General features: G+C 43.5%; 1 protein-coding gene and 4 long non-coding RNA genes across 5 annotated transcripts in view; 4 read left to right on the forward strand and 1 right to left on the reverse strand.

Moving 5' to 3' along the window:
• Positions 1-18,675: 18,675 nt before the first annotated feature.
• On the reverse strand, positions 18,676-23,690 carry LOC140695005 (uncharacterized). The gene is made up of 4 exons (XR_012070683.1): positions 23,661-23,690; positions 22,020-22,270; positions 21,665-21,872; positions 18,676-18,898 (listed from the first exon to the last, which is right to left on the reverse strand). It is a non-coding gene; the product is annotated as an uncharacterized lncRNA (long non-coding RNA).
• Positions 23,691-26,193: 2,503 nt separating this feature from the next.
• On the forward strand, positions 26,194-29,080 carry LOC140695014 (uncharacterized). The gene is made up of 4 exons (XR_012070691.1): positions 26,194-26,314; positions 26,580-26,778; positions 28,371-28,487; positions 28,906-29,080. It is a non-coding gene; the product is annotated as an uncharacterized lncRNA (long non-coding RNA).
• A 5,108-nt stretch (positions 29,081-34,188) lies between these two features.
• Positions 34,189-41,053, forward strand: LOC140695013 (uncharacterized). Its single transcript, XR_012070690.1, has 7 exons — positions 34,189-34,277; positions 36,008-36,136; positions 36,480-36,612; positions 36,994-37,047; positions 37,324-37,518; positions 39,284-39,393; positions 40,789-41,053. It is a non-coding gene; the product is annotated as an uncharacterized lncRNA (long non-coding RNA).
• Positions 41,054-51,013: 9,960 nt separating this feature from the next.
• On the forward strand, positions 51,014-204,487 carry LOC140695006 (uncharacterized). Its single transcript, XM_072957981.1, has 28 exons — positions 51,014-51,364; positions 51,839-52,119; positions 52,646-52,724; positions 75,503-75,561; positions 75,794-75,911; positions 76,448-76,571; positions 81,144-81,203; positions 81,302-81,459; positions 81,738-81,858; positions 86,956-87,065; positions 88,406-88,529; positions 113,398-113,537; positions 117,976-118,194; positions 139,985-140,170; positions 140,723-140,779; positions 141,501-141,622; positions 142,059-142,119; positions 142,278-142,375; positions 142,653-142,877; positions 148,926-149,125; positions 149,429-149,555; positions 161,527-161,653; positions 178,488-178,617; positions 178,850-179,059; positions 201,722-201,907; positions 202,459-202,601; positions 203,795-203,855; positions 204,384-204,487. The coding sequence occupies exons 1-5, from the start codon at positions 51,172-51,174 to the stop codon at positions 75,797-75,799; spliced, it is 618 nt and encodes a 205-aa protein (XP_072814082.1). The 5' UTR covers positions 51,014-51,171; the 3' UTR covers positions 75,800-75,911; positions 76,448-76,571; positions 81,144-81,203; positions 81,302-81,459; positions 81,738-81,858; positions 86,956-87,065; positions 88,406-88,529; positions 113,398-113,537; positions 117,976-118,194; positions 139,985-140,170; positions 140,723-140,779; positions 141,501-141,622; positions 142,059-142,119; positions 142,278-142,375; positions 142,653-142,877; positions 148,926-149,125; positions 149,429-149,555; positions 161,527-161,653; positions 178,488-178,617; positions 178,850-179,059; positions 201,722-201,907; positions 202,459-202,601; positions 203,795-203,855; positions 204,384-204,487.
• A 29,166-nt stretch (positions 204,488-233,653) lies between these two features.
• Positions 233,654-242,206, forward strand: part of LOC140695012 (uncharacterized) — a 12,367-nt gene continuing 3,814 nt past the window's right edge. The window contains exon 1 of the long non-coding RNA XR_012070688.1: positions 233,654-233,696. This is a non-coding gene — a long non-coding RNA (uncharacterized lncRNA). The remainder of the gene's footprint in view (positions 233,697-242,206) is intronic.

A 242,206-nucleotide genomic window follows, 5' to 3' on the forward strand; every position in this document is an offset into this window, starting at 1 on the left:
CAAAACAAAAGTAGTTTTCTATTCTACAACCTGTTGTCTTTATATAAGTGCAAAAGTGTTAATATCCTTAAAAAATCAAAGCCTTGAAAGTAGGCTCTTCTGTATATTTAAGGCTAAAGGCAACATTGTTTTACAAAAGGTGCAGAGCTAGTAAAACTAAGCCTAGAAAAGAGGGCAAAGGGTTAAAGCCAAAAGGACAGATCTTCTATGGAGTCACATTTTTTCTTTTCTATTATACTATATTCTATTTTTGTTTTAAGTATATAAGAATAAAGTTTAGCCTTTTCCCATTTTAAATTGTGCAATTTTAAGGAGCATTAATTGCATTCACAGTGCTGTGAGACCAGCACCACTTGTTTCAGACTATTTCCTTCCTCAAAGTAAAAGCTTGTATACAAAGAGCACCCCACGTCCTACCTCCCCTAGCCCATGACAAGCCCTAATCCCCTTTCTCTCTCTATGTCTTTACGTATCCTGGAGGTTCCCTATCAGTGAAATCGTATAAAAGGTGGCTTTTTTTTGGTTTGTCTGCCCACATATCTTAAGTAGGGACGGGTGAATTATTTTTTTGTTTTGTTTTCACGTGAATTAGCATTTTTGTATTTTGAGAGGAAAGTCCAGATGGATTAAAGATGAGACGTACCAAATGAAGCCCTTTTAGTAACTCTGTGTATAATCTCGGGGTAGGCACTGCTGTTCTAACTGTGAAACCAGAGCCAGAAGGGAGATGCTTAGCTCTTCTTGTGGCAAAATAAATCCAAACAAAAGCAGAAAACAAAGGCCAAGAAAGACAGCTGGAAAGACAAACCACAGCCTGGAAAAACCTTTCCTCATGACCCAAGATCGGAAAAAAGCTTCACATCCCTGTGGTCCAAAAAGCTCTTGAAGCCCAGTGTTCTGAAAAGAAACAAAACACACAGAGTCAGTTCCAACGAGAGGCAGTGCAGGTGGCCAGTTTGTACTGGAGATGCTTGACCTCTCAGGTGAGGACACAGGCAGACAGACAGACTGCAGAGACAGCATTGGCCACCATCACCCTGGCAGGTCTTTAGCCCGGTGACAACCAGCCCTGGTGACAACGTGAGCAGGCAGAGGCCCCAGGAGGTACCCTGGAAGGAAGAGCAAATGGACGCTCCTCTCCGGCAGAACAAGGTGTAGGATGCATCAAAGTGCCACAGGTGCATCCCTTCCCTAGCAGTGCTGAGCCTTAGAGAAGATCCCACCAAAGTGCTTGCACAATTTTCAAAGATAATGTTTCTTCAGTAACATGAATTCAAAATAATCAATATGTCGTCAAGGGATTTTCAGAAGTGACCTGCCCTGGACCCGTACAATACACACACATAAATACACACATATACACATAAATATATACACACATACATACAGGAAAAGAGACAGACAGACTGAAACACAGAGAAGCAGGGGGAGACAGAGAAACAGAGAGACAACTCAGAGAGGCACTGAGAGACAGAGACAGAGAGAAGGAACACTGGAGCTGGTAATGAGTGGAACTCACATACATTTTCACAAGTCAGTCTATGTGTCAGAACCTGGTCCCAAAGTCGATCCACCCTCCAGGGGAGGGTGTGGGGATCCCACAAGGGTGTGGGGATCCCACAAGGGTGTGGGAACAGAAGGCAAAAAATAGGAAGCCATTGTGGGGCAGCCCACCACAGAGGCCGAGATGGGACACTGGGCCTGTATGTCAACATGACAGAATGACCTAGGAGGTTGTATGCCAGAGCGGATGATGTCAGAGTTGTACTTAATTACAGTCTCACGACTGTGAGCGGGGAAGCAAGCAGCAAGGAAAGTGACTTTCTCCAGACCCCAGGGCAGACCCCGGCCTGTGTGGGGTGTGCTTTGCACTCCACCAGCCCTCTGTGGGTTCCTTCCTTTGCTGAGTCTGTGCACGATCGCCCTGTGATGCCAGCCCGTGGGGGTGACAGATGCAATAGGTGTTTCTAGGTCTAGAGACAGGATGGCTTCTCTAGGAAGCAGGGGCCAGAATGATCCCCACTGTGCTGATGGGGGATTGGGGAGACCCTGAGAGGCACGTGGCTTGTCCAGGATGATAACACTGCTGAGTAGGGGGAGCCAGGTCTGAACCCAGCTGTGTCTTCAGAGCTGCGGCACTGGTTGCATCCAGGACTCCCCAGGGCTATGGGGGGGCTGAGTTGGTGTCACTGTGTGTGGACATGGCATGGAGTGAGAAATGAGAGATTGGAAGCCCAGAAAGGCCCTTGAGGAGCTTTGTGTAAGGAGGAAGCTTGGAGAAGTGGACCCCAGGAAGTGACCTCACTTCCCTGGCAATAGAGCCCAACAGAACTTGGAACCGAAGTCACCAGGCACCCGCTCTGTAGAGAAGTCCCTACTCAGCTCACCTGGTTGGAGACAGAGGCATGTTCTGCTGCATCCCATTATCCTGAGGCCACAGGCCCCAGAAAGCCCTCAGCGAGGGTCTCTACCAACGCTGCCGGCACTGGGTCAGGTCTCACCCAAGGCGCCTCTGGCCTTTTGGCCAGAGAGACCCAAGGTAACACAGGGAGGCCCAGGGCAGGCCCCCCGAGGCTGGGCCACCACTCAGATCCCATCCAGGTAGCCACACGGCCCCATCCTGCCTGGTGGAGGTGGAGCAGTCATGTTGGGGATGGGTATCTGCCTCAAGAAAGAGCAGGACAGAGGCCTGGGGGCCCGGTCACGTAGACAGCCCAGGACAAAGCTGGCTGGCTGGGATGTGGAGAGCCGGGGAAGGGTCCTGCCGCCCGAGGTGGAGCCCATGCTCTCTGGGTATGCATTTTCCCTCCCGGATGTCTGAGCTGAACAAGGTTCTGGTCTGATCTAGCAGCAGAGGGTAGAGTCTACAGAATCAGGAGTGTTCCTGGCCGGGAAGGACTCTGAGACTTCCATGCTGGGTCAGCTGCTGGTCACTATCATTGCAGAGCCAGATACCACATGTTGAAAAGAAGCTGATGAATAAGAACACCAACGCCCCCTCCCCAAGTGAAGGACTGGTGTGTCACTCTTCTGAGGGCCAGCGCAGACTCCTGGTGGGTCTGGATATGGAGGGGTCCCCACCACCATGGCCCACAAATCAGTGGGGCAGGCCTCCGACCCAGACATCACCCAGGGCTCTCCCAGGGACCTACCCGGGGCTGACGGGTAGCTCAGCACACCCTGGTCTGACCTGGAGCACCGTGCCCACCTCGCTGCAAGTCAGGTGGAGGACCAGGAGCCCCCGAAGCAGAGACCAAAGGTCAAAAAAGCAGGGCTGGTGTATGTGTGTAGGTGAGGGTGGGGCGAAGGCTGGGCCACACAGGGAGGTGTCCCTAGAGGCTACTGTTGGGACCAGAAAAGAGAATGGCCTCAGAACACCTGTCTGGAAAAATTCAGTCACAGAATACATCCTGTGGGCACTTTCTGGGTGGGAGCTGTCTGGAAAGCTCTGGGAAGCTTTCTGTCCTTGTAGAGGCACATGGAAAGGGAGGCAGGTGCGTAAATTTTTCCTCTCTCACAGCATGAGATCTTCCACAAGACTTAAAACTCTCTCCACTTCCAATAGTTACAGAGGAGGCAGGGGCAGGGGAAGATGTCAGAGACCAAAAATGGGACGAACTGGATCCAGCAGGAGACCTCGAGCTCCCTCCTGCCGCTCCTGCAGCTCCTCCTGAACCTGCGTCTGCAGCTGGACTGCTGGGCAACGGAGAAACAGTTCAGGCATCACCACCACCTGGGGTAGAGCCCCCTCTGCACCCACCCACACCTTCTTCTCCAAAATGTTCTCCAAAATTCCACCGTCAGTCCCCCCACAAACTTGACGTCCCTTCCGCTGGAGATGTTTTTGTTTCATTTTCTTTAGTTTCTTTGCTTGTTTCACATCATTTATGACATCCTTTATTTTTCTTTTTAGAGTTTCATGTAATAAAATGTAGACTTTTCCCCTTTTAAATTGTGCAATTCAGGAGCATTAGGGGAATTCACAATGTTGTGCGACCATCACTACCATCTAGTTTCACACTATTTCTTTCCTCAAAGTGAAACCTTGGATCCAGAGCATGCACTCCCCTCCCTCCTCACCCAGCCCCTGACAACCCCAAGTCCTCTTTCTCTTTGCGTGTCTTTACCTCTACTGGTTGTTCCCTGCCAATGAAATTTTAAAAAAGGATTTTTTCCTTCCTGCCCACATGTTTTCACCTGGGGCTGAGGATTTTTGTTTGTTTTCACTTGAAACAGCATTTTTATTATTTTCAGGGGATATGCAGGGGGATTAAAGATGTGATGCACAAAATGAAGCCCTTTTGGTAACTCTGTGCATAATCTCAGGGTAGACACTGCTGTTCCCCCTGTGACACCACAGCCAGAAGACACAAGGGAGATGCTTAGCTCTTCCTGTGGCAAAAACAAAACCAAACGAATCAAAAAAATTAGTAAAAGCCCAGAAAAATTGCTTGAAAGGCAAACCACAACCTGGAAAATGCATTCCTCATAACCCAAGGTTGGAGAAATTTTTCCCATTCCTGTAGTCCAAAATCCTTTTGAAACTCAGTGTTCTAAACAGAAACAGAACAGACATGGGCAGTTCCAATGAGAGGCAATGCAGGTGGCCAGTGTGTGTTAGAGATGCTTGACCTCTCAGGTGAGAACAGAGGCAGACGGAAACACTGCAGAGACAGCATTGGTCACCATCACACTGGCGGTTCTTTAGTCAGGTGACAACCAGCCCTGGTGACAATGTAAGCAGGCAGAGGCTCCAGCAGATCCCCTGGAGGGAAGAGTGAAGGGACGCTCCTCTTCAGGAGAACAGGGTGCAGGACGCATCAAAGGGCGACAGATGCATCTCTTCCTCAGAAGATCTGATACTTACAGTTCATCCTGCTAAAATCCTTACACACCTATTCAAAGATGCCTTTTCAAGGGTGTTCATCACAGCACTGGTTGAAACAGTCGGAATTAAAGCAACAATAATATTGATGGAGAGGGGATGGGGTCCATTCGTTCTGGTTCATGTGGATGAATGAATGCTGTTCAGTTGGAAAAGTGGGTGCCTGGTCTCAACCCAATGTCAAGGGAGGCCTCAGGGTGGAAGTATGCAGACCCACTCTCTGCATCCAGGGTCCCATCTGCACGACCACATGTGTGTGAAATCAATATAGATGGAAATTGATCTGATTGTGAGTGTGTGAGAGACAGAGATGGAGAGAGACATACTGAGAGACACAGAGACTGAGACATAAGCACCAAATCATTCATGACAGACACCGCTGTGGGTGGGAATTACAAATCACTTCTTTTTTAGGCAATATTTCAATTTTTTGTACTGTGTCTGTATTACTCTACTAATTCTAAAAGGATTAAAATCCTATGCTAATGTGACCCATTCATTACTCATCTATGGAGTAATTAAAGTACATTAATCCTATTTTTAAAAGAATTTAAAGCCTTCTCAGGACTCAGTTCCATTTCAGCTCAGTGGAAGCAGAGGTTCTCCAGGAGGTCGTGTCTCTTCTGAATCAGCATCCAATACAGGTGAGCAAGAAGTACCCGACTTGGACACTGAAGACTACAATAGATGAGAGAGTCTGTTGAGAGAAATTAAGACCTAAATTCAAAGAGAATAATCCCATATTCATGGAGCAGAAGGCTTCATTCTACTAAGATGACAAAGGTCCATGAATAGATCTAAGGATTCAAAGAATGCCTACCCAAATCCCAGGTGGTATTTTGCAGGAATTGACAATCAATCTAAAATTCACGTGGAAAATCCAGGGGGTCAGAATACATGAGTGAATCTTGAAAAAGAAGAACAAAGTTCGAGGAATGGAAAGTCAGATGGAACCCACGGTTAATACAAAACCTCTTTAAGCTGAAAATAACTGAGATTCAAAAGATGCAGAAGAAAACCTGTCATGGAAGCCAATTCTCTCCTTTCCCTTTTCCCTATTAAGTTAGGTTGATAAAAAAGCCTTTAACTTTCACCATTTAACATGGTAGGTACTTTTCTGGTTGGCTCCTGCGTGTGTATAAATAAAACGTTTCTCTCGTTCATCTCCTCTTTACTTCTGTGGGCTCTTTGGGAGGGACTCTGGATTATGGGGACCTGCTCTTTTCTCACCTTCTTTAGTGACATCTTTTGCCCATGGTGAAGTTCTTAAAAAAAAGAAAAGTCTCATTGGTTTTGGGTCAGATTTGGAACATGTATACCTTTGGAGACCCCCTGGAGGAACAATGGGGTTCAATACTGCCTGGAGAATTCACTTGTCAAAATGCCTAACAAGACGCTATTTGCAAGGTTTTGTTTTTTTTTTAAAGATTCTTACCCTAAAACAAATCCCCTATCTAAACCTCTTGGATGATCAAATATAAAGAAAAAAGGAGAATCATGTCTGGCCTAAGAACACTTGCTTAACAAAACAGAAGGACAGAATCAGTTTCAGAGCAAAAATTAAAATGCATTTATATCATCAACCCTCCCACCCTTTTGTACACTGTCCTCATGTAATCTGCCAGATGGCCCCCTGGAGAAGGCCCTTTGCCCGGAACTCGTGCTCAATTTCAGAGCTCGGCCAAGCGGGAGGTTGGTCCCCAGGGCCTGAGAGGGGCTATGTGTGAAATCTTCTCTGCTGAGACCCAGTGGGCTGAAGGGAACTGTGTTCTCTGAGGGAGAGAGAGCACACCGAGCCTCTGTGGAGGCATCTCTGAGATCCTCCCAAAGGCACACATCTCTAACTCTGGACACGGGAATTTTTGATTGGCATCTTAGTTGGAAATCTCCTCCTGGATAGAAAGAAGCAGATTCAAGATGTTGCAATTGGATGGGCAGGTCGGCCTCTCGAATTAGTCGATGAGGAGGACACGCAATTCTCTGCAGAAGTAGGAACACCCATCCCTGCTCGGCTGACGTCATGTACAGAGAAACAGACGCGACTCTAGGGGGAATTCAAAACCCACCAACCTTTCTTACCGACGTCAACATCCCCACTTTATTCTCCTGTCAGGTCTCTGCACAAAAACTGTGGCTCATCCCCAAATATCACATACCCATCACACTGTACCACTCTGTGTCTGTGTCCAACTCGAGCATTAAGGCCTGTGACCGTTACTGTTAATTCGTGTCCCCCTTTCTGCCCGTCTCCCGCCATCATCCCAGTCCAACCTCGGTGTCTCTCTCCAGGTCAGCAGTACTCTTCCCACTGGCTTCCCATCAGCTTACCTTGCCCTGCTTCCATTGCTTATTCCCCATACGTTACCCACAACGGTCTTATTAAAGTATGAATCAGATCAAGTTGTTCCGCATTGCAAAATACTTTTGTGATTTTCCATTGTATTCAGAAGGATATCCAGAGTCCCTACCAAGGCCCTATGTGATCCGGGCCCTCACCGATCTCTGCAGCCTCAGCTCTCACCGTTCTGCTCCAGCCCATCTTCACCGCCCCGATGGTCCCCACCAGGACAGCTGCGTTTCTAACTCCAAGTCTAGTACTTACACTTCTTCCGGCCTGGGAGGCTTTTCTTGTCTGTTACATACGTGGCTTATTCTTTTGCTTTATTCAGGACTTTGTTCAAATTATTTACCCTCAGAGAGGACTTATCTGACCAGATGATTTAGAATAGCATGCACATATTTCCTATTCAAACATTTTCCCTCCTAAAATGCTTTATGTTTCTTTGTGGCAATTATTAGTACCTGGTAGTACATCATATATTTATTTGCTTACTGGTTTACTGTCTGTCTTTCTTACTAGACCTATATTCATGGAACCACAAATAACTGTTTTAACCAGTAACTTTCAAACCACCTTTAAATGAATTCTTTTATAAGATGAGAATTTCAGAGGCTTCCACGGGTTGCTTAGGGGAAAAAAGAAAAAGGATTCAGGTTGAAATAATTTATTAAGGACCTGAGAGTTGGTTATTTATTTTATACATAGTAGTGTGTACCTGTTAATCCCAAACTCCTAATCTAGCAAAAGACCTAGCTGACTACTATTTTTAAAGGAATTTTTTTTCTTTTTAAACTTGGGTTGTTTGAGATCTCTTTTCTTCTTCATTATTTTTCTTTTTTTAAAGATTTTTTCTTATTATTTTTTTACATTGAGGTTCCGCAAATTGAATCCAGCATGTACTCTACCCCTTGAACTATACCATCCCCTCCAAAGACAATTATGTTTATACTTTGACAATACCATATTGAATTAAGATTTTTGTTCCATTTTCCCTTCATAGAGTTTATAACTGAGGGAGAGAGTCAGAGGAAGCCCTGGGCCAACCCTTCCTTCTCAGCGGGTCACTACACAGCAGAGGAGCTTGGCTGTCTCCAGGCCCAGCTCACCTTTCTGCTCTGAGGGCCGACTCAGGACACTTCTCTTAAAAGCGGCGTGTTAGAAGCAGCAGAAAGCCAACTAGCGAGCAACAATGACAAAACTGACCCACCTGCAGTTGGACATCATCTGCTCTGAAACGAACCTCTTAAATTTCTTCTTATTAGTGGATGGTTTTCAAAAATATTCCCAAGGAGATGAATCTCACTCCATTTTTCTGGATTTCTTAGGCCTTCTATGACTTTAACTGCAGGCTTCATTTTCTGCACAACATCTGCAGGGAAGCCAGGCAGAAAACGTGAACAGACCCTGCAGGCCGCGGCTGAGGCCTCCCGTCAAACATCCTTGTTGTGCAGAGCCTACGTTCATGGGACCAGTTTCATTACTGCTGTAATTAGTTCTTGTCCAAGTGTCCCACCGGAAATGTTTCTAGATAGAACGTGGCCTGACGCAGATGAGCAGTGGGGATGTGGGGTGCAGATGACACACAGACTGGAAGGAGAAAAGGGAAATGTTTCTTCAGGCTTCAGTTTGGAAGATTTCTGATTTTTATATGGACATTAAACTTGGTCAGGCTGAAGCACCATTTGCTCTAAGACGGGGTGATGTACACGTATCCCTACAACTTCAAAAAATATGTTGAAGCTGGGCGTAACAGCCTAGGGGACAGACAGCTTTGAGTGACACCTCCGTTCCAGGATGCCTATGATCTAGGGCTCACAAAGAGGAAAAGAATACACATATTTTGCCTCTGTAGTTCTATGTGAAATTATTTTGACCCTTGCCGGATGGTGTAAGATCAGAGAGCATGTAGTCTTTCGTACATCGCAAAGACGACAAGTCTTCTTGATGAGTCAGCAGACTGTTTCCGATGGCCCGGGGTCTATGTCAGACATTAGCTGTCTAGACAAATACCACACAGCCCCCCATCCCTCAAGGAGGTCACAGTGTGTCGTGGAAGGGAAAAATTTAAATAGGTTTTCAAAACAATTTGGTAAGAGTCACTTTGCATCATATATACTATATGTTCAGAGGGGCTCTTGCACTGCCTGGGGCTGTGTTCTAGAAGGTAGGGAAGGTGTCAGAGAGGAAATGCTTTCTGCACTGACATCTGACGGATTCCAGCAAATCTCTAGACCAGGAGAGTGCGTGGTGGGGACGGGATTCTCAGCAGCTTGCGTGTCTTGTGCAGACCCCTGGTCATGTCTAAGAGCACTTTGCACTTAGGGAAGGAAGGTCAGTGAGGCTAGAGGCTGTGAGGAACTAACGGAAGCTGAGGCTGAAAAAAAGCAGCAACGAGGTGATGAGAAGGTGTGACGTTAAATCAGAGAGCGTGGACTTCCTCACACACGCAGCGTGGAATTCTTTGCGGTTTTAAGGAGGAGAGTGACACAGATTAGTCATTAAAAGTGAGCAAAGTGGATTGTTCACTCTAAAGTACAGCACTGGGGAGACTAGAAAGGGGTGGGAATTAATGCAGTGGGGAGCGAGGAGCAGGGACTTAGTTGGGGGACATTAAGGAATAGAATTGTAGTACTGATGGGGGTGAGGGAGTGGAAAAGTAAAGGAAAACTCCCAGATGTTTGGCACAGAAAAGAGATGGGACAGTGATGCCATTGTTTGAAAAAGTAAAACTAGTTCTGGGCGAGTGTAAATCCAGACAAACAGAGCTTGAGATTTTTATGTGCTAACCAAATGTGAATGTCTACTTGTCAATTAGAAATATATTTCTGGGACTGAACTGAGATGTCCATGCTGGAAAAGATTTGACAGTTAATCATTGGACAGAGGGCAGTTGAAGCCAAGGGAATAAATGCCACCCACTGACAGTTTACCAAAAAAAGGGAAGGAGGGCACTTCTGGTTCAGAAAATATGGCAGACCAGAATCTTGAAGACCCACTCACTTAAGACACATAAAAACGTAGGACAAAATGCTGCCAGTGTTTTCCTGTTTTTTTTTTAAGGGCACGTTTATTGTGGTATGATACCTGTACAATAAAATACACATATTTCACATGTACTACTTGGTGAATTTGATAAATGTCTACACCCAGAAAACCATAACCACGATCAAGATAGCTAACATTTCCATCACTCCCCAAGAGGGGCACTTTTCGAATCCCCATATTTATCCCTTCCCATCCCCTTCTCTCCCTGTGAACCGTAAGTTTGTTTCTCTATGTCTGTGGGTCTGTTTATCTTCTGTATTTAAGTTCATATGTTTCTTTTTTTGATTCCACATATAAGTGATATCATATGGCATTTTTCTCTTTTTCTGGTTTACTTCACTTAGAATGACTATCTCTACGTCCATCCATGTTGCTGCAAATGACATTATTTGTTTTTTCATGGCTGAGTAGTATTCCATTGTATAAATATACTACTACTTCTTTATCCAGTCACCTGTCAATGGACATTTGGGTTGTTGCCATGTCCTGGCTATTATAAATACTGCTGCTGTGAGCATTGAGGTGCATGTGACTTTTTGAATTAGAGTTTTCTTCTGACATATGCCCGGGAATGGGAAGGCTGGATCATGAGTTAAGTCCATTTTCAGTTTTTAAAGGAACCTCCACACTGACTTCTCTAGTGACAATGCAGCCCATCTTGTGAAAGCAGAGCCATGCTCAGAAAGTAATGGGTATTTCTAAGGGCCAGACATGAAGTGCAGTGAGTGTGGCCTGTTCAAGAATCAGAGGGCAGTCTGCCAGGGCTGGAGGAGAGTGACAAGGGAAGTGTGGTACAGGTAGGAGTCAGACCATGTGGGGACATGGCAGGCTGGGATAAGGAGCCTGGACTTCCAGTAATCCCTTGGTAACCATGGGGCACTGGTTCCAGGACTCACCCTGAAGTCAACATCCATGGATGCTGACGCCTCTTGTATAAAATGACATAGGACTTGCATGGGACTCATGTACATCCCCCCATCTACTTTTATATATATATACAAACTTTTTTTATTGAGTTATAGTCATTTTGCAAAGTTGTATCAAATTCCAGCATACAGCACAAGTTTTCAGTTATACATGAGTATACACATATATTTGTTGTCACTTTCTCTTTCACTGTGTCCTCCTGTGTACTTTAAGTTATCTCTAGATTACTCATGGTATCTAATACAACATGAATGTTATGTAAGTAGTTGCCAGTGTATGGCAAATTCAAGTGTTGCTTTTTGAAACTTTCTGTTTTTTCAACAATATTTTCAATCCACCGTTAGTTGAATCTGCTGGATAGGGAGGCCCTAGATATGGAGAATCCCCAAGCTCCTCCTTCCCACATCCTATATTTTCACTGCAAGCACTGAAGGGGTCCAAACATAGAAGAGACCCATCTACCTGCTGGAAACCCTGAGGAATTCCGTCAGCGTATGTAGAGCAGGAGAGAAGGTTTAGGGCCAACTAGTGGGAAAGGAGGGCCTGCCTGGAGAGGATGGAGGAAGGACAGTAGTGGAAGCCATCACGTACTCTTACTGGAACTAGCTGACAGCAGTGAGGGACGCCAAGGAACTGGGTACACGTCACGTGTGGGGCGATCCTGGCCACCAGGTGCAGGGTTCACATAACTGGGACCCAGTTTGCAAGATCAAAATAACAAGGAGGCAAAGGGGCTGCCTCAGTCCCAGGATCCTGACAACGGCCACAGCGACGTGACCCCAGCTAATGCGGTTCCCCTAGTAAGCCAGAAAAACGAAACTCTGAGCCAAGATATTGCAGATTCCACTGCAGCCACATGGATAACTAGATCTCTAACCTGACAAAATGTAACCACCAGAAACAGGAATCTTTCCTTTTCTCTTCCTTTGGAACTTTGGACAGGGAGTCACAAATCTTTGACGGGAACCACCTATAAACCAATAGAGAGCTCACTTTTTCAGGAATAAGCATGGAGAAAAAGAGTGGGGTGATGGTTTAAAGCAGAAGTCAAAGTTGAAGCCCATCTGAGAAATGGTAAAAACATGTTTCTCAATGAATTCGAGTTATGGCAAAAAGAAGGAGGAAGGTTAAGGAAATCTCTATTAATATCCATTCACCATAAAAGACTAGCCAGCCATAAAAAGACAACACCTTAAATTAATAATTTTTTTTTTGGTGATGAAAAACAATGCCTTAATTTAAAACAAGGCTTGGGCCATCAACAACACTCTGAGAATTGTTGACGAGGAGAACATAAATCTGCATATAGATATGTAAGTGTTCCAAGTCCACCACTCAAAAACAATTAGTCAATCATGTGTCCAGTTGATTGGGAAATCCCAATAAGTAAATAACTCAAAAGTGGGAAAGACATGGGATTAAATAGTGGTAGTGAGCAATGAAATCCAAGATGTATATACCTATATTTTCTTTGTTAATGTAACAAACTTAAAGCAACTGTCTAAAAAGTAGTAACTGGAGCACACAAACACACACACACACAATTTAGAACAACAGAGAGGTAAAATATGCTAAATTTATCATTATTGAGGAACAGGATCTAATAGATTATTTCATTTTTGAGACTCTTATAGGAATACTGGTCCAATTGCATAAAAATTTATGAACTTAGAGATGATTTATAAAGATTTAGAGAGAATTTTCTTTAAGAGGCAATATAGCTTCCAAATCACTGAAGAGAAAATTAACAATAAAAAAATTAATTAATCTAGGTAATATGGAGTAACACTGACCATATTTACCACCCTAAAATAAACCACAAAATGGATAAAATATATGAAGCAATGATTTTTAAGACACGTGGAAACGATCATCCACTAGGACCTTGCCTTGCCACCTCGATACCAAGGCTCCTAGGCCTCCTACTGCCATCACAAAGGATGTCCACCAGGAGGCGACATTTCCTTCCTCTGCTCCTACTGCAGAGCCAGTCCTGAGCAGTCCTTTTCCAGGTGTTGGCAGGCAGCTCCCAGAAGTGCTCTCGTGGGCCTTGGTCCCTTTTGGCCACCAGCAAAGGGATCAAGGATGAGCAGTGAGCCTCCTTCCTCATCCAAGACCTAGGAAACTATCTGACTTCTGAGCAGCCCTTCACTCTTGTCTGCTGTCTGGTACTCTCCACCCGGCTTCCCGAGTCCCCGGCACGGGCAGCCTGCACGCTGGCCACAGCCCATCAGAATCTGTTCCCCCGCCAAGAGGCCACGCATGATCATGAGCAGGGCTCCAGGCCTCTGGAGCAGTGCGGCTTGGACTGGGTCCTGGCCCTGGGCGCGCGAGCTCCATGCCCTTGGTTGAGTCAGTCAACATCTCTAAGCTACAGTTTCCTCATCAGTAAAATGAGGACATAATCAATATGGAAAAAAAACAGAATCTGAGGGGGACTAAATTTCTGGTGATTGAAGATAATTTTAATTTTGATTTATACAGCAAAGGACATCATACAATTTTTACTACATCGTATTTCTAAAGGACAGCTTCTACTATTAAAAGTAATGCATGCACGTACACACAAACACACGTGCAGACACACTGGCTCTAGTCCACATACATCCCCACGGGCACACACACATGGAGTCATGTACCACCCACACACCCATAACATACGCACAACCACACACATCCTCAGGCGCACACACACACATAACATACAGAACCACATACATCCCCAGGTGCACGTGAGCACACACAAACACACAGTCATGTACAACACACGTCCCCAGGTGCGCGCGTGCACACACACACGTCTTACACACTTTGGCGTTATTCTAAATCAATTTACAATTGAGGGTCACAGTGTCCATTGTTTTATCCACTCAGAAGGTCCTGACTTTGGAGCGTGAAGCAGGAGCTCTCCTCTCTGGAGATGGTCTTTACCAATTACAGTCTCAGTAGAGCCAACATAACTGCTCTGGACCTTTGGAAGTGCAGGCCAGAGCATACCTGGGAGCTCACATCCTGTACATGTAAACATGTTAAGTGCAGTAGGTTCTAAAGTCCTGCCTTTACAAATATACGTTCATTATAAGGGGGAAGACCAGGTTCAAATTTAGAATTCCAAGACACAGGGGAGTCCGGCAAAGAAAGTGAGCGTGTGGGGAGAGCTGATTCCCAGTCTCTGACCACTAGCCTGATCCTTTTCTTCCCAATGCTGGGTCCATCCCTTGCCACAAGTGGCCTTGGATGTTCACAGGGGGACACTCAAAACTCACATTCGGGATCTGCTCATACCCTCCATACATACAGCTGCCCTTTGGCCTCTCTGTGAGTCCTGGGAATCTGAGCTTCCGGGAGAGCCGGTGCAGGCACTAGGAATGGGTCAGGGGCTGCTGAGACAGGGCATCTGGGGTCCTGGGCTTCTAGAGCATGGGATGGAGCCAATGACCCTGCCCCCTTGGCCCTGCTGACTCCACCCCATGGAGGGCGTGGCCAGAGGAAGTGTCAGGGCCAGAGGGACCCTCTGCAGTGCAGGACCCAGGGCAGCGGGCCCCCTTGCCGGGGTCTAAGAGCAGAAGGCCTAAGGAAAGGTCTGAAGAGGCTGTAAGGTATCTTCATTCCCATTAATTAAACAAAAATAAAAGCATACCACAGGCGTGAGTGGAAAGGGATTTGTTAGAACAAGGGAAGGCACTTGCCAAGGTCTGGCCATAGAGGGCTGGTGGGTTTGTCAGGTTGATGAGGAACCAAGAGGCTGTTAGTCCCTTCTGGGTCTAAACACCTCTTGAATTCCTCCGGGTGACACTGAAATGCAGTGAGACACGGAACTCTCTTAAGTTGTTAAAATCTTCATGGTGAACCATTCAACTCTCTCCTCATTCTTGGCTGCGAAAGCACGATAAACACAGGCCAGAAACTCATCAGCCTGTTGGTTGGTTCACTATCCGTCTGGCGCCTCCTCTTGTAGGAGCCTTTATCACATCACCCAGGGCTGACCCGGCTCAGGATTATAGCTGATTTTCCGCAGGTGGCATCACTTGCTAGTGACATGAAGCAGGCACATTAGCCACCTCCCAAACACTGAGGCTCCTCCTGGGAGGAGACTTCAGACCCCCAATCCAGCCTCTGCACCACGATGTTCCTTAGTGTCACTACCGGTTTGCTGCCTTGGCCTCTAGCTTTGACCAGATCCTCGCCAGATTGTCGATAAATATCACCCATATACCACATCTAAGCTTGTGGTCCAGATGTGACCATGGTTCTTATTTTCTTCCCATCGATGGATTGTTTGATCTTTGAGTAATCATGTCGACAGCAAGGCCAGTACAGCCCTCTTGAGGCCTCCCCGAGCCGCCTCTGTGTATAACTGTCCTAGCACCCCAGGGGATCGGGTCTGAAGCCTGGCACTCAGACACGAGGATGTCAGCTGGAGAGACAGGAATTCACTCCTGCTGTGGCTTCTGCTGTGGCTCAATGTGGCCATAAAAACGGATCCCACAGGCCCTGACGTCACTTGACTCACTGCAGGGATGCTCCCACACTGCCGCGTTCCCCCAGAGACTGAGGGCTTTCTGCTTGTTCCGGAAGGCCCCACCCCCGAGGGGACACTGGGTCCAGTGGAGCGTCCAGCCTGCTTCCCCGCCAGCCCTTAGGGCCTTTGTGGGGCCTGGAACATCAACTAACCTCCCCTTAGGGACCCCTTTGTCCTTTGCAGCCAACAGACCTAGGTCATAAGCACTTTAACTCACCTGAGGGTGTTTTCCTCACTTCAGGGGCAGTGAGGACTGGGCTTCTTCACACTCCAAGTGCCCCCGGTCTGGATGCAGACAGTCTGGCTCTCCCCCAAGTCCTGCAGTTTCCGGCCACACCTCCTGCTGGTCACGGAGTCTGTGCTGTATTCTCTTCCAGGACAACAGGTGCACTCTGCCCCCCGCCCCATCCCCACCAGCAGTGGCAGAGGTGGAGGACAGGCGGGTGAGCTTGGGCCTGAGACACTGCCCTGAAATCAGTGCCCCAGAGGCCGCTGGTGACTAGAGGGACCACGGGGAAGAAGGCAGCATGGGATGGGAGGGGGAGGAAGGTTCAGGATAACGAGATGAAAAGGGGAACAGATAGCACCGTGAGGACCTCGACCATGAAAGGGAAGAAGATAGACAGTGACAGCTGGAGCGGTGTTGGCGTTAAAAGCTGCGGGCATTTTCATTTAATTTTATTAATTACCATTACATATAGTGACATATTTTTATTTGATTAAAGATTAGGTGCCATGTCATATAACAGGATATAGTATATTATTTATTAAATAATACATAATAGTAGATATACTAGCATGTTATGTTCTGTTTATTTATTATCAGATAGTATATAATACATATGTAGTTATTTATATACATAATATATAATTCATGCATCTATATAATATATAACACATAACAATGTAGGATTATGAATATTATATTTTATAACAAGATTACATAACAATAATGATGTAATATTATCCATTGTATATCTTGGCTCATGACACATTCTCACCTTAGGTGCCTGTCAGAAGTATTTATGTATTAAAATTAATATTATAAGAAACAGTTGTGAACCTGTCACCCAGCACCAGAACAGGACTATTGACAGTGACATACTGTGTCCTATCCTGCCCTAGGCCTCTTCTCACAGGAAGCAACCAGCATCCTGAATCCTGGCTTACACTTGCCTTGTGTTACTTTCACACACACAACATTTAAGATCAGTTAAAACAAATGAACTGCAGGTACATGCAACGAAGTGGATGCATCATACACCCTATGTTAAATTGAAAAAGTAAGCCCAAGAAGGTAGCCTATAGTGTGCTAAGCTTTTAACTGTGTATATATATGTCAACTAAACTCACTAAATTAAGAACAACTACAGCTAGAGTCCAGGTGGGAGAGGGACAGATAAAAGGTGAGGTGAGCAGATTTGCTGCAGGTGAGCGAGTTCCCTTCAAGTAACATGTCATTCTCTCTGAAGCAGGAGGCAAGGCCATCTGCTGGGAGTCAGGGAAGAGACAGAGGGAAGCTTAGAGGTGTGCAGAGAGCATAGAATGTTGACACCACTGTGTGGCAAGTGGGGAAATGTGCTCACTAGAGAAATCCTGGAGGATTGCCTGGCAGTGGCAACATGCTGGGCATTGATTTGTAGTCTTAGAAATCTGTGCTGGGAGAGCCTGCTGCCTGCAGGCTCAGAACAAATAGAGCTGGGTGAACCGAGATGGAAGTCATCCTGGTGAGGAAATGAAAAGATCAAGGGTCAAGGGGGTTTTGTTTGTCATAAAGAGAGTGCTGACTGTGGATGCAGAGCTGGAAGGTGGGGAAGTGGAAGTAAGAGGAACGTGGACAGGTAGGAAAGCAGAGGAGTCAGTGCATGATGCCCCAGTGAGGGTGAAGGAGGGCCAACGAGGCTGGTGGAGAAGCAGCTGGATGGCTAGAGTTGGGCACATAAAGGAGAGAGGCTGGACCTGGGGTGGAGACACGCCCGGGTATGAGCCCGGGGGTAGGGTGAATGGGAGGTGTCTGGCTCAGGCTGACGGAGAAGAAGACCCTACAATGACCATACTGGGTGGTGGAGGGAGAATCAACATTGACGTCTTGATGGTAGGCGGTGAGGCAATACAGAGTTGGTGGTCCAGCTGCTCCTGACTGAGGCAGATGAGCAGGGAGGCCAGGGTGGCAGGCACTGCTAGGAATGGACTGGGTTTTCCAGGTGTTCCCAAGAGAGGAGGAGAAATCACCTCATGGGGGAAAGTGAGCACAAGGAGGTCAACCCAGGCTCCTGATCAAACGGAGAGTGTGAGGGGGCAAATCGTCAACTCCAGAGATGGTGGCCTAGGAAGCAGGGACCATGGGTGAAGTGAGGGGACACTCAGAGAAGAGAGAGAGATGAGTCTTCTGGGTGTAGGGGGAAGAGAGGCCCCAGGACAAAGGAGCACAGGGGCACAGTGATGAGGATGGACTGGCTCTGTTGTGACACTGCAGGAATGGCTGGATCTTTGTCCTGAGGGCTTAGTTTGGGGGGGCTACTGGCCTCATGAGGGCCCCCCTCTCAGCAGCCTGGACAGATGCTCCCGCTCCTGATAGCTCTGTGGCCACCACTGTTCCCGGAAGGGCTCTGCCTCCATCTTCTATCAGACATTCCTGCCCAGTCCCCGACTGCCAGCGAGGGAGCCTGGGCCTCAAAGCCGTTTGCCGTGGAGGGACACAGGCTCCTTGGAGAAGCAGGCTGATCTTATTTTTCTCCGTAACCCACGGCCTAGCAAAGCGCCAGCCTATGGGTGGGCCATTCAGGGGCTCGGATACTTCTTAAATTAACTCAAAGCAGTAGAATAGCAGAGCTGGAGGAAGTGACCACTGAGCTCACAGAGTTCACTGCCCACACCCCCATTCTACAGATGAAGAAACAGAGGCCAAGCAGCCAAGGTCATGCTGCTCTTTAATGCTGGCCTCTGTTGGGCATACCAAGTGATGAGCTGCACTGAAGGGCCTGAGAGGGGGCTCTGGGGTCAGACAGCTTGGGTTCAAGTCCCACCCCTGCCATTTACTAGCTGTGTGATTAATGACTGTCCTTCCTGTAAAGTGCCACCTCATTTGTTTGTCATGAACACAGAGTTCCTTGAACAGCAGGACAGAATTCTTTAAAGGTTTGCTGTTGCTTTTGTTACTATTATCACCAAGTGAACCCTGAAATGAAGAACAAAGACAGCAAGATTTTTTATTTTAAAAGATTTTAAAATACGATGATGACTGTTTGATTTAATCTATTCAAGTTTGCATTTGACCATTATTAACAACTGCACAATGGATGACTTTTGAGGAAATGTTACTTCATGTCTTTAATTCTCACTAACTACACAGGCTATTCAACAGGAAGCAATTTTTTTTCCAGGAAGAGGGACAAAAAGTTAACAATATCTCTGTACCTCTCGGTTCCCAGTGAGTTGGTTGTGATCTGTCAACCCAACTTTGGGGAAATGCCCTCTCCTCCTGGGCTCGCTGCACTGCCACGTGGCCTCCAGGGGGCGATTTACCCCCACACGAATCCAGTATCTTGGTTCATATCTTTGCTTCAGATCCCTCAAGGACTGCCCATGCACCAGGGCCCCATCTGCCCCGCCAGTCTCACCTGCTGGCCTCCAGGAAACTATCCTGGGTCTCAACCATCCTCTGTTCCTATGCCCGCCCCACTACTCTTCATTTTGTCCTTCAAGTGTGGGCTCCTGTGGCTTGCCACCAAGCAGGGGTCTCCCAGTCCTCCACCTTGGGGAACTGCATCGTCCTGCACAGTGCCTAGCGAAACTGTGTGGAGGCCGGAAGAATACAGAACAACAGGTGCTCAGAGGGGCTGCCTTTCCCACTGCAGGGGCCCTGGAGAGCTTTCTCCCAGCTGGTTATTCACAGGCGCTGAAGCTGTGGAATCTCGATCTTACCAATTTAAAGGGCATCATCACTAATTACAAAAGAAATCATTTTTTCAGTAGCAAAAGGAGAAAAGACTTTGTGCCCCATGCCCCCATCTTTCTTCCTCCGCCTTCAGAGGTGATTCTCACTCTCTGGGCAAGGGTAGAAAGCAACAAACAGAATATTATTTTTCAATGATTCTTCTTTCCCACTCTGAAGATTGCATCCCAAGACTGATGAAGGCTAGGATGGTTTGGCTTCCCTGTACTGAGTATTCAGAGGCTCAGGGTGGAGGGGGTTAGGGAGATAATTCAGCATTATGGAACCAAACAGAGACATTAAAAGGTTCTACTCTAAACAGAAAGGAAGCAGGATGCTATAGAAATGGGAAAACCATCATTGGAAATGAAATAACGAGTTACAAGACAATAAACATGAAGATGTAAAAAAGAAAAAGTATATCAAAATACAAAAAGGTGGGAAAGGGAGACGGGTAGCAAGAAAAGATAGATTTTTTCTCTTTCTTTTTCCTTTTTCTCATTATTCTTAGGATGTGTTGGAGCCTACGTGATTATCAGTCTAAAGGAAATAGATATGATAATGGGTTGATATACTTGAAAAATAGGGTAACCACAAATCGAAAGCATATAATAGAGTTGAAAAAAAAAAACAAAAAAGAAACAAACTCTAAATGGCTTAAAGACTTAAACATTAGACAAGACGCTAAAAAACTCTCAGAAGAAAACATAGGCAAAACATTATTTGACATCTATCTCAGCAGTGTTTTCCTAGGGCAATCCACCCAAGCAACAGAAAATAAAAGCCAAAATAAACAAATGGGACCTAGTTACACCTATCAGCTATTTCAAAGCAATAGAAACCATAAGCAAAATGAAAAGACAACCTATGGAATGTGAGAAAATATTTGCAAAAGATGAGACTGAACATGGCTTAACTTGTAGACTATAAAAATAGTTCATACAACTTAATAAGAAAAAAAAATAAACAACCCAATCCAAAAATGGGCAGAACAACTAAACAAGCAATTCTCCAATGAAGATATACAAATGGCCAATAGGCATATGAAAAAAAGGCACAATATCGCTAATTATCTTAGAAATGCAAATCAAAACTACAATAAGTTATCATCTCACACTACTCAGAATGGCCACCATTCAAACATCCACTCACCATAGATGCTGGAGAGGCTTGGAGAAAAGGGAACCCTCCTACATTATTGCTGGGAATGTAGTTTGGTGAAGCCAATGTGGAAAACAATATGGAGATACCTCAAAAGACTAAAAAAAGACATCATTTGATCCAGCAATCCCACTCCTGGGCATATATCCAGAGGGAACCTTAATTTCAAAATATACCTGCACCCCAATGTTCACAGCAGCATTGTTTTCAATGACCAAGACATAGAAGCAACCTAAACGCCCACTGACAAATGACTGGATAAAGATGTAGTATTTAGATATAAAAGAATATTACACAGTTGTAACAAAGAAGGAAATAATGCCATTTACAGCAACATGGATGGACTTGGAGATTATCACACTAAAGTGAAATAACTCAGACAGAGAAAGACAAGTAACATATGATACCACTTATATGTGGAATTTTTAAAAAAGATACAAATAAACTTATTTACAAAACAAAAACAGACTCACAGACTTAGGAAACAAACTTAGGAGTTTGGGATTAACAATTACAAACTACTATATGTAAAAGAGACAAACAGCAAGGATTCACTGTAGAACACAGGGGAAAATGTTCAGTATCTTGCAACCTATAATGGAAAAGAACCTGAAAAAGAATAGACTATGTATATGTACAACTGAATCACTATGCTGTATACCTGAAACTAACAAAACAGCTGTATATCTGAAACTAACTAAACATTGTTAATCAACCACATTTCAATTAAAAAAAAAGATAAGCTCTAAATAGCTGTATTCAAAGAAAATCTTCAAATCTTACCTCCTACAAAAAGTAAAATGGGAAGCTTGAGCAGGACCAAATTATACTGAATGAGAGGTTACATACCTTCTCCAGCACGTGGCCCATGGTACACATACATCGTGTTTTCCTTCAGGTAAGAATGGCCCTTACTGCCCAGGGAGCGAGTCCTGCTGGGACAAGGCCTCTGTGGCAGTGGCCTCCTTGTCACCGCTCCATCTCACCAGAAGGCCAGGGTTTTCAGAGGGGAGGGAACACAGAGCTCATACACTTCAGATATATTTCCTGAGAAAAACTGTGGAAAGACCAAATTCACCTGCAGTGCAGGAAACATGAGCACGGCCCCTAAGCAGACTGACAAACCCGAAGCAAGACGGCCCGATGTTCACATCGGAACCAGAACAAAAACCGTCTGGCCCCAGTTAAACGATCACCATCTCACCTGCAATGAACTGTTCGTACTCATTGTCAGGGATGTTTCTGTTGAGACTTGAGAGATCAAAAAAGTCAGACCAGGGAATCCGGACCTGGTGGATGTCCAGGCTCTGCTAATGGTAGAGGCGGCCCCAAGGGGGTATCACCAGCACCGACTCTTCCATTTTCAGCAGGGTCTTCAGGAGGAAGGCGATGTGGATACAGACGCCCCTACGGAGGCTGAAGCCCTCCGGAGGGTTGACATAACACAGAAGGTACCTGGCAGGGAGCAAAGGAGAGCGGGTCTTCAGAGCCAGGTCTCTGCACAGGAATCCCGGCTTAGATAGAACAGATACAATGGGAATCTCTGCACAGCACATGGCCTAGACTCAAGACACGTTCAGCAGCTTCTGGTTTGTATAGTGGAGGCACTGCCCACCGATCTCTGTGTGGCCAATTATTTCGAGTCCGGGAGCACATGCAGAAGACATCTTGGCATCTGTCTATCAACGCTAAGCACCTGACTAGTACCTGAGCACCCGTTCTCCAGGGAATCTCAAACTTCTTGGCCTAAAGACCCCTGTACACTCTTAAATACTGAGGACTTCAAAAGGCTGCTGTTTATGTGGGTTAAATCTATCAATAGTTCCTGTGTTAGAAGTTAAATAAGAACTTTAAAAAATGCTTATGAGTTCACTTAAAAATAATAACAACCTACTACATGATACCATTAATACTCTTAAGCAAAAAATAAGTATATTTTTCTAAACAAAAATCATTAATGAGAGGAATAGCAGTGATTTTAATTTCTGAGAATCTCTTTTGGACTGGTGAGAGCTTAATTCTATCTGCCTCTACATTACCTGTTTTGTGATATCACAGACTAGGTTTTCCCTGGAAAACCCCACAGGAAACTCGGGAGTGCAAGAGTGTGCAAAAGGCAGGTGATTTCCCGGCGTTCCTACGAAAATAGTCTTGCATCTCAGGGGCCTCGGACTCACTTTGATAACTGCTGCCCTACCCTAGGCGAGACTCTCCTACACAAGAGCCAGGCAAGTGTCCTGGCTTCTTTAATGAGTTACCGCAGCAACACCCCTCCCTTCTCTGTGTTAATGTTTCCCACAACCTCCATTACTGCAGATGAGGATGTAATCCTCAACTGAGGCCTCTAATCCCAGAAGACTACCAACCTTGAAAGGGAGGGCCCATCTACCATCTCTACACCCCGCACAGTCTATTTTGAGTCAAGCCCTAGATAACTGCTAATTGACACTGACCCTTGTCTTATTCCTGAGTTTTAGCGAAGGAGCCAACATCTGGATGGAACTGAAATTTCCCTGCTGATATACAAGGCTGATAAACCACCCTATTCCAACATCTGATTCTGGGGCTCTTCAAAACGCGGGTAAGGCCCCGCTTCATAAAAGACGGGTCCTCCACCTGCCCTTCCCAGGGGTTCTGGGAGGCCGCGGCCACGCAGGGCTACCCGGAGTCGCGGTCCAAGCCCCAGAGCCCGAGGGGGAGGAAAGCCGGAGGCTGTGCCCCAGCCCTGTCCCCCCCGCCCCAACCCGCTCCCCGGCACCACAGCCCTCCCCGGCCGCCACACCAACCCGGATCCCACCCCGGTCCATGTCCACTGGCCCCGCCAACGGCGCTGCCGTACGTTTACCGTCTGTGAGACGCCGCCCCAGAAAGGATGTCGGCCGCCGACTGATGCGGCCAGAACTAGTGGCCCGGCCAAGCAAGCCGCCATCCCCAGCAGCAAACACCGCCATGGTCCCGGGCAGCTGCACACTTCCGGAGCCCGCTGCCTGCCCCAGAAGCGCACGCCAGCCCGCGAGGAGCGCGGCGTCTTTATCCATGGCAACGCCGCGGGGCCCTCCCCTAGCGCTTGCGTCTGCGTCCTCCCAAGGCTAGACGTGAGAGAGCAGAACTTTCGGAGCCAATGGGAGCAAGGGCGCGGCCAGGACGGGGGTGGGGGGAGGCTTATGGGGCAGCTGGGTGGGGCTGGGGCGGGCGGGGCCGCGCGGAGGTCCTCAGCTGCAGGTGGCACCGGCCGGAGGCTGGGGCAATGCTGCCAACAGTGGGCGGGGCGGCGGGGCAGCGGGGCGGGGGCACCCTCACCTGTCTGTGTGCGGGGCTCAGCCTGGGCTCCGCGGCCTCCGCTTGCACCGGAAGTGGACCCAGGCTACCGGTGGGCAAGATAGAGGACTGAGCCCAGGCAGGCACGGCTGGCCAGGTAGGGCACCTGAAGTGCAGATCCGCCAGGCCGGCTGCCGGCCTTGAATACGCGCTGCTAGGCAGTTTCCAAGAAGACGGGATCTGTCCCAAGAGGGGAGGTAGGGCAGGGTGCCAGATGCCTGGTTGGGTGCGGTCTTACAGGAGAGCCACGTTGAGAGGTTGCAGAGCAGCCCCTGTGTTGGCGGGGCTAGGAATTTGGGGTATAGGGTGGGGATGATGTGTGCCATTCCCTGTGGTCTCCCAAAGAACTCGCACCCCCAAGCAAAGGACCCTGCTCCCTCCACCCTTCACTGCATCCCCTGCCTTCCCCAGCACCACCGCCCCTGCCCCCGGAGTGTCCCATGACCTCTCCCCACACCAGGCACCGTCCCTGTTACAGGTACTTATCTCCTGGTGGTTCCAGCCCAAGGGTGGGGGCTGTATCTGACCAGTTAGGATGCCTGGAGCCTTTGTATGAAACCTCAGACTATAATGCAGGCGTGCACAGAGGCCCCTCAAACAGGATTCCCTGCATTCCCTCCCCACCACGCACCCACAGCGCAGCTGCCACACCAGGCCAAGCCTGCTGGAGGACCGCTGTTCCCTCTCCACCTGTCCCTGATCAAGAGTGCACCGCCCACACTGCTGGGTATTTAGTGGGCCTTAGAAGAGCAGCTGGTATTTTCATGGACAAATATTTGCTCTTTTGGGAAGAGTTGAGTGCAAAGGGATGTAGGGTATGCCTTTTCTGTTGTCCTGGAACTGGTGACTAGGATGCAAACTTAAGTCAAAGCAGTTTTTAGAGAGAGCCGCAATATATCTTACCCAAAGATCACTGTTCCCCTACAAAGGCAACACCACCTGGCGGGTGGGGTCCTGGTCCCTCTTTCTGGAGGTTGGGCTTTGCACCCTCCAGCTGGGACAGAGCCCGAAACAGCTCTGAACACGCTCCAACAGGCTTTCCCAGCACAAACTGCCTTTATTTTGAATCTGGCTGAAGGAAGCAGCTGAGAAATCTGGGTAAATCTTCCTGGGTGTAACCATGCCTTTTGTGCTGAATGAAAGAGCGGCTCTCCACATGCTAACAGCTTAGAACTGAATGTGTGTCGAAGCCTTCATGCATGTAGCATGTTGGGAACAGCGTTTCATGGTGAGGGGAACTCTATAACTTACATGTGTATGGGGAAGCCCTCACTCCAACAGGGTTTTCCTGCACAAACTGCCTTTATTTCGAAATTGGCTCTTGCTGAGAAATCTTGGTAAGTGTTCTTAAGTGTAGCCATGCCCATTATGCAGGATGAAAGAGCGGCTCTACACTTTTTCACATCTCAGAGATGAATGTGTGTTGAAGCCGTCATTCATGTAGCGTGTTGGGAACACAGAATTTAGTGGTGAGAACTATGTAAATTACATGTCTATGATGAAGCACTCTCTCGAGCCGGGTATTCCAGTGCATACTGCCTTTATTTCGAAACTGGCTTCTCAGAAGCCTGTGGTCTCCACTGCAGGTCTGTCTCCAAACCCAGGGCCAGCATGGTAACTCTGCTCCCCCTGTCTATTCTGGAAGTTCTAGGTGTCCTCCATGGCCCTTCCACCATTATGTTTTTGGAAAACCCTGCAGATGGAATGGGCCTGAGAACAGGAGAGCTGGATGCCAGAAGCCACTGCCCAGTGTGAGGCTCCTGGGAGGGGCATCTCCTCTCCGTGGGCTCTGATCTAACCTCCCCTCTCCCCCACCCCCACCCCTCTCCTCCTGCATTTCCTGATTGATCCCTGGATAATGGTCCATAACAGGAATGACCTGGGAGAGGTTTTATGAGTCTTTAAGTGGAAAAGAAAAAAAAAAGAAATCTTTAGACAAGTTACTGAAAGTAACTTCCAGCTTTACCGGGAAAGACCTCATTCCAATGTTTAAGGCTAGTTGACAGGGTGTCAAATTGCTTAACCACTCACATCTGAGCAAGTGCTACCTCTCTCTCCAGCTCCCCGCAGCATCCACCTGTGGCAACTTGGCCAAAAGAAGGCAAGAAAGCTCTTTCCCCTCGCCAGCACCAGCGTGGCTTTGGAGTTAGTGGAGGCTGAGAGAAAGAGCCCCGCCCTGAGGTTTGAGGGGCCTCCAGCCACAGCCAGAGGAGCGGGGGTTTTCAGAGTGGCCCAGCAGGGAAACCAGGCAAGGCCACCTGGCCCAAGTCTTCCCTGCCCAGAGAGCCCCATGAACTGCTTTGGGCCATACTCCCCGTTTGGGCCCCCTGCAAAAAGTTACCACGGGAGCCACACCTGAGAAGGCAGAAGGACAGCCCTTTAGCCTGGGGTCCCAGCAGGTGTGCCCTGTGAGACCTGTGGCCACATAAGTTCCTTGTCTCTCCAGGTCACTGAAGGGACTGTGCTGGGCATCTTGGTGGTCAGGGACATGGGAACACCTCTAAACTCTGAAGAAGGACAGAGAGACTCTTCCTGGAAGCAAGGATTCCAGGGAGACACCTTGCCCAGAACTGGGGGACTGTGTCCTGAGTAGACCCCTGGGAGGCAATGTGGGGCTGTGGGGTCCTCTTCTGAGAAGGGAGCAGGTGAGTTTTCCGGGGGTGGGGTCCTGCTTTGTCCAGACATGTCCTTGTGTAAGACTCATTTACAAACACCTCCAAGTCCACCTAGGGGTGGCCCCAGAGGTGGGGGTAGAGGAGGAGAGTGAAGGGTGCAGACTTAGGGCCCCCTGAGCCACCCAGGGAGCCAAGGGTCAGTGGGAACATCTTGGGAGTCTAGTGCAGGGGTGGAGGACGAGCACTAAGAACATGCCAAGTCATGCAATAAAGTGACCCATGACCACGAGACACAGGTGGCCGTACACCAAAAGAGGCAGATAGAAATTTAGACCCAGGATCTGAGAACCTTGTGAGGGGCTGGAGGGTCCCAGGAACCCTCAGGAACAGCTCTTCTAGGGGCACAGACATCCCAATACACACATTTCTCATGGAAGCTTTTTGGGGTGCAGAGTGAGTTACCAGGATCCTGAACTTAGTATGGAATCCCACCCCCTTGTTCATCATGGTACCAGGCAATAAATTGCTGTCATTTGTCCCTGGACATGCACAGGGGAGCTGACTGCTGTGGGGGTCACTGCAGGACTAGAATCTTCTGGTGTCTGCTCTGTGACCACAGAAACCCAGGGGGATTTCTCAACGGGAGAACCTGGAGACCATGCCTGCAAGGACCACCCTCATGGGATGGCCAAGGAGCTCGTGGTACCCAGGTCACCAAGTGACGAAGTTGTGAGGTTGCCTGGGGTATCCTGGGGGCATGTAGATTTCTGAGGTCAGCACGTGGGCCCAGCACTGCTGGATGGTCTGCACAAAGAGGGCCCTGCCCTCCTGATGATGGCTCTTAACACCTGCAGGGAAACTGCTCCCAGGGCTCCTGGAGGTCCATATTGAGAGTGTCCTGCCAGCCTTGTGGGGTCACCTTCCCCTGATGCAGAAGCAGACCTCTCTCCCTTGAGGCCCAGGGGACACCTGGCTCAGGTGCCACCTGTGTGCCCTGGACACGCAGAGCCCCAGAGCTCTGGCACAGCCTGGGGTGTGGTGGTGTCCGGGCAAGAAAGGCCCTGGGAAGGGGGTCATTCAAGGACAGAGGCCACTCTGCAGGGATGCTGGACCTGGCAGCAATGCACTGCTTCAGTACTCCCTTGGGTTGGGTCTCCAACCTGTGGGATGGAAGGGCCACTCCTTCCTGCGGTGCAGTCGGGGGAACTAGATCCATCGTCAAGGTCAGCCCTGAAAATGGAGGCTGCGCTACCTCCATTCCTGGAAAGAAAATCAGTCCCCTCCAGTCCAGGAGATTCAGAAAGTCATTCAGCAATGTTCGGGGCCTCCACTTTAGGCTTTGAATTAGAGCTGAGCGGCTTAGGAGGCCAGATCCCTGTCCGTGGCTCCAGGAGCAGGCTTTCTGCTGGGGGACAGGATCCTCACAAACACCTGTGTCTTTGTGGGACACTCCCCTCTGACAAGCTGGGAGGCAGGGTGCGGTTGTGGGAAATCGTGTTTACATGAGCAGAAGGCCACCATGTGGTGGGGGCACAGGAGACTGTGAGAATGAGTCCCACAGCCTTTCTGGAATCAAAAAACTGGCAAATGTGAAAAAGTGCATAATTTGTTTTATTGAACAGGCTGCTTATGTACGTTTGGAGGACCAGGTTCAAGGACTCAGCATCCCTCCAGGACAATAGCCTCAAGAGAAGAACAGACAGAGCAGGAGGAGTTCTGGGGTTTCTCCCAGGAATGAGGTGGAACAGGGATTTCTGCAGATTTGCAAGGAGTCCCCGACCACTGAGCATGGGGTTACAGCCCCACGAGCCCCTGTCATGTTTGGCTTGGGCTCTGGTTCTGGCCTGCTCATGTATTCTTCCAGCAGAGTTCCAGAAACTCAGAGGGTGGAATTACAGGGGCTGCGTTTGGAACCTAGTGAGGAGTTGGAGGGTCCTTTATATTGAGTCCCTTCATCCTAATCACCGTAGCTGAAGCCCAACACCCCCCAGGCCCCCATGGTTGCCGTGGAGGGAGAACAAGCCTGGCAGGCGACCTAGGGGTCCCACTACTGTGTCCTTCCCTTGTCTTTGTTCCCTTTCACCCCGGAAGGTGTGATTGTCTCGTGTCATGGTGGCTTCCACAATGTCCCTCCCAGTAATCTCTCTTCTCCATCAGGTGGGGTTCCCAACCCCGCTCAGCCTTCTCTGCATGGATGCTGAAGGACCAGGCCCACCTGAAGTTCTGAGCTCGAGCAGTAAGGTGGAAACAAAGAAACCAATGGAAAAAAGAAGCAAGTGATTGTGGCAAAGCTCCCCACCACAGAGAAGCTGCCCTGAGTGGAAGGGAGAGTGTGGGCATGCCCGTTTGTTTCCTATCTCCCAGTGCTCTTAGCTTTCTTATTGCCTACCTGCATGGTTACAACAAAATGATCTGCAAAACTGAAAATATTTACTCTCTCGCTTTTACAGAAAAGGCTGGCCAGCCCCTGGTCCGGTACCAGGCAAGAGATTGGAGTTCCTTTCCAGTTTGGAAACATCTTGGCAGGCCCAGGTTTGCAAAGGTCTTTAAGAGTAGTTACGGAGTTTTGCTTTTAAACTTTTTTACGGCTCTATATACTTGTGAGATGTGGTTGTGATGTATAATTCTGAGTCGGGATTTTCTCAAACTGTTTCTCACTTCTTATACCAGACATTCCTAAATTCCAAGTGGAACTGCATATTAAGGAAGCCATGGAATTTAGCAAAAGGATACAGATCTCATTTCCTTTTAAGCATCGATGTACCTCCATCATGGCAGTATTTGTTATGTGTTATTGATAGGGGAACTAAGTAGTAAACAGATTAATAGAAAATAGGGGATTTTAGGTACACAGGTTCATCTTTTCAACATTGTTTGTAATATTTGCAGTTTAAGATGACCATTCCTGAGAAACAGGCAGCCTCTTAGAATGAAATAGCATTTCCTCTGAACCATAATTAATTTTTATTTTGTAGACAGCAGGAAGGGTAATAACACGTCACACATTTGGGGACGTCAAAGGGAAAATGTAACTTTCTGGGAGCGCACTCCCCCGCCTCCCCCTGCCCTTTTTACTGTCCCATTCTCCCTGGAAGGCTCTTTCATATCTTCTGCTCATGGCTCCAGTAACTCTTTCTTCCTCCTTGTTCCTCAGCTGGTAAGGTTAGTTTTCTACTTTGAACAAGCAAACAAGCCAACAGAAGAGAAATTTCACAAGCAACTCCCAGCGCATCCGCTCTCCTTCTGATGTCTGTGACCTCACTCTCGGTGCCCTACCGCTTATTAAAAGTGGCATCGAAAGCCAGTTCCTCCAAAAGTCCCCGAGGCCCCATCCCTCCCATCTTCTCTGGGTTTTCACTCCCAAAACCATCCTCTCTTTCACTGCCTCATCTATTTTGTTCTCCTGCTAGTTGGCACCATCAGTATATAAACGTCCATCCTCTTAAACCAACAGCACTCCTTGACCCTTATTCACCCCCACCAATTGCCACCCTGTGTCTTTGCAGCAAATCTTTAAGGATTTGTTTAAACTCACTGTCTGCATCTTCTCTTGAGCCATCCCCTTTTACACCCATTCTGGCTTTTCGCCTGATCCCTCGCTCTATGGAAACTGCCCTGTCAAGGCCATCAGTGACCCCATGTTGCTAAATATAGTGGTCAATTTTGACTCCTCATCATGCTTGGCCCCTCGGCAGCATTTGACCCAGCTGTTCCATCCCTCCTACCCCGTGTTCCTGCTTCACTCAACCCCCAGCCCATCTCTCTGTCTGTTTCTGCTTTTGGCCTGCTGGCTGGTCCTTTGCCAATGTCTCCTGTTTTTTCCAAACATATACTGTGGGTGTTCCCCAGGGTGGGTTCCTGGGCCTCTCCTCTCTCTCTCTGCTATTCCTTTGGTGGAAGCAACCCAGCCTTGGAAATTGGCATGCCATCAATTTCTCGATTTCTCCAAAATTCCCTGATTTGCCCTTTCCATCTGAGCCTTTATCCCTGAGACTCATATCACATTCTTTTCCTTTCCTTCATCTTGCTTTCACATTCATACATATGTTCTACTATGAAATTACTTTTCCAAATTTTGAATCAGTACATATATATCATGTAAAATGCTCAAATATGTATTATTTCCACTAAGATGCTAATTCTACCTTAGAACATTTCTGCACTTCTGTATTTATGTGAATAAAGCGAATAGTATTTCTACAAGCCTCATAGTTAAACACTGTTAGTTTGGGGCTATTATGTAACATGAAATAATGGTACATCAACATAGTCGTTTTTCATTTATTTTTATGTAACACCGAGATGAGGTTTTTGCCCTGAAGACTGGTTTTATTGAAATTTTACCTACGTTACGGACAGTCAGTTTATGTGAAAGCCCTCATTTCTCCCCTTTTTGATATATGCTCCATTTGGCTATATATAACATATAACTTGGCATGAAACAAAATTCCCAAATCATTCACATAATACAATTAATATGTTTAATTATATTTTTTAAATGTTAAAAAGAAAAAGAAAACAGATTCCTCTACCTATTAGGCACTTCTGTGGCAATATGTAACACACCCCTTAACCATGACATTGAAGAACTGAGCTGATACCAGCCCCTTTCCACCTGCTCAGCCCCACCTTTTCCCATCCCCTTTCCCATCCGGAGAGGACATCCCTCCCATTGTCCAGGCCCAGATGTTGGAACCATGTCCTTTCTCTCTCTTTCTTTTACACTCACAGACAGCAAATCCAGCTTGTTAGAAAATTCTGGATATTCTGTCTTAATTAAATACCTGCTCTCTGCTTCCCGCCCTCCTAAGAGCCACCTTCAGCCTTTCCTGGATACCAATAGCCTTCTGTTTCCATCTTTGCTTTCCTACAATCTCTCATCCACACAGAGTCAGAGGGAGCCTGTAAAAACATACATTGGGGGTGGTGGGTGTTGCTCAGTGGTAGGGCGCATGCTTAGCATGCTTGAGATCCTGGGTTCAATCACCAGCACATTCATTAAAATAAATAAATTACTTCCCCCCAAAAAACACAAACACAAAAGCATAAGTTGGACTACATCACCCCTCCCCTCAAAACTCACTAAACGGGTCACCATGTCATTAGGAGCCAAAGTCGTCACAAAGGCCTCAGGACCCGGCGTGCTCTGCCTCTCTGCCCACGCTCTCCCCTTCACTCTGGGGGCCTCTGGCTCCGGCTCTTCCTTCTTCCTCCGGATCTATTCTGCTTCAAGTTCATTACTCCGTGAGATCTGCCAGGATTGCCTTATTCTCTCCTGCCTGCCTCCCACCCCACCGCCATCACCCGAGTTTGCTCATATCACTCTTTTTTAAAAATTTATCCAAACTCTTGCTACCCCAACATGCTGCCTGTTTCCTCTGCTAAAATTCTGAGCCCCCAGTGATGGGGAGTCATGTCTAATTTGTTGACTGATAAAGCCCGAGAGCCTTGGGAACGGTCTAGTTAGGAGATTCCCGTATGTAGTAGGAGCTTATACACATTTGCTGAATGAATGTAGATGCCCTGGTCCAATCCGATGGAGCACTTCTGTGACGTGCTCAAAGAATAACTCTCCTTTCCACCTGAGAGGGGGTGACAACTTCCCTGGTGATTAAAGGCAAGAATTTTTTGCTTTATGCTGTTAACCTTAGGCGGGGAGACTGGGGGATCTTCATATATATTTTTAAATTTGGTTCACTCTGCAGTTGGTCTTTGGTCTCTGTATAATTTTGAGAAACTCTTTATGAGTGATCATTCTTTGATCAGATTGAACAGGTTCCAGGGGGAAGGACCAAGCCTGTCCCATCAGCCATTCTATGTGTCTTGTCCTGGGACCCAGCGGATGCTCAGCATGTAAGTGAACCGACAGGAGTGAGTGAAGAGATGGGAGCATCTCATTATTGTGGCGGATCTCTGTCCAATGCCTTGAGATTTGGGGAAGGGTTTACGAGTGCAGAAGGGAGAGGTCAGGTCCTCTGTGCTTTTCCTGAGTGCCCTGGCCTTACCCATTCCCCCAGCCCCCTCTGGGCAGCCAAGCCAAGGAGCTGGGCCACCAGGGGTTGTGCTGATCAATAATCCACCTTCACCCCAATTCCGGGGGTAGGTACACATGGTTGTAGACACTGGAGTCAGGTCCTTGGAGGAATTCCTCACCGAACTATGTTTTGGACCTTTTATTTTTCTCTAGAACCTCCAGCTGAAGAAGATTGTTTTAGACACATGAAAGTTGAGGACACCTTCTGTCCCCTCGCAACCCAGGTGGGGCTGGGAGTCTGCTGTTTCTATAGCCGGTGGGCTCGTGTTGATTTGGACATCCCTGTGCCTGAATTCCTGCAGTACACTCGGTGGTAAGGTTGGGGGTGCCTGGCAGGGAGGGAAGCGGGTTGGGAGACTGTACAGCTGGGCTGATGTTAACCTGGGGTGAGCGGGAGCTTGCTGATGCATGGCATCTCGGGGCAGGGAACTCTCCACACTCAAGAGGGGTTCCCACTCCCGCAGGGTCCCTTTGATCAGGGTGCTGGGCTGTCAGGGGACCACAGGGGTCCCAGTGAGGATTAGGGTGCCTTCAGGCAATGGGAAGTGTGGGGTCCAGTGGCAATTGAATTAACTGTGCACCCAAACCCAGCCCCCACCTCTTTCAGCCTGTTTCCTAATCTGCAAAACTGGAATGTTATTAAACATCTCACGGGGTCATTGATGGGCTGGGACAGACTAGACAGTCAGGAGCTGGAATTCCTCTGTCCCCTGATTGTTTGCCTTCTTTCTGACTATTTGCTCTCACAAGCTCAGTCTCTCTGTCTCTCGCTCTTTCACTTCTAAGTGTCTCTCATGCTCTGGTTTCATTTGATTTCCAACCACCGCCCCTCCCCTCCGCCAAACTCCAGATGAGTGAACTTGATTTCTATGTGTCAGTTCCAAATTCCCAGGAAAGATGCTCTGTCACCCTCTGGATCTGCTGTCCAACCCATGAGTTGTGGCCAGAGGAGCGAGTCCTTCTGGGACCAGCAGAGGGTCTCTGCCGAGCCCCCAGCCACCACTGTGGGAGCACATAGCTCTCCGTGGAGGAAGTACTGGCTGTGACCTTGTGTCACTAAGTGTGAATTTATGTCTTCTCTTGAACCACCTTCATCCTCCTAAACAAAGATGAAAATTAAACACTCCCGGGATTTGTGTCATGGAACACTCAGGTTGGGGGCTAATGGGGCTGGAATTTCTGCTGTATTTAAGGGGCTACACTGAATCCCCAACGAGAGCCTACAAAGGGAACAGCACCGGCCCCACCCGGCACTTAGGGCGCTGAGTCTGCGTGACGGTGAGCCAGGCTTCTGACCACAGCTCAGGGGTCTGGTCTGACCAATTAGCCTTTGAAACCAACCAGCTTTGGATTCCTCAATCCCACCCTGAGGTTTTACCTGAACCATCAGCTTCTGTATCTCTGAAGACAGATGCTGAGGACCCTTCATGTAAGCCGTTCGCACAGTCCTGTTCAGGCCTTTGTGCTGCACGGTCTGCCCGGCGAGCTGACCGAGGTTGGTATTTTACTGATGTTAGAAGTAGTCTGGTTTCCCGATGTACTGTTTCACTGAAAAAGCAACAGAAGCCACTTCTCGCTGATAAAAGCAGAAAAGGGACATAATTAAAAGATACTGGGAGGGTGTGTGAAGTGGCCAGGACCGGAGCCAACCCAGGAGCTGTAGGAGGTGTTAGGGAGCCCCAGGCACCAGGCTGGGAGGGGTGCTACCGGGCCCCCTGCCACCCCAGAAGGGACCCCCCTCCACCCGACCCTCCACCTCACTCACTGCAGGTTCATGTCCCGGCAGGGCCAGGTCACACTGAAGCCACCAGCACACACCTCAGTTGGGGAGCTGGCCCCGTCTGAGCTGCGGGCGTGCCTGGTGTGGGGAGAGGCCCAGTTAGAGGAAGGCAGTTCCCCTACTGTTCCGAGTTAAGGTGCAAGTCAGTGCCCATCACTCAGGAGAGCCAGGCTGGACGGACCTCATTGTGGTGACTAGGCTGTCTGAGTTCACTTATTACTTTCTACGTTTGAAGGCCCTGGAGGGAGAAAAAGTGAAGGTTCTAGTACTTATTTTGTGTTTCCCACGTACCAGGTGTGGTAAGCAAGCCACTTCAGACAAGGCCCGGAGCAACCACGTAAATAGGCCACGGAGCAAGTCGTGCAGTCAGGCCTCTGTGGTCCCGAAACCCGTGTCCCCATCGGCTCCATAGTTACCAGTGGAAACTAGGGGGATTTATGGGACTGTGTGCTCCTGTGGGGGCTGGGATATGTGTGTTTAAGTCCACATCTTCAGAAACTCGGCTAGAACCACAGCCACTGATTGCACGGTGGCAGAGGAAGGGAGGATTCCAACCTCTGGTCCAGCTCGTGTGGAGCTCAGAAGTTCTTCCTCCTGTCCTGAAAATAACACCAAATCTGAGGGAGCTGCAAACCCACTGCTCTTCTTAGATCCCAGAAGACTGAGGGGGAAAGCTGCTTCCAACCCAGAGAGGTTGCAAAGGGAACAGCGGGCAGGCTTGGAGAGTCACAGCTCCCAAGGCAGAACCTGCTTTTGTAAGAACCCCGGGGGCAGGCAGATTTAACAGGTCCCTGAGGCCAGCAGGAGGCTCAGTGTGGGGAAATCAGAGTGTGACAACTCCAGGGGGCCAGTCAGAGGGGCCCCATGCTCTTTTTCATGTATTTTACATCCAGGACCGTGTCCTGTTCTCAGAATGAAGGTCAGAGGATAACTCCTCATGCTTCCTGCCTGGAGAGGAGAAAATAACTGTATTGAAATACACCCAGAACATTCTGTTTCATTGGGGGAAGTTGTTTTTTGTTTGTTTTTTTAATGAGAAATTATTTTACCAGAGCCTAACCAACCTGGGAGAAGGGAAATCCCTTCTGTGTCACCCAAATTGGGGTGGGGGGAAAGAGACACACTTGTGGAGGTCACAGCTCAGGGCACAGGCTCAATGAGAACTAATCACAGGACTGCAGATGCCCTGCTCTGTCCCGCTCCCCCAACACCTTACCTCCATGTCAGTAGGGCCCGTGTGTAATAACAGGAATAATACTAACAGAAGTAAATGTCTCAGGAGTGTCTAGGGAAAACCCAAAGACAGCGGGGAGATGAAAACAAGGACACACAGGCTGTTTTAGCCTCTCACACCAATAGCTGTAGCAAACTACACACAGCCCAGCCCCAGCAGATAAACAGACAACCTCACAGAAGAAATTATTTATTTTGGTTCTCTTACCCAGTGCATTCCATGGTGCATCCTCGCCTAGAATTGAGTGGAAGCAAGTCCATCTCAGAAGGGACATAACTGAAGAGGGATGGCTTCCCAGACTCTGAGGGGCAGAGAGAGCACCAGCCTGGGTTAGAGAAAGGTGAGGGGTGGGGTAGGGTGTGGGCTGCCTTCTTCCCCATATAAGGAACCTTCCTGAGGCCAGCACAGTAGGAGGGAGGGCCATGGGGTGGAAGCAGCCAGACTTCATCCTGAGAACTGTTGGGATGCCTCAAAGGGACCATTCAGGTGCCCAAACTGGGCCCTGATTGAGGGAGCCAGTCGGTCTGACTCAGAGCCCAGGACTGAGGTGGGCTCACAGCAGGCCGGTATTACTTGGCCGGATCCATTTCACTTCTCCGAAGCCCTGTGTAAAACATGAAGCGTGGACGGCCTGGTGAGCACAGCTCTGCCCTCAAGACCGGTTTCAACTCCTCTCTTCCCAGAGAACAGCATCTCTGAACCCGTCCTGGGTGACCTCACAGAGATCACCCTAGTGGCCCAGGCTAGTGACCGGGAACATGTACCTTCCTGCAGGCAACCCCTGACGTCCACTGATGCATCATATACTGGCAAAGAGTGAGTCACTGTGCATTGGTCTAACAGCAGAGGCTCTGCCAAAGGCCCAAGAGGTGGTGTGTGGGACATGCAGGGGTGCAGGAGTGTAAGCAGCGCAAAAGTGTAACTGGTGACAGGGGTGCAGGGGCTGTGGAGGGCGCAGGCATTTCAGGGGATGTGGGGGAGGAGGGATGCAGAATTGCAGAGAGTAGCAGGGGTGCAGAGGTGCAGGGAGTGTAGGGATGCAGGGAGGTGCTCAGGGACCTGGCCAGGATAAGAAGGCAAGTGCACATCCTTGCAGTCAGCCTGACCCCGGTAGGCTATTGCAATGCTTTTGGGCGGCGGCGGTGGCGGTTGGGAGGCTGCCCGGGCAAGCCGATCGATTTCTTCTCTTCCCTGCAGCCTGGCCTGGGGTGGGGCTTGGCCGCCGGAGATTCACCAAATGTTGCACTCCAGGTAAGCTTGCTCCTGGTAGGTGGGGCGGTTAGGTCAGAGGGCGGTGGCAGCGGCAGAGGGGCGGAGCGGGTCTACCCCTGGTGAACGGGTGGAATAGCTGCCTTGTCCCGGCTGCTGGGCCTGGGAGCGGCCTCTGCTTCCCCAGGTCGCCGGACACTCCTGTCCCACTCAGCTTGCTGAGTGCGGAGTGGGGGCGGGGCCGTTAAGGTGCGGGACCCACGGGGGGAGGGAGGCTGCCGCGGGGGAGCCGATCAATTCGCTCCGCTCTCCCCGGAGGCGGAGCCAGGGGCGGCTTCTGCTGCCCTAGAGGCGGGACGCGGGTCTCCAGATGAACTTGCTCCTGGGAGGCGGCGGCGGAGGCGGCAGGGGCAGGGGATGTGTTCCAGGGAGTTGCTCCATTTCTTCTCTCCCCCACGGCCTGGCTTGGGGGCGACGTCTGCCGCCGGAGATTTGCCTGAGGTCCGACTCCAGGTGAGCTTGCTCCTGGGAGATGGGTGCAGTGCGGTCAGGGGGCTGGTAAGGTGGTGGCTGCAGGCATAGGGAGGCTGCCCCGGAGGAGATTGTGGATTAGCTCCATGTCTGCACCGCGTGGCCTGAAGGCGGCCTCTGCTGCTCCAGGTCCCGGGACACCCCTGTCCCACTTTGCCTGCTGGGGGCGGGAGGCAGGGTAGTCAGGGTGCAGGGGTGGCGGTGGTCGGGGGCCTGCAGCGGGGGAGCGGACCATTTGCTCCCATCTTCCCCGCGTCTTGTCCTGGGGGCGGTCGCTGTTGCCCTGTGTTATGAGACGCGTGTATCCTAGTCGGCCTGACCCCGGGAGTTGGACTTGGTACTTTGGGGGTGGTGGCAGCAGTGGCAGGTTTTCCCATGGAACTTGTCCATTTGCTCCCACTTCCCCCCATGGTTTGCCCTGGGGGCGGTCCCTGTTGTCCCAAGTTCGTCGGACGTCCATCTCCAGGTCAGCCTGCTCCCTAGAGAAGGCCACTGTGAGGTCATGGGCAAGAGTGGTGGCTGCTGCGGGGGTAGGGGCTGCCTTGGGGAGCTGGTGGATTGGCTCCCGTCTCCCCGATGGCCTGGTGTGGGAGTGGCCTCTCCTGCCCCAGGTCACCAGACGCACCTGTCCCACTCAGCCTGCTGGGGGAGGGGCGCCCTGGGCGGTGCCTTTAAGGTGCGGGGGTGGCGATGGCGGGGGTAGAAGACCTGCAGCGCGGAGCCTGTCAATTTGCTCTCCTCTTCCCCGTGACCAATCCTGGGGGCGTCCTCTGCTGCCCAAGAAGCCGGATGCCCGTCTCCAGGTCAGCTTGCTCCTGGGAGACGGGCCCGATGTGGTCGAGGGGCAGAGGCAGTTGCGACGGCCGGCTGCCCCGCCTAATGGGGCCACTTCTTCTCTCCCCTGACCTGGCCTGGGGACGTCCTCTCTGGCGCAAGATTCGCCTGACACCCCACACCTGGTCTGATTGCTCCTGGAAGGTGGGCGCGGTGAGATCAGGAGGTGGAGAGGACAGGGGCTGCCCCTGGAGAGCTGGAGGATAAGCTCCCATCTCTCTGCAGGCCTGACGTGGGGGCGGCCTCTGCTGCCCCTCGTTCCCAGGTCACACTTCTTCGGGTCATATTTCCCCGGGGTTGCGGTAGGGTGCGGGGGCGTCGGGGTGTTGGCGGGGGTATGGAGCCTGCCGCTCGGGAGCTGGGGGTTTAGCTCCCATCTTTTCCGCAGATTGGCCTGAGGGCAGCCTCTGTTGCTCCAGGTCGCAAAGCAATTTCTCTGACAGCTTAGCCACCGGAGGTGGGCAGGATGGGCTGAGAGGGCTGAGGCAGCCGCCAAGGCAGCGACGGAGGGGGCTGTCCCTGGCCAGCTGGTCAATTTGTTCCCATCTCAACCTTTGCTGCCGCAGTTTCGCAGAACGCCCTTCTCCAGTTTATTCTTCTCCAGGGAGGTGGGCGCAGTGCATGCAGCCCGAGGTCTGGGCTCTCCCTTGGGAGGGGCAGAACTCTCTTGTTCTCCTTTGTCTTTATTCTTCAGCGAAGTGTTTACTGGACGCAATTCTTAATTCTGAGAAAGTGTAGCCTGTGTTATGGAAGGGCTGCTGGACAGTGAGGTTTCTGGGTGGATTTTCACATCAGCTGATGCCCCAGGCAGGCAGGAAAGCTATTACTCAGAGCTTCTTAGTCTGGGGTTGGGGATGGCCCCGCCATCCTCACCATGCTTTTTAAAAATGTGTTACTCCCCTCTTTTTCCTAGGTGACATTTTAGGTTATTGGGTCTCAGATTGCTGACACACTCATCCCTGTTCTCAGACATCTTTTAAACTTGGGTGAAGTGATAAGTAGGGGAAGATGATTTACTGAAAGGTAAGAATACTTAAATTCGCATTAAAGCTACATTCTGTCAATCTTTCTAAAATGATTTTCCTCTGATTCTAAATCCACGACCTAGTGAATGTTGTACTCCTGTGTAAATTATTGATCTTCACATCACATTTGTTGAGTGGTCAACGAGATTTGTTAATTAGATTATTCCTGAAAGGAAAAGTTCAGGCTTTTCAGAATTCCTTGTCTGATGTCACCCAGGCAGTCACAGTAGAAGACAGAGCTGATATAAAAATCCCTCAGCTGCCTGAACTGCAAAGCTTCTGGGATTACTGATCCCTGAAATGCAGGTGACTCTTGATGATAATCTGGGGGATGGTTTAAATGATCAGATTCTTCCAGTCCTATAAATGGGTTCCGTGGCCCCAGCCCCGGGAGAACTGGACATAAGGGCCATATCGTGTGTGGTGGGATGGGAAGGCAAGGTGTAAGAGCTGGAATCACTGAGATTCCACACTCGCTAAACACAGACTCCAGAGCCTAATTGTTGTCAGGTTCTGTTCTGGATTTGAGAGTGTGTTCATACATGATTCTTGCCCTTCTGGAGTCACTGCCTGGGTGGAAGTAACCTTTACATAGATCTGTGGAGGATGACATTTAAGTAGATGGGCTGTTATGGTTCTCAATGTGCACAGGCTTGCTCTTCCAGGCACTCGTGGGACTAACGCGAGTCATGTTATTCACTCATTCACTGATTTATTACCCTTGAATTGATCACTCGTCCCACAGTAAGTGAAACAAGGTAACAGGAAGCTGAGTTTTGTCCCCTCTCCTATCACTGATTGTTTTTCAGTCGGGCGCCCTGCGTATGCATTGTGAAACGGTGGTATTTCGTGCCCAATGGGGCAGCACTGTCAGTTCTGAGAATCAGGGGAGACACATGGGTAGGACAGCACCCTGACACACATGGCACCCCCCATCCCGTGAGACAGAATTGTCGATGCTCAGGTGACCCGATGTAGACTGCGGTGCTAAACCTGAGCATGTTTAGTTATCCTGGTGGCTATGAAAATACAGACTACCAGTCACTACCTCTGGAGACTCTGAGGGTGTGCACCCCAGAATTCTGCATTTTAAGAAGCACTTTAACGAATCCTGATGAAGAGATCTGAGTGTCCCACGGAGAAACACTGGTGTGCGAGGCACCAATATTGAGGATTCTCAGGGAACGATGTCTTTTTAGGATGGTCCATGGGCCCTCACTTTAGACTTTTGCCTTGGGTTTAATTGTATGTGTTCAGAAGTGATGTCTTTCAATTCCAGTGCATGTCAGCATGCTCTGTGCAGGGATTTACTCTCAGTAGATGGCAAAAACTATGATTCTTCAGGTCACCGAGCTACACTGTGAACGATATTTTATTTTGGTTTTCTTTGTAGCAATGCAGAGTCTCCCGAGAAGAGATTTAGACTCAACACCTTTGTGTCAGACTTTGGAAGACCGCTGCTGCCCAAGGTGTTCTCTGGCAGTGCAATGACGAATCTAGGTCCCTCTTTCACTGCTACATCAATGAAGTGGACCACTTGGACAAGGCCAAAGCTGGTATCGCTACCATAGCCCTTTACAGTGTTATTCGGCTCCAGGAAGCCATCAGATGCAGCAGGTGGCCAGAGGAGGAGCCGAACAGACTCATGAAATGTGACATCCCCAACTTTATCAACACGGACCAGAACTCTGCCTTTGTGGAAGATGATTTCCTGATTTTGTAACTACCGATTGTTCTAGAAAATAAGCCAGTTGCCCAGAACTCACACAAAGACTTGAATTGAGAAACGTGCTTTCTCAGGTATCTTTCTGAAGATGTGAAGTCTGTCTTTGTATGGAAGGAAGTCCCCTTTCACAAAACTGAATGTGTTTGTGTCTGAGAGAGGGAAATGGAGACAGAAAGACGAAGAAGCAGAAGAGAGCCCCCTCAGAAGAGATCTAGTTAAGGTGAGTTTTTGTGCCTTTAAAAAACATTTGGGGTTTTAGGGGGAACAAAGTATTTACACTGTCTTATTCTCCTCATTGGAAACCTTGGCCCCGTCGTCAGAGTCAGCGGCCTTGAACGGGGGTTGCACGCTGCGTTTCATCTGGCACTGCGACTTCCACGCTCTGCCTTTAGCACGTTGCTTTGCCTGTCAGGGTTGCCACCCTTTTAACTGTAAGGTGAGGAGTCTGGAGTAGATGATCCACCCCAGCTCTGCTGTTTTGCAAATTTCTGATTTCGTATTCGGATGAGTCTGGGATACACCCAGAGCAGTATAAACCAGGCCCTACCTCCTGCCTATTGCTGGGGCATCCCTCAGGTCTGTGCCTTCTACTCAACCCTTTACTGAGCCCAGCTTTTGTCAGGAGCCCAAGTGCCTACCGGGATGGCAGGGGACTTGTCTTTCGTGGTCACGGTGGCCAAGAATTCTATTGGTGTGCTGAAACAACTCTTCTGAGATCCTCCACCCACCCCTGCTCAAACCTAATGACAGCACTACGGTTCCTTTCCTAGGAGGAGAATCAATCCATGGTGCATTTTATGACAATCCTGTCCCCAGGGATGCACGGAAGTTTATCAGCTGAGTGAGGGGAGGTGCCTCTGTGTCCCTGTATCTCTGTCTGCTGACAGTTCGCTGCCACCGGCTACTGAACAAGAAAAGTGCTATTCACCATGTTGTGTGTTTTCCAAATGTGTAGGTGATGGTCTTGTGGCTCGTGCGTGGGCTTTGATTTGGGATGGTGAAGGGCTTATAAATACCTCATCAACATGTATTCGAGGTGGCCTGGTGCCACACAGATTTGATTCATGAAGGCATCAAGCCTGCACATTGGTTTGGAAACAACTTGGTTTTGATCATTCACACTGCGTGCATGACTCGCTGCTAATCTCTGGGTGGTTTTTTCATTTCAGATTTATTCACCCCATGTCTTGCTTAAGCTGAAAAATACATTTATTTCACCAGAATATTCTCTGATTCTTTGTTTACACACATCCAGTTTTTTTAATTCCTTTAAAAATGATTCTGTGTTTATAATGCCTCCTAATTTCTATCATCTCTATGTTGCCAGTGGCCTGAGACATGCACCAGATTTGATGCCGGAACAGTTCCACCAAAAGAAATCCCTTTGCCGTAATATCTTTTGAGGAAAATATTATTCTTTAAGGCTCTAACAGTAAATCGTAGAAGAAAGCATGGAACATTTCTTGTAGTTAATACATGTTCATGCGAAAAGAAATGATATTTTCATTAAACAATGTTGATTTTAATAACTTTTACAAATGTGAACATTATTATTCATAATTTAAGTAACCAGATAAAACCACAGTTATTTATTATGAAGATTGAAAACTATTTACACGGTCTCTTAATTAGAAGTAGCTTTATTAGAAGACTGAAGGGTATTTAAAAGATGGAAAAATACCCATGATGACACCATCATTTTTATTAACTAAATATCAAGAACTGTGCAGGGATAAGATTTAACCCTCTGCAAACTGCCAAGTTAGCATGAGGTAGTTTGTGGATGCTGCCAGAGGACAGGACACTCCCCCAGGATCAGAGACAAAGGACTTCCTGCCAGCACAGCAGGCAGCCTGTGGTTCAAGTTCATATTGGTTCCTGAGTTCCTTTCCTATTGCTGTTGTAACAAAGGACCACAGACTCAGTGGCTTAAAGCAATACACATTCATCTTCTCACTCTTCTAGGGTGCAGTAGTGCAAAGTCAATGTCAGTGGGCTAAAACCAACGAGTGGCCAAGGCTAAGTTCCACACCGAGGCTCTTGGGAGGGATTCGTCATCCTACCTTTCCCAGCTTGCAGAGGTGCTCACACTCCTTGGCCCAGGGCCCTGTGTCACTGTGACCTCTGCTGCCACTTTACATCTCTGTCTCTGACTATATAGATATAGAGGAAGAGTCTTCTACATCTGGTATGGACCCTTTTTCCTACATGGACATTGTATCCCTATTTATGTGCAGATGAAAACCCCTTCCCTCCAGGGTGCGGTGGCATCAGCTCACAAGATGACCACTCTGGGCTTTAAGTGTCCTCTTTGTATTGTCATCAGGGAACTTCTCTCTCCATAGTTAGCTCTGTGTTAATTTGTTGTTATATTTTACCCAGAATTACTGAAAGTTTTACTTAAAAGGGATCCTAATTAGCTCTGTTTACCTGTTTCCAGAGCTGAAAGCTTCAGTTCTAGAGTATCAGTTTGATTTTTCCTAAAAATACATTCCAGTATATTTCTCTGGTGAAAGTCTCTACCCTGTTATCTATTGTCCCATCATTTCCTTATTTTCTTGAATATATTAAAAGTATTTTATAGCCTTTATTGGTAACTCTGATGCCTACATCACCTGGGGTTTGCATCCTTTGTCTAATGCTCCTTATTCTCATGTTATCTGTCATATAGTCTGGATATGTTGCATGTCTAGAAATTCTTTATTACATGGCAGACATTGCAAATGAAAAATCCATGTTATCTTCCGTGAGAGCTTTTCTACCTTCCCGTTAGGCAGACAGTGTGAGGGACTGATCATGTCACTCCAATCAGGCGCTGAGGTGGATCAGGACTAAAGTGCCTTTTTTCTTAAAACAGCTTTGAGGTATACTTGGCAAAATAATTTTCACACGTTTAAAGTGTACAGCTTAATACGTTTTGACGTAAGTATATCCCCAAGGAACCATGACCACACTCAAGACAGTGAACATACCCATCACCCACAAAGCTTCTCTCCTGACTTTTGTTGTCCCTCCCTCCCTCCCCGTCTCTTCTCCTGGGAACCATTGATCTGCTTTCTATCACAACATATTGGTTTGCATTTTCAAGATCCTTATATGAATGGATTCATGCAGTATCTACTCTATGTTGTCTGACTTCTTTCATTCAGTGTAATTATTTTGAGAATCATCTGTGTTGCTGTATTAATAGCTTGTTTGTCTTATAGTAGAGTATTGTTTAGTGCTGAGATTTTACTGAAGAGTTTATTGTGAACAGTGTTTGTATAGACCATCATTTCTTTCTGCATTTACTTCTTGATGGATGCATGGGTTATTTACAACTTGTGCTATTATAAATAAAATAGCAGTGAATATTTGGTTACAAGTCTTTGTATGGACATATGCTTTTCCTTTCTAAAGCACCAGATGAGGAATGTCTGGATTATATGGTACACAGGTGTTTACCTTTTTAAAAGAATCTGTTAAAGACTTTTCCAAAATGGTTGTACTATTGTAAATTCCTCGTGGTGTGTATCAGTTCTGGTTGCTCTACTTCCTTGCCAGCACCTTGTAAGGTCAGTCTTTCTAACTGTATTCATTCTAGTATGTATGTGAACTAGTATCTCACTGTGGTTTTTAAAAGTATTTCTCTAATGACTAATGACACCTTTAATCAGCATCTTTTCATATGCTTATTATCCATCTGGATATCTTTACTGAAGTGTGTTTTCTGGCCTCATTCATTCAGGTGTTTGAATTATTATTGAATTTTGAGACCTCTTTATTCTGGATCAGATACAATGAGAGAACTTTATCAGATATATGATCTGCAAATAGCTTCTGTCTATGGCTTGTCTTTTCATTTGCTTAGCAGTGTTTAGAAGAGCATTGAAGAGTCTTCATGTTCATAAAGTTCACTCTATCAGTTTCTTTTTAAAATAGATGATACTTTTGGTGTCATAGCAAAGAAAAATTTGCCAAACCCAAGGCCATAAACCTTAAGCCTATGCTTGTTCTCCTAGCTGTTTTATAGTTTTAGATTTCCTATTAAGATCTATGATCCATTTTGAGGTAAATTTTGTATATTTTGTGAGGTGTGGATCAAAGTTCATTTTTTTTTTTTTTTGCGTATCACGATCTAATTGTTCCAGCACTACATGCTGAAAAGATCCTTTCTCCACAGCATCCTTTTTGAGAATCAATTGTCTGTATAAGTCTTGGTTTAGTTCTGAACATTCTATTGTGTTCCATTATTCTATTTTTCTGTTTTACACCAACACCATAATTTCTGATTACTGTAGCTTTATAAAAAAAAGTTTGAAAATCAGATAGTGCAAGTCTTCCAACTTTGTTTTTCTTGTTCAAAGTTGTTTTGGATTTTTGGGATCCTTTGAATTTTTATATGAATTATAGAATAAGTTTTTAAATTCCTTACATCCTGTTCTGCCAAAATTCCACCCATGTCTTTGGCCGTCTCCAAAGCCACATTTTCTGAAGAAGTCTCTCTAGATCCCAGGTGAAAGGAATTTCTCTTTCGTCTGTGCTCAAATCACATTTGATATTATTTGATTCCATTTAATCATATTTGCCTGTATGTACTTGTCTGACCTTTCCAGCCATTTAGTAAATCTCAAAAGATTAGGAATCTTGACTTGGTTCCCTCTGTGTGCTGAGAAACTAGTTCTATGCTTTGCAGGAGTGAGCCCTGCAGTAAGAGGTATCTGCAGCACACATCTAGCTCATTGCTTGAATATTGTCAAGGAATTCTGCAGATTTAGAATTGTTTATTGATTGTTGTCTCCAAGACGGCTCAGTCTTTTTTATTTCTATTGCTACTGCTGCAGTTTCAAAGAACAATGGGCTAGTTATTTTGCAAATATCAAATCATACTCTAATTGTGTTGTTACGCAAATTATGTGCTGCTGTGTCTTAACAACCTGCTTAGTGTTCACAGGCTCCTTCACTCATGGAAAATTTGGGAGAATGTCATATCCTTAGAGATAGCAATGCTGTCTTTGGCGACCTGAGCAGCAGTATCTGAATTCACTCCTGCTGTTTTTCCAGTGTCCCCTCTAGACCTCCTCCAGCCCTCCATGGGGGGCCCTGCAGTTCTGCCCTAGAAAAGCCTGTTGCTTCTCAGGAAGACTTCCCTATGAAACATAATCATGTCCTTCTTGTGGGGACATTCAGTCCAGAGACCTGAAAGCAGGGGAAAATGTTTAGCCTGCTTTTGGTAGAACCTAAATTCTTCCATACTTGTTAGAAGCAATTTCAATGAGGAAACTGTTTTGGCATCTAACAAATCAGCATAAATGACTGATGAGGAAGATCAGCTTCCCCATCCCACTCAGTCGTCATGTTGATGTGACACACACATTGGCAAACATTTTCTCCTGTGAGCAACGTAAAGTTCAAGACGTTATGAATGGCTTTTTGTTTTTATTTCTTAGTCTTTCCACATTCACTGTGTCTCGTGAGATTATATGAATCCTGCTTATTTTCAGCCCAGCACTAAACTTTTTAAAAGGATCACGTGTTTAAAAGGCTAGTGGACAATTTTTTAGAAGACAGAAATCCTTAGATTTTGGTCCCAGAGTTGAATCTTGGTTAGTGGTGAATGAAAATTCCCGTTAAAATTTTAAATTCAGTGATATAAAGTCTTAAAAATAGTTAAATATTAGTCAATTTCATTAAACACTATAAGAGTTATTTACCTTTAAGCCTGTTTCTGGGGCAATTTTGCAATGATTCCCTCCCTTTATCGATTCCCTCTTTATCAGAATCCTTGAGAGGCCCCTGTCATCATTGTCAGTATCATCATCATCAACATGGAACTGATTCTTCTGGAAGATTCTAGGAAAATAAAGAGATGGACGGGATTATGTGTAGGTCAGTGTGTGCATATACAATAAGAACAGCTGTCAGACATTAGATGCAAGATACCCATTTCATTTAGGGGAGAATGTGGTCATGAAATCCTGATGTGGTGAATGAAGGAAGCGGTGGGAACAGGATAGTCAATGGAAAGGAGGAGGAAGTGAGTGAATTGGAGAGCATAGATCCTTGGTTAGTTGATCAGCACATTGGTGAGAATGAGGGGAGTGTGATGGCAGAATCATGTCCCTCCCCGGCCACAGGGTAGCCACCTGTGACATGTTACTGTACATGGCAAAAGGGATGACAGATATTTTAGGATTAAAAATCTTAGAGGATTTCTGTCTCCTAAATTGTCTATTAGTTAGCCTTTAAACCCATGATACATTATTATAGATTAGTGCAGGGGCACAAATAAAAAGGATTCATATAATCTCACCAGACAAACTGAACGTAGAAAGGATAAGGAAGAAAAACAAAAAGTCACTTATAAGTGCCTTGAACCATAAATTGCTCATGAGGAAATGTTACACAAGGTGAATGTCACAGCCACATACATACTGCCTGAGTGGGATGGGACAAGGGGATCCTGAGATGAGACAATAGGGTGAGTAGTCTGGATTGTCCAGGTGGGCTGAATGTAATCACAGGGGTCCTTAAAATGGAGGATATTTCCCAGCTGAGTTTAAAATCAGAGGGAGGTGTAGCGATGGAGCAATGTTCAGAAAGGCTGCTGACCATGAAAATGGAGGAAGTTGAGGGGCACAAGCTAAGGAAGGTGGGTGACCTCTGTAAACTGGAAAAAAAAAAGGAAACATTCTCTTCTAGACCCTCTAGGAGGAAGGAACCCTGCTGGTATCTTGAATTTATCCCAATGAGAACTGTGTTGGATCTCTGACATCCACAGCCATAAGCTAATAATTCTGTGCTGGTTTAAGCTATTAAGCTTATGGGAATTTGTTACAGTGGTAATAGGAAAATAACATAGTGAGTGGTAGTGTAAGGGATTAAAGGTCTAGGATGGGGTGTGGAGAGAATTCTGACATTTACACCTAAAAACAACCAGGTGAAGTGGGAAGGTGTTTTAAGGAAGACCTACCTGGCAGGGCTGTCAAGCAGACTGGAGTGAGCGAATCCTTGGAGTTAGAGGAATCAATTAAACCTCACAAGGAAAATAAGAAATAAAATGTAGCAGGGCTTCAGTGTTAGTAGATGTAGGAATGGAAATGGGCAGAGAGATATAAACATTATTTTGAAATTAGCTACAGGTTTGATGACTGCATGTTTGGGAGAGTTAGCCGATGTGTGGACTGAATGCATCCCCTCAAAATCCATATGTCGAAACCTCATCTCCCAGGGTGATGATATAGGGATGCGGGGCCTTTGGGAGGTGATTAGTAGGATAAAATGAGGTCATGAGAGTAGAGCCCTCATGAATGGTATTAGTGTTCTTATACAGGGCCCCAAAGTGCTTGCTTCTCTCTCCTCTCTGGGCCATGAAGATAGTGGGAAGACAGCCATCTTCGAGCTGGCAATCCTCTCCCAGATACATTGACCTTGAAAGCCTCAGCCTCCAAACCATAAGGAATATGCTGGTTGTTTAAGCCACCCGACACACGGTAATTTGTTACAGAATCCCAGACTGACGAAGACAGTGGAGAATGCCACTGTGTTTTGCACTGATTGCCTGGAGAATGCTGAAACCCAGGGAAGTGGGCAGCACAGACGTTTACTCATTTAATCCTGCCAACACTGTAGGGGATAGGGTCTACATTTTCCTCGCTATTTAAAAGGTAAGGAAAAAGAGGCACAAATAATAACAATGACAACGACAACAACAACAACAACAGCAACAATAATTTGTCCAAGATTCACACAGAACTCCCTGGAGGGAGAGTGAGAATTAATACTTATGCAGGCTGGCCCCAGAGCCCCTGCTCATAACTACTAAGTCAGATCACCTTGCTTATTTAATCAGTTTTTTTCAACTGTGATATGAGTGTACTGTGTCCAGTAACTTATAATTTCAAAATACCTCACTGTAAGGGAAACATTAGTTGCAGGCATTACAACCCACAGAAAGCTAGACATACAAAAATAACTTGTTAAGGCAAGATAACCAATAATGTTTTTAAATATTATACCTGCTGACCCTTTGTAATAAAGTGTTTATTTATAATTCTGTCTGGCTACAGAATAACATCATAATCCTGCATGTGGCTGGTGGCTCCCGTGTTGGACAGCACGGGTCTAGAGAATTTAAATGACTTGCCCAGCCTTGCCCAGGAAGCTCGTGGTGGGATCAGAGCTATAGTCTGGGACTGTTCCTTCCTATCCAAGTCCCTCATGGAAGTTTAGAAGCTTCTCCTTTGGTGCCCAGCTGTCTATCCGTACTTATGACATCTTGTCAGGTGCCCCGGCCTGCTCCTGAACATCAGCCAGAACCCACTTCTGCTCTTTTTTGGCCAGGTAATACCTTCTAGCAACTTCCATTGCCTTCTTGGCATCAGTTTTTACATGGAAGGGTAGTGGCTAGAGAAGGAAATGTGTCCACATGACAGGTTTTTCATAAATAAAGTAGGAGTGGTCAAGAGAAGAAAACCTCAGGAATACGAGTGGAAGCAGGTCATTTAATATACCAAATGCGTACTTTCAATGTATGCTTGTGTTTCCGAGTCCACGCTTGTTCTACTCGTGCATTATAGGCCAACACATCAGGAGACAAAGATTTGGGGCAAGAAATAGCGGCTTTAATTTGTAAAGCCAGTGGAGAAGATGGTAGACCAATGTCCTGGAGAACCATCATCCCAAGTCAGAATTCAGGCTCTTCTTATATTAAAAAGGGGAAGCGGGAATGCTTGGTTGATGCAAACTTGGTGTATGAATTCTTTGTTTTTAGAATCCTTTGTTCTTGCAGCTCTTCACCTGGGTCAGATCCGTGTAAACCTCCAACAAGCAAATGTTATTTTCTATTCTGTATCTTGTTATCTTTATACGAATGGAAAAGTGATAATATCCTTCAAAGTCAGAGCCTTGAGAATAGGGTCTCCTGTATATTTCAGGATCTAGGCAACATTGTTTCACAAAAGGTGCAGAAACAGCAAGACTAAGCCTAGGAAACAGGGCACAGGTTTAAAGTCAAAGGAACAGATCTAATATGGAGTCAGATTTGTTCTTTCCTATTTCAGTAGTGCCATGGAGAAGGCACTGTGGGCAGCTTTCTGTAGGGTCCTGGAGGCTTTCTCTCTCAGCGTCTGTGCGCCTCTATTGAAAACCCGTCATCGCTATCTGGCCTGCTGGAAAACCAGTCCGCCTCTTTTGCCCTGAAGTTGTGTTCTGTTTATAACTCATCTCTACTCCTTGGAAAACAACTCAATAAAAACTCAGTTGGTTTCCCACCAGCCCTGAGCAGGGGTGAGGGATAGCATGTTATTATTTTATAAAAAAATATATAAAAAAGTTTTAAAACAGCACTGGGCACATAGGAGAGAGACAATCAATGCTTCCTGGCTTAAATCGAAAATGATGACTCAGTGAGTCTATGGCTGCTGTATTTGCTGAACTAGTTACTCCTTTGCTCCATTACACATTTATTTTAACTGAAAAAGAAATATATGCATATGGTTAAAAAAATTCAAACAGAGCAAAAAATACTCAAGTGAAAGAAGTTTTCCCTCATCCTCTGTTCTTACACGCCTCCCTGGAGATGCCAATGTTTACAATCCTTTGTGTGCTTTTCCAGATATGCTATGCAAGTTCCCACCAATGTATGTAAATTCCTTTAAAGTTTTACTTATTTTTAACTTTAAGGGATTTAAATCCTCAAGTGGCTTCTGCCACAGTAATAGAAAAGAAGAAATCTGACTCCATATTAGATCTGTTCCTTTGACTTTAACCCTGTGCTCTGTCTCCTAGGCTTCTTCTTGCTTGTAAAACAATGTTGCCTAGAGCCTAAAATATACAGGAGAGCCTATTCTGAAGGCTCTTACCTTTAAGGGTATTTAACACTTTTCCAATCATATAAAGATAACACGTTGCAGAATAGAAAATAACGTTTGTTTTGTTGGAGGTTTACAGGGATCTGACCCAGGGAGATAGCTGCAAGAACAAAGGATTCTAACAAGAAGGAATTCCTACACCAAGAAGTTTGCAAAAACCAAGCACATAGGAAAGCAGCCTGAATTCTGACTTGGGGAGATGGTTTTCCAGGACATTAGTTTGCCATCTAGGTCTACAGAAACTTGCTATTCCATGCCCCAACACTTGGTCTCCCAACTTACTGGCCTGTCCTGCACTGAGGAGAATGAATTTGGACTCAATAACACTTCTACCTACCTAGCAAGTTGGACACTGGGACTGAGGGCAGCTCTCCCACACACAGGGGCCTACGGTGAGCCCTTGATTATTCCCCGAGGTTGGGGTGTGGTTTACCCAGGAGGGATGGGGACTCTACACCAACACTCAGGCAGTCTGCTCCTTCTGGGGCTCTGACATTTTACCTCCCGCTCCCTGCCAGCCCAACATTTGGGACAGTGGAGCTAAGGCAGAGATCGTGCCTGCCTGTTTCCCAGCGTGTAAAAGGGGAATATGTACTCTTCCCAAGGTAGTTCTGAGAAACAACACCTGCGGGTGCTTGGTTCCCTGAGCAACAGTAAACCTAGCTCCTTGTGGGGGCAACGGGTATGATACCCGTAGGGTTTCTGCAGAGACCTTAGCTGGAGGGCTGGGCCAGGGACGTAAAATATGAGCTGTGGGCAATGACGGGTAAGAGAAGGGTGTATAGGCAGGACTGCTGCCTCCTTCGGGGTGCCACAAGAGGTAAAACGCTTTCTCCCCATCTCTGTTACTCCCCTCCCAATTCCAGATAACTGCCTTCCCTCTGCTCCTCCTGTCCATGTGTCTCCCTCCACTTTTCCCCGCCTCCCCTCCTCCTCCCCTATTCTCCCTCCCTCGGTTCCCCTTCTCTCTCAGGACCCAGAGCGGATCGCTGGCCCTCCTGCGCATGCGCAGTTGCTGCCAGCTGGACCGCGGGTTGGAAGCTCCAGCTCCGAGCCGGGGATCGGCCCCAATGGCTTCTCAGCTCTGTCGCCCTGTAGGCCTTTGGCTACTGCCTGGGGCCGGGGCCTCTGGCTGTGGAAGTGCAAGGTGAGGGGATATCGGGAAAGGGGTGAGGCGGCTGCGGGAGGGCGGTCGGCGTGTCACAGCCCCCCAGGGCGCCAGTCAGCGTGTGTTCAGCTGGATTGCTCGGGCCAGACCCCTCTGCCCGCGCCACCTGCCCCGGCGCCCCGGCCACAGCTGTCCAGGGCCAGGTGTGCCCCTGCCGCCTCTTGGCCCAGCCGGGCTCCCCTCAGTCCGCGGCTGGCGTCCGCTTCCCCTCTCCCGCCCGCGAGTCCTCCCCTCCCGGGCTTCCTCTCCTAGGCCGCCGACCCGTCCCCACCACTGGGCGGGCTGTGTCCCGGGCGGGCGGGGTCTGCACACCCGGACGGGGCGGGCGGCTTGGGCTGGGGCTGGGGCTGGCCTCCGAGCGGGGCTGCAGCCCGCGTCCCCCACCCCGCTCTCCCTGCCCCGCGACCCCGGGGCTGCCTTCCTCTCCCTTTCCCGATCCCTGAGGTCCAGATTAGCGGCGTGGGCGCTGCTCCCCAGGCTGAGAGCCCGCGGCTGTAACTCCCAGCTTCTCCTGGTGGAGTCGGGAAAAGGGAGCGGCAGTGCTGAGGGAACTTCTGTCTCCTTGATCAGGATTTCTGCCCCAGGTAAGTACCTTGAACACTTTCAGGTGTTATGATGGCGGTGCTTGTTGATGTCACATGTTTTTATACTGAGAGGGATTACAGTGGTGAAAGCAGGGCTTGGTTCAGTTAAAAATGAGCTGAAGGCATGAGGCTGTCTCATCCTCCATCATTCACTCTCCCAGGGTGAAACGTGAGACCATCGATCTTAAAAAGATACTTATAGTCCCTAACTAGTCCAGCCCAGCTATTGTGTGTTAACAGGAACAGCACAACCTGAGGCGTTGGAGACCCAGGGACATTGCACTCCTAAAGAGCTCCTGGCAAAATCTGGTTTGTTTTGTTTTTTTTGTTTGTTTGTTTTACTTAAATTGTGGGACAGACTAGTAGTATAGAGGGAAAAATAATTGGCAAGAAGGATTTTTTCATATAACAGCTTTATTGTGATATTGTTCACACACCATGAAGTCCACCCACTTGAATGTTACAATTCAGCAGCTTTTAGCATATTCACATTTGTGCAACCATTATTATTCCAGAACGTTTTCATCACATCAGAAAGACCAGTTGAAATGCATGACCTATCCACCCCTTCCCAGTGGTGGTTCTAAAGAAGTTTCTTGGCTGTTCCTGACCATAAATTAACTTGTTACATTCCCTGAAATATCTGGGAGGAATTCTAATCAGAATTGCAATGAATCTGTCTATCAAAGCAGGAAGAATTAATGTCTTTATGGCATAAACTTCTTCTACACATGAATATATCTGGGACCCTATCTTTTCATCTGTCCAGAGCCAGGCCTATGGGAAATCTTGGGTTTGTGAATGATGAGATTCAATACATCATTAGATGCAACTGTAGCCTTTCACTGAAGAGAAAAGTAACCTCGTAGAAGCCAAGTGATTCTCTGATGGTTAGAATGAGTGACCGCCAGTGCTGGAGTATTCGAGTGGACTTGGTGCTTGCAGAGTTCTCCACCACCTACAGCTAAGGGGATTACCGTGTTCTTTTACTTTTTTTTTTATGGCGTTGCTTTTATTTTTACTTATTATATAAAATTATTTTTTATTGAAGTGTTGTAAATTTACCATGTTAGCTTCAGATGTACAGCAGAGATTCAGTTATAAGCTTATGCATATGTATATAAATGTTTTTCAGATTGTTTTTAGTACAACTCATTACAAGAAATTGAAAATAGTACCCTGTGCTATATAGTAGGTCCTTGTCATTTATTTTATATTTATTAATGTGTATCTGTTAATCCTCCCTTTCCTGCCTGCTAACAACAGTTTGCTTTCTATGTCCATGAGTCTATTTCTAGCAGCACCGTTTTTGCTAGCAATATATGCTGGTTGGCTCTTTTCTGTTTCAGTAGTTCCATCTTATGTGTGGGCGTTTTTCTTCTGGTGGGCCTGTGTGTGGTTTGCACACGTGATAATAGAGATCTGTATTTGGGAGAACTCCAGGCCTCGTGTAGTCCCTCGTATGGAGTGCCCACTGAACTGATGCTTGAACTTGGAAAAAAACAGTAAATGTTGGAATTTCCACAATGGTTGAGACTTCCAGGTTTCTATAACCTCTTTAGCCCACCTAAATTTTGGCTGCACCCAATACTGGATAATTTGGTGGAACTTCATGGTATGGTGGTGTAGAGACAGGGCCTTGTATGCTTCTTCTCTTTCCTTTTTCTAACAATCATTTTCCTGGGCCTTCCAGGTACTCCCCCAGAAGGGCCCAGGGCTGGCTTGGTGTTGCACTGAGGCAATATTTGTTAATAAGTCCCTTTCCTCATCTCTTCTGAGCCTCCATTTCCTTCTCTGCACAATGAGGTCTTAGACTAGATAAGTGCTTTTCAGTTTCTTTTAAAGCCATATTTCCTTTGAGAAACAGAAAATTCAAATCTCTCCTCCCATCACAACCCTTTAGATTTTGACACGTCCTCCAAGGAGTCACATAGCTCTTTGTGGTAAATTGACGTGATTGTGATTCCACGTGGCACAGAAAAGACTCTTCAGAGATTTATTGCAGGGAGAGGGCAGGAAAGGGGCAGTATGTCACACTTTCTTGTGTGAGCACTGGAGCAAAGGCTTGGGTTTAAATACAGTGTCTGATGTGGCAACTCTCTAATCTTGCACAATGTGATAAACCTCTATCCCTAGCTTCTTAATGTGTCAAGTTGGGGTGGTAATGTTTTAAGGCTTTTGTGAAACATTATACACATAAGCCATTTGTGTCTCAGTAGATACAAGACCTGCTAGAGAGTCGGAATTTCTTTAAAAATACATATATATTGTCCACATCACTCTGTCTGTGTGTATTTTGAAGTTCCTGGAGGGTGAGGGTTGAGTGTAATGTCCATCGTGGGACAGGTGGCCCATGGGTCTGTGTGCCTCAGATTGCCCCCTCCTCCCCAGTCCTCTTCCTCTCAGTCCAGGATGAAGTTCCCTAGTAGATTTACACACAGGTCTTGTGGAAATGGCTTTTCATTTTATTGTTTCACCAAGGAGGGTTGCCATCATGATCTCTGTGGTCAGGTTTTGGTGACCTGAAGGCTATGCAATTGGGGATTTCTATTTTATAAAAGGAAAAAAAATTACAAATACAAAATTAGACCTAGGTTGGTGGCAGGGGCTTTTGAAAGTGGGGACCATTAGCTTTTTTAGCTTCAGGTGCAGTGGCCTCTGGCCACGAGGACACATCCTCATGCTCTGAATTTGGAGGGACCAGTGTGTTCAGTGGGAATATTTACTGAGTGCATCTCATGGGCTGCGCATTCTCTTATTTGTACTGTGTGTTCCTTATTTGAGACGGTGAGCTGATTTAAACTCAATAGCCTCTTTAAAATAATAGACTTTTTATTTTTAGATGTAATGTAGATTCCCATGTAGTTGTAAGAGATAATATGGAGAGGGCCTATGGACTCTTTGCCCAATTTTCTTTAATAGTTCCATCTTGCAAAGTTGGGGTACTATTCATTCGTGACTCACTAACCCTTTTAGGTTTGTGTTATTGCCCTCATTTCTATTTATGAATAAACTGGTGTTGAGAGAAGCACACAGGTCTGCCCAGGTCACCCACGTGGTTAGTGAAGATTTGGGTGGAACGTGGGCTTGGCATTTCCAAGCAGTACCATTATGATGGTCTGTGGCAGGGAGCAGCATTCACTTTGCTTGTTTATTCATTCATTCAACAAACATTTATTGAATAAACTCTGTGGGTCAGATGCTTTCATAGGGTTATCTGATTCTTCAGCAGTATGGAGAATCAGGTAATGTTTTCTTTTTCTTTTTTTTTTTAATATGAGAAAAATATCTCTGAGAGGTTATAATCTCCCCAAAGGAAAAATAGCTCATAAATGAGGGATAGTACATTTGTACAGTTCCTTCTTCTTATGCAGGTGGTACCCTAGGCATTTTACATTTGCAAACTTCCATAATCCAGATATATTCTTGTAAGGCAAGTTTTTTTTTAATTGAAGTATAGTCAAGTTTACAATGTTGTGTCAATTGCAAGGTGGGTTATTTTGAAATTTGAATGGAGAAAATATTTTTTGAGGGGGTTAATTAAGTCTATTTATTTGTTTCATTTTTCTAAAATGAGGTACTGAGGATTGAGCCTAGGTCCTTGAACATGCTAAGCACGTGCTCTACCACTGAACTGTACCCTCCTCCCCAAAGCAAGTTTTCTTACCCATTATTCTGCACCTTAGGAGTTCAAATAAATTGGCGTTGAAATCCAGATATTTTGATCCTACTATGGTTCTTTGCATTATATCCTGCTGAGGGGTGGGGAAGCAGTTCCTTTATTCATTCATTTATTCAGCAGTTTTGAGCACCGACTTTGCATCAGGGCCTGCCTAGGTGCTTGGAAACAGAAAACAAGAAATGATCCTTTTCTGCAGGGGATGGAAGCCTAGACCAAAAGCTGGGTAATGTGATCTGAGCTTCAGTAGCCATGTGCAGACGCTGAGGACAAAATTATCCCCGATTTGCTTGGACTTCCCTTGCCTTCTGGCTGGTGCACACCAGGTCGCCTCATCCCAGTGAGGCCCGCAGCCCACAGCACAGTGTGTACATCGATTTACCCTCCCTTCTCGGCAGGGCCTGCAACATGAACGCCCCTGACTACGGGCAGTGCGCTGAGGACCACCAGACTCTCCCAATTGTGGTCCAACCCGTGGGGATCATCTTAGAGAATTTCTTTTGCATCTATAATGGAATCTCCTTGGTGAGCCAGATCAGACCGTGCGGCTCCCAGTGGGCACTCTGTATCTACTATAGGTATCTCTATGTGCCCGAGAATGGATGGAGTGACTTCCAGACCCACCGCAATGTCATGGGCCTTGTCACCATTACTGACTGCCTCTTGGCCAAGACCTTCTAGAAGCTCCACGCACAGAGGAGCTGTATGGCACCACGCTCTACGACTCTCAGCTCTTTGTCTTTGTGCTGTATGGGGAGGTGGCCGAGCAGCCGCACACCGACGTGGCCTTCAATCTACGAGGACTGCAGGGTGGTGGAGAAGAGGATCGACGACTTCACTGAGTCACTCTTCATCTTGCCCAAGTCCAAGTGGCTGGATGGGGACCCCGAAAATTCTGGGGAGAAGACCCCCCTCCTCTACATCCTATTTGAGAAGGAGGACTTCGTGGGACTGGACACAGACAGCAGGCAAGTCAACCTGAAGGCCGGGCCACCCTGGCTGTGTGACAGATTGCTTCCCTACATCCAGAATGGGATCATCAAGGAGGAGGGCTTTCTTGTAGCCAAGGCGGGAAGGAGGTGTAGCCCGCCGGTTTTCAGACGTTTAAAACTAAATCCGCCTTTGTTTCAGAGAGATCCTTTTAGGGTTAGTGTGGACACTTACTCCCCCTTTTCAGCCAGGACACTTGGGGGGACCCCTGGAGTTGCTGTCCAATAGAGTAGCCACAGCTACTGTTGTTAGTAGTGCTGGGGAGGAGGCCGGTCTGAGCTGAGATGTGCTGTAGGTCAAATGCACATCAGACGCTGAAACTTGTCTAGTAAAAAGAATATAAACTATCTTGTTACTTTCTATATTGATTACACGTCAAAATGATAGTATTTTACATACAGTAGAATAAGTAAGGTCTGTTCTTAAAATCAGTTACTTGGTTTTTTTTTGTTACATTTTAAACGTGGCAACTGGGAAACGTTATTTACATGACTCTCATTTCATTCCTGTTGGACAGCCTGTCCTGGGACAGTTTCATCCCTTTGCTTATAAATGAGACTCTGAATCCCGAGACGCAGAACGAGGTGCTGGTTGAGCTCAGGGTGGAGCCGATGTCTCCTGCCTCCCAGGCCCAGCACCAGCACGGCTCAGGCCCTCTCCCCTGCCTGACAGCCACCATGCCAAGTTAGGACATCAGAAACACTGCCAGGGGCTTCCGAATTAGCTCCTTACGCAGGGAAAGGCGTGTCACGGTGTATGGGACACAGCAGGGAAAAATTCGTCCTCACTTTGTCCCTGTGATTAGGTCAAAGGCCCCACTCTGCCTTGGAAGTGCAGACGATCACTTCTGGGCTGCCTAACCCCTCACCCTCTACTATGTTTCCCTGTGTATCTTTCAAGCTGTCCCTCGGGCAGAAGAGGGTGAGAAGTCTTTGCCGAGAGGTGGTCCCCCTTTACTGGGGAGAGTGAGGTGAGCTGTGTCCCCCCGGCCTACGGCCTCGGGCCTTGAGTCTGGAGAGCGCTCATGGCGGTCCCACAGGTGACGGTCGGAGGACATGGCACGTGCTGCCGGGCCCGCTGTGCAGGAGGGGCTCTGTGATTCTCTGTGATTCTAAGGTCAGATTCTACTTTCTTGTTGTTGGTAAGATGGAGGAGAAGATGCCAGAGAATTGATAAAAAGAAAATCCACACCAGTCCTGTGAATGACAGACACAGGGGATCCGTGTCCCACCTGCGTGTGGTGCCTGGCGGGCTCTGGAATAATTTTCACTTCCTCCCCGGACATTCCTCTATGGCTTAAGGAAGGGGAGAGGCATGTCGTGGCCATGATCTGTACTTGTCCTCACAGGGCCCTGTGATCTACATGCCCACACTACACTTCTGCTCCTTGGAGATGAGGTGTCAGGTTTAGGAAACTGGGCACTGCTGAGGGCATAGCTGCCAGAAACGTGCTACACCAAGGCTGGCTCCGTTCACCTCACCTGTCACCTCCTGTTGAGTCCTAAGGCGTCATTCAAGGTAGGTGCATCGGTGCAATGAAAGCAGGGACCTCCTTCACCCCCTGGACAGACTGGTGGGTGATCAGTGGAAGCCTGGAGCCCTGCCCCAGCCCCACGCCAGTGCCTCCTATTTTGTCATAGGAGGCACTGGTGACATTTTTGCTCAGCAACTGCTTGGCTCTGATTCTGCAGAGCCAACAGAGAATGCCAGCTTGTTTTTGCCTTTTGAAGTCTGCCCTTGGGATTTGGCGGAGTAGCTGGATGTGTGCTTAGCCCATAGTGGTTGACACTGTCACCATTGTTTACCCAGAACCTCGTGTACCAGGCATGGCTGCCGGCATCAAAATACAGCAGCGCATTAAACCTCCCTCCTGGTGGGTCTGTCTGTTCTGGTACCATAAGGGCTCAGCCAGCATCTGAACGTCAGTGAGATAACGTGGCCAGTGAGCTCGGGTCAAGCACGTTCTCCTCCAGTGACTTTTACTCCATTGTTGCTTTTACTATTACACAGTCATTAATTTTTTAAACAATGCTTTGGTTCAGGAGCAGAACCTAATTCTCCCCTGTTCCTCTTGGTGGGAGTGAGTAAAGTTGTCCAGCTTGAAATGCGACCACATTTTGTAGCTCAAAAGCTGTCTACACGCATCTAGGTGAAGTTTTGGTTTGGGGCGCTGACCACGTTGGGGTCCCCCGGCACCATCGCTTCCCTCAGGCCCCTGCCTCCCCTGGATCAGGAGGTGAGGGTGGGTCTCACCGTCCCTGCGTCCCTGTCCTCATCACACTGACGTAATTTCTTGTAAATGCTGTCAAAGTCATTTTTGTTCTCGTGTGTTTCTAATTTTGGCTGTTCCTCTATTCCTTTTTCTATTTTCCTTTTTCCCTTATACCACCCCGTGAGCTTGTTGTTGGGTCTGAAAATGTGGGCTGTGCACACCCTGCATTGGAATAGCCAAATCGCCCTCTGTGCCGTCTCCATCGCTATAAAAAGCAAAAACTTAACAGTTGCCATGATTCGTATATTATCCTAGTCATCTTATTTTCTAATTTTTTGGAATTTTTGCTATGTTAGCACATCACCCACTGGAGTTTGATATCTGTTAAAGTCCTTGCTTTGAGGAACCTGTTAGTTCGTCCTTATATTTGGTAACAAATGCTCTCTTACTAATTTTGTTTATTTGTTTTGAAGAAGTGAGATGCGAATTGATTTAGGCGGCTGCTGAGGGATTTTTTCATGGAGTATTTAAACTTGGAAAGTCAAATTCTGCAGCACCTTGCTTGATTCTGGCTTTTACACAAACGTGCTCGGCACACGGTTCCTGGCTGTCGCTGTGTGACGTGCGTGACGGCGCTTCCTGGCCGGCGGTCACTGGTGAGGAAGTGGCCGGCTCGGGGGTGAGCAGCTGCAGGGGACGCTGTTGGAGGAAGCAGTCACCGGTTTTTTGTTTTTTGGTTTTTTTTTTTGCATTCACCTTCCCAGTGCCATTTACTTTACTTTGCATTCATAGAGGGGCAGGAGCGGGCCTAAAACCATGCCACTCTTTTGTTCCCTTTATGAGGCTGGTTTTTCTAAGTATCAGGAAAACATTGCCTTGTCCTAAGTAACTGGTTCACTTGGATCTGGTGGACACAGGGACCGCTAAAGGGGACCGTAGCTTCCTCTCTGCTTCAGCCAGTGGGCATTCAGAGCCGGGTCTGTGGTTTGCCTCAGCAGCCGTGCAGGCCTCCCTGCACCGGCCTTTACTTTTACCCCTTTTTGGCAGTAAATAGCTGACTCTGTGTCTGTTGCAGCTGATGTCCACCACTGACGGCCGTGTGGTTATTTTGCGGTAGTGAGTCTCCAACACCCCTGTCAGCCGTGAAGGGACCTTGCATTCTCACCCCGACCCTGGTTCATCTCACCCAGGGAAAGGGCTTGGCCACCACCGTCATGCTGGACATGAGGCCTTGTTTCTCCTTTCATGCTCTGGTCCAAATGTGGACACTTCATCCTTCACTGACTTGGTCTCGCTTGAGACAGTCCAGACTTTCTGAAAGAGTCCATCACATTCTGGGGGGGAACAGAACAGAAGTAAGAGTCGCAAGTAGGAGTCTAGGCTGTCTGGGTTGGCAAATGCAGGCTGGGATCTGTGATGGCCGGTCTGTGCCCTGGAAACTGGCCTTTCCCGTGGCTCCCGAGAGAAAAGGGGTCGGAGCGAGAACAGACTTGCCTGGGTTCCTACCATCCTCATCTGCTCACTGACAGGAGTGTCAGCTAACTAGGAGCTCCCCCAGACCTCGGGCCCTTCAAACTTCAGATCACGGGCGATCCTTGAGTCCCTTCTGGTCCTTCTTTGTGAGAATCCAGTGCCTTCTGAGGTGACTGGCAGCAGGAGATGCCTCCCCCTCCAGGGAACTCCCTTCGGAGGACTGTGACTCAGTGCACCTTGCTGTGAGCTTGTGGGTTTCCATCGTGCTCCCTGCAGAACCAGACTTGAGACTGGCTTAGCGACAGAAATAACAAGACTGATTCCAGGGCAGGGCCAGGTGGAGGGAACAGTGGAAATTGAATGTGACCTCAAACACCTAGGTGGGTGCTGGGGCTGTTACTAAAATGGGGAGCCTGGGAGGTACCTGCCAGGAATCGAAGTCTAGAGTAAATGGTGGACATAAGGCCTTTTTTTTGACATATGGCATTTTTAAGATGCCATTTGTCATCCAAGTTAGGACTTCCAAGAGGCACTCGTGTCTATGAGCCTGGGGCTCAGGTGAAGGAGCCGGACTAGAGATACACATTGGGATTCGTCATTCTTAGCTGGTGTTCACAGCCGTGCAAGTGGATCAGCTCATCTCAAGAGGTGCAGACTGTGTCTGAGTGGGGGCAGGGCTGTGCCTGGTTTGGAGGAAAGCCCGGACCATGCAGCTTTGGTGTGTCAGTCAGCGGCGTTTGTGATTTTCAGAGCAATGGCATTTATCCTTAAGGTTCTGGGGGGTGGGCAGGGCCACACAGGAAGAAATCTGAAGAGAGGGTTTTGGCCACGTGTGCGCGTCTTGGGACGATCCAGAGGCTGCAGGGTCCAGAAGGGGAAACTCCTCAGAAGCTGGAGTCGGAGTGGGGAGTTGGGAGAATGTAGTCACACTCTCCTGTGATGAAGGGAGGGAGGCCTAGGGAGTCCGCACCCTAGCGGACTCTCTTTCCCACGAACAAAAGGCAATCAGACAGAAGATTTGAGGTAAGAAGGGATGGGCTTTGGGAGAGGAGCCAACCTGGAGGACGGTGGTTGAACAATTCTTGAATAGTCTCCCTGAAACATAGAGTTAAAAAAAACCCAGACTCTTAAGAATATTGATAGTGACTGGGGAGGAGGCAGTTGTTTTTCTGACCTCCTAAGGGTAAGGTATGTATCCGGGGATATACAGAAGAATCGGGCAGTCTGTTCCTGGGGCTTCACCCTTACCAGGGGGAACAGTGCAAGTTTAAAGGGACAGAAGGGCAGCGGAGGGAAACTAGCCAGGTCCCGTGTCACGTACCAGTCGGCCGCCCTACTTGCGTGTTGCATTCACATCCATGCCTCCCAAGTGGGCGGTGGCAGCCCCGTTTCGAAGATTGGGAAGCCTCCTCAGAGGTTTAAGGAATTGGTTCATTTAGCAGCTAGTAAATGCTGTAGCAGGATTCCAGCAGGGCCTTGTCAGACTTCAAGGGCATGTTCTCTCTACTAATTCCGGTTGTACCTGAAATGGTGAAGTGAGTCAGTTTCGGAGCCTTTCAGAGAAAGTACGCTTTAAGTGCCTCAGGACTGTTGCACAAAGCTCAGTGTTCTTTCATAGTTCGGAACCACCGCAGTGCTTTTTGCCCCACAGATGTAAGGTCTTACTCCTTTGACGATGGCGTGGTTGTAAATGACATACAGGTGCAAAACCACACTTAGCAGCTTCTGAAGGGAAACTCTCCTGTTCTCCCTTGATCGGCTTTCTTCCACGGGATGTAACTGTGCTGCAGCTAAGGCCTGAGCTTTCCGTATGGAGTGAGGGTTTGATATCCAAATTTAGCATAAAACAGTCAGATGGAGAAAATCGAAGATGACAATATATTTTGGGGTTTCATTAGACAAGACATACTATCTGTTAATGGCTCATAAAGCTAATGAAATTGAGTACAGAACATTGCATTTCTTACTTTCTACTGAGAGCTGTCTTCCAACATAAGGTTCTCTGCTTTGGAACTTCAGCTCAGCCACTAGGGCGCCTGTCATTGTGTTGGTGTGATTGCATTTACACAGTGCATGTAATCTGGGCTTCCTTAGCCCCAAACACTCCAGTGCAGAATCATAGGCTGTAGCCATCACTTAGTTATACAAATACTTCTAAAACTATATGATACCAAAAAAAATAAATAAATAAAAATAAAGAGAGAGAGGGAGATTGCCTTTATCAAAGTTCCTTTGGATTTTAACTGCAAAGTGTTGTTGAGCAGCTCTGGTTTCCTTTGGATATGAATATATACATTTCTTTGCATGTAACTTGGATTTCAGGCTTGAACACCAAGCTCTTGTTTTCCATGAGCCACAAAAATCATAGCCAAATGACACACGTATGAAACAGTTTATTCTTTTTATCTGAGACAGAATCCTTGAATTTGGGACTTGAGCTGCGACTTTCCTGTTTGCTCTTCCCACCCCTCTTGTCACCTCACTCCTTTTTCCCACGTGGCCTCCAAGAGGTCATGGTCTCATAGGAGCAGGTGGACAAATACCAGTTGGTCGCCAAGCAGTGCTGCTGTAGATGGAGCCCAGCCAAGAGCTAAAGGACATCATCAGGGAGGACTTCCTGGAAGAAATTGGCTCTACATTCAGTTCTGAGGACAGAGTAAGAGTCAGCCAGGGGAAGGAATCAAGAGGGTGACTCAGGTGGCAGGAGCAGCCCGGGTAGAGGCCTGGAGGCTTGTGGGGTGGGGACTCGGGGAGACTGCCCTGTGTGGTCCAGGGTGGTGGGTGACCCTGCTTTGAAGGACACTGGAGAGGGCCTAGGGGTGGAGGGCTTTGGAGGAGCTTGGTTTTTACTAGAACTGACACAGAAGAGGCAGTGAAGGATGTCAGCAGGAAGTGACCCTTAGGAGAGCAGCTCTGCCTGTCCTTTTGAGTCCCACCCCTTCATTCTTTTATTCACAACACACGCAATTCTGAGTGTCTAGGGGAGAGGGGGTGGACCCACAGTAGTAAGCAAAATGTACTTGCTTCTTGAGAGCTTAGCAGTGTCAGAAGTTGACTTAGATTAAAATGTTTTATTAACACAGCAGGGCACCTAATCCAAAGTGCGGAGGTTGGAGGGAAGGAAGACTTCCTTGACAAACAGTTAAAATGAGCCTGGAGGCTAGTGGGAAGTAGCAGCAGGTCACGGGGCCCCTGAGGTCACTGGGGACCTGGTACTGAGGTGAGGATGGACAAGCAGGGTCGGGGGTGGGGCTAGAACTCTACCAGGGAGCCTTTGATGGGTTTGAAGTGGGGGAGATGTAATCAAATTTGTGCTTTGGGAAGGCTGCCTTGGCTGTGTGTGTGTGTGTGTGTGTGTGTGTGTGTGTGTGTGTGTAGCGGGGAAGAGGGGGAGAGTGTCACCAACTGGGAGGGTCATTAGAAGACCATTCACAGGCTCGGAGGCCACCAGTGGGAGAGGGGCGTCGGGGCTGCTTGGGGACCGCAGGGGCAGAGTGGATGCCGGGTTTCCTTGTGTGGAGGGCTTGTTAGCGGGGTCGCTCTAGCGACACCTTGTGGCTGGAAGTAAACAGATGGAGGCCGCCAGGTGGACTTACCTCTTCTCTCCTTCCCTGCCTTGTGTGATGATCTTAGCTCTGCCAACATATGGAACAGAAGAGCTAAGTTCCAGAGTAGCCCAGGACTTTGCTGGGCTCGTTCAAGTGAGAGTAGATAGGATTTAGGCTTGTGTTGAGATCTGTAAGTTAACTTAGCTAGAAACGTCCTGTCTTTTGGATTTTCATAGGGGTAGTAATTCTTGATAAAGATTGCTTTCTTGGTGAGAGGAATTTTAATACAACTGATGTCTTTCTCAAAAAATATCTTATCTTTTAAGAAATTTAATATTCAAAATAATAGGAATATTTTAAAGTGATAAACTAAGGCTTTCGTATAGTTTCTTTGGTTTCTGAGTTGATGTGTAGGTAGACCCTTTGCATTACATAATAGCACATCTTTGACAGTATTTAAAGAGCTGTTAGTGAGCGCCCCCAATTTGAAAGCATCATTAAAGCTTGCTCTGAAATAGTGAAGTCATATAGGTCTTGTTTGCAGAAGCCAGATATTTGGTTTATAATCTGCAGCATAGCTCCCTTTATAAAATAATAATAGATTCAAAATTAACAAAGTGGAAAATAATTGATTTTTTTAAAAAAATGAAACATAAACTTTCTTGTGCTATTGTTGCAACTGGAAATTTTGAAAAGAAAAATCCTATTGTAATATCATCTAAGTGAAATACATATATGTCTGTCACATTTGAATAGTAACTGCACAGTGGTTTTTGAAGTCAGGATCATTCCAGCTCAGATACTGGCAGTGATGGTTGCTGGTTTTCAATGGAAGAGCCTAAATTTGCTTTCTTAGCTTTATTCTTTTCTTTTCTTATATTTTCTTTTCTTTTCTTTTCTTCTCTTTTCTTTTCTTTTCTCTCTCTCTTTTTTTTTTTTTTTTTTGGGGTAGTGCGAGGGTTGAGTAGTGCTGTGCCAGCATGATTTGGGGGCAATTTGTGGGCAGATGTCGTGCAGCAGCAGTGAGATATTTCCATGCATTTTACTTTCCGGACATCACCAGGGAACATGTGTGGTTTGTGCCTGCAGGATGGGATGCTGCAGGACTCCCTGGTCCATCAATGTTATGTCTTGGAGCTGCTCCGGTCAGTGAATGATTTTCTGTGGCTTGGAGCTAATGTGGTCTGATGCAGATGATCAGATGTGTAACTAAAGTACTGTTACTTGAAATAAGAGAAAAGCTAGCAAAAATGTCTCTAAAATACAGGATGAGGGAGGAGAATTGGCTGAGCTGCTTGCAGTGGGGAATATTCTCAGGTGACTCCCTCACTGTGTCTCCTGTCACTATCCCCCACAGCCCTGCATGGCAGTCCTACTGAAGCAACCATGCACTTTCTCAGAAACGCGCTGAATTTCCTTGTGCCTCTGATTGTTCACTTTTTTTTTTGAAAGCACATCTTGCCCTTTGCTTAAATGCCATCCCTGCTAGCCACCACTTACACTCATTCTTCTGGACCTCATCCATATATAGCTGCTGAATGAAAGAACAAAATGTAGTATCTCCATTTAGTGGAATATTATTCAGACATAAGAGTGAATAAAAAAGAAAAAATAAATAAAGGGGAATATGAAAAAAGCCATCTGCTCTGGGTAGTCCACCCTGACTGCTCAACCCGGCCTTTTCCCTTTGAAACCCCACCCCTTATACCCCACTCTACTATTTTTGATAGTATTTACCACCTTCTAATAAAGTTTAACATTTTCAAAAAAAAAGAGACATGCTGATACCACTTCAACATGGGAAAGCCTTGATAACAGCACGTTAACTGAAAGGAACCAGACACAAACAGCCACATATTGTTGATTTCAGTGATCTTAGAAATGCCCAGAATTGGCTCATGCAGTGGCAGAGAGCAGATGATGGTTGCAAGGGGCTGGGTGGAGGGGGGTTGTGGAGTGACTGCTAGTGACAGGGGTGTTCTATTGGGGTGATGAAGTGTTCTGGAAATAGATGGTGGTGAGGGCTGCACAACCGTGAGTGTGCAGAAGACTGCTGAGCGCTGTCTCTGGGAGTGCTTGTTGTTGGGGCGGCTTTATTTTGTTCTCATCCTGTAATGTGAAGGGTCATCTTGTGCTGAGACCATTCAACTCCTGTGAGTGGTAAGGCTAAGAGACTTTGCAGAGTCATGTTTCTTTTTTCCCCCTTGCTGAGTGTAGGCAAAAATGGTTTAAGCCTGAGAAAGTGCTCCATATGCAGAAATGTCTTTCAGTTTTGGCTGGTGTAAAAATCTTGTGAGCTTTTTAATCATTTAGGACAGTCTGTAGGGGGAAACAGCCTGTGAAGCCTGGGTGAGACTTGGAAGAGCCGCGCTACCCTCCCAGACACGGGTGGGGATTTCACCCCCATTCAGGCAGTGAAGGGCCAAGACCCGTGAGAGGAGTTGACAGTCATGAATATTTATGTGTATCCGCTGCTTCATCTTGGATATTAATTTCTAGCTGAGTCATTTTGTGGCGGCAGCCTCATCCTACATCAGGAATTTATAGTATCTGCTCTTTGAGGTGAAGAGCTGACAGACTTGATTATTTAACAGTCTATCTTGTATTGATATCTCAGATTCCTTTGTCAACCGCAAAACAGCAGAAATACAGACGTCCTTTAATGCCGATGTGACCTGGAGCAGGTTTAGTTTCTGTACCTCAGTGACCTTATCTGCGTGTGGGGAAGATGATAACAGTGCTTCCCTCAGAGGGGCTGGTGAGAGGAGACTGAGAAGCACAAGTGGAAGACTTACACGAGATGCTCATGAATGACAAAATTTAGTGCTCTCAGCCTGGTGAGGCCTCAGGGGCAGAGATGTCAGAACAGAGCAGTCCTAGCCGGAGTTCGATCCGCATTGGCAGGTTTTATGATCACTATCACCACTGTGGGTTATCAGGTAGTTTTAAGACTTGGTAATATGAATTCATGAATAATGTTAAAGGCTAGACAACTCAGATCCGGTTTACATAGTTCTCAAGATTTCCTGTGAGAAATGGATATTTTTTCCCCATCTTAAATCTGAGTGGATTCTCTAAAAAAATTCTGTAGTCCTCCATCTTTTTCCTTTAATTCTCCTTTTTTTTAAATAAAAGTTTTTAAATGGAGTTACTGGGGACTGAACTGAGGGCCTCATGCGTGCTGAGCACATACTCTCTCAACTGAGGTATACTCTCACCCATAATTTTTTTAAACTTTACTTTCTTAGTATTCAGAGGTTAGAGGCCTCTAATTCTTTTTTTGGAGACTTGTCCATAAACCGGTAAATCTAAAATTAATGGACAAAATTTGGTTTATTAAAAAAATCATTAGAACTTTTATCAATCCATTCAAAAGGAAATGCTTATTGAGTTAAAATGTTTCTCCTTTATGGTGATTTCTAATTTTTGGTCTAGCTTAACTTATTAAAAGTAATCCTCATCATCATAATGACCAAGCTTGCTGTGAGTGGACACCTACCAAAGGCTAAACTGTTTTTCTCATGTTTTACTTCAAAGCAGGTGTTTGACGGTAGGTATCAATGTCTCCTTTTTGCAGCTGAGGGATTGAGAGGTGGGCAGCTTGTCCCAAATCAAACGCAGCTGGCGGTGCCTAGCTCGGTGCAGGAATCCAGGCTGCACAGGATGCATTCTCAATTTCTCCTCTGATCAGCCTCCCGTTGAGTGGTTTCCCGAACTCCTGTGAGTCCATAAATGACCGATTTTGGCGATCTCAGCCTGATGAGGCCTTCAAAGGAGAGACACCAGTGAGAATGTGAGACAGAGCGGCATAAATTAAAATTGTACATTTTCACAAATGTTGCATTCTCAGGTAATGACTTAAATAGTTTATGTTTTCTTTATATTAGTGCTATGTAAGCACTAAAAACAAAACATTAAAAATGATTATAGTGCAAAATAGGAGTGGGCTTTGAAAGTCCAATCATTGCTAATGATGTTGCTTGTTTTTCTCTAGTGGTGCTTATTGACAGAATAATTTACAATGACTGAATTTGTTTTATGTATGTAGTCTTAGTATGGAGGAAAAGTTTGTCAGTGCATATTGAAAGTAAAATCTTTACTCTTTTCTTTCCTGATGATAAATATGTACGTTGTTTCCATGGCTTAAGTATATTTCCTCATTTGTGAAATTTGAGTGATGCCGTTTACCATGTCTGACTGTGAGAGGTAGACGCCTTGTATACAAAGCATCTAAGAGCTGCTTAGTAAAAATGTGCTGTCACAATGACAGATAGTTTAGAAGGATCAACTGTGAATACTAAAGAGGGTGGCTTGTTTCTGATGCATATTCAATATGGATATATATGAATATGGCTTAAAGTAACAAGGATTCAGGGTTTTGTGTGTGTGTGTGCGTGCAGTATGAAGTTTTAATGAAATCTGTATCATTCTATTGAGACAGGGACTAGTTAAATTGACTTAAGCAGACGACCTTGAAGATTATTTACACAGAATGTGTATTGTTACAACTCAGTGTTCATGCTGCCGTGTAACTATACACTCAGACATTTAAATTCGTAGGACTCTGACCAGAAGCATTAAGTTTAGAAAAATCCACATTGATCATTTTCAGGGAATAAGCTTCTCTCTTTTGTGATTAAAGAAAATTTTGATTTATTTTTCTGCACTCTTAATAGGTTTTAAAATATCAAAACATTGATTTGACATGTCAGCTTTTTTAATAGAAAAAAGCTCATGCTGTTTTAATATGTAAATAAATGTTTTTGTATTTCAATACACTTCTATGATTTCCTGGCTCTTTGAGAAGTATTTTGCAAGATACTTAGATTACCTCCTGTTGGAAAAATACAGACATGACTTTTATGAATATAGGCCTAGTACAGGTCTGTTGGTTTTTGCTACAGTGCAAGACATGAGGACTAGGAGAGCAGTATGTGCTACATAAGCTTTTAGTTATCTGATTCTTGTTTCTGATCCACAGGCAATTTTTGTGTTGCACCTTTCCAGGCAACCAGGAAGGCCTTTTAAGCCATAGGTGGCGCTGTTACACCTTCTTACAGTCTTAACTTTCCTGTTTGTAAAGGAAGTCTTAAACAACTTTTTTTTTTTTTTGATTCCTTTGCTTAGTGCTTCAGGGTAGCACAATGTCCATTATGTCTGACTACCTGGAACTATTATTCTGCTTATGTCTTAGTTTTATTCTATCATCTCGCTGTGAACATTTCAGACTTCCTGTGCAAACAGTTGCAACATCGGACTTTTCTTGCAGTGTTAGAAACCAGTGAGCCGGGATTTTATAAAAGAGCTAGAAGCGGCCTCTGGAGCACCTTAAAGCTGAAAAGTGTACTGAGTTCCCTAAGTATTATCCCCACCGCTGTGTGTCAATGGGTGGTAGGAGATTTGGTACATATACAAAGGGGTGTGGTGTTTTGACTTGGGTTTGTGTGCACGCGCTGCCACTGAGCTACATGATCCTGAGTCAGTTCTTTCTGAGTTTTTCCCTCGTCTGTGAGATGGGGACACTCATTTCTGCTTTGTAGAATTGTGAGAATTAGAAATTATGTAAAGTGTTTAGCACAGTGTGTATGACAAGAGGGCTCATAATCTTAACTGCTGTTTGGTGTGAAGCCATCATTTGATAGTCTTTGGCAATTACTGAGAAACAGGAAAATAAGAAAAGCTGGTTTTATGATGAAAGATATTTGAGGAGGTTCCATAGTTCCTATACACATAATTTAGCATCAGCAGAGTCAGGACAGTTACACAGTCGCCCTGAACCAATGTTAAGCCACAGAATTTTTGTTACTTCATATATGTTGGGGCTTAAGGGGACCCAATACTTATACACATGTTGTGTCCAGCAGCCAACTGAGAGATGACAAAGAAGAACAGGCAGGCGATAAATGTCTCCTTTATTACTGATGAAGCCACGTTCTCCATGAAATTCAGGGCTGTGGGAGAGTGAGTGTCATGACACTATGTCCCAGAATTAGAGACTTACGCAGTCCCAGGTAACTCTGGTCCACAGCGAGCATTCCCTTGAGAGATTCTGACCCATAATGCACAGGACTGTCTTGCCATGGAACTGAGCATCCCGGCTGCTTCCTAAGGGTGGCCAACACTGGAGGGGAAGGAAAGCTTTCATATGCCCTGCTTGTCTCCCCGGACTCACACCTCAATCTGTTAGTGTGAGGAGGGCTAGCCGTGGGCCAGTGGTCAGGGGTGTGAAGGGAGAAGCAGTCTCCCATGGACCAGAGGAGTGGGGAGGAGGGAATCCCCCCTCAGATTAAACAGGTGGTGGCTTGAAACAGAAGGGTGCTCCTCAAGAGTTTATAAGAGGGGAAATAAGGATTTCCTTTGGGACTCAGAATAGTCATGAAACACAGAAGATGATTAGATGGGAGACTTGTAAATCACTTTCTTATTAAATTGAAATTTGTTGGGCACCAAAAATGTGCTACATTCTTTTCTGAGAGTTTTACAGAAATGAATCCTCCAATTTTCACAACAAGTGAGTAAGAAAGATTTGATTGTTATCCCAGGTTTACAGTGTGGAAATTGAGGCACACAGAGGGTAAGTAATTTGGCCAAGGTAACAGAGCTAGTAAGTGGCAGAGCTGGGATTTAAATCCTGGCTATCTGGTTTCCAGGCTCCCAGGGATGGGCTTTGGGTGTTTACAGGTATCTGCATCCCTGGATCTCTGTACCTCTGCATCAGTTAGACCAGAAAGGACAGGGAAAGTGGAGTTATACAGGTGCTCACAGTCGTGTCTCAGCCACTGTCCATGGAGTGTGCCCCGTGATTGGCATTAATTGTTTTCCAGGCAGTAGATCTGTTCTTATAACAGAAATTTAGTCCATTGAGTTAATCTAGAAACCCTTCCTGCTCTGCTTCTGTCCACGCTTGCCATGTGACTGCCTGCCCGAGATTGGGCCGTGGAGGAGAATCTGTACTCATGGTTGAACTCTGATATTTCAATCTGGTTTGTAGTTTCACATCTCCTGTTACATTAATAAATTAAATTTCTGGTTTTCTTGCATCAGTGTGTCATAAGTTTGCTTAATGTGAAACCAGTCCATGGGAGCCCAGGGGTGCTGACGGTATAATTTCTGAGCATGTGGCATTTCTACCCGTGCAGAAATGGCTGGAGGATGTCCACCTTCCTCACTGATTTCTCCCAGCAGCAGGGTCCTCTCCCACCCCCGGATGTGAGGATGGGATCTCTCTGAGTAGGCCATTCAGAGGCCGAGTCCACCAATCCGAAAATGATGAAGTACCTGGAAGTGGGTTTAATAGAAGACAAGGGCTTCCAGGTTGTCAGATGTGCTGTTCGAGTCCATTTGGTGAAAAGCTGTCCACTGTCTGTGGTTGAGCTGCTTCTTTGCTGTTTAAAAGTCTGTATTACATGAAGGGATTTTAAAAAGCAGAAAGGTGTGATTTCAGGTGGTACATCCGCACCGGTGAGTAGTGCTGGATGACCGCCTGTGTGAGGAATAGACAGAGTCTTACAAACTTCATAAAACAGCTTTTAAAGCTCTTCCATCTGAGTGCACTTCGTATGGGGTCCAGTTCATGACTGGTCGCGCTGAGAGGGCACGTAACTGATGATGGCAGAAAGGACACGGAGGCATCAAAAAGGTCCCAGACATTTTCTGTGTTTAGAGGATGGGGCACAGAGTAATATATTTGAGATGGTTTTTCATTGAACACTTTTGAGTATTTTCTAGGACTCCCCAATCCCCCATGGTTCCATGCAGCTGGGTGTCCCCTCAGAGCAGCTCTGTCAGCGCTTGCCCTGGGATGACGCGGTGTCACGGGGAGCAGGACGGTCAGTGTCCCCGGCTCCTCCGAGCTCCGTCTCCTCATCCGCAGAGCCGGGTTTCTCATCCGTGTCTACTTAGTAGGATTGCTGAGAATCACACGTGATGGTTGTCAGGTGTGATTTGTGGTTGTCTCTGTGATTGGCGTATAGTCAATATTTGATAGAAACACTTGTTTTTTATTATAATTGTGGCTCCTAGATTGCAGTGGTTTTTAGTCTGCATTTATTTTTTTATATAAATTTATTCTTATTTTTAAGTAAGCACTTGTATTTATTTATTTTCATGAAGGTACTGGGGATTGAAGCCAGGAACATGTGCGTGCACAACAGGTGCTCTACAATGGAGTAATACCCACCCTCCTTGTCTGCACTTAAAAATAAATATTTCAATACACAAAATATTTCTTAAACACCATCATGGGTCCTATTTTCTGCATAGACAATTGAATACATATGCCATCTCAATAAGAATAAATGTCATAGGGACATACCTTTCTAAATCTGTTTACATGTTTTAAAACGATCATAGCTAGTGAAAAACACGAGTCTTGGATCCACTACTTCTTAGGGTCTGCTTTGCCATCATGGGGATTTACATTCTACAGAGAAGGCTAATTGGATCTCATTGATATTTGGATGATTTTGCAATGTTCAAGGCTTTCAAAAGCTGACCGTTTTGTATTTTAAACTAACTACAAAGTTATCTTCTAGAAGTTGTAAGTCCTTAGCTTGTGAAGTGCCCAGTAATTCAGTTTGTATATGTCTGTGTCTCTGTGAACGTGTATGTGTGTGATTTCAGGAATATAGCAATAAGTTCCATATAGCCTTCTGAAATCTTTCTCCTCCAGTTCAAGGTGTAGGTATATATTTACACAAATAAATTGATACTCTTTTGTGATTTGGCATATTGGTGGGAATAAGAGGTTCTCATAATTGTTTCAGAAGGGTTGGGGAGCATGAGCTTAGAAAATGGGAGGAGATAGAGGCAGGGAGGTTCTTTAAACTTTGTGCAAGATGAGAAACAGTAGCTTTTCTTTTTTCTTCTAAAGCAAACTGGCACTGAATTGTAACATACTAATACTCAGAATTGCTTTTCTGATCAGAGACAAGTGCCTCAGATTTTTCAAGGCAACATGAATGATGAAATGTGTTTTAGCAGTTATCTTTAAAAGTAGTTTTATTTTTCAAGTATAAGTCTATAGACTGTTCTTTTTTTCCAGCTGTACAAGAATTTCTCATTGATCCAGGTACGTGATCAATGTGTTTAGTTTCTTTGGGTTATTTATTTTTTTTAAGTGCTTGATTCATTCTGGTGTGAATGAATGTTTAAAATTTCTGGATTTTGATCTTTAAAACTTGCTGATTTATCAGAACTGCAAAAAACCTGATGCTTGTTCCTTGTTTGGTGGGGCAACCTATTGATTTATGTTGTCTGTTATAGAGGGAAATTCTTCCTCTAGCCTGTAGATAATTAAGTGAATGGTTTGCAGTGTGCCTTAAAAATTATTTGAATGCATTGAGCATGTTTGTCCAGTGAATTTTGGATTGAGTCATAATAATGACTTTGCTTTGATTCTGTGGCTTTTGTCCTCTCCACAAGAATTTGAATTCTGTTGCATTTTGTATTCGTGTTCTTAACAGGGGAAGGAATTTTGCATTTTTTACAGAGGTGGGTTTTCCTATCCCCTCTGAATTCCTTCTGTAATTGATACAACGAAAATCTGTTATTGCAGTGCTTAATTATTTCATAAAAAATTTTTTGGCTTAATCAGAAACAATGACAAAGAATGATAATAAAAAATACGAAAACCTTCCTTCCTTTGAAGAATAGAAATGAGGTGGTCAGGCTCACGCATGCTTTGTACCTGACACACTTACTCTCATGTCATTGTGTATCATGAGTCGGAGATGGAGTAGCTTCAGGTTTATAGATTTTTGTTTTAACATTTGTGTTGAATTCATTCTCTAGGCATGATGATTCCTGTTGCCTTTGTGGAAAGTGTAGATGAAGGGAAACAAATGCTTTGTTTTGTTTTCAGGAGGCCTGAGATGCTGATGAGAAAAGAGTAGAGGGTGGGCTGAGGAAAATAGTGACAGACCCTCACCTCCAGGCTGAAATTGATGAACAAAGAAATCAATTAAGTGTATTGGTATTTGACTAATAGAAGTCAGACAGCCCAGACTGTCTAGTTATGCCCAAAGGAAAGTACTGAATTCACCTGCAGAATTAGGTGCTTTACCATGTAGAAGCAGCTTAGAGCAATCAGAAAAATCAGTCTTATGATGAGATATAAAAAGAATATAATAACTTTTATTTCTGAAACTTTTCTACATTAAGTTGTGTAGAGCTAAAATTAAGTTTCAAGCACCAGGAGTTAAGAGTTTAGGTGGTTCTGTGGGATCGTTATTCAGGGATGTGTCTAGACCCTGCTGGAGTGGCCGAAGCTGGCAGGAAAAGATCCAGAGCCAGGATTTGTCATCCTAGGATGTCCTCCATAATGGTTCCATGTGGGAGCCCATGATTGAGTTAACAAGTTGTAACACATCGCAGCCGCCTGTCAACTTTAAGAAAAAAATGTGCTTATTAACTGCTTTAAAGCAAACACCTGTGCATCCTCACTCCTGTCTCCTTGCCATAAAAAGCAGAGACAATGCCTTGCTTGCATATTTGAGGTTATAGATAGCACACTGCTTATTGCACAGCAATGACCCAGGCCCTCAGCTATAAACGCCAGGCCTGCGTGGTGTTAGATAGTCTATTATCCCCAAAACAGGGACCAGGCTGGTCTGGTGGTCTGCTTTGTAATGAACATGTCTAAAAATTGTATCTTGTTCCCCTCAGCCCATGACTTCCCTAAAGGTAAACTAAGCCTTAGTACTCATGGTGGAGTCTACAATCTCTGTCTCATCCCTTCTTTCCCCAAGTTCCTGCCTACTATCTCACAACTGTTATTGACTTTTTACTTTGATTATACACAATAAATATGGGAGCATTTGAGAGACTCGTGGATTTGGCTCCCTAATCCCTCTCGCTTTCATTCCTTTTTCCACAGTCTTGAGAAATTCATTCCGTGTCGGTAAGACTTCCGCCAGCCAGAACCCACAGTTCCAGGTGAGAAGGATGCAGGCTTTATCCCTCCTACCCGAGGGAGAGAGAGGAGATAATTGAGATATGCTCCCCTGTGGTCCCTTCCTGCCCCAGGGCCACTCCAGTTCACCTGCAGCCTTCTGGCCTCTGCTCACAGGGCCTCTGTCCCAGGATTGACAGCAGCCTTTTATTCCCTTGTCAACATTCCCTGTGCCTTTCAGAGGTTGCTCTCTTGTCTGCAATTCAACCCTGGCAGATGTGATGGTGGTCAGCGTGCTGATGGGCAGTTACTTGGGGACTCCCAGGAGCCATGCTGATTCTCCTGAGTCATTCGGGGTTACAGAACTGTCAAGCACTGCAGGAAGCCCATTCACGTGAGTTCAACACAGCATTACATCACTTTCATTTTATTTTTGAATTTTCAGTGGAGAAATTATTTGTAGCACACTGTTCCAGATTTTAGGCCGCCTGCTTTCCTCACCACCATTTCCTTGTTGGCTCTGGTGCTTGTTTTAAGAACCAGGTTTCTTCTCTGGTCATTTGTAGCAGCTGGGCTTGCCGAATCCTTGATTTGCATTTGAAGCAGAATGCTTCTTCGTGATGTCAAACTGATTTTCCTTGTCATGTCTGAATATTTCTTGTACACTCAGCAACAGTTTCAAGTGAAATGCTCTTGTCCAATTTCGGTTAACTAATATTTGCTGATCTCCTGCTTTCATGCTGAGGGCAGTTTCTTCTTCCTGTAATAAATGTTAGCAATTTGCATTTACTATGGAAGGTACTAATCCGAGGTGCTTTTGTTCTTAACAGTTTTAATACAAATCACCCATTAAAATGTACAGCGGATTTTACTCTATGCCCAGAAATGTGCATCCCAGTCAATCTTAGAATATTTTCTTCCCCCCAACAGGAAACCCAGTACGCATAAGCAGACATTATCAACTTCCCCATCCTCCCCAAGCCCCAGGGAGCCACTCTTCTGTCTCTGTGGATTTGCCTGTGCTGAACATTTCATGCAAATCGAGTCACTTCATGTAAGTGGAACCGTCTATTTTGACTGACTTCTTTCACACTGAGTAACGTTTTCAATGTTTGTCCACGTTGTGGCCTGGGTCAGTACTCTATGCTTTGCTATTGCTGAATAATATTTCACTGTATGGCTGGGCCCCTTTGTTTACCCATTCATCACGTGATAGACATTTGGGTTGTTTCTGTTTTTTGGCTCTGAAAATTAATGGCGAAAAGTAATGGTGAATATTCCTGTAGGAGTTTTTATGTTAACATTTGTTTTCAGTTCTCTTACTTGTGTGCCCAGGAAGCAGAATTGCTGGATCATTCAGAAGCCAAATGTTCAACTCTCTGAGGACGTGCCAGGATGTTTTCCAAAGTGGTCACGCTGTGTTACATCCTCACCAGCAATGGCTGCGGGCTCCGCTTCCTCTGTGTCCTCATTAGTGCTTGTTAATCTTTTTTTGATTTTAACCTATTGTAGTGAATGTGAAGCGGTTTCTCCTAGTTGTTTTGACTTGATTTCCTTTAGAGCTAATGTTATTGAACACCGTTTCATTGTGCTTATTGGCCATTTGTATATTTTCCTTGAAAAATATCTTTTCAGATTCTTTTTTCATTTTTTAATTGAGTTGCCTTTTTATTGTTGAGCTGTGGAATTTTTTTTTTGATACACAAATTCCTTATCAGATAAATGATTTGAAAAAATTTTCTCCTGAGTGTTGTTTTTTCACTTTCTGGATGGTGTTTTTTGAAGCAAAGTTTTAAAGTTTAATGAACTCCAATTTATCTCTGTTTTCATTTTTCCTTGTGCTTTTGGGGTAATATTTATTATCTGATGTATTTTATTAAAACTTGTATATATAAAATAACTTAATTCTTAGGACCGTTCTAGGAGATGGGTGCGGTTGTTGTCCCCAGTCTATGCATCGGAGACTGAGGTGCAGAGAATTTGACTGACATATTAGTGTCAAAGCTACCCAGTGCTGTGGGAATTCAGACCCTCATGTTTTTCCCTAGCATCTGAGCTCAACACCACCATGCTCCAATCTTTCCGGGAAACGTTAATGAAAAAATCTTTACTTTTTTGATTTCTTGTTAGATTTTTTTCTTATTGGGGACCTCAAATTCTCATTTTCTTTTCGGATATCAGTGTCGATTTATTTTAGGTCTCATGTAGGGAGAAGCATTGCTATCAGTTAACTTCTTTATTACTCACTCTCCAGTGATGATTGTTGCTAATTGATCTAATCAAGTCATGCTTAAGTCTTTCCTGCTCATGACACTAACAGCAGAGTCATGACTTATAGAATGCTCAAAGAAGAAAGTACTTGATTGATTTTATTTTGCCAACCAATCAAACCAATCAAATAAAACCCTGGTGTTGACACAGACTATAAGCCCTCCAAAATAGGGTCACTGTCTTCATTGTGTTTCATTTGTTGGGTCACAGTGTCTGGATAGTGCCTTGCTGTCCAGCAGTTTTGTGAGGATACGGTGCTCGTGAATCATTGTAAGGACAGAATTTTGACAACAGACTGTGTTGTTCATTTCACGACGGGAAAGGTAATATAGAATTACTGTTCAGATCTGTTTTAAAATTAAGCTTTGAATTTTGAGAATAGTTCAAGAAGCCATACAAAGCTCTTTTTCACTAATTTTAGATCTATCTTAGACACATTATGTTTACATAGCAGAGTAACTTATCAAGTAGATTTGACAAAGGAGTGTTATATTGATTATTTGTTTTAGTTGAAATATTCTACCAGGGATAAAGTCATAAGTGCCCATAAATGAACAAATATATTTGTATTTAAATGCAACATGGGAGCAGTCTACATATGTTTCTATATAATATATATGACTGTGTGTTTTAATCTTTCTGTCAGTGTTTTAATAGTTTTTCAGCAATTTTGTAACTTTAGAATTCTTCTAAAAAATTCACCCCCAATTCTAGTGCAGTTTGTACTGTGTATCCTGTCTTATGCATGGGATTCCACTGTCCCCTCAGTGAGGAATTTCCTCTCCTATTGTGTTAGGAGCAGAGTTAAAGGAACTGTGATTTCTAGGCCTTTGCTCTCCATGTGTTTGCAGTTGGCTCTCAGTCACGATTTTCCCTTTCCAGAGTTTTCATTGTTAAATTAGAATTTCTGAAAATAACTATTAATATGTTGCATTGGTCTCCCTAGAAACTTGACGTCTTTGTGCTTTTCAGTTTTCAATTTATGAAAAATGCAAATGCACTCTTGTTTTTAAGTTGTCCTTTTTCAATAGATATTTATCTCTTAATTGATAGAATAATTTTTTCCCAATGAATGAATCAGTGTGCATGTTTTAAAGGATAACTTACTTTTTATTTTTCTTATTGTAACAGTAATATTCATTGTAGAGAATTTAGTAAATAAGGATTAACACAGTAATAACTTCACAATGGCCTCTAATCTCACCTGGAGATACAGTTGTAAGGTTTGAAATTGAGAATTATAAGTCCTCTCAAATTTTTCTTTTTCAAGTACGTATTGGTTACTGAGATCCTCGAATTCCCATATGAATTGTAGCAGCAGATAGTCAGTTTCTGCAGAGGAGCCCGCTGGGATTGTGATCGAGACCACGTTGAATATACGGATCGCTCTGGGGAGCACTGCCATTCCAAGAGCACTTTCTTTTGATAGGGGAATGTGTGTGGAGTGTCTGTCCTGGTATTTAGGTCTTCTTTAACTTTTTTTTTTCAACAATGCTTTGAGTTTACAGAGTATTATTTTACTTTAATTATCTTTGCCTTTATATTGAGGACAAGTGTGCAAGGTACCGGGATCAGAAGTGTATTTGAGCCCCGCAACTTGCTGCCACCATGGACGCTGCGCTCTTGCTTCACCCGCTGTACAATCTTGCACAGAATACGACCTCAGTAACTCTCTCTTGAATGAATGATTATATGATTGTTGGATGATGCTTGAGAGTCCTTGTGATGATTTTTTTCCCCAGCCTTTCCCCAGTTCTTAACTATGCCCTTTCTCTTCCTAAACTCCAGCCTGGGTTTCAGCCTGCCTGTGGCATTGATTTTCCTTGTCTGTGGACTCTTCCTTTCACTGGTTCCCGATAATGTTACATGTGGGCTGTGGAAACTTGCTAGATGTCAAGAAAGAGCTAATCCATTGTAGGCCAGTATTTTTAGAGTTTGTTATTGTTTTACTGATTGAAATTAAATGAGGCTGCCCCCTGAGCCCTCCCGTGAGCACTTTTGACCTTCCTACAGCTGATACTGCTCTAGTTGCTGCATGTGCCCTTTCCCCAGCCTTGATTTTGTAATTGAATAAGTCACCATCACTGGAGCCCTCTCTTTAAAAGATAAAGAGAACATTTGCTCCTTTTCCCTGTTTGGGGACTTCGATGAGATGAGATCCCAGATAAAGAATGGAGCCCCACCTCTTTCTGACCCCCGCTGTTTCCGTTCCTTTCTTCAGGGGAAAAGAGTACAATTCAACAGTATAAAGATTGATTGTGAGCTAATGAGATAGACAAGACAACCGATCATTTATTAAGTAACCTTTCATGATAGAAACAAATGTATTATACACACAAACAGCACACAAAGCACTGTAGTACCATGGTTACAATCGTGGGTCCGAGTTCGTGTCCTGCTCTGGAGAGACCAGTCCTGTGAGATGGAGAACTGGTAAGTCGGCTTAGCCTCTCCAGAACTGGTTTTCTGTCCTGCAGAGACGGGGCTCGCTAGGCGTCCCCCCCGTAGAGGTGCTGTGGGGTGTAAATGATGCGCATGGGCAACCTGAGCACAGCTGCTCATTCCTCGTAAGTGCAGGGTAGCATAGCTTTTGCGGTGATGGCTTTATGACCGCCCCATGTAGACTGTCAGTGCTCTGAAGGGATGCCTTGTGGTTTGGAGATGGGATTCTCACTTCTGTAAATACCCAAGTGTAGTGTTATTGGGCCCTGCTGATTTCAGTCTATTCTTTAGAAAGTACATATTGTAGATATATTTTTCAAGCATGCGTGCTTTTTTTCTTTTACTATTTAAAGTTCTACCCTCTCATCTCTTGGTATTACTTTTCATGGAATCCAGGAAACAGTCCTAAGCTACCTGCCTCTTCACACTTTTCCGTGGTGGTTTCCTTCCCTGATTAGAAGAGGGTTTTGCATAGGAAATTTTATTTGTTCCCCTTTTCTTGGAGTCTCTCTCTCTGTCTGCCCATCTCTCACCTCTCAATCTGTCCATTTCTCAACCCACTGCTTCTTCTGACATGTTCCAAAACGCATTTCAGGTAGCTTACAGAAGAACAGATACCAAATAAACAGGTGAGAAAATGGGGCCCAGTTCAGACAGTGAGGCTAGGAGGCGAGCCTGTGTGAGGATTGCAGGCGTGAGACACATGTCTCTGCCATGTGACTTATAAGATCGACAGCAGCAGTGTGCTTCAAGCTCCCAGCAGACACAGGGAAGCAGGATTTGAGGGAGATGCTTACTGGCTGTGAAATAAATAAGTGACTTAGGAGAAGCCCAGCCTTTCCAGCTACTAAGGCTTAGGAGAATATTTTGAGTGTCTTCCAAAATCAGAGTATGGCATCTTTTCTTTTTTCAGAGTTCTATGTATAGTTGGTTACATTCTATACCTGGAAATTTCTCCAAAACTGCTTCCCACGTGAGTCCCATGGTTCGGGGATTGGGTGGTTCTGCTCATTGATGGGGGTTGGCCAGAAACAGAAAATGAGAGCCTCAAAGGGGCCTGGGATTTGTCAGTTATGTTTTGTCAGTGCTGTAGGGTTCAAGAAATGCTTTCACCGTTTCTCTCCATCTGAGGCGGCAGCATAATCTCTTACCAGCATCAGGAGCTCAGGGCCACGGGATGGTGGGGGCTGACTGCACTGCCGTCAAGACAGCTGAGCTAGTCACTGCAGGTGTGGTTCTTTTACATACTGCATTTCATGTTCTTTACTAGAATGTTTCAACAGGGAGTTAATTAACTGAGTTAATTAACATTTAATAAATATGATCTTTGTTGAAAAGACAGTTATAGGCAGAATATAAGCTGTGAAGTCTTTAAAAACGGTTTCATTACTGAAATTTCATTTGGGGAGATACACGGTTTATCTTATATATGGCTCTCTTTTAAAGTAACAAAGAAACAAGACAGAAAAGGCAGAGGATGATTTCTGTTCTTCCTCTCGGCTTGCAGGTGCCCTCACCCCCAGTAGCATCAATCAAGACACCAGCACTGACACTGGCCATGCTCAGAACTGCCTCAGCCCTGAAGACACTGCTGACAAATAGAAGGGGGCCACGCCCTGTTACAGCAGGTGCTCTCACTTTGTGGGTCCTTATGTAACTGCGTGGTGTTAATCAGGATCGCCCGTCCTACATTGTGTGATGCTGCTGCTTTGTCTCCTAGTTACTTGTTTCTCTAAGTATTCTTGTATTATTCTCCAATGCATAGTACTACACACCTAAAAATGCTTTTTTTCAGATGAAAAAGAATGTGCATTTAAAATAATAACTCTGAAAAAGGGGGCAAAAAAGGCTATCCTTGTCCCACTATTCAAAGATAATAATTAACACGTTAACGTATATTTTCATCAGTGTGGATCACCTCTGTCATAAAAAACCAGAGAGCACTCTGTGACTGTTTACTGTGTGGACACCTCCATTTTCCATTTGGCTTTTTATATGTTTTTCTACAATATTCTATCTCCTCTGGCATGATTTTTGATGACCAGTATAGCATTCTGTCTTGTGGAGGCATTGTCCATTTTACTTCGGACTTAAATAAACTTTTAAATTCCAAGTATACTTAACTGAAATACTGAAAAGAGAACTGTGGTGGTACAGGAAGGCCCTACCTCCCTTCCCCTTATTTCCGAAGAGTAAAAACTGTTGAAAATTTGATATATATGTTTCATGACCTTTATGCCTATGACATACATATATACACACATATGAGAATTCCATGTATACGTGTGTGTATATATGCTTTATTTAAAAATGAGACCATACTATATGTTTTTCTGCAGCTCGCTTTAATCACTCAGGTGTATATCATAGACGTCCTCCCACTCCAGACTCACCCGGTCCTTTCAGATAGAGTGGAGGGGTCTCCTGATTTGCGGGTGTGGTCTCTTTCCCACGCACACCTTTGGTGAGAGAATGCTGTGGACAAGGCCCTGGACCACGGCGAAACGCTGGCTCCCTCATTGCTCGCAGCTCGTCGTGATTTACCGCATCATTGTCTTGATGGTGGACAGTTAAATTTTCTCCATTTTCCACTGTCAGAAAGGATATTTGACTGGCATCCTTCTTGTACAGACATTCCTGTGATCTTTTATGAGTATTCCCTTAGTTAAGGCTTCTGGAAATTTAGTCCCTGGATGTGACATTTACATTCATCACAGACTCCATTCAAGTAACTCTAGAAATTCCTTCCATAGGGGAATGAAAAGATGCACAATTACTTATGTAACCAATTCTCTATTGCTGGATATGATTTCACTTCAGTTTTTCTTCCCACCATTGTAAACAGTGCTGTGTACATGCCCTGATGGGTACATCTTTTTGGACCTAATTTGTTTTTTCCTAAAGGAAACGATTCCTAGAAGTGGTGTTGAGTCATTGTGTACGTACGTTTTTCAGAGTTTACATATCCATTGACATGTCGTCCTCTGAAAATGTCGCTCATGGTTTCTTCTCCCACAGATGGACACTAGATAGAATATCTTTTAAAAATATTTGCCAATATGATGAGCAAAAGTGCTTTTTCATTGTTTTAGTTTGCATTTGATGACCAGTGAGGTATTGAGCATTTTTCACTCATTAGCCATTTGACTTTTTTAAAATGAATGATTCCTTTTATCCTTTGCACACATTTAAGTGGGGGAGCTTCTTGTTGGTTTGTGACAGCTCTTTGTATGTTATGAACATTAACTTCTTGTCTTCAACAACATGTATCACAGAGCTTTTTCTTGTCATTTCTTTCCTTTCATTTTGTTTAGGAGGATTTTTATTTTGGTAGTGTCTCAAAATATTCTTATGATAATAAATGTATTCCTTATGTGTTTTATCTTTGAAATTATTCTTAAAAATAATTTCTTATACTGGAATAAATCTCCTCTGTAGGTTTTTTTTAATCTCTAAGATGGAGATGATAATAGTACTTGTTAATGTAAGGGTAAGTTGAGTTAATAAGAGCAAAGTGTTGTATTTGTTGTTATTAGTACTTTTTTATATTTACATCACTGTCTGTAAATTATCTTGTGGTCCTTATGAGAGGAATAGTATTTATTCTTTCTAGGTGATTGTCTGATTGTCTCAGGACAATTACTGAAGTCATACTTTTCTCTTTGATTTGAAATCCCACCTTTACAAAATACTTGTGTACACTAGAGTCTCTTTTTGAGCTCATGGTTCCCTTCTGTCAATCTGCCTTTCTTACTCCAGCACCATAACTTACATATTGTAAAAATTTATTTAATAATTGGCAGTCTGAATTTTTTTCATTCTTTTCTTCCATCCCAAATTTTCTTGTCTAGTATTATGATTTTATTATTCCTGAAGAATTCCAAAATATTTTGTTCAAGATAAAAAAAATCAGATTGGAGTTGTCATGGGAGTTTTCAGTAAGTTTTGAATTATTCTGATGAGAACTTACATCTTTACAAAACTGCTTTCCTCCATGCAATTTGTTGATGTCTCTACATTCTCACCTCTTACTTTACCCCTCAGTACAGCCCTGAAGTTTCTCCATTTAGAACATGGGCATTATTTTTTAACTTATTCCAGATTATTGTTTATGTTTTTGTCAATTTTGTAAGTGAAAATTTTTTGCTATTATATTTTTAAACGCTTAAAACTGAAATTTAGAAAGGAAGATTCGGTTTGTAAATACTCACTTTGTATTTTGTCATATAAAATTGTAAGTATTAAGTAGTTGTTCCAGAATCCTTTCTTTTTTGTTTTTAAAAATTTGTGTCGAAGATTCTCAAAATGTTCATAGCTAAGTAGTATAGGTGGGGAGACAGATGGAGAGAGGTAGTGTGGCTCATGTACAAACTGTGAGCAGTTTCATGGCTGCCTTTAGGCTGGAGAAACCACAGAAGAGCCCAGGTTAGACAAGGAATGGCTTTGTATGCACTTGAAAGCCAGCTTTCCTGCCTGTATGGTGAAGCCTGGTGGGCGTGGCAGGTAGATGATCAAGGTCTGATCAAGGTCATTTGTTGCACAGAGCGCTGTGTCTGTGAGAAATGGTGACCATTGCCATGGCAAATGCTTGGTGCCAGGAACAATGCAGGGGAGCTGGGGAGCCTGTGTTAAGGATTTTCCAGTCCTGGGAGTGGGAAGATCAGACTCTGCATTCAGATCTGAGTTTGAATTAATCCTCTTTAGTTTACTGGACCTCTGACTTTTGTCAAGTTATGCATCCTGTTTGAACTCCTGCTTTGTTGTCTCTCAAAACAGAAGAATTACAGCCTGCTGCTAGAGTGTTTGATCAGGGTAAATGATTTGTGTCTATAAGATGCCACGTACAGTCACAAGCTCAGTGAGCAATGAGCTGTCCCCTCTTCTCCTGCAAATCAGTGCTCGATAAGTCATCAGCAGAAAGCGAGTCCCTAATTTGTATGTGGTGCAAGGAAGAACAAAACTAACGTCTTGCCTTTCCCTGGCAGTATTCTTAGTTCTTTGCTTCATGTACCTCTTTCCTCCTTCACTCTCCCCTTTCACCTCCTCCACCAAGAGCCTGAGACTCTCTCAGAACACTAGATTCAAATTATTTAAATGGTGGCTCATTCCCATGAAATGACAGTGACTTAAAAAAACTGTACACATCCCAGAATTCATTGTATTTGATTTACACACACACACACGTGCACACACACACACACACACATCAGGCTACCTCCCATTTGCTGAGGGAGAAGGGCCACTTTTTCTGAGTTTTCATTTACTCAGCGTGAGAGCAGTCTCTTAAGCAGAAATTCACCTGGCTTCGTGCATGGTTTTTTAAATTGGATTTCTGCTTTTTGTCCATAAAAATATTCTCCTATTAGAAGACAGGAAGTGGAGACATAGATATTCTGCTGAGATATTGGTGTTATCATATTTGAGTTTTAATGGACATAAGGCGGCATAGCGTCATACATTATTATGGATGAGAATCCATGATGATGTAACTTAGAAAAGAATCTGGGTCTCCTGCCATCGTGTCCACGCGGGTGAAGAGGCAACTGGGTGGGGGATGGCAGGGAACCTTCTTGCTTGAGTTCCAGGTTCTTGTTAGTTTTCATTGCTCAGCTGCCTTTAGTTTATGTCCATGAGGCCTCTCATGGGAAGGTCACTATGTCCTGAGAGACTGAGTTACTAATCAGCAGAAAGCTCTGGACCCACTCATATTTTCCAGAGTTTTTCTGCTGACCTGCTGACACTTTATATAAATGAGACCTAACAAACTACTGGATATAAAATCCTTATTGTTATCATTTGCCCTCGAGTTCCATAGGAATGGGGTGCTGTCTCAGGCTGTCTAAGGCTAGATCTGAACAAAGATAGGGTGATAGGCTCTGCTGCTGGACCCTCCCCAGTCAAATGGGATTTCCACCTTAGTTTTTAGAATCAGGCAGATGAGTTCAAATCTTGTCTTTACCAGTTATTAGCTTTGTGACCTTGGGGAAATAACTACTTTTTTGGTTCCAATTTTCTTTATCTGTAAATAAGTTCAGTATTTATTTTAGGGTTTTTGTTTTAGAATTGAATGTGCTAATTCCCTAATTTATTCCTAAAATACTGATCACATGGTTCTATGCTGGTGCCTTAGTAGTTGATTGCTAAGGGACTCAACAGTGAGAATGGGGGTGGAGCCCCCTGGATCATACAGCTTATATTCCAGGATATGCTTGTAAAAGACAAGATTGCAGTGGATTTTTAGTAAATGTCCATTCCTTTCCTAATCCCCATTGATTGTGTATATATCTTTATACTAATATATGAACAATTTTTTGCAGTTTAAATCTCTTTGTAGTATTTAAAGAATGTAGCTATAACAAAAATACGTGAAATAAAATGACTTGACTTTTATTTTCCTTTCAATAAGCAAAACAAAATAAAATAGAAAAGAAAAGAAAAAGTATTGAAGGAGTAGAAATAATTTTATTTCCGTGGAATCAACTCCCTATGTTAGGTTTTTCCATTGTGTTGTTCAACATCATATAAAATTGACAGGTTGTGACTTCAGTGTTGATAGCTAGGTGAGTATAGTTTCTTTTTGTGGTTGTCTTTGATGAATTATTTGCACTAGATCATAAATGATGTGCATGTTACATATTGGAAACGAGGAAACATTGGAGACATACTACCTCCAATGCAGTCATTTTGTTACCGAGTCCAAACTCGTTCTGCTCGCCACATGACAGGCCAATAAACCGGGAGATGAGGTGTTGGAGCAAGGAATAGTGACTTCACTTGCAATGCTGGCAGACCCAGAAGACGGCAGACTGATGTCCTGGAGAACTATCTTCCCCAAGTAAGAATTCAGTCTCCTTTTATACTAAAAAGGGGCAGGGTTGTGGTTGGTTGTTGCATACTTCTTGCTTTATGAATTGTTTGTCCTTTGAATCCGCTGTTCTTGCAGCTGTCCATGTGGATCAAATCATGGTACCCCTGTAAAACCTCCAAAAAAACAAAGGCTATTCTCTATTATGCAACTTGCCATCTCTACAGAAGTGCAGATGAGCTAACATTTTTAAAGATCAGGGCCAGGAGAATAGGCTTTCCTGCAGATTTCAGGCTAAAGGTAACTTTCTTTTTCAAATGGTGCAGAGCTACCAAGTCTGAGCCTAGGAAACAGGGCACAGGTTTAAACTCAAAGGAACAGATTTAACATAGGGTAAAAACTGTACATTTTATTACAATTCCGTTTCCAGCTTCATAGATAATATTAGTAAGAAATACGAGCAATTTTGTATTTTTGCTTCTTAATAACCGATAAGTGTACCAACTATATTTTGTGAGCAGGGATGCTGTGCAGGCATTGGGGTGACAGCAAACTCTTGTAGGGGGTGGCCGGCCCTGCAACATCTCTGATGCCCTGTGAGTGTTGGTGAGGGTCCCCGTAGCCAGGGGCTCTCTTCAGGAACCAGCATATGGGCATTGACCTCTGGAGACCTCTTTTTCGGCTGCAGGAATTTTTTTCAGATATTGAGATTGAAAAATCACTCCAGCTGGGAATAATTAGGGAAAAAAACAAAAGGAAAAGGGTTTGGAGTAGAGTAGAAGAGTAGGACATAAGATCACGGAGCCTGAGTGCTTGGCAGCGGGGCCTCGGGAGAGAGGGGAGCAGAGGTGGGGAGGGGCCTGGCTCCAGAACCAGCTCCTGTAATTGCCCCCGCACGCAAGCCACATAGCTTTAAATTGGCCTGGGCCACCTCTCTGGGCTGGATATCACCCTGGGCAGAACCGTGGTATCTGTAAAGTAAAATGACTTCACAACTATTGCACAGAGCTGCAGGTGTAAGAGAGCCTAAGCCTGTCTCAGAGTGCAGGGGACAAGCGGAAAGGAATGGCAAAATTTCCACTGACAATTGAAATTTTGTTAAATAGCCTGCTACAGTTGTTTGCATCACTTGAATGAATGCAGGCATATTTCTGTGGGCATTTATAGGTTCACTGAACCCCACCAGCCCCTCTTGCCCCCATCGGAGATGGGCTTTCTCAAGCACAGTGCCCCTCCTGCTTGGGTGGAAAACGCTGCTGGTCCTTGCCTGGGGCCGGGCTGCTGCAGGGCACTGAATCCCCGAGGCACGGCCTGTGAGACACGACAGGAACATCTCTGCTCTTGACTGGGTGCCTCCGTTTCCCCTGCAGTGTAAAAATGCCGGTGACTGAGTTAGAAGCATGCTTCCAAGCTGTCCATGTCCTTGGCATCCAGAAGCGGAGCCTGGAAGCTTTCGAATTTATCCAGAATGCGGTTTACATTCACATTCAGCAGGTGAGTGTATGTCCTTACACAAGTGGAGGAATTACTGCAGTTTTCCTGGAACTTTCTCACTACAAGTCCATTTGATTTTTCTGTGCTAGGATTCAGTATGGCCTGCTAAAAACTCTGGAGTGAGATCTTGAAACCCTGATGAAGAGCATTATTTATTTCATTTCTCTATATGATACTCTTTTACTTTTAAAATTCAGAATTTTTGGTTGTTTCAAAAATTTTTTGGGGGGGTTGGAGAATCATGTTTACTCTTACCATCTTTGCAACCTGTTGCTTTGTGCCTCTCACCTGTCTTCTGTCACTTGTGAGGCGGTTCCATTTGTGACCCTGTCCGGGTTGTTCATGTTATAAAACATAAAGCCTGTAAAAGTACAGTCCCTTTTCCTCCGAAGACATTCCACAAATACTCCTTTAACCTGGGTGTGGTTTTAAGAAGACAGAATCTTTAGAACATGTCCTTGCAGGTTGCTAGTGCAAAATCCCAAAATCAATAGTCTAGCTCAACATCTAAAATCTTTCTAATTTACCTTGGAATTGTATGGATAAGTGAAGCAGTTTGCTAAGAACTCAGACCAGGTTTAGAATACAGGCTGGTGTAGCTCAGCAGGTCCTCCCAAGCTGATGCTCTGCCAGAGGGCGGGGCCGAGGGGAGAGGGCGGGGCCGAGGGGAGAGGGCGGGTCCTGCCCTCCCTGAGGTGACAATTTCATGGCAAAGACTTTCACCTGGTGAAGAACTTGGAGTTTCTTCTAAGAAGAGTAGGTCTGAAAAGAGTCCAAAAAGCGCGGGAGTGACAAAGTCCCATTTGTCTCAAGTAGGGGAGAGTGGCTGTGGGGCCACGTAGGAGACTCATGTGTCCAGGTGGGCAGTGTTGGTGGCTTCCACTTGAGCGGTGGGACGGTCAGTGTTTAAAAGCGAACATATTGAAGGCATGTTTAGATGGTAAAAAGGAAAGGATGAAGGCTGTCTGTGAATGTAGGATGGAGTAAGGCCCAGGTTTCTGGGTGGATTAATGAGGTAAATGATGGTCCTTCTGTGCTCTGAGGAGGGAAAGCTGCAGAGGGAGTTCTGCGGAAATCTGATGAGTTCAGCTGTGGGTAAAGTGAAAGGTTGTTAGATGTGTGGTCTGGGAGCTCAGGTGAGAGCCAGTAGTGAGTAGGGGGAGGTGAGAGGGACTTTCAAATAATTTTGTATTGTGAACATACAAATAAGTATGAGTAATGACACATTTAACACCTCTATATTCTGGATTTAAAGCCCAGTAACATTTTACTATACTGACTGCAGAGGTTCTTAATATTTTTTAATAGAAATAAGTAGAAACAAAATAGTGGAGTTAGTGAGCATCTTAGAGTAGATGTGTGTCCTTGTATGTATTTTTATACCTCATCTGTTTATAACCATAATCTACAAAAAGTTATCTTGCTTAGCATAAGAGTTAAACACAGGGACGTGACACACATTGTTGGGGGTTGAAGCTGATCTTCTCGGGCAAATTATGGACCCTCTCTTTGCCTTAGTTGCATCGTCTGTGACTGCCCCAGGGCCCCTCATCACAGCTGATTTCCTAGAGTAGATGTTGGGTGGGAGGCTGCTGAAGGGATTAAGAGGTGGCAACTGCTAGGGATATTGAAGAGAGACAAAAACAGATTAAAGCCGATAAACTGAGTACAAATACCCTCTAAATAGAAGGAATCCCGCAGTGTTTTGAGCCGCTTATCATAAGGGAAAGAAAATCACGTGGATCCAAAGCTCTTGAGCATATGAATATTGTGGGTGGGAGGGTGTCATTATAAAAGTGTTGAGAAAAGGCCTCTTTGTTTTCCTTGACATTACCAGTAAGGATGGGGAGCAGAAGCGAAACCCTCTGCTTCACAGTTGAAGGTGCTGTTTTGTGTGAAACTGACCAAAGTTTGGAAACCAGTCATCAGCGATGCTGGCAAATGAAGAGGCTTCTGGATTGGGTGGGGCACTTGCTGTGACTTCCAGGTGACCTGCTGGCTGGGGACTGTGTGGCGGGCAGTAGTTTTGCAGGGTAGCCCGGGCATAATCCCTGGCTCTGATGCTGCTGGTCTGATTAACAGACCTGGGCGCACACTGTCCTAATGGGGCAGCTCGGGATGTGGCCCTGCCGTGCTGAGAGCGAGAAGAGGGCTCCCCTGAGGAGGTGTCCCTGCGGAGAGTGGAAATGTACTCCTGCAGGGGAGGAAGAGCCTCTGAGCAGCGGGCCGGATGCACAGGCAAGACCAGCATGAGCACTGATGTTTCCGGGAGCCGGAAGTCATACAGTGGCCCAAACGGCCTTGTTCCTGAGAGACTGGAGGGAATAGATGCTGAAAAGGCAGGCTAGGGTCAGACCCTGTGGTAGGTTATGAGTGACAGGAGAGGATTGTTCAGGCAGGCATGAGACAACCCTGTGGGCGTCCCAGCTGGGGCGTCACGCCGAAGGGAAGAGCAGAGTTATAGACTTTGCCACTTATTAGCTGTGTGACTTTAAGCAATATCACCCCACCTCTCTCTATATATATCTTCATCTGTAAAGTGACACAGTGACAAGGTCGTGTCATCAGAAGTATTAGCTTAGCTCTGATCCTCTTTGTCGACTCCTGTCAGTGCTTCCCTGCAAGGTTCTGCAACGGCTGCTTTTACTCTGAGACAGGAGGGCGTAGAGGGACACTGTAATACCCGAGGGCAGGAAGGGGTTGCTTTAAAAGCAGACATGTAACAGCCTGCAGCTGCAGACCTGCAGGCAGTTTGGTTGACGGTCCTTGAGAGGACTTTGGAGGCCTTAGCGTCGTCTTAAGTCTTGTTTCCCCTTGGGGACCGGATTTGCCTTTGGGGATTGATGTTGAAGATTTGAGCTTCTGCAAAGCTGTTTTCAGAGATGGGTATATACGTAAAATATCATATAAAATAAAATGATTTATTTAACGAGTGCCAATTTGTAGCTGTTAGGAACAGCTCTGTTGGCCTGGTCTCCACGGGGGACACCAAGGGTCAGCAGAGCGTGCAGGAGGGCAGGCAGCCTGCAGTGCTTCTGCGGGGTGTTCTCCCCAGCAGGGCGCTTTGCTGAGTTGAGTCTTCTACGAGTTTTGTTGCCAGAGGAGCAGACAGCAAATTAATGAGTTCTAGAGGGATTGTATAATGACAGGAAGAAATAGGAACCCGGAGATTTACCGGACTAAAACACGCTTTGGTTCCTGATTCAGTGTGTTCCATTACAGAATTGATGAGTTGTGTCTATTCTGGAACGTCATTGAAATAAACGTTCAGCCTATATGTTAAGGGCTTTGTTTTATTTGGCTGGAGGACTCGAGCCGGGATGACAGCCTCTCAGATCACTCTGAGGGACTGCTCCCAAGAGGTAGGGGAGGAGCTAGGATATATAGAAGCTTACAACAAAGACCAGGTAATTGGAACAATAAAACATTGCTTGTTATCTAAAGAAAACCAGATATCTCAAGTTCAAGTATTTACTGCTTTTCTATGTATGGAGAGAAGCAAACATTTGAGTCATTGAATTCATTCCTTTGGCAAGCCCCTGGCTATCTAGGGCCAGTATCCTGTCCTTTCTTACTCTGAGTCTGCTCAGAGGGCACCACTGTGAGTGGCTGAGAGGCCGGGCTGTAGGCATGTACTCGCTGGGGTTTGGCAGCAGCCGCTGATGACTCGGATTCAGCATTCTTTGTTTACTGTCATGGTTGCAGTATTTTCATGCACATTGTAGTATTTTCATTCACAGTGCTCCCACTTGGTCCTAAATTCGACCAATATTTTGAGAGAAATTTCATGACCAATTTTGTCCCACGGTGCTAGGATGGCTCATTCCTAGTTCAGGTGAAGAATCTTCTGAGTTGCCATTCAAGGTGTTAGTTTTTTTTGTCAGGCCCTGTTGATACTAAAGGTTCTCTGGATCACCTGTCTTACTAGTCTATTATGATACAGAAAGTGTTTACCCATCTTTGCTCATTCCCATACCTAGAATCACACTATTATATTTATTTTATTCAGGGTTATAAATTTTATCTGTTTCTTCAAGATGTTTAGCCATCATCAATCTTGTGGGCCTAGTTACACATTGGGAATTGTAACAGACAACAATTTTATAAAATAGACAGGATATAAGTAATACAGCTAGTAACGTTAATAAAGTCACGAGTAAGAATTTAATAGTCGAGAAGTTGTATTTTTGGGTTAAAATTTTGCTTGTGTTTCTGAGTTTGATCCTATGAGAAAGTTCATATTTATGGTCAGGGTCAGAGCAGGTATTAATTGGCCAGTTGAAATCTCCCACCTTGTAAGATCAACAGTGGCCTAAACAGAACTATAAATTCTTTTTAGAATAACGTTTCTGAGGGCTATCTAGTTAGAGCCTTGGAGTAGGGAAACCCACCAAGGTAACACAGAAGTACTAGACATAGGTAATTTATCATAAACTTAACAAGTGGAGTAGATCATAATCAAAGGTTGGAGAAATTATCAAAGTAATTGGTATACAGTCCTGGTCCGGTGTCTTGGGTCAGCTGTCTAGCTCAGATGTCGTCTTCTTCTCATCCTGGTCTGGTAGCTTTTTCTCCATTTGGGCATTGTTTTCAGGGGAGCAGCACTCGATAGGCCAGTGCAGTGCAGGGGATGTTTCAGATAGGAAATGAATCGGAGACTCCGTTTCCTTCAGCTTTGGTGTGTATGGTCTGGTAAAGAGTACCTGAAAAAGGGTCCTTCCATTCAGGTTGGAGACAGTTCTTTAAGTCATGCCTGTTGCAGTATGTATAACCCCTGGCTGCAGGTCATGGGGCATTGGAACTTTACCCAAGGATAGATTTCTGAGCTTCAGAAACAAACCTAGAGTATCTTTTTCATAATTAAATTAAACCGTACAGTAATGTGACATAACAGCAAGGAATGATCTGGGAAGTGTCTTAGTAAATATGGACCTCAATTAACAAAACTAGAATTTAATATCCACTAAAATATAATTTATTTTCTCTCTTAAGTTACCCTCAGTTTTCTCAAATATAGCCAAATCAAGATTAATTTTTTACAACTTAAGTCTGATTATTTGATCATATAGGCTTTTTTAAATTGGCTGTGTTGGAAGTTTTAATACGGAGTCTCAGGGTAGAATGTTAAGGTTTGCTAAGGCCAAGAAAGCCACGTCAAGGCTTTTCATGGGTTTCTGCCTTACAGATTTAGATAAATTCTTTTCTCTTTAAAATCCTTAAAATATCTTTATACTCCTATATCTGTTAGGAGATGATCTCCCTAATTTGTTTGATAGAGCCACTGGGGACCTAAGTGTTTTTAGTCTCTTGAGGGATCAGATAGAAAAGATAAGTGTTCCAAGTGTGATTACATAGGTATAATTTATCAAATTGCTGTGAACCATAACTAGCTTAAGGAGAAGAGATTCTTTACGTCTGGGAAACAGGTTAAAAGCCAGTAGTATTTCAAACAATATCAAAAATTATAACCATATTCAGCAGGTTAATCAGTCCCATGTAACTAATTCTTTTAATGAGAGTTTTCATTAGAACTTTGAAATTTCTTACCCAGTTTAGTTCAGTGCTGTAGTTTGAAATTTATTAGAAATCAGTAAATCTCCTTGAAGAGAAAGCATTTTGCAAAACCATCAGAAGAAAACAATTAACTGTCTATAAATGACAAAAGATTTAAAAGCATGGTTAAACACCGTTACACTATAATCAATAAAGAAACCTGTTCACTATACCCATAATTATCACTGGTAACATTTCAGATATGCCAGAATTTTAGGGAGTCCATGTAATTTCTACAATACCTATATTAATAATATTTCTCATTCAATATAACCTTAGAAGTTTTATGATTCATTTGACAATTCCATGTTATTTAAAATGCCAAATGAAACTTTATAGTTAAAAATCTCTCTTTGGGATGTTTCAGGGGCCTTCTGTAGCATCCCAAACTTAACTGGAGATTAAAAGAATTTTAATTAATTAAATTAATTTTTATTTAATTAATTAGAATTTTATATTTGGGGAGCTTTTTGAAAGATTTCAGAACACTTGATCAGATAAACATATAGATCACTGTAAAGTAGTACTAATTCATTAACAAGAAAATATGTCAAATGTAAAGGCAGAACAGATCAGCTAAGTGGTATAAGAAGTTTTACAATCTGTTACTGAAGGTGGATTAATATTTTAAGAAAATTTTTTCCTCTTAACAGAGAGAAAACCAAATCTAATCTTGTTCCAGCTAACTTCTAAGATTCATTTACGTTGCCCAATTTGTTTCTAAACTTAGCCAATTCTGACCATGTACAAAACTCTTCCCTCAGGGTTCCTTTTCCACAAGCCTTCCACAGCTTTCTATACTTATATTAGTGTGTCCCTTATTTTGTCTTCCATTCAGAGGTAACCAGCTTCAGGAGAAAGTCACTATTTTTCATTAACAAAGTATTATTCCATTCTTACATCTTCCTTTACGCATTTATATTACTTTCCTAGGATACTGAGATCATTCCCTTACTAATAGAGACTATTTCAGTGTGGCACCAACCATTTATTAATATTTCTATATACCTTTAGTTTCACTGTAAGAGGAAGTCAAATGTTAAGTAATTCGTATTTCAATGTTATTTTATCTGAAAATGGCATAGCTATTTAATAAAATCTTGTCATTTAACTTAATTTAGCACACCACTAGAATTTAAAGATACCAAACACTTAGAGATTATCTTAAACATACATTTTAAAAATATATTTTAAATATTTACCCAAAGCTCTCATCTCATTTGCATTTAATTTAATTAAAATTTTACCACAGCACATTACTTTTATTTTTTTTTTGACAAATCTGCAACAGATATAACAGGATCTTATTTGACTTTCATTAAACCTAGGTACAGTAAAGGTATTATACATAATATTGATGACTTTAAAGATGTCTATATTAATTAGAACATACTTAAACTAAACAATATCAAATATTATCTTAATATTGAATATTTTCCATTTCACATGACGCTGAAAGTCAATTTGTTCAGTTGTTATTTTAAAAATACTTAATGTTTAAGCTCTTATATTTTTACGTCAATTAAGCAGAGCTCTATGACTTTGAATATTTTTCTTTAGCAGTAGAAATATCTCACTTCTAGAATGTGTACACAGGCTTATAATCAGAAAAAAGCTAGAGATCTCATAGCTTCACTTTAAAACTTACTTATAAGATAGGTATAATAATAGTTGGAGTAAGCTGAATTTGCTTGCTCAAATCACTAAGGCTTACTATTTATGAAACAGACAGTTAAAATTTCTTCACAAAGGCTGAAGGACCCTTCAGAGTTCTGAGTTCTAATATGCCAAAAATTTCTTGGCCTTAAGGTTTATTTCGTTGAGCTAATTAGACTCAGTCCTAGGTCACTGTTTGTTGTATTTATATTTCTGATGTGCAAGACAAAGACACTGTCTTCCAGGTCCCCAGAGAACTGCTCTCTCACCCATGCCGTATTTTATCTCCTTAAATGGCATTTTTGTATCAGTGAGAAGAGCTGTAAACAAAGAATTCCATGTTTTAAAACATTAAGGCTTACTTAAATATGTCTTCCAAAACTTGCATAAGGCATTTAGTAAGATCTCTTTTCCTTGTGTTATAAGTTAAACCCAGGGTAAACCTGTATTTTTTTATTAGCCACTCAAATTAGTTTTTAGTTTTACATTATATTGGACGGCTTATGTAACTATATTGGTTTATTTTAATTTGTTCAATTAATATTTTCAGAGGGACAGATATGTGCCTAGCCTTATAATACCAAGAAGGGGAAGTGTTTTTCCTCTTAAACATATGTATCCCACAACATAAGCAAAAGTTTTGTATAAAGACCATTTAAATATACCAATTTCACAAACTTTTATCTCAATTTTATTAAATCTTATACCTTTAATTTTTATATTTATTAAGTTTAATCAATAATTCTTATTTCTAGAAGGAGTGCCAGAAACCTTTTTTTGTGTGTGTGTGCATTGTATATAATTTTATAGAAGTCTCTAGGATGCCCAAGTTTCAGCCAAAGAGCTTAGGCACTTCTCAGTTTTTAATTTCATTAATTGGTCTGTTATCCCAATTATTGATCAAGTATTTCAGTCTATATATACATATATTTCAAACTGTGGTAAGTAAAATGGGCTTGTTTGAACTTTAGTCTTGGGGGGGAGTAGGTGAACTCTTTGGCCCTTTTTTTTTTAACTTTACGTTGTGTAGTATCAAAACCCTGTATGTAAATCCAAAAATGTCCATTTTATGTATTTGATTCAAAATAACCATATAAAAATATTTATCCTTATGGGATAAGCCACTTAATTTTTTTTTCGACATTTTTACAATCATTTTTCCAGTTATTCAACCTAATTAGCATTAATAATTCTAAGTTTTTATTAGCATATCTAGAAACATTTATTAGAAAGGAAAAACACAAACGTAGCTTTTCAAACCAGTTTTATTTTTTTAACTAAGTTCTTAGGTTAACCATTAGATATATTTTTCTACATTTAAACTTGATTTTAATAGAAACCATAAAACAACTGTTTATAATGAGATCTCTTTAAACTTTCACCAATTAAAAAGTTTTTCCAAATTAAAAAATCCATCATATGGCCGTCAATTTATATACAAATATAATATATATATAGTGATTTTAAACCAATAAGATGAAGAGGCCCTTCCACATGAGAGTCGGGGTGTTGCCTAAATAAAATTCAAAGGTTTACTCTCCAAAAGCTAAAAGCCTTTGTGGTCCAGGCTGATGCAACAAAGTTTAAGATGGCAAAATATCTGAAAATTGGTACAATCAAAGAATTGCTTAGAATCCCAATTTATTTGCGTGGCCACCATATGTACACAATACTTGAAACTTTTGTATGGTGGAGTCCAAGGTTTCCTTTAAAAAATAAACTAAACATACATATACATACATACACACACTTAAAACACCCAGAGAAAGATAAAACATTTACATTTCAAGGACACAGGAAGAGAATTCCAAGTTACCCCTAAGGGGGATTTTGTTTTTATAAGTTCAGAATTCCAAAAAATGTTTTTATCAGGCCTGGTTAGTTATTTTCAGAGTGAGTTTTTTTTTTCTTATTCCCAAATAATGTTGTAAATTTTGTATGTACATAAACCTGGCTGGGGTAATAGTTGGAGACTGGCAATCTGTCATTTCTTTTTCTTTTCTTTTCTGTTCTTTATTTTTTTTTTGAAAGTTCTATTCCCCATTGTAAGGTCGGGTTCTCAGAATAAATTTGCTAGTAAGATTTCCCACAGGGACAACTCTGTGTCATGAAGTCTTTGTGTCTACCACTCCTGGAAGATTCTCTGTCACCCGAGAAAGCTGTTACCAGCCAGGAGGATGGTCCGAATTTTGGAGTTGAATGTTTCCTCATAAGAGTTTTAATTTTATCCTGAAAAATTCAATGTAGGTAACCAAATTGAGGAAAATATTAGACCAGACCCTTACCTAACCACTCAGTCCTGAACCCAGTGTCTTTCAACTTGGACTCACTCAGGATGTCTCCACTGGGTGAGTATTTTCCTCATATGTTTCCACCAGCCCCACTTTGGACATATCCTCAAGGTGGATATTTCCTGTTATCTTTCAACCAGGCCCCACCCAATATGTCTCCACTGGGTGGGTAATTCACCTCAGGTTCTTTCAACTGGAGGGCCACGTACCTGGATACACCGCCAGATAAACTTAGGATCATCAACCAATATGTGAGATCCGAGAACAAAGAGAGACTCACCCAAATTCATCTGGACTCCCCGAGGAGGTGGATGGGCACAAAGGTCCACTGCTGGTACCAAGGCTCCGGTTACTTGGAGAGTTCAGGTGGAGAGAAATCTGCTGTGGTGCTTCATGGTGTCCAAAACTGTTGACTGAAATACATGTGCAGCCTAAAAGTTAAGAGTTATGTTTCATTTGGCGGGAGGACTCGAGCCGGGATGACAGCCTGTCAGAACTCTCTGAGGGACTGCTCCCAAGAGGTTGAGGCAGAGCTAGGATATATAGGAGCTTTACAACAAAGACCAGGTTGTTGGAACAATAAAAGATTGCTTGTTATCTAAAGAAAGCCAGGTATCTCAAGTTCAAGAATTTAGTACTTTTGTATGTGTGAGAGGAAGCAAATATTTGGACTCACTGAATTCATTTTTTAGACAAGCACCTAGCTATCTCGGGCCAGTAGCCTGTCCTTTCTTATTCTGAGTCTGCTCAGACGACACCATTGTGAGTTGCTGTAGCAGCTGGGCTGCAGGCCTGTCCTAGCTGGGGGGTGGCGGCAGCCTTTAATGACTTGGTTTCAGTATTCTTTGTTTACTGTCATGGTTGCAGTATTCTCATTCACATTGTAGTATTTTCGTTCACAGACTGATTATGGATAATCTGCAACCTTGGAAAGCAACCGAGATGGAATTACTGCAGGTACCTTCTGCTTTAATAAGCCGTGTGCAAACATAAACAGGGAGGAAGCATACACTTGGATTTGGAGGTGTAGGAAAGGGATCCTGCACATTGCAGGAGAACGCAATGCAGAATTCCTTAAGTCCACCTTTCTTTACTGTAGTGGTTTCTGAGAACAGTTTATGGTAATTAACCAACATTGACAAACTGCACAAATTGCATTTAAGAGCTGGCCGGCTGAAACTTGTGTATTGGAGAGGTGGAATTCAAAGGCAAGTGGTCAGGTGGATTGGAGAGAGATGGAGCCAAGGCCTGGGCCCAGATTCCGGTTTAAATTGCCATTTCTTCACCATAGGGCCTTGAAATAGAATTCAAAATCTCTTAACCTGTTGGTGAATCTGTGAAATGGGCATAACATTCGTTTCACCCTGGGATTGTTGTAAGATCTAAAGAGTATTATAGCACACATGAAGCACTTAACCCACTGGCACTTAGCAGTGTTCACTGTGTGGGGCCGCCCCGCTTAGCATGTGTCAGAGCCGTAAAGGCAGCATTTGTCTGTTGAGGATGCACTTGTAGCCCCTTGGCTAGGTTATGAATTTGGTGATTTCCTATAATCCTTGTAATTCTATGTGCCATGGACAGTTATTTTCATGGACAGATGAGGAATCTCATGGTAAAAAGACTGTATAATTTGCCCAAAATCAGACCATAATTTTGGGTGCAGAGGCCTCGGTTCAGCATGGCCCCCTGGGCCTTCTGCCCTCTCTGTTCAGCACCAGAGCCAGATATGGAGTCGGCTGTTTCCCTGCCCAGAATATCCGGCAGGCCGCAAGACACATCTGGCCCTGTGCTGCTTGAGCAAAAACTCCGAAGGAGAGACAGTTACAAAAGGGATAAACATAAAAACAGACGACAGCAAATTGTGATCAGCTCTGAGAAGGAAAGGAACACGTCTCGCCGTGCAGAGCTGGGAGCTTTCCCGTCGAGGCTGCTCTGGGGGTGTTCATCTCAGCTAAACAATTTCTGCTGCTGCACCAAGGCAGGAAGGCAGGGCGCGTGTGGCCAGGTAGACAGGGCCTCGTTGATCGTACTCATTCCCCATTAAGCGGCAGCTTTCACAGGCACTTACCTAGTAAACAGATGTTGGCCATAATCATCACGCACTTTGCTTGGTAGTTTTATTGGCCCCAGCATTGAGATGAGGTCATTGAAGCTGGGGAGTTTGCTGCATGCCCGTGATTACCTTGCAAATACCCCGACTGTTCTTTCAATCTAGACTGGTGTGGCTGTCATGTCCCAGCCCTGTGAATGGCATCGTGTAGCTTCTCCCAAGTGGCCCAAATGACTGACATTGATATGCTTAATTCGTTGGAAATAGTATGTGACAATAATAGAAAAAGGTAGTAAGAAATAGTTTGGAAAACTGGAAAAAGCCTTTTCTTCCCCAGCTGGGGGAGCGTAACCTGTATCACTCACCCTACTCACTGCCTGTCACCTCCTCCCCGCCGACTCCGTGTTCATAAGCCACACTGAGCCTTGGGAGAACATTTTGCCTCATGACACTTTTGACTAGGACCTGCAACTTCTTTGTCCCTAGTTAACTCTCTCTTCAAAGCCATTCAACTTTTTGCAGGCTCCTCCACTCAGATGTAAGAATAGCCTCTTTAAACTTCTTGATGCAGCTCCTTAATGAAGATCTTGTGATGGAAACCTAGCCAAAACCTGGGAGGTATGCACATAGTGACTGCAACCTCAGCACTTTGTTAGTTCATAATCAGAGGGGTGAGTGACTCAGGAAATGCTTTTTTAAGGTAACAAGGGGAAAGTGAAAGGACGCAGGCTGTGTGAGAAAGAAACATCTCAATCACAGCCAGTAAGGCACCTGTGTTCAGGATGGGGTGTGGCGAGTGCAGAGTTCTCACAAAAAATAGTGGTGTGATGGGAGCGAGGACAGTTGGGTACTTTATTGGGGAGGAAAAAAAGTGGGCTGAACATTTCCTTGTTGAACAAGAGGATTGTGACATGATGTGCTTGTATTTTGGAGAGAAGGGTTTTGTGGGGACAAGCCTAGGAGTACGCTGTATGTCTGGGGAGTCAGCACAACAGAGAAACACAGAGAACCGGGCAGACCCCAAGACCCATGCTGGGGGAGAGACTGCCCACCAATTGGAGCCCTGGAGGCTGCTTCTGTCCCTTAGCTGTGGCCTCAGACCTCCCTTCACAGCCCAGTCCTGTTGATAGAAGAATAAAAAACGTTGGGCATGAGAAGGGCTGTGTCCCAGGCTTTCATTGAGCCCCTGGGATGTGCCCCACCAGATTTTGTTCCTTAACTTCATGCAGTAAAGAATTCAAGAGCAAGCCAGTGTTGAGTAAAGGTAGATTTATTCAGAGAGATACATTGAAATGCAAGAGAAACGTCACGAGGTGTGGGGGTTTGATGCTCATATTAGAAGTAGGTACACACTCCACAGATTGAGGGCCTTCCCCAAAGAGGGAGAGAGAGTGGTGACCGCGAGGTGGCACTGTGTTGCTTGTTTTCTTGGGCTTGGTGGTTTCATATGCTAATAAGTAGAAGGACCAGCCTTAGGGTAAGGCGCTGGGATTCCCAGGGAGTTGGCCATTTCCCACCCTTTGACCTTTTGTGGCTAGCATTGGGACTGCCATTTTGCCTGGGGCATGTTATTGACCAAGTTACTAATACAATGGATGTTTACTGAAGCTCAAGATCTGCTAGAAGTTAAATCTCTTCATCCTGAGCCTCAAGGCCTATTGGGGGTTGAATCCTTTAACATTTTGATGTTAATTGCTGTGGCCTTCCTTGAATGGCTGTGCTCTTCCCCCTTCCATCCTGTCTCACTGTGATGACACAGAGACAGCAAAGTTCTGGCCCTACCTGTGCTCTTGCATTTAACTGCGGGAGGTGTGAGGTGGGCTTATGATGACCCTGAATGGTGAGAAAAATGTTTCAGATTTTCCTACGTGAGACATGGGGACCTGACAGCAACCTCCGCAGATTTATCTCACGGGCATTATCGCTTGTGTTGTTATAGAAACAACAGGCAAGCCAAGAAACAAGTATAACTCACAAGGTTGTAGTACTGAGATTTATTACACTGGCACGCTCAGAGGGGCTTCATTTCCAAAGCTCTGAGCACCTCCAAGACGTGCACATGAGGTTTTATAGGGTTAATTACAAGTATGGGGCTATTAGCCAATAAGGCTCAAACAACAAAAGCAAGGAATCAGTACACTGAAGCTTATCAATTTGGAACAGATCCCGTTACTGACAATTGTTGTCCTTGGATTTACGTGTTAGCTTATTAGCCCATTAAACTGACACTAAACTTCAGGTTTACCAAGTAGCTCAGCAAAACTTAGATCAGTAAACCGACATTATCACACTTAGATTTGTGACTTAGCTTGTTAGCCCAGCTGGGGTTTTCCTTCACAGTGTCACTTATCTTTTTTATTTTTCTTTTTATCTGTTTTTAAGTATTTAACCCAAATTTAATATCAGGGTTTTTTGGGAAAGAAATTTCTCTTTATCTTTTCTTTGGGGTTCTTTTGGTGGGAAGGTAATTAGATGTATTTATCTGTTAGTGGAGGCCCTGGGGCTTGAACCCAGGACCCCGTGCACGCTAAGCACATGCTCTACCACCCGCCCCTTCATCATTTTCTTTTTGCTTTAGCTGCCAAGAATCTTACAGCTGAATTTGTAGTCGGCCTTTAACACTTGCCCTGACTTTATGGAATCCATTTTTATGAGTTTATCTTCCCCTGGTTTCATTTAAGTATTGAATCTCCATTTTCTCTTCACTCTCCGTTTTGCCTTTTTGTTGTTATGGTTGTTAAGCTGTGTTTAAAAAAATTGTTTAAATTCTCTTTTAGCAAGAGGCTGAATGTAAATATGCAAACAAACAGCACAATTAAATGCTTTTATATATTCTAAGCTGTTTAGTATTTACTTAAAAACCGATTTGAATATTAAAGTGATAACATTTTAAAAATATTTTTTAATTTTTTATAGAGATATAGCTGATTTAAAATATGATATTAGTTTCAGGTGTACAATAGATGCTCCATTTATAGTTACTGTAAAACATTGTCTGTATTCCCTGTGTTGTAAGATACATCCCTCTAGCGTGTTTACATTACATGTTGCAGTTTGTATAAGAAAGTTGGGTAACGCAGAGTCTGGAACGTGGCTGTGTATGACTCAGGTTCACGCTCACCCTGCATGGCAGAGCTCAGGCCTTCACTCCTTTCTGCAGGGGAGCGAGTGGAGGCAGCTCTCATCAGCGCTGGCACCACCCTCTGAGTGGCAGTGACAGCAGTGACTGTGTGTGGACGTGTAAATTGTTTTTCCAAGAGCTTTATATGCGTTTCTGCATTTAATAATCAAAGCCCTCCTGTGAGGAAGCGTTTTAAGTTTTTAATGCATAATACATTTTATTTTGATATTGATAGATTTCAAACCTCTGGAAAATTTACAGGAGTAGTACAATAAACGCTTAGATACAGTTCACCTTAAAGGGCACTATTTGGCTTTCTGTGTCTGGCTTATTTTAGCATAAAATTTCAAGGTTCATCCATATTGTAGCCTGATTCAGTACTTTATTCTTTTTGTTTGATAATATCCTTTTCCATTTTTTTTGGTTTTAGTCTATTTAAAAATATTTTCATTGAAGTCTAGTCAGTTTATAATGTTGTGTCAGTTTCTTGTCTACAGCACAAGACTTCAGTTAAAAAGGAACATACCGGCATTCATTTTCATACTGTTTTTAAACATAAGTTACTATAAGATATTAAATATATTCTCCTGTGCTATACAGTATAAACTTGCTGTTTATTCTTTACATACTCAGTAACTGCAAATCTTGAACTCCCAATTTATTCCTTCCCACACCCTCCCCCCTCTGCTAACCACAGTTTGGTTCCTGTGACTCTGTCTGTTTCTGTTCTGTAGAGAAATTTATCTTTTTGTTTCTTTCTTTTTTTTTTTTTTTTGATTCCACATGTCAGCAATCTCATGTGGTATTTTCCTTTCTCTTTCTGGCTTACTTCACTTAGAATGACATTCTCCAGGTCCATTGATGTTGCTGCAAATGGCATTATTTTATTATTATTTTATGGCTGAATAGTATTCTATTGGACAAATATGCTACAACCTCTTTATCCAGCCATCTGTCAGTGGACATTTCGGTTGTTTCCATGTCTTGCTATTGTAAATAGTGCTGCTGTGAACATTGGGGTGTAGGTGTCTTTTTTAATTAGGGTTCCTTCTGGATATATGCCCAGGAGTGGGATTGCTGGGTCATCTGGGAGGTCAAGGTTTTGTCTTTGATGAACCTCTATAATTTTTCCACAATGGCTCCACCAAATTGCATTCCCACCACAGTGTAGGAGGGTTCCCAATTCTCCGCAGCCTCTCCAGTATTTATTGTCTGTGAACTTCTGAATGATGGCTATTCTGACTGGTGAGAGGTGATATTTGATTGCAGTTTTGATTTGCATTTCTCTGATAATGATATTGAACATTTTTTCATGTGCCTACTGGCCATTTGTGCGTCTTCATTGGAGAAATGTTTCTTTAGGACTTCTGCCAATTTTTGAATTGAATTGTTTGTTTTTCTTTCTTATTAAGTGTAAAAGCTGTTTACATATTCTGGGAATTAAGCCCCTAGCAGTTTCATTTATTGCAAATATTTTCTCCCATTCCATAGGTTGGTTGTCTTTTTGTTTTGCTTACTGTTTCCTTAGCTGTGCAAATGTTTGTAAGTTTAATTAGAGCCCTCTTGTATATTTTTGGTTGTTTTTCTATTGCTTGAGTAGACTGCTCTAGGAAAACATTGCTGAGATGTATGTCACATGTTTTGCCTATGGTTGCTTCTAAGAGGTTTATAGTGTCTTGTCTACATGTTTAATTCTTTAACACATTTTGAATTCATTTTTGTGTATGCTGTGAGGGAGTAGTCTAACTTCATTGATTTACATGCAGCTGTGCAGTTTTCCCTGCACCATTTGCTGAAGAGGCTGTCTTTACTCCATTGTATGTTCTCACCTCCTTTGTCAAAGTTTCAATGACCAAAAGTTTGTGGGCCTATTCTTGGTAAATGTGTTTATCCGTTCATTGATGGATGGATATTGTTAGTAACTTTTGGCTACTCTGAATGATACTGCTATGAATATTGATGTGAAATTTTTATGAGAATATGTTTTCATTCTGTTGGCTGTACAGTTGGCCCTCCATATCTGTAGTTTCCACTACATGGATCCAGATGGCTGATTGTAAAGGGACTCGAACATCCTTGGATTATGGTATCCAGGGTGTGGGGTTCCTGAAACCAACCACCCAAGGGTATTGAGGGATGACTCTACATATAGGAGTGGAATTGCTGAGCCATATAACTCTAAGCTTTTGAGGAAATACCAGACTTCTCCAAAGAAGTTGCACAATTGTCCCTTTCCCCTGGCCGCATATGAGGTTTCTCTGCCTCCTGAATGACATTTGTTATTGTCCATGATTTGGTAATAACCATCCTAGTGGGTGTAAAATGAGATCTCATTTTGATTTTGATTTGTCTAGTGATGTTGAGCATCTTTTCATATGCTTATTGGCCATTTGTATATGTATCTAAATTCGTGGTAAATTTAAAAATTGGGTCTGTTTTATTGTATTGTTCAGTTGTAAGAATTCGTTATATATCCTGGATGCTACTCTCTTATTAGATAAATGTTTTGCAAAATTGTTCTTCTATTCTACACATTGTCTTTCACTTTATTTTTTTTAAACATTAAAACAATTTCTTTACAGGGGATGTAGTTAGATGTAATGATTTATTTTATTTCTCTTGCTAAGCATGCACTCTCTGACTTGAGATACCCATTTCCCCTGTCATTTGACTTTCTTGATGATGTCTTTTGTAAGAAAAAGGTTTTAATTTTGATGAAGTCCAGTTTATCTGCTTTTTTCTTCTATCACTTGTGCTCTTGGTATTGTATCCAGGAAACCAAAGCCTATCCTAGGACCACAAAGATTTATACTGTGTCTTCTTTTAGAAAATTTATAGGTTTAATTTTTACATTTCTGTCTGTGATCTACTTTAATTTTTATTTGTTATATAAAATATGGGTGTTCAGATTCCAGATTGATTCTTTTGCCTGCAGATACCCAGCTGTCCCTGCACAATTTGTTGAATAGACTATTCTTTCAATGGGGTGTTTTTGGCCCCGTAGTGGAAAACTGTCTGTAAATGTAAGTTTTTCCCCGTGGGTTTTTATTGTGTCTCATAGATTTATTTATCCAAACTTATGCCAGCATCATACTGACTTATTACTATAGCATTTTAGTACCTTTTAAAGTGAGTCCTCCAACTTTACTCTTCTTTGGCAAGGTTGTTTTGCCTATCCTGGGCCCCTTGCACGTCCATATTAATTTTGGGATCAGTTTTTCAATTTTTGCAAAGAAGTCAGCTGGAATTTTGATAGGGATTCCACTGTATATGTAGATCATTTTGAGGAGTCTTAATATTTTTAATAATACTATCATTCCATGGAAATGGGATGTCTTCCATATATGTAGAACTTTTAAAATTTATTTTGGTGATACTTCAAAAAGTTCAATGTACAAATCTTGTAAACTTTTGTTAAATGTATCCCTCATTTTATTTTTAATGCTGCTGTAATTGGAAATGCTGAGTTTCTTATGGGTGGGACTATATATCAATCTTCTTATTTCTAGAATTCCTTAACAGCAATTACCCTAGTTATATATTTGCTACTTAAATCTATCCACAACTATTCCCCGCCCCGTGTTATAAGAAACCAAGACCCAAGTTAAGCTACCTGAACACCTATGTGGAAATGTGAAATGAGACCCTTGGGTGGGGCTTTGTGCAGATGATACTGGAGCTTATTCAGGATGGCTTCATCGTAATTTCTTTTAAACAACCCTTCCGGTGTATTTAGTCAGATACATTAAGAACATGCCCTTTTGATGTGCGGAGTAGCTAAGACTATGATTTTCAAATAATTTCTAGTGAGAGTGTTGTTCTTGAAACCTAATTTGCATCAATCTTTGAAGATTTATGTTTCAGGTGCTTTGACTAAAGAACCCCCACCTGTCTTTAATCAATAACGACAACTAAATGCTCAAGCAACATGTAAGAGCTTGAGCAAACTGCCCCCACCCCGTAGTGCTGGGTGGCTGCAGCTGCAACTGGAGTCAGCCCTTACCTATCCCAGTACGCTTGTGCTGATCTGCTCAAAGTGGTTCGTCCAACAGTTTGTCAGTAGTCTGTTGGACAAAGTCATTAAAAATTGATTGAAGGTTGCTGGAATGCAATATATTCTTATTAATATTAATTAAGCACATATTGAGTGCTTATTGTATGATGGAATTGTCCCTCAGCCTCACATGAATATTATTTCTCATAAAACCTCACATATTTCCTTGTTAATCTCACTTTACAGATAAGGAGACTGACAATTAGGTCTTCTCTCTTTCGGGGGAGCTCATTATCAATGATGGGAAGTTATAAGGAAAAAGATATTTATTCATCATGAGAAAACATTTTTCTGAGGGTCAGCAAAGAAGAAGATGAACACTGAAGAAGGTGATCATTGTTCAAGTGAGACAAGCCCTGGGTTGTGCGGAGTCTGCATCCCTGTCCTAGAGAAAGCACGTGTAGTGCTGCGTACTGGGTGAGGCGGTGCGGCCGCGCAGGGAACGCGGATGCTGGGCCGTTGGGCTGTGCTCAGGCCTGGTGGGGCTTTCTCCTAAGGGCAGCAGACCATCATTGACAGATTTTATGTTGGAGAGTGGGGTGCTCTCGTAGTTCACTTTTGTCTTGTAGAATGCTTGGAAATATTTAGAAGGCTTGGCAGGAGGTGATGTGATGAGTCAGAGTAGGGTGGCTGCGAGGTGTAGCAGTGTTCAATTTTCAAGTGGTTTTCAGGCCCAGGCTTGTGGCTCAGTAGCCGTGTCAGTTTGAATGACGCACTCAAGGAAGTGAAACAATTTATCTAATCAATTGAAGCAGCGATGTACCCAATTCCCAGGACTGTTGTGGAGATCCAGTGAGATAACGTTTGCAGTGTGCAGCATGGTCCCAGCACAGAGTCAGTGCTGAGTGAGTGCCAGTGAGTATCTGGTAGGTCAGGTGTGGGTGGTGGGACTCGGTGTCTGAGGATATCTGGGCCCTGAAGGAGGGGTCCATTCACATCTGTGAGTGATGGGTCTGAGTTGGGAGAGGCACGGAGAACTTAGCCCCCGACCAGAGGCCCTGGGCAGGACGGCTATTGGAGGAGCACCGTGAAGTCAGCTCTTTGCAGGTGGAGTTGGAGGTGCCCTTGTGACATCTAAGTGCAGTGTCACGAGCTGAAAGTGGAGGTCTGCGCCCAGGCTGTGCATTTTCGAATAATGTCAACTCCTGAGGACACCGAAGTATTGATCACTGAACGGAAGTCATACTTTACAGGACAAATGAATAGTAGTATCACCTCTGTCATCAAAGCTCACGTCTATTTATTCATCACTCAGTTTGCTAATTGGGTACTTACAGAGCTCACTTCACCGTCCTCCCGTGGGCTCAGGCTCCACAGAAAAGAGCTGGTGTGTCTTCCTCTTTTCCAGAAGAAGACATATTTAGCTTGTAGACTTCTGTACCTCGCCAGACTTAGGATATTAGTTTGTTGGTTTAATTGTATTTTCTGTTGGCCATGTCCTGACAGGAGAGAAATTTTACCTCATGGTCATTTTTCAATTAGCTGTTACTGAGAATTGCTGATCTGATACATAGTGTATGTATTATATTAACTTTGTAGAGTAGTTATCATTTTTCTGTCTTTGCCCTTTAATTTTGATTGCCCCTTCAGTGTTCTATCCTTTTTGGGGCCTTATTTTTTTTTAATTAAAAAATGTCTGTTAACAGTTAAGAAAACAAAAACAAAGAAAAAATGCACATGGGAGCTAAATTTAGAAAATGTCTAGTGTGTTTTCTTTCTCGGCAATGGAGGGTTCTAGAAACTCGTGAAAACTTTCATTACACAAGTTCCTTAAAATGCTGATTAAGAAATAAAACCTTCCTTCCTCATCTTTCAAGCTGCACAACTAATTGTCAAGAAAGTGAGGGAAAATTCTCAGAAGCCAAGACAAATGAGAAAGCAGGGTTTCTGGGAGATATGCGAGCCTTAGAATCCCTGGGGTGCTGGTTTGATCCTGAACTGATTTTCAGTTGCCTTGACAGGAGGGCAGGATGTGAGCCCCAGGCCTCTGACACTAGGAGTTGGATGGGGGATCATATTATGGGCCAAGCCCATCCTGAGGATCTTGGTTTACTAAAGGGTGAAATAGGAAAAAAAAAAATTCCTCAAGGCAAGAAATTAAGGAAAGTCAATTTTGTTGGAAGAGGGGAAAAATAACAAATCCAAAGTAAGGATATAATTTAAAGTTGTTCTGGCATTAGAGTGACCACAAACACCTGGCAGAAAAGCACAGATACTCCTTGATTGATAAGTTGTGTTTTGAATGAATCAGTGAACAGCCATTCTGAAAAAGGCCTCCAGAGTCTTGTGGATCAAGATACTGGACAGCAAACACCTCCCTTCCAAGGTCTCATTCAAATAACCAGAAAGGTTTTAAAGGAAAGAAGCCATAATCAAAGATCTATTTATTAACAGTTCTATATGCTACGAATTCAGAGGTGACTATGTAGTTGTCTCCTGTATTATGGACCTTACTTTCTCTTTGGGGAGACAAAATGACATAGTTGGTAATCTTGGTGGAGGGAGGTGTTAGTCTGTTGCAATTAGCCAGGAGAGGAGATTAAGAAAACAGTGAAGGGTGGGTGAAATTTTTAGCTGAGGACAGTCTTGTTCACTTGGCTTTTAATTGCAGGCTCAATGAACTGTCACTGGAGGGAATAGATCTTACGGAGGATGGACATAGCTCAGGCCTCATTGGAATGGAGAAATGAACCTGGAGAAAGACAGTCAAATCTGTGCAGACATTAAAGTTCACTTAAACGTGCTGCATCCCTGAGCCAAAGATAGGACAAATATGCAGCAATTCTTGAGGACAGAAGAGTGGTTTTTAAGGTTCTCCAAGAATGAATCCCATGGAACCGAGATGGCCAGTTGTCAAACTGAGACTTTGTTCTTTGGACGGTGTACCCAGCAAGGGTATTGGCCTTTTATATGTTTCCATTTGTCTTTAATACATGTCTGTTGATGAGGACGTGGGCACAAATGTTTGACACCTTGTCGAGGCGATTTTGGATACCTGCCTAGAAGCATGGGCACAGTTGCGGCTGCTTCATACATCTTGCAACCCATCCCTTTCCCCGGCTCCGTGATCACGGCAGAGTGGTTCCTTGTTGACCTGTCCGTTTCCTCTGTGACATCATAACCCATGAAAAGACCGGAGCATATTAACTTGGCTTTGTTAAAGTCAAAGAAACAGATCAAATATGGAGTCAGATTTGTTCTTTCCTATTTCAGTAGTACCATGGAGATGGCACTTTGGGCAGCTTTTTGTAGTGTCCTTGAGGCTTTCTCTCTCAGCTTCTTTGCGCCTCAATTGAAAACCCTTCATTGCTGTCTGGCCTGCTGGTAATGCACACTGCCTGTTTTGCCCTGAAGATGTATTCTGTTTATAAACTCATCTCTACTCCTTGGAAAACAACACAAGAAAAACTCAGTTGGTTTTCCACCAGTCATGGGCAGGGGTGAGGTATACCATGTTATTATTTCATAAAATAATAGTAATAATAGTAATAGTAATAGTACTAGAAATAATAATAGTATAATAATAATAATAATAATAATAATAATAATAATAATAATTATTATTATTATTATTATTATTATTATAATAAAAGAAGTCTTAAAACAGGACTGAGCACATTGGAGAGAGTCAATAAATGCTTTCTGGCTTAAATCAAAAGTGATGACTTAGTGATTCCATGGCTGCTGTATTTGCTAAGCTAGTTACTCCTTTGCTCCATTACACATTATTTTAACTGAAAAAGAAATGCAAGCAAAAGGTTAAAAAAAAAACTCAAACAGAGCACAAAAATACACAAGTGAAAGAAGTTTTCCCTCATCCACTGTTCTTTCAGCCCTGTCTGGAGATGCCACTGTTTACTATCTTTTGGGTGCTTTTCCAGATATGCTTTGCACATTCCCACCTATGTATGTAAATTCCTTTAAAATTTTAGTTATTTTTAACTTAAAGAGATTTAAATCCTCAAGTGGCTTCTGCCCGGGTAATAGAACAGAACAAATCTGACTCCATATTAGATCTGTTCCTTTGAATTTAACCCTATGCTCTGTCTCCTAGGCTTCATCTTGCTTGTAAAAAATTGTTGCCTAGAGCCTGAAATACACAGGAGAGCTTATCCTGAAGCTCTGACCTTTAAGGATATTTAACATTTTTTCATTCATTAAAAGATAGCAAATTGCAGAATAGAAAATAACGTTTGTTTTGTTGGAGATTTACAGGGATCTGACCCACGCAGATAGCTGTAAGAACAAAGGATTCTAACAAGAAGGAATTCCTACACTAAGAAGTTTGCAACAACCAAGCGCGTAGGAAAGGAGCCTGAATTGTGACTTGGGGAGATGGTTTTCCAGAACATTAGTTTGCCAACTAGGTCTACAGAAACTTGCTATTCCAAGCCCCAACATCTGGTTTCCAAACTTATTGGCCTGTCCTGCACTGAGGAGAATGAATTTGGACTTGGTAACACTCCTATCTACCTAGAAAGCAGGGCACTGGATCTGAGTGTTATGGAAACAGGCCAGCCAAGAAACAAGCACCAATCGGAGTGCTGGAGTACTCAGAATTATTATGCCGGCGGGCTCAGAGGGGCTTCTGCTCCGAATTTCTGAGCACCTCCAAGACGTGCACATGAGGTTTTAAAGACTTCAATACAAGTAAGGGGATATTAGCCAATAAGACTCAAAGAACAAAATGCAAGGAATCAGTACACTGGAGCTTATCAATTTGTAATAGTTCACATTACTGACACTTGTTGAGCTTGGAATTACGAGTTAGGTTGTTAGCCCAATAAACTGACACTAAACTTCAGATTTACGAGATAGCCCAGCAGAACTTAGATCAGTAAACTGACACTTATCACACTTAGATTTGTGACTTAGCTTGTTAGCCCAGCTGGACTTTTCCTTCACATGAGGACAGCTCTCCCACCCCCAGGAAACCACTGTGAGCCCTTGATGTTTCCACTAGGTTGGGGTATGGTTTACCCAGGAGGGATGGGGACTATGCACCAACACTCAGGCAGTCTGCTCTGTCTGGGGCTCTGATCTTTTACCACACCTCTCCCCGCCAGCACAACACCTGGGACAGTGGAGCTAAGGCAGTGATCCTTCCTGCCTGTTTCCCAGCGTGTAAAAGGGGAATATGTACTCTTCCCAAGGAAGTTCTGACCGACAACACCTGCGGGTGCTTGGTTCTCAGAGCAACAGAAAACCCAGCTCCGCATGGGGGCAACGGGTGTGATCCCCGTAGTGTTTCTGCAGAAGCATCTGATGGAGGGCTGGATCAGGGAGGTAAAACATGAGCTGCGGGACTTGAACGGTTACAGAAGGGTACAGAGGTAGGTCTGCCATCTCAGGGTGCCCTAGAGGTAAAGCTTTTTCTCTCCAACTTCGCTACGACACTCCCCTATCCAGACCCATCCCTTCTCTGCTCTTCCTGTCCATCTCTATCCCTCCACTTTTCCCCTCTTCTCCACCCGCTCCCATCTTCTCCCTCCCTCGCTGTCCCACCTTCTCTCGCAGAATCCAGAGAGGATCCATGTCCCTCCTGCGCATGCGCTGTCGGTGCCTGGTGGTCCCCTGGTTCGAAGCTCCATTTCCGAGCCGGGGATTGGCCCCAAATGCTTCTCAACTCTGTCGCCCGTTAGGCCTTTGGTTCCTGCCTGGGGCCGGGGCTTCTGGCTGTGGAAGTGCAAGGTGGGGGCTCCAGGGAAAGGGTTCAGGCGGCTTCGGGAGGGTGATCCGCCTTTCACAGCCCCCAAGGGCGCCAGTCAGCCCGTGTTCAGCTGAATTTCTCTGGCCAGACCCTTCTGACAGCACCACCTGCCCCGGCGCCCCGGCCACAGCAGTCCAGGTCCAGGTGTGCGCCTGCCACCTCTCACGCAGCCGGGATCCCCTCAGTCCACGGCTGGCGTCCCCTTCCCCTCTCCCGCCCGCGAGTCCTCTCCTCCCGGGCTTCCTCTCCTCGGCCGCCTGCCCGTCCCCACCAATGGGCGGGCTGTTTCCCGGGCGGGCGTGGTCTGCGGACCTGGACGGGAGCGGGCGGCTTATGCTGGTGCTGGGGCTGGCCTCCGAGCGGGGCTGCAGCCCGCACCCCCCCTTTCCCTCCCCCCTAGCGCTGCCCTCCTTTCCCTTTCACCCTCCCTCAGGACCAGCTCAGTGGCGTGTGTGCTGCTCCCCGGACTGAGAGCCTCTGGCTGTAGCGCCCAGCTTCACCTGGTGGAGTCGGGAAAAGGGAGCATCAGTGCTGAGCAAGCTTCTGTCTCCTCCCTCAGTGTTTCTGCCGCAGGTAAGTATCTTGAACACTTTCAGGTGTTATGATGGCGGTGCTTGTTGATGTCACGTGTTTTTATAGTGAGAGGGATTAACAGTGGTGAAAGCAGGGCTTGGTTCTGTTAAAAATGAGCTGAAGGCATGAAGCTGTGATATCCTCCTTCCTTCCCTCTCCAAGGGTGAAACGTGTGACAGTCAATTTTAAAAAGATAATTACAGTCCCTAGCTAGCCCAGCCCAGCTAGTGTGTGTTAACAGGAACAGCATCACCAGAGGCCTTGGAGACCCAGGGATATTGCAGTCCTAAAGAACTCCTGGCACAGTTTTGTTTGTATTGGTTTTTTGTTTTTCTTAAATTGTGGGACAGACTAGTGGTATAAAAAGAAAAATATTTGTCAAGAAATATTTTTTCATATAACAGCGTTATTGTGATATAGTTCACACACCATGAAGTACATCCATTTAAATGGTAAAATTCAGCAGCTTTTAGCATATTCACAGTTGTGCAACCATTATTATTCCAGAACGTTTTTATCACTTCAGAAATAGCAGTGGAAATTAAAGACCTATCCACCCCTCCCCAGTGGTGGTTCTAAAGAAATTTCTTGGCTAATCTTGACCATAAATTCACTTGTTACATTCCAAGAAAAATCTGGTAGGAATTCTAATCAGAATTGCAATGAATCTGTCTATCAAAACAGGAAGAATTAACGTCTTTATGGCACAAACTTCTTCTACCCATGAATATATTTCGGACCCTATATTTTCCTCTGTCCAGAGCCTGGCCCATGGGAAGTCCTCACTACTTGTTGGGCTTGTGAATGATGAGATTCTATACATCGTTAGTTGCAGCTGTAGCCTTTCACAGAAGAGAAAAGAAACCTCAGTGAAACAAGTGACTCTCTGATGGTCAGAAAGAGTGACAGCCATTGCTGGAGTGATCCAGTGGACTTGGTGTTTGCAACCAGAATTCTCCACCACCTACAGCTAAGGGGATTAGAGTGTTCTTTTATTTTTTCTTAATGGCGTTGCTTTTATTTTTACTTATTTTTTAAATTATTTTTTATTTAAGTGTAGTCAATTTACAATGTTAGTTTCAGGTGTACAGCAGAGATTCAGTTATAAACATATGCATATGTATATACATATGTTTTAGATTGTTTTTAGTATAACTCATTACAAGAAATTGAATATAGTTCCCTGTGTTATATAGCAGGTCCTTGTCATTTATTTTATATTTACTAATTTGTATCTGTTAATCCCTCCTTTCCTGCCTGCTAAATACAGTTTGCTTTCTATGTCCATGAGTCCATTTATAGGAGCACCATTTTTCCTAGTAATATATGCTCTTTGGCTGCTTTCAGTTTCAGTAATTCCATCTTATCTGTGGGCGCTTTTCTTCTGGTTGCCTTTATGTGGTTTGCACACGTGGTAATAGAGATCTTTATTTGGGAGAACTCCAGGTCTCGTGTAGTCCCTGGTACAGAATGCCCACTGAATTGATGATTGAACTGGGAAAAAAGCACAGTAAATGCTGGAATTTCCACTATGGTTGAGAATTCCAGGTTTCAATAACCTGTTTAGACAACCTTACTATTGGCTGCACCCATTCTGGGTAATTTGGTGGAAATTCATGGTATGGTGGTGTAGAGACGGGACCTTATATTCTTCTTCTCTTTCTATTTTCTAACACTCATTTTCCTGGGCCTTCCAGATCCTCCCCCAGAAGTGCCCAGGGCTGGCTTGGTGCTGCACTGAGGCAATATTTGTTAATAACGCCCTTTCCTCTTCTCCTCTGAGCCTCCGTTTCTTTCTGTGCACAATGAGCGCTTAGACTAGATAAATACTTTTCAGTTTCTTTTAAAGCCATGTTTCCTTTGAGAAACAGAAAATGCAAATATCTCCTCTCAACCCAACCCTTTAGATTTTGGTATGTCCTCCAAGGAGTGACATAGCTCTTTGTGAAAAATTGATGTGATTTTGATTGCAGGTGACACAGAAAAGACTCTTCAGAGATTTATTGCAGGGAGAGGGCAGGAAAGAGGCAGTATGTGACACTTTCTAGTGTGAGCAACGGAGCAGGGACTTGGATTTAAATACGGTGTCTGACGTGGCCTCTCTCTAATCTTATAGAATGTGATAAACTTCTCTACCTCAGTTTCTTGATGTGTCAAGTTGGGGTGATAATATTTTAAGGCTTCTGTGAAACATTATACAAATAAGACATTTGTGTCTCGGTAGAAACAAGATCTGCTAGGGATTCAGGGATTTGTTTAAAAAAAATTCTTGTCCATAGCACTCTGTCTGTGTGTATTTAGACGTTCCTGGAGGGTGAGGGTGAGTCTAAAGTCCATTGTGGGACAGGTGGCCCATATTTCTCCGTGTCCCAGTTTACCCCCTACTCCCCAGTCCTCTTCCTCAGTCCAGGATGAAGTTCCCTAGTAGATTTACACAGAGGTCTTGTGGAAATGGCTTTTCATTTTATTGTTTCACCAAGAAGGGCTGCCATCATGATCTCTGTGGTCAGGTTTTGAAGGGCTGCCATCATGATATCTGGTAAGAATTCTATGCAATTTGGAGTTCCAATTTAATGAAAAGAAAAAAATTACAAATAGAAAATTAGAACAAGGGTGGTGACAGGGGCTCTTTTAAGTGGACACCATTAGCTTTGTTAGCTTCAGGTGCTGTGGCCTGTTGCCACGAGGACCCATCCTCTTGCTCTGAAGTTGGAGGGACTAGTGGGCTCAGTGGGAATGTTAACTGAGTGTATCTCATGGGCTGGGCATTGTCCTATTTGTACTGTGTGTTCCTTATTTGAGACAGTGAGCTCACCTAACCTCGATAACCTCTTTAAAATGTTAGACTTTTAATTTTGAGATGTAATGTAGATTCCCATGTGGTAGTAAGAGATTATATGGAGAGGGCCTATGGACCCTTTGCCCAGTTTTCTTAATGGTTCCATCATGCAGTGTTGGGGTACAATTCATTACTGACTCACTAACAATTTGAGGTTTGTGTTATTGCACTTATTTCTATTCACGATTAAACTGGGGCTTCGTGAAGCACGCAGGCCTGTCCAGGTCACCCACATTGTTAATGCAGAGTCGGGTGAACGTGGGCTTGGGATTTCCAGGCAGTACCATTATGATGGTTTGTGGCAGGGAGCAGCATTCACTTTGCTTGTTTATTCATTCATTCAACAAACATTTATTGAGTAAACTCTGTGGGTCAGATGCTTTCATAGAGTTATCTGATTCTTCAGCAGTACTGAGAATCAGGTAATGTTTATAATTTTTAATCTGAGAAAATTAGCTCTGAGAGGTTATAACCCCCCCAAAGGAAGTATAACTCATAAAGGAGGGATAGAACATGTGTACAGTCACCTCCTTTTATGCAGGTGGTACCCTATGCATTTTACATTTTCAAACATCCGTAATCCAGATATATTCTTGTAAGGCAAGGCTTTTTTTTTAATTGAAGTATAGTCAAGTTTACAATGTTGTGTCAATTGCAAGGTGTTTTTTGACTTTTGAATTAAAAAATACTTTTTCAGGAGGGAAATTAGGTGTATTTATTTGTTTGATTTTTTAAAATGAGGTACTGGGGTTTGAACCCAGGACCTCGTACATGCTAAGCATGTGCTCCACCAATGAACAGTACCCTCTACCCCAAGGCAAGTTTTCTTATCCATTATTATGAAGCTTAGGAGTTCAAATAAATTGAATAGGAATCCAGATCTTTTGATCCTACTGTGGTCCTTCTCTTTATATTCTGCTGAAGGGGGTTGGGGAAGCATTTCCTTTGTTCATTTCTTTATTCAGCATTTTTGAGCAGTGACTTTGCATCAGGGCCTTGCTAGGTGCTTGGAAATAGAAAATAAGAAATGACCTTTCTCTGCAGAGGCAGGAAGCCTAGACCAAAAGCTGGGTAATGTGATCCGAGCTACAGTAGCCATATGCAGACTCTGAGGACAAACTGAACCCTTGGATTTGCTTTGACTTCCCTTGTCTTCTGGCTGGTACACACCAGGTCACCGCAACCCAGATGGGCCCGTAGCACACAGCAGAGAATGTACCTCGATCTCCTCTCCCCTCTCGGCAGGGCCTGCAACATGAGCATCCCTGACTACGTGCAGTGTGCTGAGGACCACCAGACTCGTCCCGTTGTGGTCCAATCCATAGAGATCATCTCAGAGGAGAATTTCTTTTGCATCTATCAGCTACTCACCTCGGTTAGCCATATCAGCCCTTGTGGCTCCCAGTGGACACTCTGTATCCACTACAGGCACCGCTATGTGCCCGAGAATCGGTGGAGCGTCTTCCAGAAACACCCCAAGGTCGTGTGCCTTGTCACCATTACCGAATGTCTCTCTGCCAAGGCCTTCGAGAAGCTCCACATGCAGAGGAGCTGTATGGCACATCGCTTAATGACTCTCAGCTTTTTGTCTTTGTGCAGCATGGGGAGGTAGCCGAGCAGACGCGCACCGACGTTGCCTTCAATCTAAGAGTACTGCAGGGTGGTGGAGAAGAGGATCGAGGACTTCACTGAGTCACTCTTCATCTTGCTCAAGTCCAAGTGGCTGGATGGTGGCCCCAAGAATTCTGGGGACAAGATCCCCCTCCCCTGCATCCCGTTTGAGAAGGAGGACTTCATGGGACTGGACACAGACAGCAGGTAAGTTTACCTGGAAGCCAGTCCACCTTGGCTGTGTGCTGGATTGCTTCCCTACATCCAGAAAGGGATCAGCAAGGAAGAAGTCAATCTTGTAGCCAAGGGGGGAGGGAGGTGCAGCCCGCCGGTTTCCAGACATTTCAAAGTGAATCCGCCTTTATTTCAGAGAGATCCTTTTAGGGTTAGTGTGGACACTTACTCCCGCTTTACAGCCAGGAACATGGTGGGACCCCTGGAGTTGCTGTCCAATAAAGTAGCCAAAGCCACTGATGCTAGGAGCACTGGGGAGGAGGCTGGACTCAGCTGAGATGTACTGTAGGTCAAATGCACATGAGACGCTGAGGCTTGTCTAGTAAAATACATAAACTATCTCTCTACTTCCTATATTGATTACATGTCAAAATAATAGTATTTTACATACAGTAGATTAAGTAAGATCTGTTCTTAAAATCACATTCTAGTATTTGTTTTTTTGTTTGTTGGTTTGTTTCTTTGTTTCAAATTTTAAACGTGGCAACTGGGAAACTTTCTTTACATGGCTCTCATTTCATTTCTGTTGCGCAGCCTGTCCTGGTACATGCTCATCCCTTTGCTTATAGATGAGATGCTGAGCCCCGAGAGGCAGAAAGAGGCGCTGGTTGAGCTGCGGCTGGAGCCGCTGTCACCTGCCTCCCAGGCCCAGCACCTTTTCAGCTCAGGCCGTCTCTTCCTGTCCGACAGCCACCATGCCAAGTTAGGACATCAGAAACACCGCCAGGGACTTCCTAATGAACTCCTTATGCAGGGAAAGGCGTATCACGGTGTATGGGACAGAGCAGGGAAATGTTCATTCCCACTTTGTCCCTGTGATTAAGTCAATGGCCCCACTTTGCCTCGGAAGTACAGATGAGCTCTTCTGGGCTGCCTACCCCCCACCTTCTGCTCTGTTTCCCCGTATATCTATCGTGTTTTCCCTCGGGCTGAAGAGGGTGAGATGCCTTTGCCGAGACGTGGTCCCCCTTTGCTGGGGTGAGTGAGGGAAGCTGTGTCCCCCCGGCCTACGGCCTCGGTCCTTGAGTCTGGAGAGGGCTCATGGTGGTCCCACAGGTGGCGGTCAGAAGACCTGGCATGTGCTACCGGGCCCGCTTTGGAGGTGGTGCTCTGTGATTCTTGAACTTACCTAAGATCAGATCCTACTTTCTGGTTGTTGGTAAGTTGGAGGAGAAGATGCTAGGGAATTAATAAAAAGAATGTCTAGACCAGCCCTGTGAGTGAGAAGCACAGGGGATACTAGTCCCACCTGCGAGAGCCCACCTAGCAGGCTCTGGATGAATTTTCTGTTCCTCCCCAGAAATACCTCTATGGCTTAAGGAAGAGGAGAGGCATGTCGTGGCCATGATCTGTACTTGTCCTCACAGGGCCCTGTGATCTACATGCCCGCACTCCCCATCTGCTTCTTGGAGATGAGCTGGCATGTTTAAGAGCCTGGGCACTGCTGAGGGCATAGCTCCCAGCACCGTGCTACACAGAGTCTCGCTCCGTTCACCTCATCTGTCAACTCCTGCTGAGGCCCCAGACATTAGTCAAGTAGGTGCATCAGCGAAACCTAAGCAGGGACCACCTTCTCCCCCGGACAGACTGGTGAGTGAGCAGTGGAAGCCTGGAGCCCTGCCCCAGCCCCCACGCCAGTGCCACTTCTTTTGTCATAGGAGGCACTGGTGACATTTTTGCTCAACAAATGCTTGTCTCTGAGTCTGCAGACCCACCAGAGAATGCCAGCTTGTTTTTGCCTTTTGAAGTCTGCCCTTGGGACTTGGCGGAGTAGCCGGATGTGTACTTAGCCCACAGTGGTTCAGCGCATTAAACCTGCCTCCTTGTGGGTCTGTCTATTCTGGTACCATAAGGGCTCAGCCAGCATCTGAACGTCATTGAGATAACGCGGCCAGTGAGCTCGGGTCAAGCACATTCTCCTCCAGTCACTTTTACTCCATTGTTTCTTTTACTATTCCACAGTCATTAATTTTTTAAACAATGCTTTGGTGCAGGAGCAGAGCCTCATTCTCTCCTGCTACTCTTGGTGGAAGTGAGTAAAACGGTCCAGACTGAAATGCGACAATAATTTGTAGCTCAAAAGCTGCCTAGTCGCTTGTAGGTCGAATTTTGGTTAGGGGAGCTGAACACGTTGTGGTCCCCCGGCAGCGCCGCTCCCCTCAGGCCCCTGCTTTCCCTTGAGCAGGAGGTGAGGTTGGGCCTCACCATCCCCGCGTCCCTGGCCTCACACACTCACATAAATTCTTGTACATGCAGTCAAAATTATTTTTGTTCTTGTGTGATTCTAATTTTCTCTTGTTCCTCTTTTCCTTTTTCTTTACTCCTTTTTCACTTGTACTGCCCAGTGAGCATGTTGTTGCTTCTGAAAATGTGGGCTGTGCACACCCTGCATTTGAAATAGCCAGATTGCCCTCCGTACAGTCTCCATCGCTTTAAAAAGCAACAACTTAACAGCTGTTTTGATCCATCTATTATCTTAGTCATTTTTTATTTTCTAATTTTTTGGAATATTTGCTTTGTTAGCTCATCACCCACTGGTGTTTGATACCTGTTGAAATCCTTGCTTTTGAGGAACATGTTTGGTCCTCCTTTTATTTGGTGACAAATGCGCCCTTATTAAATTTGTTTCATTGTTTTGAAGAAGTAAGATGTGAATTGATTTAGTCGGCTGCTCAGGGATTCTTTTCATGGAGTATTTAAACTTGTAAGGTCAAACTCTGCAGCATTTTGCTCGATTCCTGCTTTTACACAAACGTGCTCAGCACGCGGTTCCTGGCTGTCGCTGTGTGACGTGTGTGACGGCGCTTCCTGGCCGGCGGTCACTGGTGAGGATGTGGCCGCCACGGAGGTGACAGCTGCAGGGGACGCTGTTGGAGGAAGCGGTCACCGTTTGGTTCTTTAATTTTTTTTTTTTTTTGCATTCAACTTCCCCGTGCCATTTACTTTACTTTGCCTTCATAAAGGGGCAGAATTGGGTCTAAAATCCATGCCACTATTTTTTCCCTTTACGAGGCTGGTTTTTCTGAGTATCAGGACAACATGGCCTTCTCCTAAGTAGCTGGCTTACCTGGATCTGTTGGGCAAAGGGACTGCTAAAAGGGCAGTAGCTTCCTCTCTGCTCCAGCCAGTGGGCATTCAGAGCTGGGTCTGTGGTTTGCCTCAGCAGCCGTGCAGACCTTCCTGCCTCGGCCTTTACTTTTAACCCATGTTGGCAGTAAAGAGCTGAATCCGTTTCTGTTGCAGCTGACGCCCACCACGTGGGCCCCCTAACGTGTCGTTAGTTTGTGGTAGTCAGTCCCCAACACCCCAGTCAACAATGAAGGAAGATGATTTGTCCAACCCAGGACCTTGGATTCTCAACCCTACCCTGGTTCATCTCACCTGGTGGAATTGTTTGGCCACCACCATCATGCTGACCATGAGGCCTTGTTTCTCCTTTCATGCTCTGGTCCAAATGTGGACACTTCATTTTTCACTGAATTTGTCTCGCTTGAGACAGGCCAGAATATCTGAATGAGTCCATCACATTCTGGGTGGGGAACAGAACAGAAGTAAGTGTCGCAAGTAGATGGAGTCTAGGCTGTCCGGGTTGGCAAATGCAGGCTGGGATCTGTGATGGCTGGGCTGTACACTGGACACAGGCCTTTCCCATGGCTCCTGAGAGCCCATGAGTTGAAGTGATAACAGCCTTGCGTGGGTTCCCCCATCCTCATCTGCTCATTGGCAAGTGTGTCTGCTAATTAGGAGCTCCCCCAGACCTCGGGCCCTTCAAAGCTCAGACCATGGGAGAACCTTGAGTCCCTTCTCCTGGGCCTCCTGTGTGAGAATCCACTGCCTTCTGAGGTGAACAGCGGCAGGAGATGCCTCCCCATCCAGGGAGCACCCTACGGAGGACTGTTAGTGCACCATGCTGTGAGCTTGTGTGTTTCCGGCCATGGTCCCTACAGAACTACACTTGAGATGGGCTTATTGATGGAGATAACAGGACTGATTCCAGGGCAGGGCCTGGGGGAGGGAAGAGTGGAAATTGAATGTGACCTCAGACACCTCGGTGGGTGCTGGGGCTGTTACTAAAATGGGGAGTCTGGGAGATACCTGACAGGAATGGAATTCCAGAGTAAATGGTGGACATGAGGCATTTTTAAGATGCCATTTGTCATCCAAATTAGGACTTCAAAGAGGCACTCATGTCGATGAGCCTGGGGCTCAGGTGAAGGAGCCGGACTAGAGATACACGTTGGGAGTCGTCATTCTTAGCTGGTGTTCACAGCCTTGCATGTGAATTAGATCATCTCGAGAGCTGCAGACTGAGACTGAGGGGGGCAGGGCTGTGTCTTGGTTGGAGGAAAGCCCAGACCATACAGCTCTGGTGTGTCAGACAGTGGCGTTTGCCATTTTCAAAGCAATGCCAGTTATCCTTAAGGGGCCAGGGGCTGGGCAGGGCCAACCAGGAAGAAATCTGAAGGGAGGGTCGTGGCCACGTGTGCGTCTTGGGAAGGTGCAGAGGCTGCAGGGTACGGGAGGTTAGACTCCTCAGAAGCTAGAGTTGAAGTGAGGAGTTGGGAGAAGTTAGTCACAATCACCTGTGAGGGAGGGAGGGAGGCCTAGGGAGCCCCACCTTACCGGACTCGCTTTCCCATGAACAGAAGGCAGTCAGACAGAGGATCTGAGGTGAGAAGGGATGGGCACTGGGAGGGGAGCCAACCTGGAGAATGGTGCTTGCAAAATTCTGGAATAGTCTCCCTGAAAAATAGAGTTAAAAATACCCAGACTCTTAAGAACATTGTTAGTGACTTGGGAGGAGGCAGTTGTTTTTCTGGCCTCCTAAGGGTAAGGCATGTATCCAGGGATACACAGAAGATATGGGCAGTCTGTTCCGGGGGCTTGATCTTTACCGGGGGAACAGTGCAAGTTTAAAGGGGGAGAAGGGCAGCGGAGGGAAACTAGCCAGGCCCCGTGTCAGGTACCAGTCGGCCGCCCCACTTGCGTGTTTCATTCACATCCATGCCTCCCAGGTGGGCGGTGGCAGCCCCCTTTTGGGGATTGGGAAGCCTTCTCAGAGGGGTTAAAGAATTGGTCCATTTAGCGACTAGTAAATGCTGTAGCAGGATTCAAGCAGGGCCTTGTCAGACTTCAAGGGCATGTTCTCTCTACTGTTTCCAGTACTTCCCTGTTATACCTGGAATGGTGAAGTGGGTCAGTATTGGAGCCTTTCAGAAAAAGTATGATTTAAGCGCCTCTGGACTGTTTCACAAAGCTCAGCATTCTTTGATGGTTCTGAAGCACGCAGTGATTTTCGTCCCAGAGAGGTAACGTCTAACTCCTTTGATGATGACGTGGTTGCAAATGGTGTACAGGTGCAAAACCAGACTTTGCAGCTTCTGAAGGGAAACTCTCCAGTTCTCCCTTGGTCGGCTTTCTTCCACGGGATGTAACTGTGCTGCAGCGTAGGTCTGAGCTTTCCATATGGAGTGAGAGTTTAATATCCGATGTTAGCATAAAACGGTCAGATGAAGAAAATCGAAGTTGACAATTTATTTTTGGGTTTCATTAGTCAAGATATACTATCAGTTAATGGCCCATATAGCAAATGAAATTGAGTACAGGACATTGCATTTCTTACTTTCTATTTAGAGTTCTCTTACAGAATAATGTTGCCTACTTTGGAACATCAGCTCCACCACTCACGGCACCTATCAGTGTGTTGGTGTGATTGCATTTACAGAGTGAATGTAATCTAGGCTTCCTCAGCCTCAAACACTTCAGTGCAGAATCACGGGCTGTAGCCGTCTGTTAGTCACGCAAATACTTCTAAAATTATATGATTCCAGAAAAGAAAGAAGAGAGAGAGATTGCCTTTATCAAATTTCCTTTCAGTTCTAAATGAAAACTGTTGTTGAGCAGCTCTGGTTTCCTTTGGATAAGACTATATACATTTCTTTGCATGTAACCTGGGTTTTGGGCTAGAACACCAAGTTCTTGCTGTCCACAAGCCACAAAAATAGTAGCCAAATGGCACACGTGTGAAATAGTTTATACTTTTTTCTGAGAAAGTATCCTTGAATTTGGGAATTGGGCTGTGATTTCTGCTTTTTGATTCCCCCACCTGTCTTATAATCTCTCACTCCTTCCCACGTGGTTCCCAAGTGTTCGTGGTCTCAAAGGAGCGGGCAAACACCCAGTTGGTCACCATGTACTGCTGCTATAGATAGAGCCCAGACAAGACCTAAAGGACATTATCAGAGAGGACTTCCTGGAAGAAATGGGCTGTACATTCAGTTGTGAGGACAGAGTAAGAGTCAGCCAAGAGAAGGAGTCAAGAATGTGGCTCAGGTCGCAGGTGCAGCCCGGGCAGAGGCCTGGAGGCTTTTGGCGTGGGGACCCGGGGAGAGTGCCCTGTGCGGTCCAGGGTGGAGGGAGCCCCTGCTGGGGAGGACACTGGAGAGAGTCCGGGGTGTAGGGCTTTGGAAGAAGTTGAGTTTTACTAGAACTGACACAGTAGGCAGTGAAGGGTGTCAACAGAAGTGACCCTCAGGGAAGGTACTTCTGGTTTTGCTTCTGATATACTACAGACAAAAGGGTCGGGACGGGTGAGAGCAGGTATGTCTGTCCCTTTGAGATCCAACCCGTCATTCATTTATTCATAACACGTGCACTTCAGTGAGTCTAGGGGAGAGAGAGTGTAGCCACATAAATAAGCAAAATGTATTTGCTTCTTGAGATCTTAGCGTTGTCAGTTAGCCTAGAATGTTCTAGGAAGAGAGGAACAAATTGTGGAGGTTGGAGGGAGGGACGGCTTCCTTGGGAAACAGTCAAAATGAACCTGGAGGCAAGTGGGAAGTAGGAGCAGGTCAGGGGGCTCCTGAGGTCACTGGGGACCTATGTACTGAGATGAGGCTGGGCGAGCAGGGTCTGGGGTGGGGCTAGAACTCTACCAGGGAGCCTCTGAAGTGTTTGAAGTGGGGTTGATGTAATCAAATTTGTGCTTTGGGAAGGCTGTCGTGGCTTTGTGTGTGTGTGTAGCGGGGAAGAGGTGGAGGGTGCCACCAACTGGGGGATCATTTGAAGACCATTCACAGGCTGGGATATGGGCTTCGGGGCTACTTGGGGACGGCAGGGGCAGTGTGGATGCCGGCTTTTCTTATGGGGGACTTGTTAGCGGGGCTGCCCTAGAGGCACCTTGTGGCTGGAAGAAAACTGATGGAGGCTGCCAGGTGGACATTCCTCTTCTCTCTTTCCATGCCTAGTGTGATTATCTTAGCTCAGCCAACATTTGGAACAAAAGAGCTAATCTCCAGGGTTGCCCAGGCCTTTGTAGAGCTCCTTCGAGTGAGATCTGATAGGATTTAGGTTTGTGTTCAGATCTGGGTGTTCACTTAGCTAGAAACGTCCTGTCATTTCGATTTCCATAGGGGTTTTTATTCCTGATAAAGATTGCTTTCTTGGTGAGAGGAAAATTATTACAGCTGTTGTCTTTTTCAAAAAAAATCATATGTTTTAAGAGCTTTAATATTCAAAAGAATAGGAATATATAAAATATTTAAGGAAGTCTTTGGTGTGGTTTCTTTGCTTTCTGAGCTAATGTGGACTTAGAGCCTTTGTATTACTTAATAGCACATCCTTGTCAGTATTTAAAGAGCTGTTAGTGAGCACCCCAGGCCCCACCTCTCAACGAATCGTTAAAGTTTGCTCTGAAATAGTGAGGTCATAAACGTCTTGTTTTCAGAAATCAAAAGGTTTTAAATACGCACCATAACTCCATTTATAAAATAATAATAAGTTCAAAATTAAGAAAATGGAGGATAATTGATTTTTTTTAAAGCCTAAACATAAACTTTCTTGTGCTAATTTTGCAACTGGAAATTTTGAAAAGAAAAATCCTACTGCAATATCATCTACGTGGTATATATATATGAGTTTCACGTTTGAAAAGTAACTGCGCAGTGGTTTTCAAAGTCAGGAGCATTCCAGCTCAAATACTGGCAGTGGTGGCTGCTGGTTTTCAATGGAAGAGCCTAAATTTGCCTTCTTAGCTTTTTTTTTTTTTGTACTGAGAAGGTTGAGTAGTGCTTTGCCAGCATGATTTTCGGGCAATTTGAGGGCAGCTGTCGTGTTCCAGCAGTGAGATATTTCCATGCATTTTATTTTCTGGACATCACCAGGGCACATGTGGGGTTTGTGCCTGCAGGCTGGAATGCTGCAGGACTCCCTAATCCATCACCATTATGTCCTGGTGCTGCTCCGGTCAGTGAATGATTTTCTGTGACTTGGAGGTAATGTGGTCTGATGGTGATGATCAGACGTGCAGTTAAATGCTATTAATTGAAATAAGAGTAACCTAGAAACATTGCTCTAACAATACAGGATGAGGGAGGAGGTTTGGCTGAGCTGCTTGCAGTGGGATGTCTTCTCAGGTGACTCCCTCACCGTGATTCCTGCCAATATCCGCCCCAGCCCTGCACGGTAGTCCTGCCGAAGCAAGCAAGCACTTTGCTCAGAAACGCACTGAATTTCCTTGCGCCTCTGTTTGTTGGCTTTTTTTTGAAAACACATTTTGCCCTTTGCTTAAATGCCATCCATGCTAGTCACCCCTTACACTCATTCTTCTGGACCTCGTCCATACATAGCTGCTGAATGGATGAACAGAATGTAGTATCTCCATGTAGTGGAACATTATTCACACGTAAGAGTGAATAAAAAAGAAAAAAAAAGAGGAAAATGAAAAATGCCACCTGTTTTGGGAAGTCCACCCTGACTGTTCAACCCACACTTTTCCCTTTGAAACCCAATCACTTATGCTCCACTCTACTCTTTTTGATAGTACTTACCACCTTCTAATAATCTTTAACGTTTCCAAAAAAAATAAAAAATAAAGAGATGCTGATGCCACTTCAAAATATACAAGCCTTGCTAACAGCATGTTAATTGAAAGGAAGCAGACACAAACGGCCACATATTGTTGATTTCAGTGATCTGAAAAGCCCAGAAAAGGCACATGCAGAGGCAGAGAGCAGGTGATGGTTGGAAGGGGCTGGGTGGAGGGGGATTACGGAGTGAATGCTAGTGATAGGGGGATTCTTTTGGGCTGATGAAGTGTTCTGGAAATAGAAGGTGTTGAGGGCTGCACAACTGTGATTGTGCAGAAGACTGCTGAGCGCTGTGTCTGGGAGTGCCTGTTGTTGGGACATCTTTATTTTGTTCACATCCTGCAACGTGAAGGGCCATCTTCTGCTGTGGTCATTCTACTCCTGTGAGTGGTGAGGGTCAGGACTTTGTAGAGTCCTGTTTCTTTTCTCCCTCTGGCTGAGTGTAGGCAAAAAAATTTAAGCCTGAGAAAGTGCTCCATCTACAGAAATGTCTTTCAGTTTTGCCTGGTGTAAAAATCTTGAGAGCTTTTAACCGTTGAGGCTAGTCTGTGGGGGTAAATAGCCTATGAAGCCTGGGTGAGCCCGGGAAGAGCCGCGCTTCCCTCCCAGACACGGGTGGGGATTTCACCCCCTTTCAGGCAGTGAAGGGCCCAGACCCGTGGGCAGACTTGACAATCGTGAATATTTACGTGTATCCGCTGCTTCATCTTGGATATTAATTTCAAGCTGAGTCAGTTTGTGACGGCAGCCTCATCCTACATCAGGAATTTAGAGTATCTGCTCTTTGAGGTGAAGACCTGACAGACTTGATTATTTAACAGTCTGCTTTGAATTGATATCTCAGATTCCTTTGTCAAAAGCAAAACAGCAGAAATACAGACGTCCTTTAATTCCAATGTGGCCTGGAACGGGTTTAGTGTCTGTGCCTCAGTGGCCTTATCTGCGGGTGGGGAAGATGATAACAGTGCTTCCCTCAGAGGAGCAGGTGAGGGGAGAGTGAGAAGCACAAATGGAGGACTTACACGAGATGCTCATAAATGACCGAATTTAGTGCTCTCCGCCTGGTGAGGCCTTAGGGGTAGAGATGTCAGAACAGAGCAGTCCTAGCCGGAGCTCGATACGTGATGGTAGCTGTTATGATCAGTATCACCACTGTGGGTTATCAGGTAGTTTTAAGACTTGGTAATATGATTTCATGAATAATGTTAAAAGACTAGACATCTCAGATCCAGTTTACATAGTCCTCAAGATTTCTTCTGAGAATTGGATGGTTTCTTCCCTATCTTAAATCTGAGATGAGTCTCTAAAAATTTCCGTATTCCTCCATCCTTTTGCTTTAATTCTCTATTTCTTAAAAAACAAAGTTTTTAGATGGAGTTACTGGGGACTGAATTGAGGGCCTCATGCATGCTAAGCACATACTCTCCCAAATGAGGTATAATCTCTTCCCTGATTTTTTTTTTTAATTTACATCTTAATTTTCAGAGGTTAGAGGCCTCTAATTATTTTTCTGGAGACTTGTCCATGAACCTGTAAATCTACAATTAATGGACAAAATTTGGTTTATTAAAAAAAAATCTATAGAATATTCTACTGTCCACCCAAAAGGAAATACTCATGGACTTAAAATGTTTCTCCTTTAAGGTGATTTCTCCTGTTTGGTCGAGCTTAATTTGTTAACAGCCATCCTCATCATCATAATGACCAAACTCGCTGTGAGTGGACGCCTAACTGAGGCTAAAATGCTTTGCTCATATTTTACTTCATAGCAAGTGTTTGATTGTAGGTATCAGTGTCTCCTTTTTTGTAGCTGAGGGATTGAGAGATGGGTCAGCTTGCCCCAAATGACACGCAGCTGGCGGTGGCTAGCTCGATGCTGGAATCCAGGCTGCACAGGATGAATTCTCAATTGCTCCTCTAATCAGCTTCCCGTTGAGTGTTTTCCCGAACTCCTGTGAGCCCATAAATGACCGATTTTAGCTATCTCAGCCTGATGAGGTCTTCAAAGGAGAGACACCAGTGAGAATGAGAGGCAGAGTGGCATAAATTAAAATTGTACATTTTCACAAATGTTTTATTCTCAGGTAATGACTGTAAAGGAAATAGTTTTTTAATTTAGTGCTTTGTGAGAACTAAAAACAAAACATTTAAAATAACTATTGTGCAAGAGAGAAGTGGTCTTTGAAAGTCCAACTGTTGCTAATGATGTTACTTGTTTTTTCTAGTGGTGCTTATTTACTGAAAAATTTCCAAACACTGAATTTGTTTTATGTAGTCTTAGTATGAAAGAAAACTTTGTCAGTGAGTATTGTAAGTAAAATCCTTACTCTTTTCTTTCCTGATGATGAATATCTTAGTTGTTTACATGGCTTAAGTATATTTCGTCATTTGTGAAATTTGAGTAATATGGTTTACCTTGTCTGACTGTGAGAGCTGGACGCCTTGTATACAAAGCACCGTAGAGGTGCTTAATAAAAATGCGCTTTCACAGTGACTGATAGTTTAGAAGTATCAACTCTGAATACTAAAAAGGGTAGCTTATTTCTGATGCATATTCAATATGTGTATATATGATATACATTAATATGGCTTAAAGTAACTAGGATTGTTTTTTTTAAGTGCAGTATGAAGCTTTAATGAAATCTGTGTCATTCTAGTGAGACAGGGACTACTTAAATTGCCTTAAGCAGACGACCTTGAAGATTATTTACACAGAATGTAAGCTCAGAATTCATGTTGCCGTGTAACCATCCATCAGACATTTAATTTCTCGGGATTCTGACCAGAAACATTAAGTTTAGAAAAATCCACATTTTTGTGGATTTTTGGATCCACGTTTGTGTGTGTGATATCAGGAATGTAGAAATAAGTTCCATATAGACTTCTGATATCTTTCTCTTCCAGTTCAAGGTTTATCAGGGAATAAGCTTCTCTCTTTTGTGACTAAAGAAAATTTTGATTTTTTTCTGCACTCTTTTCAGGTTTTAAAATTTCAAAATTTTGATTTGACATGTCACTTTTTTAATAGAGATAATAAAGCTCATGCTGTTTTAATATGTAAATAAATGTTTTTGTATTTCAATACCCTTCTATGATTTCCTGGCTCTTTGAGAAGTATTTTGCAAGATACTTAGATTACCTACTGTTGGAAAAATACAGACGTGACTTTTATGAATATAGGCGTAGTACAGTTCTGTTGGTTTTTACTACAGTGCAAGACATGAGACCTAGGAGAGCTTTGCTGCTGATTGCCAGGAGGACAGATCTCAGGTCTCAGTCTCCCCTCGTGTAAAATGAAGTGGCTGGACTGGATTCTTTCCTCTTCTAAGATGAGCTTCCATGAGCCTATGTCTTTTGTTTATATTTAGGAGTATTAGCAATATCAGATTAAATACTGAATACCCCTCCATCCCCCCGAAGCAAAGTGCAGTATATGCTACATAAGCTTCTAGTTATCTGATTCTCGTTTCTCATCTTACAGTCAATTTTTGTGTTGCATGTTTCCCGGCAACCTGGAAGGTCTTTTTAGCCATAGGTGGCGCTGTTGCAACTTTTTACAGTCTTAATATTTCTGTTTGTAAAATAAGGCTTAAACAATGTGATTTTATTTTGATTCCTTTGCTTAATGCTTCAGAATAGCACAACGTCCATTATGTCTTTCTACCTGGAAAATTTTTTCTGCTTATATCATAGTTTTATTCTTTTATCTCGCTGTGAACATTTCAGACTTGCTGTGCAAACAATGGCAAAATCGGGCTTTTCTTCTAGTGTTAGAAACCAGTGAGCCGGGATATTATAAAACAGCTAGAAGCTGCCTCTGGAGCACCATAAAGCTGAAAGGTGTGTTGAGTTCCCTGAGTATTGACCCCGCCGCTGTGTGTTAATTGGTGGGAGTTGATTTGGTACATATATGATGGGGTGTAGTTTCTTGACTTGGGTTTGCCTGCACGTGCTGACACTGAACCATGTGATCCTGAGTCAGCTCGTTCTGAGTTTTCCCCTCGTCTGTGAGAAGGGGACACTCATATCTGCTTTGTAGAATTGTGAGAATTAGTAATTATGTAACATGTTTACCACAGTGGGTATGTCAAGAGAGCTCATAAACTTTAGCTGCTGTTTTGTGTGCAGCCATCATTTTATAGTCTTTGGTAATTACAAAGAAACAAGAAAATAAGAAAGCTGATTTTATGATGAAAGATATTTGAGGACGTTCCATAATTCCTACACCCATAATTTAGCATCAGCAGAGTCAGAACTGTTACACAGTCGCCCTGGACCAACATTAAGCCACAGAAATTTTTGTTACTTCATATATGTTGGGGCCTAAGGGGAACCAATACTTATACACATGTTGTCTCCAGCAGCCAACTGAGAGATGACACAAAAGAGTAGGCAGGCGATAAATGTCTTCTTTGTTACTGATGAAGCCACGTTCTCCATGAACTTCAGGGCTGTGGATAAATGAGTGTCATGATACTGTGTCCCAGAAGTAGAGACTCACCCTGTCCCAGGTATCTCTGGGCCACAGCAAGCCTTCCCTTGAGAGAATGAGCCCCATCATGCACAGGGCTATTCTGCAATGGAGCTGAGCATCCAGGGTGCTTCCCTAGGGTAGTCAACACTGGAGGGAAAGGAAGGGTTTCACATGCCCTGCTTGTCTCCCCGGAATCACAACTCAATCTGTTAATGTGAGGAGGGCTAGCTGTGGGCCAGGGGTCAGGGCTGTGAAGGGAGTAGCACTCTGCATGGCCCAGAGGAGTGGGGAGGAGGTATCCCTTCCATCAGTTTAAACAGGTGGTGGGATGGAACAGAAGGGTTCATCCCATGAGTTTATAAAAGGAGAAATAAGAATTTCCTTTGGGTATTAGTCTAGCCAGGAAACACAGAAGATGATTAGGAAGGAGACTTGTAAACCACTGTAATATTAATTTGACATTGGTTGAGCACCCAAAATGTGCTACATTCTTTTCTGAGCGTTTTACAGAAATGAATCCTTCAATCTTCTCAACAAGCGAGTAAGGAAGGTTTGATTGTTATCCCAGTTTCACAGTGTGGAAATTGAGGCACACAGAGGGTAAGTTGACCAAGATCACAGAACTAGTAAGTGGCAGAGCAAGTATTTTAACCCTGGCTGTATGGTATTGTGGCTCCCAGAATGGGCTTTGGGTGTTTAGATGTATCTGCATCCCTCGATTTCTGTACGTCTGTGCATCAATTAGCCCAGAAAGGACAGGGAAAGGAGAGTTACACAGGTGCTCACAGTCGTGTCTCGGCAACTGTCCACGAAGAGTGCACCGTGATTAGAATTAATTGTTTTCCAGGCAGCAGATCTGTTGGTATAACAGAAATTTAGTCCATTGAATTCATCTAGAAATCCTTCCTGCTCTGCTTCTGTCCACACTTGCCATGTGACTGCCTGCCCGTGTTTGGGCCGTGGAGGAGAACATATACTCATGGTTGAACTCTGATATTGCAGTCTGGTTCATAGTTTCACATCTTCTGTTACATTAATAAGTTAAATTTCTGGTTTTCTTGCATCAGTGTCTCATGAGTTTGGTTAATGTGAAACCAGTCCATGGGAGCCCAGGGGTTATGATGGTATAAATTTTTAGCACGTTGTGGCACTTCTAGCCATGCAGACATGACTGGGGGATGTACGCCTTTCTCACTGATTTCTCCCAACAGCAGGGTCCTCTCACGGATGTGAGGCTGGGAGCTCTCTGAGTAGCTCAGTCAGAGGCCAAGTCCACCAATCCGAAAATGATGAAGTACCTGGAAGTGGGTTTAATAAAAGTAAAGGGCTTCCAGGTAGTCCGATGGGCTGTTCAAGAAATTTGGTGAAAAGCTGTCCACTGTCTGTGGTTTAGCTGCTTCTTTGCTATTGAAAAGTCTGGAGTAGATGAAGGGATTTTAAAAAGCAGAAAGGAGTGATTTCAGGTGGTACATCCACACCGGTGAGAAGTGATGGATGACCGCCTGTGTGAGGCACAGACAGAGTCTTACAAACTTCATAAAACAGCTTCAAATGCTCTGCCATCTGAGTGCGCTTCATATGGGGTCCAGTTCATCACTGGTCACGCTGTGAGGGCAAGTAACTGACGATGGCAGAAAGGACACGGAGGCATCAAAAAGGTCTCACTCATGTTCCCTGTTTAAAGAATGTGGCACAGTGTATTATATTTGAGCTGGTTTTTCACTGAACAGTTTTTAGTGTTTTCTGGGACTCCCCAGTGCCCCAAGGTTCCATGCAGCTGGGTGTCCCCTCATTGCAGCTCCGTCAGCACTTGCTCTGGGCTGATGTGGTGTCACGGGAAGCAGGACGGTCAGCGTCCCCGGCTCCTCTGAGCTCCGTCTCCTCATCTGCAGAGCCTGGTTTCCCATCCGTGTCTACTTAGTAGGGTTGCTGAGAATCACACGTGATGGTTATCAGGTGTGATTTCTGGTTGTCTCTGCGATTGGCAAATAGCCAATAATTGATAGAAACTCTTGTTTTTTTTTTTATTGTAATTGTGTCTCCTAGATTGCAGTGGTTTTTAGTCTGCATTTTTTTTATAACTTTACTCATTTTTAAATATGCCCTTATTTTATTTATTTTTTTTTTTGAGGTACTGGGGACTGAAGCCAGGACATTGTGCATGCTATGCAGGTGCTCTACAACTGAGTAATACCCACCCTCCTTTTCTGCACTTAAAAATAAATATTGCAATACACAAAATAGCTCTTAAACTCCATCATGGGACCTGGTCTCTGTATAGGCAAATGAACACGTATACTATTTCAATAAGAATAAATGCTGTTGAGACATACGTCTCTGAATCTGTTAATGTGCTTAAAAACGATCATAACTAGTGATAAACACGAGACTTAGATCCAGGACTTTTTAGGGTATGTTTTGCCATCATGGGAAATTACATTCTACCGAGAAGGCTAATTGGGTCTCTTTGATATTTGGATGGTTTAGCAGGTGATCAAGGCTTTCCAAAGCTGACAGTTTTGTATTTTAAACTAACTACAAAGTTATCTTCTAGAAGATGGTAACCCTAAGTTTGTGAATTTCCCAGTAATCCAGGGGGTATGTGTCTGTGTCTGTGTCTGTGTCTGTGTGAACGTTTGTGTGTGTGATTTCAGGAATGTAGAAATAAGTTCCATATAGACTTCTGATATCTTTCTCTTCCATTTCAAGGTTTAAGCATATACTTACACAAATAAATTGATTTTCTTTTGTCATTTGGCATATTGGCGGGAATAAGAGGTTCTCATACTTGTTTCAGAAGGGTTGGGAAGCATGAGCTTAGAAAACGGGAGGAGAAAGAGGCAGGGAGACACTTCACACTTTGTGCAGTATATGAGAAACAGTAGCTTTTCTTTTCTCTTTTCTTCTAAAGCAAACTGGCTCTGAATTGTAACACACTATTACTCAGAATTGCTTTTCTAATCAGATACAAGTGCCTCAGATTTTTCAAGGCAACATGAATGATGAAATGTGTTTTAGCATTTATCTTTAAAAGTAGTTTTATTTCTCAAGTAAAAGACTATAGCCTGTTTCTTCCAGCGTCTCAAGAAATTCTCATTGATCTATGTACATGTTCTATGTGCTTCTTTTCTTTTTTTTTTTTAAGTGCTTGTTTCATTGTGGTGTGAATGAATGTTTAAAATTTCTGGATTTTGATCTTTAGAAAATGCTGATATATCAGAACTGTTAAAAACCTGATTGTTCTTTGGTCCTTGTTTGGTGGGGCACCCTATTGATTACTCTTGTCTGTTAAAGAGAGAAATTCTTCCTCTAGCCTGCAGATCATTAAGTGTATGGTTTGCAGTATGCCTTTAAATTTCATTGAATGCATTGAACATGATTGTCCAGTGAATTTTGAGTTGACTCATAGTAATGACTTTGCTTTGATTCTGTGGCTTTTGCTCCTCTCCACAAGAGCTTGAATTCTCTGTTGCATTTTGTATACGTGTTCTTCACAGTGGAAGAAATTTTGCATTTTTTACAGAGGTGGTTTTTCCTAACACCTCTGAATGCCTTCTGTAATTGATACAACAAAAATCTGTTATTTCAATGCTTAATTATTTCATACACTAGTTTTTGGCTTAATCAGAAACAATGACAGAGTGATAGTAAAAAATAGGAAAACTTTCCTTCCTTTGAAGAATAGAAATCAGGTGGTCAGGCTCACCCATGCTTTGGGCCTGACACACTTAATCTCATGTCATTGTGTATCATGATTCGGAGATGGAGTTGCTTCAGGTTTATTGATTTTTGTTTTAACATTTCTGTTGAATTCTTTCTCCAGGCTTATGTATCCTGTAGAAGGGAAACAAAAGCTTTTTTTGGTTTCCGGAGTCCTGAGTTGCTGATGATAAAGAGTTGAGGTTGGGCTGAGGAACAGAGTGACACTCCCTCTGCTCCCAGCTGAAATTGATGAACAATGAAATCAATTAAGTGTATCGGTATTTGACCAATAGAAGTTAGCGAGCCCAAACTGGCTAGTTATGCCCAAAGAAAGTACTGAATTCACCTGCAGAATTAGGTGCTTTACCAAGAAGAAGCAGCTTAGAGCAATCAGAAAAATCAGTCCTATGATGAGATATAAAGTAAATATAATATCTTTTATTTCTGAAACTTTTCTACGTTAAGTTGTGTAGAGCTAAAATTAAATTTCAAGCACCAGGAGTTAACAGTGTGGGTGGTTCTGTATGATCATTATTCAGGAATGTGCCTAGACTCTGCTAGAGTGGCTGAAGCTGGCAGGAAAAGACCTAGAGCCAGGATTTGTCACCTTAGGGTGTCCTCCATAATGGTTCCATGTGGGAGCCCATGATTGGGTTAACAAATTGTAATAGACCCCAGCCGCCTGTCAAATTTAAGAAGAAAACGTATGCTTAGTAACTGCTTTGGAAGCAAGTGCCTGTGCATCCTCACTCCTGTCTCCTTGCCTTAAAAAGCAGAGATAATGCTTTGCTTGCGTAGATGATGTTTTAGATAGCACTCTGCTCATCGCAAAGCAATGACCCAGGCCCACAGCTATAAAGGCTGGGCTTGTGTGCAGTTAGATACTCTATTATCCCCCAAGCAAGGACCTAGCTGGTCTGGTGGTCTGCTTTGTAATTCACATGTCTAAAGAATGTATCTTATTCCCCTCACCCCATGACTTACCTAAAGATACACTAAGCCTTTGTACTCATGGTGGATTCTACAATCTCTGTCTCATCCTTCTTTCCCCAAGTTCCTGCTTACTATCACACAACTGTTAATGACGTTTTCCTTTGATTATACACAATAAATATGGGATCATTTGAGAGGCTCGTGGAGTTGGGTCCCTACGCCCTCTCTCTTTCGTGACTTTTTCCACAGAGTCTTGAGTATTCATTCCCTGTACGTAAGACTTCTGCCAGCCAGAACCCACAGTTCCAGGTGAGAAGGATGCAGGCTTTATCTCTCCTACCCGAGGGAGAGAGAGTAGAAAATTGAGATCTGCTCTTCCGTGGTCCCTTCCTGCCCCAGGTCTGCTCCAGTTCACCTGCAGCCTTCTGGCCTCTGCTCACACTGCCTCTGTCCCAGGACTGACAGCAGCCTTTTCTTCCCTGGTAAACATTTCCTGTGCCTTTTAGAAGTTGGTCTCTTCTCTGCAATACAACCCTGGCAGATGTGATGGTGGTAAACGTGCTGGTGGGCAGTCACTTGGGGACTGCCAGGAGCCATGCTGATTCTCCTGAGTCTCTCATTCGGGGTTACAGAACTGTCGAGCAGCAGAGGAAGCCCTTTAACGTGAGGCCAGCTCAGCATTGCATCACTTTCATTTTATTTTTGAATTTTCAGTGGAGAAATTATTTGTAGCAAACTGTTCCAGATTTTTGGCTGCCTGCTTTCCTCACCACCATTTCCTTGTTGGCTCTGGTGCTTGTTGTAAGAACCAGGTTTCTTCTCTGGTTATTTCTAGCAGCTGGGCTTGCCGAATCCTTGATCTGCATTTGAAGCAGAATGCTTCTTCGTGATGTCAAGCTGATTTTCCTATTTCTGAATATTTCGTGTACACTCAGCAACTCTTTCAAGTGAAATGCTCTTGTCCAATTCTGTTAACCCATATTTGCCGATCTCCTGCTTTCATGCTGAGGGCAGTTTCTTCTTCCTGTAATAAAAGTTAGCAATTTGCATTTACTATTTGAAGGTTCTGGCCCTAGGTGCTTTTGTCCTTAACAGTTTTAATACAATTCACCCATTAAAATGTGCAGCGGTTTTTACTCAAAGCCCAGAATTGTGCATCGCAGTCAATCTTAGAATATTTTCATCCCCCAACAGGAAGCCCTGTATGCACAAGCAGTCATTCCCATCTTCCTCATCCTCCCCCAGCCCCAGGCAGCCACTGTTCTCTCTCTATGGATTTGCCTGTGCTGGACATTTCATGTAAAACAAGTTATTTCATGTAAATGGAACTGTCTATTGTGACTGACTTCTTTCACACTGAGTAACTTTTTCAATGTTTTTCCAGGTTGTGGCCTGGGTCAGTACTCTATGCTTTGCTATTGCTGAATTATATTCTACTGTATATCTGGGCCCTACTGTTTACCCATTCATCAGGTGATAGTCGTTTGTGTTGTTTCTGCTTTTTGTTTGTGAAGAGTAATGGCGCCGTGAATACTCCTGTAGGAATTTTTATGTGGACATTTGTTTTCAGTTCTCTTACTTGTGTGACCAGAGAGCAGAAATGCTGGGTCATTCATAAACCAAATGTTCAACTCTCTGAGGACCTGCCAGGCTGTTTTCTAAAGTGGCCACGCTGTGTTACATCCTCACCAGCAAGGGCTGCGCGCTCTGCTTCCTCTGTGTCTTCATTAGTGCTTGTTACACATTTTTTTTATTACAACCTATTGTAGTAAGTGTGAAGCGGTTTCTCCTAGTGGTTTTGACTTGATTTCTTTTACAGCTAATGATATTGAACATCGTTTGATTGTGCTTATTGGCCATTTGTATATTTTCTTTGAAAAATACATTTTCAGATACTTTATACACATTTTAATTGAGTTCTCTTTTTCTTGTTGAGTTGTAGGAGTTTTTTCTTTTATTTGAAGATACAAATACTTAATCAGATAAATAATTTGAAAAAATTTTCTCCTCTCTGTTGTTTTTTCACCTTCTGGATGGTGTCCTTTGAAGCAAATTTTTAACATTTGATGAACTCCAATTTATCACTGTTTTCTTTGTTCCTTGAGCTTTTGGGGTAATATTTAAAATCTGAGGTATTTTATTTAAACTTTTATATAAAAAATAACTTAATTCTTAAGACCGTTCTAGGAGATGGGTGCTGTGGTTGTCCCCAGTCTATGGATAGGAGACTGAGGTGCAGAAAATTTCACTGAAATATCAGTGTCACAGCTACCCAGTGCTGTGGGATTTCAGACCCTCATGTTTGTCCCCAGCATTTGTGATCTTCACCACCATGCTCCACTACTGCCTGGAATCATTAATGAAAAAGTTTCCCTTTTTTGATTTCTTGATTGTTTGTTTTCTCATTGGGGATCTCACCTCTTCATTTTCCTTGCAGAGATCTGTGTAGGTTTATTTTAGATCTCATGTACTTATTTATTACACAGGCTCCAGTGATGATTGTGCCTAGTTGTTCTAATCAATTCATACTCAAGTCTTTCCTGCTCATGACACTAAAAAGAGAGTCATGATTTACATAATGCTCAAAGAAGAATGTACTTGAGTGATTTTATTTTTCTAACCAATCAAACAAATCAAATAAAAACCCGGTGTTGGAACAGATTATAAGCCCTGCAGAATAGGGTCACTGTCTTCCTTGTGTTTCATTTGATTTGTCACAGTGTCTGGATAGTGCCTTGCTGTCCAGCAGTTTTGTGAGTATACGGTGCTCGTGAATCATTGTAAGGAAAGAATTTTGACAACAGACTGTGTTGTTCATTTCACAAGGGAAAAGATCATATAGAAATACTGCTCAGATTTATTTTAAAATTAAGCTTGGTGTTTTGAGAAAGGTTCAAGAAACCATACAAAAATCTTTTTCACTAATTTTAAATCTATCTTAGACACATTATGCATACATAGCAGAGTAACTTATCAACTAGTTTTGACAAGAGGAGTGTATTATTGATTATCTATTTTAGTTGAAATATTCTACATGGGATAAAGTAATCAGTGCCCATAAATGAACAAATATGTTTGTATTTCTATGCAACATGGGAGCAGACTTCATATGTTTCTATATAATATATATGACTGTGTGTTTTAATCTGTCTGTCAGTGTTTTTATAGTTTTTCAGCAATGTTGTAACTTTAGAATTCTTCTATGGAAATCACCCCCAATTCTAGTGCAGTTTGTACTGTGTATCCTGTCTTATGCATGGGATTCCACTGTCCCCTCTGTGAGGAATTTCCTCTCCTATTGAGTTAGTAGCAGAGTTAAAGGAACTGTGATTTCTAGGCCTTTGCTCTCCATGTGTTTGCAGTTGGCTGTCAGTCAAGATTTTCTCTTTCTTGAGTTTTCATTGTTCAATTAGAATTTTGGAAATAACAATTAATATGTTGCAACACTCTCCCTAGAAACTTGATGTGTTTGTGCTTTTCAGTTTCCAATTTACAAAAAATGTAAATTCACTCCTGTTTTTAAACAGTCCTTTTTCACTAGATATTTGTTTACTTCTTTATAGTCAAAATATTTTCTTCCCAATGAATGAATCGGTTTGCATGTTTTAAAAGATACTTTACTTTTTAAATTTCTTATTCTAACAGGTATATTCGTTGTACAGAATTTAGAAAATAAGGATAAACACAATTATAACTTAAAAATGGCCTCTAATCTCACCTGGAGATACAGTTGTAAGGTTTGAAATTAAGAATTACAAGTCCTCTCAAACTCTTCTTCTATTTCAAGTACGGTTTGGTTACTGAGATCCTCGAATTCTCATATGAATTGTAGCAGCAGATAGTCAGTTTCTGCAGAGGAACCCACTGGGATTGTGATCGAGTCCACGTTGAATATATGGATCGCTCTGGGGAGCACTGCCATCCCAAGAATGCTGTCATTTGATTCAGGAATGTGCGTGGTGTGTCTGTCCAGGTATTTAGGTATTCTTTAACTTTTTTCAGCATTGCATAGAGTTTACATTGGATTATTTTACTATATATTTTGCCTTTATACTGAGGACAAGTGTGCAAGGTACCGGGATCAGAAGTGTATTGGAGCTCCGCAACTTGCTGCCACCATGGACGCTGTGCTCTTGCTTCGCCCACTGTACAATGTTGCACAAAATAGGACCTAAGTAACTCTCCCTTGAAAGAATGATTATATGATTGCTGGATGATGCTTGAGATTCCTTGTGATGATGTCTTTTTCCCAGAATTTCGCCTCTTCTTAACTATGCCCTTTCCCTTCCTTTCCTCCAGCCTGTGTTTCAGCCTGCCTGTGGCATTGATTTTCCTTGTCTGTGGACTCATCCTTTCACTAGTTCATGATAATGTTACATGTGGGCTGTGGAAACTTGCTAGATGTCAAGAAAGAGCAAATCCATTGCATGCTAGATTTTTTAGAGTGTGTTATTGTATTATCGATTGAAATTAAATCAGGCTGACCCATTGAGCCATCCCCTGAGCTCTTTTTGCCTTCCTACAGGTGATACTGCTCTCGTTGCTGCATGTGCCCTTCCCCCAGACTTGGTTTTGGAGTTGAGTAAGTCACCATCACTGGAGCCCTCTCTTTAAATGATGAGGAGAACATTTGCTCTATCTCCTTGTTTGGGGACTTCGATGAGATGAGGCAACAGATAAAGAATGGAGCCCCACCTCATTCTGATCCCCGCTCTTTCCATTCCTTTCTCCATGGGAAGAGTACAATTCAAAAATATAAAGATTGTGAGCTAATGAGATAGACAAGACAACCGATCATTTATTAAATACCCTTTCATGCCAGAAACAAATGTATTATACACACAAAAAGCACATAAAATACGGTAGTACTGTGGTTACAAACGAGGGTCCGAGTTCGAGTCCTGGTCTGGAGTGACAAGTCCTGTGAGATGGAGAATTGATAGGTCGGCTTAGCCTCTCTTGGACTTGTTTTCTGTCCTGCAGAGATGGGGCTCGCTAGGCGTCCCTCCCCCGTAGAGGTGCTGAGGGGTGTAAAAGACACGTGTAGGCAGACCGAGCACAGCTGCTCTTTCCTCGTAAGTGCAGGATAGCATCGCTTTTGCGGTGATGGCTTTATGACCGCACCGTGTAGACTCTCAGTGCTCCAAAGGGATGCCTTGCAGATTGGAGATGGGATTCTCACTTCTGCAAATACCCAAGGATTGTGTTATTGGGCCTTGCTGATTTGACTCTATTCTTTAGAAAGTACATAATGTAGATATATTTTTCAAACATGCATGAATTTTTTCTTTTATTATTTATAGTTCTACACTCTCATCTCTTGGTGTGACGTTTCATGGAATCCAGGAAACAGTCCTAAGCAACCTGCCTCTTCACACTTCTCCGTGGTGGTTTCCTTCCCTGACTAGAAGAGGGTTTTGCATAGGTAATTTTGATTGCTCCCCTTCTCTTGGAGACTCTCTGTTTTTCTGCCCATCTCTCACCTGTCCATCTGTCCATTTCTCTACCCACTCATTCTTCTGACTTGTTTCAATAAGCATTTCAGGCAGCTTACAGAAGAACAGATACCAAATAAACAGGTGAGAAAATGGGGCCAAGTTCATACAGTGAGGCTAGGAGTTGAGCCTGTGTGAGAGTTGCAAGCGTGAGACACACGCCTCTGCCTTGTGACTTATAAGATAGACAACATCAATGTGCCTGAAGCTCCCAGCAGACACAGGGAAACAGGGTTTGTGGGAGATGCTCATTGGCTGTGAAATAAATAAGTGGCTTAGTAGAAGCCCAGCCTTTCCAAGTACTAAGGCTTAGGAGAATAATTTAGTGTCTTCCAAAATCAGATTATTGCATCTTTTCTTTTTCAGAGTTTTATGTATAGTTGGTTTACATTCTATACCTGGAAATTTCTCCAAAACTGCTGCCCACGTGAGTCCCATGACTCGGGAATGGGGTGGTTCTGCTCATTGACGGGTGTTGGCCAGAAACGGAAAATGACAGCCTCAAAGGAGCCTGGGATTTATCAGTTATGTTTTGTCAGTGCTGTAGATTTCAGAAAATGCTTTCACCTTTTCTTTCCATCTGAGGCAGCAGCGCGCTCTCTTACCAGCATCAGGAGCTCAGGGCCACGGGATGGTGGGGGCTGACTGCACTGCCGTCAAGACAGCTGAGCTAGTCACTGCAGGTGTGGTTCTTTTACATACTGCAGTTCATGTTCTTTACTAGAATGTTTCAACAGGGAGTTAATTAACTGAGTTAATTAACATTTTATAAATATGATGCTTTGTTGAAAAGACAGTCATAGGCAGAATATAAGTTGTGATCACTTTAAAAATGGTTTCATTACTGAAATTTCAGTAGGAAAGGTCCAGTTTATCTTATTTCCGCCTCTCTATAAAAGTAACAAAGAAACAAGACAGAAAAAGCAGAGGATGATTTCTGTTCTTCCTCTCGGCTTGCAGGCACCCTCACCTCCAGTGGCATCCATCCAGACACCAGCACTGACACTGGCCGTGCTCAGAACTGCCTCAGCCCTGAAGACACATCTGACAAATGGAAGGGGGCCGCGCCCTGTTACAGCAGGTGCTCTCACTTTGTGGGTCCTTATGTAACTGTGCGGTGTTATTCAGGATCGCCCTTTCTACACTTTGTGACGCTGCTGCGGTGTCTCCTAGTTATTTGTTTCTGTAAGTACTCGTGTAATTTTCCAATGTGTGGTACTAGACATCTAAAAATGCATTTTTCAGATGAAAAATAGTGTGTATTTAATATAAATGTCTGAAAAAATGGTCAAAAGGATCTATCCTGGTGCCAGTACTCAGAGATAATAATTAACACATTAACATCTATTTTCTGTTCTTTTCATCAGTGTGTATTACCTCTGTCATAAAAACCAGCGAGCAATGTGTGCCTGTATACTGTGTGGAGACCTCCATTTTCCATTCGGCTTATTACACATTTTTCTACAATATTCTATCTCCCCTGGCATGATTTTTAATGACTAGTATAGCATTCTGTCTTGTGGAGTCCTCGTCCATTTTACTTTGGACTTAAATAAACTTTTAAATTCCAAGTATACTTAACTGAAATTCTGAAAAGAGATCTGTTGTGGTACCGAAAGTCCCCTACATCCCTTCCCCTTTTTTCCTGAGAGTAAAAACTGCTGACAATGTGGAGTATATATTTCATGACCTTTATGCCTATGTCATATAAATAAACACATACATACACGTATATGAGAAATCTATGTCTATGTGTGTGTATATATGCTTTATTGAAAAATAAGGCCATACTATATGTTTTCTGCAGCTCGGTTTATTCACTCAGGTATATATCACAGACGTCCTCTCCCTCCAGACTCACCCGGTCCTTTCAGATAGAGTAGAGGGTTTTCCTGATATGCAGGTTTGGTCTCTTGTGTAAGGACACCTTTCGTGGGAGCGTACTGTGGACAAGGCCTTGGACCACGCCGAAACACCGGAACTTTAGTGCCCACAGCTCACCGTGATTTACCGCATCATTGTCTTGATGGTGGACACTTAAGTTTTCTCCATTTTCCACTGTCAGAAAGGGTGTTTGACTGGCATACTTCTTATACAAACATTCCTGTGATCTTGTATGAGTATTATTTTCGTTAAGTTTTCTGGAAATTTAGTCCTTGGATGTGACAACTACATAAATCACAGGCTCCTTTCAAGTGAATCTAGAAATTCCTTCTCCTGTGGGGAATGAAAAGATGTAGAATAACTTATGTAACCAATTCTCTATCGCTGGATATGATTTCACTTCAGCTTTTCTTCTCACCATTGTAAACAGTGCTGTGTAAATGCTCTGATAAGTACATCTTTTTGAACTGAATTTTTCTAAATGAAACGATTCCAAAATGTGGAGTTCAGCCTGTGTGTACACACGTTTTTCAGAGTTTACATATCCATTGACATGTCATCCTCCAAAAGATCGCTCACAGTTTGTTCTCTCAAAGATGGACACTAGCTAGAATATCTTTTAAAAATATGTGCCAATATGATGAGCAAAAGTACTTTTTCATTGTTTTAATTTGCACTTGATGACCAGTGAGGTATTGAGCATTTTTCACTCATTAGCCATCTGACTTTTAAAAAGTGAATGATCTCTTTTGTCCTTTGCACACATTTAAGTGAGGCAGCTTCTTGTTGCTTTGTGACAGCTCTATGTATATTATGAACATTAACCCCTTGTCTTCATCAACATGTATCAGAGAGCTTTTCCTTGTCATTTTTTTGCCTTTCATTTTGTTCAGTAGGTTCATTTTTGTTGTGGCCCAAAATAATCTTAAGATTGTAAATGTCTTCTTTTGGGGTTTTATTCCTGATATTATTCTTAGAAATACTTTCTTATAATGGTATAAATTTCTTCTGTAGGTTTTTTTAATCTCTAAGATGGAGATGATGATGGTACTTGTTATAGTGAAGAGAAGTTGAATTAATATGAGCAAAGAATTATATTCGCTGTTATTAGTACTTTCTAATATTCACATCACATTCTGTAATTTTTCTTGCGGTCATTATGACTGGAATAGAATTTGTTTTTTCCAGGGGATTCTCTGATTGTCCCAAGACAATTATTGAATTCCTACTTTGCTTTTTAACTTGAAATCCCACCTGTAAAGAATACTTATGTACACTAGAGTCTCTTTTTGAGCTCATGGTTTATTTTTATCAATCTTACTTTCTTACACTAGCACTATATCTTACATATTGTAATCATTTATTTAATATCTGACAGTGCGATTTTTTGATTCTCTTTTCGATCCCAAATTTTCTTGGTTAGTATTATGACTTTATTATTCCTGAAGAATTCTAATATAATTTTTCAAGTTAAAAAAAAAAAAGAAGTGCTGTCGTGGGATTTTTTAGTACTTTTGAATTATCTTTAGGAGAATGTACATTTTTACAAAACTGCTTTCCTCCATACAAAATGTTGATGTCTCTACTTTCACACCTCTTACTTTACCCCACAGTACAGTCGTGTACTTCCTCCATGTACAACATGGGCATTGTTTTTGAGTTTATTCCAGATTATTGTTGATGTTTTTGTTAATTATTTAAGTCAGAATTTTTTGCTATTGTATATTTTAACTGTTAAAACTGACACCTAGGAAGGCAGATTCGGTTTGTAAATACTCACTTTGTAACTTCTCATTTAAATTGTAAGTATTAAGTACTCGATACAGAATCCTTTCTTTTCTGTTTTTAAAAATTTGTTTCCAAGATTCTCAAAATGGTCATAGCAAAGTAGTATAGGTGGGGAGACAGATGGAGAGAGGTAGTGTGGCTCATGTACAAACTGTGAGCACTTTCATGGCTGTGTTTATGCTGGAAAAGCCGCTGAAGAGTCCAGGATAAAACAGGGGTGGCTTTGTATGCAGTTGAAAGCCAGCTTTCTTGCCTGGTGAAGCCTGGTGGGCGTGACAGGTAGATGATCAAGGTCGAATGGAGGTTATTGGCTGCACAGAGCGCTGTGTCTGAGAACTGGAGAATATCGCCATGGGAAATGCTTGGTGCCAGGAACAAAGCAGAGGAGCTGGGGACCCTGTGTGTTAAGGAATTTCCAGCCCTCGGAGTGGGAAGATCAGACTCTGCATTCAGATCTGAGTTTGAATTCATCCTCTTTAGTTTACTTGTCCTCTGACTTTGGTCAAGCTATATACCCTCTTTCACTTCCTGTTTTCTTATCTCTCAAAATAGGAGAATTACAGCCTGCTGCTAGATTGTTTGATCAGGTTAAATAATTAGTGTCTATAAGATGCCACGTACAGTCAGAAGCTCAGTGAGAAATGGGCTGTCACCTGTTCTTCTGCAACTCAGTGCTTGACAAGACATGTGGGAAAGCCAGTCCCTAATTTGTGTGTGATGCAAGTAGGAACAAAATTAATGTCTTGCCTTTCCCTAGCAATATACTTACAGCTTTGCTTCATTTACTTCTTTCCTCCTTTCCTTTCCCCTTTCCCATCCTCCACCAAAAGATCCTGAGACTCTCTCAGAATAGTAGATTCAAATTACTTTAAAGGTTGGCTCATCCTCATGAAATGATAGTAACATAAAAAAAAATCTGTGCACATCCCAGAATACATTGTATTTGATTTACACACACACGTGTGCACACATACACACACACAATCAGGCTACCTTCCACTTGCAGAGGGATAAGGACCACTTTTTCTGAGTTTTCACTCACTGAGCTTGAGAACAATGTCTCTTACACAGACTTTCACCAGGCTTCGTGCATGGTGTTTTTAATTGAATTTCGGCTTTGTGGCCATAGATATAGTCTCCTAATAGAAGAGAGAAAGTGGAGACATAGACATTCCGCTGAGATATTGGTGTCATCATATTTTAGTTGGAACGGACTTAAGACAGCATAGAGTCGTAATATTATATGGGTGAGAATCCATGATGTTGTAACTTGGACAAGAACATGGACCTTCTGCCGTCTTGTCCACAAAGGTGAAGAGGCAACTGGGCAGGGGATGGTAGGGATCCTTCTTGCTTGAGTTCCATGTTCTTGCTAGTTTTCATTGCTCAGTTGCCTTTAGTTTATGTCCATGAGGCCTCTCATGGGAAGGTCACTCTGTCCTGATAGATTGAGTTTCTTATCAGCAAAAAGCTCTGGACCCACTCATATTTCCCAGAGTTTTCTGCTGACCTGCTGACACTTTATATAATTGAGACCTAAGAAACTACTGAATATAAAATCCTTATTGTTATTGTTTGCCCTCGAGTTCCATAGGAAGGGGTGCTGTCTCAGGCTGTCTAAAGCCAGATCTGAACAAAGATAGGGTGACAGGCTGTGCTGCTGGTCCTCCACAGTTGAAGGGGATTTCCAACTTAGCTTTATATTCAAGGCACATGAGTTCAAATCTTGCCTTTACTAGTTATTATCTTTGTGAATTTGGGGGAGAAACTGTACTTTTTTGTGTCCAAATTTGTTTATCTGTAAGTAAGTTCAGTATTTATTTTAAGGTTTCTGTTTTAGAATTGAATGAGCTAATACTCTCATTTATACCTAAAATAGTGATCTCATGGTTCTATGCTGGTGCCTTGGTAGTTGATTACTAAGGGACTCCGCAGTGAGATTGGGGGTGGGGGACCCTGGATAATAGAGCTTATATTCCAGGATATGCTTGTAAAAGACTGGATGTGCAGTGGATTTTTAGTAAATATCTACTCCTTTCCTAATCTGCATTGATTGTGTATATATCTTTATACTAATATATGAACAATTTTTATTGCAATTTAAATATCTTTGTAGTATTTACAATATCTAGTTATAAAAATACGTGAAATAAAAAGATTTGAATTTATTTTCTTTTCAATAAGCAAAACAAAATAAAATAGAAAAGAAAAAAGTTTTGAAGGAGTAGAAATAATTTTATTTCTGTGGAATCAATTCCTTGTAATAGGTTTTTTGTTCATGTTGTTAAAAAGCATATAAAATTGATAGGTTGTGAAATACTGGAAATGAGGAAACAGTGGAGACATACTACCTCTAAGGCAGTCAATTTGTTACCAAGTCCAAACTCGTTCTGCTTGCTGCATGACAGGCCAATTAATCGGGAGATGAGATGTTGGAGTAAGGAAAAGAGACTTTATTTGTAAAGCTGGCAGACCCAGAAAATGGCATATTGTTATCCAGTAGAACTCTCTTCCCCAGGGCAGAATTCAGTCTCCTTTTATACTAAAAAGTGGCGGGGATGTGGCTGGTTGTTGCAAACTTCTTGCTGTATGAATTGTTTGTCCTTGAAATCCTTTGTTCCTGCAGCTGTCCATGTGGGTCAAATTATGGTGGCCCTGTAAAACCTCCAAAAAAAAGAAAGGTTATTCACTATTTTACAACTTGCCATCTATACATAAGTGTAGAAGAGCAAATATCCTTAAAGATCAGAGCCCGGAGAATAGACCCTCCTGGATATTTCAGGCTAAAGGCAACTTTCTTTTACAAAAGGTGCAGAGATAGCAAGTCTGAGCCTAGAAAACAAGGTACAGGATTAAAGCCAAATGAACACATCAAACATGGAGTGAAATTTGTTCTTTCTATTACAATTTCTTTTTCTCCCTCATAAATAATTTTAGTAAGAAACATGAGCAATTTTTTTATTTTTGCTTCTTAATAAAGGACTACAACTACAATTTAGTGAGCAGGGATGCTGTGCGTGCCTTGGTGTCACAGCAAACTCTTGTTGTTGGTGGTCGACCCTGCAACATGCCTGATGCCCCATGAGTGTTGGTGAGGGTCCCCCTAACCAGGGGCTCTATTCAGGAACCACCATATGCGCGTTGACCTCTGGCACCTCTTTTTCAGCTGCAGGAAATTTTTTCAGATTCTATGATAGAAAAATCACTCCAGCTAGGGATAATCAGGGAATAAAGGAAGAGGAAAAGGGCTTGAAGTAGAGTAGAAGAGAAAGACAGAAGCTCAGGGAGCCTGGGGGCTTGGCAGCGCTGCCTCGGGAGAGAGAGGAGCAGAGGTGTGGATGGGACCGGCTACGGAACCAGCTCCTGCAGCTTTCCCTGCACCCAAGCCACACAGCTTTTAATAGGGCCCAGGACTCTCTCCTGGCTGGATGTCACCCTGGGCAGAACCTTGAGAATCGAAGGTAAGGGGTGGGCAGCACTCACCTAGGGGGTCACTGAGGACTTTGGTCAAGTCCACATTGACTTTTCCAGTCATGTGCCTTCACCTGTTCTTTATCTCAGGATCTGAGAAGCAGGAGCAAGGAACTCAGGGAGAGATCCAGGAAGATATCTGACTGTGTTAAGAGACGACAGTCACAGTGACACTGGGAGCGAAGACACTTGCAGCAAAGTAAAATAACTTCACAACTATTGCATCAGAGCTGCATGTGTGAGAGAGCCTAAGCCTGTCTCAGAGTGCAGGGGACAAGCGGAATGGAATGGTAAAATTAACACTGACAATTGAAATTTTGTTAAATAGCCTGCTACTTTTAATTTTATCACTTCAATGTATGCAGGTGTATTTCTATGAGCATTTATAGGTTCACACAACCCCACCAGCCCCTCTTGCCCCCATGGGGGATGGGATTTCTCAAGCACAGTGCCCCTCCTGCTTGCTTGGGCCACGCTGCGGGTCCTCACCTGGGGCCAGACTGCTACAGTACACTGAGACCCCGAGGCACGGCCTGGGATACATGACAGGAACAACTGTGCTCTTGGCTGAGGGCCTCCATTTCCCCCTGCAGTGTAAGAATGCCGGTGACTCAGTTAGAAGCATGCATCCAAGCCGTCCTTCCGTGTCATCACCATCTAGAAGCGGTGCCTGAATCTTCTGAATTTCTGCAGAATGTGGTTTACAATCACCTTGAACAAGTGAGTGTGTGTCCTCTTTCAAGTGGAGGGGTTACTGCCGTTTTCCTGGAACTTACTCATCACTAGTCCATCTGATTTTTCTGTGCTAGGATTCAGTATGGCCTGCTAATAACTCTGCAGTCAGATCTAGAAACCCTGATGAAGAGGATTATTTATTTTCTTTCTTTATATGATAGTATTTTACTTTCAAATTTCTGAGTTTTCAGTTCTTGGAGGAATTTTTTCGGGGGTTGGAGAAACAACTTTGCTCTTACCATCTTTGTGACCTGTTGCTATATGCGTCTCACCTGTCTTCTGTCACTTGTGAGGCGGTACTATTTTTGACCCTGTCCGGGTTGTTCATATTTTAAAACATAAAATCTGTAAAAGTACAGTCCCTTTTACTCCGAAGACATTCCACAAATACTCCTTTAATCTGGGTATGGTTTTAAGAAGACACAATAATTAGAATATATACTTGCAGGTTGCCAGTGCAAAATCCCCAAATTAATAGTCAAGCTCAACATCTAAAATCTTTCTAATCTACCATGGATTTGTATGGATAAGTGAAGTAGTTTGCTAAGAACTCAATCCTCCCAAGCTGATGCTCTGCCAGATGGTGGAGCCGAGGGACGAGGGTGTGTCCTGCCCTTCCTGAGCTGACAGTTTCATGGCAAAGACCTTCACCAGGTGAAGAAATTGAAGTTTCTTCTAAGAACAGTGGGTCTGAAATGAGTCCAAAAGCGTGGGAGAGACACAATCACATTTGTCTCAAGTAGGGGAGAGTGGCTGTGGGGCCACTTGGGAGACTCATGAGTCCAGGTGGGCAGTGTTGTTGGCTTCCACTTGAGCGGTGGGACGGTCAGTGGGTAAAAGCGAACAGATTGAAGGCATGTTTAGATGGTAAAGAGGAAAGGATCAATGATTTCTGTGAAGGTAGGATGGAGTAAGGCCCAGGTTTCTGGGTGGATTAATGAGTTAAATAATGGTCCTGCTGTGTTCTGAGGAGGGAAAGCAGCAGAGGGAGTTCTGGGGGAAAACTGATGAGTTCAGCTGTGGGTAAAGTGAAAGGCTGTTAGATGTGTGGTCTGGGAGCTCTGGTGAGAGCCAGCAGTGAGTAGGGGGCGGGGAGAGAGACTTTCAAATCATTTTGTCTTGTGAAAATACATACAAGAATGAGTAATGACACAACCCCTGTATATTCTGGATTTAAAACCCAGTAACATTTTGCTATATTGACTGCAGGGGTTCTTAATTTTTTAATACAAATAAAATAAATAGAAACAAAATAGTGGAGTTAATGAATATCTTAGAGTTGATGTGTGTCCTTGTATGTATTTTCATACCTCATCTGTTTATAAACATAATCTACAAAAAGTTAACTTGCTTAGCATTAGAGTTAAACAGAGGGACGTGACACACTCTGTTGGTGGTTCAAGGTGATTTCTTGGGCAAATTATGTAGCCTCTCTGTGCCTTAGTTGCATCTTCTGTGACTGCCCCCATGCCCCTCATCACAGCTGATTTCCTAGACTAGAAGTTGGGAGGGAGGCTGCTGAAGGGAGTAAGAGGTGGCAACTGCTAGGGTCACTGAAGAGAGAGACAAAAACAGATTAAAGCCGAGAAACTGAGTGCTAATACCCTCAAAGGAGAAAGAATCCCTTAGTTTTTTGAGCCACTTAGCCTAAGAGAAAGAAAATCATGTGGATCCAAAGCTCTTGAGCATATGAGTATTGTGGGTGGGAGGGTTTCATCAGAAAAGGGTTGAGAAAAGGCCTTTTGGTTTCCCTTTACGTTTCCAGTAAGGATGAGGTGCAGAAGAAAAACCACCCGTTTCACAGTTGAAGGTGCTGTTTTGTGCGAAACTGACCGAAGGTTGGAAACCATTCATCAGTGGTGCTGGCAAAAGAAGAGACTTCTGGATTGGGTGGGGCACTTGCTGTGACTTCCAGGTGACCTGCTGGCTGGGGGCTGTGAGGCGGGCAGTAGGTTTGCAGTGTGACCTGGTTATAATCCCTGGCAGTGAGGCTGCTGATCTGACTAGCAGAGCTGGGCAGACACCGTCCTAACGGGGCTGCTCAGGATGAGGCCTGGGACACCTGCCATGCTGAGGGCGAGAGGAGAGCTCCCCTGAGGTTGTGTCCCTGTGAAGATTAGAAACGTCCTCCTGCAGGGGAGGAAGAGCCTCTGAGCAGCGGGCCGGATGCACAGGCAAGACCAGCCTGAGCACGGAGATTTCAGGAAGCCGGAATTCATACAGGCCCGAACAGCCTTGTTCCTGAGAAACTGGAGGGAAAAGATGCTGCAAATGCAGGCTAAGTTCAGACACTATTGTGTGTCATGAGTGATAGGAAAAGACTGTTCAGGCAGCCACGAGAGAACCCTGTGGTTGTCCCAGTTGGGCGTCACACAGGAGGGAGGAGCAGAGTTATATACTTTGCCACTTATTAGCTGTGTGACTTTGAGCAATATCACCCCACTTCTCTCTATATATATCTACATCTGTAAAGAGACACAGTGACAAGCTCGTGTCATCAGAATGCTTTGTTTAGCTCTGATCCCCTTTGTCCAGTCCTGTCAGTGCTGCCCTGCAAGGTTCTGCAGCGGCTGCTCTTGCCCTGTGATGGGAGGGCATAAAAGGGCATTGTAGCACCCGAGGGCAGAAAGGGGTTGCTTTAAAAGCAGACATGTAGCCTCCTGCAGCTGCAGACCTGCAGGCAGTTTGGTTCATGGTCGTGGAGAGGACTTTGGAGGCCTTAGCGTCGTCTTAAGACTTGTTTTCCCTTGGGGACCTGATTTGCCTTTGCAGATTAATGTTGAAGATTTGGGCTTCTGGCAAAGCTGTTTTCAGAGATGGGTATATACGTAAAATATCATATAAAATAAAATGATTTATTTAACGTGAGCGACTTTGCAGCTGTTGGGAAGAGCTGTGTTGGCCTGGTCTCCACGGAGGACACCAAGGGTCAGCAGAGCGTGCGGGAGGGAAGGCAGCCTGCAGTGCTTCTGCGGGGGGTTCTCCCCAGCATGGTGCTCTGCTGAGTTGACTCTTCTCTGAGTTTGGTTGCCAGAGGAGCAGACAGCAAAGTAATGAGTTCTGGAGGGATTGTATAATGACAGGAAGAAATAGGAACCTGGAGATTTTCTGGACTAAAACACGCTTTTGGTTCCTGATTCAGTGTGTTCCATTACAGAATTGATGAGTTGTGTCTATTCTGGGACTTCATTGAAATAAACGTTCAGCCTAAATGTTAAGGGATTTGGTTTATTTGGCTGGAGGACTCGAGCCGGGATGACAGCCTCTCAGATCACTCTGAGGGACTGCTCCCAAGAGGTAGGGGAGGAGCTAGGATAAATAGAATCTTTACAACAAAGATCAGGTAATTGGAACAATAAAATATTGCTTGTTATCTAAAGAAAACCATATATCTCAAGTTCAAGTATTTACTGCTTTTCTATGTATGGTGGGAAGCAAACATTTGAGTCATTGAATTCATTCCTTTGGCAAGCCCCTGGCTATCTAGGGCCAGTATCCTGTCCTTTCTTACTCTGAGTCTGCTCAGAGGGCACCACTGTGAGTGGCTGAGAGGCCGGGCTGTAGGCATGTACTCGCTGGGGTTTGGCAGCAGCCGCTGATGACTCGGATTCAGCATTCTTTGTTTACTGTCATGGTTGCAGTATTTTCATGCACATTGTAGTATTTTCATTCACAGTGTTCCCCCTTGGTCCTAAATTCGACCAATATTTTGAGAGAAATTTCATGACCAATTTTGTCCCACGTTGCTAGGATGGCTCATTCCTAGTTCAGGTGAAGAATCTTCTGAGTTGCCATTCAAGGTGTTAGTTTTTTTTATCAGGCCCTGTTGATACTAAATGTTCTCTGGATCACCTGTCTTACTACTCTATTATGATCCAGGAAGTGTTTACCCATCTTTGCTCATTCCCATAAATAGAATCACACTATTATATTTATTTTATTCAGGGTTATAAATTTTATCTGTTTCTTCAAGATGTTTAGCCATCATCAATCTTGTGGGCCTAGTTACACATTGGGAAATGTAATAGACAACAATTTTATAAAATAGACAGGATATAAGTAATACAGCTAGTAACGTTAATAAAGTCACGAGTAAGAATTTAATAGTCGAGAAGTTGTATTTTTGGGTTAAAATTTTGCTTGTGTTTCTGAGTTTGATCCTATGAGAAAGTTCATATTTATGGTCAGGGTCAGAGCAGGTATTAATTGGCCAGTTGAAATCTCCCACCTTGTAAGATCAACAGTGGCCTAAACAGAACTATAATTTCTTTTTAGAATAATGTTTCTGAGGGCTACCTAGTTAGAGCCTTGTATTAGGGAAACCCACCAAGGTAACACAGAAGTACTAGACGTAGGTAATTTATCATAAACTTAACAATTGGAGTAGTTCATAATCAAAGGTTGGAGAAATTATCAAAGTAATTGGTATACAGTCCTGGTCCGGTGTCTTGGGTCAGCAGTCTAGCTCAGATGTCGTCTTCTTCTCATCCTGGTATGGAAACTTTTTCTCCATTTGGGCATTGTTTTAAGGTGAGCAGCGCTCTATAAGCCAGTGCACTGCAGGGGCTGTTTCAGATAGGAAATGAATCCGAGACTCCGTTTCCTTCAGCTTTGGTGTGTATGGTCTAGTTAAGAGTATCTGAAAAAGGGTCTTTCCATTCAGGTTGGAGACAGTTCTTTAAGTCATGCCTGTTGCAGTATGCATAATCCCCTGGCTGCAGGTCATGGGGCATTGGAATTTTACCCAAGGATAGATTACTGAGCTTCAGAATCAAACCTAGAGTATTCTTTTCATAATTCAATTAAACTGTACAGCAGTGTGACATAACAGCAAGGAATGATCTGGGAAGTGTCTTAGTAAATATGGACCTCAATTAACAAAACTAGAATTTAATATCGACTAAAATATAATTTTTTTCTCTCTAAAGTTACCCTCAGTTTTCTCAAATATAGCCAAATCAAGATTAATTTCTTTACAAATTAAATCTGATTATTTGATCATATAGGCTTTTTAAATTGACTGTGTTGGAAGTTTTAATACGGAGTCTCAGGGTAGAATGTTAATAAGGTTTTCTAAGGCCAAGAAAGCCACGTCAAGGCTTTTCATGGATTTTTGCCTTACAGATTTAGGTAAATTCTTTTCTCTTTAAAATCCTTAAAATACCTTTATACTCCTATATCTCTTAGGAGATGATCTCCCTAATTTGTCTGATAGAGCCACTGGGGACCTAAGTATTTTTAGTCTTTTGAGGGATCAGATAGAGAGAAAAGATAACTGTTCCAAGTCTGTATACATAGTTATAATTTATCAAATTGCTGTGAACCATAACTAGCTTAAGGAGAAGAGATTCTTTATGTCTGGGAAACAGGTTAAAAGGCAGTAGTATTTCAAACAATATCAAAAATTATAACCATATTCAGCTGGTTAATCAGTCCCATGTAACTAATTCTTTTAATGAGAGTTTTCATTAGAACTTTAAAATGTCTTACCCAGTTTAGTTCAGTGCTGTAGTTTGAAATTTATTAGAAATCAGTAAATCTCCTTGAAGAGAAAGCATTTTGCAAAACCATCAGAAGAAAACAATTAACTGTCTATAAATGACAAAAGATTTAAAAGCATGGTTAAACACCGTTACACTATAATCAATAAAGAAACCTGTTCACTATACCCATAATTATCACTGGTAACATTTCAGATAAACCAGAATTTTAGGGAGTCCATATAATTTCTACAATACCTATATTAATAATATTTCTCATTCAATATAACCTTAGAAGTTTTATGATTCATTTGACAATTCCATGTTATTTAAAATGCCAAATGAAACTTTATAGTTAAAAATCTCTCTTTGGGATGTTTCAGGGGCCTTCTGTAGCATCCCAAACTTAACTGGAGATTAAAAGAATTTTAATTAATTAAATTAATTTTTATTTAATTAATTAGAATTTTATATTTGGGGAGCTTTTTGAAAGATTTCAGAACACTTGATCAGATAAACATATAGATCACTGTAATGTAGTACTAATTCATTAACAAGAAAATATGTCAAATGTAAAGGCAGAACAGATCAGCTAAGTGGTATAAGAAGTTTTACAATCTGTTACTGAAGGTGGATTAATATTTTAAGAAAATTTTTTCCTCTTAACAGAGAGAAAACCAAATCTAATCTTGTTCCAGCTAACTTCTAAGATTCATTTACGTTGCCCAATTTGATTCTAAACTTAGCCAATTCTGACCACGTACAAAACTTTCCTCAGGGTTCCTTTTCCACAAGCCTTCCACAGCTTTCTATACTTATATTAGTGTGTCCCTTATTTTGTCTTCCATTCAGAGGTAACCAGCTTCAGGAGAAAGTCACTATTTTTCATTAACAAAGTATTATTCCATTCTTACATCTTCCTTTACGCATTTATATTACTTTCCTAGGATACTGAGATCATTCCCTTACTAATAGAGACTATTTCTGTGTGACACCAACCATTTATTAATATTTCTAAACACCTTTACTTTCACTGTAAGAGGAAGTTAAATGTTAAGTAATTCATATTTCAATCATTTTATCTGAAAATGGCATAGATATTTAATAAAATCTTGTCATTTAACTTAATTTAGCACAACTCTAGAATTTAAAGATATCAAACATTTAGAGATTATTTTAAGCATACATTTTAAAAATATATTTAAATATTTACCCAAAGCTCTCATCTCATTTGCATTTAATTTACTTAAAATTTTACCACAGCACATTACTGTTATTTTTTTTTTGACAAATCTGCAACAGATATAACAGGATCTTATTTGACTTTCATTAAACCTAGGTACAGTAAAGGTATTATAGTTAAGATGGATGATTTTAAAGATGTCTACATTTATTAGAACATACTTAAACTAAACAATATCAAATATTACCTTAATATTGAATATTTTCCAATTCACATGACACTGAAAGTCAATTTGTTAAGTTTTTATTTTAAAAATACTTAATTTTTAAGCTCTTATATTTTTACATCAATTAAGCAGAGCTCTTTGACTTCGAAATTTTTTTTTTTTAGCAGTAGAAATATCTCACTTCTATAATCTGTATGCAGGCTTATAAACAGACAAAAGCTAGAGATCTCATAGCTTCACTTTAAAACTTACTTATATTTATAATAATAGTTGGAGTAAGCTGAATTTGCTTGCTCAAATCACTAAGGCTTACTATTTATGAAACAGATAATTAAGATTTCCTCACAAAGTCTGAAGGACCCGTCAGAGTTCTGAGTTCTAAAATGCCAAAAATTTCATGGCCTCAAGTTTTATTTCGTTGAGCTAATTAGGCTCAGTCCTAGGTCACTGTTTGTTGTATTTATATTTCTGATCTGCAAGACAAAGACACTCTCTTCCAGGTCCCCAGATAACTGCTCTGTCACCCAGACCCAATTTTATCTCCTTAATTGGCATTTTTGTATCAGTGAGAAGAGCTGTAAACAAAGAATTCCATGTTTTAAAACTAAGGTTTTCTTTATTTTGTCTTCCAAAGCTTGCATAAGACATTTATTAAGGTCTCTTTTCCTTGAGTTATAAGTTAAACCCAGGGTAAACCTATATTTTTTTTTAGCTACTCAAATTACTTTTTAGATTTACGTTATATTGGACGTCTCAAGTAACTATATTGGTTTCCTTTAATTTGTTCAATTAATATTTTCAGAGGGATAGACATGTGCCCAGCCTTATAATACCAAGAAGGGGAAGCGTTTTTCCACTGAAACATATCTATCCCACAACATAAGCAAAAGGTTTATATAAAGACCATCTAAATATACCAATTTCACAAACTTTTATCTCAATTTTATTAAATCTTATACCTTTAATTTTTATATTTATTAAGTTTAATCAATAATTCTTATTTCTAGAAGGAGTGACAGAAACCTTTTTTTTGTGGGTGTACATTGTATATAATTTTATAGAAGTCTCTAGGATGCCCAAGTTTCAGCCAAAGAGCTTAGGCCCTTCTCGATTTTTAATTTCATTAATTGGTCTGTTGTCCCAATCCTTGATCAAGTATTTCAGTCTACATATAAATATATTTTAAACTGTGGTAAATAAAACGGACTTGTTTGAACTTTAATGTTGGGGGGGAGTAGGTGAACTCTTTGGCCCTTTTTTTTTTAACTTTATGTAGTGTAGTATCAAAACCCTGTATGTAAATCCAAAAATGTCCATTTTATTGATCTCATTCAAAATAACCATATAAAAATATTTATCCTTTTGGGATAAGCCACTTATCTGTTTTTTTCGACATTTTTACAATCCTTTTTCCAGTTATTCAACCTAATTAACATTAATTATACTAAGTTTTTATTAGCATCTCTAGAAACATTTATCAGAAAGGAAAAACAAAAATGTAGCTTTTGAAACCAGTTATATTTTTATATCTGTGTTCTTAGGTTAACCATTAGATATATTTTTCTGCATTTAAACTTTATAATAATAGGTACCAATAAAACAGCCATTTATAATGAGATCTCTTTAAACTTTCACCAATTAAAAAGTTTTTCCAAATTAAAAAATCCATCATATGGCCATCAATTTATATAGATATAAATATATATATATATATATATATATATATATATATATATATATATATATATATATATATATATATAGTGATTTTAAACCAATAAGATGAAGAGGCCCTTCCACATGAGAGTCGGGGTGTTGCCTAAATAAAATTCAAAGGTTTACTCTCCAAAAGCTTAAAGCCTTTGTGGTCCAGGCTGATGCAACAAAGTTTAAGATGGCAAAATATCTGAAAATTGGTACAATCAAAGAATTGCTTAGAATCCCAATTTATTTGCGTGGCCACCGTATGTACACAATACTTGAACCTTTTGTATGGCAGAGTCCAAGGTTTCCTTTAAAAACTAAACTAAACATATATATACTTACATGCACACACTTAAAACATCCAGAGAAAGATAAAACGTTTACATTTCAAGGACACAGGAAGAGAAATCCAAGTTCCCACTAAAGGGGATTTTGTTTTTATAAGTTCAGAATGCCAAAAAATGTTTTTATCAGGCCTGGTTATTTCCAGAGTGAGTTTTTTTTTTTTCTTATTCCCGATTAATGTTGTAAGTTTTGTATGTACATAAATCTGGCTGGGGTTTTACTTGGAGACTGGCAATCTGTCATTTCTTTTTCTTTTCTTTTCTGTTCTGTATTTTTTTTTTTTTGAAATTTCTATTCCCCATTGTAAGGTCGGGTTCTCAGAATAAATTTGCTAGTAAGATTTCCCACAGGGACAACTCTGTGGCATGAAGTCTTTGTGTCTACCACTCCCGGAAGATTCCCTGTCACCCGAGAATGCTGTTACCAGCCAGGAGGATGGTCCAAAATTTGGAGTTGAAAGTTTCCTCATAAGAGTTTTACTTTTATCCTGAAAAATTCAATGGAGGTAACCAAATTGAGGAAAACATTAGACCAGCCTCTTACCTAACCACTCAGTCCTGAACCCAGTGTCTTTCAACTTGGACCCACTCGGGATGTCTCCACTGGGTGGGTAATTCACCTCAGTTTCTTTCAACTGGAGGGCCACGTACCTGGATACACCGCCAGATAAAACTTAGGATCATCAACCAATATGTGAGATCTGAGAACCAAGAGAGACTCAGCCAAATTCATCTGGACCCCCCGAGGAGGCGGATGAGCACAAAGGGCCACTGCTGGTACCAAGGCTCTGGTTACTTGGAGAGTTCAGGTAGAGAGAAATCTGCTGTGGTGCTTCATGGTGTCCAAAACTGTTGACTGAAATAAACGTGCAGCCTAAAAGTTAAGAGTTATGTTTTATTTGGCGGGAGGACTCGAGCCAGGATGACCGTCTCTCAGGACTCTCTGAGGGACTGCTCCCAAGAGGTTGAGGAAGAGCTAGGATATATAGGAGCACTACAACAAAGACCAGGTTGTTGGAACAATAAAAGATTACTTGTTATCTAAAGAAAGCCAGGTATCTCAAGTTCAAGAATTTAGTGATTTTGTATGAATGGGAGGAAGCAAATATTAGGACTCACTGAATTCATTTTTTAGACAAGCACCTAGCTATCTCGGGCCAGTAGCCCGTCCTTTCTTATTCTGAGTCTGCTCAGAGGGCACCATTGTGAGTTGCTGCAGTGGCTGGGCTGCAGGCCTGTCCTCGCCAGGGAGTGGCGGAAGCCTTTAATGACTTGGTATCAGTATTCTTTGTTTACTGACATGGTTGCAGTATTCTCATTCACATTGTAGTATTTTCGTTCACAGACCGAATATGGATAATCTGCAAACTTGGAAAGCAACCGAGATGGAATTACTGCAGATACCTTCTGCTTTAATAAGCCGTGTGCAAACATAAACACGGAGGAAGCATACACTTGGATTTGGAGGTGTAGGAAAGGGATCCTGCACATTGCAGGAGAACGCAATGCAGAATTCCTTAAGTCCAACTTTCTTTACTGTAGTGGTTTCTGAGAACAGTTTATGGTAATTAAACAACATTGACAAACGGTGGCACACATTGCTTTTAAGAGATGGCCGGCTGCAAACTTTTATATTGGACAGGTGGAATTCATAGGCAAGTGGTCAGGTGGATGGGAGAGAGATGGAGCCAAGGCCTGGGCCCAGATTCCGGTTTAAATTGCCATTTCTTCACCATAGGGCCTTGGAATAGAATGCATACTCTCAACCTGTTGGTGAATCTGTGAAATGGGCATGATAATATTCATTTCTTCCTGGGATTGTTGTAAGATCTAAAGAGTATTATAGCACACATGAAGCATTTAACACCCTGGCACTTAGCAGTGTTCAATGTGTGGGGCCGCCCCGCTTAGCGTGCATCAGAGCCGTAAAGGCAGCATTTGTCTGTTGAGGATGCACTTGTAGCCCCTTGGCTAGGTTGTGAATTTGTTGATTTCCTTTAATACTTGTAACTCTGTGTGGCATGGGCAGTTATTTTCATGGACAGATGAGGAATCTCAGGGTAAAGAAGACTGTGTAATTTGCCCAAGGTCAGACCATAATTTTGGGTGCAGGGGCCTCAGTTCAGCATGGGCCCCTGGGCCTTCTGCTCTCTCCGTTCAGCACCAGAGCCAGATATGGAGTTGGCTGTTTCCCTGCCCAGAATATCCGGCAGGACCCAAGACACACCTGGCCCTGTGCTGCTTGAGCAAAAACTCCGGAGGAGAGGCAGTTACAAAAGGGATAAACATAAAAACAGACGACAGCAAACTGTGATCAGCTCTGAGAAGGAAAGGAACACGTCTCGCCGTGCAGAGCTGGGAGCTTTCCCGTCTGGGCTGCTCTGGGGGCGTTCATCTCAGCTAAACAAGTTCTGCTGTTGCAGCAAGGCAGGAAGGCAGGGCGCGTGTGGGCAGGTAGACAGGGCCTCATTGATCGTATTCATTCCCCATTAAGCGGCAGCTTTCACGGGCACTTACCTAGTAAACATTGGCCATAATCTTCACGCAATTTGCTTGGTAGCTTTATTGGCGCCAACTTTGAGATGAGGTCATTGAAGCTGGGGAGTTTGCTGCATGCCCGTGATTACCTTGCAAATACCCCCACTGGTCTTTCAACCCAGACTGGTGTGGCTGTCATGCCCCATCCCTGTGAATGGCATCGTGTAGCTTCTCCCAAGTGGCCCAAATGACTGACATTGATATGCTTAATTCGTAGGAAATGGTATGTGGCAATAAGAGAAAAAGGTAGTAAGAAATTCTTTGGAAAACAAGAAAAAAACCTATTCTTCCACAGCTGGGGGAGCGTAACCTGTATCACCCACCCTAATCACTGCCTGTCACCTCCTCCCTGAGGATTCTGTGTTCAGAAGCCACTCTGAGCCTTGGGAGAACATTTTTCCTCATGATACTTTTGACTAGGACCCGCGACATCTCTGTCCCTGGTTAACACTCTCTTCAAAGCCGTTTAAATTTTTTGCAGGTTCCTCCACTCTGATGTAAGAATACCCTGTATAACTTCTTGATGCAGCTCCTTAATGAAGATCTTGTGATGGAAACCTAGCCAAAACTGGGATGTATGCACATAGTGACTGCAACTTCAGCACATTGTGAGTTCATAATCAGAGGGGTGGGTGACTCAGGAAAGGCTTTTTTAAGGTAACAAGGGGAAAGTGAAAGGACGCTTGCTGTGTGAGAAAGAAACATCTCGGTCACAGCCAGCAAGACACCTGTGTTCATGATGGGGTGTGGCGAGTGCAGAGTTCTCACAAAGAAAGAAGTGATGTGATGGGAGGGAGGACAGTTGGGTAATTTATTGGGGAGGAAAAAAGTGGGCTGAACATTTCCTGGTTGAACAAGAGGATTGTGACATGACGTGCTTGTATTTTGGAGAGAAGGGTTTTGTGGGGACAGGCCTAGGATTACGCTGTATGGCTGGGGAGTCAGCACAACAGAGAAACACAGAGAACCGGGCAGACCCCAAGGCCCAAGCTGGGGGAGAGGCTGCCCGCAAATTAGAAACCTGGAAGCTGGTTCTGTCCCTTAGCTGGGGCCTCAGACCTCACTTCACAGCCCAGTCCTGTTGATACAAGAATAAAAAACGTTGGGCATGAGAAGGGCTGTGTCCCAGGCTTTCGTTGAGCCCCTGGGATGTGCCCCACCAGATTTTGTTCTTTGACTTCATGCAGTAAAGAATTCAAGAGCAAGCTAGTGTTGAGTAAAGGTATATATATTCAGACAGATACATTGAAATGCAAGAGAAACGTCACGAGGTGTGGGGGTTTCATGCACAGATTGGAAGTAGGTACACACCCCACAGACAGAAGGTCTGTCTTCTCCAAAGAGGGACAGAGAGTGGTGAACGCGAGGTGGCGCTGTTTTGCTTGTTTTCTTGGGCTTGGTGGTTTCATATGCTAATAAGTAGAAGGACCAGCCTTAGGGCAAGGGGCTAGGATTCCCTGGGAGTTGGCCATTTCCCACCCTTTGACCTTTTGTGGCTATCATTGGGACTGCCATGGTGCCTGGGGCATGTTATTCACCAGGTTACTATTACAATGGATGTTTACTGAAGCTCAAGATCTGCTAGAAGTTAAATCTCTTCATCCTGAGCCTCAAGGCCTATTGGGGGTTGAATCCTTCACCATTTTGATGTCAATTGCTGCGGCCTTCCTTGAATGGCTGTGCTCTTCCCCCTTCCATCCTGTATCACTGTGATGACACAAAGACAGCAAAGGCCGGGCCCTAACCGTGCTCCTGCATTTAACGGCAGGAGGTGTGGTGTGGGCTTATGATGACTCTGAGTGGTGAGAAGGATGTTTCAGATTTTCCCACGTGAGACATGGGGATTTACCAGCAGCCTCCCCAGATTTATCTCACGGGCATTATCGCTTGTGTTGTTATGGAAACAAAAGGCCAGCCAAGAAATAAGAATCACACAGAGGGTTGGAGTACTGAGATTTATTACGCTGGCGGGCTCAGAGGGGTTTCTTTTCCAAAGCTCTGAGCACCTCCAAGACGTGCACATGAGGTTTTATAGGGTTAATTACAAGTATGGGGCTATTACCCAATAAGGCTCAAACAACAAAAAGCAAGGAATCAGTACACTGAAGCTTATCAATTTGGAACAGATCACGTTACTGACAACCGTTGACCTTGGATTTTCGGGTTAGCTTATTAGCCCAGTAAACTGACAATAAACTTCAGATTTACCAGGTACCCCAGCAAAACTTAGATCAGGAAACCGACACTTATCACACTTTGATTTGTGACTTAGCTTGTTAGCCCAGCTGGGGTTTTCCTTCAGTGTCACTTATCTTTTGAATTTTTCTTTTTTTCTTTTTTTTAATATTTAATCCAAATTTAATATCAGGGTTCTTTGGGAAAGAAATTTCTCTTTTTCTTTTCTTTGGTGATCTTTTAGGGGGGCAGTTAATTAGATGTATGAACCTGTTAGTGGAAGCCCTGGGGCTTCAACCCAGGACCCCGTGCACGCTAAGCACACGCTCTACCACCCGCCCCATCATCTTTTCTTTTTGGTTTCGCTGCCAAGAATCCTACAGCTGAATTTCTAGTCAGCCTTAACACTTGCCCTGACTTCATGGAATCCATTTTTATGAGTTTACTTCCCCCTGGTTTCATTTAAGTATTGAATCTTCATTTTCTCTTCACTCTCAGTTTTGCCTTTTTGTTGTTATGGTTGTTAAGCTGTGTTTAACAGAATTGTTTAAATTCTCTTTTAGCAAGAGGCTGAATGTAAATAAATATGTAAGCAAACAGCACAATTAAATGCTTTTATACATTCTGAGCTGTTTAGTAGTAACTTAAACACCGAATTGAATATTAAAGTGATAGCATTTTAAAAATATTTTTTAATTTTTCATAAAAATATAGCTGATTTAAAATATGATATTAGTTTCAGGTGTACAATAGATGCTCCATTTATAGTTACTGTAAAACATTGTCTGTATTCCCTGTGTTGTAAGATACATCCCTCTAGCGTGTTTACATTACATGTTGCAGTTTGTGAAAGAAAGTTGGGTAACGCAGAGTCTGGAACGTGGCTGTGTATGACTCAGGTTCACGCTCACCCTGCCTGTCAGAGCTCAGGCCTTCACTCCTTTCTGCAGGGGAGCGAGTGGAGGCAGCTCTCATCAGCGCTGTCACCACCCTCTGAGTGGCAGTGACAGCAGTGACTGTGTGTGGACGTGCAAATTGTTTTTCCAAGAGCTTTATATGCGTTTCTGCATTTAATAATTAAAGCCCTCCTGTGAGGAAGCGTTTTTAATGCATAATACATTTTATTTTGATATTGATAGATTTCAAACCTCTGGAAAATTTACAGTAGTACAATAAACGCTTAGATACAGTTCACCTTATAGGGCACTATTTGGCTTTCTGTGTCTGGCTTATTTTAGCATAAAATTTCAAGGTTCATCCATAATTGTAGCCTGAATCAGTACTTTATTCTTTTTGCTTGATAATATCCTTTTCCTTTTTTTTTCGTTTTTGGTCTATTTAAAAATATTTTCATTGAAGTCTTGTTAGTTTATAATTTTGTGTTAGTTTCTTGTGTACAGCACAACACTTCAGCTAAATAGGAACCTACCTGTATTCATTTTCATCCTCTTTTTAAACATAAGTTACTATAAGATATTAAATATATTCTCCTGTGCTATACAGTATAAACTTGCTGTTTATTCTTTACATACTCAGTATCTGCAAATCTTGAACTCCCAGTTTATTCCTTCCCACACCCTCTCCCCACTGGTAACCATAGTTTGGTTTCTATGTCTCTGTGTCTGTTTCTGTTCTGTAGATAAGTTTATTTTTTTGTTTCTTTCTATTTTTTTTTTTAGAGTCCACATGTGAGCAATCTCATATGGTATTTTCCTTTCTCTTTCTGGCTTACTTCACTTAGAATGACATTCTCCAGGTCCATTGATGTTGCTGCCAAAGTCATTATTTTATTATTATTTTATGGCTGAATAGTAGTCTATTGGACAAATATGCTACAACCTCTTTATCCAGTCATCTCTCAGTGGACATTTCGGTTGCTTCCATGTCTTGATATTGTAAATAGTGCTGCTGTGTACATTGGGGTGTAGGTGTCTTTTTCAATTAGGGTTCCTTCTGGATATATGCCCAGGAGTGGGATTGCTGGGTCATCTGGGAGGTCAATTTTATGTCTTTAGAGGAACATCTATACACTTTTCCACAATGGCTCCACCAAACTGTATCCCCACCACAGTGTAGGTGTGTTCCCAATTCTCCGCAGACTTTCCAGTATTTATTGTCAGTGAACTTCTGAATGATGGCTATTCTGACTGGTGAGAGGTGATACTTGATTGCAGTTTTGATTTGCATTTCTCTGATAATGATATTGAATATTTTTTCATGTGGCTACTGGCCGTTTGTAAGTCTTCATTGGAGAAATGTTTCTTTAGGACTTCTGCCAATATTTGAATTGAATTGTTTGTTTTTCTTTCTTATTAAGTGTAAAAACTGTTTACATATTCTGGGAATTAAGCCCCTAGCAGTTTCATTTATTGTAAATATTTTCTCCCATTCCATAGGTTGGTTGTCTTTTTGTTTTGCTTACTGTTTCCATAGCTGTGCAAAAGCTTGTAAGTTTAATTAGATCCCTCTTGTATATTTTTGGTTGTTTTTCTATTGCTTGAGTAGACTGCTCTAGGAAAACATTGCTGAGATGTATGTCAGATGTTTTGCCTATGGTTGCTTCTAAGAGGTTTATTGTGTCTTGTCTACATGTTTAAGTCTTTAACACATTTTGTATTCATTTTTGTATATTCTGTGAGGGAGTAGTCTAACTTCAATGATTTACATGCAGCTGTTAAGTTTTCCCTACACCATTTGCTGAAGAGGCTGTCTTTACTCCATTGTATTTTCTCACCTCCTTTGTCAAAATTTCAATGACCAAAAGTTTGTGGGCCTATTCTTGGTAATTTTGTTTATCCGTTCATTGATGGATGGATATTGTTAGTAACTTTTGGCTACTCTGAATGATACTGCTATGAATATTGATGTGAAATTTTTTATGAGAATATGTTTTCATTCTGTTGGCTGTACATTTGCCCCGCCATATCTGTAGTTTCCACTACATGAATCCAGATGGTTGATTGTAAAGGGACTCGAACATCCTTGGATTATGGTATCCAGGGTGTGGGGTTCCTGAAACCAACTCCCCAAGGATATTGAGAGATGACTCTATATGTAGGAGTGGAATTGCTGAGACATATAACTCTAAGCTTTTGAGGAAATACCAGACTTCTAAAAAGAAGCTGCAACATTGTTCCTTTCCCCTGGCCACATATGAGGTTTCTCTGCCTCCTGAACGACATTTGTTATTGTCCATGTTTTGGTTATAACCATCCTAGTGGGTGTAAAATGAGATCTCATTTTGTTTTTGACTTCCCTAGTGATGCTGATCATCTTTTCATATGATTATTGGCCATTTGTATATCTATTTAAATTCGTGGTAAATTTAAAAATTGGGTGTATTTTTTTGTATTGTTCAGTTGTAAGCATTCGTTATATATCCTGGATACTACTCTCTTATTAGATACATACTTTGCAAAATTTTTCTTCTATTCTGCACATTGTCCTTTAACTATATTTTTTTTTAACGTTAAAACAATTTCTTTACAAGGGAGGTAGTTAGATGTAAAGATTTATTTTTTTTTTTGCAAAGCACGCACTCTCTGACTTGAGATACCCTTTTCCCCTGTCATTTCACTTTCTTGATGACGTCCTTTGTAAGAAAAAGGTTTTAGTTTTGATGAAGTCCAGTTTATCTGCTTTTTCCTTCTATCACTTGTGCTCTTGGTTTTGTATCTAGGAAACCAAAGCCTATCCTAGGCCCACAAAGATTTATACTGTGTCTTCTTTTAGAAAGTTTATAGGTTTAATTTTTACATTTCTGTCTGTGATCTATTTTCAATTAATTTTATTTGTTATATAAAATATGGGTGTTCAGATTCCAGATTGATTCTTTTGCCTGCAGATACCCAGCTGTCCCTGAACCATTAGTTGAATAGACTATTCTTTCAATGGAGTGTTTTTGGCCCCCTAGTGGAAAAGTGTCTGTAAATGTAAGTTTTTCCCCGTGGGTTTTTATTGTGTCTTTTAGATTTATTTATCCAAACTTATGCCAGTATCATACTGACTTAGTACTATAGCATTTTAGTACACTTTAAAGTGAGTCCTCCAACTTTACTCTTCTTTTTCAAGGTTGTTTTGCTGTCCTGGGCCCCTTGCAAGTCCATGTGAATTTTGGGATCAGTTTTTCAATTTTGCATAGAAGTCAGCTGGAATTTTGATAGGGATTCCACTGAATATATAGTTCACTTTGAGGATTCTTAACATTTTTAATAATATTGTCAATCATTCCATGAAAATGGGATGTCTTCCATATATGTAGATCTTTTAAAATTTATTCTGGTGATACTTCAAAAAGTTCAATGTACAAATCTTGTAAATTTTTGTTAAATGTATCTCTCACTTTATTTTTAATGCTGTTGTAAATGGAAAGGCTGAATTTCTTATGGGTGGGACTATGTATCAATCTTCTTATTTGTAGAATTCCTTCACAACAATTACCCTTGGTATATATTTGCTACATAAATCTATCCACAACTATTCCCCGCCCCGTGTTATAAGAAACCAAGACCCAAGGTAAGCTACTTGAAAACACCTATGTGGAAGTGAGAAATGAGACCCTTGGGTGGGTCTTTGTGCAGATGATACTGAGAGCTTATTCTGAATGGCTTCTTCTTAATTACTTTTAAACAACCCTTTCAGTGTATTTAGTCAGATACATTAAGATTATGCCCTTTTGATGTGCGGAGTAGCTAAGACTATAATTTTCAAATAAATTCTAGTGAGAGTGTTGTACTTGAAACCTAATTTGCATCAATCTTTGAAGATTTATGTTTCAGGAGCTTTGACTAAAGAACAACTGTCTTTATTCTATAATGAGAACTAAATGCTCAAGCAACATGTAAGAGTTTGAGCAAACTGCCCCCGCCCCGTAGTGCTGGGTGGCTGCAGCTGTAACTGGAGTGAGCACTTACCTCTCCCAGTATGCTTGTGCTGATCTGCTCAAAGTGGTTCGTCCAACAGTTTGTCAGTAGTCTGTTGGACAAAGTCATAAAACATTGATTGAAGGTTGCTAGAATGCAATATATTCTTATTAATATTAAGTAAGCACATATTGAATGCTTACTGTATGATGGAATTGCCCCTCAGCCTCACATGAATATTATTTCTCTTGAAACCTCACATATTTCCTTGTTATTCTCACTTTACAGATAAGGAGACTGAGAATTAGGTCTTCTCTCTTTTGGGGGGAGCTCATTATTAATGATGGGCAGTTGTAAGGAAAAAGATATTGATTCATCATGAGAAAACATTTTTGTGAGAGTCAGCAATGAAGAAGATGAACACTGAAGAAGGTGATCATTGTTCGAGTGAGACAAGACCTGGGTTGTGCGGAGTCAGCATCCCTGTCCTAGACACGGCACGTGTAGAGCTGCGTGGTGGGTGAGGCGGCGCGGCCGTGCAGGGAAAGCGGATGCTGGGGCCTTAGGCTGTGCTCAGGCCTGGTTGGGCTTTCTCCTAAGGGGAGTGAACCATCATTGACAGATTTTAAGTAGGAGAGTGGGGTGCTCTCATAGTTCATATTTGTCTTCTAGAATGTTTGGAAACATTTAGAAGGCTTGGCAGGAGATGATGTGATGAGTCAGAGTAGGGTGGCTGCGAGGTGTAGCAGTGTCCAATTTTCAAGTGGTTTTCAGGCCCAGGCTTGTGGCTCAGTAGCCGTGTCAGTTTGAATGACGCACTCAAGGAAGTGAAACAATTTATCTAATCAATTGAAGCAGCGATGTACCCAATTCCCAGGACTGTTGTGGAGATCCAGTGAGATAACGTTTGCAGTGTGCAGCATGGTCCCAGCACAGAGTCAGTGCTGAGTGAGTGACAGTGAGTATCTGGTAGGTCAGGTGTGGGTGGTGGGACTCGGTGTCTGAGGATATCTGGGCCCTGAAGAAGGGGTCCATTCACATCTGTGAGTGATGGGCCTGAGTTGGGAGACGCAGGGAGACCTTACCCTCCGACCAGGGGCCCTGGTAAGGACGGTTATGGGAGGAACACCGTGAAGTCAGCTCTTTGCATGTGGAGTTGGAGCTGCCTTTGAGACAACTAACTGCAGTGTCACGAGCTTAAAGAGGAGATCTGGGCCCAGGTTGTGCATTTTCCTAAAATCTCAACTCCTAAGGACGCCGAAGTATTGATCACTGAACGTGAAGTCATACTTTAAAGGACAAACGAATAGTAGTATTATCTCTGTCATCAAAGCTCACGTCTATTTATTCATCACTCACTTTGCTAATTGGGTACTTACAGAGCTCACTTTACCGTCCTCCCGTGGGCTCAGGCTCCACAGAAAAGAGCTGGTGAGACTCCCTCTTTTCTAGAATAAGACACATTTAGCTTGTAGACTTCTGTACCTCGCCAGACTTAGGAAATTAGTTTGTTGGTTTAATTGTATTTTCTGTTGGCCATGTCCTGACAGGAGAGAAATTTTACCTCATGGTCATGTTTCAATTAGCTGTTACTGAGAATTGCTGATCTGATACATAGTGTATGTATTACATTAACTTTGTAGAGTAGTTATCATTTTTCTGTCTTTGCCCTTTAATTTTGTTTGCCCCTTCAGTGTTCTATTCTTTTTGGGGTCTTATTTTTTTTTAATTAAAAAATGTCTGTTAGCAGTTAAGAAAAAAAAAGCAAAGAAAAAATGCACATGAGAAGTAAATTTAGAAAATGTCTAGTGTGTTTTCTGTCTCGGCAATGGAGGGTACTAGAAACTCCTGAAAACCTTCATTACACAAGTTCCTTAAAATGCTGATTGAGAAATAAAACCTTCCTTCCTCATCTTTCAAGCTGCACAACTCATTGTCAAGAAAGTGAGGGAAAATTCTCAGAAGCCAAGACAAACGAGAAAGCAGGGTTTCTGAGAGATACGTGAGCGTTAGAAGCCGTGGTGTGCTGGTTGGCTCCTGAACTGATTTTCAGTTGCCTTGACAGGAGGGAAGGATGTGAGCCCCAGACCTCTCACACTAGGAGTTGGATGGGTGATCATATAATGGGCCAAGCCCATCCTGAGAATCTTGCTTTACTAAAGGGTGAAATAGGAAAAAAAAATTCCTCAAGACAAGAAAGTAAGAAAAGTCAATTTTGTTGGAAGAGGGGAAAAATAACAAATCCAAAGTAAGGATATAGTTTAAAGCTGTTCTGGCATGAGAGTGACCACAAACTCCTGGCAGAAAAGCACAGCTACTCCTTGATTGATAAGTTGTATTTTGAATGAATCAGTGAACAGCTATTCCGAAAAAGGCCTCCAGAGTCTTGTGGATCAAGATACTTGACAGCAAACACCTCTCTTCCAAGGTCTCATTCAAATAACCAGAAAGGTTTTAAAGGAAACTAACAATAATCTGAGTTGTATTTATTGACATTACTATATGCTAAGAATTCAGAGGTGACTATGGAGTTGTCTCCTATTTTATGGACCTTATTTTCTCTTTGGGGAGAAAAATGACATAGTTGGGTATCTTGGTGGAGGGAGGTGTTAGTCTGTTGCAATTAGCCAGAAGAGGAGATTAAGAAAACAGTGAAGGGTGGGTGAACTTTTTAGCTGAGGACAGTCTTGTTCACTTGGCTTTTAATTGCAGGCTCAATGAGCTGTCACTGGAGGGAATAGATCTTACGGAGGATGGACTTAGCTCAGGCCTCTTTTGAATGGACAAGTGAACCTGGAAAAAGACAGTCAAATCTGTGCAGACATTAAAGTTCACTTGAACGTGCTGCATCCCTGAGCCAAAGATAGGACAAATATGCAGCAATTCTTGAGGACAGAAGAGTGGTTTTTAAGGTTCTCCAAGAATGAATCCCATGGAACCGAGATGGCCAGTTGTCAAACTGAGACTTTGTTCTTTGGACGGTGTACCCAGCAAGGGTATTGGCCTTTTATATGTTTCCATTTGTCTTTAATACATGTCTGTTGATGAGGACATGGGCACAAATGTTTGACACCTTGTCGAGGCGATTTTGGATTCCTGCCTAGAAGCACGGGCACAGTTGTGGCTGCTTCATACATCTTGCAGCCCATCCCTTTCCCCGGCTCCGTGATCACGGCAGAGTGGTTCCTTGTTGACCTGTCCGTTTCCTCTGTGACATCATAACCCATGAAAAGACCGGAGCATATTAACTTGGATTTGTTAAATTGAAAGAAACAGATCAAATATGGAGTCAGATTTGTTCTTTCCTATTTCAGTAGTACCATGGAGATGGCAGTTTGGGCAGCTTTTTGTAGTGTCCTGGAGGCTTTCTCTCTCAGCTTCTGGGTGCCTCTATTGAAAACCCTTCATTGCTGTCTGGCCTGCTGGTAATGCACACTGCCTGTTTTGCCCTGAAGATGTGTTCTGTTTATAAACTCATCTCTACTCCTTGGAAAACAACTCAAGAAAAACTCAGTTGGTTTTCCACCAGCCATGGGAAGGGGTGAGGTAAACCGTGTTATTATTTCATAAAATAATAGTAATAATAGTAATAGTCATAGTAGTAGTACTTGTAGTAATAGTAATAATAATAATAATAATAATAATAATAATAATAATAATAATAATAATATTAATAGAAGTCTTAAAACAGGACAGAGCACATTGGAGAGAGTCAAAAAATGCTTTCTGGCTTAAATCAAAAGTGATGACTAGTGATTCCATGGCTGCTGTATTTGCTAAGCTAATTACTCCTTTGCTCCATTACACATTTCTTTTATCTGAAAAAGAAATACAAGGAAATGGTTTAAAAAAAACTCAAACAGAGCACAAAAATACACAAGTGAAAGAAGTTTTCCCTCATCCTCTGTTCTTTCAGCTCTCTCTGGAGATGCCTCTGTTTACTATCCTTTGGGTGCTTTTCCAGATATGCTTTGCACATTCCCACCTATGTATGTAAATTCCTTTAAAATTTTAGTTATTTTTAACTTAAAGAGATTTAAATCCTCAAGTGGCTTCTGGCCGGGTAATATAACAGAACAAATCTGACTCCATATTAGATTTGTTCCTTTGAATTTAACCCTGTGCTCTGTCACCTAGGCTTCATCTTGCTTGTAAAACAATGTTGCCTAGAGCCTGAAATAAACAGGAGAGCCTATTCTGAAGCCTCTGACCTTTAAGGATATTTAACACTTTTTCATTCATTAGAAGATAGCAAATTGCAGAATAGAAAATAACGTTTCTTTTGTTGGAGGTTTACAGGGATCTGACCCACGCAGATAGCTGCAAGAACAAAGGATTCTAACAAGAAGGAATTCCTACACTAAGAAGTTTGCACTAACCAAGCACATAGGAAAGGAGCCTGAATTGTGACTTGGGGAGATGGTTTTCCAGGACATTAGTTTGCCATCTAGGTCTACAGAAACTTGCTATTCCATGCCCCAACATCTGGTCTCCCAACTTATTGGCCTGTCCTGCACTGAGGAGAATTAATTTGGACTTGGTAACACTCCTATCTACCTAGAAAGCTGGGCACTGGAGCTGAGTGTTATGGAAACAGGCCAGCCAAGAAAAAAGCACCAATCGGAGTGTTGGAGTACTCAGAATTATTATACCGGTGGGCTCAGAGGGGCTTCGGCTCCGAAGTTTTGAGTACCTCCAAGACGTGCACATGAGGTTTTAAAGGCTTAATTACAAGTAAGGGGGGATTAGCCAATAAGGCTCAAAGAACAAAAAGCAAGGAATAAGTACACTGGAGCTTATCAATTTGTAACAGATCACATTACTGACACTTGTTGAGCTTGGAATTACGAGTTAGGTTGTTAGGCCAATAAACTGACACTAAACTTCAGATTTACGAGATAGCCCAGCAGAATTTAGATCAGTAAACTGACACTTATCACACTTAGATTTGTGACTTAGCTTGTTAGCCCAGCTGGACTTTTCCTTCACATGAGGACAGCTCTCCCACACCCAGGGAACTACTGTGAGCCCTTGATGTTTCCACTAGGGTGGGTATGGTTTACCCAGGAGGGATGGGGACTATGCACCAACACTCAGGCAGTCTGCTCTGTCTGGGGCTCTGATCTTGTACCATCCCTCTCCCCGCCAGCCCAACACCTGGGACAGTGGAGCTAAGGCAGAGATCCTGCCTGCCTGTTTCCCAGCGTGTAAAAGGGGAATATGTGCTCTTCCCAAGGTAGTTCTGAGCGACAACACCTGCGGGTGCTTGGTTCTCAGAGCAAAAGAAAACCCAGCTCCGCGTGGGGGCAACGGGTGTGATCTCCCTAGGGTTTCTGCAGAAGCATCGGACGGAGGGTTGGATCACGGTGGTAAAATTGAGCTGCGGGGCTTGAAGGGTAACAGAAGGTACAGAGGCAGGTCTGCCGCCTAGGGGTGCCCCAGAGGTAAAGCTTTTTTTCTCCAACTCCGCTAAGACCCTCCTTTCTCCAGAGCCCTTCCTTCTCTCTGCTCATCCTGTCCATCTGTATCCCTCCAATTTTCCCGTCCTCTCCACCCGCTCCGATCTTCTCCCTCCCTCGCTGTCCCACCTTCTCTCACAGAACCCAGAGGATCGCTGGCCCTCCTGCGCATGCGCAGTCAGTGCAAAGTGGTCCGCTGGTTGGGAGCTCCATATCCGAGCCGGGGATCGGGCCCAAAGGCTTCTCAACTACGTCGCCCGGTAGGCCTTTGGTTCCTGCCTGTTGCCGGGGCCTCTGACTGTGGAAGTGCAAGGTGGGGGGCTCCCAGGAAAGGGGTCAGGCGGCTGCGGGAGGGCGGTCCGCCTGTCACAGACCCCAAGGGCGCTAGTCAGCCCGTGTTCAGATGAATTGCTCAGGCCAGACCCCTCTGCCAGCGCCACCTGCCCCGGCGCCCCGGCGCCCCGGCCACAGTGTCCAGGGCCTGGTGTGCACCTGCCACCTCTCACCCAGCCGGGATCCCCTCAGTCCGCGGCTGGCGTCCCATTCCCCTCTCCCTCCCGCTAGCCCTCTCCTCCCGGGCTTCCTCTCCTCGTCCGCCGGCCCGTCCCCGCCCCTGGGCGGGCTGTGTCCCGGGCGGGCGGGGTCTGCGGACCCGGACGGGGGCGGGCGCCTGGGACTGGGGCTGGGGCTGTCCTCCGAGCGAGGCTGCAGCCCGCGTCCCCCTCCCCGCTTTCCCTGCCCCGCGACCCCGGGGCTGCCCTGCTCTCCCTTTCCCGCTGCCTGAGGACCAGCTCTGTGGCGTGGGCGCTGCTACCTGGGCTGAAAGCCTCCGGCTCTAACGCCCAGCTTCTCCTGGTGGAGTTGGGAAAAGGGAGCGTCACTGCTAAGCGAGGTTCTGTCTCCCCCCTCCATGTTTCTGCCGCAGGTAAGTACCTTGAACACTTTCAGGTGTTATGATGGAGGTGCTTGTTGATGTCACGTGTTTTCATAGTGAGAGGGATTGCAGTGGTGAAAGCAGGGCTTGGTTCTGTTAAAAATGTGCTGAAGGCATGAGGCTGTGACATCCTCCTTCCTTCCCTCTCCCAGGGTGAAAGGAGTGATCCTCGATTTTCAAAAGATAGTTACAGTCCCTAACTAGCCCAGCCCAGCTAGTGTGGGTTAACAGGAACAGCACCACCAGAGGCCTTGGAGACCCAGGGATATTGCAGTCCTAAAGTGCTCCTGGCATAGTTTGGCTTGTTTAGGTTTTTTGTTTTTCATAAATTGTGGGACAGACTAGTGTATAAACTGAAAAATAATTGTCAAGAAATAATTTTCATAGGACAGTTTTATTGTGATATAGTTCACACACCATGAATTCCATCCATTTAATTGGTACAATTCAGCAGCTTTTTGCATATTCACAGTGGTGCATGCATTATTATTCCAGAACGTTTTCATCACTTCAGAAAGAGCAGTGGAAATGAATGACCTATCCACCCCTCCGAAGTGGTGGTTCTAAAGAAATTTCTTGGCTATTCCTGACCATAAATTAACTTGTTATATTCCAAGAAAAATCTGGTAGGAATTCTAACCAGAATTGAAATGAATCTGTCTATCAAAACAGGAAGAATTTATACCTTTATGGCATAAACTTCTTCTACCCATGAATATATCTGGGACCCTATCTTTTCATCTGACCAGAGCCTGGCCCATGTGAAGTCCTCACTACTTTTTGGGCTTGTGAATGATGAGATTCTATACATCGTTAGTTGCAACTGTAGCCTTTCACAGAAGAGAAAAGTAACCTCAGTGAAGCAAGTGACTCTCTGATGGTCAGAAAGAGTGACAGCCAGTGCTGGAGTGATCCAGTGGACTTGGTGTTTGCAGCTAGATTTCTCGACCACCTACAGTTAAGGGGATTAGAGAGTTCTTTTATTTTTTCTTAATGGCATTGCATTTATTTTTACTTATTTTTTAAAATTATTTTTTATTTAAGTGTAGTCAATTTACAATGTTAGTTTCAAGTGTACAGCAGAGATTCAGTTATAAACATATGCATATGTATATATATATATGTTTTAGATTGTTTTTAGTATAAATCACTACAAGAAATTGAATATAGTTCCCTGTGTTATGTAGCAGGTCCTTGTCATTTATTTTATATTTACTAATTTGTATCTGTTAATCCCCCCTTTCCTGCCTGCTAAACACAGTTTGCTTTCTATGTCCATGAGTCCATTACTAGGAGCACCGTTTTTCCTAGTAATATATGCTCTTTTGCTGCTTTCAGTTTCAGTAATTCCATCTTATCTGTGGGCGCTTTTCTTCTGGTGGCCTTTATGTGGTTTGCACACGTGGTAATAGAGATCTGTATTTGGGAGAACCCCAGGCCTCGTGTAGTCCCTGGTACAGAGTGCCCACTGAATTGATGCTTGAACTGGGAAAAAAGCACAGTAAATGTTGGAATTTCCACTATGGTTGAGAATTCTATAACCTCTTTTGACAAACTTAATATTGGCTGCACCCATTCTGGGTAATTTGGTGGAAATTCATGTTATGGTGGTGAAGAGACGGGGCCTTGTATGCTTCTTCTCTTTCTGTTTTCTAACACTCATTCTCCTGGGCCTTTCAGATCCTCCCCTAGAAGTGCCAGGTCTGGCTTGGTGCTGCGCTGAGGCAATATTTGTTAATAAGGCCCTTTCCTCATCTCTTCTGAGCCTCCGGTTCTTTCTCTGCACAATGAGGGCTTAGACTAGATAACTACTTTTCAGTTTCTTTTAAAGCCATGTTTCCTTTGAGAAACAGAAAATGCAAATCTCTCCTCTCAAACCAACCCTTTAGATTTTGAAAAGTCCTCCAAGGAGTGACATAGCTCTTTGTGGAAAATGAATGTGATTGTGATTCCAGGTGACACAGAAAAGACTATTCAGAGATTGATTGCAGGGAGAGGGCAGGAAAGGGGCAGTATGTCACACTTTCTAGTGTGAGCACTGGAGCAGGGGCTTGGATTTAAATACGGTGTCTGACGTGGCCTCTCTCTAATCTTGTAGAATGTGATAAACTACTCTACCTCAGTTTCTTGATGTGTCAAGTTGGGGTGATAATATTTTAAGGCTTTTGTGAAACATTATGCAAATAAGCCATTTGTGTATGGGTAGAAACAAGACCTGCTAGGGATTCAGGGATTTGTTTAAAAAAAAAAATCTTGTCCATAGCACTCTGTCTGTGTGTATTTAGTAGTTCCTGAAGGGTGAGGGTGAGTCTAAAGTCCATCGTGGGACAGGTGGCCCATGATTCTCTGTGCCCCTGAATGCCCCCTCCTCCCCAGTCTTCTTCCTCAGTCCAGGATGAAGTTCCCTAGTAGATTTACTCAGAGGTCTTGTGAAAATGGCTATTCATTTTATTGTTTCACCAAGAAGGGCTGCCATCATGATCTCTGTGGTCAGGTTTTGAAGGGCTGCCATCATGATATCTGGTAAGAATTCTATGGAATTGGGTGTTTGTATTTAATGAAAAGAAAAAAATTACAAATAGAAAATTAGAACAAGGATGGTCACATGGGCTCTTGGAAGTGGACACCATTAGAAGTTGGAGGGACTAGTGGGCTCAGTGGGAATGTTAACTGAGTGTATCTCATGGGCTGGGCATTGTCCTATTTGTACTGTGTGTTCCTTATTTGAGACAGTGAGCTCACCTAACCTCGAAAACCTCTTTAAAAAATTAGACTTTTTATTTTGAGATGTAATGTAGATTCCCATGTGGTAGTAAGAGATAATATGGAGAGAGCCTATGGACTCTTTGCCCAGTTTTCCTTAATGGTTCCATCTTGCAATATTGGGGTACAATTCATTACTGACTCACTAACAATTTGAGGTTTGTGTTATTGCCCTCATTTCTATCCACGATTAAATTGGGGCTTAGAGAAGCACACAGGCCTGCCCAGGTCACCCACATTGTTAGTGCAGAGTCTGGTGAACGTGGGCTTGGGATTTCCAGGAAGTATCATTATGATGGTCTTTGGCAGGGAGCAGCATTCACTTTGCTTGTTTATTCATTCATTCAAAAAACATTTATTGAGTAAATTCTGTGGGTCAGATGCTTTCTTAGGGTTATCTGATTCTTCAGCAGTACTGAGAACCAGGTAATGTTTATATTTTTTAAACTGAGAAAATTAGCTCTGAGAGGTTATAACTCCCCCAAAGGAAGAATAGCTCATAAAGGGGGGATAGTACATTTGTACAGTCACCACTTTTTATGCAGGTGGTACCCTAGGCATTTTACATTTGCAAACATCCGTAATCCAGATATATTCTTGCAAGGCAAGGATTTTTTTTAATTGATGTATAGTCAAGTTTACAATGTTGTGTCAATTGCAAGGTGTTTTTTGACTTTTGAATTAAAAAATACTTCTTCAGGAGGGAAATTAGGTGTATTTATTTGTTTGATTTTTTAAAATGAGGTACTGGGGTTTGAACCCAGGACCTCGTACATGCTAAGCATGTGCTCCACAAATGAACAGTACCCTCTACCCCAAGGCAAGTTTTCTTATCCATTACTATGAAGCTAAGCGGTTCAAATCAATTGAATAGAATTCCAGATCTTTTGATCCTACTGTGGTCCTTTTCTTTATATTCTGCTGAAGGGGTTTGGGGAAAGCATATCCTTTGTTCATTTCTTAATTCAGCATTTTTGAGTAGTGACTTCATATCAGAGCCTTGCTTGGTGCTTGGAAATATAAAATAAGAAATGACATTTCTCTGCAGGGGCAGGAAGCCTAGACCAAAAACTGGGTAATGTGATCCGAGCTACAGTAGCCATGTGCAGACTCTGAGGACAAACTGTACCCCCGGATTTGCTTTGGCTTCCCTTGCCTTCTGTCTGGTACACACCAGGTCACCGCAACCCAGATGGGCCCATAGCACACAGCAGAGTATGTACCTCGATCTCCTCTCCTGTCTCAGCAGGGCCTGCAACATGAGCATCCCTGACTACGTGCAGTGTGCTGAGGACCACCAGACTCTTCCCGTTGTAGTCCAAACCATGGAGATCATCTCAGAGGAGAATTTCTTTTGCATCTATCAGCTACTCACCTCGGTGAGCCATATCAGCCCATGTGGCTCCCAGTGGACACTCTGTATCCACTAAAGGCACCGCTATGTGCCCGAGAATGGGTGGAGCGTCTTCCAGAAACACTGCAAGGTCGTGGGCCTTGTCACCATTACCGACTGTCTCTCTGCCAAGGCCTTGGAGAAGCTCCACATGCAGAGGAGCTGTATGGCACCTCGATAATGACTCTCAGCTCTTTGTCTTTGTACTGCATGTGGAGGAAGTCGAGCAGCCGCGCACCGACGTTGCCTTCAAATTTAGAGGACTGCAGGGTGGTGGAGAAGAGGATCGAGGACTTCACTGAGTCACTCTTCATCTTGCTCAAGTCCAAGTGGCTGGATGGTGGCCCCAAGAATTCTGGGGACAAGATTCCCCTCCTCTGCATCCTGTTTGAGAAGGAGGACTTCATGGGACTGGACACAGACAGCAGGTATGTTTACCTGGAGGCCAGTCCACCCTGGCTTTGTGCCGGATTGCTTCCCTACATCCAGAAAGGGATCAGCAAGGTAGAAGTCTGTCTTGTAGCCAAGGGGGGATGGAGATGCAGCCCGCCGGTTTCCAGACATTTCAAAGTGAATCCGCCTTTGTTTCAGAGAGATCCTTTTAGGGTTAGTGTGGACACTTACTCCCGCTTTACAGCCATGACCATGGTGGGACCCCTGGGGTTGCTGTCCAATAAAGTAGTCAAAGCCATTGATGCTAGGAGCACTGGGGAGGAGGCTGGACTGAGCTGAGATGTGCTGTAGGTCAAATGCACATCAGACACTGAGGCTTGTCTAGTAAAAGTATATAAACTATCTCTTTACTTCCTATATTGCTTACATGTCAAAATGATAGTATTTTACATAAAGTAGATTAAGTAAGATCTGTTCTTAAAATCAGTTTCTAGTATTTGTTTTTTGTTTGTTGGTTTGTTTCTTTGTTTACCATTTTAAACGTGGCAAATGGGAAACGTTATTTACATGGCTCTCATTTCATTTCTGTTGGGCAGCCTGTCCTGGGACAGTCCCATCCCTTTGCTTATAGATGAGATGCTTAACCCCGAGAGGCGGAACGAGGAGCTGGTTGAGCTGGGGCTGGAGCCGGTGTCTCCTGCCTCCCAGGCCCAGCACCTATTCTGCTCAGGCGCTCTCTTCTTGCCCGACAGCCTCCATGCCAAGTTAGGACATCAGAAACACCGCCGGGGACTTCCGAATGAACTCCTTATGCAGGGAAAGGCGTGTCACGGTGTATGGGACAGAGCAGGGAAATGTTCATTCTCACTTTTTCCCTGTGATTAAGTCAACGGCCCCACATTGCCTCGGAAGTACAGACGAGCTCTTCTGGGCTGCCTACCCCCCCAACTTCAGCTCTGTTTCCCGGTGTAACTGTTGTGCTGTCCCTCGGGCAGAAGAGGGTGAGATGCCTTTTCCGAGACGTGGAAACCTTTGCTGGGGAGAGTGAGGGAAGCTGTGTTCCCCCGGCCTACGGCCTCTGTCCTTGAGTCTGGAGAGGGCTCATGGTGGTCCCACAGGTGACGGTCGGAGAACCTGGCACATGTTTCTGGGCCCGCTGTGAAGGAAGTGCTCTGTGACTCTTGAACTTAGCTAAGATCAGATCCTACTCTCTGGTTGTTGGTAAGTTGGAGGAGAAGATGCTAGAGAATTGATAAAAAGAATGTCTAGACCAGCCCTGTGAGTGAGAAGCACAGGGGACACGAGTCCCACCTGCGAGAGACAATGTAGCGGGCTCTGGATGAATTTTCTGTTCCTCCCAGACATACCTCTATGACTTAAGGAAGGGGGAGGCATGCTGTAGCCATGATCTGTACTTGTCCTCTCAGGGCCCTGTGATCTACATGCCCGCACTCCCCATCTGCTTCTTAAGATGAGCTGGCATGTATAGGAGTCTGGGCACTGCTGAGGGCATAGCTGCCAGCACCGTGCTACACCAAGTCTGGCTCCGTTCACCTCTCCTGTCAACACCTGCTGAGGCCCCAGGCATTAGTCAAGGTAGGTGCATCGGTGCAACATAAGCAGGGACCACTTCTCCCCCTGGACAGACTGGTGAGTGAGCAGTGGAAGCCTGGAGCCCTGCCCCAGCCCCCACGCCAGTGCCTCCTCTTTTGTCATAGGAGGCACTGGTGATATTTTTGCTCAACAAATGCTTGTCTCTGAGTCTGCAGCCCCACCAGAGAATGCCAGATTGTTTTTGTCTTTTGAAGTCTGTCCTTGGGACTTGGCGGAGTATCCGTATGTGTAATTAGCCCACAGTGGTTGACACTGTCCCCATTGTTTACCCAGAACCTCGTGTACCAGGCATGGCTCCCAGTATCGAAATACAGCAGCACATTAAACCTCCCTCCTTTTGGGTCTGTCTGTTCTGGTACCATAAGGGCTCAGCCAGCTTCTGAACGTCAGTGAGATAACGCGGCCAGTGAGCTCGGGTCAAGCACATTCTCCTCCAGTCACTTTTACCCCATTGTTGCTTTTAGTATTCCACAGTCATTAATTATTTAAACAATTCTTTGGTACAGGAGCAGAGCCTAATTCTCTCCTGCTACTCTTGGTGGAAGTGAGTAAAACGGTCCAGACTGAAATGCGACCACAATTTGTAGCTCAAAAGCTGCCTTGAAGCTTGTAGGTGGAATTTTGGTTAGGGGCGCTGACCACGTTGGGGTCCCCCGGCAGCGCCGCTCCCCTCAGGTCCCTGCTTTCCCTGGAGCAGGGGGTGAGGGTGGGTCTCACCATCCCCTCATCCCTGGCCTCACACACTCACGTAAATTCTTGTACATGCTGTCAAAATCATTTTTGTTCTTGTGTGTTTCTAATTTTCTCTTGTTCCTCTTTTCCTTTTTCTTTATTCCTTTTTCAATTGTACTGCCCTGTGAGCATGTTGTTGCATCTGAAAATGTGGGCTGTGCACACCCTGCATTGGAAATAGCCAGATTGCCCTCCATACTGTCTCCATCGCTTTAAAAATCAAAATCTTAATATCTGTCTTGATCCATGTATTATCCTAGTCATTTTGTATTTTCTAATGTTTTGGAATATTTGCTTTGTTAGCACATTACCCACTGGTGTTAGATACCTGTTAAAATCCTTGCTTTGAGGGACCTGTTTGGTCCTCCTTTTATTTGGTGACAAATGCGCCCTTATTAAATTTGTTTCATTGTTTTGAAGAAGTGAGATGTGAATTGATTTAGTCGGCTGCTCAGGGATTCTTTTCATGGAGTATTTAAACTTGTAAGGTCAAACTCTGCAGCATTTTGCTCGATTCCTGCTTTTACACAAACGTGCTCGGCACGCGGTTCCTGGCTGTCGCTGTGTGACGTGCGTGACGGCGCTTCCTGGCCGGCGGTCACTGGTGAGGAAGTGGCCGCCACGGAGGTGACAGCTGCAGGGGACGCTGTTGGAGGAAGCGGTCACCGTTTGGTTCTTTAAATTTTTTTTTTGCATTCAACTTCCCCGTGCCATTTACTTTACTTTGCCTTCATAAAGGGGCAGAATTGGGTCTAAAATCCATGACACTATTTGTTCCCTTTACGAGGCTGGTTTTTCTGGGTATCAGGACAACATGACCTTCTCCTAAGTAGCTGGCTCACCTGGATCTGTTGGACACAGGGACAGCTAAAAGGGCCGTAGCTTCCTCTCTGCTCCAGCCAGTGGGCATTCAGAGCTGGGTCTGTGGTTTGCCTCAGCAGCCGTGCAGACCTCCCTGCCCCGGCCTTTACTTTTAACCCATGTTGGTAGTAAAGAGTTGAATCCGTTTCTGTTGCAGCTGACATCCACCACTGACAGCCGTGTCGTTAGTTTGTGGTAGTCAGTCTCCAACACCCCAGACAACCGTGAAGGAAGATGATTTGGCCGACCTAGGACCCTGGATTCTCACCCTCACCATGGTTCATCTCACCCGGTGGAAGGGTTTGGCCACCACCATCATGCTGACCATGAGGCCTTGTTTCTCCTTTCATGCTCTGGTCCAAATGTGGACACTTCATTTTTCACTGAATTTGTCTCTCTTGAGACAGGCCAGAATATCTGAATGAGTCCATCACATTCTGGGTGGGGAACAGAACAGAATTAAGTGTCGCAAGTAGATGGAGTCTAGGCTGTCCGGGTTGGCAAATGCAGGCTGGGATCTGTGATGGCTGGGCTGTACACTGGACACAGTTCTTTCCCGTGGCTCCCATGAGCCCAGGAGTTGGAGTGATAACAGCCTTGCGTGGGTTCCCCCATCCTCATTTGCTCACTGGCAAGTGTGTCTGCTAATTAGGAGCTCCCCCAGACCTCGGGCCCTTCAAAGCTCAGACCACGGGAAAATCTTGAGTCCCTTCTCCTGGGCCTCCTGTGTGAGAATCCAGTGCCTTCTGAGGTGACCAGCGGCAGGAGATGCCTCCCCCTCCAGGGAGCACCCTACGACGGACTGTTAGTGCACCATGCTGTGAGCTTGTGTGTTTCCGGCCATGGTCCCTGCAAAACCACACTTGAGATCAGCTTATTGGCGAAAATAACAGGACTGATTCCAGGGCAGGGCCTGGGGGAGGGAACAGTGGAAATTGAATGTGAGCTGAGACAACTAGGTGGGTGCTGAGGCTGTTACTAAAATGGGGAGTCTGGGAGGTACCTGCCAGGAATCGAATTCCAGAGTAAATGGTGGACATGAGGCATTTTTAAGATGCCATTTTTCATCCAAGTTAGGACTTCAAAGAGGCACTCGGCTCTATGAGACTGGGGCTCAGGTGAAGGAGCTGGACTAGAGATACAAGTTGGGAGTCATCATTCTTAGCTGGCGTTCACAGCCTTGCATGTGAATTAGATCATCTTGAGAGCTGCAGACTGAGGCTGAGGGAGGGGAGGGCTGTGCCTCGGTTGGAGGAAAGCCCAGACCATGCAGCTTTGGTGTGTCAGCCAGCGGCGTTTGTCATTTTCAGAGCAATCCCATTTATCCTTAAGGGGCCTGGGGTTCAGCAGGGCCAGCCAGAAAGAAATCCAAAGGGAGAGTCTTGGCCACGTGTGCGTCTTAGGAAGGTGCAGAGGCTGCAGGATACGGAAGGTTAGAATCCTCAGAAGCTGGAGTTGGAGTGGGGAGAAGGTATTCACAGTCACCTGTGAGGGAGGGAGGGAGGCCTAGGGAGTCCCCACCCTACCGGACTCGCTTTCCCATGAACAGGAGGCAGTCAGACAGAGGATCTGAGGTAAGAAGGATGGGCACTGGGAGGGAAGCCAACCTGGAGAATGGTGCTTGGAAAGTTCTGGAATAGTCTCCCTGAAAAATAGAGTTAAAAATACCCAGACTCTTAAGAATATTGTTAGTGACTTGGGAGGAGGCAGTTGTTTTTCTGGCCTCCTAAGTGTAAGTCATGTATTCAGGGATACACCGAAGATACGGGCAGTCTGTTCCGGGGACTTGATCCTTACCAGGGGGATCAGTGCAAGTTTAAAGGGGCAGAAGGGCAGCGGAGGGAAACTAGCCAGGCCCCGTGTCAGGTAGCAGTCGGCCGCCCTACTTGCGTGTTTCATTCACATCCATGACTCCCAGGTGGGCGCTGACAGCCCCCTTTTGGGGATTGGGAAGCCTTCTCAGAGGGGTTAAGGAATTGGTTTGTTTAGCGGTTGATAAATGCTGTAGCAGGATTCAAGCAGAGCCTTGTCAGACTTCAAGGGCATGTTCTCTCTACTGTTTCCAGTACTTCCCTGTTATACCTGGAATGGTGAAGTGGGTCAGATTTGGAGCCTTTCAGAAAAAGTATGATTTAAGTGCCTCAGGACTGTTTCACAAAGCTCAGCGTTCTTTGATGGTTCTGAAGCATGCAGTGCTTTTCGCCCCACAGAGGTAACGTCTAACTCCATTGTCGATGATGTGGTTGCAAATGATATACAGGTGTAAAACCACACTTCGCAGCTTCTGAAGGGAAACTCTCCAATTCTCCCTTGGTCGGCTTTCTTCCACGGGGTGTAACTGTGCTGCAGCATAGGCCTGAGCTTCCGTATGGAGTGAGGATTTAATATCCGATGTTAGCATAAAATGGTCAGATGAAGAAAACTGACATTGACAATTTATTTTTGGGTTTCATTAGTCAAGATATACTATCAGTTAATGGCCCATATTGCAAATGAAATTCAGTATAGGACATTGCATTTCTTCCTTTCTATTTAGAGTTCTCTTACCGAATAAGGTTGCCTGCTTTGGAACATCAGTTTCACCACCACGGCACCTATCAGTGTGTTGGTGTGATTGCATTTACAGAGTGAATCTAATCTGGTCTTCCTCAGCCCCAAACACTCCAGTGCAGAATCACGGGCTGTAGCCATCTGTTAGTCACGCAAATACTTCTAAAATTATATGATGCCAGAAAAGAAAGAAGAGAGAGAGAGAGAGATTGCCTTTATCAAAGTTCCTTTCAGTTCTAACTGCAAACTGTTGTTGAGCAGCTCTGGTTTCCTTTGGATATGAATGTATACATTTCTTTGCATGTAAACTAGGTTTTGGACTAGAACACCAAGTTCTTGCTGTCCCCAAGCCACAAAAATAGTAGCCAAATTGCACACGTGTGAAATAGTTTATACTTTTTTCTGAGAAAGTATCCTTGAATTTGGGACTTGGACTGTGATTTCTGCTTTTTGCTTCCCTCAACCGTCTTGTAATCTCTCACTCCTTCCCACGTGGTTCCCAAGTGTTCGTGGTCTCAAAGGAGCGGGCAAACACCCAGTTGGTCACCATATACTGCTGCTATAGATAGAGACCAGGCAAGACCTAAAGGACATTATCGGAGAGGAATTCCTGGAAGAAATGGGCTCTACATTCAGTTGTGAGGACAGAGTAAGAGTCAGCCAGGAGAAGGAGTCAAGAATGTGTCTCAGATCGCAGGTGCAGCCCGGGCAGAGGCCTGGAGGCTTTTGGCGTGGGCACCCGTGGAGAGTGCCCTGTGCGGTCCAGGGTGGAGGGAGCCCCTGCTGGGGAGGACACTGGAGAGAGTCCGGGATGTAGGGCTTTGGAAGAAGTTGAGCTTTACTAGAACTGACACAGTAGGCAGTGAAGGGTGTCAACAGAAGTGACCCTCAGGAAAGGTACTTCTGGTTTTGCTTCTGATATTCTACAGACCGAAGGATCGGGACGGGCGAGAGCAGTTATGTCTGTCCCTTTGAGACCCAACCGGTCATTCATTTATACATTACACGTGCACTTCTGTGAGTCTAGGGGAGAGAGCGTGTAGCCACATTAGTAAGCAAAATGTATTTGCTTCTTGAGAGCTTAGCATTGTCAGAAGTTGACTTAGCCTAGAATGTTCTAGGAAGAGAGGAACAAATTGTGGAGGTTGGAGGGAGGGAAGGCTTCCTTGGGAAACAGTCAAAATGAGACTGGAGCAAGTGGGAAGTAGGAGCAGGTCAGGGGCCCCTGTGGTCACTGGGGACCTGTGTACTTAGGTGAGGATGGGCGAGCAGGGTCTGGGGTGGGGCTAGAACTCTAACAGGGAGCCTCTAAAGGGTTTGAAGTGGGGGTTGATGTAATCAAATTTGTGATTTGGGAAGGCTGCCGTGGCTCTCTGTGTTTGTATAGCGGGGAAGAGGGGGTGGGTGCCACCAACTGGGGGATCATTAGAAGACCATTCACAGGCTGGGATATGGGCATCGGGGCTACTTCGGGATGGCAGGGGTAGTGTGGATGCCGGCTTTCCTTATTGGGGGACTTGTTAGCGGGCCGACCTAGAGGCATTTTGTGGCTGGAAGAAAACTGATGGAGGCCGCCAGGTGGATTTTCCTCTTCTCTCCTTCCCTGCCTAGTGTGATGATCTTAGCTCAGCCAACATTTGGAACAAAAGAGCTAATTTCCAGGGTTGCCCAGGACTTTGTAGAGCTCCTTCGAGTGAGATCTGATAGGATTTAGGTTTGTGTTCAGATCTGGATGTTCACTTAGCTAGAAACGTCCTGTCATTTCGATTTCCATAGGGGTTTTTTACTTCATAAAGATTGCTTTCTTGGTGAGAGGAAATTTAATACAGCTGTTGTCTTTTTCAAAAAAATCATATCATTTAAGAACTTTAATATTCAAAAGAATAGAAATATATAAAATATTTAAGGAAGTCTTTGGTGTAGTTTCTTTGCTTTCTGAGCTAATGTGGAGTTAGAGCCTTTGCATTACTTAATAGCACATCCTTGTCAGTATTTAAAGAGCTGATAGTGGGCGCCCCAGGCCCCACCTCTCAAAGAATCGTTAAAGTTTTCTCTGAAATAGTGAGGTCATAAAGGTCTTGTTTTCAGAAATCAAACGGTTTATAATACGCAGCATAGCCACATTTATAAAATAATAATTAGTTCAAAATTAAGAAAGTGGAGGATAATTGATTTTTTTAAAGCCTATACATAAACTTTCTTGTGCTAATGTTGCAACTGGAAATTTTGAAAAGAAAAATCCTACTGCAATATCATCTACATGGAATACATATATGAGTTTTACGCTTGAAAAGTAACTGCGCAGTGGTTTTCAAAGTCAGGAGCATTCCAGCTCAGATACTGGCAGTGATGGTTGCTGGTTTTCAATGAAAGAGCCTAAATTTGCCTTCTTAGCTTTTTTATTTTTGTATTGAGAGGGTTGATTAGTGCTTTGCGAGCATGATTTAGGGGCAAATTGAGGGCAGATGTCGTGTAAAAACAGTGAGATATTTCCATGCATTTTATTTTCTGGACATCACCAAGGCACATGTGGGGTTTGTGCCTGCAGGCTGGAATGCTGCAGGACTCCCTAATCCATCACCATTATGTCCTGGAGCTGCTCAGGTCATTGAATGCTTTTCTGTTGCTTGGAGGAAAGGTGGTCTGATGGAGATGATCAGATGTGCAGTTAAAGTGCTATTACTTGAAATAAGAGTAACCTAGAAACATTGCTCTAACAATACAGGATGAGGGAGGAGAATTGTCTGAGCTACTTGCAGTGGGGAGTCTTCTCATGTTTCTCCCACACCGTGACTCCTGCCAATATCCGCCACAGTCCTGCACGGTAGTCCTGCCGAAGCAAGCAAGCACTTTGCTCAGAAACGCACTGAATTTCCTTGTGCCTCTGTTTGTTGGCTTTTTTTTGAAAGCACATTTTGCCCTTTGCTTAAATGCCATCCATGCTAGTCAACTCTTACACTCATTTTTCTGGAACTCGTCCATAAATAGCTGCTGAATGGATGAACAGAATGTAGTATCTCCATGTAGCGGAACATTATTCACACGTAAGAGTGAATAAAAAAGAAAAAAAAAAAAGAGGAAAATGAAAAAGGCCACCTGTTTTTGGAAGTCCACCCTGACTGTTCAACCCACACTTTTCCCTTTGAAACCCAATCACTTATGCTCCATTCTACTCTTTTTGATAGTGCTTACCACCTTCTAATAATCTTTAACGTTTTCAAAAAAAAAAAAAAAGAAAGAGATGCTGATACCACTTCAAAATATACAAGCCTTGATAACAGCTTGTTAATTGAAAGGAAGCAGACACAAACGGTCAAATATTGTTGATTTCAGTGATCTGAAATGCCCAGAAAAGGCACATGCAGAGACAGAGAGCAGGTGATGGCTGGAAGGGGCTGGTTGGAGGGGGATTAGGGAGTGACTGCTAGTGATAGGCGGATTCTTTAGGGGTGATGAAGTGTTCTGGAAATAGAAGGTGATGGGTGCTACACAACCGTGATTGTGCAGAAGACTGCTGAGCGCTGTGTCTGGGAGTGCCTGTTGTTGGGGCATCTTTATTTTGTTCTCATCCTGCAATGTGAAGAGCCATCTTCTGCTGTGGCTGTTCTACTCCTGTGAGTGGTGAGGGTCAGAGACTTTGCAGAGTCATGTTTCTTTTTTCCCCCTGGGTGAGTGTAGGCAAAAAAAGATTTAAGCCTAAGAAAGTGCTCCATCTGCAGAAATGTCTTTTTGTTTTGCATGGTGTAAAAACCTTGAGAGCTTTTAATCGTTGAGGCCAGTCTGTGGGAGGAAATAGCCCGTGAAGCCTGTTTGAGCCCGGGAAGCACCGTGCATCTCTCCCAGACACGGGTGGGGATTTCACCCCCGTTCAGGCAGTGAAGGGCCCAGACCCGTGAGCAGACTTGACAATCGTGAATATTTACGTGTATCCGCTGCTTCATCTTGGATATTAATTTCAAGCTGAGTCAGTTTGTGGCGGCAGCCTCATCCTACATCAGGAATTTATAGTATCTGCTCTTTGAGGTGAAGACCTGACAGACTTGATTATTTAACAGTCTGCCTTGAATTGATATCTCAGATTCCTTTGTCAAAAGCAAAACAGCAGAAATACAGACGTCCTTTAATGCCAATGTGACCTGGAACGGGATTAGCCTCTGTGCCTCAGTCGCCTTATCTTTGAGTGGGTAAGATGATAACAGTGCTTCCCTCAGAGGAGCTGGTGAGGGGAGAGTCAGAAGCACAAATGGAGGACTTACACGAGGTGCTCATAAATGACCTAGTTTAGTGCTGTCAGTCTGGTGAGGCCTCAGGGGCAGAGATGTCAGAACAGAGCAGTCCTAGCCGGAGCTCGATCCGTGATGGCAGCTGTTATGATCAGTATCACCACTGTTGATTATCAGGTAGTTTTAAGACTTGGTAATATGAATTCATGAATAATGTTAAAGAACTAGATATCTCAGATCCAGTTTACATAGTCCTCAAAATTTCCTCTGAGAAATAGATGGTATCTTCCCCATCTTAAATCTGAGATGAGTCTCTAAAAAAGTCTGTATTCCTCCATCTTTTTGCTTTAATTCCCCATTTCTTAAAAAACAAAGTTTTTAAATGGAGTTACTGGGGACTGAACTGAGTGCCTCATGCATGCTAAGCACATACTCTCCCACATGAGGTATAACCTCCTCCCTGATTTTTTTTTAATTTACTTTCTTAATTTACGGAGTTTAGAGGCCTCTAATTCTTTTTCTGGAGACTTGTCCATGAACCTGTAAATCTATAATTAATGGACAAAATTTGGTTTATTAAATAAATCAATAGATTATTGTGCAATCCATCCAAAAAGAAATGCTCATTGACTTAAAATGTTTCTCCTTTAAGGTGATTTCTCCTTTGTGGTCTAGCTTAATTTATTAACAGGCATCCTCATCATCATAATGACCAAACTCGCTGTGAGTGGACACCTACCTAAGGCTAAAATGCTTTCCTCATGTTTTAGTTCATAGCAGGTGTTTGATTGTAGGTATCAGTGTCTCCTTTTTTGCAGCTGAGGGATTGAGAGATGGAGCAGCTTGTCCCAAATTACACGCAGCAGGCTGTGGCTAGCTCGGTGCTGGAACCCAGGCTGCACAGGATGCTTTCTTAATTGCTCCTCTAATCAGCCTCCCGTTAAGTGGTTACCCAAACACCTGTGACTCCATAAATGGCCGAGTTTAGTGATCTCAGCTTGATGATGCCTTCAAAGGAGAGACACCATTGAGAAGGTGAGACAGAGTGGCAGAAATTACAATTGTTTATTTTCACAAATTTATAATTCTCAGGTAATTACTTAAAAAGTTAATTTTATATTTTAGTGCTCTGTAAGCAGTAAAAACATAACATTAAAAATAATTATAGTGCAAAAGAGAAGTGGGCTCTGAAAGTCCAACCACTGCTATTGATGTTACTTGTTTTTCTCTAGTGGCCCTTATTGACAGAAATACTTACAAAGACTGAATTGGTTTTATGTAGTCTTAATATGGAAGAAAAGATTGTCAGTGAATATTGTAAGTAAAGTCTTTACTCTTTTCTTTCCTGTTGATGAATATGTAAGTTGTTTTCATGGCTTAAGTACATTTCCTCATTTGTGAAATTTTAGTAATATTGTTTAATTTGTCTGACTGTGAGAGTTAGACGCCTTGTATACAAAGAACACAAGAGGTGCTTAATAAAAGTGCTGTCACAATGACAGATATTTTAGATTGATCAACTCTGAATACTAAAGAGTGTCGCTTATTTCTGATGCATATTTAATAAGTATATGTATGATATATTTGAATATGGTTTAAAGTAACAAGGATTCATTTTTTTTTGGTGTAGTATGAAGTTTTAATGAAATCTGTATCATCCTAGTGAGACAGGGACTAGTTAAATTGCCTTAATCAGATGACCTTGAAGATTATTTACACAGAATATGTATTGTTACAAATCAGAATTTATGTTGCCGTGTAACCATCCACTCAGATATTTAAATTCGTGGGATTCTGACCAGATCAAATAAGTTTAGTAGAATCCACATTGATCATTTTCAGGGAATAAGCTCCTCTCTTTTGTGATTAAAGAAAATTTTGATTTTTTTCTACACTCTTAACAGGTTTAAAATATCAAAACATTGATTTGACACATTACTTTTTTAATAGAGAGAATAAAGCTCATGCTGTTTTATTATGTAAATAAATATTTTTGTATGTCGACAAACTTGTATGATATCCTGGATCTTTGAGAAGTATTTTGCAAGATATTAGATAACCTACTGTTGGAAAAATACAAACGTGACTTTTATGAACATAGGCGTAGTACAGATCTGTTGGTTTTTGCTACAGTGCAAGACATGAGGCCTAGGATGCCTTTGCTGCCGATTGCCAGGAGGACACATTCCATGTCTCAGTTTCCCCTCCTGTAAAATGAAGTGGCTGAACTGGATTCTTTCCTCTTCTAAGATGAGTTTCCATGAGCCTATGTCTTCTGTTTATATTCAGGAGTATTAGCAGTATCAAATTAAATACTGAATATCCCTCCCTTCCCCCGAATCAAAGTGCAGTATATGCTACATAAGCTTTTAGTTATCTGATTCTCCTTTCTGATCCTACAGGCAATTTTTGTGTTGCATCTTTCCCGGCAACCTGGAAGGTCATTTTAGCCATAGGTGGCACTGTAAAAGAAGGCTTAAATAACTTTATTTTATTTTGATTTCTTTACTTAATGCTTCAGAAGAGCCCAATGTCTTTTATGTGTGTCTACCTGGAAAAGTTATTCTGCTTATATTTTAGATTTATTCTGTCATCTCACTGTGAACATTTCAGACTTGCTGTGCAAGCAATGGGAAAATCGGGCTTTTCTTCTAGTGTTAGAAACCAGTGAGCCGGGATTTTATAAAACAGCTAGAAGCGGCATCTGGACGACCTTAAAGGTGAAAAGTGTATTGAGTTCCCTGAGTTTTGACCCCGCCGCTGTGTGTTAATTGGTGGTAGGAGATTTGGTACATATACGAAGGGGTGTAGTTTTTTGACTTGGGTTTGGTTGCACGTGCTGCCACTGAGCCACGTGAGCCTGAGACAGTTCGTTTTGAGTTTTTCCCTCGTCTGTGAGATGGGGACATTCATATATGAATTGTAGAATTGTGAGAATTAGAAATTATGTGCAGTGTTTACCACAGTGAGTATGTCAAGAGGGCTCTTAAACTTTAGCTGCTGTTTTGTGTGAAGCCATCATTTGGGAGTCTTTGGCAATTACTAAGAAACAGGAAAATAAGAAGAGCTGTTTTTATGATGAAAGATATTTGAGGAGGTTCCATAGTTCCTATACCCATAATTTAGCATCAGCAGAGTCAGGACAGTTACACAGTCGCCCTGAACCAATGTTAAGCCACAGAATTATTTGTTGCTTCATATATTTGGGGGCTTAAGGAGATCCAATACTTATACACATGTTGTCTCCAGCAGCCAACTGAGAGATGACACAAAAGAGTAGACAGGCGATAAATGTCTTCTTTGTTACTGATGAAGCCACGTTCTTCATGAACTTCAAGGCTGTGGGAAAATGCGTGTCATGATACTGTGTCCCAGAAATACAGACTCACCCTGTCCCATGTAGCTCTGGGCCACAGCGAGCCTTCCCTTGAGAGGACCTGCCCCTTCATGCACAGGGCTTTCCTGCCATGGAGCTGAGCATCCCAGGTGCTTCCCAATGGTGACCAACACTGGAGTGAAAGGAAGGGTTTCACATGCCCCGCTTGTCTCCCCGGACTCACACCTCACTCTGTTAGTTTGATGAGTGCTAGCTGTGGGCCAGGGGCCAGGGGTGTGAAGGGAGAAGCACTCTCCATGGCCCAAAAGAGTGGTTAGGAGGCATCCCCTCCCTCACTTTAAACAGGTGGTGGGGTGGAACATAAGGGTACTCCCCAATTGTTTATAAAAGGAGAAATAAGGATGTTCTTTGGGACTTAGGCTAGCCAGAAAACACATAAGATGATTAGAGGGGAGACTTGTAAATCACTTTGATATTAAGTTGACATTTGTTGAACACCCAAAATGTGCTACGTTCTTTTCTGAGCATTTTACAGAAATGAATCCTTCAATCTTCTCAACAAGCGAGTAAGGAAGGTTTGATTGTTATCCCAGTTTTACAGTGTGGAAATTGAGGCACACAGAGGGTAATTAAGTTGGCAAAATCACAGAACTAGTAATTGGCAGAGCTGGTATTTAAACCCTGGCTGTCTGGTTTTGAGGCTCCCAGAGATGGGCTTTTTGTGTTTAGCGTTATCAGCATCCCTGAATCTTTGTACCTCTGTGCATCAGTTACCCTATAAAGGACAGGGAAAGGAGAGTTACATGGGTGCTCATAGTCATGTCTTGCCGCTGTCCACGGAGAGTGCACCGTGATTGGCGTTAATTGTCTTCTGGGCAGTAGATCTGTTCGTATAATAGAAATTTAGTTCATTGAGTTAATCTAGAAACCCTTCCTGCTCCGTTTCTGTCCATGCTTGCCATGTGACTGCCTGCCCGTTATTGGGCAGTGGAGGAGAAAATGTACTCATGGTTGAACTCTGATATTTCAGTCTGGTTCATAGATTCACGTCTTCTGTTACATTAATAAGCTAAGTTTCTGGTTTTCTTGCATCAGTGTCTCATGACTTTGGTTAATGTGAAACCAGTCCATGGGAGCCCAGGGGTGATGACGGTATAATTTCTGAGCACGCTGTGGCACTTCTACCCATGCAGACGTGGCTGAAGGATGTCCACCTTCCTCACTGATTTCCCCCAACAGCAGGGTCCTCTCCCACCCCTGGATGTGAGGTTGGGAGCTCTCTGAGTAGGCCAGTCAGAGGCCCAGTTAACCAATCAGAAAATGATGAAGTACCTGGAAGTGGGTTTAATAGAAGAAAAGGGCTTCCAGGTAGTCAGATGGGCTGTTCGAGTCCATTTGGTGAAAAGCTGTCCACTGTCTGTGGTTTAGCTGCTTCTTTGCTATTGAAAAGTCTGGAGTAGATGAAGGGATTTTAAAAAGCAGAAAGGAATGATTTCAGGTGGTACGTCCACACTGGTGAGAAGTGATGGATGACCACCAGTGTGAGGCATAGACAGAGTCTTACAAACTTCATAAAACAGCATTAAAAGCTCTGCCATCTGAGTGCACTTCATATGGGGTCCAGATCATCACTGGTGACGCAGTGAGGGCAAGTAACTGATGATGGCAGAAAGAACATGGACGCATCAAAAAGGTCTCGTTCACGTTCCCTGTTTAAGGGATGCGGCACAGTGTAATATATTTGAGCTGGTTTTTCACTGAAAAATTTTTAGTGTTTTCTGGGACTCCCCAGTACCCCAAGGGTCCATGCAGCTGGGTGTCCCCTCAGTGCAGCACTGTCAGCGCTTGCCCTGGGCTGACGCGGTGTCACACGGAGTAGGAGGGTCAGCGTCCCCGGCTCCTCTGAGCTCCGTCTCCTCATCCGCAGAGCCGGGTTTCTCATCCGTGTCTACTTAGTAGGGTTGTTGAGAATCACACGTGAAGCTTCAGGGGTGACTTGTGGTTGTCTCCGTGATTGGCATATAGTGAATATTTGATAGAAACACTTGATTTTTTAGTATAATTGTAGTACCTAGTTTGCAGTGGTTTTTAGTCTGCGTTTTTTTATAACTTTATTCTTATTTTTTTGTTTTGCAACTTTGTTTATTTATTTTTATTTTTATTTTTTAACATTTTTTATTGATTTATAATCATTTTACAGTGTTGTGTCAAATTCCAGTGTTCAGCACAATTTTTCAGTCATTCATGGAAATATACACACTCATTGTCACATTTTTTTCTCTGTGATTTATCATAACATTTTGTGTATATTTCCCTGTGTTTATTCTTTTTTTTACATTTTTTATTGATTCATAATCATTTTACAGTGCTGTGTCAAATTCCAGTGTTCAGCACAATTTTTCAGTCATTCATGGACATATACACACTCATTGTCACATTTTTTTCTCTGTGATTTATCATAACATTTTGTGTATATTTCCCAGTGCTATACAGTGTAATCTTGTTTATTTATTCTACAATTTTGAAATCCCAGTCTATCCCTTCCCACCCTCTACCCCCCCCCCCGGTAACCACAAGTCTGTATTCTCGGTCCATGAGTCTATTTCTGTCCTGTATTTATGCTTTGTTTTTGTTTGTTTTTGTTTTTCAGATTCCGCATATGAGCGATCTCATATGGTATTTTTATTTCTCTTTCTGGCTTACTTCACTTAGAATGACATTCTCTAGGAACATCCATGTTGCTGCAAATGGCATTATGTTGTCGGTTTTTATGGCTGAGAAGTATTCCATTGTATAAATATACCACATCTTCTTTATCCAGTCACCTGTTGATGGACATTTAGGTAGTTTCCATGTTTTGGCTATTGTAAATAGTGCTGCTATGAACATTGGGGTGCAGGTGTCATCCTGAAGTAGTTTTCCTTCTGGGTACAAGCCCAGGAGTGGGATTCCTGGGTCATATGGTAAGTCTATTCCTAGTCTTTTGAGGAATCTCCACACTGTCTTCCATAGTGGCTGCACTATTCTTATTTTTAAATATGCACTTAGTTTATTTATTTTTTTGGAGGTACTGGGGACTGAAGCCAGGACATTGTGCATGCTATGCAGGTGCTCTACAACTGAGTAAAACACACCCTCCTTTTCTGCACTTGAATATAAATATTGCTATACACAAAATAGCTCTTAAACACCATCATGGGACCTAGTCACTGTATAGACAATTGAACACGTATGCTATTTCAATAGGAATAAATGTTGATGAGACATACATTTCTGAATCTGTTAATGTGCTTAAAAACGATCATAGGTAGTGATAAACACGAATCTTTGATCCAGTACTTCTTAGGGTCTGTTTTGCCATCAAGGGAAATTACATTCTACAGAGAAGGCTAATTGGGTCTCTTTGATATTTGGATGGTTTAGCAGATGATGAAGACTTTCAAAAGCTGAAAGTTTTGTATTTTAAATTAACTACAAAGTTATCTTCTACAAGTTGTAAGTACTAAGCTTGTGAAGTGCTCAGTAATCCAGGGGGTATGTGTCTGTGTCTGTGTGAACGTTTGTGTGTGTGATATCAGGAAGATAGAAAGAAGTTCCATATAGACTTCTGATAACTTTCTCCTCCATTTCAAGGTGTAGGCATATATTTACATAAATAAATTGATATTCTTTTGTCATTTGGCATGTTGGGAATAAGACTTTCTCATACTTGTTTCAGAAGGGTTAGGGAGGTTGAGCTTAGGAAATGGGAGGATATAGAGACAGGGAGGTTCTTTAAACTGTGCAGAATGAGAAATAGTAACTTTTCTCTTTTCTTCTAGAGCAAACTGGCACTGAATTGTAACATAATATTACTCAGAATTGCTTTTTTGATCAGATACAAGTACCTCAGATTTTTTAAGGCAACATGAAAGATGAAATATGTTTTAGCATTTATCTTTAAAAGAAGTTTTATTTTTCAAGTAAAAGGTTATAGCCTGTTCTTTCTTCCAGCGGCACAAGAAATTCTCATTGATCTATCTAAATGACCTCTGTGCTTAGATTCTTTGTGTTTTTTTTTTCTTTAAGTGCTTGTTTCATTGTGGTTTGAATGAATGTTTAAAATTTCTGGATTTTGATCTTTAGAACATGCTGATTTATCAAAACTGTTAAAAACCTGATTGTTCTCTGCTCCTGGTTTGGTGGGACAACCTACTGATTTCTGTTGTCTGTTCAAGAGGGAAATTCTTCCTCTAGCCTGCAGATCATTAAGTGAATGGTTTGCAGTGTGCCTTTAAAATTATTTGTATGCATTGAGCATGTTTGTCCAGTGAAATTTAAATTGACTCATTGTAATGACTTTGCTTTGATTCTGTGGTTTTGCTCCTCTCCACAAGAATTTGAATTCTCTGTTGCATTTTGTATACGTGTTCTTAACAGGGGAAGAAATTTTACATTTTTTACAGAGGTGGGTTTTCCTATCCCCTCTGAATGCCTTCTAAAATTGATACATTAAAAATCTGTTATTGCAGTGCATAATTATTTCATAAACTATTTTTTGGCATAATCAGAAACAATGACCAAGAATGATAATAAAAAATACGAAAATCTTCCTTCCTTTGAAGAATAGAAATCAGGTAGTCAGGCTCCCTCATGCTTTGTGCCTGACACAATTACTCTCATGTCATTGTGTATCATGATTCGGAGATGGAGTTGCTTCAGGTTTATAGATTTTTGTTTTAAAATTTGTGTTGAATACTTTCTCCAGACTGATGTTTCCTGTTGTGTTTGTAGAAAGAGTAGAAGGGAAAAAATACTTTGTTTTGTTTTCAGGAGGCCTGAGTTGATGGGAAAAGAGTTGAGGGTGGGCTGAGGAAAAGAGTGACACTCCCTCTCCTCCTGGCTGAAATTGATGAACAAAGAAATCAATTAAGTATATCGATATTTGACCAATAGAATTTAGCGAGCCCAAACTGGCTAGAAATGCACAACGGAAATTACTGAATTCAGCTGCAGAATGAGGTGCTTTACCAAGTAGAAGCAGCAGAGAGCAATCAGAAAAATCAGTAATATGATGAGATATAAAAGGAATATTATATCTTTTATTTCTGAAACTTTTCTACGGAAAGTTGTGTAGAGCTAAAATTAAGTTTCAAGCATCAGGAGTTAAGAGAGTGGGTGGTTCCGTAGGATCGTTATTCTCGGATGTGCGTAGACCCTGCTAGAGTGGCTGAAGATGGCAGGAAGAGACCCACATCCAGGATTAGTCATCCTAGGGTGTCCTCCATAATGGTTCCATGTGGGAGCCCATGATTGGGTTAACAAATTATAACACAGCACAGTCGCCTCTGAACTTTAAGAAGAAAAAATATGCTTTGGTACTGCTTTGCAAGCAAGTTCCTGTGCATCTTCACTCCAGTCTCCTTTCCTTAAAATCAGAGACAATGCTTTGCTTGTGTAGTTGAGGTTTTAGGTAGCACTCTGCTGGTTGCAAAGCAAGGACCGAGACCCTCAGCTATAAACGCTGGGCTTGTGTGTTGTTAGTCTATTATCCCCAAAACAAAGACCTGGCTGGTCTGGTGGTGTGCTTTGTAATGAACATATCTAAAAGTGTATCTTGTTCCCCTCACCCCATGACTTCCCTAAACATACACTAATCCTTTGTACTCATTGTATATTCTACAATCTCTGCCTCATCCTGTCTTTCCCGAATTTCCTCCTTACTATCTCACAACTGTTAATGAATTTTTCCTTTGATTATACACAATAAATATGGGAACATTTGAGAGGCTCATGGAGATGGCTCCCTACTCCCTCTCGATTTCTTGACTTTTTCCACAGAGTCTTGAATAATCATTCCGTGTCGGTAAGACTTCTGCCAGCCAGAACCCACAGTTCCAGGTGAGAAGGATGCAGGCTTTATCTCTCCTACCGGAGGCAGAGACAGAAGAGAATTGAGATATGCTCCCCCGTGATCCCTTCCTGCCCCAGGTCTACTGCAGTTCACCTGCAGCCTTCTGGCCTCTGCTCACACTGCCTCTGTCCCAGGACTAAACTTATCCTTTTCTTCCCTTGTCAACATTTCCGGTACCTTTCAGAACTTGGTCTCTTCCCTGCAATTCAACCCTGGCAGATGTGATGGTGGTCAGCGTGCTGGTGGGCAGTCCTTTGGGGACCCCCAGGAGCCATGCTGATTCTCCTGAGTCTATCAATCTGGGTTACAGAACAGTCGAGCACCGAAGGAAGCCCATTCACGTGATGTCAACACAGCATTTCATCACTTTCACTTTATTTTTAAATTTTCGGTGGAGAAAATATTTGTAGCAAACTCTTCCAGATATTCGCCGCCTGCTTTCCTCACCACCATTTCCTTGTTGGCTCTGGTGCTAGTTTTATGAATCAGGATTCTTCTCTGCTCATTTCTGGCAGCAGGGCTTGCCGAATCCTTGATCTGCATTTGAAGCAGAATGCTTCTTCGTGATGTCAAGGTGATTCTCCTATTTCTGAATATTTCGTGTACACTCAGCAACTGTTTCAAGTGAAATGCTCTTGTCCAATTTCGGTTAACTCACATTTGCTGATCTCCTGCTTTCATGCTGAGGGCAGTTTCTTTTTCCTCTAATAAAAGTTAGCAATTTGCATTTACTCTGGAAGGTACTGCCCCGAGATGCTTTTGTTCCTAACAGTTTTAATACAATTCACCCATTAAAATGTACATCGGTTTTTACTCTATGCCCAGAATTGTGCATCCCATTCAATCTTAGAACATTTTCATCCCCCCAACAGGATGCCCCGTATGCATAAGCAGACATTCCCATCTTCCCCATCCTCCCCCATCCCCAAGGAGCCACTTTTCTCTCTGTGGATTTGCCTGTGCTGGACATTTAATGTAAATCGAGTCACTTCATGTAAGTGGAACCATCTATTGTGACCGACTACTTTCACACTGAGTAACGTTTTCAATGTTTGTCCATGTTGTGGCCTGAGTCACTATTCTATTCTTTGCTATTGCTGAATAACTTTCCACTGTATGGCTGGGCCCGTCTGTTTACCCATTCACCAGGTGATAGGCATTTGGGTTGTTTCTGCTTTTTGGCTGTGATGAGTAATGTCGCCGTGGACACTCATGTGGGATTTTTTATGTGGATATCTGTTTTCACTTCTCTTTCGTGTGTGCCCAGAGAGCAGAATTGCTGGGTAAGTCAGAAACGAAATGTTCAACTCTCTGAGGCCCTGCCAGGCTGTTTTCCAAAGTGGCCACGCTGTGTTACGTCCTAACCAGCAAGGGCTGTGCGCTCCACTTCCTCTGTGTCCTCATTAGTGCTTGTTACCATTTTTTTTATTATAACCTATTGTTGTGAGTGTGAAGTGGCTTCTCCTAGTGGTTTTGACTTGATTTTCCTTACAGCTAATGCTATTGAACATCATTTCATTGTGCTTATTGGACATTTCTATGTTTTTCTTGAAAAATACCTTTTCAGAACATTTATTAATTTTTTAATTGAGTTGCCTTTTTATTGTTGAGTTTTAGGGGGTTTTTTTCTTCATTTGGAGATACAAATTCCTTATGAGATAAATGATTTGAAAAAATTTTCTCTAGTGTGTTGTTTTTTTCACTTTCTGAATGGTGCCCTTTGAAGCAAAGTTTTAAATTTTGATGAACTCCAATTTATCTCTGTTTTCTTTGTTCCATGTGTTTTGGGGTATTATTTTAAATCTGAAGTATTTGATTTAAGCTTTTATATAAAATATCTAAATTTGTAGAAACAGTCTAGGAGATGGGTGCGGTTGTTTTCCCCCGTCTTTGGATAGGAGACTGAGGTGCAGAAAATTTCACTGAAATATCAGTGTCACAGCTACCCAGTGCTGTGGGAGTTCAGACCCCTCATGTTTTTCCCCAGAATATGTGATCTTCACCACCATGCTCCACTACTGCCTGGAATCATTAATGAAAACATCTTTCCTTTTTTGATTTCTTGTTAGTTTGTTTTCTCATTAGGGACCTCATCTCCTTATTTTCCTTTCGGATGTCAGTGTAGATTTATTATAGGGCTCATGTAGGCAGAAGCATTGCTATCAGTTAACTTCTATATTACTCACTCTCCAGTGATGATTGTTGCTAGTTGACCTAATCAAGTCATGCTTAAGTCTTTCCTGCTCATGACACTAAAAACAGTCATGACTTACAGAACGCTCAAAGAAGAAAGTACTTGATTGATTTTATTTTGCTACCCAATCAAACCAATCAAGTAAAAACCCTAGTGTTGACACAGACTATAAGCCCTCCAGAATAGGGTCACTGTCTTCCTTGTGTTTCATTTATTTGGTCACAGTGTCTGGATAGTGCTTTGCTGTCCAGCAGTTTTGTGAGGATACTGTGCTCGTGAATATTTGTAAGCACAGAATTTTGACAACAGACTGTGTTGTTCATTTCACAAGGGAAAAGATAATATAGAAATACTGCTCAGATCTATTTTAAAATTAAGCTTGGAAATTTGAGAAGAATTCAAGAAGCCATACAAAGCTCTTTTTCACTAATTTTAGATCTATCTTAGACACTTTATGGTTACATAGCAGAGTAACTTATCAAGTAGATTTGACAAGAGGAGTGTTATATTGATTATTTGATTTAGTTGAAATATTCTACCAGGGATAAAGTCATAAGTGCCCATAAATGAACAAATACGTTTGTATTTCTATGCAACATGGGAGCAGACTACATATGTTTCTATATAATATATATGACTGTGTGTTTTAATCTGCCTGTCAGTGTTTTTTATAGTTTTTCAGCAATGTTATAACTTCAGAATTCTTCTAAGTTATTCACTCCCGATATTACTGCAGTTTGTACTCTGTATTCTATGTTATGGATGGGATTCCACTGTCCCCTCAGTGAGGAATTTCCTCTCCTATTCCGTTAGTAGCAGAGTTAAAGGAACTGTGATTTCTAGGCCTTTGCTTTCCATGTGTTTGCAGTTGGCTGTAAATCACGAATTTCCCTTTCTTGAGTTTTCATTTTTCAATAAGAATTTTTAAAATAATTGTTAATATGTTTCACCAGTCTCCCTAGAAACTTGATGTGTTTGTGCTTTTCAGTTTTCAATTTATGAAAATTGTAAATGCACACTTGTTTTTAAGTAGTCCTTTTTCACTAGATATTTGTTTACTTCTTTAGAGTTAAAATAATTTTTTCCCAATGAATGAATCGGTGTTCATGTTTTAAAAGATAACTTACTTTTTATTTTTCTTATTCTAACAGGTATATTTGTTGTACAGAATTTAGAAAATAAGGATAAACAAAATAATAACTTAAAAATGGCCTCTAATCTCACTTGGAGATACAGATGTAAGGTTTGAAATTGAGAATTACAAGTCCTCTCACGTTGTACTTCTCTTTCAAGTACGTTTTGGTTACTGAGACCCTCGAATTCCCATATGAATTGTAGCAGCAGCTAGTCAGTTACTGCAGAAGAGCCCGCTGGGATTGTGATCGAGACCACGTTGTATGTATGCATCGCTCTGGAGAGCACTGCCATCCCAAGAATGCTGTCATCTGATCCAGGAATCTGCGTGGTGTGTCTTTCCAGGTATTTAGGTATTCTTTAATTTATTTCAGCAATGTGTATGGTTTACATAGTATTATTTTATTTATTTTTTGCCTTTATACTGAGGACAAGTGTGCAAGGTACCAGGATTAGAATTGTATTATAGCCCCGCAACTTGCTGCCACCATGGACGCTGCGGTCTCTCTTTGCCCTTTGTAAAATCTCGCACAAAATAGGACCTAAGTAACTCTCTCTTGAAAGAATGATTATATGATTGCTGGATGATGCTTGAGAGTCCTTGTGATGATGTCTTTTTCCCAGACTTTCCTCTCTTCTTAACTATGCCCTTTCCCTTCCTTTCTTCCAGCCTGGGTTTCAGCGTGCCTGTGGCATTGATTTTTCTTGTCTGTGGACTCATCCTTTCACTAGTTCATGATAATGTTACATGTGGGCTGTGGAAACTTGCTAGATGTCAAGAAAGAGCAAATCCATTGCATGCTAGATTTTTTAGAGTGTGTTATTGTATTATCGATTGAAATGAAATCAGGCTGACCCATTGAGCCATCCCCTGAGCTCTTTTCGCCTTCCTACAGGTGATACTGCTCTCGTTGCTGCATGTGCCCTTCCCCCAGACTCGGTTTTGGAGTTGAGTAAGTCACCATCACTGGAGCCCTCTCATTAAAAATGAAGAAAACCTTTGCTCCTTCTCCCTGGTTGGGGACTTGGATGAGATGAGGTAACAGATAAAGAATGGAGCCCCACCTCATTCTGACCACCGCTCTTTCCGTTCATTTCTCCAGGGGAAGGGTACAATTCAAAAATATAAAGATTGTGAGCTAATGAGATAGACAAGACAACCGATCATTTATTAAATATCCTTTCATGCCAGAAACAAATGTATTATACACACAAAAAGCACATAAATTACGGTAGTACTGTGGTTACAAACGTGGGTCTGAGTTCGATTCCTGCTCTGGAGTGACAAGTCCTGTGAGATGGAGAAATGGTAGATCGGCTTAGCCTCTCTTGGACTTGTTTTCTGTCCTGCAGAGATGGGGTTCGCTAGGCATCCCTACCCCGTAGAGGTGCTGTGGGGTGTAAATGACGTGAGTGGGCAGCCCGAGCACACCTGCTCGTTCCTCGTAAGTGCAGGATAGCACAGCTTTTGCGGTGATGCATTTATGACCACACCGTGTAGACTCTCAGTGCTCCGAAGGGATGCCTTGTGGATTGGAGATGGGATTCTCACTTCTGTAAATACCCAAGAATTGGGTTATTGGGCCTTGCTGATTTTAATCTATTCTTTAGAAAGTACATAATGTAGATATATTTTTCAAACATGCATGCTTTTTATCTTTTATTATTTATACTTCTCCCCTCTCATCTCTTGGTGTGACATTTCATGGAATCCAGGAAACAGTCCTAAGCCACCTGCCTCTTCACACTTCTTTGTGGTGGTTTTCTTCCCTGACTAGAAGAGGGTTTTGCATAGGAAATTTTGTTTGCTCCCCTTCTCTTGGAGTCTCCCTGTTTGTCTGCCCATCTCTCACCTGTCCATCTGTCCATTTCTCTACCCACTCATTCTTCTGACTTGTTCCAAGAAGCATTTCAGGCAGCTTACAGAAGAACAGATACCAAATAAACAGGTGAGAAAATGGGGCCAATTTCAGACAGTGAGGCTTGCAGTTGAGCCTGTGTGAGATTTGCAGGCGTGAGACACACGCCTCTGCCTTGTGCCTTATAAGATAGACAGCATCAATATGCCTGAGGCTCCCAGCAGACACAGGGAAACAGGGTTTGTGGGAGATGCTTACTGTCTGTGAAATAAATAAGTGGCTTAGGAGAAGCCCAGACTTTCCAACTACTAAGGCTTAGGAGAATATATTGAGTGTCTTCCAAAATCAGATTATTGCATCTTTTCTTTTTCAGAGTTTTATGTATAGTTGGTTTACATTCTATACCTGGAAATTTCTCCAAAACTGCTGCCCACGTGAGTCCCATGACTCGGGAATGGGGTGGTTCTGCTCATTGACGGGTGTTGGCCAGAAACGGAAAATGACAGCCTCAAAGGAGCCTGGGATTAAGCAGTTATGTTTTGTCAGTGCTGTAGATTTCAGAAAATACTTTTACCATTTCTCTCCGCCTGAGGAAGCAGCGTGCTCTCTTCCCAGCATCAGGAGCTCAGGGCCACGTGATGGTGGGGCTGACTGCACTGCCGTCAAAACAGCTGTGCTAGTCACTGCAGGTGTGGTGCTTTCACGTAGTGCATTTCATGTTCTTTAATAGGTTTCAACAGGTAGTTAATTAACTGAGTTAATTAACATTTAATAAATATAATGCTTTGTTGAAAAGACAGTTATAGGCAGAATATAAGTTGTGAACAATATAAAAACTGTTTCAATACTGAAATTTCAGTAGGGAAGATTCAGTTTATCTTATTTCCGCCTCTCTTTAAAAGAGAAAAGAAACAAGACAGAAAAAGCAGAGGATGATTTCTGTTCTTCCTCTCGGCTTGCAGGTGCCTTCACCTCCAGTGGCATCCATCCAGACACCAGCACTGACACTGGCCGTGCTCAGAACTGCCTCAGCCCTGAAGACACAACAGACAAATGGAAGGGGGACGCGCCCTGTTACAGCGGGTGCTTTCAATTTTTGAGTCCTTATGTAACTGCGCGGTGTTATTCAGGATCACCCATTCTGCACTGTGTGACGGTGCTTCGGTGTCTCCTAGTTATTTATTTCTGTAAGTACTCATGTATTTTTTCCAATGTGTGTTACTAGACATCTAAAAATGCATTTTTCAGATGAAAAATAATGTTTATTTAATATAAAATTCTGAAAAAAGGGTCAAAAGGGTCTATCCTGTTCCCAGTATTCAGAGATAATAATTAACACTTTAAAATCTATTTTCTGTTCTTTTCATCAGTGTGTATTACCTCTGTCATAAAAACCAGCGAGCACTGTGTGCCTGTTTGCTGTGTGGAGACCTCCATTTTCCATTCAGCTTATGACAATTTTTTTTACAGTATTCTATCTCCGCTGGCATGATTTTTAATGACCATTATAGCATTCTGTCTTGTGGAGTCCTCGTCCATTTTACTTTGGACTTAAGTAAACTTTTATATTCCAAGTAAACTTAACTGGAATACTGAAAAGAGAACTGTGGTGGCACCGAAAGTCCCCTACTTCCCTTCCCCTTTTTTCCTGAGAGTAAAAACTGCTGACAATGTGGAGTATATATTTCATGACCTTTATGCCTATGTCATATATATATACACATACATAAACGTATATGAGAAATCTATGTATATGTGTGTGTATATATGCTTTATTGAAAAATAAGGCCATACTATATGTTTTCTGCAGCTCGGTTTATTCACTCAGGTATATATCACAGACGTCCTCTCCTTCCAGACTCACCCGGTCCTTTCAGATAGAGTAGAGTGGTCTCCTGATGTGCAGGTTTGGTCTCTTGTGTAAGGACACCTTTCGTGGGAGAGAACTGTGGACAAGGCCTTGGACCACGCCAAAACACCGGAACTTTAGTGGCCACAGCTCACCGTGATTTACCGCATCATTGTCTTGATGGTGGACACTTAAGTTTTCTCCATTTTCCACTGTCAGAAAGGGTGTCTGACTGGCATCCTTCTTGTACAAACATTCCTGTGATCTTGTATAAGTATTCCTTTAGTTAAGGTTTCTGGAAATTTAGTCCTTGGATGTGACAACTACATAAATCACAGGCTCCTTTCAAGTGAATCTAGAAATTCCTTCTCCTGTGGGGAATGAAAAGATGTAGAATAACTTATGTAACCAATTCTCTATCCGTGGGTATGATTCCACTTCAGCTTTTCTTCCCACCAATGTAAACAGTGCTGTGTAAATTCTCTGATGAGTACATCTATTTGAACTGATTCTTTTTGTAAATGAAACGATTCCTAAAAGTGAAGTTCAGCCTGTGTGTACACACGTTTTCCAGGGTTTACATATCCATTGACATGTCGTCCTCCAAAAGATCGCTCACAGTTTGTTGTCTCAAAGATGGACACTAGCTAGAATATCTTTTAAAAATATTTGCCAATATGATGAGCAAAATGATTTTCATTGTTTTAGTTTGCACTTTATGACCAGTGTGGTATTGAGCATTTTTCACTCATTAGCCATCTGACTTTTAAAAAGTGAATGATCCCTTTTGTCCTTTGCAAATATTTAAGTGAGGGAGCTTCTTGTTGCTTTGTGACAGCTCTATGTATATTATGAACATTAGCCCCTTGTCTTCATCAACATGTATCACAGAGCTTTCCCTTGTCATTTTTTGCCTTTCATTTTGTTCAGTAGGTTCATTTTTGTTATGGCCCAAAATAAACTTTAGATAGTAAATGTCTTCTTTTTCGGTTTTATTCTTGATATTATTCTTAGAAATGCTTTCTTATAATGGTATAAATTTCTTCTGTAGGTTTTCTTAATCTCTAAGATGGAGATGATAATAGTGCTTGTCATAGTGAGGAGAAGCTGAATTGATATGAGCAAAGAGTTGTATTTGCTCTTATTAGTACTTTCTAATATTTACATCACTTTCTGTAATTTTTCTTGCGGTCATTTTGACCGGAATAGAATTTGTTTTTTCAAGGGGATTCTGTGATTGTCCCAAGACAATTATTGAATTCCTACTTTGCTCTTTAATTTGAAATCCCAGCTGTAAAAATACTTATGTACACTAGAGTCTCTTTTTGAGCTCATGATTTATTTCTGTCAATCTTACTTTCCTACACTAGCACTATATCTTACATATTGTAAAAATTTATTTAATATCTGACAGTGCAAATTTTTTGATTTGCTTTTCGATCCCTATTTTTCTTTGCTAGTATTATGACTTCATTTTTCCTGAAGAATTCTAATATAAATTTTTCAAGTTAAAAAAAAGGATAAGTGTTGTCATGGGATTTTTTAGTAATTTTGAATTATCTTTAGGAGGACGTACATCTTTACAAAACTGTTTTCCTCCATACAAAGGTTGATGTCTCTACTTTCACACTTCTTACTTTACCCCTCAGTACAGTCCTGTACTTCCTCCATATACAACATGGGCATTGTTTTTGAGTTTATTCCAGATTATTGTTGATGTTTTTGTTAATTTTTTAAGTGAGAAATTTTTGCTATTATATTTTTTAACTGTTAAAACTGACACCTAGGAAGGCAGATTCGGTTTGTAAATACTCACTTTGTAACTTCTCATTTAAAATTGTAAGTATTAAGTACTCGATACAGAATCCTTTCTTTTCTGTTTTTAAAAATTTGTTTCCAAGATTCTCAAAATGGTCATAGCTAAGTAGTATAGGTGGGGAGAGAGATGGAGAGAGGTAGTGTGGCTCATGTACAAACTGTGAGCACTTTCATGGCTGCCTTTATGCTGGAAAAGCTGCTGAAGAGTCCAGGTTAGACCAGGGGTGGCTTTGTATGCACTTGAAAGCCAGTTTTCCTGCCTGTATGGTGAAGCCTGGTGGGCGTGGCAGGTAGATGATCAAGGTCGAATGGAGGTTATTGGCTGCACAGAGCGCTGTGTCTGAGAACTGGAGACCATCGCCATGGGAAATGCTTGGTGCCAGGAACAATGCAGAGGAGCTGGGGACCCTGTGTGTTAAGGATTTTCCAGCCCTCGGAGTGGGAAGTTCAGACTCTGCATTCAGATCTGAGTTTGAATTCATCCTCTTTAGTTTACTTGTCCTCTGACTTTGGTCAAGCTATATACCCTCTTTCACTTCCTGTTTCCTTGTCTCTCAAAGTAGGAGAATTACAGCCTGCTGCTAGAGTGTTTGATCAGGTTAAATAATTTGTGTCTATAAGATGTCACGTACAGTCACAAGCTCAGTGAGAAAAGGGCTGTTGCCTGTTCTTCTGCAACTCAGTGCTTGACAAGACATGGGGGAAAGCCAGTCCGTAATTTGTGTGTGATGCAAGTAGGAACAAAAATAATGTCTTGCCTTTCCCTAGCAGTACTCTTACAGCTTTGCTTCATTTACATCTTTCCTCCTTTCCTTTCCTCTTTCCCATCCTCCACCAAAAGAGCCTGAGACTCTCTCAGAATAATAGATTCAAATTAATTTAAAGGTAGGCTCATTCTCACGAAATAATAGTAACAGAAAAAAAAATCTGTGCACATCCCAGAATACGTTGTATTTGATTTACACACACACACGTGTGCACACACACACACACACACACACAATCAGGCTACCTCCCACTTGCAGAGGGAGAAGGACCACTTTTTCTGAGTTTTTACTCACTGAGCGTGAGAACAATGTCTCTTACACAGACTTTCACCAGGCTTCGTGCATGGTGTTTTTAATTGAATTTCGGCTTTGTAGCCATAGATATAGTCTCCTAATAGAAGAGAGAAAGTGGAGACATAGACATTCTGCTGAGATATTGGTGTTATCATATTTTAGTTGGAACGGACTTAAGACAGCATAGAGTCATAACATTTCATGGGTGAGAATCCATTATGTTGTCACTTGGACAAGAACCTGGATCTTCTGCCATCTTGTCCACGTGGGTGAAGAGGCAACTGGGCAGGGGATGGCAGGCATCCTTCTTGCTTGAGTTCCATGTTCTTGCTAGTTTTCATTGCTCAGCTGCCTTTAGTTTATGTACATGAGGCCTCAAATGGGAAGGTCACTCTGTCCTGATAGAATGAGTTTCTTATCAGCAAAAAGCTCTGGACCCACTCATATTTCCCAGAATTTTCTGCTGATCTGCTGACACTTTATATAATTGAGACTTAAGAAAATACTGAATATAAAATCCTTATTGTTATTGTTTGCCCTCGAGTTCCATAGGAATGAGGTGCTGTCTCAGGCTGTCTAAAGTTAGATCTGAACAATGATAGGGTGATAGGTTGTGCTGCTTTACCTCCAAAGTCAAAGGGGATTTCCACCTTAGCTTTTAGAATCAGGCAGATTAGTTCAAATCTTGCCTTTACCAATTATTATCTCTGTGTCTTGGGGGAGAAACTGTACTTTTTTGTGTCCAAATTTGTTTATCTGTAAATAAGTTCAGTATTTATTTTAAGGTTTCTGTTTCAGAATTGAATGAGCTAATACTCTCATTTATACCTAAAATAGTGATTGCATGGTTCTATGCTGGTGCCTTGGTAGTTGATTACTAAGGGACTCCGCAGTGAGAATGGGGGTGGGGGACTCCGGGGTAATAGAGCTTATATTCCAGGATATGCTTGTAAAAGACTGGATGTGCAGTGGATTTTTAGTAAATATCTACTCCTTTCCTAATCTGCATTGATTGTGTATATATCTTTATACTAATATATGAACAATTTTTATTGCAATTTAAATATCTTTGTAGTATTTACAATATGTAGCTTTAAAAAATACGTGAAATAAAATGATTTGACTTTTATTTTCTTTTCAATAAGCATAACAAAACAAAATAAAAAGAAGAAAATGTTTGAAGGAGTAGAAATAATTTTATTTCTTGGAATCAGTTCCGTATAATAGGTTTTTTGTTCGTGTTGTTAAACAGCATATAAAACTGATAAGTTGTGACATTCTGGAAATGAGGAAACAGTGGAGACATACTACCTCTAATGCAGTCACTTTGTTACCAAGTCCAAACTCGTTCTGCTTGCTGCATGACAGGCCAATAAATCGGGAGATGAGATGTTGGAGTAAGGAATAGTGACTTTATTTGAAAAGACGGCAGACCCAGAAAATGGCATATTGATATCCAGTAGAACTCTCTTCCCCAAGGCAGAATTCAGTCTCCTTTTATACTAAAAAGCGGCGGGGATGTGGCTGGTTGTTGCAAACTTCTTGCTGTACGAATTGTTTCTATTTGAAACCCTTTGTTCCTGCAGCTGTTCATGTGGGTCAAATTATGGTGCCCCCGTATAACCTCCAAAAAAAAGAATTTTTTTGCAACTTGCCATCTGTACATAAGTGTAGAAGAGCTAATATCCTTAAAGATCAGAGCCCGGAGAATAGGCCCTCCTGGGTATTTCAGGCTAAAGGCAACATTCTTTTACAAAAGGTGCAGAAACAGCAAGTCTGAGCCTAGAAAACAAGGTACAGGTTTAAAGTCAGACGAACACATCTAACATGGAGTGAAATTTGTTCTTTTCTATTAGAATTACTTTTTCTACCTCATAAATAATTTTAGTAAGAAACATGAGCAATTTTTTTATTTTTGCTTCTTAATAAAGGACTACAACTACACTTTAGTGAGCAGGGATGCTGTGCGTGCTTTGGGGTCACAGCAAACTCTTGTTGGGGGTGCTCGACCCTGCAACATGTCTGATGCCCCGTGAGTGTTGGTGAGGGTCCCCCTAACCAGGGGCTCTCTTCAGGAACCACCATATGGGCATTGACCTCTGGAGACCTGTTTTTCAGCTGCAGGAAAATTTTTCAGAATCTGTGATGGGAAAATCACTCCAGCTGGGGATAATCAGGGAATAAAGGAAGAGGAAAAGGGCTTGAATTAGAGTAGAAGAGAAAGACAGAAGATCAGGGAGCCTGGGGGCTTGGCAGCGGGGCCTCGGGAGAGAGAGTAGCAGAGAAATGGAAGTGACCGTCTACGGAACCAGCTCCTGCACCTTTCCCCGCACCCAAGCCACACAGCTCTTAATTGGACCCAGGAATCTCTCCTGTCTGGATGTCACCCTGGGCAGAACCTTGAGAATCGAAGGTAAGGGGTGGGCAGCACTCACCTAGCGAGTCACTGAGGACTTTGATCAAGTCCACATTGACATTCCCAGTCATATGCCTTCACCTGTTCTTTATCTCAGAATCTGAGAAGCAGGAGCAAGGAACACAGGGAGAGATCCAGGAAGACATGTGACTGTGTTAAGAGACGACAGTCACAGCGACACTGGGAGTGAAAACACTTGTAGCAAAATAAAATAACTTCACAACTATTGCATCAGAGCTGCATGTGTGAGAGAGCCTAAGCCTGTCTCAGAGTGCAGGGGACAAGAGGAAAGGAATGGTAAAATTAACACTGATAATTGAAATTTTGTTAAATAGCCTGCTACAGTTAATTTTATCACGTGAATGTATGCAGGTTTATTTCTATGAGCATTTATAGGTTCACACAAACCCACCAGCCCGTCTTGCCCCCATCGGGGATGGGATTTCTCAAGCACAGTGCCCCTCCTGCTTGCGTGGACCACGCGGCGGGTCCTCGCCTGGGGCCGCACTGCTACAGGACACTGAGTCCCCGAGGCACGATCTGGGATACATGACAGGAACATCTGTGCTCTTGGCTGAGGGCCTCCGTTTCACCCTGCTGTGTAAGAATGCCGGTGACTCAGTTAGAAGCATGCATCCAAGCCGTCCTTCCGTGTCATCACCATGTAGAAGCAGTGTCTGAATCTTCTGAATTTCTGCAGAATGCGGTTTACAGTCACCTTCAACAAGTGAGTGTGTGTCCTCTTTCAAGTGGAGGAATTACTGCCGTTTTCCTGGAACTTACTCACCACTAGTCCATCTGATTTTTCTGTGCTAGGATTCAGTATGGCCTGCTAATAACTCTGCAGTCAGATCTAGAAACCCTGATGAAGAGGATTATTTATTTTCTTTCTTTAGATGATAGAATTTTATTTTCAAAATTGTGAGTTTTCTGTTCTTGGAGGAATTTTTTCGGGGGTTGGATAAACAACTTTGCTCTTACCATCTTTGTGACCTGTTGCTATATGCGTCTCACCTGTCTTCTGTCACTTGTGAGGCGGTTCCATTTGTGACCCTGTCCTGGTTGTTCATGTAATAAAACATAAAATCTGTAAAAGTACAGTCCCTTTTACTCCGAAGACATTCCACAAATACTCCTTTAATCTGGGTGTGGTTTTAACAAGACACAATCATTAGAACATATACTTGCAGGTTGCCAGTGCAAAATCCCCAAATCAATTGTCTAGCTCAACATCTAAAATCTTTCTAATCTACGTTGGATTTGTATGGATAAGTGAAGTTGTTTGCTAAGAACTCAAGACCAGGTTTATAATACAGGCTGATTTAGCTCAGCAGGTCCTCCCAAGCTGAAGCTCTGCCAGAGGGCGGGGCCAAGGGGAGAGGGCGGGTCCTGCCCTCCCTGAGCTGACAGTTTCATGGCAAAGACCTTCACCAGGTGAAGAAATTGAAGTTTCTTCTAAGAAAATTGGGTCTGAAGAGTCCAAAAAGCGCGGGAGTGACACAATCTCATTTGTCTAAAGTAGGGAAGAGTGGCTGTGGGGCCACTTGGGAGACTCATGAGTCCAGGTGCGTAGTGTTGGTGGCTTCCACTTGAGTGGTAGGACAGTCAGTGGGTAAAAGCGAACAGATTGAAGGCATGTTTTGATGGTTAAAATGAAAGGATCAATGCTGTCTGTGAAGGTAGGATGGAGTAAGGCCCAGGTTTCTGGGTGGATTAATGAGTTAAATAATGGTCCTGCTGTGTTCTGAGGACGGAAAGCTGCAGAGGGAGTTCTGGGGGAAAACTGATGAGTTCAGCTGTGGGTAAAGTGAAAAGGTATTAGATGTGTGATCTGGGAGCTCTGGTGAGAGCCAGTAGTGAGTAGGGGGCGGGGAGAGAGACTTTCAAATCATTTTGTCTTCTGAACATACATATAAGAATGAGTAATGACATAACCCCTCTATATTCTGGATTTAAAACCCAGTAACATTTTGCTATATAGGCTGCAGGGGTTCTTAATTTTTTAATAGAAATAAAATAAATTGAAACAAAACAGTGAAGTTAATGAACATCTTAGAGTTGATGTGTGTCCTTGTATGTATTTTGATTTCTCATCTGTTTATAAACATAATCTACAAAAAGTTAACTTGCTTAGCATAACTGTTAAATAGAGGGACGTGACACACTCTGTTGGTGGCTCAAGGTGATTTCTTGGGCAAATTATGTAGCCTCTCTGTGCCATAGTTGCATCTTCTGTGACTGCCCCCGGGCCCCTCATCACAGCTGATTCCCTAGAATAGATGTTGGGAGGGAGGCTGCTGAAGGGAGTAAGAGGTGGCAACTGCTAGGGACACTGAAGAGAGAGACAAAAACAGATTAAAGCCAAGAAACTGAGTGCTAATACACTCAAAGGAGAAAGAATCCCGCAGTGTTTTGAGCCCCTTAGCATAAGGGAAACAAAATCACGTGGATCCAAACTCTTGAGCATATGAGTATTGTGGGTGGGAGGGTGTTATCAGAAAAGGGTTGAAAGAGGCCTTTTGGTTTCCCTTAACGTTTCCAGTAAGGATGGGGCACAGAAGCGAAAACCACCCGCTTCACAGTAAAAGGTGCTGTTTTGTGCAAAACTGACGAAGGTTGGAGACCAGTGATCAGTTGTGCTGGCAAATGAAGAGACTTCTGGATTGGGGCACTTGCTGTGACTTCCAGGTGACCTGCTGGCTGGGGGCTGTGAGGCGGGCAGTAGGTTTGCAGTGTGACCTGGGCATAATCCCTGGCTCTGAGGCCCCTGCAAGTTTCTGCAGCAGCTGCTCTTGCCCTGCGATGGGAGGGCATAAAAGGGCATTGTAACACACGAGGGCAGGAAGGGGCTGCTTTAAAAGCAGACATGTAGCCTCCTGCAGCTGCAGACCTGCAGGCAGTTTGGTTCATTGTCGTGGAGTGGACTTTGGAGGCCTTAGTGTCGTCTTAAGACTTGTTTTCCCTTGGGGACCGGGTTTGCCTTGCATATTAATATTGAAGGTTTGGGCTTCTGGCAAAGCTGTTTTCACAGATGGGTATATACGTAACATATCGTATAAAATAAAACGTTTTTATTTAATATGTGGGACTTTGCAGTTTTTGGGAACAGCTCTTTTGACCTGGTCTCCACGGAGGACACTAGCGGTCGGCAGAGCGTGCGGGAGGGAAGGCGGCCTGCAGTGCTGCTGCGGGGGGTTCTCCCCAGCATGGTGCTCTGCTGAGTTCACTCTTCTATGAGTTTGGTTGCCAGAGGAGCAGACAGCATAGTAATGAGTTCTGGTGGGATTGTATAATGACAGGAAGAAAGAGGGAGCCGTAGTTCTTCGGGACTACTACACTCTTTTGGTTCCTGATCCAGTGTGTCCCATTACAGAATTGATGAGTTGTGTCTATTTTGGGACTTGATTGAAATAAACGTGCAGCCTGAATGTTAAGAGTTATGTTTTATTTGTCAGGAGGACTCGAGCCAGGATGACCGCCTCTCGGAACACTCTGAGGGACTGCTCCCAAGAGTAGGGGAGAAGCTAGGATTATATAGGAGCTTTACAACAAAGACCAGGTAGTTAGAACAATAAAACATTGCTTGTTATCTAAAGAAAGCCAGGTATCTCACGTTCAAGAATTTAGTGCTTTTCAATATATGGGAGGAAGCCAACATTTGGGCTCACTGAATATATTCTTTAGACAAGCACCTAGCTATCTAGGGCCAGTAATCTGTCCTTTCTTATTCTGAGTCTGCTCAGAGGGCACCGTTGTGAGTGGCTGCAGGCCTGTTTTCACTGGGGTGCGGCAGCAGTCGCTGATGACTTGTTTTCAGCATTCTTTGTTTAGTGACATGGTTGCAGTATTTTCATTCACATTGTAGTATTTTCGTTCACAGAAAATTATGATATTACCCTGATTATGGATAATCTGGAACCTTGGAAAGGAACCGAGATGGAATTACTGCAGGTAACTTCTACTTTAATAAGCCGTGTGCAAACATGAACACGGAGGAAGCATACAAAAGGATTCGGTGGTGAATGGGAAGGGTTTCTGCACGTTACAGGAGAAGGCAAGGCAGAATTCCTCTTCTTTGTGGGCAGGGACGTGAGTCCAACTTTCCTTTCTGAAGTGCTTTCTGAGAACAGTTTATGGTAATTAAGGAACATAGACAAACGGTGGCACACATTGCATTTAAGAGCTGGCCGGTTTCAAACTTGGGTATTGGACAGGTGGATTTCATAGGCAAGTGGTCAGGTGGATGGGACAGAGATGGAGCCCAGGCCTGGGGCCACATTCACGTTGAAATCGCCATTACCTCACCATAGCACCTTGGACTAGAATGTAACCACTCTTAACCTGTTGGTGAATCTGTGAAATGGGCATGATAATATTCGTTACTTTCTGGGATTGTTGTAAGTTCTAAAGGGTATTATAGCACACATGAAACACTTAACACACTGGCACTTAGCAGTTTACACTTTGTGCGGCCACCAAGCTTGGCGTGTGTCAGAGCCGTAAAGGCAGTATTTATCTGTTGAGGATGCACTGGTAGCCCCTTGGCTAGGTTGTGAATTTGGTGATTTCCTTTAATACTTGTAACTCTGTGTTCCATGGGCAGTTATTTTCATAGACAGATGAGGAATCTCAGGATAAAAAAGACTGTAATTTGCCCAAAGTCAGACCATAATTTTGGGTGCAGGGGCCTCGGTTCAGCATGGGCCCCTGGGACTTGTGCCTTCTCCGTTCAGCACCAGAGCCAGATGTGGGCTCGGCTGTTTCCCTGCCCAAAATATCCGGCAGGCCGCAAGACACAACTGGCCCCGTGCTGCTTGAGCAAAATCTCCGGAGGAGAGGCAGTTACAAAAGGGATAAACATAAAAACAGACGACAGCAAACTGTGATCAGCTCTGAGAAGGAAAGGAACACGTCTCGCCGTGCAGAGCTGGGAGCTTTCCCGTCGGGCTGCTCTGGGGGCGTTCATCTCAGCTTAACAAACTCTGCTGCTGCACCAAGGCAGGAAGGCAGGGCGCGTGTGGCCAGGTAGACAGGGCCTCATTGATCGTACTCATTCCCCATTAAGCGACAGCTCTCACGGGCACTTAACTAATAAACAGATGTTGGCCATAATCGTCACGCATTTTGACTGGTAGCTTTATTGGCGCCAACTTTGAGAGGAGGTCATTGAAGCTGGGGAGTTTGCTGCATGCCCGTGATTACCATGGAAATATTCCCACTGGTCTTTCAACCTAGACTGGTGTGGCTGTCATGTCCCGGCCCTGTGAATGGCATCGTGTAGCTTCTCCCAATTGCCCCAAATAACTTACATTGATATGCTTAATTCGTAGGAAATGGTATGTGGTAATAAGGGAAAAAAGGCAGTAAGAAATTGTTTGGAAAACTAGAAAAATACCTATTCTTTCCCAGCTGGGGGAGCGTACCCTGTATCACCCACCCTAATCACTGCCTGTCACCTCCTTCCTGCCGACTCCATGTTCAGAAGCCACTCTGAGCCTTGGGAGAACATTTTGCCTCATGAAACTTTTGACTAGGACCCGTGACTTCTCTGTCCCTGGTTAACTCTCTCTTCAAAGCCATGTAAATTTTTTGCAGGCTCCTCCACTCAGATGTAAGAATAGCCTCTTTAAACTTCTTGATGCAGCTCCTTAATGAAGATCTTGCGATGGAAACCTAGCCAAAACCTGGGAGGTATGCACATAGTGACTGCAACCACAGCACTTTGTGAGTTCAGAATCAGTGGGGTGGGTGACTCAGGAAAGGCTTTTTTAAGGTAATAAAGGGAAAGAGAAAGGACGCAGGCTATGTGAGAAAGAAACATCTCGGTCACAGCCAGCAAGACACCTGTGTTCAGGATGGGGTGTGGCGAGTGCAGAGTTCTCACAAAAAAAGAACTGATGTGAAGGGAGGGAGGACAGTTGGGTACTTTATTGGGGAGGAAAAAAGTGGGCTGAACATTTCCTGGTTGAACAAGAGGATTGTGACATGATGTGCTTGTATTTTGGAGAGAAGGGTTTTGTGGGGACAGGCCTAGGAGTACGCTGTCTGGCTGGGGAGTCAGCACAACAGGGAAACACAGAGAACCGGGCAGACCCCAAGACCCATGCTGGGGGAGAGGCTGCCTGCAAGCTGGAGCCCTGGAGGCTGCTTCTGTCCCTTAGCTGGGGTCTCAGACCTCCCTTCACAGACCAGTCCTGTTGATAGAAGAATAAAAAACGTTGGGCATGAGAAGGGCTGTGTCCCAGGCTTTTGTTGAGTCCCTGGGATGTGCCCCACCAGATTTTGTTCCTTGACTTCATGCAGTAAAGAATTCAAGAGCAAGCCAGTGTTGAGTAAAGGTATATTTATTCAGAGAGATACATTGATAGGCAAGAGAAACTTCACGAGGTGTGGGGGTTTGATGCTCAGATTAGAAGTAGGTACACACTTCACAGACAGAGTGTGGGCCTTCACCAAAGAGGGAAAGAGTGGTGACCGCGAGGTGGCGCTGTGTTGCTTGTTTTCTTGGGCTTGGTGGTTTCATATGCTAATAAGTAGAAGGACCAGCCTTAGGGCAAGGGGCTGGGATTTCCAAGGAGTTGGCCATTTCCCACCCTTTGACCTTTTGTGGCTATCATTGGGACTGCCATGGTGCCTGGGGCATGTTATTCACCACGTTACTATTACAATGGGTGTTTACTGAATCTCAAGATCTGCTAGAAGTTAAATCTCTTCATCCTGAGCCTCAAGGCCTATTGGGGGTTGAATCCTTCACCATTTCTATGTTAATTGCAGTGGCCTTCCTTGAATGGCTGTGCTCTTCCCCCTTCCATCCTGTCTCACTGTGATGACACAGAGACAGCAAAGGCCAGGCCCTACCTGTGCTCCTGCATTTAAAGGCTGCAGGTTTGGGGTGGGCTTATGATGACTCTGAGTGTTGAGAAGGATGTTTCAGATTTTCCCACGTGAGACATGGGGACCTGCCAGCAGCCACTGCAGATTTATCCCACGGGCATTATCCCTTGTGTTGTTATGGAAACAACAGGCCAGCCAAGAAACAAGAATCACTCAGAGGGTTGGAGTATTGAGATTTATTACGTTGGCGGGCTCTGAGGGGCTTCTTTTCCAAAGCTCTGAGCCCCTCCAAGATGTGCACATGATGTTTTATACGGTTAATTACAAGTATGGGACTATTAGCCAATAAGGCTCAAACAACAAAAAGCAAGGAATCAGTACACTGAAGCTTATCAATTTGGATCAGATCCCGTTACTGACAATTGTTCACCTTGGATTTTTGGGTTAGCTTATTAGCCCAGTAAACTGACACTAAACTTCAGATTTACCAGGTATCCCAGCAAAACTTAGATCAGTAAACCGACACTTATCACACTTAGATTTGTGACTTAGCTTGTTAGACCAGCTGTGGTTTTCCTTCACAGTGTCACTTATCTTTTCTATTTTTCTTTTTTGCTTTTTTTAAGTATTTAATCCAAATTTAATATCAGGGTTTTTTGGGAAAGAAATTTCTCTTTTTCTTTTCTTTGGTGATCTTTTATGGGGGCAGGTAATTAGACGTATTTATCTGTTAGTGGAAGCCCTGGGGCTTGAACCCAGGACCCCGTGCACGCTAAGCACACGCTCTACCACCCGCCCCATCATCTTTTCTTTTTGGTTTAGCTGCCAAGAATCCTACAGCTGAATTTCTAGTCAGCCTTTAACACTTGCTCTGACTTCATGGAATCCATTTTTATGAGTTTATCTCCCCCTGGTTTCATTTAAGTATTGAATCTCCATTTTCTCTTCATTCTCAGGTTTGCCTTTTTGTTGTTAAGGTTGTTAAGCTGTTTTTAAAAGAATTGTTTAAATTCTCTTTAGCAAGAGGCTGAATGTGAATAAATATGTAAACAAACAGCACAATTAAATGCTTTTATACATTCTAAACTATTTAGTAGTTACTTAAAAACCGAATTGAATATTAAAGTGATAACATTTTAGAAATATTTTTTACTTTTTTAGAAAGATATAGCTGATTTAAAATATGATATTAGTTTCAGGTGTACAATAGATGCTCCATTTATAGTTACTGTAAAACATTGTCTGTATTCCCTGTGTTGTAAGATACATCCCTCTAGCGTGTTTACATTACATGTTGCAGTTTGTGTAAGAAAGTTGGGTAATGCAGAGTCTGGGACGTGGCTGTGTCTGACCCAGGTTCACGCTCACCCTGCCTGTCAGAGCTCAGGCCTTCACTCCTTTCTGCAGGGGAGCGAATGGAGGCAGCTCTCATCAGTGCTGGCACCACCCTCTGAGTGGCAGTGACAGCAGTCACTGTGTGTGGACGTGCAAAGTGTTTTTCCAAGAGCTTTATATGCGTTTCTGAATTTAATAATAAAAGCCCTCCTGTGAGGAAGCGTTTTAAGCTTTTAATGTATAATACATCTTATTTTGATATTGATAGATTTCAAACCACCAGAAAATTTAAAGGAGTAGTAAAATAAAACCTTAAATACAGTTCACCTTAAAGGGCACTATTTGACTTTTTGTGTCTGGCTTTTTAGCATAAAATTTCAAGGTTCATCCATATTGTAGCCTGAATTAGTACTTTATTCTTTTTGTTTGATAATATCATTTTCCTTTTTTTCGTTTTTGGTCTATTTAAAAATATTTTCATTGAAGTCTAGTCAGTTTATAATTTTGTGTCAGTTTCTTGTGTGCAGCACAACAATTCAGTTAATTAGGAACATACCTGTATTCATTTTCATACTCTTTTTAAACACAAGATACTATGAGATATTAAATATATTCTCCTGTGCTATACAGTATAAACTTGCTGTTTATTTGTTACAAACTCAGTATCTGCAAATCTTGAACTCCCAATTTATTCCTTCCCACACCCTCTCCCCTCTGGTAACCATAGTTTGGTTTCTATGACTCTGTGTCTGTTTCTGTTCTGTAGATAAGTTTATCTTTTTGTTTCTTTCTTTTTTTTTTAGATTCCACCTGTGAGCAATCTCATATGGTATTTTCCTTTCTCTTTATAGCTTACTTCACTTAGAATGACATTCTCCACGTCCATTGATGTTGCTACAAATTGCATTATTTTATTATTATTTTATGGCTGAATAGTAGTCTATTGGACAAATATGCTACAACCTCTTTATCCAGTCATCTCTCAGTGGACATTTCGGTTGTTTCCATGTCTTGCTATTGTAAATATTGCTGCTGTGAACATTGGGGTGTAGGTGTCTTTTTGAATTAGGGTTCCTTCTGGATATATGCCCAGGAGTGGCATTGCTAGTTCATATGGGAGGTCAATTTTTTGTCTTTAGAGGAACATCTATACACTTTTCCACAATGGCTCCACCAAACTGGATTCCCTCCACAGTGTAGGAGTGTTCCCAATTCTCCGCAGCCTCTCCAGTATTTATTGTCAGTGAACTTCTGAATGATGGCTATTCTGACTGGTGAGAGGTGATACTTGATTGCAGTTTTGATTTGCATTTCTCTGATAATGATATTGAACATTTTTTCATGTGGCTACTGGCCATTTGTACGTCTTCATTGGAGAAATGTTTCTTTAGGACTTCTGCCAATTTTTGAATTGTTTGTTTGTTTTTTTTCATATTAACTGTAAAAGCTGCTTACATATTCTGGGAATTAAGCCCCTAGCAGTTTCATTTATTGCAAATATTTTCTCCCATTCCATAGGTTGGTTGTCTTTTTGTTTTGCTTAATGTTTCCATAGCTGTGCAAAAGCTTGTAAGTTTAATTAGATCCCTCTTGTATATTTTTGGTTGTTTTTCTATTGCTTGAGTAGACTGATCTAGGAGAACATTGCTGAGATGTATGTCAGATGTTTTGCCTATGGTTGCTTCTAAGAGGTTTATAGTGTCTTGTTTACATGTTTAAGTCTTTAACAGATTTTAATTCTTTTTTGTGTATGCTGTGTGGCAGTAGTCTAGCTTCAATGATTAACATGCAGCTGTTCAGTTTTCCCTACACCATTTGCTGAAGAGGCTGTCTTTACTCCATTGTATGTTGTCACCTCCTTTGTCAAAGTTTCAATGACCAAAAGTTTGTGGGCCTATTCTTGGTAATTTTGTTTATCCGTTCATTGATGGATGGATATTGTTAGTAACTTTTGGCTACTCTGAATGATACTGCTATGAATATTGATGTGAAGTTTTTTATGAGAATATGTTTTCATTCTTTTGGCTGTACATTTGGCCCGCCATATCTGTAGTTTCCACTACATGGATCTAGATGGCTGATTGTAAAGGGACTCGAACATCCTTGGATTATGGTATCCAGGGTGTGGGGTTCCTGAAACCAACCACCCAAGGGTATTGAGGGATGACTCTACATATAGGAGTGGAATTGCTGAGCCATACAACTCTAAGCTTTTGAGGAAATACCAGACTTCTCCAAAGAAGCTGCAGCATTGTCCCTTTCCCCTGGCATCATATGAGGTTTCTCTGCCTCCTGAATGACATTTGTTATTGTCCATGTTTTGGTTATAACCATCCTAGTGGGTGTAAAATGAGATCTCATTTTGTTCTTGATTTCGCTAGTGATGCTGAGCATCGTTTCATATGCTTATTGGCCATTTGTATATCTATTTAAATTCATGGTAAATTTAAAAATTGTGTCTATTTTCTTGTATTGCTCAGTTGAAAGCATTCGTTATATATCCTGAATACTACTCTCTTATTAGATACATGCTTTGCAAAATTTTTCTTCTATTCTGCAAACTGTCTTTTCACTATATTTTTTTAAACATTAAAACAATTTCTTTACAGGGGAGGTAGATAGATGAAATGATTTATTTTATTTTTCTTGCTAAGCAAGCACTCTCTGACTTGAGATACCCATTTCCCCTGTCATTTCACTTTCTTGCTGATGTCCTTTGTAATAAAAAGATTTTAATTTTGGTGAAGTCCAGTTTATCTGCTTTTTTCTTCTATCACTTGTGCTCTTGGTTTTGTATCTAGGAAACCAAAGCCTATCCTAGGCCCACAAAGATTTTTACTGTGTCTTCTTTTAGAAATTTTATAAGTTTAATTTTTACATTTCTGTCTGTGATCTATTTTGAATTAATTTTATTTGTTATATAAAATATGGGTGTTCAGATTCCAGATTGATTCTTTTGCCTGCAGATACCCAGCTGTCCCTGTACCATTTGTTGAATAGGCTATTCTTTCAATGGAGTGTTTTTGGCCCCCAGGTGGAAAACTGTAAATGAAAGTTTTCCCCGTGGGTTTTTATTGTGTCTCTTAAATTTATTTATCCAAACTTATGCCAGTTTCATACTGAGTTAGTGCTATAGCATTTTAGTACACTTTAAAGTGAGTCCTCCAACTTTACTCTTCTTTTTCAAGGTTGTTTTTGCTGTCCTGGGCCCCTTGCACGTCCATATGAATTTTGGGTTCAGTTTTTCAATTTTTGCAATGAAGTTGGCTGGAATTTTGATAGGGATTCCACTGAATATATAGATCACTTTGAGGAGTCTTAACATTTTTAATAATATTGTCAATCATTCCATGAAAATGGAATGTTTTCCATATATGTAGATCTTTTAAAATTTATTTTGTTGATACTTCAAAAAGTTCAATGTACAAATCTTGTAAATTTTTGTTAAATGTATCTCTCACTTTATTCTTAATGCTGTTGTAAAAGGAAAGGCTGAGTTTCTTATGGGTGGTACTATATATCCATCTTCTTATTTCTAGAATTCCTTCACAGCAAATACCCTAGGTATATATTTGCTACATAAATCTATCCACAACTATTCCCCGCCCCGTGTTATAAGAAACCAAGACCCAAGGTAAGCTACTTGAAAACACCTATGTGGAAGTGAGAAATGAGACCCATGGTTGGGGCTTTGTGCAGATGATACTGAGAGCTTATTCAGAATGGCTTCTTCTTAATTACTTTTAAACAACCCTTTCAGTGTATTTAGTCAGATACATTAAGATTATGCCCTTTTGATGTGCGGAGTAGCTAAGACTATAATTTTCAAATAAATTCTAGTGAGAGTGTTGTACTTGAAACCTAATTTGCATCAATCTTTGAAGAATTATGTTTCAGGAGATTTGACTAAAGAACACCTATCTTTATTCTATAACGAGGACTAAATGCTCAAGCAACATGTAAGAGTTTGAGCAAACTGCCCCCGCCCCGTAGTGCTGGGTGGCTGCAGCTGTAACTGGAGTCAGTGCTTACCTCTCCCAGTACGCTAGTGCTGATCTGCTCAAAGTGGTTCATCCAACAGTTTGTCAGTAGCCTGTTGGACAAAGTCATAAAACATTGATTGAAGATTGCTAGAATGCAATATATTCTTACTAATATTAAGTAAGCACACATTGAGTGCTTACTGTATGATGGAATTGTCCCTCAGCCTCACATGAATATTATTTCTCTTGAAACCTCATATATTTCCTTGTTATTCTCACTTTACAGATAAGGAGACTGAGAATTAGGTCTTCTCTCTTTTGGGGGGAGCTCATTACCAATGATGGGAAGTTGTAAGGAAAAAGATATTGATTCATCATGAGAAAACATTTTTGTGAGAGTCAGCAATGAAGATGAACACTGAAGAATGTGATCATTGTTCGAGTGAGACAAGCCCTGGGTTGTGCGGGGTCAGCATCCCTGTCCTGGACACGGCACGTGTAGAGCTGCGTGCTGGGTGAGGCAGCGCGGCCACGCAGGGAACGCGGATGCTGGGGTCTTAGGCTGTGCTCAAGCCCGGTGGGGCTTTCTCCTAAGGGCAGTGCACCATCATTGACAGATTTTAAGTAGGAGAATAGGCTGCTCTCGTAGTTCACATTTGTCTTCTAGAATGCTTGGAAAAGTTTAGAAGGCTTGGCAGGAGGTGATGTGCTGAGTCAGAGTAGGGTGGCTGCGAGGTGTAGCAGTGTTCAATTTTCAAGTGGTTTTCAGGCCCAGGCTTGTGGCTTAGTAGCCGTGTCAGTTTGAATGACACACACAAGGAAGTGAAACAATTTATCTAATCAATTGAAGCAGTGATGTACCCAATTCCCAGGACTGTTGTGGAGATCCAGAGAGATACACTGTGCAGTGTGCAGCGTGGTCTCCAGCACAGAGTCAGTGCTGGGTGAGTGCCAGTGAGTATCTGGTAGGTCAGTTGAGGGTAGTGGGACTCGGTGTCTGAGGATATCTGGTCCCTGAAGGAGGGGTCCATTCACATCTGTGAGTAATGGGCCTGAGTTGGGAGACGCAGGGAGACCTTACCCTCCGACCAGGAGCCCTGGGCAGGACGGCTATGGGAGGAGCACCGTGAAGTCAGCTCTTTGCAGGTTGAGTTGGGAGTGCCCTTGAGATATCTACGCAGAGTCACGAGCTTAAAGAGGAGGTCTGGGCCCAGGCTGTGCATTTTCCTAAAATCTCAACTCCTGAGGACACCGATGTATTGATCACTGAAAGTGAAGTCATACTTTAAAGGACAAATGAATAGTAGTATCATCACTGTCAACAAAGCTCACGTCTATTTATTCATCACTCACTTTGCTAATTGGGTACTTACAGAGCTCACTTCACCGTCCTCCCGTGGGCTCCGGCTCCACAGAAAAGAGCTTGTGTGTCTCCTTCTTTTCCAGAAGAAGACACATTTAGCTTGTAGCCTTCTGTACCTTGCCAGACTTAGGATATTAGTTTGTTGGTTTAATTGTATTTTCTGTTGGCCATGTCCTGACAGGAGAGAAATTTTACCTCATGGTCATGTTTCAATTAGCTGTTACTGAGAATTGCTGATCTGATACATAGTGGATGTATTATATTAACTTTGTAGAGTAGTTATCAGTTTTCTGTCTTTGCCCTTTAATTTTGTTTGCCCCTTCACTGTTCTATCCTTTTTGGGGCCTTATTTTTTTTTAATTAAATAATGTCTGTTAGTAGTTAAGAAAAAAAAAGCAAAGAAAAAATGCACATGAGAGCTAAATTTAGAAAATGTCTAGTGTGTTTTCTGTCTCGGCAATGGAGGGTTGTATAACCTCTTGGAAACCTTCATTAGACAAGTTTCTTAAAATGCTGATTGAGAAATAAAACCTTCCTTCCTCATCTTTCAAGCTGCACAACTCATTGTCAAGAAAGGGGAAATCCTCAGAAGCCAAGACAAACGAGAAAACAGGGATTCTGGGAGATAAGTGAGCGTTAGAATCCGTGGTGTGCTGGTTGGCTCCTGAACTGATTTTCAGTTGCCTTGACAGGAGGGCAGGAGTTTAGCCCCAGGCCTCTCACACTAGGAGTTGGATGGGTGATCATATATTGGGCCTTGCCCATCCTGAGAATCTTGGTTTACTAAAGGGTGAAAGAGGAAAAAGAAAATTCCTCAAGACAAGAAAGTAAGGAAAGTCAATTTTTTGGAAGAGGGGGAAAATAACAAATCCAAAGTAAGGATATAGTTTAAAGCTGTTCTGGCATGAGAGTGACCACAAACTCCTGGCAGAAAAGCACAGCTACTCCTTGATTGATAAGTTGTGTTTTGAATGAATCAGTGAACAGCTATTCCGAAAAAGGCCTCCAGAGTCTTGTGGATCAAGATACTGGACAGCAAACACCTCTCTTCCAAGGTCTCATTCAAATAACCAGAAAGGTTTTAAAGGAAAGTAGCAATAATCTGAGTTGTATTTATTGACATTACTATATGCTAAGAATTCAGAGGTGACTATGCAGTTTTCTTCTCTTTTATGGACCTTACTTTCTCTTTGGGGAGACAAAATGACATAGTTGGGTATCTTGGTGGAGGGAGGTGTTAGTCTGTTGCAATTAGCCAGAAGAGGAGATTAAGAAAACAGTGAAAGATGGGTGAACTTTTTAGCTGAGGACAGTCTTGTTCACTTGGCTTTTAATTGCAGGCTCAATGATCTGTCACTGGAGGGAATAGATCTTACGGAGGATGGGCTTAGCTCAGGCCTCTTTGGAATGGACAAGTGAACCTGGAGAAAGACAGTCAAATCTGTGCAGACATTAAAGTTCACTTGAACGTGCTGCATCCCTGAGCCAAAGATAGGACAAATATGGAGCACTTCTTGAGGGCAGAGGAGTGGTTTTTAAGGTTCTTCAAGAATGAATCCCAGGGAACCGAGATGGCCAGTTGTCAAATTGAGACTTTGTTCTTTGGACGGTGTACCCAGCAAGGGTATTGGCCTTTTATATGGTTCCATTTGTCTTTAATACATGTCTTTTAATGAGGACGTGGGCACAAGTGTTTGACACCTTGTCGAGGCGATTTTGGATACCTGCCTAGAAGCACGGGCACAGTTGCGGCTGCGTCATACATCTTGCAGCCCATCCCTTTCTCCGGCTCTGTAATCACGGCAGAGTGGTTCCTTGTTGACCTGTCCATCTCCTCTGTCACATCATAACCCATGAAAAGACCGGAGCATATTAACTTGGCTTTGTTAAAGTCAAAGTTACAGATCAAATATGGAGTCAGATTTGTTCTTTCCTATTTCAGTAGTGCCATGGAGACGTCAGTTTGGGCAGCTTTTTGTAGTGTCCTGGAGGCTTTCTCTCTCAGCTTCTGGGTGCCTCTATTGAAAACCCTTCATAGCTGTCTGGCCTGCTGGAAAAGCACTCTGCCTGTTTTACCCTGAAGATGTGTTCTGTTTATAAACTCATCTCTACTCCTTGGAAAACAACTCAAGAAAAACTCAGTTGGTTTTTCACCAGCCATGGGCAGGGGTGAGATAAACCATGTTATTATTTCATAAAATAATAGTAATAATAGTAATATTAATAGTAGTAGCAGTAGTAGTAGTAGTAATAATAATAATAGTAATAATTATATTAAAAGAATTCTTAAAACACGACTGCACATTGGAGAGAGTCAATAAATGCTTTCTGGCTTAAATCAAAAGTGATGACTCAGTGATTCCATGGCTGCTGTATTTGCTATGCTAGTTACTCCTTTGTTCCATTACACAGTTTTTTTAACTGAAAAAGAAATACAAGCAAATGGTTAAAAAAAAAACTCAGAGCACAAAAATACACAAGTGAAAGAAGTTTTCCCTCATCTTCTGTTCTTTCAGCCCTCTCTGGAGATGCCACTGTTTGCTATCCTTTGGGTGTTGTTCCAGATATGCTTTGCACATTCCCACCTATGTATGTAAATTCCTTTAAAATTTTAGTTATTTTTAACTTAAACGGATTTAAATCCTCAAGTGGCTTCTGGCCGGGTAATAGAACAGAACAAATCTGACTCCATATTAAATCTGTTCCTTTGAATTTAACCCTATGCTCTGTCTCCTAGGCTTCATCTTGCTTGTAATCAATGTCGCCTGGAGCCTGAAATATACAGGAGAGCCTATTCTGAAGGCTCTGACCTTTAAGGATATTTAACACTTTTTCATTCATTTAAAGATAGCAAATTACAGAATAGAAAATAACTTTTGTTTTGTTGGAGGTTTGCAGGGATCTGACCCACGCAGATAGCTGCAAGAAGAAAGGATTCTAACAAGAAGGAATTCCTACACTAAGAAGTTTGCAACAACCAAGCACATAGGAAAGGATCCTGAATTGTGACTTGGGGAGATGGTTTTCCAGGACATTAGTTTGCCATCTAGGTCTACAGAAACTTGCTATTCCATGCCGCAACATCTGGTCTCCCAACTTATTGTCCTGTCCTGCACTGAGGAGAAAGAATTTCAACTTGGTAACACTCCTATCTACCTAGAAAGCTGGACACTGGAGCTGAGTGTTATGGAAACAGGCCAGCCAAGAAAAGCACCAATCGGGGTGTTGGTGTACTCAGAAGTATTATGCCGGTGGGCTCAGTGGGGCTCCTGCTCCGAAGTTCTGAGCACCTCCAAGACGTGCACATGAGGTTTTAAAGGCTTAATTACAAGTAAGGGGGAATTAGCCAATAAGGCTCAAAGAAAAGCAAGGAATCAGTACACTGGAGCTTATCAATTTGTAGCAGATCACATTACTGACACTTGTTGAGCTTGGAATTACGAGTTAGGTTGTTAGCCCAATAAACTGACACTAAACTTCAGATATGAGATAGCCCAGCAGAATTTAGATCATTAAACCGACACTTATCACACTTAGATTTGTGACTTAGCTTGTTAGCCCAGCTGGACTTTTCCTTCACATGAGGACAGCTCTCCCACACCCAGGGAACTACTGTGAGCCCTTGGTGTTTCCACTAGGGTTGGGTATGGTTTACCCAGGAGGGATGGGGACTATGCACCAACACTCAGGCAGTCTGCTCTGTCTGGGGCTCTGATCTTGTACCATCCCGCTCCCCGCCAGCCCAACACCAGGGACAGTGGAGCTAAGGCAGTGATCCTGCCTGCCTGTTTCCCAGCGTGTAAAAGGGGATTATGTACCTTTCCAAGGTAGTTCTGAGCGACAACACCTGCGGGTGCTTGGTTCTCAGAGCAACAGAAAACCCAGGTCCGCGTGGGGGCAATGGGTGTGATCCCCATAGAGTTTCTGCAGAAGCATCCCATGGAGGGCTGGATCAGGGAGGTAAAATTTGAGCTGCGGAACTTGAAGGGTTACAGAAGGGTACAGAGGCAGGTCTGCCGCCTAGGGGTGCCCCAGAGGTAAAGCTTTTTCTCTCCAACTCCGCTAAGACCCTCCCCTCTCCAGATCCCTCCCTACTCTCTGCTCATCGTGTCCATCTGTATCTCTCCAATTTTCCCGTCCTCTCCACCCGCTCCCATCTTCTCCCTCCCTCCCTCCCTGTCCCACCTTCTCTCACAGAACCCAGAGAGGATCGCTGGCCCTCCTGCGCATGCGCAGTCAGTGCCAAGTGGTCCGCTGGTTGGAAGCTCTATATCCTAGCCGGGGATCGGGCCCAAAGGTTTCTCAACTCTGTCGCCCGGTAGGACTTTGGTTCCTGTCTGGGGCCGGGGCCTCTGGCTGTGGAAGTGCAAGGTGGGGGCTCCCGGGAAAGTGGTCAGGCGGTTGCGGGAGGGCGGTCCGCCTGTCACAGTCCCCAAGGGCGCCAGGCAGCCCTTGTTCAGATGAATTGCTCAGGCCAGACCCCTCTACCCGCGCCACCTGCCCCGGCGCCCCGGCCACAGCTGCCAAGGGCCAGGTGTGCCCCTACCACCTCTCACCCAGCCGGGATCCCCTCAGTCCGCGGCTGGCGTCCCCTTCCCCTCTACCGCCCGCGAGTCCTCTCCTCCCGGGCTTCCTCTCCTTGGCCGCCGGCCGGTTCACGCCCCTGGGAGGGCTGTGTCCGGGCGGGCGGGGACTGCGGACCCGGACGGGGCGGGGGGCTGGGGCTGGGGCTGGGGCTGACCTCCGAGCAGGGCTGCAGCCCGCGTCCCTCCCCTTTCCCTCCCCCACGGGGCAGCCCTCCTCTCCCTTTCCCGCTCCCGGAGGACCAGCTCAGTGGCCTGGGCACTGCTCCCTGGGCTGAGAACCTCCGGCTGTAACACCCTGCTTCTCCATTTGGAGTCGGAAAAAGGGAGCCTCAGTGCTGAGCGAGCTTCTGTCTCCTCCCTCAGTTTTTCTGCTGCAGGTAAGTACTCTTAACACTTTCAGGTGTTATCATGGCTGTGCTTGTTGATGTCACGTGTTTTTATAGTGAGAGTGATTACAGTGGTGAAAGCAGGGCTTGGTTCTGTTAAAAATGAGCTGAAGGCATGAGGCTGTGACATCCTCCTTCCTTCCCTCTCCCAGGGTGAAAGGAGTGATCCTCGATTTTCAAAAGATAGTTACAGTCCCTAACTAGCACAGCCCAGCTAGTGTGTGTTAAGAGGAACAGCACCACCAGAGGCCTTGGAGACCCAGGGATATTGCAGTCCTAAAGAGCTCCTGGCACAGTTTGGTTTGTTTTGGTTTTTTTTTTTCTTAAATTGTGTGATAGACTAGTGGTATAAACAGGAAAATAATTGTCAAGGAATATTTCTTCATGTAACAGTGTTATTGTGATATAGTTCACACACCATGAATTCCATCCATTTAAATGGTACAATTCAGCAGCTTTTAGCATATTCACAGTTGTGCAACCATTATTATTCCAGAACGTTTTCATCACTTCAGAAAGACCAGTGGAAATGAATGACCTATCCACCCCTCCGAAGTGGTGGTTCTAAAGAAATTTCTTGGCTATTCCTGATCATAAATTAACTTGTTACATTCCAAGAAAAATCTGGTAGGAATTCTAATCAGAATTGCAATGAATCTGTCTATCAAAACTGGAAGAATTAATGTCTTTATGGCATAAACTTCTTCTACCCATGAATATATCTGGGACCCTATCTTTTCATCTGTCCAGTGACTGGCCCATGGGAAGTCCTCACTACTTGTTGTACTTGTGAATGATGAGATTCTATACATCGTTAGTTGCAACTGTAGCCTTTCACAGAAGAGAAAAGTAACCTCAGTGAAGCAAGTGACTCTCTGATGGTCAGAAAGAGTGACAGCCAGTGCTGGAGTGATCCAGTGGACTTGGTGCTTGCAACCAGAATTCTCCACCACATACAGTTAAGGGGATTAGAGTGTTCTTTTATTTTTTCTTAATGGCGTTGCTTTTATTTTTACTTATTTTTTTAAATTCTTTTTTATTTAAGTGTAGTCAATTTACAATGTTAGTTTCAGGTGTACAGAAGAGATTCAGTTATAAACATATGCATATGTATATATATGTTTTAGATTGTTTTTAGTATAACTCATTACAAGAAATTGAATATAGTTCCCTGTGTTATACAGCAGGTCCTTGTCATTTATTTTATATTTACTAATTTGTATCTGTTAATCCCCCCTTCCCTGCCTGCTAAACACAGTTAACTTTCTATGTTCATGAGTCCATTTATAGGAGCACCATTTTTCCTAGTAATATATGCTCTTTGGCTGCTTTCAGTTTCAGTAATTTCATCTTATCTGTGGGTGCTTTTATTCTGGTGGCCTTTATGTGGTTTGCACTCGTGGTAATAGAGATCTGTATTTGGGACAAATTCAGGCCTCTGTAGTCCCTGGTACAGAGTGCCCACTGAATTGATGCTTGAACTGGGAAAAAGGCACAGTAAATTTTGGAATTTCCACTATGGTTGAGAATTCCATTTTTCAATAACCTGTTTAGACAACCTTAATATTGGCTGCACCCATACTGGGTAATTTGGTGGAAATTCATGGTATGGTGGTGTAGAGACAGGGAACTGTATACTTCTTCTCTTTCTGTTTTATTACACTCATTCTCCTGGGCCTTCCAGATCCTCCCCCAGAAGGGCCCAGGGCTGGCTTGGTGCTGCGCTGAGGCAATATTTGTTAATAAGGCCCTTTCCTCTACTCATCTGAGCCTCCGGTTCTTTCTCTGCACAATGAGGGCTTAGACTTGATAAGTACTTTTCAGTTTCTTTTAAAGCCATGTTTCCTTTGAGAAACAGAAAATGCAAATCTCTCCTCTCAGCCCAACCCTTTAGATTTTCATAAGTCCTCCAAGGAGTGACATAGCTCTTTGTGGAATATGAATGTGATTGTGATCCCAGGTGAAACAGAAAAGACTCTTCAGAGATTGATTGCAGGGAGAGGGCAGGAAAGGGGCAGTATGTCACACTTTCTAGTGTGAGCACTGGAGCAGGGGCTTGGATTTAAATATGGTGACTGACGTGGCCTCTCTCTAATCATGTAGAATGTGATAAACTTCTCTACCTCAGTTTTTTGATGTGTCAAGTTAGGGTGATAATATTTTAAGGCTTTTGTGAAACATTATACACATAAGCCATTTGTGTCTCGGTAGAAACAAGACCTGCTAGGGATTCAGGGATTTGTTTAAAAAAAATCTTGTCCATAACAGACTGTCTGTGTGTATTTTAAGTTCCTGGAGGGTGAGGGTGAGTCTGAAGCCCATTGTGGGACAGGTGGGCCATAGTTCTCTGTGCCCCAGATTACCCCCTCCTCCCCAGTCCTCTTCCTCAGTCCAGGATGAAGTTCCCTTGTAGATTTTCTCAGAAGACTTGTGGAAATAGCTTTTCATTTTATTGTTTCACCAAGAAGTTCTGCCATCATGATCTCTTTGGTCAGGCTTTGAAGGGCTGCCATCATGATATCTGGTAAGAATTCTATGGAATTGGGAGTTTCTATTTAATGAAAAGGAATAAAAATTACAAATAGAAAATTAGAACAAGGGTGGTTTCAGGGGCTCTTTGAAATGGACACCATTAGCTTTGTTAGCTTCAGGTGCTGTGGCCTGTTGCCACGAGGACCCATTCTCTTGCTCTGAAGTTGGAGGTACCAGTGGGTCCAGTGGGAATGATAACTGAGTGTATCTCATGGGCTGGGCATTGACCTATTTGTACTGTGTGTTCCTAATTTGAGACAGTGAGCTCACCTAACCTCAATAACCTCTTTAAAAAATTAGACTTTTTATTTTGAGATGTAATGTTGATTCCCATGTGGTAGTAAGAGATTATATGGAGAGGGCTTATGGATCCTTTTGCCCAGTTTTCCTTCATGGTTCCATCTTGCAATGGTGAGGTACAATTCATTACTGACTCACTAACAATTTGAGGTTTGTGTTATTGCCCTCATTTCTATTCATGATTAAACTGGGGCTTAGAGAAGCACACAGGCCTACCCAGGTCACCCACTTTGTTAGTGCAGAGTCGGGTGAACGTGGGCTTGGGATTTCCAGGCAGTACCATTATGATGGTCTGTGGCAGGGAGCAGCATTCACTTGCTTGTTTATTCATTCATTCAAGAAACATTTATTGAGTAAACTCTGTGGGTCCTATGCTTTCTTTGGCTTATCTGATTATTCATCACTACTGAGAATCAGGCAATGTTTATATTTTTTAATCTGAGAAAATTAGCTCTGAGAGGTTATAACCCTCCGAAAGGAAGTATAGCTCATTAAGGAGGGATAGTACATTTGTACAGTCACCTCTTTTTATGCAGGTGGTACCCTAGACATTATACATTTGCAAACATCCGTAATTCAGATATATTCTTGTAAGGCAAGGCTTTTTTTTTAATTGAAGTATAGTCAAGTTTACAATGTTGTGTCAATTGCAAGGTGTTTTTTGACTTTTGAATTAAAAAATACTTTTTCAGGAGGGTAATTACGTGTATTTATTTGTTTCATTTTTTAAAATGAGTTACTGGGTTTTGAACCCAGGACCTCGTACATGGTAAAAATGTGCTGTACCACTGAACTGTATCCTCTTCCCCTAGGCAAGTTTTCTTATCCATTATTATGAAGCTTAGGGAATCAAATAATTTGGATACAAATCCAGATCTTTTAATCCTACTGTGGTCCTTTTCTTTATATTCTGCTGAAGGGGTTTGGGGAAAGCATTTTCTTTGTTCATTTTTTATTCAGCATTTTTGAGCAGTGACTTTGCATCAGGGCCTTGCTAGGTGCTTGGAAATAGAAAATAAGAAATGACACTTCTCTGCAGAGGCAGGAAGCCTAGACCAAAAGCTGGGTAATATGATCCGAGATACATTAGCCATGTGCAGACTGTGAGGACAAACTGTACCCCCGGATTTGCTTTGGCTTCCCTTGCCTTCTGGCTGGTACACACCAGGTCACAGCAACCCAGATGGGCCCGTAGCACACAGCAGATTATGTACCTCGATCTCCTCACCCCTCTCGGCAGGGCCAGCAACATGAGCATCCCTGACTACGTGCAGTGTGCTGAGGACCACCAGACTCGTCCCGTTGTGGTCCAATCCATAGAGATCATCTCAGAGGAGAATTTCTTTTGCATCTATCAGCTACTCACCTCGGTGTGCCATATCAGCCCATGCGGCTCCCAGTGGACATTCTGTATCCACTACAGGCACCACTATGTGCCCGAGAATGGGTGGAGCGTCTTCCAGACACACCGCAAAGTCGTGGGCCTTGTCACCATTACCAACTGTCTCTCTGCCAAGGCCTTGGAGAAGCTGCACGTGCAGAGGGGCTGTATGGCACCGCGCTTAATGACTCTCAGCTCTTTGTCTTTGTGCTGCATGGGGAGGTAGCCGAGCAGCCGTTCACCGACTTGTCCTTCAATCTACGAGGACTGCAGGGTGGTGGAGAAGAGGATTGAGGACTTCACTGAGTCAGTCTTCATCTTGCTCAAGTCCAAGTGGCTGGATGGTGGCCACAAGAATTTTGGGGCAAGATTCCCCTCCTCTGCATCCTGTTTGAGAAGGAGGACTTCATGGGACTGGACACAGACAGCAGGTAAGTTTACCTGGAGGCCAGCCCACCCTGGCTTTGTGCCGGATTGCTTCCCTATATCCAGAAAGGGATCAGCAAGGAAGAAGTCTGTCTTGTAGCCAAGGGGGGAGGGAGGTGCAGCCCGCTGGTTTACAGACATTTCAAAGTGAATCCGCCTTTGTTTCAGAGAGATCCTTTTAGGGTTAGTGTGGACACTTACTCCCGCTTTACAGCCAGGACCATGGTGGGAACCCTGGAGTTGCTGTCCAATTAATTAGCCAAAGCCACTGATGCTAGGAGCACTGGGGAGGAGGCTGGACTGAGCTGAGATATGCTGTAGGTCAAATGCACATCAGACGCTGAGGCTTGTCTAGCAAATGTATATAAACTATCTCTTTACTTCCTACATTGATTACATGTCAAAATGATAGTATTTTACATACAGTTGATTAAGTAAGATCTGTTCTTAAAATCAGTCTCTAGTATTTGTTTTTTGTTTGTTGGTTTGTTTTTTTGTTTACTATTTTATACGTGGCAACTGGGAAACTTTCTTTACATGGCTCTCATTTCATTTCTGTTGGGCAGTCTCATTCCTTTGCTTTTGGATGAGATGCTTAACCCCGAGAGGCGGAATGGGGCAGTGGTTGAGCTGGGGCTGGAGCTGGTGTCTCCTGCCTCTCAGGCCCAGCACCTGTTCGGCTCAGGCCCTCTCTTCTTGCCCGACAGCCACCATGCCAAGTTAGGACATCAGAAACACCGCCAGGGACTCCCGAATGAACTTCTTATGCAGGGAAAGGCGTATCACGGTGTATGGGACAGAGCAGGGAAATGTTCATTCTCAGTTTGTCCCTGTGATTAAGTCAAAGTCCCCACTTTGCCTCGGAAGTACAGACGAGCTCTTTTGGGCTGCCTACCCCCCCACCTTCTGCTCTGTTTCCTGGTGTATCTATCGTGCTGTCCCTCGGGCAGAAGAGGGTGAGATGTCTTTGCCGAGAAGTGGTCCCCCTTTGCTGGGGAGAGTAAGGGAAGCTGTGTCCCCCCGTCCTATGGCCTCTGTCCTTGTGTCTGGAGAGGGCTCATGGTGGTCCCACAGGTGACGGTCCGAGAACCTGGCACATGCTGCTGGGCCCGCCGTGAAGGCAGTGCTCTGTGATTCTTGAACTTACCTAAGATCAGATCCTACTTTCTGGTTGTTGGTAATTTGGAGGAGAAGATGCTAGAGAATTGATAAAAAGAATATCTAGACCAGCCCTGTGAGTGAGAAGAGAAGTGGACCCGAGTCCCACCTGCGAGAGCCCACCTAGCGGTCTCTGGATGAATTTTCTGTTCCTCCCAGATATACCTGTATGGCTTAAGGAAGGGGAGAGGCTTGTCGTGGCCATGATCTGTGCTTGTCCTCACAGGGCCCTGTGATCTACATGCCCGCACTCCCCTTCTGCTTCTTGGGGATGTGCTGGTATGTTTAGGAGCCTGGGCACTGCTGAGGGCATAGCTTCCAGCACCGTGCTACACCGAGTCTGGCTCTGTTCACCTCACCTGTCAACACCTGCTGAGGCCCCAGGCATTAGTCAAGGTAGGTGCATCGGTGCAACGTAAGCAGGGACCACCTTCTCCCCCTGGACAGACTGGTGAGTGAGCAGTTGAAGCCTTGAGCCCTGCCCCAGACCCCAAGCCAGTGCCTCCTCTTTTGTCATAGGAGTCACTGGTGACATTTTTACTCAACAAATGCTTGTCTCTGAGTCTGCAGAGCCACCAAAGAATGCCAGCTTGTTTTTGTCTTTTGAAGTCTGCCCTTGGGACTTGGCGGAGTAGCCGAATGTGTACTTAGCCCATAGTGTTTGACACTGTCACCATTGATTACCCAGAACCTCATGTACCAGGCATGGCTCCCGGCATCAAAATACAGCAGCGCATTAAATCTCCCTCCTTGTGGGTCTGTCTGTCCTGGTACCATAAGAGCTCATCCAGCTTCTGAACATCAGTGAGATAACGCGGCCAGTGAGCTCAGGTCAAGCACATTCTCCTCCAGTCACTTTTACCACATTGTTGCTTTTAGTATTCCACAGTCATTAGTTTTTTAAACAATGCTTTGGTGAAGGAGCAGAGCTTAATTCTCTCCTGCTACTCTTGGTGGAAGTGAGTAAAACGGTCCAGAATGAAATGCGACCACAATTTGTAGCTCAAAATCTGCCTAGACGCTTGTAGGTGGAATTTGGGTTAGGGGCGCTGACCACGTTGGGGTCGTCCGGCAGCACCGCTCCCCTCAGGCCCCTGCTTTCCCAGGAGCAAGAGGTGAGGGTGGGTTTCACCATCCCCGCGTCCCTGGCCTCACACACTCACGTAAATTCTTGTACATGCTGTCAAAATCATTTTTGTTCTTGTGTGTTTCTAATTTTCTCGTCTTCATCTTTTCCTTTTTCTTTATTCCTTTTTCACTTGTACTGCCCAGTGAGCATGTTGTTGCATCTGAAAATGTGGGCTGTGCACATCCTGCATTGGAAATAGCCAGATTGCCATCCGTGCTGTCTCAATCATTTTAAAAAGCAAAAACTTAACAGCTGTCTTGATCCATGTATTATTCTCGTCATTTTGTATTGTCTTAATTTTTGGAATATTTACTTTGTTTGCACATTACCCACTGGTTTTTGATACCTGTTAAACTCCTTGCTTTGAGGAACCTGTTTGGTCCTCTTTTTATTTGGTGACAAATGCGCCCTTATTAAATTTGTTTCATTGTTTTGAAGAAGTAAGATGCGAATTGATTTAGGCGGCTGCTCAGGGATTCTTTTCATGGAGTATTTAAACTTGTAAAGTCAAATTCTGTGGCAACTTGCACGATTCCTGCTTTTATACAAACGTGCTCGGCACGAGGTTCCTGGCTGTCGCTGTGTGACGTGCGTGACGGCGCTTCCTGGCCGGTGGTCACTGGTGAGGAAGTGGCCGGCTCGGGGGTGAGCATCTGCAGGGGACGCTGTTGGAGGAAGCAGTCACCGTTTGGTTCTTTAATTTTTTTTTTTTTTTGCATTCAACTTCCCCGTGCCATTTACTTTACTTTGCCTTCATAAAGGGGCCGAATTGGGTCTAAAATCCATGCCACTATTTTGTTCCCTTTACGAGGCTGGTTTTTCTGAGTATCAGGACAACATGGCCTTCTCCTAAGTAGCTGGCTCACCTGGATCTGTTGGACACAGGGACAGCTAAAAGGGCCATAGCTTCCTCTCTGCTTCAGCCAGTGGGCATTCAGAGCTGGGTCTGTGGTTTGCCTCAGCAGCCGTGTAGACCTTCCTACCCAGGGATTTACTTTTAACCCATGTTGGTAGTAAAGAGTTGAATCCGTTTCTGTTGCAGCTGACGTTCACCACTGACGGCCGTGTCATTAGTTTGTGGTAGTCAGTCTCCAACACCCCAGACAACCATGAAGGAAGATGAATTGGCCGACCTAGGACCTTGGATTCTCACCCTCACCATGGTTCATCTCACCCGGTGGAAGGGTGTGGCCACCACCATCATGCTGACCATGAGGTCTTGTTTCTCCTTTCATGCTCTGGTCCAAATGTGGACACTTCATTTTTCACTGAATTTGTCTCACTTGAGACAGGCCAGAATATCTGAATGAGTCCATCACATTCTGGGTGGGGAACAGAACAGAAGTAAGTGACGCAAGTAGATGGAGTCTAGGCTGTCCGGGTTGGCAATTGCAGGCTGGGATCTGTGATGGCCGGGCTGTACCCTGGACACAGGCCTTTCCCGTGGCTCCCATGAGCCCAGGAGTTGGAGTGAGAACAGCCTTGCCTGGGTTCCCACATCCTCATCTGCTCACTTTCAAGTGTGTCTGCTAATTAGGAGCTCCCCCAGACCTCGGGCCCTTCAAAGCTCAGACCACGGGAGAACCTTGAGTCCCTTATCCTGGGCCTCCTGTGTGAGAATCCAGTGCCTTCTGAGGTGGCCAGTGGCAGGAGATGCCTCCCCCGCCGGGGAGCACCCTACGGAGGACTGTTATTCAGTGCACCATGCTGTGAGCTTGTGGGGTTCCGACCATGGTCCCTGCAGAACCACACTTGAGATGGACTTATTGTCATAAATAACAGGACTGATTGCAGGGCAGGGCCGGGGGGAGGGAAGAGTGGAAATTGAATGTGACCTCAGACAACTAGGTGGGTGCTGGGGCTGTTACTAAAATGGGGAGTCTGGGAGATACCTGCCAGGAATCGAATTCCAGAGTAAATGGTGGACATGAGGCATTTTTAAGATGCCATTTTTCATCCAAGTTAGGACTTCAAAGAGGCACTCGGTTCGATGAGCCTGGGGCTCAAGTGAAGGAGCCGGACTAGAGATACACGTTGGGAGTCGTCATTCTTAGCTGGTGTTCACAGCCTTGCATGTGAATTAGATCTTCTCGAGGGCTGCAGACTGAGGCTGAGGGGGGGCAGGGCTGTGCCTGGGTTGGAGGAAAGCCCAGACCATGCAGCTTTGGTGTGTCAGTTAGCTGCATTTGCTATTTTCAGAGCAATGCTATTTATCCTTAAGGGGCCAGGGGGTGGGCAGGGCCAACCAGGAAGAAATCTGCAGGGAGGGTCGTGGCCACATGTGCGTCTTGGGAAGGTGCAGAGGCTGCAGGGTCTGGGAGGGTAGAGTCCTCAGAAGCTGAAGTTGGAGTGGGGAGTGGGGAGAATGTAGTCACAGTCACCTGTGAGGGAGGGAGGGAGGCCTAGGGAGTCCCCACCTTACCGGACTCTCTTTCCCATGAACAGAAGGCAGTCAGACAGAGGATCTGAGGTGAGAAGGGATGGGCAAAGGGAGGGGAGCCAACCTGGAGAATGGTGCTTGGAAAGTTCTGGAGTAGTCTCCCTGAAAAATAGAGTTAAATATACCCAGACTCTTAAGAACATTGTTAGTGACTTGGGAGGAGGCAGTTGTTTTTCTGGCCTCCTAAGGGTAAGGCATGTATCCAGGGATACACAGAAGATACGGGCAGTCTGTTCCGGGGGCTTGATCGTTACCGGGGGAACAGTGCAAGTTTAAAGGGGGAGAAGGGCAGCGGAGGGAAACTAGCCAGGCCCCGTGTCAGGTACCAGTCGGCCGCCCTACTTGCGTGTTGCATTCACATCCATGCCTCCCAGGTGGGCAGTGGCAGCCCCCTTTTGCAGATTGGGAAGCCTTCTCAGAGGGGTTAAGGAATTGGTCTGTTTAGCGGCTAGTAAATGCTGTAGCAGGATTCAAGCAGGGCCTTGTCAGACTTCAAGGGCATGTTCTCTCTACTGTTTCCAGTACTTCCCTGTTATACCTGGAATGGTGAAGTGGGTCAGTTTTGGAGCCTTTCAGAGAAAGTATGATTTAAGTGCCTCAGGACTGTTTCACAAAGCTCAGCGTTCTTTGATGATTCTGAAGCACGCAGTGCTTTTCGCCCCACAGAGGTAACGTCTAACTCCTTTGAAGGTGACGTGGTTGCAAATGATGTACAGATGCAAAACCAGACTCTGCAGCTTCTGAACGGAAACTCTCCAGTTCTCCCTTGGTCAGCTTTCTTCCGCGGGATGTAACTGTGCTGCAGCGTAAACCTGAGCTTTCCGTATGGAGTGAGTGTTTAATATCCAAAGTTAGCATAAAACGGTCAGATGAAGAAAACCGACGTTGACAATTTATTTTTGGGTTCCATTAGTCAAGATATACTATCAATTAATGACCCATATAGCAAATGAAATTCAGTATAGGACATTGCATTTCTTGCTTTCTATTTAGAGTTCTCTTACAGAATAAGGTTGCCTGCTTTGGAACATCAGCTTCACCAAAACGGCACCTATCAGTGTGTTGGTGTGATTGCATTTACAGAGTGAATCTAATCTGGGCTTCCTAAGCCCCAAACACTCCTGTGCAAAATCACGGGCTGTAGCCATCTGTTAGTCACGCAAATACTTCTAAAATTATATGATTCCAGAAAAGAAAGAAGAGAGAGAGAGAGATTGCCTTTATCAAATTTCCTTTCAGTTCTAACTGCAAACTGTTGTTGAGCAGCTCTTGTTTCCTTTGGATATGAATATATACATTTCTTTGCATGTAACCTAGGTTTTGGACTAGAACACCAAGTTCTTGCTGTCCACAAGCCACAAAAATAGTAGCCAAATTGGACCCGTGTGAAATAGTTTATACTTTTTTCTGAGAAAGTATCCTTGAATTTGGGACTTGGGCTGTGATTTTTGCTTTTTGATTCCCCCACCCGTCTTGTAATCTCTCACTCCTTCCCACGTGGCCCCCAAGGGTTCGTGGTCTTATTAGGAGCAGGCACCCAGTTGGTCTCCATATATTGCCGCTATAGATAGAGCCCAGACAAGACTTAAGGACATTATCAGAGAGGACTTCCTGGAAGAAATGGGCTCTAAATTCAGTTGTGAGGACAGAGTAAGAGTCAGCCAGGAGAAGGAGTCAAGAATGTGGCTCAGGTCGCAGGTGCAGCCCGGGCAGAGGTCTGGAGGCTTTTGGCGTGGGGACCCGGGGAGAGTGCCCTGTGCAGTCCAGGGTGGAGGAAGCCCCTGCTCGGGAGGACACTGGAGACAGTCCGTGGTGTAGGGCTTTGGAAGAAGTTGAGTTTTACTAGAACTGACACAGTAGGCAGTGAAGGGTGTCAACAGAAAGTGACCCTCAGGAAAGGTACTTCAGGTTTTGCTTCTGATATTCTACAGACAGAAGGATCGGGATGGGCGAGAGCAGGTATGTCTGTCCCTTTGAGATCCAACCCGTCATTCATTTATTCATAACACGTGCACTTCTGTGAGTATAGGGGAGAGAGGGTGTAGCCACGATAATAAGCAAAATGTATTTGCTTCTTGAGAGCTTAGCATTGTCAGAAGTTGACTTAGACTAGAAAGCTCTAGGAAGAGAGGAACAAATTGTGGAGGTTGGAGGGAGGGAAGGCTTCCTTGGGAAACAGTCAAAATGAGCCTGGAGGCAAGTGAGAGGTAGGAGCATGTCAGGGGACCCCTGAGGTCACTGGGAACCTGTGTACTGAGGTGAGGCTGGGCAAGCAGGGTCTGGGGTGGGGCTAGAACTCTAACAGGGAGCCTCTGAAGCATTCGAAGTGGGGTTGATGTAATCAAATTTGTGATTTGGGAAGGCTGCCGTGGCTCTGTGTGTGTAGCAGGGATGAGGGGGTGGGTGCCACCAACTGGGGGATCATAAGAATACCATTCACAGGCTGGAATATGGGCATCGGGGCTACTTGGGGACGGCAGGGGCAGTGTGGATGCCGGCTTTCTTTATGGGGGGCTTGTTAGCGGGGCCGCCCTTGAGGCACCTTGTGGCTGTAAGAAAACTGATGGAGGCTGCCAGGTGGACTTTCGTCTTCTCTCTTTCCCTTCCTTGTTTGATGATCTTAGCTCAGCCAACATTTGGAACAAAAGAGATAATTTCCAGGGTTGCCCAGGACTTTGTTGAGCTCGTTCGAGTGAGATCTGATTGGATTTAGGTTTGTGTTCAGATCTGGATGTTCACTTAGCTAGAAACGTCTTGTCATTTCGATTTCCATAGGGGTTTTTATTCTTGATAAAGATTGCTTTCTTGGTGAGAGGAAATTTAAAACAGCTGTTGTCTTTTTCAAAAAATCCTCTTTTAAGAATTTTAATATTCAAAAGAATACGAATATATAAAATATTTAAGGAAGTCTTTGGTGTGGTTTCTTTGCTTTCTGAGCTAATGTGAAGTTAGAGCCTTTGCATTACTTAATAGCACATCCTTGTCAGTATTTAAAGAGCTGTTAGTGAGCGCCCCAGGTCCCACCTCTCAAGGGATCATTAAAGTTTGCTCTGAAATAGTGAGGTCATAAAGGTCTTGTTTTCAGAAATCAAACGGTTTATAATACACAGCATAACTCCATTTATAAAATAATAATAAGTTCAAAACTAAGAAAGTGGAGGATAAATGATTTTTTTAAAGCCTAAACATAAATTTTCTTGTGCTAATGTTGCAAGTGGAAATTTTGAAAAGAAATATCCTACTGCAATATCATCTATTTGGAATACATATATGAGTTTCATGTTTGAAAAGTATCTGCGCAGTGGTTTTCGAAGTCAGGAGCATTCCTGCTCAGATACTGGCAGTGATGGTTGCTGGTTTTCAATGGAAGTGCCTAAATTTGCCTTCTTAGCTTTTTGGTTTTTTTATAGTGAGAGGGTTGAGTAGTGCTTTGCCAGCATGATTTTGGGGCAATTTGAGGGCAGATGTCGTGTGCCAGCAGTGAGAAATTTCCATGCATTTTATTTTCTGGACATCACCAGGGCACATGTGGGGTTTGTGCCTGCAGGCTGGAATGCTGCAGGACTCCCTGATCATTCACCTTTATGTCCTGGAGCTGCTCCGGTCAGTGAATGATTTTCTGTGGCTTGGAGATAATGTGGTCTGATGGAGATGATCAGATGTGCAGTTAAAATGCTATTACTTGAAATAAGAGTAACCTAGAAACATTTCTCTAACAATACAGGATGAGGGAGGAGGATTGGCTGAGCTGCTTGCAGTGGGGAGTCTTAGTTGACTCCCTCACCGTG

Source organism: Vicugna pacos, unplaced genomic scaffold, assembly GCF_048564905.1.
Source record: "Vicugna pacos unplaced genomic scaffold, VicPac4 scaffold_119, whole genome shotgun sequence".
NCBI lineage: Eukaryota > Metazoa > Chordata > Mammalia > Artiodactyla > Camelidae > Vicugna > Vicugna pacos.

What these genes read in the sequence shown, in the direction of transcription:
- LOC140695006 (XM_072957981.1), top strand. Translation starts at nt 51,172, where the DNA reads ATGGTTTTCCAGGACATTAGTTTGCCATCTAGGTCTACAGAAACTTGC. An exon ending in CCCACACACAGGGGCCTACG is followed by an intron (nt 51,365 to 51,838) that starts GTGAGCCCTTGA and finishes TCCCAATTCCAG; the next exon opens with ATAACTGCCTTCCCTCTGCT. An exon ending in TCTGGCTGTGGAAGTGCAAG is followed by an intron (nt 52,120 to 52,645) that starts GTGAGGGGATAT and finishes TGTAACTCCCAG; the next exon opens with CTTCTCCTGGTGGAGTCGGG.